The sequence below is a fragment of the Argopecten irradians genome, chromosome 5 (genome assembly GCF_041381155.1).
Source record: "Argopecten irradians isolate NY chromosome 5, Ai_NY, whole genome shotgun sequence".
Lineage (NCBI taxonomy): Eukaryota > Metazoa > Mollusca > Bivalvia > Pectinida > Pectinidae > Argopecten > Argopecten irradians.
Window position 1 is genome coordinate 7,463,563 of NC_091138.1, and position 288,358 is coordinate 7,751,920.

Consider the following 288,358-nt stretch of genomic DNA (forward strand, 5'->3'; position numbering starts at 1 on the left):
AAAAACATTTTGTTCATGTCATCATTTTTACTGTTAATTAAAGTTTTCCTCAGAATAACGTTAGGCTATGGTATTGCTGTTAGTTTTGTAAATATTTGCGTTCAATCAATGTGTGATCTCTTATAGAAACTTATTCTATTAATTGTCCTATTGTCAGTGAACTGTGGTAATTGTATTTTCATTGGGGAGATCATTGCTATATGCATGCATTGTTAACATTATCGTATTTCTAGTGCAGAAAGATATTAAATATACCGTATTATCCTGTGCTCAGCTGATGTCAATAGGATTTCAATTTATAAAAACATGAACATACCTAATGATTTATACTGTTTTGCCATTAAATAATAATAAAAAAAATTAGCCAATGTGACTTAGTGTTTTGAATTAAATTTCTATTTTTATAGCATTTTGTGGCATTTATTTTTTCCTTGTGCCTACAGTTTAGTTTACATTGTAGATATCCCGGTACATTCCCAGGTTTGACACGCACAAACTCACACGCAATGCTCGTATCTTTACTCACAACATGCAGTCGGTCTGGATTTTGTTAAACAAAAACCTATACATGTGACATAAGTGATTCAGGAATGATTTATTTGGCTCTGATCTAGCGCTTATTTGTGCATACCCCACCGTGCACACTGATAAGGCTATAGATTCTCTTCCTTGTTGTGCATACGATCGAATATTCTGATGTACGATTAATAAATATATAACGTCCAGAATTTACAACAGTGTGCTTAAGATGTTACTTCAATGTTGGCAGAAGGATTTTTATTTGTCATTTAATTTATAACCAAATGCATGTATTCCTATTTTTTGTCTTTACCTTTGATAAGCTTTAGATTAATTCAACTGGTTTGTAAAATTAAAGACATACATGATAAATTCAACAGAATCTATAAATAAAAACGTACAATTTGAACAACATATTTCTGAACAATGGTATATCAAGCAACATCACACAACAAACTACTCTTAAATTCAAACAATTGCCGACATCTGTGATGAGCGAAACGAAATCGTGAATTTGTATTTTGGACACTAGACAAGAAACGACATAAGGCAGTAATTACACATTTCTTGAGATAGCATGCAAATATTGATTTCTTTTACAAAGCACAATATCTAAATTCATATTAGATAATAGATAAATATCAGCAAATGACGAACATGATGTAAAAACAGAACAACATATGATACATGATATATGTTATTACATATTGATTGAATACATGAGAATATTGAACCATTGTAGCGTTAGAAAAGCTATGGATTTGTATAGGAATGATACATTACTATATTGATATTTTCTACAAAATTCATTGTCATGTTTCCTATCGTAATGTTACATAAAACATCACATCCCAACTACAGTTCGATACGTTTCCAACACATATAGTATGATATGTTTATAGATATGTAAAAACGATATTTATGACTTGTGCGGGAGAGTTCCATGTCTTTAACAAATAGATATTGGGAATAAGAGGTCCATTTCCTGCGTGGCCATCAAATATTAATTGAATACCAAATTACATTTGCTACAGAAATAGGTTATAGTTTTTGTTTACTTTCATTAACGAAGAAAAGTATGTTTTGATTATATTTGATACTTCACTACATTTTTAAGACAAAAATATACATATATAACCAAAAGACATAATGTACTGTGAACACACATTATTTAACCATTGAATTAAATGATCTAAAAATTAAGTGGGACAGAACTTAATATATTGACATAACAAAGATGTAATAATAGTTACCGAATGAAAGGTTGATAATGGAATACTGAATGACAGTTTGAAATGGAATTACTGAATGAAAGTTTGATACTGGAATACTGAATGACAGTTTGAAAATGGAATTACTGAATGAAAGTTTGATACTGGAATACTGAATGACAGTTTGAAAATGGAATTACTGAATGAAAGTTTGATACTGGAATACTGAATGACAGTTTGAAAATGGAATACTGAATGACAGTTTCAAAATGGAATACTGAATGACAGTTTCGAAATGGAATACTGAATGAAAGTTTGATACTGGAATCAAGACATGGAGAGTATAATGGTAAACTAAATAATTGACATATTATGTATGATTTTGATCCTGTAAGAGACACTTCGATAGATATAGACAACTACTTTAGCCACAAACAACTGACGTCCACAAGAGTGTTTATCTTAATGACATCTAAGTATAACCGTCAAACATCTACTTAAACTGACCATGGTCAGCTCACAATATATGACACTGACCACGTGCCCGAGCCTGTTAGTAGGTCCATACAACCCCAAGGTCAATAGATCGACTGTTGTAGATCATATGCTCTGATTGGAGATCTTTTAGCTTCTCAATGCTCCCGGCAGAATTGTCGTCTGGGATTCTAAACAATGGAATTCTATAACCCGTGGGTGTGGAGACATTATTAGGACATATAAATGGCGATCAATGTATACTAATGTCATTTGTTTTATTAATATTTGATTTTAAATTTATTTTATAATGCATCTGAAAATCAAAATTAAATATCTATCATCATAACAAACTATTTAACGGTACTTTTTATTCCCAATTGAAAGTAAATTCCATTATTGATTAAAACTGATTTAACTAAGTATATTTATATTTAATGTCGTGTAATGATTGTTTGACTAGATGTTTAATTATCCCTGTCTATCAGTGTTTGATGTTTCACACAACATTTCCCCTCATCGACCGCTGAGGGGATCAATATAACACGATAGTTTCCCTCTGGCACGGATTGCAATATGTTCACATAATCTGTCGGCCAATATTTGACATTGTGATAAAAAATGACGGTATGGACGGTACTACAGGTGTGTTACACAGGTAAAACTTGGTCACGTGATCTACAAATAGTAACACTGTGGAGATTAGACCGAGGTCTGGTTCTGTTATCAGTTGGATGTGTGTGCCACATGCATATTCATGACCACATACTTCTCTAGGTTCTATATCAAAGTCCGAGTAAGGCTTCCAAGATCATTGAGTCTATCGGTGGACGAGCAGAAGAATGTGAGGTGTACGTAGGATTGAACTGTAAGGAACAGTTAAGGGCTTCTTCTAATGATCTCTATAGTACCAATAAGTTAATTGACAGTCCGGTATCAGAATATTTACTCGAGACCTGAAGTAACGGGTGGATTGCCTTTACATATAAACATTTGCCTGTGCTGTATTACTTGTAAATATGTCTGACGGAACTTTCCATCGAGCCGCGAGGGACGGGTACCTGGATCCCCTCCGCCGGGCCACAAGGAAGGACCTTAACACCACAGACGAGGATGGCATGACCCCAACCATGTGGGCTGCTTCCTACGGGAACCTAGCGGCACTCAGGATGATCGTTGGTCGTGGGTAGGTATTGTATTGACACGTCCCGAAATGACTATGGTCAGCCCTTGCATCCTAATTCTCTTTAGGAACATTTAATTATATATGTATTATGAGTTTTCTGATGGAAGCCCTATGAGGGTGAAACAGATGTTATATATATTTAAATTAATGTGAATGGTCCATTGAACATGTCTGTATTTATTTGATGTATACATTTAATTTATACATTAATTTTAAGTCATGTTTTGCATATACTTCCTAAATATTGATTCAAATAGTTTTACTATAAATTTTATTGTACTTTTTGAAGTCATTTTTAAAATTGGTACAGTTACGCTTGCAAAACGTGGTCTTATACGAAGGACATATAATGAAGATCAACAACAGAATATAAAAAATGTGTACTTTTCCGTTATTTCCAAACATATTTTTGAAACACATTATCATTACATTTTTTTAATTTTAATTTTGAAACCTATTGGTGCATTCATGCTCTGCTGTTATTTTATTATAATCCATTGCGATTTTGCTAAACATTTTGTACTGGTGAATGATTAAGGAAATACATAAAACATAGACCTGGAGTTAGGAAATTATTCACGACGCCATAAACGTTCCATTATAACTAATGCTATAAATGTAGTAAAACACGCAGTTAATAAGATATATTTGTATACTGTTTAGTAGTATAGGAGTTCCTTAAGGAGTTGATGTATCATTCCGGAGTCTGAAGTGATGCTTTAATAAAATGGTATCATAATGAATACTCAGTATATCAGTCTCTATCAGTCTCCGTCATAATATTCTACAAATGACAAGATAAAACCATTTAATAATCTTTAAAATGTATCATTTCATCCATTATATTAATTGTTTAGTGGAAAGACATGCAACTCAGGTTGTTTTTTAGTACAAATAAATTATCTATTTCCAAACTTTCAGACAATTGTCCTATAGAGGGAGAAAATACAGTTATACAATTTTAACAATGCAAATGTACAAAAGAGACATCTGTATTGTTTAAGTCTTATATTTTATTATTACCATTTAAATTTCTCCTATTCTATATAAAATGAAACATAGACATCTGTAGTTTTATAAGTCAGCAAGTCAGTACATGGCCCTGAAGAAAGACGCTTCATGTTGGTACGACATTTGCACTAAATAAAAGATATATGATGCGTTTAAAGAAAACAGCTCAGTTTCTTTTTCTTTTCCTGAAATCTAATCTTTAGATTGAAGGCACGTGAGCGATAGCCTACATTTCCCGGTAAATCCTTGATGTAATCTTTTATCGTTATTTTATTCAAGGAACCCCATTGACATATATGTAGAGTGTCGTTATCTGGGTGGTACAGACACTGTGATTCATAAGGTACATGTGGGCTGGACCAAATTACACCATGTTATTGAATTATTCATGTACATCACTCCTTTGTTTAATTTCTGTTTAATCACCTCGCCTATCTACTCTGTATTTACTCAGTTTCGTATCAGTAGTTTAACATCTACATCTCTCAGTTCAAATTTAGGATCAATAGTTATTGGAGCTATGTTGGCAAAAATGCTGAAATTGAATATAACAAAATTATCTCCTCTTTGAGTAACTATTTTAGACATTGTCATTTCAACTACATAAAACTAGTGAAGCAATGTTATTAGCCAAAATTAAGGGGCACTTGGTAGTCAGTTTTTGATAAATATTTCGGATAACGGTGAAGATATCCCATTCACCATTCTCATTGAAAACACCCTAAACTCTGACATTGTAAATATGGCCTTTATTTGCTGGTTAATATGTTTCCAAATGTAAACTGTTCAACGAGTCAACAACTAATTATTAATATTTACCAGCATGACTGTTTGGCTTGTAATACTTGTAGTATCTGAAATATCAGCCACGGCCAATACTATTAGGTCATCTTGTAATACTTGTAGTATCTGAAATATCAGCCACGGCCAATACTATTAGGTCATCTTGTAATACTTGTAGTATCTGAAATATCAGCCACGGCCAATACTATTAGGTCATCTTGTAATACTTGTAGTATCTGAAATATCAGCCACGGCCAATACTATTAGGTCATCTTGTAATACTTGTAGTATCTGAAATATCAGCCACGGCCAATACTATTAGGTCATCTTGTAATACTTGTAGTATCTGAAATATCAGCCACGGCCAATACTATTAGGTCATCTTGTAATACTTGTAGTATCTGAAATATCAGCCACGGCCAATACTATTAGGTCATCTTGTAATACTTGTAGTATCTGAAATATCAGCCACGGCCAATACTATTAGGTTCTTGACTAAATATCACCACGCCAATACTATTAGGTCATCTTGCCACTGAAATATCAGCCACGGCCAATACTATTAGGTCATGTCATAATGGATATCCTTTACAACTTATGGTTTAACAGGTAGACACCAATTACAAATGTTAATGGTCATGGATAAGTAAATTCACTTTGATTATCTATATATATTCTACCAGCCACAACATGCATTGTCCCATTTTCCATATTAATTTTAAATTCCGTTATTTTGACTTCGGGATTTGATCACGGTTTATAAAATCAAGAAGTAAAACTAGCATTTGCCTTACAACCGCATTGCCTTTTGCCTTGAATAACCGTTATTGGCATTCTAAATATAGATTTATTGGACAGAAATGTGTAAGAAGTAGAAAAAACCAGTGAATTGCTTGGCATGGAATAAATAATAAATGGGAGTACATGATGATTGTATTACAGTGCCTGGTACTATCTGGGGATATCAGTTATAGGGCGGGTTCTATAGCTCATCAGGTTAGGGCGTTATTTTACACGTGTATTGTACAGGAATTCATAAACATGTGACGTTATGTAGTATGTCCAGCCTTAACTTTCGATAACGTGCCAGGGGTGGCTCTCCAACACTCGTGTGTAAAATGATGACTTGATTGTTATGGATCAATAAAAACAATACTTGATCTTAAGTTATGGTGTTGGTTCAGTATTAAGGTTCATGCCGTATGAGCCCCAATCGTGTTATATGAATCTCGTCTTAGAGAAGAAGTATGAGAATGGGCCGAGGAAGTATGAGAGTGAGCCGAGGAAGTATGAGAGTGTGCCGAGGAAGTATGAGAGTGAGTCGAGGAAGTATGAGAGTGAGTTGAGGAAGTATAGAGTGAGCCGAGAAAGTATGAGAGTGAGCCGAGGAAGTATGAGATTGAGCTGAGGAAGTATGAGAGTGAGCCGAGGAAGTATGAGAGTGAGTCGAGGAAGTATGGAGTGAGCCGAGGAAGTATAAGTGAGCCGAGGAAGTATTGGAGTGAGCCGAGGAAGTATGAGAGTGTGCCGAGGAAGTATGAGAGTGAGCCGAGGAAGTATGAGAGTGAGTCGAGGAAGTATGAGAGTGAGCCGAGGAAGTATGAGAGTGAGTCGAGGAAGTATGAGAGTGTGCCGAGGAAGTATGAGAGTGAGCCGAGGAAGTATGAGAGTGTGCCGAGGAAGTATGAGAGTGTGCCGAGGAAGTATGAGAGTGAGTCGAGGAAGTATGAGAGTGAGTCGAGGAAGTATGAGAGTGAGCCGAGGCCCGAATAAGATGTCAGAAACAACTCCTTGTTACATGTAACGACGTCGTTGTCAGATGTGAAGACCGTCACTAGTCTTTGGAATATTAAACACATCACTAAAATATGGCTTGATCACTTTTGTATCAGCAACATTTCATATCCGAAGTTTTAAACAGGAGGATATAATCTAGCGTTAAAATTCAGTTGAGAAAAGCTGATCACTGAGTAAGGATCTGGTGGCCAGTAGATCAGGTGTTGTTTCCGGACTAGATACTTCCTCAGTCAACATTCCCTTAACTCATTACACCTTTTTTTTAATTTAAGGTAATCTGAAGAAATCTCAATAATTCGATTGATTGTATTATTCAAATTAAGGAAACCAACGATCTTTTGAATCCAGGTCATTACTTTGATGTTCTCATTAAACATGTACTTTATAATAACATATTTACCAATTTAGCAAAACAAAACAAAAATAGTTAGAAAATGCTTTATAAAGCAACACGATATGTGGGTAGGTTATTTTGAAGTTGGTACCAAAGAACAGCGTTGCTAGTTATTAATTCAGCAAAGCTTTATCATTGCATGAATCATGTGTCATCAATAAAAATCGAAAGTAGATTTTTTTTAATATTTACAACTAAATAGTCGCCCGGAATCGATATATAGAGTGGTTGATTTATTTTCAGACAGCTCTCAGAAAAAGATAAATACGGTAAGGGAATGTGTATTGGCCCTGTTTACCATAGATAAGATTTTATTGTATTATTTGAAAATCAATATTCCCGAGAACAATTTATGGAGGACCACATGCTCCACATGTGTCGGAGTACAGCTCGTTATTGTCTAGGGTGATAAATACACGGTAGTGCGGAGTAAAATGGCCGAGTTTAATTTATTACTTACATCTATAGCGGTGTCACCAAGTACTGGAATACGTTTTACATATTTCAACATTTCCTCCACAATCGATCCCTGAATAGCACTGCCATGTTATAATCTCAATCTATAGACATCTAGATAAGAAACTAGTTCTCACACCAATAAACCATTATAAATCTGAACACTCCATAAACAATTAAACTTTACAGTAAACCACTAACTGTAAAACACCTGATCTGCACGTGTGATTACATATCGTAGAAGTAGAAAATGGCGAAATAATTTTTCAAGAAAAAGATCATGCATAGGTACCATTAGCTGCTGTAGAGTAGTTGAAAAGACTTCTAGACAGAATGGTGTTGTCTTTCGGAGTCAGTAGGCCGGGTATGTATATCGTTCTAAGATACGATACAACAGTTTGACTCAAAATTAAAATTTCGCAGCGAAAAAGTATCTAGGCATGAACAGGTGAAAATAAAACGCCGCAAAAATTCGTTAGTTATGATACAAATTAATCCGCAAAAATTCGTTAGTTATGATACAAATTAATCATTTTTAGTTACTTTGTCCAAATACACTAAAAACATTCTTGATGCCATTCGTTTGAGTCATTTGTGAACTAAATACCAAAGTACATTTTTGTCATATTTTTTTTTACTCATTTTGATTTTCATAAACCTGATTCGTAATTTGCCATTTTTTTTTATATCGATTATTATTTTAAAACAATCTTCTTCCTCTAGAGGGAGAAAATATCTAATTTAAACAGTACAAATATCTCTTCCTTTATACATTATCGGCCTCTTGACCATCGTCAGGTACATGGAAACTCCCTGATATAATACCGTAGTCATCACTAATATTTTGATCTGTTGAATTCTAGTTCACATTTGACCAGGTGCATTTAAGTACAATATATTTCTAAATGACCATAAATTCATGTTAATATTAATATGTATATCCATTTGTGCACAATGTAAATCCTACGTTTGAGTATAAAAAGTTATCTTTTTTATCTACTTCGGTTGGAATAAGGAAATAATGCAACACAATTTATTTCTAGCAAACAAATATATGAAAATCCTTTATAAATTAACTACTAATTTAATTTTAATTGTTTATGGAGTGTTCAGATTTATAATCCTTGTATTTATATAAGGTTTATGAACTCATTTTTAACTCTTCAGGTTTTTCCTTTTTCTCTTTACACAATTATTTCAAAGCGGTCCTTTTGTGATGATTCAACCTTATATCCTTGAAATAGTTTTCTTCTCATTTTTTTTCAGAAATTTACATATTTCATTAGTTTAATTTTTCAATTCCTCGTGAAAACGGATCATGATTTGCTTACTTAGATATTAAAATTTATATATGTTTTATATAGGGGTATAACACAGAAATCTACTTGTACTCTAAATAAACCGTGTAGCGACTTATGATAAGTGTACGCTCAGATTTGTGTGTTATATAACTTAAAATATAGTCAAGTTAAGTCCACTTTTATTGACTGACGCCTTTTCCCTTAGAAAATATATTTTACGTTGCCGTACCAACCATGTCATGTTTTACGTTATGGGCCGTAACATATATAAGCCAATGAAAATGCTTGTAACAAACAAGATAAAATTATCATGAGGTAGTGGTCTTATGTAAGACGATTGGATCATAAACAGCAAAGATATCTTCATTTTTTTATTGCCATAAGTATATCGAAAAGCTCACATTCCTTATATCCGTGGTGACATATACCTTGTGTTCTACGTGTGACTGTAGGACATGTGGCGATGGTTATCTTTATGATATCGAAAAGGAATGTCTATAAATATCACACTTGTCCACGATGTCCTCGCATCGTTATCACTGCATCACTTGATATCTACTTCCTCGCTGATTACACTAACTAATTATCAATAGACGCCGATAGGCTAAACACTCTTCCATTCAGAATTCACGAGGACTCCACTACTAGGCTATAAAAGATAGCAAAATATATTATCGTTGTCATTTTATGATAAACGTGGTATCTATCACAAGGGTTACTTAAGCAATCTTTATTCTACGAATACATTAAGATGTTTTTTTTTATCTTTGGATGTCAAAAAAGATCTGACGTTACCATTCTTATTGATAAACTTTGTGGAAAACTTAGTGGGTCATTAGGGATCTTCTTTAACAAATCGATATGCTTTGTGTTGTTTCCTAGGTATTGATTTGATCGGTTCACTGTCTTTCCTTATTGTTTTCGTTGATGTAACATTCCATATATCACCAGAAATATAGCAAAATAATAAATGGTCATTCTTTATTGGTTTCAGTATGATTTTGCATAAAGCAACAATTTTAAGTTAAAATTTTAAAAAATCATATGATTTTGTTTTGTTAAATACATAATATAGAATATATATATATAATATTGTCTGTGATCACGAGAGACTTTTTACAAGATACTGTAATCATTTTCTCTATAATATTACTTCAAATATATAAACAAGGTACCCGAGCGTACAGCGTTATGCTGAGCTAACAGGAATATGATAGCAACGCAGTAGGCCGTCAGAAATTAATGAAAATATTTATTATATTTATGGATTTGTAAGACAAGGACAGGGCTCCGGATAATTCCTAATGGCCGTCAAGTGGGTAGATCGAGGTGTCACTATTTGTTTACACGGGGTGTAGCATAGTCTTTGTTTACACATCAGTTACCTCCCTTTGAGATTAGACCCGTTATATCTCCGCCTGAGCTGGATAGCCTACGTCAATGTTACACCTGCATGTTTTACCTGTATAGAGATAACGCCAGGATGTTTAGTCCTACTTCAAACCTATTGAGTCCCGTTCCTACAGGAGGAGCTGATGTAGAGGCAGTTCTGATTATAGATTTTAATGTCTTTTCATGTCTGACCACCAAGGCAACCTGCACAGATGTACCTTATCTCGATAACGTGTTTTACCTTGTATCATGCATGCTGGCAAAACAGTTTGGATATTGTCTTGTAAATAACGCGGAGAAAAAGTTTCATTTATAAAACTTAGTTCCTTAGTTTATATTTGAATCTAAGGTTTTTAAATGCACTAACTCGTAGAGCATTTGGCTTATTACGTTTATATCAAATCACTATGGATATATTTCCACTCGTTAACACACGCACACGCACACAATATACATGTATATCAACATGTGGAACTTTTGATTGGATCATTTTCACTATAGAAACAAAATTATATACATTTGCTTAGTGTTACCTTACTTATTATGTAGGCAATAACATATATCGTCATTGTATGATTAACTACCTTTTCAGTAACTCTTTCCCGCTTTTACTTTGAATAAGTCTTTCTTTCTTTCCTTCGGTCATCAATTGGGTCGTATCAAATCAGTAAATAGTTTCAAAAATTTACTCCTCCATTATGCCTCTTTGTTTCGATTCTTACTTCCTAAACCATCTCAAGGTGCACTCTGTCCTTTAATTACATTTGTATGTGTAGTTTCATAAATTATAAAAGGCAAATTCAAGTATTTTCGGCACTGTGAGGTACGTTACATGACGAACAGACATGTGTTTATTTACACAGACTGTTTGGTTTTAAAGTCATAATTGGATTTAGATTATTTTTTATTTAAAGTTAAACGTGCCATTATTTTCATCGAAAGAGATGAAAATTATTTTGACAGTATTGCCAAAAATCTTTGTATTTATGTCTCCAGTGTAGTGAAATTTCATATCACATTTTTACAATGTTATTAGTGTGTTTCCATATTAACATACATAAGGCATAAAAGCAAGAATTTTACAGTGTATTCTGTGTTGTAACGTATTGGAATAAGGCATCATACATGTTTGTCAGTCTATTTGAATTCTTTTTACAACTTAATTCATCAAACCTGATGACTTTCAATAGTGATGTCGATATTTTCGCCCAATTATTGCACATATAGCTTTAACATTCTATTGTGCAACTTAAGAAAGTGTTAATGTTTCAAAGCCGGGTATTATAATCAGAGAAAAACTACTGATTAACAGTAAAACTTGGATAACCCCCGTGGATTTCGAACTAGCAAGCCCGAGTAGTGAAGAGCTCAGTCATTAGGGAGTTTTAACGACCTTACTACATATGTAGTACCTAAAACAGACCATAAATACAAGTCTCTACTTGGTGGATCATAAAAACTTTGATCAGGAAGATGTAACAACAGACGTGTACAGATATGTAGGACCTTGACCACCTATAAAACAATGTTAGGTAATAGAGATAAAGCGTGTCCTGTCACATCGCATATATAAAAAATGTCTGCGTAAACTACATCTGGTTTAAAATATGATAATTTATTGTCGCTAAAAATAGTATCTGTTGTGTGCTTTTCAAATGAGTATTAGTAAAATAAATATATCAGTACAATTCACATCACGAGAGAAATTCTAACGCCAAAAACGAAATTCACTGGTGCCAAAATGTCGAGCGCTTTATTTATTGCAATCTTTGACATGAAAATCAACAATAGAAAAATCGATATTTATTGGCAGCATATGTATGTACAGTAACGGTGCGTAAAAGTCATTTAGATATACGAAAACATATGTACGTGATGGATATAAACTTCTGTAAATCTAGCGCTAAGCATCCTAAAGAGATAAATATACAAAATGTGGTAAAAGTTTACAACTTGGCATACTATTAAGCCCATGGTTTATCGAGCTTCTACCCCTTCCAAGGCAGCTAGGGGCGGGTTCTTCTTGTTTCTTAGGGCATTTCAACAGTTATATTTGAAGAGCTTAACAGTAAATAAAGCCCGAGATATTTTCTCCGATTTCCCGATACGATGATGCCTAAGTTGTAAAGGAAGCCATCTTTGTTATCGCCCAGCAACACACTGGCTGACGTCACGTGTCCATTTGTCATACATTGAGTGTTGCTGATAGAGTACAATGGGGGTACATTTTGGAATTTGTCCACTTTAGAAATGACACAGATAACTTTATTCGGGACTACTTGCTGTGAAATTCTCCCGTTATCGTTACACTTAACGGTCAAGCACGGGTACAAACCACAGCTGGGGAACTTATCAAATTGTACATTTTCCTGAGTACAATATATATCACTTTCATTAGACATTATTTAGCGAACACTGCGGTGTATCATTGGTGTTTTTGGAATGTAATATATATGGTATAGAGATATTATATAATTAACTTATAATATATCAATTTTTCTACTACAAGCATAGAATTCTTATTTAGTACCAAAGAGTATACCTATCATGAAAAGGTTTTCATTACATATCAACGTTATAAAACCTATATAAATCTTGAAAGTTTGAGTAATATGCATATTTATGACGTGCCAGACACCTTTCTAAAAAATTTATTACAACGATTGTATAAATTGTATAAATATGTCAAATAAAATGATTAAAAAGAAAATTCCATGTATCTCGTATATCTTGGAGCGAAAATATGCTGATTGAAACAATTGATTCAGAATTCATTATGACTTAATTTTGAAGAGAACAATCAACATTTAGGCTGATCCATGTTATTATCACATACTTCAATACTTTCCCTTCAGGACAGGAAGGAAATAAAAACAACAGGTGTTCGCCGTCTGAGGTTTAATTAGTTCACAGGTAAAAACGAAACATACCCAAGAGAAACGTTTATCATGTTAAGCAAGAAACCGAAAAACAAAATCAATAAACAGAATTTATCGCTATAGAACACAGTTACTCAATATTTGATTATCTTCCCTATTTAGGTTGAGCTTTAAGTGACATTTCATGTTAGAATAGCTTAATACATTGCTCTCCGAGCATTTTAGAACTAATAAAAACTATCCTGAAGTTTTAGCCAGCCAAATTATATGTATGGCACTATGTGTAATTTAGTTAAAAGATAAGCGGGCGAGGGACCTTCTTTGAATACAAGTCGCTTTATATCCTTACCGATGTTCAGTATGTTGTCAGGAAAAGAAAAATCAATTTTATGAATTTATATCTAAGTGCAGAATTTGTCATGCATTGACGACCTTTTTGTACAATATGAACAGAGTTATGCTTTGCTGCATGTGCACATGTGTTACTAATATGCATTTATGCAAACGAGGAAGTTAATATCGAAACCATCTTCCATTAACGGTTTTTTATCTAGGGTTTTGGTACTGGGTTGAAATAACATTAAGTCACTTCTATGGTTTATTCGGAATGCTTTGGACACTAAGTCATAGGACGAACTTAATGAAGTTATAGTCAAGAAAAAGTGTGTTTTTTTTTTTTTTTTTTTTAATCTAAAATGTTTCAGCTGTTTGAAAGAGACTAAGTAGTGCTCAGACACAAATTATATTACATATGATCTAGCATAATACAGTATTATTTTAAACTTAAGAAATAATTTGATCGGTAAAGTACACAGATTTTAATTTCTATCAAACTCTTTTCTTCTAAGGACAACCTGTTCTATATGAATTTGAAAAATGAATGTGCAGAGAACACATGTTTTGGGAAGGAGTGAATATATCCATGAGGTTTTTCATATAATGATTGATATATATAGGAAAAAATGCACAAACGACGAAGTCTTCGTTAAGCATTAGCGCTATTTATTTCATACCAACGGTAAAATACTGGCTGGTCTAGGGCAATATACTCATGCCGCCTGAGGTTGTATTGCATGGCTACCCATGTAATAAAGCCTCGTGACGTCACAGCGTAAACAAAATCTCTTTTTCCTCGGCAAAATTTTAACATTTTTTTCACAAACTTGACTGGTTTTACTATAGAAGATTCAAACAACGGAATTTGTGTTGAAAATATCACGTAATTTTTCATGTATGGAAAATTGACTTCCAGTCGAGGATTTCTTCGAATTTATTTCAAAATGGCGGGATATTATAGTTGTAAAATTGCAATAAAACGTCGAGGTATGAAAGAAAAATACACTTTCATAAGTGGATATGACGGATAGGGATATTCTACCCTCGGGATCACAAAATGTTGCAAAACCCTCGGCAAGCCTCGGATTTTACTACATTTTTTGACCCTCGGGTAGAATATCCCTATCCTTCATATCCACATATGAAAGAGTCTTAAAATATTGTCGCCTTTAAATGTTGTAAACGTTGAAATGAAAGACAATTTTTCTTTAATAATAATTAATACGTTTGACCTTTAGTAAAATCGACATGTTGACTTTAGATACAAACAAACAGATGCTTATTCAAAAAGTTACTATGAATTTCACACTGACATACCGACAGTCAAGCACGTGTAATATTTGTATTATTTTAAATCGTCCTAAAGATGTGTAGCATTTCAGTGTTAACCACAGATAGTTTCGTCATCAATCTATTGTCATATCTGGATTTTTTGGATAACACCAGACAAACATGGACATATCAACGGCCATTAAAAATTCGGAGTTTCTGTCTGTAATAATAAATTGCTAGATCCGATCTTTGATATGGATTTTCTAGCTTGCAGTTTAATAATGTCTTAACATCTGTGATTTGTATTTATTTTGTTTTAGCAATTACGTAACTGAACTTAGGTTTAGTTGATATGACTTATTTTTTAAAAATATTTTCCTTATTTACTGTCGTTCCAGGGGCGATCCTGATAAGATGGACCTCATGGGATTTTCCTCCCTCCATCACTCGTGTAAAAACGGACACATCAACGTCGCGTCATTCTTAATCAACTACGGCGCAAATATCTGGGCAATGGATAACGACTACAAAACCTCTCAGGACATAGCTGCCCTTTGGGATAAAACAGAAATTGTTAAGTTATTAGACGATGCAAAATCACAGCAGCAAGCTCTCAATCCTGGTATTGTCAAAAAATTGTGTGCAAAAGCTTTCGAGGATGCAGACAAAAATAGTAAGCGCCAGGATAAGCGAAACAAAGAAGCACAGAGAATTGCAGAGAAGGAGGATTCGAAAAGACTTCGAAACATCGATCCTGATTTTAAAGCTCCTTCAAAAATGAATGTTTTCAAAACGCTAACAATGAAATTTCGCTCCAATAACAGAAAGTACACCGGTAACAACGTTCAAGGTGACGTAAAAACATTTTCTGATATAGCAATTGGTACGAAATCGCGAGGTACTAAAAAGAAAATATTGCAAAAACAAATCAATGGTTTTGATTCTCATTCAGTGATGGATTTTAAAACCAGTGAATTTGATGGAGATGGTAACAGAACACTGAGGTCTATGAAGGGGACAAATGGATACCGGAAGGGCTCGGATGTAATGTACCTCACTAACAAGGAGTCGGAGAGCGGTGCCGGGGCATCCGGAAATAGGCCTGCCTTAACAAACGTTTTCAGTCTTCCAAAACAAAAGTGGAAAAGCGAGTCTGATCTAATTGATTCCGGAACAGGGTCTATTGATTCCCATGATGAGGAATCGGACCATCCGGGAATGTTTCGGAACGCTCTCGGTACATTATCATTCCTACACACGCGCCAGGGCATCACCGGGACTCTGAACGGATTCGCTAAAGCTTCCTCGTACGATTTCCTCGATGAGATTTGTGACAATAACGACAACCCAGAGGAGCTAACAAAGGAAAACAATAGAAACAGCCTCGGCTCCGACAGTATCGGTACCACGACGAGCTTAGAGGAGCGCCTCCAAGGCCCCGTGCCGTGGAAGGACGAGGAAGACCTTCTGAGTGATGACGACGAAGACCAGTCCGAGTTCTCTCCCTTAGTTCGATTTTTGGAGTCATGTGGACTAAGTAACTATACGTATATATTTACAAACGAGGACACAGACCTGGACGCCTTGATGCTACTTACGGACGAGGATTTTACCAGGCTAGGACTCAAACTGGGACCTCTGAGGAAACTTAAGGAAGCGATTAGAAAGAGACGAGAAGCACTTGAAATACCATCTGCGATGATTGACACGCACTTATAAGTACCGGTTTCACTCACTGGAGTCTGATCTTTTCAATTAGTGCTTGTACGATATTTGTCAAACATCAAAGGAACATTTTGAAAATGTCCGATATTTGTCTGATAAGCATGTTATTTCAATATAAACAGAATGGTTTGAAGACCAACTTCTCTGAACTCAGTATTATGACTGAATATGATTAAATTGATCAGAAGCCAATGCAGTAAAATCTATTGAGATTTGATAATGAAACATTTCCTTTTTAACTACCATGTCATGATAGAGATACAAACATTGTATGTTGATAATGTGCTATGGAAATGGCAGATTACTGTTGGTATAATATATCGGTGATAATGCCATTTTATTTACAACTGACATGAACGATGACATACCCATCGCTAACCTTTTTTTGTTGAATTCTGTAAGTTTGTAGAATTCTGTAAGTTTACTTGTTGAAATTTCCGTGTAAAGCCAAACATCCATGTTACAATAGTATATTTATGCGCATTTCGTGGATTATGACTCGTGGTTACAGATAGCGTCACCACGAAAACTACAACAACGAAACAGGATTTATTCTACATATCTATTATATTGGTTTTCATCCAAAACATAGTGATTTCAAATGTGTCACAATGCAGTGTGTTGACGTCAATTGAAAATAGGTTTTATGAATACGTTTTTGTTTTGTACGTGAAACAACACTGTAATATTTTGTTCGTGAAAAAAAGAAATGGATCATTTTTATTCATAATGTATATTAATTGCATTCACATAGCATCATTTATCTAGCATAGAGTTTGCTACATTATTCATAATGTATATTAATTGCATTCACATAGCATCATTTATCTAGCATAGAGTTTGCTACATTTACCATAGAGGGTTCATTATCAGTTCTCCTAATTTTGGAATCGTTATAGAAATATATCACAATTAACAACTTTTGAGGAAACCTCAATATTTATTCTCAGTTTCCAGTAAATGTGTATCACTCGGATATATCAAGTTGCTTTATCTATCAAAGAAATTTAAATAGCTATTATCGTTCAGATTCATACAAGTGTATTGGACAATTTACGCTATTCTGAAATTAAAGGGAAGCAACTCTCACATTATATTCATTTGTATAAAATGTTTCAGCATTAGTATATCATACCCTGTCAAAACTGTATAACAATTATTATTATCGTATTTTTATCAATCAAGATGCGTGGGTTTTAATATATATTAAAATGGATTATCTCTATTTTTATTAAAGTTTACAAAGCAAATAATGTTGTTGTCTTTCTTCCATCAGTTTAACCGTCTAAAGTGTTTCAGTTAAAAACCATGTAAGATCGCTTTTGAATAGTATTGCAAAAGAAAATAGAATAATACACTCGAGTACAAAAACAATGTGCTTATAAAGCATCAATAATATTTCGGTAGGTATTGGACAAATTCCAATTACCATTTATAAACACTTTCCGACAACATGAAATTAAGTCTATATATATATGAACAACATCTGTACTCATTATTGGTCTGATAGATAACTGCTTCACCCCGACATTGAAACATAAAAACATATCACTGACCGGGCCCAATTTCCTCTGCCATGGTAAAACTGAAGGAACTGAAATGACATTCGATCCTACAGAGTTGTATGGACCAGTATGTGTTCAGGTTACACTACAACTAGCATGATATTCATAGGCTTAACATCAATTTGTCTCGATAAAATACTAATTTTCTTCAATTGATGAAGTAAAATACAAAATGAATATAGATAAACATAATCATCATTTTGGCATACATTCAACAAAACAATAATAACATCTTTTTGTAAAGTTAGATATAAATGTAGATATAAAAGGCCATGGGCTAAGAGGGTTCACATGCACCCCCCAAAACCTCCGAACCAATATTTTTCTGAACCCTTATGACCCACTGATCACAAATCAAAACGTTAACATTGCATAAGTTTGGATGAACTTCCGGTTATGACGTCATCAAGATGGCCGTCATCTAGAATTTCACTAAAAACTTAAAAATAGTCATAACATTAACATTTTTCAACCGAAGTAGACAAATGAGGTATCAAAATGACCACAATAGAACAACAAATACATATCAGGACCAAAAAAAAAATCCAATGTATGTGGTGATTTGTACCCAAGAAATTAAAAAATAAGATTTTAAGCTCAAAAATGGTGATTTTTCAGCAAATATTTGATACTTGGCTTGACGCAGCAAAAATGTTTCCCAATAACAAATTATTACTCGTAATCAGTTATATAAACTCTTATCAATAAGTAAAAACAACAACAATAACAACAACAAAAATATATAGAAATGCAAAAAAAAAAAAAAAATATTGTTATACCCTCAATTTTGTAGATTAGCAGCCTCTCAAAAATAATTATTACAGCACAGCACCTACTGATAGCTTTACAAATGTAACCTAAGCTAAGCCTGTGTTTCCGTTAATATCATTAACAGTTTCCAAAACGTTTGTGTCTTTGAAAATGAGCAGATTCATTGTATATTTCCTATGCATAGAATAAGCAAACTGTCAGATGGTTACTACAATGTCACATATGTCTTTCACTGGTTCTCAATGATAACCATTAGCATTGTTCGTGCTTTCTCGCCTCACTGCACTATCCACTGAAGGGACTGGTACATGCAGTCCGAATCAGAGTAATCGAGATATCAGTATCCAATTCGTCGAAAGTCAGAGCGCCGTCTTCGATGTCGATGAGCTGATGTGACACTACATTACCAGTGTTGTTCTAGCCTGTCATCTTTTATGACCCATTCATGGCCAGAGTTTATATCAAGAACAACAGGTTCAGGGATATGGGATCTCTTTCAGATTCTAACATATCGTACGTATATGCTGTTTCAGACTTCTCCGGCATAATGAAAATTACACCAGATCCACATTCTTCCAATGGTGGAATCGGTTCTCCAATTGGTTATTGGTACTATTCATCAATCTTGTGGACGCTCGTGTAACCATAAATGGCACAGGTGATATCATCGAGGTCATTAATGAGGCCATAAATGTTAAATGCTTTTCATTGGTCATAAATGTTAAATGCTTTTCATTGGTCTGACTTTTCCCACTCCCTTGAAGGTGCAGGTTGTATCACATCTGGTGTATGCGTAAAGAGACCATCGGAGACTCTCCTGTAAAAAGTTCTCTACAGTGCTTTCCAGACTTGGCAAATAGTGAAACTTCACTGCAGACCTCATTTATGACCTCAAAGAATCCACCTGTGTTACCTATGGTCACTGAGGTTCACAAGAATGAGGAATTGTGCTTCATACGAATTAAGGAGAACCAACTCAACCCTCCGCAGAATATGGATCTGGTGTCTTTTCCATCATGCCGGGGAAGTCTGGAACATCATATACGATATGTGAATCTAGGTGAAACTAGGTTGAAAACAGGAAGAACTCCCACTTCCCTGAGTCCAATGTTCTGATGTTAAATCTGACCATGGACATTTGGCAAGTTACAATGTAGAACCACGATGGTAACCCGGTAATGTTATGTCACATCAGGTCATCGAGGTCGAAGACGACACTCTGGCGAGAAAGCACGCACAACGAAAATGATTATCATTAAGAACTAGCGAAAGAAATATATATGTATGTGACACTGTAGTAACCATCTTATATTTCCTTACGTTATACACAGGAAATAAACAATGGATGTGCTCATTCTAAAAGACACAACACGTTTCGAAAAGTGTCATGGTATTTACGAAATTTTAATTTGATACCCTGTAGCTATTAGTTCGCGTTTTGCTGTAATAATTCAGTTTGAGAGGCTACTAGTCTACAACATTTCGAACATGAAACTGGATTATTTTGAAGTCCCACTTAGATATTCAGCCAACTTTAAATTCAAATTTTATTCAGATATAAATCGTCGATAGCCAGGTTATATTCAGGAAATTCCAAGACACCAGGAAACTGTAGTCTCATCGGTTTGGAAAAAAAGAACAATCATATGCCGCATCTGGTGATGTTTTGTAAACCAAATGATGGTATAACAACAATGCTCTTTTGCAATTCTATTTAGTTTTGTTGTTGTTGTTTTAACTGATTGATAAGAGGTCAAATAACTGATTACGAATAATACTTTGTTGTTGGGAAACTATTTTGCTGCGTCAAGCCAAATATAAAAAATGCTTAAAAATTACCATTTTTGAGCTTAAAATCGTATTTTTCATTTCCTGTGTTCAAATCACTACATATATTGGATTATTTGGTCCTGACATGTATTTGTTGTTCTGTTGTGGTCATTTTGATATCCCATTTGTCTACTTCAGTTGAAAAATGTCAATGTTATGACTATTTTTTATTTTTCAGTGAAATTCGAGATGATTGCCATCTTGATGACGTCATAACCGGAACTTACACAGTGTTAACATTGGTTTTTGTTGTTTTTGTTGCTTAAACTGATTGATAAGTGGTCAAAAACTTATTAGAAATAATAGTTTGCTGTTCGGAAACATTTTTGCTGCGTCAAGCCAAATATAAAAAATGCTGAAAAATCACTATTTTTGAGCTTAAAATCAGATTTTTCATTTCCTGCGTATAAATCACTACATATATTGGATTTGTTTGGTCCTGATATGTATTTGTTGTTCTGTTGTGGTCATTTTGATACCTCATTTGTCTACTTCGGTTGAAAAATGTCAATGTTATGACTATTTTTTATTTTTATTTTTAGTGAAATTCGAGATGGCGGCCATCTTGATGACGTCATGACCGGAAGTTCATCCAAACTAATGCACTGTTAACATTTTGATTTGTTATCAGTGGGTCATAAGGGTTCAGAAAAATATTGGTTCGGAGGTTGGGGAGTGCATGTGGGACCCTCCTAGCCCATGGCCAAATCCAACAGCTCCCCCAGCTTACTGGTACGGAATGTGACAAATACTACCGTATACCATGGTATGTGACCATTCTCTCCCTCTTGTTGGTACGGAATGTGACAAATACTACCGTATACCATGGTATGTACGGAATGTGACAAATACTACCGTACACCATGGTATGTGACCATTCTCCCCCTCCTGTTGGTACGGAATGTGACAAATACTACCGTATACCATGGTATGTGACCATTCTCCCCCTCCTGTTGGTACGGAATGTGACAAATACTACAGTATACCATGGTATGTGACCATTCTCTCCTTCTTGTTGGTACGGAAAGTGACAAATACTACCGTATACCATGGTATGTGACCATTCTCCCCCTCCTGTTGGTACGGAATGTGACAAATACTACCGTATACCATGGTATGTACGGAATGTGACAAATACTACAGTATACCATGGTATGTGACCATTCTCCCCCTCTTGTTGGTACGGAAAGTGACAAATACTACCGTACACCATGGTATGTACGGAAAGTGACAAATACTACCGTACACCATGGTATGTGACCATTCTCTCCCTCTTGTTGGTACGGAATGTGACAAATACTACAGTATACCATGGTATGTGACCATTCTCTCCCTCTTGTTGGTACGGAAAGTGACAAATACTACCGTATACAATGGTATGTGACCATTCTCCCCCTCTTGTTGGTACGGAATGTGACAAATACTACAGTATACCATGGTATGTGACCATTCTCTCCCTCTTGTTGGTACGGAATGTGACAAATACTACCGTATACCATGGTATGTGACCATTCTCTCCCTCTTGTTGGTACGGAATGTGACAAATACTACCGTATACCATGGTATGTGACTATTCTCTCCCTCTTGTTGGTACGGAATGTGACAAATACTACCGTATACCATGGTATGTGACCATTCTCTCCCTCTTGTTGGTACGGAATGTGACAAATACTACCGTATATACCATGGTATGTGACCATTCTCTCCCTCTTGTTGGTACGGAATGTGACAAATACTACCGTATACCATGGTATGTGACCATTCTCTCCCTCTTGTTGGTACGGAATGTGACAAATACTACCGTATACCATGGTATGTGACCATTCTCTCCCTCTTGTTGGTACGGAATGTGACAAATACTACCGTATACCATGGTATGTGACCATTCTCTCCCCTCTTGTTGGTACGGAATGTGGACAAATACTACCGTATACCATGGTATGTGACCATTCTCTCCCTCTTGTTGGTACGGAATGTGACAAATACTACCGTATACCATGGTATGTGACCATTCTCTCCCTCTTGTTGGTACGGAATGTGACAAATACTACCGTATACCATGGTATGTGACCATTCTCTCCCTCTTGTTGGTACGGAATGTGACAAATACTACCGTATACCATGGTATGTGACCATTCTCTCCCTCTTGTTGGTACGGAATGTGACAAATACTACCGTATACCATGGTATGTGACCATTCTCTCCCTCTTGTTGGTACGGAATGTGACAAATACTACGTATACATGGTAGTGACCATTCCCCTTGTTGGTACGGAATGTGACAAATACTACCGTATACCATGGTATGTGACCATTCTCTCCCTCTTGTTGGTACGGAATGTGACAAATACTACCGTATACCATGGTATGTGACCATTCTCTCCCTCTTGTTGGTACGGAATGTGACAAATACTACCGTATACCATGGTATGTGACTATTCTCTCCCTCTTGTTGGTACGGAATGTGACAAATACTACCGTATACCATGGTATGTGACCATTCTCTCCCTCTTGTTGGTACGGAATGTGACAAATACTACCGTATACCATGGTATGTGACCATTCTCTCCCTCTTGTTGGTACGGAATGTGACAAATACCACCGTATACCATGGTATGTGACCATTCTCTCCCTCTTGTTGGTACGGAATGTGACAAATACTACCGTATACCATGGTATGTGACCATTCTCTCCCTCTTGTTGGTACGGAATGTGACAAATACTACCGTATACCATGGTATGTGACCATTCTCTCCCTCTTGTTGGTACGGAATGTGACAAATACTACCGTATACCATGGTATGTGACCATTCTCTCCCTCTTGTTGGTACGGAATGTGACAAATACTACCGTATACCATGGTATGTGACCATCTCTCCATATTGTTGGTACGGAAGTGACAAATACTACCGTTACCATGGTATGTGACCATTCTCTCCCTCTTGTTGGTACGGAATGTGACAAATACTACCGTATACCATGGTATGTGACCATTCTCTCCCTCTTGTTGGTACGGAAAGTGACAAATACTACCGTTTACCATGGTATGTGACCATTCTCTCCCTCTTGTTGGTACGGAATGTGACAAATACTACCGTTTACCATGGTATGTGACTATTCTCTCCCTCTTGTTGGTACGGAATGTGACAAATACTACCGTATACCATGGTATGTGACCATTCTCTCCTTCTTGTTGGTACGGAATGTGACAAATACTACCGTATACCATGGTATGTGACCATTCTCTCCCTCTTGTTGGTACGGAAAGTGACAAATACTACCGTATACAATGGTATGTGACCATTCTCCACTTTAACACTTGGAGTAACCTGTCCAATAGTAAGGAGGTCACCTAATGTGTTATCGTAATGCACACCCGACTACCACTCCTAATACACCTGTGTATGTAAATGTCTACAGGTATTGTTACCGGTAATCACTAACATCGCTCATTGATTGACAACTGATCCATCAATCACAAGGGGTTTGTTTCTAACATATATATATATCAGTATATCAGTATTCATCATAAAATCTATCATAACAAAATAGAACGAAAATGCTACACATTATACCAATGAAAAAACCCACCATATATCCGAGTAGTTATAACATCATTTCAAAACAGCGTTACCCATCTTGTGTCCAGTTTTTGTGAAAAAAATAGCATAATTGCACAAATAATGCAAAAAAGAAGTCTGAATATAAAGATTATAATAAGGAAAAACCGAATCAATTAAATATTTTTATTACATTTTCCACAGTGAAATATAAGGTTTACGGTGAACATAAAAGCGATTTAATTCACTCCAGTGAAAATATCAACTTTGATACTTTCACTCGCTTTTTACAAATCGTAATGAAGCATTGACAGTGAAAACATCATTTTGATTATTACTTCATTAGCTTGTGCGCCAAAATGACGTTTTATTTTGTGTAGAAATATGACATGCTTACCAAATTACAACAGAATAAACGCAAGGGAAATAACTTCTGGTGGAACTAGCAGTGATGGTCTTCTGTAAATGGAAACCAGAAAACACATGTAATAAAAAGAATATTCCTTGTTTCTTAATGAATACCAGTAACATTTCATCTCGTGAGGTGGAAACTTTGAGATATTTTTTTATAAAACATTTAAGTTTCCACCTCACTCGACTTCACTCATCGAGAAACAAGGAATATCCTCTATTAATGTTGAAACATACATTATACGTATCTGGATATTTTCACTCATTTGATGTTATTTTAAATAATTAGTTAATCGCTGTATCATTTATTGCCATCATTGTAGTAAGTTGAACGATTTGAAGTTCAAAAATAAAATGATCAAACAGACATCCCCGATATATTACCGAACCCAGTCATGCATGTCACTCAAAAAACACCTTGTATGTGTAATAGAGACTTCGGAGACATTCAAGGTGTAGATTCCTGACACAGATAATGACGTTCTGACTATAACAGTTAAGATATGGCCTATCTAAATGACAGCAATATGAAAACAGTACGGCACTTCACCCTTCTAATGTTATCCTAAGGAGAGCAGGTCACCATTGTTAACGGTACAACATTGGAACGACTTTGTTTTAAGACAGGGTAGAATAACCTATTGTCTTAATACGACGTGTCCCATTTCAATGCCGTTTGGATTACGCCCAGTTGTTAACTAACAGTACTAGACTTTGAAATCAATACAGTAATATGTAACTCGGAGTAGCATCTCGTGTCTGGATGTTCGGCATTAATTGTTGCTTCTTCTGAAACACAAAGAAAAAGTCCCTGCTGGTTGGGGATTAGTGTCGCTATGGCAATGGATTTTCATCATTGTTGGTATAAAAGTGAGTCCTGTTTATAATATTTATTTCAATATATGTTAAAGTTTTATTTATTATTTATTTTCATTTATTTATTTATCTATTTATTTATATATTTTTTATTTATTTATACTTGTTCTCTTTCCTTTCACATTTCCGAATCATTCTGGTTCTTGTTTTCTTAACACCAAAGGCATTCACTGTAAATACTGTTTTAAAATTTATACCATGCTATATACAATAATTGCATAAAATAAATTTTTGATTGGCCAATATTTTTGTTTCGTGTAATGGTAAACTATGGAAACAAGAAATGGAACCATTGTGACCTCTACGTGTTGTAGCTAGTGATACATATGAAGATAGATTAATTATGTATCCATAACACATTAACTTCGATCAAATACTGGTGAACAAACTGAAATAAATTAACAAAATATTTGTATTTTTCAGCAGTAGTTTTCCTTTTTCTGGGTAAGTCTGTCACCGCTTGTTGTTTTACAATAGCGTAAGTACAATGTTATAACTGTTTTGATGTAAATTAAATATTTTGAGACATTTTAAAATAATTATATCTTTTCTTGCGATGTTTGTTTTGTGAATACTTTCTTTAAGCTATTACTTCATCACATTATTGAGGTTTTATTGATACTTTTTATCGTTTATTGTTGCATTTTTGCAATAATATTTGTCGGACATTGACATATGATTAAACAGTAACTCTATACATCAGATAGTTCAGATACAGTGAAATGATAAACAATCATATCATAAGTCGGAATATGTTAGCACTGACCATCATTCCTTAAATGTTCTCAAAACCGCTTCGTTATAAGATGTTAACATGAATAAACCGCTTCGGTATCAGATGTTAACATAAATAAACCGCTTCGTTATAAGATGTTAACATAAATAAACCGCTTCGTTATAAGATGTTAACATAAATAAACCGCTTCGTTATAAGATGTTAACATAAATAAACCGCTTCGTTATAAGATGTTAACATAAATAAACCGCTTCGTTATAAGATGTTAACATAAATAAACCGCTTCGTTATAAGATGTTAACATAAATAAACCGCTTCGCTATAATATGTTAACAATAAATAAACCGCTTCGTTATAAGATGTTAACATAAATAAACCGCTTCGTATAGATGTTAACATAAAAAAACCGCTTCGCTATAAGATGTTAACATAAATAAACCGCTTCGCTATAAGATGTTAACATAAATAAACCGCTTCGTTAAAGATGTTAACATAAATAAACCGCTTCGCTATAAGATGTTAACATAAATAAACCGCTTCGTATAGATGTTAACATAAATAAACGCTTCGTATAAGATGTTAACATAAATAAACCGCTTCGTTATAAGATGTTAACATAAATAAACCGCTTCGCTTGATGTTAACATAAATAAACCGCTTCGCTATAAGATGTTAACATAAATAAACCGCTTCGTTATAAGATGTTAACATAAATAAACCGCTTCGTTATAATATGTTAACATAAATAAACCGCTTCGCTATAAGATGTTAACATAAATAAACCGCTTCTATAAGATGTTAACATAATAAACCGCTTCGTTATAAGAGAATGTTATAAGATGTTAACATAAATAAACCGCTTCGCTATAAGATGTTAACATAAATAAACCGCTTCGTTATAAGATGTTAACATAAATAAACCGCTTCGTATAAGATGTTAACATAAATAAACGCTCGCTATTATAAGATGTTAACATAAATAAACCGCTTCGTTATAAGATGTTAACATAAATAAACCGCTTCGCTATAAGATGTTAACATAAATAAACCGCTTCGTTATAAGATGTTAACATAAATAAACCGCTTCGCTATAAGATGTTAACATAAATAAACCGTTCGACTATGTTAACATAAATAAACGCTTCGTTATAAGATGTTAACATAAATAAACCGCTTCGTTATAAGATGTTAACATAAATAAACCGCTTCGTTATAAGATGTTAACATAAATAAACCGCTTCGTTATAAGATGTTAACATAAATAAACCGCTTCGTTATAAGATGTTAACATAAATAAACCGCTTCGCTATAAGATGTTAACATAAATAAACCGCTTCGTTATAAGATGTTAACATAAATAAACCGCTTCGTTATAAGATGTTAACATAAATAAACCGCTTCGTTATAAGATGTTAACATAAATAAACCGCTTCGTTTATAAAATAAACCGCTTCGTTATAAGATGTTAACATAAATAAACCGCTTCGTTATAAGATGTTAACATAAATAAACCGCTTCGTTATAAGAATGTTAACATAAATAAACCGCTTCGTTATAAGATGTTAACATAAATAAACCGCTTCGTTATAATATGTTAACATAAATAAACCGCTTCGTTATAAGATGTTAACATAAATAAACCGCTTCGTTATAAGATGTTAACATAAATAAACCGCTTCGCTAAAAGATGTTAACATAAATAAACCGCTTCGTTATAAGATGTTAACATAAATAAACCGCTTCGTTATAAGATGTTAACATAAATAAACCGCTTCGTTATAAGATGTTAACATAAATAAACCGCTTCGTTATAAGATGTTAACATAAATAAACCGCTTCGTTATAAGATGTTAACATAAATAAACCGCTTCGTTATAAGATGTTAACATAAATAAACCGCTTCGTTATAAGATGTTAACATAAATAAACCGCTTCGCTATAAGATGTTAACATAAATAAACCGCTTCGCTATAAGATGTTAACATAAATAAACCGCTTCGCTATAAGATGTTAACATAAATAAACCGCTTCGTTATAGTATGTTAACATAAATAAACCGCTTCGTTATAAGATGTTAACATAAATAAACCGCTTCGTTATAAGATGTTAACATAAATAAACCGCTTCGCTATAAGATGTTAACATAAATAAACCGCTTCGTTATAAGATGTTAACAATAAATAAAACCGCTTCGTTTATAGATGTTAACATAAAATAAACCGCTTCGTTATAAGATGTTAACATAAATAAACCGCTTCGCTATAAGATGTTAACATAAATAAACCGCTTCGTTATAAGATGTTAACATAAATAAACCGCTTCGTTATAAGATGTTAACATAAATAAACCGCTTCGCTATAAGATGTTAACATAAATAAACCGCTTCGTTATAAGATGTTAACATAAATAAACCGCTTCGTTATAAGATGTTAACATAAATAAACCGCTTCGTTATAAGATGTTAACATAAATAAACCGCTTCATAAACGTTATAAACTAATAAACCGCTTCGTTATAAGATGTTAACATAAATAAACCGCTTCGCTATAAGATGTTAACATAAATAAACCGCTTCGTTATAATATGTTAACATAAATAAACCGCTTCGCTATAAGATGTTAACATAAATAAACCGCTTCGCTATAAGATGTTAACATAAATAAACCGCTTCGTTATAAGATGTTAACATAAATAAACCGCTTCGTATATTTATAAGATGTTAACATAAAATAAACCGCTTCGTTATAAGATGTTAACATAAATAAACCGCTTCGTTATAAGATGTTAACATAAATAAACCGCTTCGTTATAAGATGTTAACATAAATAAACCGCTTCGTTATAAGATGTTAACATAAATAAACCGCTTCGTTATAAGATGTTAACATAAATAAACCGCTTCGCTATGAGATGTTAACATAAATAAACCGCTTCGTTATAGTATGTTAACATAAATAAACCGCTTCGTTATAGTATGTTAACATAAATAAACCGCTTCGCTATAAGATGTTAACATAAATAAACCGCTTCGTTATAAGATGTTAACATAAATAAACCGCTTCGTTATAAGATGTTAACATAAATAAACCGCTCATATATGTTAACATAAATAAACGCTTCGTTATAAGATGTTAACATAAATAAACCGCTTCGTTATAAGATGTTAACATAAATAAACCGCTTCGTTATAAGATGTTAACATAAATAAACCGCTTCGTTATAAGATGTTAACATAAATAAACCGCTTCGTTTATAAGATGTTAACATAAATAAACCGCTTCGTTATAACATAAATAAACCGTTAACATGTTAACATAAATAAACCGCTTCGCTATAAGATGTTAACATAAATAAACCGCTTCGTTATAAGATGTTAACATAAATAAACCGCATTCAGTTATAAGATGTTAACATAAATAAACCGCTTCGTTATAAGATGTTAACATAAATAAACCGCTTCGTTATAAGTATGTTAACATAAATAAACCGCTTCGCTATAAGATGTTAACAAAAATAAACCGCTTCGTTATAAGATGTTAACATAAATAAACCGCTTCGTTATAAGATATGTTAACATAAATAAACCGCTTCGTTATAAGATGTTAAATAAATAAACGCTTCGTTATAAGATGTTAACATAAATAAACCGCTTCGTTATAAGATGTGTTAACATAAATAAACCGCTTCGTTATAAGATGTTAACATAAATAAAACCGCTTCGCTATAAGATGTTAACATAAATAAACCGCTTCGTATATAATATGTTAACATAAATAAACCGCTTCGCTATAAGATGTTAACATAAATAAACCGCTTCGTTATAAGATGTTAACATAAATAAACCGCTTCGCTTAATAAGATGTTAACATAAATAAACCGCTTCGTTATAAGATGTTAACATAAATAAACCGCTTCGTTATAAGATGTTAACATAAATAAACCGCTTCGCTATAAGATGTTAACATAAATAAACCGCTTCGTTATAAGATGTTAACATAAATAAACCGCTTCGCTATAAGATGTTAACATAAATAAACCGCTTCGCTATAATATGTTAACATAAATAAACCGCTTCGTTATAAGATGTTAACATAAATAAACCGCTTCGTTATAATATGTTAACATAAATAAACCGCTTCGTTATAAGATGTTAACATAATAAATAAACCGCTTCGTTATAAGATGTTAACATAAATAAACCGCTTCTTATAGATGTTAACATAAATAAAACCGCTTCGTTATAAGATGTTAACATAAAATAAACCGCTTCGTTATAAGATGTTAACATAAATAAACCGCTTCGTTATAAGATGTTAACATAAATAAACCGCTTCGTTATAAGATGTTAACATAAATAAACCGCTTCGCTATAAGATGTTAACATAAATAAACCGCTTCGTTATAAGTATGTTAACATAAATAAACCGCTTCGCTAAAGTGTTAACATAAAACGCTTCGTATGTTAACATAAATAAACGCTTCGTTTTATGTATAAAAGTATGTTAACATAAATAAAACGCTTCGCTATAGATGTTAACATAAATAAACCGCTTCGCTATAAGATGTTAACATAAATAAACCGCTTCGCTATAAGATGTTAACATAAATAAACCGCTTCGCTATAAGATGTTAACATAAATAAACCGCTTCGTTATAAGATGTTAACATAAATAAACCGCTTCGCTATAAGATGTTAACCGCTTCGTTATAAGATGTTAACATAAATAAACCGCTTCGTTATAAGATGTTAACATAAATAAACCGCTTCGTTATAAGATGTTAACATAAATAAACCGCTTCGTTATAAGATGTTAACATAAATAAACCGCTTCGTTATAAGATGTTAACATAAATAAACCGCTTCGTTATAAGATGTTAACATAAATAAACCGCTTCGTTATAAGATGTTAACATAAATAAACCGCTTCGCTATAAGATGTTAACATAAATAAACCGCTTCGCTATAAGATGTTAACATAAATAAACCGCTTCGCTATAAGATGTTAACATAAATAAACCGCTTCGTTATAGTATGTTAACATAAATAAACCGCTTCGTTATAAGATGTTAACATAAATAAACCGCTTCGTTATAAGATGTTAACATAAATAAACCGCTTCGTTATAAGATGTTAACATAAATAAACCGCTTCGTTATAAGATGTTAACATAAATAAACCGCTTCGTTATAAGATGTTAACATAAATAAACCGCTTCGTTATAAGATGTTAACATAAATAAACCGCTTCGTTATAAGATGTTAACATAATAAACCGCTTCGCTATAAGATGTAAACATAATAAACCGCTTCGTTATAAGATGTTAACATAAATAAACCGCTTCGCTATAAGATGTTAACATTAAACCGCTTCGTATAAGATGTTAACATAAATAAACCGCTTCGTTATAAGATGTTAACATAAATAAACCGCTTCGCTATAAGATGTTAACATAAATAAACCGCTTCGCTATAGATGTTAACATAAATTAACCGTAACTTCGCTTCGTTATAAGATGTTAACATAAATAAACCGCTTCGTTATAAGATGTTAACATAAATAAACCGCTTCGCTATAAGATGTTAACATAAATAAACCGCTTCGCTATAAGATGTTAACATAAATAAACCGCTTCGTTATAGTATGTTAACATAAATAAACCGCTTCGTTATAAGATGTTAACATAAATAAACCGCTTCGTTATAAGATGTTAACATAAATAAACCGCTTCGCTATAAGATGTTAACATAAATAAACCGCTTCGCTATAAGATGTTAACATAAATAAACCGCTTCGCTATAAGATGTTAACATAAATAAACCGCTTCGTTATAAGATGTTAACATAAATAAACCGCTTCGCTATAAGATGTTAACATAAATAAACCGCTTCGTTATAAGATGTTAACATAAATAAACCGCTTCGCTATAAGATGTTAACATAAATAAACCGCTTCGTTATAAGATGTTAACATAAATAAACCGCTTCGCTATAAGATGTTAACATAAATAAACCGCTTCGTTATAAGATGTTAACATAAATAAACCGCTTCGTTATAAGATGTTAACATAAATAAACCGCTTCGCTATAAGATGTTAACATAAATAAACCGCTTCGCTATAAGATGTTAACATAAATAAACCGCTTCGTTATAAGATGTTAACATAAATAAACCGCTTCGTTATAAGATGTTAACATAAATAAACCGCTTCGTTATAAGATGTTAACATAAATAAACCGCTTCGCTATCAGATACTTACATAAATAAACCGCTTCGCTATAAGATGTTAACATAAATAAACCGCTTCGCTATAAGATGTTAACATAAATAAACCGCTTCGCTATAAGATGTTAACATAAATAAACCGCTTCGACCATTATAGATGTTAACATAAATAAACCGCTTCGCTATAAGATGTTAACATAAATAAACCGCTTCGCTATAATATGTTTAACGCTAAACCGCTTCGCTATAAGATGTTAAATAAATAAACCGCTTCGCTATGAGATGTTAACATAAATTTTAAACCTTCGTTATAAAATCACGTTAGTTCTATAAATAACGGCTAATTTTCGTGACCTATATCACTATTTTCTTTGCTCCTCACTACTGTTATCTGTTGGAACATTACAAAAGTGAAATATAATTCCGTTGTTCTTTACACCAAAGATTTGTCAACCCTAGAGTGGACATAATCGAGTGTTGAGTACGCTTACAGATAAATACAGACACTAATAAAGTCTGGTACTCACAATGCGACACACATTATTATGATGGTAATATAAGGGGAAACGGCAACACAGGGCAAATGACATTTTACACATTATCAAACAACACCTTCGTTATTAACAGGATCAAATTCGAGTTGATCCTAGCTTTCAAATTTTAAGATCACTATACCCGTTTTCAAAAATTATATAAACTCTAGATCAAATTTGATTTTTGATCTGAGTGGTGTAACTTCTGATAACATTTCTGTCTGATATTTCCTATCCGTTTCTTTCTTTTTCATTATTTGTATTTACTTGTTTTTGTGATTTTTTTACGTTTTTCTGCTAACAGTTTGTTGTACGAAGCATTGCGTTGCAAAATTCTACATACACCCGGTTTCCGTATGATTTGTATGAACATAACAATAGTGTTTTAACACAAAGATGCTGGCCTTTAAGTATTTCATCCAGAAAAAAATTTGGTTTCCTGATTGTACTACCAATTCCAGATTAAAGTGATCACGTGACATGATAGCCGCATTTGGGGCCATTAAGTAATTGGGGTGTAAAGATAAAGTTCCATGGTTAAGGTCACACGACAATTGTCAATATAAAGTACAGTCAACGGATCACATATACACCACATGCTATTCAACATAGATCACAGCATAACAGAATTTATACGCAATGCATTGTTCGCTGATTTCCAATTAATGCATAATGAAGACATGCTTAAGATGTCATAATTATTCATGTTTTTGTATTCAAGCTTCAATCAATGTACAACAATAGCATTGCCCGTATCAAACCATTCTTATAAACAGTATGCTTATGACCATACGAGGTTAGGTCCAAATATGTGTCGGGTTGAATGCAGCTCTACCATACCAATGTCAATGTGTTGTGTATGTGCCAGGTTATGACAGCATGCCAGTTATACAGATATGACTGATGGTGGTACAATGGTAACAAACATACTGGTTTAGTGGGCTATAGTAAACTTTTAAAAACGTATCCAAAATTACAACCTTCTGGAAAGGTTGGCTTACAACCACAGCGTTATTCTATTGAATCTAGTTAGTAATAAACCAATAATATGATAGCGTTTCACATTTAGAAATTATTTCACTTGATGGTTGAATATATAAAGTTTAAGAATACACCCGGTTTAAATACAAAGATAGACCATACCGAGAAAAAAATCGTTCTTTTTTGTAACACTCTTGGTATTGAGTAGGTAGTTATATAACTGATTTCGTTCATCCATAGAAAAGGATCGTAAAGTCGGATGAAACAGTGGCACACCAGTAAAGAGAAACCAAAAATAAACAAGTATTCTTCCCCAAAACATTAAGGTCCGAAAAGTCCCTTAGGTCACTAAGGTCAGAAAAAGTAGAAAGTAGAAAGTAACGTTAGATAGTTATCAGTGGGGAATTACCTGTTGGTCATGCTTTAATTAATATGATTAAGATTATCTACATACGAACACTGAATATCTTTGAAGGTCTTTGAAATCTTCAAAAAAAACAAAATCCAATAATTCTTTTATACTTCTTGAACGGTTAACCCCCTTAACAAGCCAATCATTGTGATATTTTTTTACCTTTAAAATCACTAGAAAGTGGGGAAAGTCGGTGAAACAACTGTTTAAAAATCTCTTTTTATCTTATCCTTTTATGTTCCAGCTCTGTGGACTACATTGTCATGTGGAACAACACCATACTCAACAATTCATCCAACACCTTCATCAGGATATAGTGGCTACATGTTATCGTACTCTTCGAGACATTCACAGCCGTATATGTCGGGTTCCTACAGCGGGCACCACCCCTCAGGATATTCACAACCGTATATGTCGGATTCCTACAGCGGGCACCACCCCTCAGGATATTCACAACCGCATATGTCGGGTTCCTACAGCGGGCAGCACCCCTCAGGATATTCACAACCGTATATATCGGGTTCCTACAGCGGGCACCACCCCTCAGGATATTCACAACCGTATATGTCGGGTTCCTACAGCGGGCACCACCCCTCAGGATATTCACAGCCGTATATGTCGGGTTCCTACAGCGGGCACCACCCCTCAGGATATTCACAACCGTATATGTCGGGTTCCTACAGCGGGCACCGCCCCTCTGGGTATTCACAACCGTACATGTCGGGTTCCTACAGCGGGCACCACCCCTCAGGGTATTCACAACCGTATATGTCGGGTTCCTACAGCGGGCACCACCCCTCAGGGTATTCACAACCGTATATGTCGGGTTCCTACAGCGGGCACCACCCCTCAGGGTATTCACAACCGTATATGTCGGGTTCCTACAGCGGGCACCACCTCTCAGGGTATTCACAACCGTATATGTCGGGTTCCTACAGCGGGCAACACCACTCGGGATATTCACAGCCGTATATGTCGGGTTCCTACAGCGGGCACCACCACTCGGGATATTCACAGCCGTATATATCGGGTTCCTACAGCGGGCATCATCATTCGGGATATTCACAGCCGTATATGTCGGGTTCCTACAGCGGGCATCACCACTCGGGATATTCACAGCCGTATATGTCGGGTTCCTACAGCGGGCACCACCCCTCAGGATATTCACAACCGTATATGTCGGGTTCCTACAGCGGGCACCACCCCTCAGGGTATTCACAACCGTATATGTCGGGTTCCTACAGCGGGCACCACCCCTCAGGGTATTCACAACCGTATATGTCGGGTTCCTACAGCGGGCACCACCCCTCAGGATATTCACAACAGTATATGTCGGGTTCCTACAGCGGGCACCACCCTTCAGGGTATTCACAGCCGTATATGTCGGGTTCCTACAGCGGGCACCACCCCTCAAGGTATTCACAACCGTATATGTCGGGTTCCTACAGCGCGCACCACCCCTCAGGATATTCACAGCCGTATATGACAGTTTCTTACAGTGACAGCTCTCTATACGTTAGTGCAACATCTGAGTATAGTAGATCCACGACTGCAAGTGTCATCACAACTACGGCTATTCCTAGAGACACGTTCACATATGTATGCCCTGGAGAGTGTTTTTGTAAGACAAGCTGTATGGCGTTAGATGTTTATGGTGACCTTATACCGACCTTCAGTGGTGCCATTACTTACACAGCGGCCTTCACCGAGTTCAAGCAAATGACAGGTTCGTATACATTTTGTACCACATAATCTACCCGTTATCTAGAGAAAAAGCTGAACGTGATTTCCCCCCTTGGAATTTATATTCAATCGAATTTTATTCTTATTTCTTTGATTGTTTTTATTTAAGTTATAAAACAACATTGTTACCATTGTATCTATAATGTCATAGTTAACTTTGATTAAGCGCCTTACCAGAAAGGTTTTCTCTAAAGTTTGTTTGTGCTCAGTGCAATTGATATCTAAAATATAGTGATAACTGTGACTGTGTGACGTCATCAACAACATTACCTACATAATGCTGGTGTCTTAATTAATAAATATAGTATAAATATTCACATATTTTTGTCTTTCTTTATGACAAAATGATTGATTGAAACATGACGCAGAAAAATGAACTTCTCTGTTTCAGCTTTTCAAATCGACATCCAGATATCCACCTGTGAGGGGTTCCTTTCTTTCTTCGGAGTCTACAATAGTCTTACCGCCAATGATAAAGTTAATATGGCCAGTTTTATCAATGATCCCACCACCGTCACCGCGGATACAATGACACGCTTCCCGAAAGCCATGTTTGCTTTATTAAAGGTTAGAACCATATGTGCAATATCTCAATTAAAAAAATATCACAAATAGCAAACTCTATTGGACAGTTTAAAAAAAATCTAATTTTTAAAAATCTTATTATTTAAAGATGCTCCACCGCTGACAAATGGTATTTTTTTCTCTATCAATACAGGAGCAAGCGATTTAGTATTTTTCTTCAGTTACAAAAGTTGCTTACTTTTCACCATTACCACCATTGAAAAGTTTGAGCTTCTAATTTTACTTCAAGATAAAAACATTAAGAATAACTAATTGTGTCCCGAAAACAATCTGTGGCACTATGTCCTATATGGAATGCAGTACTGATTGAGCATGTACCGAAAGCAAGATAAATCATTTAAATTATTGTTTGTGTTAATTAGACATATGTGATTGTTCAAATGGCGGGTATCATTTATGCTCTGTCGGCGATGGAGCATCTTTAAAATGAATATGTCGTTTAATGGTATGCAGATATGATAGGCATTGATTCGTATCGAAAAATAACTGCGGCACAACAATTTTCAAAATAAATGAATTAAGGATCTGCTCTGGTGAGGTTTCAGTCTCGTTTCAACATTAAACAAAGAGTTTTTGTGAAACAAAGGATTTGTAGCAAGTTGCCATATGGAAACTATGTCATTAAAACTAGACTTCTAGACTAGACTTCTGCTTGTAGAATATTTTATACGTACATTTAAATAATACTAATTTGCCGGGCATTTTGATAGGTGAAGGTTTTACTCATTGTAGTGAGGTGATATTTTACACCTTTTTACTTCAATAATTTTACTTAACTCGCTGGTGCCACAACACTTTTAGAAATAACAAGTACATTTTTGCTGTAAATCGTTTTTAGGCTCACGGAAATAAAAATGGTCATCATTCAAGATTGGGATCATAACCTATTGTTTTTTTTTTTTTTTTTTTACATTTTAGTGAAGATAAAGTTTCTTTGCATTTTTAGCAAAAAATGTTGAAAAATGACAAATTACGTATCGGGACAAAACACCAAGCACACTGACACCTATTTTTATGATAGTTTTAGAAACAGCAACTGTTTTTTCTTTTGAACTCCAAAATTTGAGAGAACATTTTTCTGCGAATCGATGAATCTGCCAAAAATTGTAAAAACAAGGTATTTTCATCTCAAAATGGTTATGGTAACATATACAGTTGCACAAATAATGAGTTGACTTAATGATCGAGTATTGTCTGAATATTTATACTTATCAGATAACTAAATTGCAAAATATTGCTTAAGTTTGTCGTATGTATGGTAAAAAGACCTAGTGAAATTCCAGTAAAATCAGAATTCAAATCAAATAGTCATCTTTGATTCATAATAGCTCAAAATCATTGATATTTAATTGGACCAATCGGCTAGTTATCATTTTGAAAACTGTTATTTTTGTTTTAAAACGCAACCAAAGTATCTATAAAAAGGAAATTTAATCTTACTTTTAAAATCATTATTAATTATGTTATTTATCTATTGTTTATGAACAGTTCGAAGTAAAATCAAGGTTGAACGAGACGATGTCAGACCAACAGAAGATGGTCATTTGTAATAACTGGAAATCTGTCAACTGTTTGGCAAAATCAGCTATAATGGAAGTCCTAAAATGCGGACCAATTCTGGCGGTAAGTATATATGAAGTGTTATATTTGCATTCTCATCACTGAAGATACATTGATCCATTGTCCAAAGGAAATGAACCCTTCGCTATTAACCAGAGAAGTATAATACAAAAGAAATAACGTACAAACATAGAAAGTCTTGCACATTTTGAAGGTCTATATGGTTTCAATCCTTCATCACTTTTCATTTTCTTTTTTTCCTGGAGTGGAGAACAAAAGAATAGGTCTGCTGGTGCATTGGCGGTAAGGAAAATGTCTTACGGTAAAGTTACAGATTAGAAGAGGTAGAAGTGACTGTAAATCAAAATGAACCGATCAGATGACTTCAGAGCAACTTTTTGTAGCACCATTCTTTAGGTTGAAATAGACTTGTTTGTGACAACATCAAATAGTGATTTACACATACACTTGACTCTTATTCAGCATATTCCTTTATCGTAAACATTAACATTTAACAGAGTGGTGGCGAGTCCCTGACTACAACTGAGAAGAAAAAACTCTTCAACATCGATTTGTTTGCTTCCATGAGTTTGGATGATTGGGGTTTAGTGCTACAATATGCACCAGAGCTACTAAATAAAACACATTTAGAGGCCATCCCTGTAACGGTGCTGGTGGAAAAGTACGTTCTGCTCTAATTGATGTCATTTTAGTATATTTTGCTGAAAAATATATGTTTGAATAACTGATACATTCTCTGAAGGAAAATTGTAACAAAGTGCCTATAAAATCACTTTGATTCTCTCGGCAGAAAGTGATATAAGGATTTTCTTTACAGAAAATCACTTCGTTACGTGAACGCATGATAACAGAAACAGTTAACTTTGAGCATACATGTATTTTACATGATATGATTACATAATATATATTGACAAGTTTCATTTTTGAGAATTTTAATTTTTATCCCAGTTTAACGTTTTTTTATTTTAAGTATGGGCGTTCTGACACCAATAGTTACCACACTCAAAACATCGGTAATCAAGGCAATCATGGAGGTTTTGAAGGTGTGGATGATAGCTGAGGGTACCGTGGCCACAGAAGTTCGTACCCAGTGGATTGACCTGGCCAAAGCTTGTGGTGCCTCAGAAGTGATCATGGAGGTGCTCGGGTTATCAGCAGTACGTGTTACCTAGCAACAGTCTCTCGTAAACTACCGGATATCAATGGAATTGGTGCATTGTCCACTAAGCTTTAAGTCATTATCACGAGTTCATGTTCATTAAGCTTTAAAACATTACCGGGAGTTCATATTCTTTAAAGTTTAAATCATTACCAAGAGTTCATGTTTATTAAACTTTAAAACATGACCACGAGATCATCACATTTTCATGTGAAATTAAAGACTGATTTCAGTGTTTTATTGATAAATGATAATTATCTTCTCATATTTTGATTGAAACGTTTTCCTTTTTAAGAGTTTATCTGTGATTGACATGAGTCAAATGTCCAGGGAAGATGCGAGGAAGTTCCTGGAGGAAAATGAAGATGGTATTGATATGGCAAGTCTGACAAAAGACGAAATAGTCAGGTAGGATGTTAAGTTAATTGTGGATGGATGTACTAAATTCTTTTTATTTTGAATTCAACTTCACGCATTTTTATGCTAAAATGCATTGTATGATTCGTGAAAAATTCTTAAAAACACATAATATACTCAATTTAATATTTTGCAGCCTTTTTATCTCTCGCTATTGTCATTTTCTGATATTTTGGTATATCAAATTGAAATTTTAATTGTATTTGATTCCTGCAGTATGATTGCGGCTTTAGATCAAAGTGACATTCTACTTCTGAATGATGCGGCACTTGTGCAGGCTGCTGCGGAGATATTTTCTCAGAACATCGGCAGGGCTCAGGTATGTATTTCATTTTCTTTTTGACTTCTGTGGTGCAGTATCGGTGTATATGTAACGATCAATAAATAAGAATGCAGTAATGGTATATGGATACTATTGAGTAAGTGACAGGAATGTAAAACAGCAAAGCGTTGATCAAAGTCACATCACATAGCCACGAGTGTAAGATTTTTTTTATCACATAACTTTTTTTAAAAGAAATATAAGTAAAACTTTAAATTTCGTCTCTATATAAAGCAGTAGAAACCCGCCTCGGATATGTGACGTTTCCGTCTACTGAAACTATTACGCGACGTCACATATATATATATTATCACGTAAAAGGCATGTGACGTCATAATAGTGTTATTATAAATGTGTCTTTCGATATTTATGTCATGGCCATAAGACATGTCTGGACGGGGCAGTTATGTCATAATCCTATATATAAAAATATATACGTATGAAATAAAATGTTGCCGAAGTCTTAATGTTTAATAATCAAATTGTTTCGAGTTAAGGACGTTTATCTGTTTCATGCTATTTGTAAAATCTACGTATTTCAACTTTAATTCAATTTCCGACAATTAGATGAGAAAGATCGTGGAAGCTATCAAGAAGAAATTACCTAGTTTTTTTGACACAACGACCTTTGATGATGCCAAACTGGAGATCGTTGGACCTGTGATGGGATATCTATCTGATTCGGAGATTGCCCAGATCCCTGATTCGGTTCTACAGTCAGGAATCAACAACGGCTACGTAGCCTCCTCCGGGAAGTCATCACGGAAGTCAGTGAGTAATATTATACAAATATCGACCTGTTTTCAGGTGGATACGATGATTTATCAACTCGGGGAAGTGATATCACCCGAGGCCGAAGACAATGAGTAATATTGGCTGATATAGTCGGTGAGTAATATTGGCTGAAAAAATCTGACTATTTTACTTTTCTTTCTTTTGACGAATTTATACAAAAATTTGGAATTGATACTAATTTTCTACAATACCATGGACTAATAGTGTCAATAAAGCGCTATTAAGATATAAAACCAAGAAAAACTTTCATACCCTTCCATACCACAATTATAAGATTTTTTTCTTTAAAAGCAAAAAAGGGTGTGAAAGACTTCTATAGGTTTATCATAGCTCCATCAACAACTCCAACAGGCACTAGAAAATGGAATTTGAGCTTTAACTTTGATACAGAAATGTAATAAAAATTTTATAATGTTCCATTTAAGGTAACAAAAAATTCCAATTGATATGGTTTCAAGTCAGAATTATTCATCATATATTAGTTACTAATACCTTCCTTCGTAAGATAGGAATACATCCTAGTCCTATGTGTACTTTATGTAATACAGAAAGGGAGACAATTATACATTGCTTGTGGGAATGCAAAGAGGTGCAAACTTTTCTTCAAAATTTTGATACTTTATTAGATTTATTGTTTATCCCTTTTGCATATAATAAAGATTTATTTCTTTTTGGATGTTTTACAAAATTGTAGCTCTGTTGACCATTACATTTTGATAATTATGAAACATTTCATTTATAAAACCAAATGTCTTAGCAACTCTTTAAATATCAATGCTCTTATTAATGTAATTAAGGATATTTTTAGTTCAAAAATATATGCTTATTAGTGAAAGTGACCATGTTAAAAGGCAATTTGAAATAGGCTGCAGGAAATGGACACCTTTATTGGACCTTTGAGTATATACCTTTACCCTAGTCTTTTACTACTGCTAACTTACTTTAATTTTCTTTTTTATCTTTTGTTGGGGTTTATAAAACTGATCAGCACAACGATTTTTCAGAACAATTTTTTTATTTATAATAATATCTTTTAACTGAAATGTACGTGTATGTGTAACGGTACCTCCTCCTCCCCCTTCTTCCTTCTTATCTTTCTTCTTTAGTATGTCTGTCTGTCTGTCTGTATGTATGTATATGTGTGTGTGTGTGTGTGTGTGTGTGTGTGTGTGTGTGTGTGTGTGTGTGTGTGTGTGTGTGTGAGAGAGAGAGAGAGAGAGAGAGAGAGAGAAAAGAAAGAGAGAGAGAGAGAGTGAGTGCATGCGGTTTGCTAATATATGTTTTTATTGATATATCTATATGTGTAAATGTATATATGTTATGGTGCTATACATATTCTGTTGTGCTACATTATGTAAGTATATGTTTTGTATTATGTATACATTGCTGTAGTATTATGCTTGAAGACATGCAGGAATGTATGTATGCATGTATATGTACATATGTGCATATGTATATGTGTATGTTTGTGTACACATGTGTTGTTAGAGTATGTTTGTATGCATGTATGCTTGCATGCATGTATGTGTATCGTATCATGTTAGTATACATACATGCATATTATGCAGGGTAACACCATGGCATGTTATGTAATGTTTTATATCTGATGTAACATAACGTACAACTTGATATTTTGAGTATTGTGAGTGAGTGCGAATGCAAGTGTTTGTGTGTTGGTGTCCATTTTTATTTACTGTGTAAAATGTTTGAAAATTAAAAAATTAAAAACAAATTGGCTGATATAGTCGGTGAGTAAGTGAGTGGAGTAATATTGGCTGATATAGTCAGTGAGAAATAATATTGGCTGGATATAGACAGTGAGTAATATTTTTTGGCTGATACAGTCAGTGAGTAATATTTTGGGTGATATAGTCAGTGAGTAATATTGGGGGATATAGTCAGTGAGTAATATTTTTGGCTGATATAGTCAGTGAGTATATTAGCTGATATTCAATGAGTAATGATGGCTGAAAGTCAGTGAGTAATATTTTTGGCTGATATAGTCAGTGAGTAATAATATTGGGTGATATAGTCAGTGAGTAATATTGGCTGATATAGTCAGTGAGTAATATTGGCTGATATAGTCAGCTGAGTAATATGGGTGATATAGTCTGAGTGAATAATTTTTGGCTGATATAGTCAGTGAGTAATATTAGCGATCTAGTCAGTGAGTAATAATGCTGATATAGTCAGTGAGTAATATTGGCTGATATAGTCAGTGAGTAATATTGGCTGATATAGACAGTGAGTAATATTGGCTGATATAGTCAGTGAGTAATATTGGGTGATATAGTCAGTGAGTAATATTGGGTGATATAGTCAGTGAGTAATATTGGCTGATATAGTCAGTGAGTAATATTTTTGGCTGATATAGTCAGTGAGTAATATTATTAGGCTGATATAGTCAGTGAGTAGAATAGTTATATTGGTTGATATAGTCAGTGAGTAATAATAAATAATATTGGCTGATATAGACAGTGAGTAATATTGGCTGATATAGACAGTGAGTAATATTGGCTGATATAGACAGTGAGTAATATTGTTGGCTGATATAGTCAGTGAGTAATATTATTGGCTGATATAGTCAGTGAGTAATATTTTATGGCTGATATAGTCAGTGAGTATATTTTGGCTGATAAAGTCAGTTAGTATAATTGGCTGATATAGTCAGTGAGTAATATTGGCTGATATAGTCAGTGAGTAATATTGGCTGATATAGTCCAGTGAGTAATATTGGCTGATATAGTCAGTGAGTAATATTGGGCTGATATAGTCAGTGAGTAATATTGGCTGATATAGTCATGAGTCATTGGCTGATATGAGTGATAATATTTTTGGCTGATATAGTCAGTGAGTAATATTTTTGGCTGATATAGTCAGTGAGTAATATTGGCTGATATAGTCAGTGAGTAGTCAATGAATATTGGCTGATATAGTCAGTGAGTAATATTTTTTAGCTGATATAGTCAGTGAGTCATAATATTGGCTGATATAGTCAGTGAGTAATATTTTTGGCTGATATAGTCAGTGAGTAATTTATTGGCTGAATATAGTCAATGAGTAATATTTTTGGCTGATATAGTCAGTGAGTAATATATTTTGGCTGATATAGTCAGTGAGTAATATTGGCTGATATAGTCAGTGAGTAATATTTTTGGCTGATATAGTCAGTGAGTAATATGGAGAATTTGGGTGATATAGTCAGTGAGTAATATTTTTTGGCTGATATAGTCCAGTAGTATTATTGGCTGATAGAGTCATGAGTAATATATACTTGGCTGATATAGTCAGTGAGTAATATTTTTGTAGCTGATATAGTCAGTGAGTAATATTGGCTGATATAGTCAGTGAGTATTTTTGGCTGATGTAGTCAGTAGTAATATATTTTGGCTGATATAGTCAGTGAGTAATATTATTGACTGCTATAGTCCGAGGAGTAATATTGGCTGATATAGTCAGTGAGTAAGTAATATTTTTGGCTGATATAGTCAGTGAGTAATATTTTTGGCTGTAATATAGTCAGTGAGTAATATTGATATAGCTGATAATAGTCAGTGGAGTGAGGCTAATAGTTAGTGAGTAAAATTGGGTGATATAGTCAGTGAGTAATATTTTTTGGCTGATATAGTCAGTTAGTGAGATAATAGACAGGCTGATATAGACAGTCAGGGAGTAATATTTTGGCTGATATAGACAGAATGTAGTCAGTGAGTAATATATTGAGTAATAATGATATAGTCAGTGAGTAAATATTGGCTGATATATAGTCAGTGAGTAATATTATAGGCTGATATAGTGATTATAGACAGTGAGTAATATAATTAGACAGTGAGTAATTTGGCTGATATAGATTGGCTGATATAGTGAGTAATTATTGGACTGATATATTGGGGTGATATATCATTGAGTAATAAAGCTGATATAGTCAGTGAGTAATATTGGCTGATATAGTCAGTGAGTAATATTAGCTAGATATGGCTGATTATAGTCAGTGAGTAATATATTGAGATTGCTGATATAGTCAGTGAGTAATATTTTTGATATAGGCTGAAATATTTAGTCAGTGAGTCGAAAGTGAATATTGGTCCAGTGAGTGATATAGACAGTGAGTAATATTTGATGGCTGATATAGTCAGTGAGTAATATTGGCTGATATAGTCAGTGGAGTAATATTGGGTTATTGGATGTAATATAGTCATAAGTGAGAATATTTGCCAGATGGCTGATATTGTCCCAGTGAGTAATATTAATTGGCTGATATCAGTCAGTGAGTAATATTTTTGGCTGATATGTCATATGAGTCAGTGAGTGAGTAACAGTGATTATTGGGTGATATAGTCAGTGAGTAATATTATTGGGATAAAAGACTGATATAGTCAGTGAGTAGTTATGAGTAATAATGGCTGATATAGTCAGTGAGTAATATTTGATATTGCTGATCAGTGAGTGAGATATTAGCTGATATAGTCAGTGAGTAATAGTTGGCTGATATAGTCAGTGATGGCTGATATCGAGTTAATAATTGGCTGATATAGTCAGTGAGTAATATTGTGGCTGATATAGTCAGTGAGTAATATTGATATAGTGATATAGTCCCAGTGAGTAATAATATTTATTGGCTGATATAGTCAGTGAGTAATAATGATATGGGTGAATATAGTCAGTGAGTAATATTAGGCAGTGAGGCTGATATAGTCAGTGAGTCAAATATTGGCTGATATAAGTCCAGTTGAGTAATATTGGTGTGATATAGTCAGTGAGTAATATTTTTGGCTGAGTAATATAGTGTAGTGAGTAATAATTTAGCTGATATAGTCAGTGAGTACTATTAGCTGATATAGTCAGTGAGTAAATGAGTGAATATTGGCTGATATATGTCAGTGAGTAAATATATTAGGATGATATGGTCAGTGTCATAGAGTAATATTGGCGTGATAGTAGTCAGTGAGTAATATTGGTATGATATGATATAGTAAAGTGAGTCATGAAATATATTGGCTGATATGGTCAGTGAGTAATAATTGGTCCTGAGATATAGTCAGTGAGTAATTTTGGCTGATATGAGCCAGTATGAGTAATATTATTTTTTGGCTGATATAGTCAGTGAGTAATAATAGTTGGCTGATATGGGCTGATATAGTCAGTGAGTAAATATGAATAGGCAGTGAGATATAGGTCAGTGAGTAGTAATATTTTGGCTGATATAGTCAGTGAGTAATATGGCTGATATTGGGAGTGATATAGTCAGATGAGTTAAATTTTGGCTGAATATAGTCAGTGGTAATATAGGTTTATTGTCATGTGATATTATGTCAGTGAGAATAATATTTTTGGCTGATATATAGTCAGTGAGTAATATTGGCTGATATAGTCAGTGAGTAATATGTGTTTATAGGCTGATATAGTCAGTGAGTAATATTTTTGGTCTGAATATAGGTCAGTGACAGTAATAATAATGGGCTGATATAGGTCAGTGAGTAATATTTGGCTGATATAGTCAGTGAGTACTAATATTGGCTGATATAGTCAGTGAGTAATATTGGCTGATATAGTCAGTGAGTAATATTGGCTGATATAGTCAGTGAGTAATATTTTTGGCTGATATAGTCAGTGAGTAATAATTTTGGCTGATATAGTCAGTGAGTAATAATATTGGCTGTAAATAATATTAGTCAGTGAGTAAATATTTAGCTTGGCTGATATAGTCAGTGAGTAATATTAGCTGATTGGCATTGATATAGACCAGTGAGTAATATTGGCTGATATAGTCAGTGAGTAATATTGGCTGATATAGTCAGTGAGTAATATTTTTGGCTGATATAGTCAGTGAGTAATATTTTTGGCTGATATAGTCAGTGAGTAATATTTTTGGCTGATATAGTCAGTGAGTAATATTAGCTGATATAGTCAGTGAGTAATATTTTTGGCTGATATAGTCAGTGAGTAATATTTTTGGCTGATATAGTCAGTGAGTAATATTTTTGGCTGATATAGTCAGTGAGTAATATTTTTGGCTGATATAGTCAGTGAGTAATATTGGCTGATATAGTCAGTGAGTAATATTGGCTGATATAGTCAGTGAGTAATATTGGCTGATATAGTCAGTGAGTAATATTTTTGGCTGATATAGTCAGTGAGTAATATTGGCTGATGATAGTCAGTGATATTATGGGCTGATTAATATTGGCTGATATAGTCAGTGAGTAATATGTGAGAATTTGGCTGATATAGTCAGTGAGTTAATATTGGCGGGTGATAGTCAGTGAGTAATTAGATTGGGCTGATATAGTCAGTGAGGTAATATTGGCTGATATAGTCAGTGAGTAATATTGGCTGATATAGTCAGTGAGTAATATTGGCTGATATAGTCAGTGAGTAATATTGGCTGATATAGTCAGTGAGTAATATTGGCTGATATAGTCAGTGAGTAATATTGGGTGATATAGTCAGTGAGTAATATTGGCTGATATAGTCAGTGAGTAATATTGGCTGATATAGTCAGTGAGTAATATTGGCTGATATAGTCAGTGAGTAATATTGGCTGAATATAGTGTCAGTGAGTAATATTCGGCTGATATAGTCAGTGAGTAATTATTGGATGATATAGTCAGTGGAGTAATATGGGGAGATATAGTCAGTGAGTAATATTGGCTGATATAGTCAGTGAGTAATATTGGCTGATATAGTCAGTGAGTAATATTGGCTGATTATAGTCAGTGAGTAATATTGGCTGATATAGTCAAGTGAGTATAATATTGTAATATATTTGAGATATAGTCAGTGAGTAATATGAATTCAGGTGATATAGTTCAGTGAGTAATATTGGCTGATATAGTCAGTGAGTAATTTTAGGGCTGAGATATAGTCAGTGAAGTAATATTGGGCTGATATAGTCAGTGAGTAATATTTAGCTGATATAGTCAGTGAGTAATAATTTAGCTGATATAGTCAGTGAGCTGATAATAGTATTAATGGCTGATATAGTCAGTGAGTAATATTGGCTGATATAGTCAGTGAGTATGGCTGATATATGAGTAAACATTGGGCTGATATAGTCAGTGAGGTAATATTGGCTGATATAAGGTCAGTGAGTAATATTTTCTGGCATTGATATAGTCAGTAGTAAAATTGGGTGAGTAATATTGGCTGATATAGTCAGTGAAGTAATATTATTGATATAGTAGTCATAGTGATATAGTATTGAGTTGACTGATAATAGTCAGTGAGTAATATGATATAGATGGATTATAGTCAGTCGAGTAAAGTGTGATTTAGTCATATTTTTTTGGCTGATATAGTCAGTGAGTAATATTAGCTGATATAGTCAGAAATATTGAGTCAATAGTCATATTGGCTGATATAGGTCAAGTAGAGTAATATTGGGTGTCAGACAGTGAGTAATATTGGCTGAATATAGTCAGTGAGTAATATTGGTGATATAGACAGGCAGTCCTGGATATAGTAATAGTGAGTAATATATTAGCTGAGATATATAGTCAGTGAGTAATATTTTGTTGGCTGATCATTGTCAGTTGAGTAATATTTTTGAGCGCTAATATAGTCCTGTGAGGATAATATTTAGCTGAAATAGTCCCAGTGAGTAATATTGGCTGATATAGTCAGTGAGTAATATTTTTGGCTGATATAGTCAGTGAGTAATAATTTTTGGCTGATACAAGTCAGTGAGTAATCTTGGCTGAATATAGTCAGTGAGTAATTAGGGTGAGATATAGTCAGTGAGTAATAATGGCTGATAGGTCAGTGAGTAATATTGGCTGATATAGTCACCTTGTGAGTAATATTATGGCTGATATAGTAAGAGACGTTATATTTTTGGCTGTTAAGCCTGATAAATAATAATTGGCTGATGATAGTCAGTGAGTAATATTTGGCTGATATAGTCAGTGAGATATTGTGCAGATAGTGAGTAATATCTTGGCTGAATATAGTCAGTGTGTATAATATTGGGCTATGATATAGTCATGAGTAATATTGGCTGATATAGTCAGTGAGTACTATTTAGCTGATATAGTCAGTGAGTAATTTGGATGATATAGTCTTGAGGCTGAATATAGTCAGTGAGTAATATCAGTAGTAATAATGATATAAGTCAGTGAGTATTGGCTGATATTAGTGAGTCGATTAAAGGCTGTCAGTGAGTAAATATTAGTCCTGTAATATAGCTTAGTAGGCGTAAATATTGGGTGATATAGTCCAGTGAGTATAAATATTGGATTGATATAGTCAGTGAGGAATATTAGCTGATATGGTCAGTGAGTAATATTTTTGGGCTGATATAGTCAGTGAGTAATAGGCTGATATAGTTGGCTGATATAGACAGACAGTAATATTTTTTGGCTGATATAGGCCAGTGAGTATTAATGGGCTGATATACGTCAGTGAGTACATATTGGTTGATATAGTCCAGTGAGTAACTATTTTGGGCTGATATAGTCAGTGAGTAGTAATGTTAGCTGATATTGGCATGTAATAGTTAATTATAATGGCTAGATATAGTACCAGTGAGTAATTATTGGCTGATATAGTCAGTGAGTAATATTTGTTGATATAGGCTGAGATATTAGCTCAGGTGAGTAATATAGGGTGATATAGTCAGTGAGTAATATTGGCTGATATAGTCCCCGTGAGTAATTCTTGGCTGTATATGAGTAATATAAGTTATAGTCAGTGATAAATTTGCTGATATCAGTCAGTGGAGTAATAATTGGCTGATATAGTCACGTGCGTAATAATTGGGTGCTATTGTTAGTGATATTATTAGCTGCATAGTCAAGCTGATATAGCTGTCAGTGAGTGATATTATTTTTTGGCGAGATATAGTCAAGTGAGTAAATATTAGCTGAAATAGTCAGTGAGTTAATATTGGCTGATATGTCAGTGAGTAATATTTTTTGAGCTGATAATAGTCAGTGAGTAGCAAAAAATATAAAAATCCCTAAACTAATATTGGGTGATCAGTGAGTGAGTAATATTAGCTATATACAACATTATGTATTAAGCTGATATAGTCAGCTGATATTTTATGGCTGTCTAAAGTGAGTATATTTGTGGGCTGATATAGTACAAGTGAGTAATATAAGCTGATATAGGTGCAGTGAGTAAAATTGGCTTATCAGTCAGTGAGTAATATTTTTGGCTGATAAAGGTCAGTAGTAAATTGGCTGATATAGTCACTCCGATCACCCAATATTAGGCTGAGATATTCGTGAGTAATGTGAGTGAATATCAGTGATTTTTGGTGGTCTGATATAGTCAGTGAGTAATATTGGCTGATATATAGTTAGTGATTGTAATATTTGGGCTGATATAGTCAGTGAGTAATATTTTTGGCTTGATATAGTCAGTGAGTAATATTATTGTCTGATATAGATCAGTGAGGAGTAATATTGGCTGATATGGACAGGTGAGTAATATTGAACTGAATATGGTCAGCTGAGTAATATTGGCTGATATAGTCAGTGAGTAATTTTGAGCTGATATAAGTCACGTGAGTAATATGGGGCTGATAATAGTCAGTTAAATATTATCTGAAACAGTCACTGAGTAATATATGGATTGATATAGTCAAGTGAGTAAATAATTGGCTGATATAGTCAGTGAGTAATCATTAGGTGATATAGACAGTTGAAGTAATATTGGGTGATATAGTCAGTGAGTATTATTTGGCTGATATAGTCAGTGAGTAATATTAGCTGATATAGTATCCGTGAGTAATATCTGGGTGATATAGTCAGTGATAATATTTTTTGGCTGATACTAGTCAGTGAGTAATAGTTAGGGCATGATATAGTCAGTGAGTAATAATAGCTGATATAGTTAGTGAGTAATATGTAGCTTGATGATATAGTCAGAGAGTAATATTTTTAGCTGATATATTCAGTTAGTGATATCTTTTCGGTTGATATAGTAAGTGAGTAATATTAATGGGTGATATAGTCCAGTGAGTAATATTGGCAGCTGATATAAGTCCACGGTGAGTAAAATATAAGGGCTGATATAGTCATGAGTAATAATTATTGGCTGATATAATCAGTGTAGTAATATTAGGCTGATATAGTCCCAGTAGAGTGAATATTTTTTTGGCTGATATAGTCAGTGATAGTATTTGTCTGATATAGTCAGTGAGTAATATTGGCTGACATTGGACAGTGCGTAATATGGCTTGTGATATAGTCATCGTGAGTAATATTGGCTGCTTTAGTCAGTGAGTGAGTATTGGCAGATATAGTCAGTGAGTATAGTCAGATATATTGAGTTTTTGGCTGATATAGTCAGTGAGTAATATTGGGTGATATAGTCATTGAGTAATATAGGGTGTTATATAGTTAGTGAGGTAATATTGGGCTGATAAAGTCAGTGAGTAATATTAGCTGATATCAGGTCAGTTGTGTAGATAGTTTTTTAGCTGATATAGTCAGTGAGTAATAATAGCTGATATAGTCAGTGAGTCATTTGGCTGAGAAAGTGAGATGTGTAATATTGGGTGAAAATCGTCAGTGAGTAATATTGGGTGATATAGTTAGTGAGTAATAATTAGGCTGATATAGTCCATTGAGTAATATTAAGCGGTTTAAGTCATTTAGGATATTTTTGGCTGATATAGTAAGTGAAGTAATATTATTGGCTAGATATCAGTAAGTGAGTAATATTGGTTGCTATAGTCAGGGAGTAGTAATTGGCTGATATAGTCGGTGAGTAATATTTTTGCGGAAATAGTAAGTGAGATAATATTGCTGATACATAGTCCTGAGTAATAATTGGCTGATATATTCATTGCGTCAATCTTGGGTATTTAGTCAGTAGAGTAATAAAAGGCTGATAAAGGCCGTGAGTAATATTAGTCTGAAATCGTTAGTAGGAGTAATAATGGCTGATACTCGTTCTGTGAGATAATATTTTGGCATGCTAATACAGTGAGTAAAAATTTAGTCTAGATCATGGTACAGTTAGTAATAATAGGCATGATATGGACCGTGAGTAATAATGGGTTGAAATAGGCAAGTGAGTAATCTTGGTCTGAAATTAGTCTCGAGACTAATATAGAGCTGATATAGTCAGGTTATTACAGTATAAGCTGGACTATAGTCAGGTGAGTAATATTAGCTGATATAGTCAGGTGAGTAATAATTTTTGGCTGCTATAAGTCCAGTGGAGTAATATTTGGGATTATATAGAGTTAGTGCAGTAATATTATTCGGTGAAATAGTCAGTGAGTAATATTTTAGGCTGAATATATGTCAGTTAGTGATATTATTTAGCTGATATAGTCACGTGAAGTAATAATAGCTGATATAGTCCGTGAGTTAATATTAATTTGGGCTGATGATATAGCTCAGTGAAGTAATATTGGCTTAGATAAAGTCAGTGAATATATTTTTGGGCCTGATATAGTCCGAGAGTAATATTACGGTGAAATAGTTCAGTGAGTATAATATTTTTGGTAAACTATAAGTCAGTGAGTAATATGGGGCTGATATAAGTCAGTGCGTGATATTTTTTTGACTCGATTACCGTAAGTGGAGAATATTTTTGGCAGATAACGAGTAAGTGAGTAATATAAGCTGATACTAGTCAGTGAGTAAAATTGGCGTGATATAGACAGTGCAATAATATTTTATTGTAGGCTGATATAGTCAGATGAGTAATATTGCTGATATTCGACCGTGTGTAAATATTTTTGGGTGATATAGGTCAGTTGAGTTAATATGTGGGTGATATAGACAAGTGAGTAATATTGCGCGTGATATAGATCATGAGTGAGTTAATATTAGGTGATCTAGTTCAGTGGAGTAATATTTCTGGCTGATAAAGGCACGTGAGTAATATTAGCTGCTAATAGTCAGTGAGAAGTATTGGGTAATATAGTACAGTGAGAAATTATTATAAGCTGATATAGACAGTGAAGTACGAATTAGGCTGCTATAGGTCCGTGAGTAATATTAGCTGATAAAGTCACGTGTAGTAATATTTTTAGTTCTTGTTATAGTCAAGTGAGTAATAAGATTTTTTGTTGAAATTGTCAGTGAGTAATATTTTGGCTGAATATAGTCATTGAGTAATATGGGCTGATATAGTCAGTGAAGTAATATTATTGCTGAAATGGTCAGTTGAGAAAATAATGATGGATATAGTCCAGTGAGGAATATTTTTGGCTGATATAGTAAGTGAGTAATATTTTTAGGCCTGATACTCGGCAGTCTGAGAAATATTTGGCTGATACTAGCTTATTGTAGTAATGATTAGCTGATATAGTCCAGCTGAGTAATATTATATTGGCTAATATATGCAGTCGAGTAAAATTATGGGCTGAAATAGTCAGTGGAGTAATATTTTTGGGCTGATATAGGTCAGTGAGTAATATTGGGTGATATAGTCAGTGAGTAATATTGGCTGATATAGTCAGTGAGTAATATTGGCTGATATAGTCAGTGAGTAATATTGGCTGATATAGTCAGTGAGTAATATTGGCTGATATAGTCAGTGAGTAATATTGGCTGATATAGTCAGTGAGTAATATTGGCTGATATAGTCAGTGAGTAATTTTGGCTGATATCGGCTTATGTGAGTAATAATAACTGATATAGTCAGTGAGTAACCGTTTTTTAGCTGATATAGTCAGTGAGTAACGTTTGGCGTGATACTTGAGTAGTCAGTGTCTGATAATACAGTGATTTGATCAAGTCAGTGAGTAATATTGTTGGCTGAGTGATAATATTTATCAGTCATGTGAGTGAATATAATTTGGCTTAGATATATCGTCAGATTGGATGAAACATATTATTCACTGATATAGTCAGTGATGTTTGGCTGATATCGAGTGAGTAAATATATTTTGATAATAGACTAATAATAGTCAGTGAGTAATATGGCTGATATAGTCAGTGAGTAATATTATTGGCTGATACCGTCAGTGAGTAATATTTTGGCATGATATATAACAGTATAGTAATCGCTTTTAGCTGATATAGTCAGTGAGTAATATGGAGTGCTGGAGAAAATGAGTAATATTGGTAATATTATATAGCTTACATTGTAATAATCATGTAGGCTGATCGAAACTGGAGCGATATTAGAGTGAGTAAGGCGAATAGTAATAGCTGATATAGTCCGATGATGATATAGTCATTGAGTAAATGATATAGTCAATGAGTAATATTGGGTGATATAGTCAGTGAGTAATATTGGCTGATATAGTCAGTGATTAATATATTCTGATATAGTCAGAGTGAATATAGCTCCATACAAGCATGAGTATACAGCTAATATAGTCAGTGAGTAATAAGCTATATATAGTCAGTGAGTATATTATATTTTAATATTATGATATAGTCAGTGAGTGAATATTTTTTGATATAGTCAGTGAGTAAGTAGTGGTAAGTTGAGGAATAGTCAAGTGAGTAATATTGGGTGATATAGTCAGTGAGTAAATTGGTCTAGATATTAGTCATCCGTGAGACAAAAAAATTGATATAGTCAGTGAGTAATATAAACATTGCTGATATAGTCATTTGAGAAAATTTTATTTGATATAGTCAGTGAGTAAATATGGCTGATTAACATTTTTGGCTGATATAGTCAGTGAGTAATATATAGCTGTAATTTGGCTGATTACAGTGAGTAATATTTGATATAGCACATGAGTAAACTATGATATAGGCCTGTAATATTGTGCAGTGAGTAATAAACTTGACGCTGATATAGTCAGTGAGTAATATTGGTGAAATAGTCACTGAGTTTTAAGATATAGTCATGAGTGTTTGATATAGTCTGTGACTAATATTTTGATATTATCATGTGAGGGATACATGCTGATTATAAATACAATCGTGGCTTAGTCAGTGAGTCCATAGTCAGTGCCATAGATATGATGAAACAAAGTAAATTGGTTTCGTCATGGATAATATTATTTGTCAGTGACGGAATATTAAGTGATAAGTCAGTGAGTAATTAGCGGCGCATATAGTTTGATAATATGGGCTGATTTGGCACATATAGATTAAATTCGCATAGAACAATATAGACAGAGAGTAATATGGGCTGATATAGTCACCTTATCAGAGGGTCTCACGTCGTCCAGTGAGTAAGGCTCGATCGTAGTGAGTAATATTTTGGCAATGTCACAGAGTAATATTGGCCTGATATAGTCATTTGAGTATCATGATTTAAACAAAATGCTGATATAGCAGTGCCCCGGTGAGTAATTTTTTTTGTAAATTTGATGTAGTCAGTGTTAATTTAAAATATTGTTTGAGTAATATTATGATATGCTATATAAACATGCTAATATATTTAATATCAAAGTGATATTTTCATGGCTGATATAGTCAAAAATAACAATATACGAAATGTGCGTCAAAATGATAAACAAAGCCATGTGTAATATTGCTTTTCAAAAAAAATATAGTCCTTGTAATAGTGAGTAATTAGTATTAGCTGATATAGTATAATGATGAGAGAGACGTAAAACAATTTAAAACGCCATATGTGTAGATATCCTCTTCTCTGACTGCCATGCTTTCTTCATTTCATTTTTTATCATATTATCCGCCTGATATCCAGTGATTTGGCCTGTGTAATATTTTTGGTAATGCCACTAGTGTAATATGACTTGAGCGATTTTCATTGGCTGGAAAATTCATTGTGACGTCAAAAAGAAACAATAAAGATGACGTCACGAAAAATGAGGTGACGTCAGGATTGCGATGACAACTGGACAAAATGGCGGCCTCTGCCGGATTTTCAGAATACATTTTGACGTGAAATTCTTTGTCATGTAGGAAATTGTAGTTATGTGATAAAAAGTATCTTACATATTTGTTCATTTTCATATGAGATTTTATGAAACTCGTCTCGAAGTTTTAATTTTCGCTCGCTAAGGTTCGCAAAACTAAAAACTTCTTAGGTTCGTAAATCAAATCTCATATGAAATGAACACTTATGTAAGATCCTATTTGTATTTTAACCGTTAAGTTATTCCGAAAACTGTCAAAACATATTACTTAAAATGCATAAAACTTACAGATTTAATATCAGGGACAACCATATTAAATAATTCAGCCGTTTCCCATATGATCGCCCCTGGAGTGAATCTTTAATAATGTTCGCTTATTATCAACTGTGTTTCAGATGATTGAAGGAGTGGGTGTACAGGAAATACTCGCGAAACTAATCTCGCAGGGAAAGTATACCCCCCCCCCCCACCAGTCTTATAACGTGATGGGATATCTTCGATGGCAGATGTTACCGGAGAGAAAACGCCAAATTTGACATCACAGTTACTGTGAAACAGGTAGGATACTGGAAATATTGGAAGTAAGCGTATTATATTTAACGATTAAAAATGATTAGCGTTTCGGGGCTTAATGTTTCAATTTTCTCTGGATATTCTGTTTTGCTTTCATTTATCGTGTTATCTACACACCAGGAACAAAATGTTGGATCAGAACATAACATTTGAAGTCAGGCTTACAGGCTAGATTGAATTATCTAATGGTGACTCTGTATACCAATGACGTAGCCATGGGATAAACGTTATAGTCCATTAATCTTTATTAAAGATAATATACCTAGAGTGGCAAGACATTTAAACTTTTCAACTACTTCCAATACAAGACACGGAGAGAAACAAATTTAAATGTAGACAAAGACAGACCGCATCCTAAACCTATCCTATAAAAACTGTTCAAATACCCTAAAATTTCGAAAATAAACCGCAGCTTATATTCTTGTTGGTAGGAAATCCCATTCTTATTTTCGAGAGAGGCCTATTTCTAAGCCCGTCTTATTTTCGAAGTCAGATATCCTGTAAGGCGTGGCAGGCTTACTTACGAGACCGGCTTACAAATTAAACAGAAAATAAGCAAAGTTGATATTACAAAAATTACGTAATATGTTTACCTTCAAAACATGTATGATGTTGGTATTTTTTCTTCCAAATAAATCGTCAATTATGATCAAGGTTTAACTAGTGCTGGCTGAATTATATTTCTAACGTTGTAGTTGAGAAAACAATGCCTCACTTCCTAAACCTAGTTAGGCCATTATGTAACAATCCCATTGTTTTCATATCCATTTAAACTGTGACATAGGACACATGCTTTCATGTGTAGACAACATTTCGACAGTCGATAAGCTCGACTAGTCCATCTAGATTGGGTGTCGGAAATCGTACATTACATGAAACAATATTACAAGAAGTCAAATCCACCTAGAACACACATCAAAATACTTCAAAGCACTGAAGTTGCAACATTCATAATTATAAAAAAAAAATCTTCTCTTATTTGATGTAAAACGTTTTAGCATCGTTTCTTTAGTCATTTTTTTATTTGTTTCAATGTCTGAAAAAATAAGATCACTTCACATTGCATTATTTTACTAAATAGGCTAGATTCCTGATGGAGTATATGGAATCCCAGTCAGTGCCAATCACGTTGGAAAGAGTCGGCAATATTCTTGCGTACGCATGCGCGTTTACAGAGGAGCAGATCAATAATTTTGTGAAGGACGATTTTTACTTGGATATCCTCTACACACTTGTGGGATCCCCTTGTACATCCGCAGAAAGAGTAAGTCACTACTACACCTCCAGCTGGTGATCCCTACCGAGAAGCCACGTGACTTATCAAGTCATGCCATAATCCAAAAATAACAAGATTCTTCTGGTTATTTTCTTTAGGTTAATCACAGGTGTTCGTTTCTAATATAAACATAAGTATAATACTGGGTCAAGGTCTATAACTCGGCCGGCCATATAACAGTACCCAATTTCAGAAAAAGTATGATTATTAACCAACCGTATAGGATATGATAATAGGAATACTCTCAATCGACAGCCAGATAATTTATCTTTAATTTGGTATATGATACAATATATATCATGCCGTATAAATGTCACTAGGTATCCAGAAACATCGGAAAACAGCCAGATTTCAACTGGTCGGACACTGTGGTGTCCTCCGATAAACACGCCAGGACTCTAATGCGTAGCTCAAAAACCACTGCATGTCAACACTTCAGCGTCATAAGAATGAAAGTTTGGTAGAAAACAAACTTACCGGTTAGTAAATCCATGGATAAATACCATCCATTTGCCTAACGTAGCCCTTTGAAATTTCCGATTGAAAAATTTATGTCTCTAGCCGCCATGTAAGTATGTGTGCAGTAGATTTGTTTTGTCGGCGTTGATTGGCTCTCGAAAATTAATTGACCAATCAACGCCGAGAAAACAAATGTACTACACACATATCAACATGACGGCTAGAGACACACATTTTTTCAATCGGAAATTTCAAAAGGCTGTATTGAGCAAATGGATGGTTATATATAGATAAACACTAACATACCGGTAAGTTTGTTTTTTACCAAACTTTAATTCCTATGAAGCTGAAATGTTGACATGCAGTGGTTTTTGAGCTACCCATTAGAGCCCTGGCGTGTTTATCGGAGGACACCACAGTGTCCGACCAGTTGAAATCTGGCTGTTTTCCGATGTTTCTGGATACTTAGTGACATTTTATACGGCGTGATTTATATTGTATCATATACCAAATTAAAGATAAATTATCTGGCTGTCGATTGAGAGTATTCCTATTATCATATTCTATACGGTTGGATAATAATCATACTTTTTCTGAAATTGGGTAGTGTTATATGGCCGGCCGAGTTATAGACCTTGACCCAGTATTATACTTATACTTATATTAGAAACGAGCACCTGTGGGTTAATTATAGACTTTAGAAACATTGTTATGTATAAACTTGTCATTATCTAGACGAAAAGTCACTCAGGCTAGCTATTATTTCCTTTAATCAATCTATCACCTATTTATAATGATCATTCTATCAGCTTCTGTTAAGTGTTGTTGTTCGCCTGTATGGAAGGTCGTCAGGAGGAATACGAAAAATAGTGATATTTCTTTCATAAGACATTCATTATGTAGTTTGTTGCATATACATATACACGCAACATCTAAACAGATAGAAAAATGATATAATTGAATGTATCATTCAATAAACAAAGAATTTTGTTCATAGTATGTGAATGGGTTATGTCAATAGTTTATACCTTGTATCAGTTTGTAAATAATATTATTTTCCAAGTATAACATTTCCGGAAAAACTATCAATATATCATTAAAGGGACAATTCATTCTACGAGAACATTAATATTTGTATATATATCGGGAAAACCCCAGTTCTAATGGAAATTAGATCAATCGGTTTTACTGTGATATTTCAGAGAATCCCATGGTGGTGAAATGCGTGTGAAATGTTCAAACTCACTCGCTGTCCGCCATTACACATTGTGGTCGAATATCTTGTATGCCGAACCCAGTCCCTTGCTCGTAGAGTAATGCTACTTTTGTCTAGAACAGCTCAAATTGCTCTGACAGAAGTGTGTTTACCTTATTAGGTGAATTGTCTTGCCTAAAAATCATTATATCACCTCCACAGTGGTTATGTAGTTCATTTGTTTAACATGCGTGACTTTGGCTCGGATATAGGTACAGCGTACATATTGAACCTGCTTAATCGTATTGATCAACGATTTGTAATTACAACGGTATCAATTAAAATACTAAACAATGACGAGGAATTTGTTAATATCTTATGGTATATATTTCATAAGAAATGTAGAACAATACATTTATGCCATATTTTGCTTCTTGGTTATGTAAAAGAATTAGTCTGAGTGAATTGTCCCTTTAATATAACAATTTGTTTTCCTGTATCATTTAGATTGACTTTCTACAAGGACTCATCAAAGATTATACTTCTTTTGATTCCATGACGGCGGCAGCACTCACAGAGCAAACGACCTCGGCGACATTAGAAAGTATACCCCCAAACATCCTTGTTAGATACACGTAAGATCAGACCGTGTCATCTTTATCTGTGTGCAGTTCTGTTTTTGCATATTACAGAGTTATCTGCACTTGTGGGACGGTATTGATTGTGACGTCATGTGTTTGCGAAAAGACGTGAATTACGCTCACAAAATAATGACGTTAGAGCAAGGGAACTATCTCTGTAATATGTAAAAACGTAATATCACGTTTAAGTATACACGATGTACTGTAATTTTTTTTCACTGTTACTGAATTTCGTATTATTTCACGATTAGGAGTCCTACTTGGTTTCTTGTAACTGTATTTGAAATGTGTCGCTTTGATTAATTCCTTCGATTTATTTGATAAACAGCAACAAAATACATCATGGTTTTTAACATGATTAACACAAAACATAAAATAATTGTCATAAACAATCTTAACGTAATCTCTAGGTAGCAAAGCTAAATATGTATATTTTCCGATACATATGATATTCATTTATTCTTAGACGAACTGAACTGCTCAAATACGGTTCTGATTTGTGTTGGAAAATAGTAGACCTTCTCAGCCATGTTGATATCTATGTGGTCTCAAGAGCACAAATACAGGAGGCTTACCAATACAGCATTTCATGTCTGGTAAGTAAAAAAAGGACACATTTTACTCTCTATATCTCAATTATGAGAGAGAGAGAGAGAGAGAGAGAGAGAGAGAGAGAGAGAGAGAGAGAGAGAGAGAGAGAGAGAGAGAAAGAAAGAAAAGGATTTAACGTTTTAGCCTACACAAAGATGGTTTGAATTGTTAAAATATTGACACATAGCTTGACGTTTTGGTGGGTTGGACTTGTTGGATGTGGTCAGCAGCATACTCCATTGAGATGTCACAATAAAAATCTCCCTAGCTGTTAATAGCACGTTGAAACCAAATGCAAAATGATCAAACTTGTCGTGGGTCTTTCAAAACTATGACATCACGTATTATTGCAAATTGGAATTAGTAATCAAAGCCATATTGTCCGTTGCAATTTGTAAAGAAATGTTTATCTATTGACACATTTTTTTTCTTTATTTTCCATACATACCACGTACAAAATCACAGTAAAATTAATGCAATGCACATTCTGTATATTTTTATCGCTTTCGATAGAGGAACAAAGTCATAGTATCTGAAGCATCCGCGACTATGTATTATTCTGATGCGTCATAATAATGTGAACCATTTACAGGGGAAATCAACAGGGACGTTAACGGCCGACGATCTGGTTTCACTGGGAACCATGATATGTGGATTGTCTTCCCTAGATTACGACAGGTTGTCCTCTCAAGCTTTGGAGGATTTCATCAAGCAGTTGCAGAGGGATTGTCCGTTAACCTACGACGAGCGAGTGGCTTTAACTAGCAAATACGTCGCAGCCAAAGGATTGTATGTCAAATTATCAAACTATCCAATTCACGAAAGTTGAGAGTTTATGACAAAGTATTTCGATTAGTTATTGTGTGCTTCATGTATAACACCGAGATAGTTTACAAATCAACAACACCAGGTTTTAAATAGTTTTATCTGCACATAGGTATGTAAGAAATAATTTTAATGTTAAAAGAAATCACATATACACACAGTGTCAGTACTTTCACTTGGTCTGCTATTTTCTTTATTATGTTTAGTTAAACCACTATATCCTGGATAAAAACTGTTAGGTAGGTCATGGCTCATAAGAGTAAAGATATATGATAATATGTACACTAAACCTCTATGTCCGTGTAATACGTACACCAACACGAACTGGTGCACGTCACCTTCGGACGAATAGATAGACATTCGATATCTGGGAAACTCAATTCGTCCTACGTGTTACCAACAATACTATTTATCAACACTTAACGGTCTGAATAGTCATAAAGTATAAAAAATGAGGGATTTTAATAATGATATTGGTTACAAAATAATAGCAAATAATAACGATTTTCATATTTTATCGTGACTCTAATTCTAAAAGCCTGTTCGAAACACATTAATGCGTTCAGATTTTATGCTCTCGTAATGAAGATATGAAGAAATCATTTCAATATGGTGGATAATAGTACTGTAAGACTTGATGTTATGTCGTGCTTTACAGGACAAACGGAACGGGCATCAGATCATCCGACATTAGTAGATTGGCCACACTATTTCCTCTCCTTCCCTCTTCAGTTCTTTCTGCTATAAGCGACGTACGTATAATTATATCAATTAATTTAAATAAAGAATTGTCATGAATTTAAAGTAGTTCAAATACAAGAAAAATACCTTAATTTGTCCGCTTAAATCCAACGACAAATTTTGCTTTGACATTACATTGTATACTTGCTCGTTTTAGGAAGTGTTGTTAGCAGAAGCTGGGACGTTACTTGATGAATTGAAGGAACAGGAGAAATTTGAGGAATCCAGAAAACAGTCCGGTCTCTCGAGCGATATTTCTGATGGAGATCGGACTGCGTTTGAGTCTGCGAAGCGTCTATTGTACGAAACAATAGCTACTGCATTGCAGTCCAGTGCAAACACTGCGGCCCGTAGACGCAAACGATCTACAGGTAATGGTGGAGAGCACATTTATTTTGTTCTATCAACAGCCAAGGTCATTTAAGGACGTGTCAAATTTAGGAGGTTGAGGGAAATACCCAGCGGAAAACCGCAGGCCTGCGCTCAGTATATAGCCTTGACTCATAGTTCAGCGACTTATAATGTCTAATAATTTTATTCAGTAAATAAATAAATACTTATATTATAAGTTCAGTTGTAGCTTTTCAAAAGGGGGGTGAATAAGAAAAAAAACTTACATGCAAAATGTTACCATGCAACGTCATTCCAGTGTTCACCTTGGTCAGGGTTTGTGTGCTTCAACTGTTAGTAGCTAATTCAACACAATTGCATGAATACTGTGTCAAATTTATCGTTTGATAGTCTGTCTCATGTAATTGCTTATCTATCTTTCTATTTCCAGCCTCTTTGACCTGTAGTGACCTCCAAACTCTCCAGAAATCTGGACTGTCAGCATTGTCCACGACCCAATTGACCAGTTTAGCAGATGAAGACTTTGTCGACTGTGTAGAGATTCTGGGAGCAGTGATAGACTTTAGTGAAGAACAAGAAACAAGTTTGCTGAACGTCGCAATGAGGACTACAGTTAGTGTTTAAAGATTCTTTTACAAATACTTGTGTCCCATATCGAGATGTGGAAAGGCGGTCTATACACTGCGCCACGTATAACAGCTTAATGCATTAATGATGAATTATTATATAAACTCCCAATAAAGAGTATTTACTTCGTCACAGGTATGGGGAGAGCCGTCCACCTGGTCCACAGACAATGTATATAATGCTGGGGTAATCTGCCAGGCTATGAGCGAAACTCAGATTACCTCCCTTACATTCAATCTGGACGCTGTTAGTCGACTCGGAGAATTCGATGGATGGACAAGTGTCAAGGTGAAACTATATTGTATTATCATTTCATTTCAAATACCGGTTGTATTGATTGGAATGTACAAAAAAACCAAAGTCATTTTTTTAGTTTTTAGAAAACATTGATCGACATGCATTTCCGAAATGCCCATTTAAATTTATTTAATAAACTTGTCATTTCCGAATGAATTAAACCATTTTAACTATAATGCAAAATGAGTAATAATGTAATGCAAGTGAAACAATATTATATTCCTTCAAACATGCAACATTGATGAAGCAATGCGAACCTAAAGGGAAAACCGAAATTGTAAAAATAAATCAAGTCAAAACAAGCAATTTTTATCGTAAAGATATTTCTTTCATAATCAGAAAAAGGCAGTATTTGATCGTTGGTTAAACCAGCTAAAGGGTGGTGATAGTAGTAGTATCACGGTCAGCGAGCTGCGGTCACTCGGACACATCACCTGTGGGGCAGAGACCAGTCATATCAGTGTCATTCCACACACGGTTTACAAGTTTGTATTTATATCTAATCTTAATGAGACTAGTCTATAAAACGATAAAGGATTTAAAAACATATGTTGCTACTGTTACATTCGTATACATATCACTGTACAATAATAACGAATATATTCACATTTTTTTATCTGAAATTGTTTATTTTATTCAGCATAGCTTATGTAATATATATATATAACATTAGCTGGTCTCCTTTTATCAGGGACGCGGCGGACTCAGTCGGAGAACTGACGAGTTGTAATGATACACAGCTAACGGCGTTCGCTACTCTGGCTAAGGCAGCTTACGGCAGTAATGTCACATCGTGGCTATCTTCTGTTATATCAAACATCGGAGTAATCATAGGTAATCGCTCATTTTTATTATACGAAAATAGAATAATTACATGTAATTTGGCACTTTGATTATAATTACATATTTACCAGAGACTGTGTTGTATTAAGGTGGGAAAGTGTAGGTTCTGCCAATCAGTAGCAATCAAAGCACACAGACATATAATAAATTACCACATTGACGTCCCTATTGTTTACTGAGATTGTTGTTGTATTGTTATTAGATTCCTAATAGTTGTATGTTTGGTTATACAGGTGGCCTATCCACAGATGACGTCGTCCTGCTCTCCTCTACACAGATAGATGCTATAGACCCTAACCACATCCCGTATTTTCCACCAGACATATTTGCAGTAAGTTAGGTTTCATATTTCATGTTCAGACATATTCTTCGTCAGTTCACCTGAGACGAAGTCTCAAGAGACTTATTCTAATCGCCTTTTGTCCGTCGTCGTGCGTCGTGCGTCGTGTGTCCGTTACCAATTAACATTTTCGACGTCTTCTTCAACACCGCCGAAGTGTTTTCAATGACATTTTGCACAAACGTTTTAAGGCATAAGGCCAATCACAATTGTGAATGATATGATCCCCACCCGCAGGGGGTTATTGGAGGGGCCAAAAGGGGTAGAATTGACTAAAACTTCAAAATTCTTCTTCTCCACTCACAGATGTGGTAGAATCAAATATTCTTCATAGATAGAATGGTCTCAAGGCCCTATACAAACATTGTGAATTATATGACAATGGGGTATCAGGTTTCCCCCTGGGGAGGGGGTTAAGTTTACTATAGTTTATATAGGGAAAATTAGTCAAATGTTGTCAGAACTATCCCTATGAAAAGGCCATTGAATCCTATTAACAAATTTGCCATGACCCTCCCCCAAGGGTCATAGGGGTAGGGCTAAAAGGGGTCAAATATTTAAAACTTTAAAAATCTTCTTCCGAAATTCAGGAAACGGATGGATCTAATACTCTTCATAGATGGAAAGGTCTTAAGGTCCTTTACAAAAAAATATAAATTATAGGATCCCGGGGTCTCAAGTGTCCCTGGGAGGGGAACAAGTTTCCTGTAGTTTATATAGGAAAACACATTTATGAACATTATTTGCTTAGTTTCATAGGAAATTAGTCAAAACGGATTAGAATTATTAACCTGAAATATCATTTTAACGTTATATCAACATTGGTCCTGGCCAACCCCCAGGGGCCAGATGGGCGGTGCCAAAAGGGATCAAATCAGCTGAAATTTCAAAAATCTTCTGAATTCACAGATTTAATGGAACCAGATACTGTTCATGAGTGAAAGGTTTAAAGGCCCTTAACAAGAAATGTGAATTGCATGGTCCTGGGATCTAGATTTTCCCCTGGGGAGGGGGTTAAATTTACTATAGTTTACATAGGAAAAACACATTTATGAACATTATTTGCTTAGTTTTCATAGATTATGAGCAAAACTGGGTTAGAAATATTAGTCTGAGCTCCTAAGGGCCAGAGGGACGGGGCCAAAAGGGGTCAAAGTGGCTAAATTTTCAAAAATCTTGATGAACCAAATAACCTTCATAGATTAAAAAGTTAAATTTATAAAATCACTTACTGACTTCAAGGGCCTGATAGGCCAACATATAGTGTTTATATTTCTCACATAGCTGGCCTTGTTAGATACAGTTGTCCAATGAAAGACAGCTATGTAAGATAAATCTTTCTCCCATACTTCACAAGGATATCCCGTGGTTGCTAGGGAAAAAATATCTCTATCTTACACAGGGGGGTGTAAGACAGCTCACACGCGCTAGACAATAACGTGACGTCATCAATACATGCCGCGTAACTGCGGCGCGCATTGTAGATGACGTCATCATTTTTGACACATAACGACGTTCCTGCAGTAATGGCGCGATGAAAAAATTGGAAACAAAGTGGAATTTCATAATTTTTCTACTAAGTATGGGAGAAAAAGAATCAAACATGGGCCTGTGGAGTGGACATGGATATCTCAAACCTCGTGAAAGATTTTGGCCGTCAACCCTCAGCAAGCCTCGGATTGACCGGCCAAAATCTTTCACTCGGGTTGAAATATCCCTGTCCACTTCACAGACCCATACATAGCCGTTAGGTCACAATTGAAAAGCAATGAGATGACGTCATATCACGGCAAAGTTGACGTCATTTTTCTTCTTTTTCGACTGATTCGTCGGATTTCTTTACCATTTCATTTGTTTAATTTGCATTTCAAATCTTGAGTGTTTGGTGTTTATTTACTAAACATTAACATTCACTTGAAATCTTTCAAGGTAGTGTCAGTTTTTATCGGAACACTATTCATTCGTCCTCTCTGATGTTTACTTGGTCTTGATCGGCGAAATGCCTATGTAACAAGTCGATAAAGCGACAAAATTAATACCTCAGGTTTTGATATTATCGTAAACATAAGCTTTATCTAGTATAAGTAAAGTGTATCAATATGTCCTAGGTACCACTGAGATTTTGTTCATTATAGCAGTTATGAGGACGGCATTAGAATTACATAATTCTTTACAGGGCTTCACAGTGGAACAGTTCTTTACGTTCAGCTCAGCACAATCCTCCAAAACAACAACTGAGCAAAGGCAAGCTCTAAGTGCAGCTCAGCTTGCTGCACTCCAACTGGACTTCTCATCAGGTGAGTGGTATTGCTTCCCTACTCAACTTGTCATCCTCTCATGGAGTGATAATACTCTCCTACTCACCATTTCATCCACTCAATAAGTGGTTTTGTTCTCCTACTCACCTTGTCATCCTCTCATGGAGTGGTATTGCTTCCCTACTCACCTTTACATCCTCTCATGGAGTGGTAATACTCTCCTACTCACCATTTCATCCACTCAATAAGTGGTTTTGTTCTCCTACTCACCTTGTCATCCTCTCATGGAGTGGTATTGCTCTCCTACTCACCTTGTTATTCACTCAATGAGTGGTTTTGTTCTCCTACTCACCTTGTTATTCTCTCATGGAGTGGTAGTGCTCTCCTACTCACCTTTACATCCTCTCATGGAGTGGTATTGCTCTCCTACTCATATTATCATCCTCTCATGGAGTGTTATTGCTCTCCTACTCACCTTGTTATTCTCTCATGGAGTGATATTGTTCTCCTTCTCACCTTGTCATCCTCTCATGGAGTGGTATTGTTCTCCTACTCACCTTGTCATCCTTTTATGGAGTGGTATTGTTCTCCTACTCACCTTGTCATCCTCTCATGGAGTGGTATTGGTCTCCTACTCACCTTGTCATCCTCTCATGGAGTGGTATTGGTCTCCTACTCACCTTGTCATCCTCTCATGGAGTGGTATTGTTCTCCTACTCACCTTGTCACCCTCTCATGGAGTGGTATTGCTCTCCTACTCACCTTGTCATCCTCTCATGGAGTGTTATTGCTCTCCTACTCACCTTGTCATCCTCTCATGGAGTGGTATTGCTCTCCTACTCACCTTGTCATCCTCTCATGGAGTGGTATTGTTCTCCTACTCACCTTGTCATCCTCTCATGGAGTGGTATTGTTCTCCTACTCACCTTGTCATCTTCTCATGGAGTGGTAGTGCTCTCCTACTCACCTTGTCATCCTCTCATGGAGTGGTATTGTTCTCCTACTCACCTTGTCATCATCTCATGGAGTGGTATTGTTCTCCTACTCACCTTGTCATCCACTCAATGAGTGGTTTTGTTCTCCTACTCACCTTGTCATCTTCTCATGAAGTGGTATTGTTCTCCTACTCACCTTGTCATCTTCTCATGGAGTGGTATTGTTCTCCTACTCACCTTGTCATCCTCTCATGGAGTGGTATTGTTCTCCTACTCACCTTGTCATCCTCTCATGGAGTGGTATTGCTCTCCTACTCACCTTGTCATCCTCTCATGGAGTGGTATTGTTCTCCTACTCACCTTGTCATCCTCTCATGGAGTGGTATTGTTCTCCTACTCCCTTTGATCAGGCGAGTTCACTGTCTCATTTTTTATTGGATAAGCTGAGTTTTCAATATAACGTTACCATTTTGTTTACTTTGTATTTTGAAGGAATTATTCCATTCTATTAATCATTCTATACATTATTTCAGTGTAAAGAAACTCAATAAAGCTTAGATATTATAATCTAAAAATTGGATTTTGAATTTTAAATTACAATTATTGATATCATGATATATCTTGACAATATATTTGGTTTAGATGTGGTAAAGTTAATTTTCTTCAATCAAAATGGCTAAATAAATATTTAATGATAAATTGCATTATCAGAGTTAACTAACTTATAGATTCATCAAAGTCTTGATGGCAATAATGTTGACATTCATTTGAAACTTCGCACTTGATGTTTGTTTGGTTTACTGGTTATCGTAGTAAGGTTTTTGTCGTAGCCCAGGGCGCTGAGGTAATCCTTGTTTAAAACCGGAGTTGTCGAGCTAGATGATTTCGAGTTGAACATTATGTTACTTATGGTAACGATGTTTCCTTTGTCTCCCACAGATGATGCGCCCCGCACAGCAGCTTCCTCAAACTTTGTGGTTGTACTGCTACCGTTGGTCTTGATGTTCCTACAACTCACTTAACTTAACGGCTGAACACAACCTCGACAATGGCTTCAGTGTAAAATATTGTTTTTTCTTCAGATAGTTGAATACTATTATGAGTCAATACGAATTCGTAACGCGTTGTTTTATTCAATTGTTTGTTTTAATAATTTGCAAGTAGTCTGATATGTGACATGGTTATGACTCATCTAAAATGAAGATTTGTAAAGCACACCTCTATGTTTTGTTTGTTATTTTGTATGTACATTACATTGTATATATAGTATTTTAATACAATACATTGTTTTTTGTTATGTGTGTTTAATGTTTAATAATGATGACAAAAAAGAAATTGAAAACATTGATCAATTATCTTTTCTTTGCTATTTATTGTCCATTCATTCCATAAACATGTAATTGGTTTTACATTGCAACAAACAATACATTAAATGTTAGTGGAATAGTTCGAGATTTTCGATTATCCTTTTCCTGGTTCCATAGTTATGTTCTTTGTAAAGAACTCGTGCTTAATTAACGTATTTTAGACTTTATTTTTGCAGAATTAAAATGAAACTAAAATATTTTAAACTGATCTCACTGTGTTGTGTTTGTGTATTGTATCGTGTATAAGATACTATGTATAGAAGATTTTGTATAACCACACCAAACGCTTAGCTATCATAAAATGACATTGACTGTCTGTGGGCCGTTAGACATAAAGAATACAATAATCTAGCATAGCTTCAACATTAACAAATATAGCATAGTTTCAACAGTTACAGATCTACCATAGTTTTAACAGTAATAACTCTACCATAGCTTCAACAGTAATAAATCTACCATAGTTTCAACATTAACAAATATAGCATACTTTCAACAGTAATAAATTTACCATAGCTTCAAAAGTAACAAATCGTTGATTCCAGGTTTAGTATTTAAAGGAAGATTTTTTTTCTTCTGAACATATGTTGGAAAATATTTTTTTTCTTCCCAATGCTTTGGAGCTTACCCATGTATTTCACCGGCAGTTTGAGGCTTGTGTGGATACAAATCTAGGAATCATGATTTCTTGTCAATCATCTCTACATCAATTATAAAAGGATTAGTGTTCTCGGTGAGAAATATTTCAGAATGAACTTTCAGCTTGTTTATTCGCCTGTCAATCACGGAGATGTTAAATGTTTCGTCGTGAGTAGAGTACGATGTACTGTCAATTATTGCTAGCGTCCGGTGTTTGTGATGTTCTAAACATCATGTAAAAATATGACATCACAATCACCGACTAATTGACGGCAAATCGTACTTCAATTACGCCATAACCCAACTCCGAATAGATATGTGTGCATATGTTGATGACATTACCTTGATAGTGGTCATTTTTTTAGAATGGAATTGGTCATTTTGAAGGAACCTTATTAATGCTGATCTGTGAATTGTGTTCACGAAAGTAGTCAGAAAAGTTGCTTTAAAATGGTTTGTTCGCCAAGACGATAACAGAAAAATAGCATTAAATGTCGGAGTGACAAATTTGTTTTGTCATTTCTGTAAAAACAATCACTTGCACTTTTTAAATTGAATTTGAATTCATTAAATCAAAAACTGATCACATTTATTTATGTTCTCTCAATGGTTTAAACGACAGTATTGTAAGATATCTACTGGACGACTCTCTATGAAACAAACACCGATTTTTTTAAATTCTGTGTATGCATATTTCTAGTATACGGTATCAAACAAATTCACAGGTCAAATGTTAGTTCGACTATTCATGCAAATCTTGCATTTTGTTTGTCGATAATTACGCACTTTGATTAAGATAATCGAAAAACAGTCCACTATTTAACCATGCGCACCAAAAAGACTGATTAATACAAACGTTTCATGTGGCATATATATGATTAAGAAATGTCTTACATAACATATTTGAAACTTGCTCTGTTAACTTGTATACTGTTGAATTTTAAACAAAGCTGAATATATTTAAAAGCTCGTCAAATTATAAGTAGCCGTGACCTTCAATTGTATTTAGAGGTATCAAGAGGATATTATTCCTTCCAATAACAACAGTTGTTTTGACTCTATATTGAAAGGATATAGTCTATGTAATCCGGGATCCAATGACACTGTCAGCAGTTTACGTATAAATCACTTGTACCGACAAGGGCAGGCTACTCCGTTGTATCATAACCTAATGGCAGCTTTCCGGTTGTTTCTTTCTTATTTCTGAATAGTAATATCCGTATAAAGATAATCTTGATTAATGCATTTTACCTTCCACTATTTATATTCAGGGGTTTGCTTTATCATAATTTCCAAAAAATATTTTGACAGGTGACGACAACAAACAAATGATATATCATCGGATGAAGACTACGAGAAGTTTTCACAGAAGTTGAATTAATCATCTTCTTAAAAACATGTTTTCGCATTACATTTCCATCACATTACAAATTAATGATGCAATACTATAATTTGATAATATCTACTTAAACATATTTTTTGGCCTGGAAAGTACCTTAGGTAGTTTGAACGATAGGAAGCTTTCGACATTTAATTTAAGTATAATTCAAAATATTAAGAATTAAAACGTATCATAGCCTAATTCTTTGTATGAAAATGTTATATGTATATATAGTAAGTGTTAGTGGATTATTCATAAGAGTTTACTGGCCGTCTATACGTAATCTGATTATTATAGGTCTATTGATCTCTCACCTTCTACCAGACTTATATGAATTATTCACAAAGGTGTTTTAACAATCACTTAAATTGATCGTGACATACTGTTTAAATGTTTAATATATAGGTCAATAGGAGGTACACTAAAGTGGTCAGTTTACAGGTAAATGGTCAGTTGGTCAATATTCATCATCCCTGCTGGCCGGGGATATAGACACTGCTGGTCAAGATGAAGTCGTTGTGTCTCATTCTGCTGATTGCTGGTGAGTATCATGTATATAAGAATCACTTTAGATCTGTATTTTAATAAATTTCATTTTTGTAGGGGAAAAACGAAAAATAAAACATCGTCGACGCATTCTTTGCAACGACTTTCATAAAATGACAAATAGATTGAAAATAATATTAATATGATTATGTTTTGCAAACTAACGTCTACTCGAAAGAGACTATTATCAGGTTTTATCACCTGATTTATCTTATGTGATAATATGATATAATTAGATGCTTCAACCAAACTACAAATAAATAAAAAGTGTTGTTATTCAAAAAAATCTGATCTAACTTGAGATGAAACTATTGATGAGTTTGTACTTTTCTGCATTATTTTCTCCGTTTAGATGCTTCAACAAAACTACGAAAAAGAAATTTAAAAACAAATATGTTTTTATTCAAAATTTGATCTTACCTGTGATGGAAAGTTTGTATTGTTTCTCTTAGTATATGCTTCAACAACTTCATATAAAAAGTAGTAACAATCAAGGTGATGATACTAGTAAACAACTGTAAAATAAAAAAAAGAAAACAATATCATAACAAATCCAGGCGATGGGATCTAATCATTAAACTTGGAATCCATAGACAATATGTTATAATATGATTATAACCTAGGCCCAAAATCTAAAAACAAATTGGAATGAAGAGTTGCCATGGACAGGACTCTGCTAACATACAAGGATAGTAGAACCTCGCGGTCCGGTAGAGGAAGCGTATGACCGCTTCATTACAGGTGACAGACTTAGTAGTCTAAGGGCTCAATATTAGGATTGTATGGTGAAAACAGAATCTATAAATTAGTAACGAAATGGTAGATGTGTTTAAGATGCACGTATATACCGTTTCATCTGTTTTAAACAAAAATCATAAAAAGAAAATGGAAGCGACAATTGCGATTTAATAAAATGGCGAACTCGATTGTGTAGTTTATAAAGATTGTATTCGATAATTCATTGGGAGGAAAGTCTGTATATTAGTGACCTTTTGTACTCAAAATATTTATCTTAATATTATTAGGTTGCAAAAATAATAATTAGAAAGTTTTGCACTTCATTCATTATATTTCGCAATATCAGATTAACTTATCATCATTGTTTTAAAAACATAACAACACTGTTATTGTGTGACATTGAATTACAAGCTTGGAATCAATTGAAAACAACATAATTTCAGCTCAAAATCAAACGCTGCAAAATATGGGCTGCAGTTGCCTAGTGTTCAAGTGTGTGTTTGATACTATTAACTGACCATAAGAAAATCTTGTCCTGTGTGCCCTCCATAATCTGGTCATTCATAACCATCAAACAATTTGACCCAATTAAAATAGAAGACAATACTTCCAGATCAAAATCACATGATTAATCTCCAGGGTTTCATTCTAATACAAGGAAAGACGCCGTATTCTAATGTCGGCAAACAGAATTATTTATGTATTCACACCATTACTGAGCAAATTAAATTTTATGCGCTTTCTCAAATTTAGCAATTTGGCTATTAGATATCCCATAATTCATCCACTTCTGATTTTTTTGCGGATCAAATTTCCGCGGCCATAGCAATGTTTCGTTAATCGCGAAATGGTCAATATCACGACCGTTGTTAAAACTGCTTATAGATAATCATTTACATAAAGGCAGGTGAAATAATACATAGCGGGTAGTTGTAAGTTTAAGTTTACTTACTCCAATAACAAATGTATTGATCGCTAAACACTCCTTTATTAACAAGTATTCCTAGGGTTATTAAATCTAAATATGCACAAATAATCCATAATCTATAAATGTATAAAAGTTGTTTGATATATTTCCAGTCCAATGTCGTTTTCTAGGTAAGGGTTAATAACTATATGCAACTGCTGGTATTGTTACAGATGACAATATACTTATAAAGACAATAGATTACGACCTTGGCATTAGTGGGTGAAGGACAACTAGAAACCTGGTGCACTTGACCCAATAATTCGGTCTATTGACTACAATAAGGATTAAAATACTGATCGTTATTACTTTTGACACATTGAAATGTTTGAGCTTTTTATTTTACTTCAAGATGAAAATATCAAAAATAATTAACTGAGTCCCGAAAAAAGTCCATGGTATGATGTCCTATATGAAATAAAGTATTGATTGCGCATGTACCAAAAGCAAAATTTATTAAGCAAGTTATTTTCTGATGGGTACTAATAGACTTGTTTCGGAAACGTAGTGGTCTTTTAACGCTATATGATAAATGATGGCAATAACTGTCGCAGTGGACGTTACATACAATGGACGTTACATACAATGGACGTTATATACAATGGACGTTACATACAATGGACGTTATATACAATGGACGTTACATACAATGGACGTTATATACAATGGACGTTATATACAATGGACGTTACATACAATGGACGTTATATACAATGGACGTATATACAATGGACGTTATATACAATGGACGTTAATACAATGGACGTTAATACAATGGACGTTAATACAATGGACGTTATATACAATGGACGTTATATACAATGGACGTTATATACAATGGACGTTAATACAATGGACGTTATATACAATGGACGTTATATACAATGGACGTTACATACAATGGACGTTATATACAATGGACGTTACATACAATGGACGTTATATACAATGGACGTTACATACAATGGACGTTATATACAATGGACGTTATATACAATGGACGTTATATACAATGGACGTTACATACAATGGACGTTATATACAATGGACGTTATATACAATGGACGTTATATACAATGGACGTTACATACAATGGACGTTATATACAATGGACGTTACATACAATGGACGTTATATACAATGGACGTTATATACAATGGACGTTACATACAATGGACGTTATATACAATGGACGTTACATACAATGGACGTTATATACAATGGACGTTATATACAATGGACGTTACATACAATGGACGTTATATACAATGGACGTTACATACAATGGACGTTATATACAATGGACGTTACATACAATGGACGTTATATACAATGGACGTTAATACAAGGACGTTATATACAATGGACGTTATATACAATGGACGTTATTCATTGGACGTATATACAATGACGTTAATACAACTAATACATGACGTTTTACAACGTTATTGCCAAAATAAAAATGATATAAGATAGTACATGATATCTGATGAGAGCTGTGTAAAATCACTGGCTATAATTTATGTTTCTGTTGTCTCTACAGTACAATATATATATGATATATGATGAGAGCTGTGTAAAACCACTACCTATAATTTATATTTCTGTTGTCTTTACAGTACTTCTTGCAGTACAAGGTAAGTATCAATCTATAATAGAAATACATAGCATTGATCAAATATACCAAAAGGTTTGTGAAATATACATTGTCTTCACATACCCTGAGAGATTATCTATACTAGGTATACCAGGAGATAATGTTTAACCAAGTCTTAATAAAATAAACCAAGTCTTAATAAAATAAAACAATTAATAAAAAGATACAAACAACCGCGATTCAAGAATAGGGGAGATAAAATCTGACAATTAAATACGTACCTATCTAATATTGAATAGAATTGAGATATTTCCCATTTATATGTTTGCAACGTTTCACTTACGAATGAAATAAATACAGATTGCGTTGATGAGTGAAACATAATATATGAGTTCACATTCGGTATTAATTTCGATGTCAACTAACAATTAAAACACATGTTCTGCTATATCTACTGTTCATTATCGGTTTAGAGTGTTAATTACTTCAAAGGCTAGACATGTGCCAAAATTGCCATGATGTCTGTTTCTCAAATCAAATTCTTTGCCTGTTTATTTAATTTTGCACGTGTGTTTTATTATAGAGTCGGTGAATTCACAAATACAAGGTGCAAGATCAACTCTTCTGCCAAGACGACGCCCAACTGGTGCCACCAGACCATCAGTTCAACCAGGACAGCGCTCAACTGGTGCCACCAGACCATCAGTTCAACCAATACAAAACCAAACTGGTGCCACCAGACCATCAGTTCAACCAATACAAAACCAAACTGGTGCCACCAGACCATCAGTTCAACCAATGCAAAACCAAACTGGTGCCACCAGACCATCAGTTCAACCAATACAAAACCAAACTGGTGCCACCAGACCATCAGTTCAACCAATGCAAAACCAAACTGGTGCCACCAGACCATCAGTTCAACCAATACAAAACCAAACTGGTGCCACCAGACCATCAGTTCAACCAATACAAAACCAAACTGGTGCTACCAGACCATCAGTTCAACCAGGAGGCAGGCCGACGTTGCCAAGCAGACCAAGTGTAAGCAATGCTCCAGTTCGACCAAGCATTGGATCCACGGTGGTCTACAGCTGTCCTAAGGAGTGTACTTATTGTCAGACCTTCGGCAAGTCATCAACATGTATGGCATACGATCAGTATGGACAACTCAAACAAAAGGTGTATGCAGCGTTACCAAGGATACTGGCTGAAGCCTACAATGAAACATCGGAAATGAATAGTGAGTACACATACTGTACAAGTACTTAAAATATTCAGATATTCATGTTGCACCAGTTACTAAGATTTTAATCATTTTGGTGCCATTCTCTTGTGGATACTGAAGATTGCATTGACACCTTGAGTTAAGACATTCATTTTTCAATTATATTTTATATAATATATTTCCGATTAAAAAAGATAAAGTTTGAATTGCAATACTTATTAATCATAATTTGCAGCTTTTAAGGTAAACGCCAAAATGGCATCATGTGAAGGCTTCAAGTCATACATGACAATTTGGGCGAAGTTATCTCCAAGAACCAGACAGAACATCAAAGATTTCTTCAACGACACACGTCTTGTCACTCCATCGGATATGGCCAGATTTCCTAAGGAGATATATGCTTCGCTAAAGGTACGTCACAGCATAGCTAAACATGATGCTTTAGTAATTAACGTATATTCTTTATTAAAGTATCTGGAACAGTAATGATTGCATATATATTTCTGGCATCTAAACTAATCTTATCAAAGACATAATTGATATATTGGTGGTTGTTTGGTAGATATTAAAAGTGTCGAACGGTTTTATGGTAAAAATCAACTTTGTCTGAAAACCGCCTGTAAAGACAATCAGTTCACTTGAAAACTATTGATTAACTTTAACTTTTTATAAAAGTTTAGATTTGACTTATCAGTGGTGCATATTAAGAGCATGTGTTACTTGCTAATGTTGTCATGCGCAGCCCGACTTTGAGAGAGTGATATACCGAACGATGAACCAGGCCCAGAAGGAACAAGTCTGTGACAAACTGAAGTCTGTAGACTGTCTCATTAGGTCGGCTATCCTCAGGAACCTCGACTGCTCTACCATCCTACTGGTAAACCTTTATTGTTCCATCATGTAGCCGTGCTTTAGATATACTGTAGTATTGTCTTTTTTATGTGCAAACTAATTTAATATTTCCCAGACGTTTATGTTAATAGATAACTACAAGGGTTCAGTATCCATATATTCAGCGTTGGCAGTTTCAATGGCAATATTTTGGAGGAAGGGAAATTTAAAATTAAAACGATACTCCAAAAAGAGCAAGAGTCGAGTAATATATAATAGATATACATGAATGCAATCGGAAACCATTTTCTTTTCAAAGTTATCTATGACATTTCATTCGAAACATCTGCAGCAAGGTGGTGGACAAACCCTGTCCAAGAAGGATCTATTGGCGCTGGTAGATCTGACTAATTACACCAACTGGGATGATGCTGAATGGAACAAAACTTTGTCGTTCTTCGCTGAGCTTCTGACTTACAAACACTTCGAGGTGGTCCCAATCGATGTTCTTATAAACAAGTTAGTATCCAATAGATATAGGGTAGTAACTTAGCAGAATATGTATTGGATATGTAATCTCCTGCCAGATGTTCGCTTTGATTCACTTGATCTGACCGTGACAAGTAATTTTGACTCATTAGGTGATATAATAGACCAAGTGGGGCTTTCTCGTTATAAGTTCCCAAAGTCATAGGAAGTCTATGTAAATGATTCGCTATGTAAACAGACTTGTAGATGGCAAAAGGAAGGGTTTATTGTGTTGGATATACTGTGTCCTCATTATATAGACCTTTATGTCATTAATCATTCTCTCTAAGTAAATGTCAAAACAAGGTTGTCACCTGCCCTTCAAGGGTTTTAAGTTTTAAGTTCTGAATCGCAAAATAGATATGCTTGCCATCTAACTCTCAACGACAAATTAGAATTAATAATAGAAATATTATACGTTTATATATCATGTTAATGGAACGGTTACATATTATATTAATTAAACGGTTACATATTATATAAATTAAACGGTTACATATTATATAAATTAAACGGTTACATATTATATAAATTAAACGGTTACATGTTATATCAATTAAAAACGATTACATATATACATTACTGGTTTTCATATTTCATTATTTTGAGTATTGTTCAGTCTGCATTTTGGACGCATGAATGTGTACCCTGCATACAGTACATCAAATCTAATACATGTAATATACTGAACAACATAATTATTTGAAGACGAAATGATACATCAACACTGTGTGATCATTTAGTTCTTTATTTTGCCTATGATTGTTGGCCGTATTTAAGAAAACCATCACGCTAGTTTTTATATGAGAGAGGGGCTAATAGCACCTATGTCCATTACTTTTGGATTTTTTTCCCAGTTCTTATGAAAGATACTCCTTTAGACATGGAATTCATTTATTTTCAGTATGGGAACATTGATGCCATTCTGCGGAAAGTTGTCTGTCAAGGTCGTGGAAACCATTGCCGAGAGGACACAGCGAAAGATGGTCGACATGAAGAGAACTTCGTCTATCCCTGCTAACATTAAATCCGAATGGATGGACCTTTTAAGTCGATGTGGCGCCAGTCCGGATTTCTTCGACGGAGTATTAGACGTTCAAGAGGTACTTCCCGTATTTATCATCAACCTATTTGAGCGACTTTCATAGTTTTACAATAACAAATTATTAGCCTTCATGCAAACGTATTCTAACATTGCAATAATTTTTACTATCTTTAATTGATTTTTTATTTGTTATTTTACTAGCATATCATTTTTAGTGATGTTTTGTAAACAGCTCGTCTCGTTACTCTACAACAATATAAAATTAAAATTATGGACCTCATACTACTATACGGCCTATAATGTTAAAAGGTGTGTTTGTTATAATTTTGAAAATGCTATCAGGCTATGTCGTCTGTGGACATGAGCAAGGCCGACCCTAAGGATGCTATGAAGTACATGGAGAAAAACAGCAAATCGTTGGACGTTACAGTAATGGACAAGGACCAGATCGTTAAGTAAGTCAATAGGACTACTCTAAAGGACTACACATGTAATAATAATTGTTGACACTGAGTAACAATGTACATTGTAGTATGTATCTGAGAACCTTTATACACTATTCCACAAATTATATCATGTAAACACTTCTAAAGGGCCGTGTTAGGTGAGTGGTTAAATTTCCTGACATATTACCTATACCTCCATATTTACATGCACTGATCGCTGGTTACTGGTTTTTTATACGGCATTCATTCCACAAAACCTGGCACGTCCTTAAATGGCCATGACTTTTACACCAGTCACACATTACCGATTCCTCAGCAATCTATACTTCTGTAAAACATAGTGATGATCCATTCAAAATGATGATCTGAGTGTGTGTAGGTACAATATTAAAAAATCCTAATTTGAAAAAGAACTATCACTAAATACTTTATGAATGATTCTATTTCAAAAAATGACTAGGTGATACATCAGTTAATTAGGGGACATGTAGTGTTAAATAACTGTTAGATATATGTATTTATTACATAATTTGTTTACACCAATCTATATATGAAGAAATATAATATTTTCAACTATTACACCGACCGCTCAATAAAACCTTGTTATATTGCACGGTTCGAAGTTATATTGCACGCTTCCATGGAAACGTTATATTGCACGGTTCGAGATGTTATATTGCACGGCTTTAGGAACACCTCGCTGTTGTTGTCTAGTTTTGTAGAAAACTTCCGAGGAATTGCGAGTAACAGTTAGTTACGTTATTATGACGTCACAAAGGTTCACGCTCAATTTCGCGCTGGATTTATAGATCTCGAATCAAGCACGTCATGTAGACGTTTACTGTACCGAGTAAAAGGACGGACACGATGAATGTATTAGATCAAAAGGCTGCAAGCAGGTCTAATAACGTGAAAACAGACAATAAGACATCCAAACCGGAGTTACAACGTGACGTACGTGGGCTATACGTCAATCTTCAATAGGATATTAAGGGTTTTTTTTCCGTACGGTACGGTGTTGGTGATTTTGTTAAGTGATTGTCGTATTCGTTTTATAAAAAAAAAAATATTCAACTGAAAAACTGGTGATTATGTAATAAAACAAATATTCCATGGTTACTGTGCTCTAGTTCATAATATTTACCCCTCGGTGATGGTAATCAACAAATGTTATATTGCACTCGGCCTTTGGCCTCGTGCAATATAACATTTGTTGATTACCATCACCTCGGGTTAGATATTATGAACTAGAGCACAGTAACCCATGAAATATTTGTATAGTATAAACTGGTAGGCACGATTAAATAAAAATTAAACATGTAACCTGTGGATCTGAACGTCTATTATTCCTACCGAAGTTTTAGTTTTTGTATTCTTACTTTGCTCCACTCCCTGATGTGTGTAGCTTCATTAAAGTCCTCGCCTTTAATAAAACACGGATGATGGAGTTGAATGAGACTGCATTAGAAATGGCTGCCTGTGACATCTGTAAGAAAGCCTCCGACCTACAGAAATCAGACGTACGTTTTACACGATTGATTTTAATCCCTCCTTATCTAATTTTATTTGTGTTTTATGTTTAAGTCTTAATGAATTGGTTTGTATCAAAATATATTAATCTCAATTAAAGATTCTTCGCTCCTGATAAAGTATACCCCGGAATTTGCATGTAAGAAAGAGTATCAAAACTTATTCAATTTAATGAGAAAATTTATATTGCGTAAATGATAAATATCTTTACTGTAAATATCATAGTTTATGCAAGAAAATATAGATAAAAGTGCCATATATTATATTCGTAGCTGAGAATGATTACGAAAGTTCTCCAGAAGAAGCTTCCTACCTTCACTGATCCAACCTTGTTTGACGCCAGTAAAGTCGAGTGTATCGGCTGTATGCTGCCTTTTTTCCCCAAAGCGGCGTTTGACCAGGTTCCACCTGTCGCCATGCAAGGCGCGCTCACTGCCGGTGATATGAAGAATATGACAATGAAATCTAGGTCAAAGGTAAAATGTCTCAGCGGTATATGGAAAATGACGTCACTTTCTGTTCCTTCAAAATCACGTAACGAGGAAAAAAGAATAAATTTCTGATACAACAATACTATGTAATGATACTGTTCATATCTATTCTGTTTAATTTCCAATTCAATTTGTTTAAATATAACAATGTGTTTGACTATGACGTTTTTTTCCCTTGGCTAGGCCCGGTCCATTATGAACATGGCAAAGACAGCATTCAATAAACCAAACGTAAGTATAACTAATTATCAAACTTTCCCAACCTCCAACTGACAAAGTAAACAAAGAAAGATTGCTGATATAATGCAGACGCTTCAGGTCCTTCCAATCTACCATGCCTATCATAGCGTCTTGTATAGTAAAATGTTTACCTGTTGACTTCGCTTTACATTCCGACCTGGGAGTATACCGAACAGGCATTGAGATGTATGATGTATGCTGATTACGTCCAAGATAAGACATTGTTCCATCATTAAAGGGAGACTTCAGCAGCGATGACCTGGAGAAGATGGGTTCCTCTGTACTGGCACTGAAGGCTACAGAGGTGATCAACGTCCCAGACGCTTCCTTCACCGACAGTGTGGTGGAATCTCTGGACACAGCACTCAGGAGTGGAGACATGGAAATATCTAAAGCTGTGAAGGCAAAGTTCATTCAGAAGGTAATAATTCAGTGTCCATCTGTTTGTCTTCTGGATATTTCGTTCCAAAAACTACTAGAAAACAGGAGATCTAGAGTGAAATTCATTTTTTCGTTAGCTACGTTTGAATTTATTCAGTTGAAAAAATAATTTGTATAAATATCGATATAGATGACATTTTACTACCTTAGTAATATATCTGAGGGATTATGATAGTAGGAGATGTTTTTCTGGTTTTTTTTTAGCTGACAGTTTGCTAAGTACAAAAGCTCGCCGTTCTAATATTATCGATAATAGTTTATAGAGGCAAGGCAATATATCACTGGAGTTCTTTTGTTTGCTTCTCATCAACATTATTGGAGTTGACAATCATCAACAAGGCTATTTATCACTTTTTAGATCAAGAGCGGCGCAGGAATAGGAAAGGTGTTATCTACATCCCTGGCCAAGGAAATCCCGACCTCCGACCTTGATGATGCCTCCGTCTCCGACTTTGATGATTTAGTCGGAGAGACCAATGAGAGCACGATCGAATGTAATACAAAGCAGGTGAGTAAGAGGACAGTTTTTGGATACAAAACGGTAAACATCAAAGAGGAACAATTAGAAACTTAAAACAACATAATGTTACCCACATGTATTAAATCATAAAACATTTGCTAAAAGGCAAACTAATATTATTTCCGACAATCGATTAAACCAGTGAGGATTAGGTCAAGAATAATACAAAGAGAAAAGACGTGATTAGCATCATTCTATATCATATACTTGCAACGGCTTTTTTAATATATTGTTGGATTTGAAGACAATGGCTTATGTTTATTTATTTTATTTTTGTTGTTGTTTTTTTTTCAGGCACGATTCTTGATGAAGAAGGTGAAGAGCGTTGTCGGCGACGTTACATCTTCTAACACCAACTTTACCTTGATGAGAGTTACCAACATCCTGCCCTATACCTGTGGCTTCACAAAGGAGGATGTCATCAATTTCGTACAAGACAGTTCCTACATCGACATTCTCAAGAAGATCAGCGAAACGCCATGTTTAACACGAGGATTGGTAAATAGTTATCTTATTCACAATTATTCGATTTTTGTTATGTAGATGATAGTTATTTTAATAAAAACTAATTTTCCCTTGAATCTACCATGATTGTTTCTACCGTGTATGTTTAGTGTTGACACTGTCATTCATACCCCATGAATCTTGAAGTCTAGCATAGAATAAGTTACGTATTGTTCGCGAAAAATTACGTCACTCTTCAAACCACCCATTTCAATGTTCACTTCAAGATATGGCTAAGGTTTATTCTTCTTCATTCTTCTCGACAGAGTAAAACTTTGTACGAACAGCGTAAGAACGCCACGTCATTTGATTCTACTGATGCTGCCACTCTCGAGTCCGAGACCACTAGTTCCACCGTCAGTCAGATGTCAGCTCAAATTCTGGCACATCACAGGTACATATCATAAAGACTGATCTGTCAGTCAGATGTAAGCTCAGATTCTAGTTCATCACATGTACGTATTATAAAGACTACACTGTCAGTCAGATGTCAGCTCAGATTCTGGATCATCACAAGTACATGTACAGACTACACTATCAGTCAGATGTCAGCTCAGATTCTGGCACATCACAAGTACGTATTATAAAGACTACATCGTCAGTCAGATGTCAGCTCAGATTCAGGATCATCACAGGTACGTATCATAAACACTACACTGTCAGTCAGATGTCACATGACACTCTCCAGATCATTGAAAGTAGGAGTGGAAAAGGTAGAAGGATTCAAATTTTCTTTTGATTTGTAAATTTAGTATTCATCAAAATTATTTAGTACAATATGACGTCTATTCTTTTAATATCTTTCATTGAACACTGATTCATTTCCTCAAATTTACATTTATTTGTATATTTCGTTCGATTGTTACTAAACCAGCAAAGCTGAGCTGGACAAGTATGGTGCGAGCAGATGTCTAGATATCTTGGAAAAAATATCAACAGCAAACACCAAGCTCCTCACAAAGGCTGAATTAAAGGATAAATGGGACTACTTTGTCGCTTGTGTGGTAAGTAACCATTACGATATGGGATAAATTATTAAAAATTTCATATTCTTACTTTATAATTAAAAACAAACATATTTACACACAAAATAAATGCATGCAGTGACAATTAAAAAAAATCCCTTTCATCTCTGATAATCTTTTTTAGGGCAAAACTATTGGAACAATCACAAAAGATGATTTGAAGAAGGCAGGAAATCTATTGTGTGGAATCACAAAAGCGCATATCGAGGTACTGGACTCTGATGCATTGGACGAATATGCCTCTGTCATTCAAAAGTGTAGTCTGGATGAAGAGGACAGACAGGCACTGGTTGACATCTATGTGTCCAAAATGGGAATGTAAGTTTTACTATTTACAGATTACTGTAGACCTAGGCTTTTCTTTGGTTTATATATGATATTTCCATCCAGTGCATCAGTTCATATTCAATTTAAATTTGACGATAACGTTAAGGAAAATGTCGTTCGTGAATGGCTAAAATAATGTTGAGATACCATGACCTACATTTACATAAAAATTGTTTTGTTATATCATAATATCATTTTGATTTAAAAGCTTGATTATTACTACAAATTCTTCTTTAAGAACGAGTGGAGCCAGTCTGACATCGTCCGCGGTTGTTAGTTTGGGGACTACAGTTGCAAACCTGCCTTCCTCCATACTTAATACTATCCCAGATGTAAGTATACCCTCTAACTGTATAACAGTATTAATGAATGTAAATATTTACACTGAACAAACCATTGCTTAAAGACTATTGCTGCTCAAAGGCATGATAAAATGATAAATGTATTTATGAATTAACACAATACCAGAATACAGGTTGTCCGAATAATTAGCATTATCTGTACGTACATTGTATCTATGTTAAATTATGTTAAACTATGGAAACTGCATTTTTTATTACAATCATCACTCGGTCTTATTATAACACCCTTCGATGTTAAACGACCAGTTTTTAAAGAGAATAATCAGACGGCTAATGATGTTTACGTAACATGTATACTCTTTTTTCAATAGTTCGTATTATACGTTTAATTAAAGCTTACGAGCTTCAGAGCAATACATAAAGTCATTCAAAGGATAGTTGTTTGAAGATATATAAATTCAAACTACTTAATTTGTTATTTTTCAGCAAACAATATCTGATCTTTCTGAAACCATCATGAAATCTTTCAAAGAAAAGGAGGAGAGTGACAAAGAGCGGGAAAAATCTGGATTCAAGAGCGACATCAAAGACGCTGATAAGGCAACGTACAAAAGATTAAAGATTGGCATCGCAACTAAAATCTTATCTGCTAAAGAATCAATCGCTACAACCACTTCAGGATTAGCTGGCCGTAGGAAAAGATCTACAGGTATCTATAATGCCTTGACATGATGTTCCTATATTTAGCGATGTTTGGTTTTCAGGATTGTCAGAAGTGAAGTGGCACTAAACAAAAACATGTTTGCTTTCTTACTTTCGTGATCATTCTGGAAAATGTTGATCAGTGTTTAACGTTCATATCAAATCAACCATTGTACGAAAATAATATGACACATAGATCAATAGATGTATAAAAATGTTGATTAGTAAATGTTACTTGAGTGAAGCCATTATAACATTACAAAGCAAATGGTATCCATTTACAATAGAACAGGTCGATGTTGACCATTAGTGATACCTGCAGTGACAACAAACCACCATAATCACTGTATCGACATATTGACTATACCTCTGTAAACATACTGGACATTACGTGTTTCTACAGCGTCCCTGACCTGTAGCGATCTCCAGGCCATTGGTACCAGCGGTCTGTCCGCACTGACCACTACACAGATATCTAACATGAATGACCAGGAGTATATCGACTGTGCCGAGACTTTAGGCTCTGTCACCGACTACAGTGATGATCAGGAAACAGCTCTGCTGGCCCTGGCTATGAGGAGCACTGTATGTTCGTTTATAACTTATTATCTCCCTTTGAACATTCATTGCATTATTTAGTTGTGAACTTCCATACTTATGTATGCTGAATCAACATGTGGTTTCAGTGCTTAAGTAACTGTAGGTACATCTATTGGTCCCAAGTTTACATAGCACAGATGTTTGTATTTCGTGAATTTTTCTTTGCCATATGCGGGAGTAAATATTAGCGCAACACCCATTCCACAATTTAACAGTCTATTATACATTAACAGTAACATCCGGTTTTTTTTTTCTTTTAAATATATTCATTTTCTTTCCAGCCAAAATACTCTCCCAAAGACAATCCAAAGGTATAAAATTTAAAGTGATTTTTTTTCCAGAAGTATATTTTGCGATACTTAGTTAATTTTGCCTCCTCTCCATCCCTGCTACAGGTGTGGGGCGATCCGTCCACGTGGGCCGCTACTGACGTCTATAATGCTGGCGTGATCTGCCAGGCCATGACGGAGAGTCAGATCGGCACACTCACCCTAGACCTGGACGCTGTCAGCCGACTCGGACAGTTCAGTGGCTGGGATAGCCTTAAGGTACAGAAGCACTAAACACAGTGATTCATAACACGTGCTATCTAAGTTACAAAAATTAAAATACCCTCTTCCATGCTCTAAGTAAATTTGATTCTATGGAAGAAGAATTTTCTCAAACATTGAATTCATAACCTTAATGTTGATGTGGATTTGTTATATAAAACAAATACAAATAGACAGTAGTTTTCTTAGGTGCCATGCCGTCCACATCTTTATTCTAAGAGAGGCTTGGTTACATATAAATTTAGGAATAGCGAATCATAGAAATGATATTCCGGATCTCGATATTTTACGGAACGAAATTAGATAATGTCCAACACTTAACATTGTGACTACATGAGTAGATTGACTAAAGGTTCTTTAAATATCGTAATAATGGTTGTATCAAGTCGTAGTTATTAGGCGTGATATACGTATATCAACACCACATATCCTGTATTTGTTCGTCCTTCTCTGAATATTCTTGTTTTGACAAAATGTTTTACTGTGTAGAAAAAGGCATTATACCAGCGCTGGCTAACTCTGGAGAAAGGAGGAGATAGTAGTACAATAACATCCAGCGAGCTCAGATCTCTAGGTCACGTGACTTGTGGAGCAGAAACCGGACACATCAACGTCATCCAGTCATCAGTCTACCAGTGAGTAACAGGGTATTGGACAGTGATTGACACTTAATTCGGCGATAGATGAAACCACGAAGCAAACTTTCTACTTCTAACAAAACACTTTAAATAGAAGTGTTTCCAGCAAGGAGTTTATATTATCATTACAAAGACATTTCAAATTCTTTTGATTGCATTCTATCGCTGTCAACAAAACGAAATGTAAAACACAATTTCTAATTCTAGGACCTTACTCTTCTGTCCCAAGATATTAATGTCATTGAAAATGTACAAAGACGAGCAACAAAAAGGATACCGTGTTTAAAGCATCTATCCTACCAAGATCGCTTAAAGAGTCTAAGTCTACCAACACTTCAATATCGTAGAGAGCGCGCAGATATCATCCAAACCTACAAAATTCTAAATGAACGTTGAGTCACTATTCGATGAAATTGGACGAACTTCAACAAGGGGGCACTCCAGAAAACTATATAAAAGGCAATTCAGACTGGGAAAATCAGGCCACTTCTTCAGCAACAGAGTTATCAACATCTGGAATTCTCTACCAGAGGAAGTGGTGTGTTCACCATCTCTTAACACCTTCAAGTCAAGACTCAATAAGTACTGGAAAAACCACCCAGCAAAATTTCAACCATCTTTCTGACAAAATTGTATAAATCGGGTGAATAAATTACTCACAGGAATGGACAGCAAACCCTGTGATATTCTAAATCCATGGAAACTTTTTAATCAGTGTTTTTATCAGGACCTTACTCTTCTGTCCCAAGATATTAATGCATTTGTATTCATATACAATATCACTTATATTAACATGTCTTATACCGATCGCACGTATGAAATAGAAATTGGTGTGATTGTCTTCTCCTTATTATAGTTAACAGTAGATTTAGCAGTAACTTTGACTAGTGACTATCAAAAACGGTATCATTTTCCTTTTGATTCCGCTTCTTTTCCAGAACTCACCCACGGCTCATTGACATTGTATATAATTGTCATTACGCAGTCAGGCCTCAGGCCAATCAACAATATGACCATTGCATGGTATCTAAAGCAAAAAGATATAATCAAACATATTGTTATCCTTAGGAACGCTGCTGATGCCGTTGGAGAAGTGACCAGTTGTGAGGACACACAGCTTCAAGCATTTGCCGCTTTGGCGAAGGCAGCGTACGGAAGTGACGTCACACAATGGGACACCACTGTCATCACCAATGTTGGAATCGTTATTGGTAAGTATTCTACTACACGCGTCACACATTGTATGCTACTATTCAAAACATATTTCACTTATTCAGTTATCAAATTCAGCAATCAAATAAAACCAAGTGATATTATTTTGTTCTAAGCATTGCTTCTATTCACAACGTCATCGTTGTATTTCAGGTGGTCTGACAGCCAGTGAGATATCTACGCTGTCAGAAACACAGATAGACGCTGTGGAGGCCAACCATATCACCTACATCCCAGACACCACCTTCACTGTAAGTTGTTACATCTAGACAACAATGGCGATTGTCATCATACTACGCCGCTGGCATTTGAAGCTTGAAGCAATTAAAACAGAAAAGTGATAATACAATAAAATATGTATAAAACTTATAAATGAAAACATGCATTGCATCTCTACTGATACAACTAATTACTTCTCGTTTATGAGTTACGTCTTAATTCGTTTCTTATAGTTATCATCTAAATATATGTTAAACAACATTGACCTTAGCATGGGAGATATAAAATAACTCTTATACATATATTGCAGTACCATTTATCAATGGATGGTATAAATTTTCTTCTCACTTTCCGTTTCTTTTAGATTTCTTTTATCAGTAGAGTCTTGGTTCCTTACCTTTCTTTAATTTCCCTTCATATTACCTGATAGGGTTTCACCGTGGCCCAGATCAGCACCTTCAGTACGACCCAGGCTCAGTCGACAACCATCAATCAGCGAGCTGCTCTAGACTCAGCCCAACTAGCTGCACTTGAAGCAGTGGCAGCCATGACCTGGACTACAGCCGGTGAGATTATCATGTTCTTGTTTGGTTTACCTTTTTGTTTAACACCTGGATTTTTTTTATCGATTGGAGACTTTGTTGTCGACAATACGGTCCTTTGTAAGAAAGAGTACTTGCTCTTCAAAATGTAGTTTCTATCTCGTCTCTCCTAATTTCCTAAGACGACCATACTCTAAATCCACTTCCAGTCTGTGCTTCATCAGAATCTAGTTAAAGAGGCTGATGGAAGTAAAGGAAAATATTATATTATAGCTATTACACTTGTTTACTCCGAGTCGGAAAACGATCGAACCAAAAGCAATGTCCTATAATATAAATCGTATAGTTTGTCAATGTTCAAAAAACCGATCTTTGTTTTCGGTTAGTATCAACAATGCTACGGTTGGGTTATACGATGTACATGTTTTAATGATATTACGTGGTTTTTTTTTCAGATTCCGGAGTTGGAATGCCGACTGCTAACTTGTTGGTGATGCTGTTCACAGTGATCTGCTGTACATTGTTTAACAAAGTATAATGACAAAAGCTGAAACCATTCCTAGAATGGTAGTTCTGTTTATAGACGTATCTATGTAATAGTACCAATATGTTGTAATTAATATTCATTGGTGAAATGATGACGTTAAACTGATGTTTTATCAATATAATTGTGGTATCATGTACTTGTGCTATTTTTGTATAATAAAAAAAAATACAGTACAAACTGTAAAGACTCTAGGTCCATTGAGGTTTTAAATGTAAGCTAAATGGCCCACAACAAAATGTCTTATTTTATTTCATGAGATATAGCACATAAGTTATTGAAGGGAGATGCCATCATTTACTGATCCAATTAGGACGTTTGACTGACTGTTTCTCGATAATTTAATATGGTAGTGACGTGGTTATAGTATGGTTATAGTTGTATAACTACTAGACATGACTTTATGTCATGTAAACTAACTAATAATGTAAACATGTCAATGTATAGTTTTTATTTATAAAGAAAAAATGATATAAACATGATACATATGGTCAGATTTCAAATGATTCGGACCTTTTAAGGAGAGAGATAGCTAAAACGTACTTGATTACTTTTCGATATAAGTTGTTACTGTTATGTTTTGTGTTTCCTTTTTAATTTATTGGTGCAACACTTTTAAATCTTTTAAATAAAATGTCTGGAATTCGTGTCATTATCGTTTGTTTGTTGTATTTGAGACAATTAAAGACATTTTGTTTTGTAGCAAGTTACCATACGGAAAACGTGTCAAAATTAGACTTCTATTTCTACAACCTTTGGCGGCCATTTTTGTTCTTGTTGTTGTTTCTGGGAAATTCCCTCCTTTGTAGGAGCACCCTATAGAGTATCTTGGTGATTCCAACAAGTGGATTCTCTATCTAACACACATTGTTGATTTTTACACTAATTCAGATCAAGTTTCTGGATCCCTTCGACTGGGTTTACCATTAGTGAAAAGATGACTCATTTTTGAAAAGGTGCAAACATTGTAAAAAGTAAAAAAAAAAAAAAAAAAAAACATGTATTTTTTTCTTCAAGATTTAGTGGGTATGATTTTATATTATTTTGCGAATATTCATACTTATTAGACAACTAATTTGCAAAATATTGCTTTATAGTTTGTCGTGTGTATGAAGAAAACTTAATTTCCGGTAAAATCACAATTTACGTCAAATAGTCATCTTTGATTCACTATACAATATAATCTTCACGTAATCTTCAAAAGAAACCTTATTTGACAGGGCTTTTTTCTCCTGAAAGGTTTTCAGTTTTGTTATGACATATTCCAGGAGTTGATGTAACGACAGTGATAGCAACCTCTTGAATATCGCGGATGATTTCCTACCATGTACCTGTAGTATATTATATTGGTAGGTGTATAAATATATGCTATCTATATATAGATACCCAGACTTTACCTAGTATCTGACCCTGGTTTGCCTGATAAGAACCACACTGTAAACACCTGCGGACATGTATGATCAGCGAGATGCTTCTCCGTAAACAAAGGTAATTGTCTCCACGTAAATATAGGTAAATAGTGATACATATTGTATTGTAGGTTCATGTGGTACTACAATCTATATAGTACGGGGCTATGCTGAAAATAAAACATTGCCTTTTTCAACTGCAACGGGTAGCTGTCAGCACAAACACCTTTCATTAATCCGTACTACTTTTTGACCTTACCATACAAAATTTAATGAGTTACTTCCCTTCCACTACGCCAAAGAATATAGGCTATAAAATACTTAAGGCAAAATACAGGGTATGTATATCAAATTAAAAGAAAAAATAATATATCGCTTTTTTCATCATTAAATTAAAACACTTTAATTATGACATGAGGAACTGGCTATTGTTACATATTTGTATCTTAAACATGATGGCAATACATACCTTTACCACATCACCTTTAAAGCCTAAGAAGTAATCATCTGATTGTCATAATATAAGTATATTTTTTATATATCCTTGATACTCATTATATTACAATCAGATACTACTTCAGCGTTTCACACTGTGATTCAAAAGTAGTTGATGTACAAACTATTTTGTTTGTGGTTTAAAGGTGAAAGGAATATTTATTCTATATCATATCATCAAACATACCGACAATTCAGGAAGTTTAGACCCAAGCTCAGTTTACACTGAAAAATAAAATCAGAATAAAACAATAACAGCCACTATTTATAAGAAAAATCAAAATTATTGTTTTCTGATAATTTGATGAAAAAATAAACAAACTATGAAGTATAAGCAACCATGTATTAGGCATTGAGAAAAACTTAACAGATTTTTCGACACCTTAAAACCTGTAACATTTTGAAAAAATAGGTTCAAGTTATTTTTCATTACAAATATAATTCTTCTCCGTTTCAAAAACATAATGTCATCTAACAACGTCACTAACCAAGGGTATTCAGTATGATTATCTCCCCTTTCTGGGAGGGCATCGTACTGAATACCTTTGGTTAGCGAAGTTAGCTATCTATATTATATTGTTAACACTTTGTTGTCTGATCCTTGCATATAATTATTTTGGATGAGAACACAATAAAGTGAATCAAATCGATAAGGCTCACTTAATAAACGTTTTTTGTTCTTTATGACCAGATGACGCCTCCCGAACTGCTGATTTTGATATCTGTTTTTGGAGTGGCCATCCCCGTAAATGCCAAACCTAATATTGTAATTTTTATCGCTGATGATCTCGGTTACGGTGATGTGGGTTGTTTCGGCAACACTTCCTTAAACACACCGAATATTGACCGACTTGCAAGGGAAGGTGCAAAGATGACACATCATCTAGCGGCGGCTAGCATGTGTTCCCCTAGTCGGACAGCGCTTTTGACGGGTCGCTACCCTGTCAGATCGGGTAAGGTATTATAACCACATCGAGCAGTCTAACAAATTGGATATAATTTAACAAAGTTAAAGCCAAAGGTAATACATCTTTTAGATTTTTTCTTCAAAATGCTGGTTTATTTTGATTATGTACACAAATATAATTAATTTAGTATTCCAATGGTTGTATCTACTGTACATATGTGGAACCATTTCTTTGCGACTTTAGAATTCACCGTTCCTGTAAAAATCGCATTTGATATTTCAAAAGTTGCAAATGACATTAATAACAGCCTATAGTTTGATACCAGGTATCTGTTTATGCCATCTGGAGCCATGTGATTGGTTTGATTAAGAATCATCCAGGAGGTAGAGCGATGTATCGTATATAAGTAGTTGTTCCACAGGAATGGTGCCGTCGGGACATATCAGGATTAACACGTTTGTAGCAAGTCGTGGTGGACTCCCTCCAAGCGAGGTCACAATCGCTGAATTAGCACAGTCCGTGGGTTACAAGACGGCATTAATAGGTATGTTAATGATTTTGAAACTTCATTTATTGAAAATGGAAATTCTGGCTATGATTTCGGCGAATTGAGTCTATTTCTCTTAATGTAAGCGGATGACCTGGTAATGTTCTCTGAAACTGATGAAGGGCTGCAGTGCCTCTTAGATAGTCTTTATAGTTATCCAACTAAGTGGAAATTGTCTGTTAATACTGATAAAACGAAATTAGTCGTATTTAGAAATGGAGGACGTATACTTGAAAAGGAATGGTGGAGATATAATGGCAATGAAGTTGAAATAGTAAACGATTTTTGCTATCTTGGTGAAAAGCTGAAGTATAATAATAGATTAAATCAAATTCAAAAACATTTATCTGACCAAGGTCGTAAAGCCATGTTTGCACTTTTTTCTAAGTGTTCTAATTTATATTTAATTTTTGAAACCTTGTTACGTTTATTTGACACGTATGTTTCTAGCATCTTGCATTATGCTTGCGAGGTGTGGGGTTCATCGAAAGGGTGTGATATAGAAAAAATTGACTTATCATTTTGTAAGAAGATCATAAAAGTTAAGAGATCAACTTGTAACGCCATGGTATATTTTGAATTAGGCCGGTATCCATTAGAATGCTTAAGGAAGTACAGAATGATAAAGTATTGGCTTAAATTAATGGTCTCAAATAACTGTATTTTGAATTCCGCTCTTTTGTATTTAAGTAATAGCAACACTGGTAATTGTTTCAATTGGATAAACCATGTTAAACATTGTCTTTTTTCTATCGGTTTTAGTTATGTATGGAATCATCACTATCTGTATAACCATAAACATATATTATGTTTGATAAAGCAACGACTGTTTCACCAAAGTCAGCAACATTTGAGAGGCTTATTGGATTCCTCATCAAAATGTATATTATATAAGCATATTGTGAATCATTTTACTATACAATACTATTTGACCAAATATATACCTCCTAAATACCGAATTGTTTTATCTAAATTTCGTCTATCTGCTCATAATTTGGCCATCGAAACAGGCAGATATACCGATACTGCTAGAGAACAAAGATTGTGCCCTGGTTGCAATTTAGATGTGGAAGACGAATATCATTTTATTTTAATATGTATTAATTATCATGATTTAAGAAAGAAATATGTAAAACCTTTTTATTGGCGTAAACCATCTATGTACAAGTTGATACAATTATTATGTTGCGAAAATATAAGTGATCTACGTAAATTAGCAAAATTTATATTTGAGGCCATGAAAATACGATCCCGCCTCCAATAATTTCAGTATAGTTATTTTAGTGTTGTATACTTAACCTGTAAGTTATTTAGCCTTTATATAATACACATTTTTGATTTCAATGTATAGTACATTTGTAACTTGTATATGATATTGTACTAATTACTATGTGATTGTATATATGTATGTATATGTGCGTATTTTGCACAATTCCAATAAGTTGTAAACTTAAGGAAAATAAAGAATTGAAAATTGAAGGTCGCCGAGGGGACAAGAAACGTGACCTCATATAAGTAACAAGCCAAGATAATCCAACTGCTCTGCAAAGATGACCATGTATATAATTTTACATGTAGAACGCTAATTAATGATATTGAATACCCCGTCAATAATGAAATAATTATGAAAGCGTTCCTCTTACTCACTGTCCTTATTGATAGGCATGTGTTACTAGTGACATTTTGTAGATTGCAGGAGTTATGGTCCTTTAATGATCATTTCTTGATAAAATCTTTCCCATAATTGCACCATTCATATTACATTTAGATATAATATATTGTCATATCTACTATTGATAACAAATCATTTTTTTATAGGGAAATGGCATTTAGGACTGAGCCGTACATACGGTGATAATATTTACCACCCCCTAAACCATGGCTTCGACAGTTTTTACGGAATCCCACTGACTAACCTGCGCGACTTTGGCGATGACGGGGACTCCATTTTTAGGGAATACCTTCCAGTGTGGCAATGGCGCTGCCTTGTTATTATATTTATAGGATGTCTGAGCTGTTTTGGACTCTACAAACGGGATTACATCGGGATGTGTTCTGCTCTAGTGTTGATCATGCTTACTCTGATACCAGTAGGGACATTCCTGTTTGTTGCTACTAATATGAAGGTATTAAACAGTATGATATATAAAGACATGGAGATAGTGGAGCAGCCCATTCGTCTAAGGGGAATGACGCAAAGATTCGCGCGGGAAAGTATCGAGTTTTTAGATCAACGGAAACGTGACAATAGTCCGTTCCTATTGGTTGTTTCTTGGACGCATGTGCACACTGCTCTCCAGGTGACGAAATCTTTCCATGGACGGACACATCACGGTCGATATGGGGATGCGGTGGAGGAACTTGACAGCGGGGTAGGTGAGATTACACATGCACTTGAAACCCTTGGATTTAGAGACAATACTATTGTTTACTTTACATCGGACAACGGTGGTTATTTAGAGGAAAGGGGCCTGAAAGGTGAAATCAATGGCGGTTACAATGGGATTTTCAAAGGTATGTATTTGACGTTTTAAATTAATTAAACGACCAGAGTGCGGGAAGATAAATGTGATCTCTAATTGATAATATAAGCACCCGGTCCAATAAAGATGGGGAAAAAATCCTGTTTTTATATGCCACGTAAGAAATCACACGTTACAAAAACCTAGACCCACAAAACCCTCTAAATCTGCATGTTGTTGTAACAGACATCACGTGGCATTTTCCTACAAATGCAGGGTTTTAAGTTACATGGTAATTATACCACACCATACAAATTATTTTTGCTCTCTAAAGATATCTTTATTAATGAAGTAATATTTCAATTTACTGCTTTTGTTTACAAGGTGGTAAGGGACAGGGTGCAGTAGAGGGTGGAATACGCATGCCCGGTGTGATTCGATGGCCGGGTAAAGTCACACCCGGTACAATAGTTGATGAGCCTACATGGATGATGGACATGTACCCTACATTAGCGCGTGCTATAGGTGCAGAACTTCCAGACGATCGCCAAATAGACGGACAAGATATTCTTCCACTTCTCAGTCAGGTCCAGACAGTGTCCCCTCACACATTCATGGTTCACTACTGTGGGATCGACATACACGCCATCCGATATAGGCCACGTACAGGTAATACCCACGTTAAACAGGACAAGGACAGGTAATACAGACGTCTGATATGTCAGGGACAGGTAATACAAACGTTTGGTAGGTCAAGAACTGGTAATACACACCTTTGATAGGTCAAGGACAGATCATACAGACGTTTGATAGGTCAAGGACAGATCGTGCAGACGTTTGATAGGTCAAGGACAGGTAATACATAAGTTTGATAAGTCAAGGACAGGTAATACAGACGTTTGATAGGTCAGGGACAGGTAACACACACGTTTGAAAGGTCAAGGACAGGTAATACACACGTTTGATAGGTCAAGGACAGATAATACGCACGTTTGATAGGTCAAAGACATGTAATACAGACGTTTCATAGGTCAAGGACAGGTAATACGCACGTTTCATAGGTCAAGGACAGGTAATACACACATTTCATAGGTCAAGGACAGGTAAAACACACGTTTCATAGGTCAAGGACAGACAATACAGAGGTTTGATAGGTCAAGGACAGAAAATACAGACGTTTGATAGAACAAGGATAGGTAATACCCACGTTAAACAGGACAAGTACAGGTAATACAGACATTTGATAGGTGAAGGACAGGTAATATAGACATTTGATAGGTCAAGGACAGGTAATACAGACGTTCCATAGGTCAAGGACAGGTAATATACACGTTTCATAGGTCAAGGACAGGAAATACACACGTTTCATAGGTCAAAGACAGCTAAAACACACGTTTGAAAGGTCAAGGACAGGTAATATAGACATTTGATAGGTCAGGGAGAGGTAATACAGACGTTTGATAGGTCAAGGATAGGTAATACCCACGTTAAACAGGACAAGGACAGGTAATGCACACGTTTGATAAGTCAAGGACAGGTAATACAGACATTTGATAGGTCAGGGACAGGTAATACACACGTTTGATAGGTCAGGGACAGGTAATACACACGTTTGATAGGTCAAGGACAGGTAATACAGACATTTGATAGGTCAGGGACAGGTAATACACACGTTTGATAGGTCAAGGACAGGTAATTCAGACGTTTGATAGGTCAAGGACAGGTAATACAGACGTTTGATAGGACGAAGACAGGTAATACACACGTTTAATAGGTTAAGGACAGTAACACAAACGTTTGATAGGTCAAGGACAGGTAATACAATCAATAAATATTTTATTTTAGTGTCACGCATCGTAAAAATATACAGCCATTGATAAAATAAGTGTACAAGTAATTTTTGATGCCCAGCCGATATCGGCTTATGAGACACTTATGAAAATGTACATGGAGTTAAAAATCCTCATTGTTATACATATCAAAACTATGTTAAAAATCACATGTGAAGCACAAAAGTAAAATTTCATCATGGTATCATTTAAAACAATTTTTTTATATTCTTAAAATTAGCCTTCTTCGTTTCATCATTTGATATATTGTTTTAAATAATAGAAATTGAAGCTCATTATCACAGAATAAATAAAACAACTTTTCAATTGAAGTGAGCTCATTAAAATTACTGTTACAATTCGCTGCTTTTTCGAACAGATATAGTCTGATATCACTATAAACAGGGCAGTCACAGAGAAAATGGGGTTCGTCTTCCACTTTATCCGGACAAAAAGGACATTTACGCTGCTCCACTGGCAAGTTTGTGTATCGCCCAGTTTCTAACAGTAAAGGGAGACAACCGAGTCTAAGCTTGGCGAGGTGGCTCCGATAGTGACGTGGTATAATTGACGAGATATAATGTTCCGGGATCCTGTCCTTTTTGTATATTCTGTATGATCTCAATTTACTACCGGTGTTATCGCTCCACAATTTGCTGAACCAAACGATTTCGTCATTCCTGTTAATGGCGGTAGATATTTTTTGCAGTTTGCATTTTACCGATGTTTGGTTATCGACAATATCTAAAACGTTGAATTTTTTCCTAGTTGAAGGACTCTCGCTTCCCAAGAATTTCCTCTCATGGAAGACCAAATATACACTCTATGTAAAAGTCGACCCGTATTAACAGTACGTAATCTACAGTAAAGTCTAAAAACTTCCATGTGTTGTTTTGCTTGACATGATTTCCATCCAAAATCTCCAAGAACTCCAACATTTGACGTATATTTATTTACTCCAAGATAAGCTTTCGTCGCTCGATTTTGTATGTTATTTATTAATCGTTGTTCCGCTATCCCCCAGATGCAGGATCCATATAACATAATTGGTTGTACTAAGGACTCAAACAGTCTGGTATATACAGTGTATGGCATTCCTCCACAAGCGATAAATTTACTTATTACAACTCCAAGTTGATTGATTGATTGATTGGTAATACAGACGTTTGATAGGTCAAGGACAGACAATACAAACGTTTGATAGGTCAAGGATAGGTAATACCCACGTTAAACAGGACAAGGACAGGTAATACAAACGTTTGATAGGTCAAGGACAGACAATACAGACGTTTGATAGGTCAAGGACAGGTAATACAGACGTTTGATAGGTCAAGGACAGACAATACAAACGTTTGATAGGTCAAGGATAGGTAATACCCACGTTAAACAGGACAAGGACAGGTCATACACACGTTTGATAGGTCAAGGACAGGTAATACAGACATTTGATAGGTTAAGGACAGGTAATACAGACGTTTGATAGGTCAGGGGCAGGTAATACAGACATTTGAAAGGTCAAGGACAGGTAATACAGACATTTGATAGGTCAGGGACAAGTAATACAGACGTTTGATAGGTCAGGGATAGGTAATACAGACGTTTGATAGGACGAGGACAGGTAATACAGACGTTTGATAGTCAGGGACAGGTAATACAGACGTTTGATAGGACGAGGACATGTAATACAGACGTTTGATAGGTCAGGGACAGGTAATACAGACGTTTGATAGGTCAGGGACAGGTAATACAGACGTTTGATAGGACGAGGACAGGTAATACAGACGTTTGATAGGTCAGGGACAGGTAATACAGACGTTTGATAGGACGAGGACAGGTAATACAGACATTTGATAGGTCAGGGACAGGTAATACAGACGTTTGATAGGACGAGGACAGGTAATACAGACGTTTGATAGTCAGGGACAGGTAATACAGACGTTTGATAGGACGAGGACATGTAATACAGACATTTGATAGGTCAGGGACAGGTAATACACACGTTTGATAGGTCAAGTACAGGTAATTCAGACGTTTGATAGGTCAAGGACAGGTAATACAGACGTTTGATAGGACGAGGACAGGTAATACACACGTTTGATAGGTTAAGGACAGTAATACACACGTTTCATAGGTCAAGGACAGGTAATACAGACTTTCGATAGGTCAAGGACAAGTAATACAAACCTTTGGTAGGTCATACACAGGCGTTGACCTTTGGTTTATTTTCCTGATAATATTATTCACAGTTGGTTTACCAGATAAATATTCCTCTAAAAGCACACCAAGATATTTTTACTTCAGGCTTTAGATCTTTATTAAAATCCCTGCAGACTACAGCAAGGAAGTTGTCAGGAAGGCTTCTAATTTTCCCTTTATGTCCAAAAAGGATACTCTCTGTTTTACCTAAGTGAAGGGATAATTTATTGTTTACGAGCCAATCCTGACAAGATTATAATGCTTTAGATAATATTTGAGATATAACTAGAGGATCTCTGTGTGAAAATAATATTGCACTATCATCGGCTTTAAACAAACTTGCATTCCGAATTAATACTAACTGGCATAGAGGTCCCAGTAAACTCCCTTGGGGTACCCCACAAGTAGCATTGTTAGTCTCAGAGTTTGTCCCGTTTACGTTGACTATTTGCTTTCTGGTTTTTTTAAATAGGAACTGAACCACATGTTCTACAGTGAAAGTTAATGTTTGTTAGATTAATTAAGTAACATCCTATTAGCAGCCAGGTTCAAGTAATGACGACCTCCCATATATGCGGTGTGTAGCGTGTATGTACTGTGCGGTGTATGTTTTGGGTGACTGTGGTATGTGTAATATCTAGGTGTGTAAATTACTGTGTTGTGTAATATCTAGGTCAGTGTAGTGTTTTGTTATATGACTGTGAGTTTTGCCGTTTTCTGATTGGTCTAGACCGCACGGACAGGTCTTGACAAAATACAATGTCAACCTGAGACCGATGAACACCTGTTCAGAAGTTGACATTGCAAATCCGGTAACCTGGCTATAAATAGACAGGGAATTCCCTGTCCCTTCCACATTTTTGACCAATAAAAATAGAGCATTGTCGATCATCAGGCAATAGTCAAATCCAACAAGGCAGATATCAGTGAGGTAGGATTAGGAAAGATATTTTAACACATTTTAAATGAAGTTATATGTTCGAAATTTATATTGTGGAAATGTACAGCAGTAGTAATAAAAGTACCTACTGGGGATACGTGGATGAAGATTTTCTTGATTTTTCTTTAATTGGTCATTGCGCTGTCCTTGATTCAAAATTGTTCCAAGTAGCAAAACTTGTATAATTGTATCGTTTCATATAACCAAAAAGTCAATAATTATTGACTTTTTGTAGGTTAATACGAGGAATTGTTAAACCTTTCAAAGGTGATATTTTCTCGGCCTTCAGCCTCGGGGAATATCACCTTTCTCGGGTTTAACAATTCCTCGTATTAACCTACAAAAAGTCAATATCTGTATAGTGTTGTGTAATATCTAGGTTGATATAGTATTGTGTTGTGTAATATCTAGGTCAGTATAGTATTGTGTTGTGTAAAACCTGTGTAAGATGTAACATGTTTGCGTGAAATACAAATCGATCACAAATGCGCTGAACGCAACTTTTTAACGAACTTCTTGTTTTTCTTAAGGTAACAAAGTATGGAAGCTTGCATTGAGGTCCCCCAACTACGTGCCAGCGACAAACAAATGTCTCCCAATCTGTACCTGCCCAGAAGCAGTGGTTCATGAAAGTCCATTGCTTTACGATCTTACATCTGATCCGAGGGAAGCTGAACCATTGGACTATTCAAACAACTTCGAACTCCAAAAGTTGGTGGATGTCATAATGGAAGGTCACGAACGTCATATCCGGTCCGTCGAGCCCGTGGAAATTCAGTTCTCTACCCGAAATCTTGTATGGCGGCCTCATTTACAAGTGTGTTGTAATTTCCCTAACTGTCACTGTACAGATCCTAAGTATAAGGACTATGAATGATGAAGGTTCGGTATTCAGGGCAGCACAGTACCTATGCCACGATGGATTTTTGATGACATTGTGACGAGGCATTTTCTGGTCGCGGCTTTAATAATGGTGTTTATCAAATAATAAGATAAGAACAACTGATTATTGCGTTTAACAGTACGCCGTTTTGAGCTCTTGGAAAATAGAATTTGTTATACAATATTTATGTGATAGCACAAGTCTCAATGACCAAATCGATTACTTTAATACAATATGGCAAAAACGAATTAATTATCAGTTTAAAATTGTATAATTTATCACACCTATCTGTAAATAAATCAACCGTGACTCGAAACAGAAAATGATATGACTTATAATAAAGTAGCCTTCAGTTCTTATTTATGCCTGGAAGTATAAGAAATGTTTCTTCTCTTTGTCCGATCTATCAGTAAGGGCAAATTATATCCAGGATATATAAATCTATATTTGACTATGCGATGTGTGAGTTGCATTACCTTAGATAGCAGGTGATAAGGTTTAGATATAATCTTTGTCTTATAGCGAGGTGATTTGCCGCAATATTTACTTTAAGGTTTTCCTTTAAAATGCAGTATCAATAATTTAATATTTATACACTTCTGAAGAAGTATAACGTGCTATCTCAAAATACCATCCATCCATGCGTACTATAAAATGTGACAGAAAGAGAGGGGAGACAGAGGGTGAGAGAGAGAAAACTGTATTTTGAATATACTTGGACAACGTTAATAACATCTACGTATCACGTCTAGACTTAGAAATGTATATTTTTATCTGCAACAATTTAAGACCTTGGGTGGATATTAAGAAGACGAGAGGCGGCAGGGACAAAGCATTTGTAAACGTTTGTACCAGTAACAAATACATTTGGACTACAACATATGATTTGCCCTTCAATTTAATTTAACGAACTTAACCGACAAACATCGTTTCTCTCTGAGTACAGGATGATATGACCTACATTTGCGTGTTTATGCACAACATAAGATACAATTACGTTAGTTTGTTTTCTGCTGTGTAGTCATATTCCAACGTCCTCAAATTACAACATTATACACGCATCAGGTCAAAAATAAAAATAACTGACATTGAAATCAGATGAATCCGGTCAAGAAAGACTCAAGAGTTTTATCGTCATACAGATGAAGACTGGGAGGTTTATAAGAAAGGAAATCATTTACCTCAATATAACCAACAGAGGCTTAAAAGGGTTATAAGGTAATATATTAATTTTTAATGCTGTTTGATGGATTTTCCCGTCAGTCTCGCAAATTTGGAAATATGAAATTACATTTATTCATATATTATAATTCAGTTTTATTTTGATTTTTATCATCCATGTTGCGAAACCTGCCAAGCACAGCTAATAAAAAACACTCCAGGTTGTAAGATAGTATAAACCATCTTTCATTCGCGTGCAATTTACTTTTGCGAATTTCGTGATCCAAGTAAATTTGCGAAAACTTATCTCCAAGAATTAATATCTACATCATTTATATTGATGTGAACTATCATCCAATTGTGTTATCCGCTAATATTTTTCTTCACGAACTCGTTTTTAAATGGAAATCACGAAATTTAATAGCCACGAAAGAAAGTGATAATATGTGATAAATCAGTAATATGTTAAATTAGTAATATGTGTTTGATTAGTAATATGTTAAATTAGTAATATGTGATAAATCAGTAATATATGATAAATCAGTAATATGGGTTAAATTAGTAATATGTTAAATTAGTAATATGTGGTACATAAGTAATATGTGGATAATTAATTTAACAAGTATTGTAGTATGTCTCTTAGCGTGTTAGATTAAATAATAATCTGATATGAAAAATCCTAACTGTATATTATATATTTTTAAGGATTAACTTGAATAAATTTTTTATGTTATGGAGATATACCACAAAAATCTGAGTGTACTCTAAATAAACCGCGAAGCGGTTAATGATGAGAGTACACTCAGATTTTTGTGTTATATCTCCATAACATAAAAATCTATTCAAATTAATCCTTATAATTCAATTTACTAGAAATAATCTCTTCAATATTCAAAATTCATTTTGGGACTCTTTTGTCTATGAAATCATTGCGCCGTCATCTCAGCCAATCAGAAGCAACGTTATAAACGGCTACGCCATTTTGTCCTTTATGGGCTGATAAAGTAAATTTTCAAGCCAATGAAAATGCTCGTAACAAGCAAAATTGAATTATAAATTAATAACAATCTCAAGTAAACTTGGGTAACCTACATGTATATCAAGGGGCGGCTATCCTGGATTTTGTATAAATCAAGAGAATACTTTTATCCGGCTAATGTGACTCATTCTCTTGCGAGTTCCGTCTAGAACAGTGACTCTACGATTAGATTCCTGAACCTAACGAAGGAACATGAATGGCTCCGTTGCTTACGTAGAATGAGTTTCACATTTTCACTTAGAATGATTAACCAAAGTATTCCTGTCCTTGGCAGTCGTGTTTGACCACATGTGAAACCTTTGTTCTAAAACGTGACCAGCCCTTCACCTAAATTTAAGAAATGGATTCCTGTACATGTACCTGTAGTTGCAAAAAGCAACATAGAAACGTTAAATTTCCAAATCTATATATGCTACATAGATATTATGAATGTTGCCCAAGTGTATTTAAAAAACACAGGCTCCCTCTCATAGCCTGTCTCTGGATACATTTTTGATGGTATTTGGAGATAATATATATTATGTTCACTGCATGGCAGTGTATTGATTTTAAATTATCTGCAGTAAGACCTTGGATGGTTTGCTTGTGTGTTTGATTAATTAACGTCCTATCAACAGCTATGGTCATTTAAGGACGGCCTCCCATTCATGCGATGTGTTGCGTGTATGTTGTGCGATTTGCGTGTTTTGGGAGACTGTGGTATATTCATGTTGTGTCTTCTTGTATAGTGGAATTGTTGCCCTTTTTATAGTGCTATATCACTGAAGCATGCCACCGAAAACACTAAGCAACACACCCCACCCGGTCACATAATATTGACAACGGGCGAACCAGTCGCCCCACTCCCTGTGTGCTGAGCGCTAAGCAGGAGCAGAAACTACCACTTTTATAGACTTTGGTGTGTCTCGGCCAGGGGACAGAACCCAGAGCCTTCCTCACAAGGGCGCACGCTCAACTCAAGGCCAAAAGTGAGGCGGTGCCAAGGGAGGCATTAGGAAAGATAAAGTCAGTTAGGAAGAAGAGAAAAGATAATATCCTAAATTTAGTCGCCTTTTACGATCATGCAATTGACCGATCGCCAGGTGTAATATAGCCACGCCTCGCGCTCACAAACGCACGTGTTTCTATTCAATGTCGGAGCTGGCAAACTTTGTAGCACACACAATACAAAATACATGGTTACGTGCGATTTGATTAACAGCTGGCGATCTGTCAATAGGGGTAGCAGGTACAATTCTAACGCCCTACCTGCAAGGCAGATCGAAAAAGACGGGAGGCGGTAGGGACAAAGAATTTCTTAATTAATGTTTGTACCAGTTACTAATATATATGCACTACACCATGTGATACGCACTTTGATTTAATTCAACGAACTGAACCGACAAACATCGTTTCTGAGTACAGGATGATATGACCTACATTTGCGTGTTTATGCACAAAGTAAGATACAATTACATGTACGTAAGGTTTTTTTTCTGTTGTGTAGTCATTCCAACGTCTTCAATTTGAACATTATACCCGTATAAGATTAAACATAACTTTTCTCTACTTATCATACGACATTTTAAACTGACATTGAAATCAGACGGTCAAGATAAACTCATGAGATTTTTCGTCATACGGGTGAAGATCGGGAGGTTTATAAGAAAGGAAATCATTTACCTCAATATAACCAGCGGAGACTTGAAGAGGTAATAAGGTAATATATTAATTTTTATTGCTATTTAATGGATTTTTTTTTGTCATTCGCGCAAATTTGAAAAAAAAAATGAAATTACGCTTATTCAGATTAATAATTCAATTTGCTTTTGATTTTTATGATCCACCTTGCTAAAATTTCCTGCAAAGCACAGCTAATGAAAACTCAAGGACATACAACACTAGTGATATTGAATTAGTAATACATGTATATCAAATAAATAATGCTTAGAATGTCTTAAATTAGTAATGTATAACAAAATATTAATTTATATCAAATTCGTAATATGTCAGACCAAACATGGGATAATGTAGTTTACTAGTAAGACTTTAAAACATAGAGAGCACCGGCTTTCTGGCAAGTGTGACGTCTTTAGAAACTTCTACGGCCATATTGATTTTTAATGGCGATTTTTATATTTATAACAAGTACTGTAGTATGTTACTTACATGTAGCGTGTTAGGTCAATGTGGTAAATAACAATCCTATATGAAAAATCCTACCTGTCTATTATTTATTTAGATTAATAGCAATCTCAAGTAAACTTGGCTAACCTACATGTATATCAAGGGGCGGCTATCTTGGATTTTGTATAAACCAAGAGAGCACTTTTCTTTCATACCTACACTACGGGTGTAATACTGGCTGGTCTAGGGCAATAAACTCATGTCGCCTGAGGCTGTATTGCATGGCTACCCATGCAATAAAGCCTCGTGACGTCACGGCGTCAACAAAATCTCTTTTTCCTCGGCAAAATTTTAACATTTGTTTTCGCAAATATGACTGGTTTTACTATAAAAGATGCAAACAACGGAATTTGTGTTGAAAATATCACGTAATTTTTCATGAATGGAAAATTTACTTCCAGTCGAGGATTTCTTCTAATTTATTTCAAAATGGCGGGATATTACAGTTGTAAAATTGCAATAAAACGTCGAGGTATGAAAGAAAAATACTCTTTCATAAGTGGATATGACGGATAGGGATATTCTACCCTCGGGATCACAAAATGTTGCAAAACCCTCGGCAAGCCTGGGATTTTACTACATTTTGTGACCCTCGGGTAGAATATCTCTATCCTTCATATCCACATATGAAAGAGTCTTATATTATTTGGCTGATGTAACTCAGTCTCTGGCAAGATCCGTCTAGAACAGTGACTCTAAGATTTGATTTCTGACCCTAACGAAGGAACATGAATGGCTCCGTTGCTTGCGTAGAATGTTAATCAATGGAATCATGTCCTGTGCGGATCACATTTTAACTATTTGTCCCAGTCCTTCTCTGAAATTTAAGAAATAAAGGTTTGACAACCTTTAGAATTTTTCATTTGTTAAAAAAAAACAAAGTTTGTGTGATATATGTTTAGTATTTTAGGATCCTGTTTGATTTCTTAAGTTCTGACGAAACGAGACTTGATATTGTGAACGTTGTCCAAGTATATTCAAAACACAGACTCCCTTTCATTCTCTGTCTCCCCTCTTTTTCTGCCACATTTTGCACGAACGGATACATTGCAGATAGTATTTGGAGATAATATATTATCCTTACTTCATAGCAGTGTATCGATATCAAATTATCTGCAGCAAGACTTGGAATGGATCGAAAAAGACGCGAGGCGGTAGGGACAAAGCATTTCTTAATGTTTGCACCAGTTACTAAAATATGTGCACTACACCATATGATATGCACTTTGATTTAGTTCTTAACCGACAAACATCGTTTCTGAGTAAGGGCTGATATGACCTACATTTGCGTGTTTATGCACAACGTAAGATACAATTACTTATTTTTTTTATGTTTTGTAGTCATTCCAACGTCCTCTACTTAAAACATTATACCCGTATAAGGTTAAAAATAACTTTTCTCTATCTATCACACGACATATTAAACTGACATTGAAATCAGATGAAGTCGGTCAAGATAAACTCAAGAGTTTTGTCGTCATACGGGTGAAGACCGGGAGGTTTATAAGAAAGGAAATCATTTACCTCAATATAACCAACAGAGACTTTATGTAGTTATATATCAAGTTTGTTTGATATATGTTTAGTATTTTAGGAACCTGTTTGACTTGTTAAGGCCTGACGAAACGAGACTCATAGTCCGTAAGGGTCACTTAGACTTTATCCTGGAACATATATTTAGGCATATTGTCCACAAGAGTGTGGAAAATAAATTTCTATTTATCTGCAGTAAGACTTCGGATGGATAATAATTAGACGCGACAAAACATTTCCAAACGTACTACTGCACGTGTCCTACTTTAGTGTTATTTATAGCGTGCGATACAATAACGTAAGTTTGACTGGAATATCCTTAACTAAACCATAACTATTCTCTCTTCATCATACCACATTTTGAACTGAAATTGGAGCCAGATACAAGTAAAACTTTTTTTTACGTCATACGGTTGAAAACGGGGAAGCTTATAAGAAAGGAAAAACATTTACCTCAATATAAACAACGGAAACTAAAGGGGTTATAAGGTAAATTAAATATATTAATTCTTATTGATATTTGTCGTATTTTGTGGTCAGCTGCGAACTTTTGGAATAGATTTTGGAAACATTCGTTCAAATATTTAATATCATAGATTTTTTTTAATTCTTATGACCCATTTGCGAACATTTTCTGTCTGGTATAGTGAATGAAAAGTGTTCCAGGTCATATAACACTATAGTAAATTTGAATTAGTGAATAAAATAGTAAATTAGTGATATGTGATATCTTTATCACAGCACGAGGCCACCGATGTCATTGGCAGGGGCAATTGCCCCCTCCCCGGGGGGGGGGGGGGGAGCACCCCCCCCCCCCCCATTTTCGCCGACTGAAATGCTCTAAAAAATGCCAAATTGAAATAAAAAAGAGTCATCCTGCACGTTTTTCATGCTTCATTTTAGAAACTTTTCCGCTGCGCGGCGCATTTCTTCAAATGTTCAAGCACGTAACAATTTTTTAATAATAAGCATTCAATACACATCAGACACGGCCGCGTTTGGCAAAAATAAAGTTCGTGTTGGTATAAAGATTTGACGACATTTACAATTATAATTTCTAAATGTAGGTAACTTTTAACTGCAATATGAATTAATCTGTTATCAGTGTTATTTTTTTCGCAGAATTACCTCGTTAATAACGCTTTAAAATCATCAGAATACAACGTAAAGCTCAATACAGTTATTTCCAGGGGACCCCCTAACACCACAATTCGGTGTTCAGACTTAAATTTCCGTTCACATTCATTTCCTGCTAACGATATCACTTGTTACATGCAAAACAGGGGTTAACATTCATCTATCAAGGTAATGAGGACTGATTTTTAAATTTATTCGCTTTCATGGGGTATGTCGTGCGAGGGGCAACTAGAAGATAAATCTAAAATGTGAAGATCGAAATATTACTATTGCGTTGAAACTGTTGTTATGAAGTAAACTTTTGCTAAAATGATATACCGTATTATACTTTTTTTACTGTAACGTTTCAGACTTCATTTTATAGAAATATATAAAATAATATAAACCATGAACAATAGGCTGGGGGTACGTGACGAGATATTTACCTTATCAAACAGGTCGGCAGGTGTTGATAAAATGTTATTGAACCTTTTGGTGATACAACATTAAGCGATTTTCATAGAAAATGTATTTATTTTTCAATATCATGAATGAGATTGACTGACATATATGAGACTTTGTAATGATATATTCACAGTTTGCTGTTATCGTTACAGTATAGGAATTTTAACGTTAGTTACCAGGATTGGTGCTAATAATTTACAGATTATAATTTGTTTTTATTAAAAGACAATGTGTATTTACAAATAAGATACAGATATAAAACAAGAAGATTATTAGAGATGTCCAGCTTCCGGGGAGAAATAAACACTGATAATGTTATGCATGCGACTTTCCGTTCGGTATTCGCAAACATCGGCATGTACAAGTGTAACTGTATAGCATCATCAACATATTTGTTAATTAATAAAGCACTGTAGTATTTAGATTTTGGAAAATGTTAAACAAAAATCTACAAAATATCAGGAAGAATTAAAGTTAAATCTTATAGTCACTAGTCTAAATGTGATACACATACTGATACAGCCGCCGTCTTTGTGATAACTTGGCAGATAAAACATATACAGTTGATGAGGAAGATAAGTGGGGTGTGATTAAGGGTCGTCTAAAGGGAGCATTTGAAGTATTTAAAGAAAGGTGAAATAACATTTTACATTGCAAATATACACATGATTGTCTTATTTAAAAATATAACGATTCACTAACCTTGAATAACCACATCAGCAAAAAATATTTACAACTGAATAGATCCACGTATATATGTTCAATAGGGCGTGTGTCGCCTTTTGTTTGTCCTCCTTATCATGCATCCATTCCGTCTATAACACTCTTGTGAAATCCCTGCCACCAGTAGGAATCATTCACGTTGTGTGATGGTATAAATCATTAGGAATAATATCAAAAGAGTTAAGATTTACAAAAGAAATGGGCTAATATTTCCTTACATTTTATCTCAAGGTGTATTTGATTGATATGTAATGTGTCTTGTGAATCAATTCAACTACACTATAACACTAAGTAAACTAAGATAGTGATGCATGCAGTGCCAGGTACAGCAGTCGTCTGCTCATGGCAAGTACATTTATTTATAAAAATAATAGGTTTGATTATCGTATGCTGATAAGAGTGTGCGTCGTTTGTGAATAATAGGTTGGATAATAAAAGAATACTTATCTAACTAAGAAAATATAAACAGAAAGACTAGTTTTCGAGTGTCTTTACCTTAGCTGATGGACCAAATACGGGTCTTGCTCAATGCTAAATAATATCTGTGGATTCTTTTTCAGACAAAGCTTTGGAGCGTTGATTATGGAATTAGAAATTCTACCACCCCGAGATTATCCTCACAGTAATCGTCACAAAGATTATGACGTCATCACGTTCCTGGTTGGTCCCACGTTGTGTGAGGTTTCAGCCCACAAGTCTGTCCTAGTGACCCACAGTGACGTGTTTAAGGTGATGCTGACGGGAGCTCTGGCAGAGAAAGGCGCCATCGTACTCCCCGATACACGCGAGACCGTCTTCAGGGCTTTTATCAGGTAAAAGGAAAACCAGTGGATTTTTGTAGAATTCAGTTATAACAGCAATTCACACTGGCATCAAAACCTTAATAATGTTGCCTTTTGGACCTCTTGAACGCTCAAACTGTGTCTTTTCTCCTTTAAATGAACCCCAATACACCAACCAAAGTTACATTCCTATTGTAAATCTTTTGCTAATTTCGCCATCAAAATAAATTATCCATTTGTTTTAAGATGAAATTGGCGAAATTCAACAGCCAAGAGAAAGTTGGTTTACAGAATATCAGTAACTTGTGTTGACTAGCCAAAACCCATCTCGCGGGATCCCTGTCCACTCGACAGACCCATATTCTATTAGTGTTTTATTATTTTGGCAGGTATCTTTATACAGAAGAAATCGATATTACGGAAGACAACATTGTGGATATTCTCTACGTCGGCAAGAAATACTTTGTTGACAAGTTGGTGGACAAGTGTCAAGTGTTTATTAACTCCATGGTGGCTAATGAAAATGCAGTTTCAATCTTACAAATTGCGGAAGCATTTTGCCTCGGGAATATAAGGCAGCATTGTGTTAAACACATATGTACAAATTTTCATAAAATAGCCCGATCAGCTGATTTCCTTCGACTTGATATAAAAAACGTAGTGAGGATTGTTCATCATTTAGACTTAAGGGTACCAACATATATCGCCTACAGCCTGTGGGAGTGGTGCTTAGCTGAATGTTCACGCCGAGATGTCACTCTTACTTCTCTCCTAAACCAGCTTGTTTCCGAGGTCAAGTTTATGCCTATTTCTGAAAGACTTTTTATTGAATGTTTCCGTCATCCGTGTTATGATTTAACATCCATGAAGTGTCTACACCTATAAAGATGACCGCACTGGGTAGTAGTCTATGTTTCCGCTATCCTTGTAGTATTAAACACAAATGAAGTGTCTACACCTATAAAGATGGCCGCCCTGGGTGGTAGTCAATGTTTCCGCCATCCGTGTAGTATTAAACACAAATGAAGTGTCTACACCTATAAAGATGACCGCACTGGGTAGTAGTCTATGTTTCCGTCATCCGTGTAGTATTAACCCCTAATGAAGTATCCACGCCTATAAAAATGGCCGCACTGGATGGTAGTCAATGTTTCCACTATCCGTGTAGTATTAAACACTAATGAAGTGTCTACACCTATAAAGATGGCCGCCCTGGGTGGAAGTGAATATGGGGGCCGCGGTGGCCGAGTGGTTAAGATGTCCCGACATATTACCACAAGCCCTCCACCTCTGGGATGCGGGTTCGAATCCCATGTGGGGCAGTTGCCAGGTACTGACCGCTGGTCGGTGGTTTTTCTCCGGGTACTCCGGCTTTCCTCCACCAACAAACCTGGCACTTCCTTACATGACCCTGGCTGTTAATAGGACGTAAAAATAAAACAAACCAAAAGGAAGTGAATGTTTCCACCATCCTTGTAGTGTAAAACCCCAATGAAGTGTCTACACCTATGAAGATGTCCGTCCTGAGTAGCAGTCAATGTTTCCGCCATCCGTGTAGTATTAACCCCCATGAAGTATCTACACCTACAAAGATGGCCGCACTGGGCGGTAGTCAATGTTTCCTCTATCCGTGTAGTATAAAACCCCAATGATGTGTCTACATCTACAAAGATTGTCGCCCTGAGTGGTAGTCAATGTTTCTGCCATCCGTGTAGTATTCAACTGCGATGAAGTGTAGACACGTACAAAGGTGCCCGCCTGGGTGGTAGTTAATCTTTACGCCCTCCTTGTAGTAGGCCTTTTAAACCCCAATGAAGTGTCTACACCTACAAATATGGCCGCCCTGGGAGGTAGTCAATGTTTCTGCCATTCGTGTAGTATTAAACACTAATGAAGTGTCTACACCTATAAAGATGTCCGCCCTGGGTGGAAGGGAATGTTTCAACCATCCTTGTCAATGTTTCCTCTATAAAACCCCAAGGAAGTGTCTACACCTATAAAGATGTCCGCCCTGGGTGGAAGGGAATGTTTCAACCATCCTTGTAGTTTAAAACCCCAAGGAAGTGTCTACACCTATGAAGATGACACCCTGAGAAGTAGTCAATGTTTCCGCCATAAGTGTAGTATTAACCCCCAATGAAGGTTCTACAACTACAAAGATGGCTGCCCTGAGCGGTAGTCAATGTTTCCTACATCTGTGTAGTATTAACCCCCAATGAAATGTCTACACCTATAAAGATGGCCCCCCTGGGCGGTAGTCAATTTGTTTTCTATCCATGTGGTAGTAAACCCCAATGATGTGTCTACATCTATAGAGATGTCCGTCCTGAGTAGTAGTCAATGTTTCCGGCATCCGTGTAGTATTAAACCCCAATGAAGTGTCTACACCTGCAAAGATGGCAGCCCTGGACGGTAGTCATTGTTTTCTTTATCCGTGTAGTATTAAACCCCAATGATGTGTCTACATCTACAAAGATGGCCGCTCTGGATGGTAGTCAATGTTTCCGCCATCCGTGTAGTATTCAACTCCAATGAAGTGTCTACATCTATAAAAATGGCCACCCTGCGTGGTAGTTAATGTTTCCGCCATCAGTGTAGTATTAAACTCCAATGAAGTGTCTACAAGTACAAAGATGGCCGCCCTGGGTGGTAGTAAATGTTTCCGCCATCCTTGTAGTATTTAACCCCCATGAAGTGTCTACACCTATAAAGATGACCGCCTGGGTGGAGGTTAATCTTTACGCCCTCCTTGTAGTAGGCCTTTTAAACCCCAATGAAGTGTCTACACCTACAAATATGGCCGCCCTGGGAGGTAGTCAATGTTTCTGCCATTCGTGTAGTGTTAAACACTAATGAAGTGTCTACGACTATAAAGATGTCCACCCTGGGTGGAAGGGAATGTTTCCACTATCCTTGTAGTTTAAAACCCCAATGAAGTGTCTACACCTATGAAGATGGCACCCTGAGAAGTAGTCAATGTTTCCGCCATAAGTGTAGTATTAACCCCAAATGAAAGTTGTACAACTACAAAGATGGCCACCCTGGGCGGTAGTCATTGTTTCCGCCATCCGTGTAGTATTAACCCCAATGAAGTGTCTACACCTACAAAGATGGCCACCCTGGGCGGTAGTCAATGTTTCCGCCTTCCGTGTAGTATTAACCCCAATGAAGTGTATACAACTACAAAGATGGCTGCCCTGAGCGGTAGTCATTGTTTCTGCCATCCGTGTAGTATTAAACCCCAATGATGTGTCTACATCTACAAAGATGGCCGCCCTTGGCGGTAGTCAATGTTTTCTCTATCCGTGAAGTATTAACCCCAAAGATGTGTCTACACCTATAAAGATGTCCGTCCTGAGTAGTAGTCAATGTTACCGGCATCCGTGTAGTATTAAACCCCAATGAAGTGTCTACACCTGCAAAGATGGCCGCCCTGGGTGGTACCCAATGTTTCCGCCATCCGTGTAGTATTAACCCCCAATGATGTGTCTACGTCTATAAAGATGTCCGTCCTGAGTTGTAGTCAATGTTTCCGGCATCCGTGTGGTATTATACCCAAATGAAGTGTCTACACCTGCAAAGATGGCCGTCTTGGGCGGTAGTCAATGTTTTCTCTATCCGTGTGGTATTAAACCCCAATGATGTGTCTACATTTACAAAGATGGCCGCCCTGGGCTGTAGTCAATGTTTTCTCTATCCGTGTAGTATTCAACTCCAATGAAGTGTCTACATCTATAAAGATGGCCGTCCTGTGTGGTAGTTAATGTTCCCGCCATCAGTGTAGTATTAATTTCCAATGAAGTGTCTACACGTACAAAGATGGCCGCCCTGGGTGGTAGTGAATGTTTCCGCCATCCTTGTAGTAGGCCTTTTAAGTTTCTACTCCTACAAAGATGGCCTCCCTGGGTGGAAGTCAATGTTTCTGCCATCCGTGTAGTATTAACCCCAATGAAGTGTCTACACCTACAAAGATGGCCGCCCTGGGTGGTAGTCAATGTTTCCGCCTTCCGTGTAGTATTAACCCCAAAGAAGTGTATACAACTACAAAGATGGCAACCCTGGGCGGTAGTTAATTTTTTTTCTATCCTTGTGGTATTAAACCCCAATGATGTGTCTACATCTACAAAGATGGCCGCCCTGGGCGGTAGTCAATGTTTTCTCTATCCGTGAAGTATTAAACCCCGATGATGTGTCTACACCTATAAAGATGTCCGTCCTGAGTAGTAGTCAATGTTACCGGCATCCGTGTAGTATTAAACCCCAATGAAGTGTCTACACCTGCAAAGATGGCCGCCCTGGGTGGTAATGAATGTTTCCGCCATCCTTGTAGTAGGCCTTTTAAGCTTCTACTCCTACAAAGATGGCCTCCCTGGGTGGAAGTCAATGTTTCTGCCATCCGTGTAGTATTAACCCCAATGAAGTGTCTACACCTACAAAGATGGCCACCCTGGGCGGTAGTCAATGTTTCCGCCATCCGTGTAGTATTAACCCCAATGAAGTGTATACAACTACAAAGATGGCAACCCTGGGCGGTAGTCAATTTTTTTTCTATCCTTGTGGTATTAAACCCCAATGATGTGTCTACATCTACAAAGATGGCCGCCCTGGGCGGTAGTCAATGTTTTCTCTATCCGTGAAGTATTAAACCCCGATGATGTGTCTACATCTATAAAGATGTCCGTCCTGAGTAGTAGTCAATGTTACCGGCATCCGTGTAGTATTAAACCCCAATGAAGTGTCTACACCTGCAAAGATGGCAGCCCTGGGCGGTAGTCATTGTTTTCTCTATCCGTGTAGTATTAAACCCCAATGATGTGTCTACATCTACAAAGATGGCCGCCCTAGGTGGTAGGCAATGTTTCCGCCATCCGTGTAGTATTCAACTCCAATGAAGTGTCTTCATCTATAAAGATGGCCATCCTGCGTGTTAGTTAATGTTTCCGCCATCAGTGTAGTATTAAACTCCGATGAAGTGTAGACACGTACAAAGATTGCCGCCTCGGGTGGTAGTGAATGTTTCCGCCATCCTTGTAGTATCAAACATCATTGAAGTGTCTACACCTATAAAGATGGCCGCCCTGGGTGGTAATTAAAATTCCCGCTATCCTTGTAGTATTAAACTCCAATGAGGTATCTACATCTATAAAGATGGTCGCCCTGGGATGCTGTGGTTGTTTCCGCCATCCGTGTAGTATTAAACCCCAATGATGTGTCTACGTCTATAAAGATGTCCGTCCTGAGTTGTAGTCAATGTTTCCGGCATCCGTGTAGTATTAATTTCCAATGAAGTGTCTACACGTAAAAAATGGCCGCCCTGGGTGCTAGTGAATGTTTTCTCTATCCGTATGGTATTAAACCCCAATGATGTGTCTACATTTACAAAGATGGCCGCCCTGGGCTGTAGTCAATGTTTTCTCTATCCGTGTAGTATTCAACTCCAATGAAGTTTCTATATCTATAAAGATGTCCGTCCTGAGTAGTAGTCAATGTTACCGGCATCCGTGTAGTATTAATTTCCAATGAAGTGTCTACACGTAAAAAATGGCCGCCCTGGGTGGTAGTGAATGTTTCCGCCATCCTTGTAGTAGGCCTTTTAAGTGTCTACTCCTACAAAGATGGCCGCCCTGGGTGGTAGTGAATGTTTCCGCCATCCTTGTAGTAGGCCTTTTAAGTGTCTACTCCTACAAAGATGGCCGCCCTGGGTGGAAGTCAATGTTTCTGCCATCCGTGTAGTATTAACCCCAATGAAGTGTCTACACCTACAAAGATGGCCGCCCTGGGTGGAAGTCAATGTTTCTGCCATCCGTGTAGTGTTAACCCCAATGAAGTGTCTACACCTACAAAGATAGCCGCCCTGGGTGGAAGTCAATGTTTCTGCCATCCGTGTAGTATTAACCCCAATGAAGTGTCTACACCTACAAAGATGGATGCCCTGGGTGGAAGTCAATGTTTCTGTCATTCGTGTAGTATTAACCCCAATGAAGTGTCTACATCTACAAAGATGGCCGCCCTGGGCTGTAGTCAATGTTTTCTCTATCCGTGTAGTATTCAACTCCAATGAATATTCTACATTTATAAAGATGGCCGCTCTGTGTGGTAGTTAATGTTTCCGCCATCAGTGTAGTATTAATTTCCAATGAAGTGTCTACACGTAAAAAATGGCCGCCCTGGGTGGTAGTGAATGTTTCCGCCATCCTTGTAGTAGGCCTTTTAAGTGTCTACTCCTACAAAGATGGCCGCCCTGGGTGGTAGTGAATGTTTCCGCCATCCTTGTAGTAGGCCTTTTAAGTGTCTACTCCTACAAAGATGGCCGCCCTGGGTGGAAGTCAATGTTTCTGCCATCCGTGTAGTATTAACCCCAATGAAGTGTCTACACCTACAAAGATGGCCGCCCTGGGTGGAAGTCAATGTTTCTGCCATCCGTGTAGTATTAACCCCAATGAAGTGTCTACACCTACAAAGATAGCCGCCCTGGGTGGAAGTCAATGTTTCTGCAATCCGTGTAGTATTAACCCCAATGAAGTGTCTACACCTACAAAGATGGCCGCCCTGGGTGGAAGTCAATGTTTCTGTCATTCGTGTAGTATTAACCCCAAAGAAGTGTCTACATCTACAAAGATGGCCGCCCTGGGCTGTAGTCAATGTTTTCTCTATCCGTGTAGTATTCAACTCCAATGAATATTCTACATTTATAAAGATGGCCGCTCTGTGTGGTAGTTAATGTTACCGCCATCAGTGTAGTATTAAATTCCAATGAAGTGTCTGCACGTACAAAGATGGCCGCCCTGGGTGGTAGTGAATGTTTCCGCCCTCCTTGTAGTAGGCCTTTTAAACCCCAATGAAGTGTCTACACCTACAAAGATGGCCGCCCTGCGTGGAAGTCAATGTTTCTGCCATGCGTGTAGTATTAACCCCAATGAAGTGTCTACACCTACAAAGATGGCCGCCCTGGGTGGAAGTCAATGTTTCTGCAATCCGTGTTGTATTAACCCCAATGAAGTGTCTACATCTACAAAGATGGCCGACCTGGGCTGTAGTCAATGTTTTCTCTATCTGTGTAGTATTCAACTCGAATGAAGTGTCTACATCTATAAAGATGGCCGCCTTGGGTGGTAGTTAATGTTTCCGCCGTCAGTGTAGTATTAAATTCCAATGAAGTGTCTACACGTACAAAGATGGCCGCCCTGGGTGGTAGTGAATGTTTCCGCCATCCTTGTAGTAGGCCTTTTAAACCCCAATGAAGTGTCTACACCTACAAAGATGGCCGCCTGGGTGGAAGTCAATATTTCTGCCATCCGTGTAGTATTAAACCCAATGAAGTGTCTAAAACTACAAAGATGGCCGCCCTGGGTGGAAGTCAATGTTTCTGCCATCCGTGCAGTATTAACCCCACTGAAGTGTCTACACCTACAAAGATGGCCGGCTTTGGTGGAAGTCAATTTTTATGCCATCCGTGTAGTATTAACCCCATTGAAGTTTCTACACTTACAAAGATGGCCGCCCTGGTTGGAAGTCATTGTTTCTGCCATCCGTGTAGTATTAACCCCAATGAAGTATCTACACCTACAAAGATGGCCGCCCTGGGTGGAAGTCAATGTTTCTGTCATCCGTGTAATATTAACCCCAATTAAGTGTCTACACCTACAAAGATGACCGCCCAGGGTGGAAGTCAATGTTTCTGCCATCCGTGTAGTATTAACCCCAATGAAGTGTCTACACCTACAAAGATGGCCGCCCTGGGTGGAAGTCAATGTTTCTGCCATCCGTGTAGTATTAACCCCAATGAAGTGTCTTCATCTATAAAGATGGCCGCCCTGGGTGGAAGTCAATGTTTCTGTCATCCGTGTAGTATTAACCCCAATGAAGTGTCTACACCTACAAAGATGACCGCCCAGGGTGGAAGTCAATGTTTCTGCCATCCGTGTAGTATTAACCCCAATGAAGTGTCTACAACTACAAAGATGGCCGCCCTGGGTGGAAGTCAATGTTTCTGCCATCCGTGTAGTATTAACCCCAATGAAGTGTCTACACCTATAAAGATGGCCGCCCTGGGTGGTAATTAATATTCCCGCTATCCTTGTAGTATTAAACTCCAATGAGGTATCTACATCTATAAAGATGGCCGCCCTGGGCTGCTGTGGTTGTTTCCGCCATCCGTGTAGTATTAACCCCAATGAAGTGTCTACACCTATAAAGATGGCCGCCCTGGGTGGTAGTTAATGTTCCCGCTATCCTTGTAGTATTAAACTCCGATGAGGTATCTACATCTATAAAGATGGCCGCCCTGGGCTGCTGTGGTTGTTTCCGCCATCCGTGTAGTATTAACCCCAATGAAGTGTCTACAACTACAAAGATGGCCGCCCTGGGTGGAAGTCAATGTTTCTGCCATCCGTGTAGTATTAACCCCAATGAAGTGTCTACACCTATAAAGATGGCCGCCCTGGGTGGTAATTAATATTCCCGCTATCCTTGTAGTATTAAACTCCAATGAGGTATCTACATCTATAAAGATGGCCGCCCTGGGCTGCTGTGGTTGTTTCCGCCATCCGTGTAGTATTAACCCCAATGAAGTGTCTACACCTATAAAGATGGCCGCCCTGGGTGGTAGTTAATGTTCCCGCTATCCTTGTAGTATTAAACTCCGATGAGGTATCTACATCTATAAAGATGGCCGCCCTGGGCTGCTGTGGTTGTTTCCGCCATCCGTGTAGTATTAACCCCAATGAAGTGTCTACACCTATAAAGATGGCCGCCCTGGGTGGTAGTTAATGTTCCCGCTATCCTTGTAGTATTAAACTCCAATGAGGTACATGTATCTACATCTATAAAGATGGCCGCCCTGGGCTGCTGTGGTTGTTTCCGCCATCCGTGTAGTATTAACCCCAATGAAGTGTCTACACCTATAAAGATGGCCGCCCTGGGTGGTAGTTAATGTTCCCGCTATCCTTGTAGTATTAAACTCCAATGAGGTATCTACATCTATAAAGATGGCCGCCCTGGGATGCTGTGGTTGTTTCCGCCATTCGTGTAGTATTACCCCCCAATGATGTGTCTACATCTATAAAGATGGCCGCCCTGGGTGGTACCCAATGTTTCCGCCATCCGTGTAGTATTAACCCCCAATGAAGTGTCTACACCTATAAAGAATACAATATAGGTAGCATGTGGGCGTAGTGACTCTAGGTCACTTTTCAAGAAAATCACAGGAAACTAATTGTAGACAGACAGGCAATCAGGACAATATGATTTGATGTTTATAGCTGAACTATTATATAACTACCTATATAACTGCATATTACTGAAAAGACAACTGCAACAAAGCTGCGGCACTTTCCTTCGTGTAGATTAACAAAGGAAATTGTTGTGTTTCCTAACAGCTGCTCTACAAACAATGATTATTTCAAAGACAGACAAACAAGATATGTGGTTTGTGGATGGATGTGATAGCCTATTTTAATTGCAGTAATATCGTGTACATGTGTTTTATATGCTATATTTGTATGTTGATACAACTATCATATGGCTAAACGTAAGAACTGACATGTAATTATTATTGATCAAAAATCTTTTTAAATGTTACCATTTTACACGTGTTCATCGTGACCACTTTTTGTATCGCGTCCTTGACGGCACAATGACGGATCACAAATGCATCACTTACAAAACTATGTACCGACGTAAATAAATTAATATTAACTATGATATAGTCAAACGGTATTTTTATTTCAAACATTGCCGGGTCTGGAACTGACCGTCTTCTTGACTTTTAATATGACCGCCATGACAAATAATTGAAATAATGAATTGATTTGGAACCTCGGACAAATCTTATGGGTGACATTTTGAAGACCCTATGGCCGGACAGATAAAATGTTCTAATATCTTGAGTTCTAAATGACGTGTGGGGGTGAATTTGGTATCGAAAGGTATTTCATCATGCTGAGTTTAAGAATGTAATAACTTGAAGTGTTCGGCATGCGAGATGTTGTCTGTCAATTTCTAGTGGTAGACAACTGGTATTGTACTGGAACGTACAAATATCACTGTTTCGTTGAAAGCGTCATTAACTCAATGTACTGAAAAAACATTTCGATCTTACCACATCTTTCAACGAAATCACACCATTTCAGATGTGAGATTTCTACATATATAGAGCACAGAAAATCAGTGGCGTTGGAGTGCCCAATGTTTGCTGCAGTAGGAAGGCCTAGCTTGTGAGTAGAGAGAATATCTCCTTGTCAGCATATAAATAGCAAATTTACAGCTTGACGTTCTTCAGCCACTGTAATTATATTGAGAGCTCCCACACACTGACAGTGATGACAAATGGGAAGAGACTTGATCAAACAAAAAACAGAAGTGAGTCCAGGGCAACTTCTAGTGTTCGCAGCTGATCAACCGCTCTATGATTGAGTTTGGGGTGGACTTCAAATTGGGCTTTCCTTGTTGCAATGACTAAATAAGTTTGTGACCAGAGCAAGTATAGCTAAGGCATCAATACTGAGTGACCAGAGCAAGAACAGCTAAGGCATCAAAACCGTGTGACCAGAGCAAGTACAGCTAAGGCATCAATACCGTGACCTGAGCAAGTATAGCTAAGGCTCAAACCGTGACCAGAGCAATACAGCTAAGGCATCAATACGTGTGACCAGAGCAAAGTACAGCTAAGGCATCAATACCGTGTGACCAGAGCAAGAACAGCTAAGGCATCAATACCGTGTGACCAGAGCAAGTACAGCTAAGGCATCAATACCGTGTGACCAGAGCAAGTACAGCTAAAGCATCAATACCGTGTGACCAGAGCAAGAACAGCTAAGGCATCAATACCGTGTGACCAGAGCAAGTACAGCTAAGGCATCAATACCGTGTGACAGAGCAAGTACAGCTAAGGCATCAATACCGTGTGACCAGAGCAAGTACAGCTAAAGCATCAAATACCGTTGTGACCAGAGCAAGTACAGCTAAGGCATCAATACCGTGTGACCAGAGCAAGTACAGCTAAGGCATCAATACCGTGTGACCAGAGCAAGTACAGCTAAGGCATCAATACCGTGTGACCAGAGCAAGTACAGCTAAGGCATCAATACCGTGTGACCAGAGCAAGTACAGCTAAGGCATCAATACCGTGTGACCAGAAGCAAGTACAGCTAAGGCATCAATACCGTGTGACCAGCGCAAGTACAGCTAAGGCATCAATACCGTGTGACCAGAGCAAGTACAGCTAAGGCATCAATACCGTGTGACCAGCGCAAGTACAGCTAAGGCATCAATACCGTGTGACCAGAGCAAGTACAGCTAAGGCATCAATACCGTGTGACCAGAGCAAGTACAGCTAAGGCATCAATACCGTGTGACCAGAGCAAGTACAGCTAAGGCATCAATACCGTGTGACCAGAGCAAGTACAGCTAAGGCATCAATACCGTGTGACCAGAGCAAGAACAGCTAAGGCATCAATACCGTGTGACCAGAGCAAGTACAGCTAAGGCATCAATACCGTGTGACCAGAGCAAGTACAGCTAAGGCATCAATACCGTGTGACCAGAGCAAGTATAGCTAAAGCATCAATACCGTGTGGACCAGAGCAAGTACATCTAAGGCATCAATACCGTGTGACCAGAGCAAGTACAGCTAAGGCATCAATACCGTGTGACCAGAGCAAGTAAGCTAAGGCATCAATACCGTGTGACCAGAGCAAGTACAGCTAAGGCATCAATACCTTGTGACCAGAGCAAGAACAGCTAGGGCATCAATACCGTGTGAGCAGAACAAGTAAAGCTAAGGCATCAATACCGTGTGACCAGAGCAAGTACAGCTAAGGCATCAATACCGTGTGACCAGAGCAAGTACAGCTAAGGCATCAATACCGTGTGACCAGAGCAAGTACAGCTAAGGCATCAATACCGTGTGACCAGAGCAAGTACAGCTAAGGCATCAATACCGTGTGACCAGAGCAAGTACAGCTAAGGCATCAATACCGTGTGACCAGAACAAGTACAGCTAAGGCATCAATACCGTGTGACCAGAGCAAGTACAGCTAAGGCATCAATACCGTGTGACCAGAGCAAGTACAGCTAAGGCATCAATACCGTGTGACCAGAGCAAGTACAGCTAAGGCATCAATACCGTGTGACCAGAGCAAGTACAGCTAAGGCATCAATACCGTGTGACCAGAGCAAGTACAGCTAAGGCATCAATACCGTGTGACCAGAGCAAGTATAGCTAAGGCATCAATACCGTGTGACCAGAGCAAGCACAGCTAAGGCATCAATACCGTGTGACAAGAGCAAGTACAGCTAAGGCATCAATACCGTGTGACCAGAGCAAGTACAGCTAAGGCATCAATACCGTGTGACCAGAGCAAGTACAGCTAAGGCATCAATACCGTGTGACCAGAGCAAGTACAGCTAAGGCATCAATACCGTGTGACCAGAGCAAGTACAGCTAAGGCATCAATACCGTGTGACCAGAGCAAGTACAGCTAAGGCATCAAATAGCAAGGCATCAACAGAGCAAGTACAGCTAAGGCATCAATACCGTGTGACCAGAGCAAGTACAGCTAAGGCATCAATACCGTGTGACCAGAGCAAGTACAGCTAAGGCATCAATACCGTGTGACCAGAGCAAGTACATCTAAGGCATCAATACCGTGTGACCAGAGCAAGTACAGCTAAGGCATCAATACCGTGTGACCAGAGCAAGTACAGCTAAGGCATCAATACCGTGTGACCAGAGCAAGTACAGCTAAGGCATCAATACCGTGTGACCAGAGCAAGTACATCTAAGGCATCAATACCGTGACCTGAGCAAGTACAGCTAAGGCATCAATACCGTGTGACCAGAGCAAGTACAGCTAAGGCATCAATACCGTGTGACCAGAGCAAGTACAGCTAAGGCATCAATACCGTGTGACCAGAGCAAGTACAGCTAAGGCATCAATACCGTGTGACCAGAGCAAGTACAATAAGGCATCACTACCGTGTGACCAGAGCAAGTACAGCTAAGGCATCAATACCGTGTGACCAGAGCAAGTACAGCTAAGGCATCAATACCGTGTGACCAGAGCAAGTACAGCTAAGGCATCAATACCGTGTGACCAGAGCAAGTACAGCTAAGGCATCAATACCGTGTGACCAGAGCAAGTACAGCTAAGGCATCAATACCGTGTGACCAGAGCAAGTACAGCTAAGGCATCAATACCGAGTGACCAGAGCAAGTACAGCTAAGGCATCAATACCGTGTGACCAGAGCAAGTACAGCTAAGGCATCAATACCGTGTGACCAGAGCAAGTACAGCTAAGGCATCAATACCGTGTGACCAGAGCAAGTACAGCTAAGGCATCAATACCGTGTGACCAGAGCAAGTACAGCTAAGGCATCAATACCGTGTGACCAGAGCAAGTACAGCTAAGGCATCAATACCGTGTGACCAGAGCAAGTATAGCTAAGGCATCAATACCGTGTGACCAGAGCAAGTACAGCTAAGGCATCAATACCGTGTGACCAGAGCAAGTATAGCTAAGGCATCAATACCGTGTGACCAGAGCAAGTACAGCTAAGGCATCAATACCGTGTGACCAGAGCAAGTACAGCTAAGGCAAATACCGTGTGACCAGAGCAAGTACAGCTAAGGCATCAATACCGTGTGACCAGAGCAAGTACAGCTAAGGCATCAATACCGTGTGACCAGAGCAAGTACAGCTAAGGCATCAATACCGTGTGACCAGAGCAAGTACAGCTAAGGCATCAATACCGTGTGACCAGAGCAAGTACAGCTAAGGCATCAATACCGTGTGACCAGAGCAAGTACAGCTAAGGCATCAATACCGTGTGACCAGAGCAAGTACAGCTAAGGCATCAATACCGTGTGACCAGAGCAAGTACAGCTAAGGCATCAATACCGTGTGACCAGAGCAAGTACAGCTAAGGCATCAATACCGTGTGACCAGAGCAAGTACAGCTAAGGCATCAATACCGTGTGACCAGAGCAAGTACAGCTAAGGCATCAATACCGTGTGACCAGAGCAAGTACAGCTAAGGCATCAATACCGTGTGACCAGAGCAAGTACAGCTAAGGCATCAATACCTTGTGTGACCAGAGCAAGTACAGCTAAGGCATCAATACCGTGTGACCAGAGCAAGTACAGCTAAGGCATCAATACCGTGTGACCAGAGCAAGTACAGCTAAGGCATCAATACCGTGTGACCAGAGCAAGTACAGCTAAGGCATCAATACCGTGTGACCAGAGCAAGTACAGCTAAGGCATCAATACCGTGTGACCAGAGCAAGTACAGCTAAGGCATCAATACCGTGTGACCAGAGCAAGTACAGCTAAGGCATCAATACCGTGTGACCAGAGCAAGTACAGCTAAGGCATCAATACCGTGTGACCAGAGCAAGAACAGCTAAGGCATCAATACCGTGTGACCAGAGCAAGCACAGCTAAGGCATCAATACCGTGTGACCAGAGCAAGTACATCTAAGGCATCAATACCGTGTGACCAGAGCAAGTATAGCTAAGGCATCAATACCGTGTGACCAGAGCAAGTACAGCTAAGGCATCAATACCGTGTGACCAGAGCAAGTACATCTAAGGCATCAATACCGTGACCTGAGCAAGTATAGCTAAGGCATCAATACCGTGTGGCCAGAGCAAGTACATCTAAGGCATCAATACCGTGTGACCAGAGCAAGTACATCTAAGTCGTCAATACCGTGACCTGAGCAAGTATAGCTAAGGCATCAATACCGTGTGGCCAGAGCAAGTACATCTAAGGCATCAATACCGTGACCTGAGCAAGTACAGCTAAGGTATCAATACCGTGTGACCAGAGCAAGTACAGCTAAGGCATCAATACCGTGTGACCAGAGCAAGTACAGCTAAGGCATCAATACCGTGTGACCAGAGCAAGTACAGCTAAGGCATCAATACCGTGTGACCAGAGCAAGTACAGCTAAGGCATCAATACCGTGTGACCAGAGCAAGTACACCTAAGGCATCAATACCGTGTGACCAGAGCAAGTACAGCTAAGGCATCAATACCGTGTGACCAGAGCAAGTACAGCTAAGGCATCAATACCGTGTGACCAGAGCAAGTACAGCTATGGCATCAATACCGTGTGACCAGAGCAAGTACAGCTAAGGCAATCAATACCGTGTGACCAGAGCAAGTACAGCTAAGGCATCAATACCGTGTGACCAGAGCAAGTACAGCTAAGGCATCAATACCGTGTGACCAGAGCAAGTACAGCTAAGGCATCAATCTTAAGGATGTGAACATCTCTTTCACTAATTTGCATCATCAACAATATGTGTGTTTCTCTTTTCTAATTTGATTGGCTGTCACAGCTATAATTTTTTTCAATTAACCATCCAATCAAAGGACAGCTGAAGCCATGCTTAGTAAAATATGTCACTGTGATGTAAATATGGTTTTTTAAATAAATCCAGAAATCAACATGTGCTTATGATATTTTTATTATAAATTACACCAAATCTTACATACATGTAAGTTGTGTTTGAGTACATTAAACCCACACCCACATCTGTTTATTAGGACCCTGTGTTTACAATGTTTTACAGAGACTTGACAGAATAGACCAACCAATAGTCCCCAGGAAATGACTGACTGAAAGCTTGGGGAATCAGGTGCTTCAATCTCTAAGCATGTTCTCTACAGTAAAATAAGATTATTATTTCAGTCACATCACAATAACCATCAATGTTTGAGGATAAGCATGATATGAAATGTTGCTATATCAACAACATTCAGTAAAGTGAGATTGGATAATAAAGCAGCTGACCAGCTGCCTCTCATAAATCATTATAGGATTGGGATATTACAGTTTTGGTGGTTTGGTTTAAGTTATTACTCTATTTTGTATAACTTCAGGAGAGAATGTGTATCAATATAGGACTGTAGGTTGAGAGACATTGTGTCAAATCCCTGTACCAAAATTCCTCAATAACTCCCCATAGAACACAATATGTTACATGATCAATATCCATTATAAACAATTGGCTTACATTCAGGCCTATCGTTGACTCAGCAATTGAGATCCAAGTTACAAAGACACACATGTCACATTTCACTGTAAATTATACAAATATCACTCTCAATAAAAGTTGTACATGCATCATTTTCTGTTAACTTTCCGAAACCTTTACAGGAGAGATTAGTGTTCTCTGAACATAAATTTCATTTAACAGTAATACACTGCATACTTCATCATTCATATCCACACTGGATTTTAAAGCAAAAAACAACATGACAATCTTAATACTGAATATCTAAATCAATTAAAGGTCGGAAATCCAAAATATATTGCATTGACAAAGAAGACAAAACACTTTTTTTCTACAAGGACAAACACAAATTCTTTTAAAGAAATACTGCAAAATTAATTGACATTTTATATAAAATAAATTCATTATGAGCAATGGTAATATTTGTCAAAATTGTGTCTCAAAACAATATAAAGCCAATTTCGCATGTCATATCAGACCAATGAAACACTCACTACACATTACAATAAATACTGAAACAAGACATCTTATATCATGTAAATACAATAACAAACAAAAGAGCAGCATGTATAGAAGGTGTGCACCAATCACTGGAATATTGAAAGTTATAATAACAATTTATAAATCACCTCGTGCCTACATCTGGTGATTAGGCACCATCAGGCGCACTCTCATTTGTCAAATATAATTATAAACTATCCCTATTAATCTACAAACTGTCGCTGATTACAGTCCAGTTGTTCAAAAGGTGATAATGTCTTAGATTAAACCTTGTTGTTGATGGCAGAAGTCAGTTACACTTTTTGTTGGAAAATGTTGAAATCCTGATGACATAAATGTACTGTTTTTCTACTCATCCATGTCAAGCAATTTCATATGCTTTACACAATTTTGCTGTGTAACTGGAATTAGGTGTACAGCGGATAAAAAATTAATTTTCACAAATCAAGAGATATTTAGCAAATCGCCCTTCTAAACCACTGACTCCTCAGACTTAGGTCCAAGTGTAATAAGACTATCTATAATTTTTCACTTCCTAACAAAAGTGGTAAATCTAAGTTGAAAAAACTTTACAAGTTTCTAGTAAAATACTCTTTCACTTTTGATGATAATAAAATGTGAAATCAGTGACTATGTAAATCTCATTTTAAGCATTCATAAGGACTCATATATCTAGGAAATTACTAATCTAAAAAAATAGAAACAAAATATTTTTGGTAAGTTGGATTTTTCGTAATAAACTAAAAATCGTTTCTACTGAAACTTTGTCATATGAAAGTATTTCAGTGAATAATGTGCTTTGTCAATTAATGCTCTGCTTTCATGGTTTCTCATTTCTTTCCTAAAATGAAATTCTGTTTCCAATATTGTTTTATTAAAAAATAAATATGTTATCGTAACATGGATTGATCTTTATCACAGATGTTAACATAGCAATAAGCTAGCAATACATCAATATATAGCAATAAATTAAAAATATAGATTTGAGTACAGGCATATAAATGTCAAACATAGTTATACAAAATTAGTTCCTAACAACTAACATGTACTTGGCTGAGTACAAGGCGAGAGCAATATACAAATTCTATTATCAAGGCCATCAAATATGTACCTGTAACTACAGTACAGAGCAATAAAATGTGAAACAACTATGTATCCAAGCAAGTACAGCTATATAAATTAAATCGTGTACCAGTAACTACAGTAATTACCACTATACTAATGGAACCGATTACCAGAGTACATTTACCCTGTAACTAGCATTAAGTATCAAGGAAGTTACACTAATGGAAATCAATATACCAAGTAAAGTATGTACTACAGTAGCAAGGATAGTTACTATGGAACAGTTTAACAAGTAAAGTCATGTACCTGTAACTACAGTAATCAAGGATAGTTACTAATGGAACAGCATACCAAGTAAAGACATACCAGTAACTACAATCAAATACGGTTACAGCTAAGGTAAACATATACCTAAGTAATACAAGTTCCCTCTACAGGACATCAGGATAGTTACTATATACCAGATTTTAAAGATAAACAGTATCAAGTTTGTACCAGTAATACAGTATCAAGGATAGTTACTAATGGAACAGCTATATACCAAGTAAGACATGTAAATTACAATTGTATCAAGGATTACCAAGTTTTACTAATGTAACTTAAGCTATATACCAAGTAAAGACATGTACTGCAATTAACTAACAGTATCAAGGATAGTTACTAATGGAACAGCTATATACCAAGTAAAAGACATGTACCTGTAACATGACAGTACAAGATAGTTAACTAATGGAACAGCTATATACCAAGTAAAGATCATGTACCAGTAACTATTAGTTACATATGGAACATATCTAACCAAGTAAAGACATGTACCAGTAAACTACAGTATCAAGGCAAGTAAAAGACATGTACCAGTAACTACAGTATCAAGGATAGTTACTAATGGAAACAGCTATATACCAAGTAAAGACATGTACCTGTAACTACAGTATCAAGGATAGTTACTAATGGAACAGCTATATACCAAGTAAAGACATGTACCTGTAACTACAGTATCAAGGATAGTTAACTGGATGGCTATATACCAAGTAAACAATGTACCTAATATGGAACCATAAGTAAAGACATGTACCTGTAACTACAGTATCAAGGATAGTTACTAATGGAACAGCTATATATACCAAGTAAAGACATATACCTGTAACTACAGTATCAAGGATAGCATTTTACTACATGGAACAGCTATATACCAAGTAAAGAACTACAGTAACAGTATCAAGGATAGTTACTAATGGAACAGCTATATACCAAGTAAAGACATGTTACCAGTAACTATATACAGTATCAAGGATAGTTTTATATGGAACAGCTTGTATATACCAAAAGTAAAGACATGTACCAGTAACTACAGTATCAAGGATAGTTACTAATGGAACACTATATACCAAGTAAAGACATACGTGTACCAAGTAACTTGTACCTGTAACAGTATCAAGGATAGTTTACTAATGGAACAACTATATACCAAGTAAAGACATGTACCTGTAACTACAGTATCAAGGATAGTTACTAATGGAACAGCTATATACCAAGCAGTAAATACGATACCAGTAACTATAGTATCAAGTATCCCATAGTTACAATGGAACAGTAGATAGTAAACGATACAGTGTATGAGGGGGTCCATTAACTAATATATACCAGTAAAAAGTACCAGTATACTGTAAGTATCAAGGATAGTTACTAATGGAACAACAGATCTAATGATCCATATACCCAAAAGACATGTACCTGTAACTACAGTATCAAGGATAGTTATAATGGAAACAGCTATTACCAAATGGAACAAGCTATAATACCAAGTAATCGCCATAGTTACCATGGTAACTACAGTATATCACAAGATAAAAGTTTATACCATGGAACACATGGTATCAATAGTTACTAAAGTAAATGGACATATAGTTCCTGAGACTCTGTACCAGTAACTACAGTATCAAGGAAGTTTACTAATGGAACAGCTATATACCAAGTAAAGAACATATACCAGTAACTAACAGTATCAAGATAGTTACTAATGGAACAACTATACACCAAGTAAAGACATATACCCAGTAATCTAAGTATCAAGATAGTTACTTTTTACAATATATACCAAACCTAAGTACCCAGTAAATACATACATGTTCAAGTTGATAGTAACTACAGTAATATAACAAGTATAGAATGTACTATACACAGTAACTACATGTACCAGTAACTACAGTATCAAGGATAGTTACTAATGGAACAGCTATATACCAAGTAAAGACATGTACCAGTAACTACAAGTAACAATCAAGTTACTAATGGTATACCAAGTAAAGATCATGATGTAACTACAGTATCAAGGAATAGTTACTAATGGAACATATTACTATATACCAAGTAAAGACATGTACCAGTAACTACAGTATCAAGGATAGTTACTAATGGAACAGCTATATACCAAGTAAAAGACATGTACCAGTAACTACAGTAATCAAGGATAGTTACATGGAACAGTTACTATATACACAGACTATATACAAGTACTGTCAAACTACAGTATATCAAGGATACCAAGTAAAGGACATGTACCAGTAACTACAGTATCAGGATAGTTACTAATGGAAACGCTTATATACCAAGTAGACATGTAGTACCAGTAACCTAAAGCTACAGTATCAAGGATAGTTACTATATGGAACAGCTATATACCAAGTACCTGTAAACTACAGTATCAAGGATAGTTACTAATGGAACAGCTATATACCAAGTAAATACATGTACCAGTAACTACAGTATCAAGGATAGTTACTAATGGAACAGCTATATACCAAGTAAAGACATGTAACCAGTAACTACAGTATCAAGGATAGTTACTATGGAACAGCTATATACCAAGTAAAGACATGTACCAGTAACTACAGTATCAAGGATAGTTACTAATGGAACAACTATATATACCAAGTAAAGACATGTACCAGTAACTACAGTAAAGGATAGTTACTAATGGAACAGCTATGGAATATACCAAGTAAAGACATGTAACCATAACTACAGTATCAAGTAAAGATAGTTACTATGGATCACAAGCTATATATACACTATTTACCAAGTAAAAAGTAAAGACATGTACCAGTAAGTATACAAGTATCAAGGATAGTTACTAATGGATACAAGGATAGTTACTAATGGAACAAGCTATATACCAAGTAAAGACATGTACCAGTAACTACAGTACAGGATAACTAAACGGATAAATTACATTACCAGATATGGATAACATGGAACAGCTATATACCAAGTAAAGACATGTACCAGTAACTACAGTATCAAGGATAGTTTACTGGAACAGCTATGGAACAAGTAAATATGTACCTAAGTCAAAAGACATGTATACCAGTATACTACATGTAGTGGTATCAAGGAGTATCAAGGATAGTTACTAATGGAACAGCTATATACCAAGTAAAAGACAAGTAATGTACCAGTAACTACAGTACAGGTATCAAGGATAGTTACTAGTATGGAATGTACCTGTAACTATATACCAAGTAAAAGACATGTTACCATGTAACTACAGTATCAAGGATAGTTACTAATGGAACAGCTATATACCAAGTAAAGACATGTACCTGTATTTACTAGTTCTAATCGGCAAACTTTATACCAAGTAAAGACAGTAACTACAAGGATAGTTTAAACTATGGAACAACTAAAATATATACCAAGTAAAGACATGTACCAGTAACTACAGTATCAAGGATAGTTACTAATGGAAACTATATACCAAGTAAAGACATGTACCTGTAACTAAGTATCAAATAGTTAACTATTACCAGCTATAACAAGTAAAGACATGTACCAGTAACTACAGTATCAAGGATAGTTACTATGGAACAGCTATATACCAAGTAAAGACATGTACCTGTAATAAGTATCAAGGATAGTTACTAATGGAACAGCTATATACCAAGTAAAAGACATGGTAACTACAATACATCAAGGATAGTTACTAATGGAACAGCTATATACCAAGTAGACATGTACCAGTAACTAACTACAGTATCAAGGATAGTTACTAATGGAACAGCTACCAATACCATGTACCTGTAACTAAAGTCAAGGATAGTTACTATGTAACACAGCTATATACAAGTAAACTACATATGTAGTCAAGTATAGTTACTAATGGAACAGCTATATACCAAGTAACAGTAACTTACATAGGATAGTTACCATATACCCAAGTAAAGACTACAGTATCAAGGATAGTTACTATGGAACAGCTATATACCAAGTAAAGACATGTACCAGTAACTACAGTATCAAGGATAGTTACTAATGGAACAGTAATAATGTACCAAGATCAATCAAGGATAGTTACTAATGGAACAGCTATATACCAAGTAAAGACATGTACCTGTATCAACTACTACATATCAAGGATAGTTTACTAAGGAACAGCTATATACCAAGTAAAGGAAGTTACTATGTACCAGTAACTACTACAATATCAATGGATAGGATAGTTTACTAATACTAGCTAATAGCCAAGTAAAAGACATGTTGTACCAGTAACTAACAATATCAAGGATAGTTACTAATGAGAAACAAAAGTAAAGACATGTACCAGTAAACCAACTCACAGTATCAAGGGCAACATCTACTGAATCATCCACCAATAAACGCGAGAGTTTTGTTTATCAACAATGAATGTAAGCAAGCTCTTTAACTCGTACCTGGTATAGTTTATTACATGTAACTGTTATTTTATGCGAGATACAAACTCTTGTGCATTAAATTTGCAAGAGAACTAGAATGAGAATTCAAATGTTACATAAATAATTGTATTAAATATAAATGCTTACCCAGTATATATTGTATACCTGTGTAAACCTATATTGAAATAACCTAGTGACCTGGCCTTTAAATTAATTTAATATCATTTAGTTCATGCCTGCATCTGTAATTTGATAATAATTTACTCAATGGCTAAACTCAACTGAAACATTGATGTTGCACAGACCAATTATAAGCATTCAGACAAACCTTAATGAACAGCCTATTAATGATTTACAATCCATCCCAAACCTGGTTATAGTACACAGTTACGACAGAAGGATATGGAAAATTAAAGGTGTCCATAATACTAGGCAGCAACTGAGCTTTCAAAAGAAAGTCCAGTATGGAAACCTATTGCTTTTACAAGGACTTAGCAACTTTGAGAGAATTTATCCTAATTAGTTGTTCATTATTATGATTAGTTTTCATGGACAATACTGAAGTTTAATTTGCATTTTAATTTGCAAAAACAAATATTGCAGTACTACAAACATATACATTATACATATTATAATTATGCAAGGAGAAAACTGTTAAAACTACTAATAAAGAAAAATATAAACAATATAACATGGATATACACAAATATGCAGTACTTATCAATTTAGTTAAACTGAATATAAATATTCCCAACCATAGTGAAAAAATTCCTCACATTCGCATTTGTTTGTAAGCATTTCACTTTCATTTCTTTCAAAGGCATGCATGTGCACATTCCTTTTTTATTGAAATAAGCACCAGGATATTTGTTTCCAAGAGATAGTAAACTTATAAATTTGACAGTTTTTTGTTAGCTGAAAGGTGTTTATAGATTAAGGTGATTTTCAAACTGACCTGATGATGATAGAAAGTCTTACTATGATAATATAATAAGTGGTCAAATTAAATACATCTTATACCAACTGTCTGCATTGCATAGGAGTATCATCAACTAGACCAGAAAATATACACAGCTTTGGTTAAACATTAAAGCTTTTTGGTGAAATATTACTATATAGAGAATAATATTGAAATATCTTTAATAGATGGATGGACTTGGCTTCCTTTCATGAATAGAAGATACGTCAAAAGCACAGGTAATAATTAGTCATGTGATATACACCCATATATAACCCACCTACGGGGCAAAACAAAAATAAAAATGCAATATGCACAATTCTTACTATCTCTGTGTAAAGAGATATTACATCATAGTGATTGAAACCCCATATACCAACATATAAAAAATGATATGATAATCCTTTATCTAGTTCCTCCTCTTATAACCGAAAACTTGATTATTTTCTATGATGTGGGTGCATTCAATTAGATAAACCAATGCTCTAGAACAGTAAACAGTAAGTTCTTAAGAAATTGTAAAAAAATTATTCAGATACACCATATACATGTATTATCACACTGTGATTGCCCCATCAGGTTCTCCAGTATCTCCTAAAACCCACCATGCTGTTAAACCACAGACCTTACCAAGCCTCTGACGACATGTACTTAAATAGACCTGAACTTATAAACTAAACATTCAACTGTGGTCAGTATGAAACCACATAACCATAACTAAACTTTCACATGTATACAAAGTTTTGTATCGCTGTCCAATGTTACTGTTTACCGTATTCGACCAAATAAGCGCCTATGTCCCTATATACACCCCTCCTCATTTTTTGAGAGCCTCAACTTTATTTGCCTGGTGAGCAAAATTAAAGACTAAAACTACACAAAACTATGTAATTTGCAATATTTTAATGTCCTGAATTAACCCCTTTTCATTTTTTTTCAATTTTTTAAATGCCCTGGGCGAATATGTACAACATCTATATCTTAAAAGATCTTCTCAGTGGGTTTTTTCAAGATACTGTAAACTAATTATTTTGGCGCAATGAAATTTAAGAGCAAAATTTGATTCTGAACAGGTAAGCATAATGATGGATTTTGTGAAATCACCATAATGGCTAATGTTACACCGCTTTGTACCCTTACAGTATCATCCAAACAGTAATCCTCTACAGCACTATTTTACTATCCTCTAAATAAATATAGTCACCTTACACTCGTACCTGAGTTTTCCAACCAATAACTAGTAATCAAAATGCATCATTTCGGAGATACCTTGTGTCGGCTCGCCATCCTTTCTTTCCGCCAAGTAAACTGGAATCGTAACGTACCCTGAATATTACCAAATGTCACATTGAGCACTTTTGAGTACAACATTCTCTATCCTATTAAAAATAGCGCCTAGGTGTATACCCGTCTCTCACAGATCTACATACAGAGTGTCATTGAAATTTTCTTGGACTTCACTGCCGAGAGCATCTGCTGTAGGAGTTTGGTCCTGTGCTGGATCTCTGATAGCCTGGGGAATGTGTGGTGTGTCAACCGCTGATTGGCCAGGGTAGCTTCACACCATTGCACACACATTGAAGCTGAATTTGTTGACCAATTTACTAGATCAATGGTGAGTGAAGTTAGACAAAATCCAACATAATTGTAAAGATCTAAGTTTTGTCTGAGACTCTGCTGTTTTGAGGTTATTTATCAAAATCTTTAAAGATTTTTTCACTATGTTGTGTCTTTCTGCTACAAGCTACTGGGATTCTTTGTCTGCGGCCATAAATATTTTCTTGATGGCAGATTCTGCTTCCTTAAACTAGATTGGTTGAAGTTTCTTTACATCTTCATTCTCATAGGATAAACTTTGGTCATCTTTTATCAATGACTTACTAGAATCTATTGCACTTTTATTTGTGGCCTGGCTTACTCCCTTGACCTTTCAGGGCCTGACTACACTCCCCTTTGGAGGCAGGACAGCTTTAGAACTGCTGCTACAGGTTGGTAATTTCCTCATAGTTCCAAGCACATTAACGAGTAAGTTCGATCAGCTTCCTGTTCCTGGATGGAGCCTTTGTGGACAGAACAGTTTCTGTATCTTATACCATCTAACTTGTGAATTGTTTCCATTGTCATGTTGGCATCCAGCAATGGCTTAGAGGCGTAGGTACAAACCGTAATAATCCTCATCTAATGCGTTCCATGGTCTAAAACGGTTTTTCACCGGGCGACACTAATTTATTGTTTATTCAGTTTTCTGGAAAGCAATATCTTCTCTAACATTCTTGTAGAAAAATGACTTTTTATTTCACATGACAGAGATGGGAGCTTATTGAAATGCACCTCTCTGTGGCATGAGGCAGCGGTAAATAAATACAACTCTGGCCATTTTTTGTGCAGTTATGGTAACACAGACAGAAGACCTTGATCTTGTCTTTGTGAGGACCGTCCACTTGTGCCCAGCCTACCTCCACCTCTCCTGTTGTGTTTCTTCGACCCTCATGTCTGTGTTCTGTACCCACTTTCGCCATATCCAGATCACCTTCCTAATAACAAACCAGCCATTGCCGCGCTGTCCTAAAACAATATTTTTGGTTGTTATTTAATTGTTTTATTTTTACAATAATAAAATGCTACTTAGTCAATAAAATTGAATAGAGTAATGTTTACAATCAAATTAGGTACACTCTCGTTCTGTTCATTTGGCATTAAAGTACAAGAGGAGCCCATAAGAGCGATACTGTGGCACCCACCAAAAAAATGAATCTATGTCAGAACCAATGAAAGAGGGATCATTTTCCCCTGTCCATTTCAAACTTTTTCCGATAACACAACTACACATTAAAAATTGTTAGAACCAGAGCAACTGAGAGGTACGGGCTAAAACACATAGTGGTAACATTCGTTCCAAACAATGAAAATCAAAGATGGCGGCCGTGCTGCCATCCCGGGGTGTTTGACCCACCACATATATCTATGTACAAAAATGCAAGTAGCACAACATAGGCCCTAGATGCCTAGCAATAGATAAAATTTGCGAGAGATCCTTTCTAGTAACGTTTTGTTATAGAAAATTGCAAAAACAAAACTTCACACTCATCAACACTCCTATATGGCTGCAAGGGTCTGGCCATCTGGGTGACACGAATTGGGTTTTCCTAAACGCTATATGTGCAAGGGATCATCGGGAGGACCTCTACTATAAGAATATTTGAAAGACAGATCCCTTCCAATACTTGTCACTGGCTGAGAAATAGTACGGGTATCAAAACATGTAACCGACAAAATCCAAGATGGACCCGCCTGGCAGCCACTTTGTGGTGACTGAGCGAGTCCCAAAAAGCAATATGCTTAATGTATGGGAGCCTTACGGGGACAACCTAAGTGACGGGAGCAAGGTTGGCAGGGTGAGATTACGCTTCTAAGACTCCTCTGAGAAATAGTGGTAAACAAACTCTCCACTGATCCAATAAAAATATAATCCAAGCCATGTCAGCCCAGCTTGTTGAACCGAAACGGGCCCCCCAAAATGCAACATATGCACCACAAGACGTGCCCTAGGGGAAACCCTAACTTAGTGAAAATTCGACGAACAGGACATCCCTTCAGGACACTTTTTGAGAAATAGTGGTAACCAAACCTATAACGAGCAAAATCCAAAATGGCTGTCCGCCTGGCAAGCCATCTTGTTTGACCTGCATCAATTCCCAAAATGATCATAAGCACCAACAAACACCATAGGGAAATCCATACTTTAGGACTTGTTGGAAAAAGATCCCTTTAGTACATACTGAGAAATAGCGTTAACAAGAATTGGTAACGGACAGGACTCCCAACGGTCCACTGACGGAAAGGCAACTTTGAAGAGCCCACCAACTGAATAATCGGAGGACTATTAAATACAAAGCATGTGAAAAAGTTTACAAATAATAGTACAATTAAAAACATCCTTTTGGTGTACAGAATCTGATACTATAGTTAGCTGTGGTTTTTATTTAAAATATTCTTTTTTTAGTAAAGATAATTTCATACGGATAAAACAATTTTATAAGCAAATTTTATTAAACTCTTCACAACCTGTCAAGCACATAACAGGTACACCTGATCTACATCACCTTAATAATATAACAATATCCATGTGTTAAACATAATACATCCGTTAAAAACACTGGGAATAGCAGTACACTGACCCACAAATGAAACTTGGCGCATCAGGTTCCTCTGCATCACTTATGGTAGCGTTATCCTTATAATCCCATGGGTGGCGCGCCATGACAGGGTCCACGACTCCATGGAAAACAGAGCGGGGCCCATATCACTATGGCCATCTAAATGGATCTAAAAATAAATGATTAAAGTAATTATATACCTAGATTTGTAATAAGAAATAAATGTACATGTTTGCATGGTTGGAGTACTGCAGATCATATTGTTAAACTAATTTGGAACAAACAGTTTTTAATGTAAAAGATAATTGCAAATTCACATGGATCATTCCACGTTTTAATCATATTTAATTAGCCACCTCTGATATATGTCCCAATAAAATTAAAACTGAAAGGCTCTTTTCTGCAACAACAGATGAGACAAGTTAGTTTGTCTTTTGAGTGCACATCAAAGTAGAAAATCAAATAACGGTACATGGTAACTGTGTGCTTATGAGTAGAGGGCATCCGTCTCTCTTTGTTTATAGTCATCCAAGGAAGTTCATTTGCAGGCCTGTGGTCATGATTGGTCAGATTTGTCTGTCTGGCCTACCAATGAGTAGTCCAGGTGCTGACTGATATAACGGGCAGATTCACCCTCCTTGAAGGTATCAGGATGATGCAATCCTCACTCGGCCAGCTGGTTTTATTTTATGGATTATTATTGGTTTTAGTTTGTAATGTAGTGGAAGCATTTTCAGGATTATCTTGATATTCTTTGTCTATGAGACTGTCAAATCAAGTGCCTAATTATAAATTGTCTGTGAAGCAGTCTAATGTTAGATTGCTCGTCTCAGCTCATCTAGGCCTAACATAGAAGAATTATTGGTGTTTCTGGTACACCTCCCCACTTTCTAAAAATGAAGGGTCGGTAGGGAAGTATTTTGTTTGTTGATCTATGTTTTTTGTAAATAATCGCTATTTCTCTTCATCCCAGTCCTGCACAGTGGATAAACTGAAAGCAGATACTTTATTCACCCCTTATAGTTAAGACAAACCATGAAATTGGATGTGAGTCCCAGGAGGACTATGTGTTGTCTTCGGCTTTACAGAAGTTGTACCACAATTTCCTGGATTTTGTGAAGAAACATAAATAGAAATTTTGAGTAGGTTGATTTGGGGTGAGCTTGCAGACAAAACGGATAAGAAGAAAGATTAGAAGGTGATAGGCTCTGGAGTGCATTAGGTGCAGTCCAGGTACCGAGTAAAAAAAAAAAAAAAATAGGATAACCGCTAAATATTTTTTGAGATTGGACTTATATAATCTTAGAAAACGGAGATTTTAGTCAGAATCATTTTTAACAGTATGAGAAAGAAAGTGGCTGAACCAGGGGTTTCTTTCTCCGAGACCTCTATGTACACAAGCGCGGTTGCGTTCTATTGATTAAGCGACATATCGCTAAGGTACTAACACAAAGATTAGTGAAATCCTCTCACAACCTATGTAACAAGATGACTCATTGAGATTGCCCACAGGTTCTCGTCGGAAATGCTAATTTTATCTTACTGCAGGGTGTTTCCAATGTGGAGGAGTATATGTCCATCTTTATCGGCTGCCTGTCAAAACGACCCAGCGAAGAAAACTGAAACAATACCGTGTGACCAGAGCAAGTACAGCTAAGGCATCAATACCGTGTGACCAGAGCAAGTACAGCTAAGGCATCAATACCGTGTGACCAGAGCAAGTACAGCTAAGGCATCAATACCGTGTGACCAGAGCAAGTACATCTAAGGCATCAATACCGTGTGACCAGAGCAAGTACAGCTAAGGCATCAATACCGTGTGACCAGAGCAAGTACAGCTAAGGCATCAATACCGTGTGACCAGAGCAAGTACAGCTAAGGCATCAATACCGTGTGACCAGAGCAAGTACAGCTAAGGCATCAATACCGTGTGACCAGAGCAAGTACAGCTAAGGCATCAATACCGTGTGACCAGAGCAAGTACAGCTAAGGCATCAATACCGTGTGACCAGAGCAAGTACAGCTAAGGCATCAATACCGTGTGACCAGAGCAAGTACAGCTAAGGCATCAATACCGTGTGACCAGAGCAAGTACAGCTAAGGCATCAATACCGTGTGACCAGAGCAAGTACAGCTAAGGCATCAATACCGTGTGACCAGAGCAAGTACAGCTAAGGCATCAATACCGTGTGACCAGAGCAAGTACAGCTAAGGCATCAATACCGTGTGACCAGAGCAAGTACAGCTAAGGCATCAATACCGTGTGACCAGAGCAAGTACAGCTAAGGCATCAATACCGTGTGACCAGAGCAAGTACAGCTAAGGCATCAATACCGTGTGACCAGAGCAAGTACAGCTAAGGCATCAATACCGTGTGACCAGAGCAAGTACAGCTAAGGCATCAATACCGTGTGACCAGAGCAAGTACAGCTAAGGCATCAATACCGTGTGACCAGAGCAAGTACAGCTAAGGCATCAATACCGTGTGACCAGAGCAAGTACAGCTAAGGCATCAATACCGTGTGACCAGAGCAAGTACAGCTAAGGCATCAATACCGTGTGACCAGAGCAAGTACAGCTAAGGCATCAATACCGTGTGACCAGAGCAAGTACAGCTAAGGCATCAATACCGTGTGACCAGAAGAGCATCAAAGTGACCAGCTAAGGCATCAATACCGTGTGACCAGAGCAAGTACAGCTAAGGCATCAATACCGTGTGACCAGAGCAAGTACAGCTAAGGCATCAATACCGTGTGACCAGAGCAAGTACAGCTAAGGCATCAATACCGTGTGACCAGAGCAAGTACAGCTAAGGCATCAATACCGTGTGACCAGAGCAAGTACAGCTAAGGCATCAATACCGTGTGACCAGAGCAAGTACAGCTAAGGCATCAATACCGTGTGACCAGAGCAAGTACAGCTAAGGCATCAATACCGTGTGACCAGAGCAAGTACAGCTAAGGCATCAATACCGTGTGACCAGAGCAAGTACAGCTAAGGCATCAATACCGTGTGACCAGAGCAAGTACAGCTAAGGCATCAATACCGTGTGACCAGAGCAAGTACAGCTAAGGCATCAATACCGTGTGACCAGAGCAAGTACAGCTAAGGCATCAATACCGTGTGACCAGAGCAAGTACAGCTAAGGCATCAATACCGTGTGACCAGAGCAAGTACAGCTAAGGCATCAATACCGTGTGACCAGAGCAAGTACAGCTAAGGCATCAATACCGTGTGACCAGAGCAAGTACAGCTAAGGCATCAATACCGTGTGACCAGAGCAAGTACAGCTAAGGCATCAATACCGTGTGACCAGAGCAAGTACAGCTAAGGCATCAATACCGTGTGACCAGAGCAAGTACAGCTAAGGCATCAATACCGTGTGACCAGAGCAAGTACAGCTAAGGCATCAATACCGTGTGACCAGAGCAAGTACAGCTAAGGCATCAATACCGTGTGACCAGAGCAAGTACAGCTAAGGCATCAATACCGTGTGACCAGAGCAAGTACAGCTAAGGCATCAATACCGTGTGACCAGAGCAAGTACAGCTAAGGCATCAATACCGTGTGACCAGAGCAAGTACAGCTAAGGCATCAATACCGTGTGACCAGAGCAAGTACAGCTAAGGCATCAATACCGTGTGACCAGAGCAAGTACAGCTAAGGCATCAATACCGTGACCAGAGCAAGTACAGCTAAGGCATCAATACCGTGTGACCAGAGCAAGTACAGCTAAGGCATCAATACCGTGTGACCAGAGCAAGTACAGCTAAGGCATCAATACCGTGTGACCAGAGCAAGTACAGCTAAGGCATCAATACCGTGTGACCAGAGCAAGTACAGCTAAGGCATCAATACCGTGTGACCAGAGCAAGTACAGCTAAGGCATCAATACCGTGTGACCAGAGCAAGTACAGCTAAGGCATCAATACCGTGTGACCAGAGCAAGTACAGCTAAGGCATCAATACCGTGTGACCAGAGCAAGTACAGCTAAGGCATCAATACCGTGTGACCAGAGCAAGTACAGCTAAGGCATCAATACCGTGTGACCAGAGCAAGTACAGCTAAGGCATCAATACCGTGTGACCAGAGCAAGTACAGCTAAGGCATCAATACCGTGTGACCAGAGCAAGTACAGCTAAGGCATCAATACCGTGTGACCAGAGCAAGTACAGCTAAGGCATCAATACCGTGTGACCAGAGCAAGTACAGCTAAGGCATCAATACCGTGTGACCAGAGCAAGTACAGCTAAGGCATCAATACCGTGTGACCAGAGCAAGTACAGCTAAGGCATCAATACCGTGTGACCAGAGCAAGTACAGCTAAGGCATCAATACCGTGTGACCAGAGCAAGTACAGCTAAGCATCAATACCGTGTGACAGAGCAAGTACAGCTAAGGCATCAATACCGTGTGACCAGAGCAAGTACAGCTAAGGCATCAATACCGTGTGACCAGAGCAAGTACAGCTAAGGCATCAATACCGTGTGACCAGAGCAAGTACAGCTAAGGCATCAATACCGTGTGACCAGAGCAAGTACAGCTAAGGCATCAATACCGTGTGACCAGAGCAAGTACAGCTAAGGCATCAATACCGTGTGACCAGAGCAAGTACAGCTAAGGCATCAATACCGTGTGACCAGAGCAAGTACAGCTAAGGCATCAATACCGTGTGACCAGAGCAAGTACAGCTAAGGCATCAATACCGTGTGACCAGAGCAAGTACAGCTAAGGCATCAATACCGTGTGACCAGAGCAAGTACAGCTAAGGCATCAATACCGTGTGACCAGAGCAAGTACAGCTAAGGCATCAGTACCGTGACCAGAACAAGTACAGCTAAGGCATCAATACCGTGTGACCAGAGCAAGTATAGCTAAGGCATCAATACCGTGTGACCAGAGCAAGTACAGCTAAGGCATCAATACCGTGTGACCAGAGCAAGTACAGCTAAGGCATCAATACCGTGTGACCAGAGCAAGTACAGCTAAGGCATCAATACCGTGTGACCAGAGCAAGTACAGCTAAGGCATCAATACCGTGTGACCAGAGCAAGTACAGCTAAGGCATCAATACCGTGTGACCAGAGCAAGTACAGCTAAGGCATCAATACCGTGTGACCAGAGCAAGTACAGCTAAGGCATCAATACCGTGTGACCAGAGCAAGTACAGCTAAGGCATCAATACCGTGACCAGAGCAAGTACAGCTAAGGCATCAATACCGTGTGACCAGAGCAAGTACAGCTAAGGCATCAATACCGTGTGACCAGAGCAAGTACAGCTAAGGCATCAATACCGTGTGACCAGAGCAAGTACAGCTAAGGCATCAATACCGTGTGACCAGAGCAAGTACAGCTAAGGCATCAATACCGTGTGACCAGAGCAAGTACAGCTAAGGCATCAATACCGTGTGACCAGAGCAAGTACAGCTAAGGCATCAATACCGTGTGACCAGAGCAAGTACAGCTAAGGCATCAATACCGTGTGACCAGAGCAAGTACAGCTAAGGCATCAATACCGTGTGACCAGAGCAAGTACAGCTAAGGCATCAATACCGTGTGACCAGAGCAAGTACAGCTAAGGCATCAATACCGTGTGACCAGAGCAAGTACAGCTAAGGCATCAATACCGTGTGACCAGAGCAAGTACAGCTAAGGCATCAATACCGTGTGACCAGAGCAAGTACAGCTAAGGCATCAATACCGTGTGACCAGAGCAAGTACAGCTAAGGCATCAATACCGTGTGACCAGAGCAAGTACAGCTAAGGCATCAATACCGTGTGACCAGAGCAAGTACAGCTAAGGCATCAATACCGTGTGACCAGAGCAAGTACAGCTAAGACATCAACAGAGCAAGTACAGCAACAGAGCAAGTACAGCTAAGGCATCAATACCGTGTGACCAGAGCAAGTACAGCTAAGGCATCAATACCGTGTGACCAGAGCAAGTACAGCTAAGGCATCAATACCGTGTGACCAGAGCAAGTACAGCTAAGGCATCAATACCGTGTGACCAGAGCAAGACAGCTAAGGCATCAATACCGTGTGACCAGAGCAAGTACAGCTAAGGCATCAATACCGTGTGACCAGAGCAAGTACAGCTAAGGCATCAATACCGTGTGACCAGAGCAAGTACAGCTAAGGCATCAATACCGTGTGACCAGAGCAAGTATAGCTAAAGCATCAATACCGTGTGACCAGAGCAAGTACAGCTAAGGCATCAATACCGTGTGACCAGAGCAAGTACAGCTAAGGCATCAATACCGTGTGACCAGAGCAAGTACAGCTAAGGCATCAATACCGTGTGACCAGAGCAAGCTAAGTCAGCTAAGCATCAATACCGTGTGCAGAGCAGTACAGCTAAGGCATCAATACCGTGTGACCAGAGCAAGTACAGCTAAGGCATCAATACCGTGTGACCAGAGCAAGTACAGCTAAGGCATCAATACCGTGTGACCAGAGCAAGTACAGCTAAGGCATCAATACCGTGTGACCAGAGCAAGTACAGCTAAGGCATCAATACCGTGTGACCAGAGCAAGTACAGCTAAGGCATCAATACCGTGTGACCAGAGCAAGTACAGCTAAGGCATCAATACCGTGTGACCAGAGCAAGTACAGCTAAGGCATCAATACCGTGTGACCAGAGCAAGTACAGCTAAGGCATCAATACCGTGTGACCAGAGCAAGTACAGCTAAGGCATCAATACCGTGTGACCAGAGCAAGTACAGCTAAGGCATCAATACCGTGTGACCAGAGCAAGTACAGCTAAGGCATCAATACCGTGTGACCAGAGCAAGTACAGCTAAGGCATCAATACCGTGTGACCAGAGCAAGTACAGCTAAGGCATCAATACCGTGTGACCAGAGCAAGTACAGCTAAGGCATCAATACCGTGTGACCAGAGCAAGTACAGCTAAGGCATCAATACCGTGTGACCAGAGCAAGTACAGCTAAGGCATCAATACCGTGTGACCAGAGCAAGTACAGCTAAGGCATCAATACCGTGTGACCAGAGCAAGTACAGCTAAGGCATCAATACCGTGTGACCAGAGCAAGAACAGCTAAGGCATCAATACCGTGTGACCAGAGCAAGTACAGCTAAGGCATCAATACCGTGTGACCAGAGCAAGAACAGCTAAGGCATCAATACCGTGTGACCAGAGCAAGTACAGCTAAGGCATCAATACCGTGTGACCAGAGCAAGTACAGCTAAGGCATCAATACCGTGTGACCAGAGCAAGTACAGCTAAGGCATCAATACCGTGTGACCAGAGCAAGTACAGCTAAGGCATCAATACCGTGTGACCAGAGCAAGTACAGCTAAGGCATCAATACCGTGTGACCAGAGCAAGTACAGCTAAGGCATCAATACCGTGTGACCAGAGCAAGTACAGCTAAGGCATCAATACCGTGTGACCAGAGCAAGTACAGCTAAGGCATCAATACCGTGTGACCAGAGCAAGTACAGCTAAGGCATCAACAGACCGTGTGACCAGAGCAAGTACAGCTAAGGCATCAATACCGTGTGACCAGAGCAAGTACAGCTAAGGCATCAATACCGTGTGACCAGAGCAAGTACAGCTAAGGCATCAATACCGTGTGACCAGAGCAAGTACAGCTAAGGCATCAATACCGTGTGACCAGAGCAAGTACAGCTAAGGCATCAATACCGTGTGACCAGAGCAAGTACAGCTAAGGCATCAATACCGTGTGACCAGAGCAAGTACAGCTAAGGCATCAATACCGTGTGACCAGAGCAAGTACAGCTAAGGCATCAATACCGTGTGACCAGAGCAAGTACAGCTAAGGCATCAATACCGTGTGACCAGAGCAAGTACAGCTAAGGCATCAATACCGTGTGACCAGAGCAAGTACAGCTAAGGCATCAATACCGTGTGACCAGAGCAAGTACAGCTAAGGCATCAATACCGTGTGACCAGAGCAAGTACAGCTAAGGCATCAATACCGTGTGACCAGAGCAAGTACAGCTAAGGCATCAATACCGTGTGACCAGAGCAAGTACAGCTAAGGCATCAATACCGTGTGACCAGAGCAAGTACAGCTAAGGCATCAACAGAGCAAGTACAGCTAAGGCATCAATACCGTGCGACCAGAGCAAGTACAGCTAAGGCATCAATACCGTGTGACCAGAGCAAGTACAGCTAAGGCATCAATACCGTGTGACCAGAGCAAGTACAGCTAAGGCATCAATACCGTGTGACCAGAGCAAGTACAGCTAAGGCATCAATACCGTGTGACCAGAGCAAGTACAGCTAAGGCATCAATACCGTGTGACCAGAGCAAGTACAGCTAAGGCATCAATACCGTGTGACCAGAGCAAGTACAGCTAAGGCATCAATACCGTGTGACCAGAGCAAGTACAGCTAAGGCATCAATACCGTGTGACCAGAGCAAGTACAGCTAAGGCATCAATACCGTGTGACCAGAGCAAGTACAGCTAAGGCATCAATACCGTGTGACCAGAGCAAGTACAGCTAAGGCATCAATACCGTGTGACCAGAGCAAGTACAGCTAAGGCATCAATACCGTGTGACCAGAGCAAGTACAGCTAAGGCATCAATACCGTGTGACCAGAGCAAGTACAGCTAAGGCATCAATACCGTGTGACCAGAGCAAGTACAGCTAAGGCATCAATACCGTGTGACCAGAGCAAGTACAGCTAAGGCATCAATACCGTGTGACCAGAGCAAGTACAGCTAAGGCATCAATACCGTGTGACCAGAGCAAGTACAGCTAAGGCATCAATACCGTGTGACCAGAGCAAGTACAGCTAAGGCATCAATACCGTGTGACCAGAGCAAGTACAGCTAAGGCATCAATACCGTGTGACCAGAGCAAGTACAGCTTAGTCATGAATACCGTGCGACCAGAGTAAGTATAGCTAAAGCATCAAAACCGTGTGACCAGAGCAAGAACAGCTAAGGCATCAATACCGTGTGACCAGAGCAAGTACAGCTAAGGCATCAATACCGTGTGACCAGAGCAAGTACAGCTAAGGCATCAATACCGTGTGACCAGAGCAAGTACAGCTAAGGCATCAATACCGTGTGACCAGAGCAAGTACAGCTAAGGCATCAATACCGTGTGACCAGAGCAAGTACAGCTAAGGCATCAATACCGTGTGACCAGAGCAAGTACAGCTAAGGCATCAATACCGTGTGACCAGAGCAAGTACAGCTAAGGCATCAATACCGTGTGACCAGAGCAAGTACAGCTAAGGCATCAATACCGTGTGACCAGAGCAAGTTACAGGCTAAGGCATCAAATACCGTGTGACCAGAGCAAGTACAGCTAAGGCATCAATACCGTGTGACCAGAGCAAGTACAGCTAAGGCATCAATACCGTGTGACCAGAGCAAGTACAGCTAAGGCATCAATACCGTGTGACCAGAGCAAGTACAGCTAAGGCATCAATACCGTGTGACCAGAGCAAGTACAGCTAAGGCATCAATACCGTGTGACCAGAGCAAGTACAGCTAAGGCATCAATACCGTGTGACCAGAGCAAGTACAGCTAAGGCATCAATACCGTGTGACCAGAGCAAGTACAGCTAAGGCATCAATACCGTGTGACCAGAGCAAGTACAGCTAGGCATCAATACGTGTGACCAGAGCAAGTACAGCTAAGGCATCAATACCGTGTGACCAGAGCAAGTACAGCTAAGGCATCAATACCGTGTGACCAGAGCAAGTACAGCTAAGGCATCAATACCGTGTGACCAGAGCAAGTACAGCTAAGGCATCAATACCGTGTGACCAGAGCAAGTACAGCTAAGGCATCAATACCGTGTGACCAGAGCAAGTACAGCTAAGGCATCAATACCGTGTGACCAGAGCAAGTACAGCTAAGGCATCAATACCGTGTGACCAGAGCAAGTACAGCTAAGGCATCAATACCGTGTGACCAGAGCAAGTACAGCTAAGGCATCAATACCGTGTGACCAGAGCAAGTACAGCTAAGGCATCAATACCGTGTGACCAGAGCAAGTACAGCTAAGGCATCAATACCGTGTGACCAGAGCAAGTACAGCTAAGGCATCAATACCGTGTGACCAGAGCAAGTACAGCTAAGGCATCAATACCGTGTGACCAGAGCAAGTACAGCTAAGGCATCAATACCGTGTGACCAGAGCAAGTACAGCTAAGGCATCAATACCGTGTGACCAGAGCAAGTACAGCTAAGGCATCAATACCGTGTGACCAGAGCAAGTACAGCTAAGGCATCAATACCGTGTGACCAGAGCAAGTACAGCTAAGGCATCAATACCGTGTGACCAGAGCAAGTACAGCTAAGGCATCAATACCGTGTGACCAGAGCAAGTACAGCTAAGGCATCAATACCGTGTGACCAGAGCAAGTACAGCTAAGGCATCAATACCGTGTGACCAGAGCAAGTACAGCTAAGGCATCAATACCGTGACCAGAGCAAGTACAGCTAAGGCATCAATACCGTGTGACCAGAGCAAGTACAGCTAAGGCATCAATACCGTGTGACCAGAGCAAGTACAGCTAAGGCATCAATACCGTGTGACCAGAGCAAGTACAGCTAAGGCATCAATACCGTGTGACCAGAGCAAGTACAGCTAAGGCATCAATACCGTGTGACCAGAGCAAGTACAGCTAAGGCATCAATACCGTGACCAGAGCAAGTACAGCTAAGGCATCAATACCGTGTGACCAGAGCAAGTACAGCTAAGGCATCAATACCGTGTGACCAGAGCAAGTACAGCTAAGGCATCAATACCGTGTGACCAGAGCAAGTACAGCTAAGGCATCAATACCGTGTGACAATAGCATGTACAGCTAAGGCATCAATACCGTGTGACCAGAGCAAGTACAGCTAAGGCATCAATACCGTGTGACCAGAGCAAGTACAGCTAAGGCATCAATACCGTGTGACCAGAGCAAGTACAGCTAAGGCATCAATACCGTGTGACCAGAGCAAGTACAGCTAAGGCATCAATACCGTGTGACCAGAGCAAGTACAGCTAAGGCATCAATACCGTGTGACCAGAGCAAGTACAGCTAAGGCATCAATACCGTGTGACCAGAGCAAGTACAGCTAAGGCATCAATACCGTGTGACCAGAGCAAGTACAGCTAAGGCATCAATACCGTGTGACCAGAGCAAGTACAGCTAAGGCATCAATACCGTGTGACCAGAGCAAGTACAGCTAAGGCATCAATACCGTGTGACCAGAGCAAGTACAGCTAAGCATCTACCGTGACCAGAGCAAGTACAGCTAAGGCATCAATACCGTGTGACCAGAGCAAGTACAGCTAAGGCATCAATACCGTGTGACCAGAGCAAGTACAGCTAAGGCATCAATACCGTGTGACCAGAGCAAGTACAGCTAAGGCATCAATACCGTGTGACCAGAGCAAGTACAGCTAAGGCATCAATACCGTGTGACCAGAGCAAGTACAGCTAAGGCATCAATACCGTGTGACCAGAGCAAGTACAGCTAAGGCATCAATACCGTGTGACCAGAGCAAGTACAGCTAAGGCATCAATACCGTGTGACCAGAGCAAGTACAGCTAAGGCATCAATACCGTGTGACCAGAGCAAGTACAGCTAAGGCATCAATACCGTGTGACCAGAGCAAGTACAGCTAAGGCATCAATACCGTGTGACCAGAGCAAGTACAGCTAAGGCATCAATACCGTGTGACCAGAGCAAGTACAGCTAAGGCATCAATACCGTGTGACCAGAGCAAGTACAGCTAAGGCATCAATACCGTGTGACCAGAGCAAGTACAGCTAAGGCATCAATACCGTGTGACCAGAGCAAGTACAGCTAAGGCATCAATACCGTGTGACCAGAGCAAGTACAGCTAAGGCATCAATACCGTGTGACCAGAGCAAGTACAGCTAAGGCATCAATACCGTGTGACCAGAGCAAGTACAGCTAAGGCATCAATACCGTGTGACCAGAGCAAGTACAGCTAAGGCATCAATACCGTGTGACCAGAGCAAGTACAGCTAAGGCATCAATACCGTGTGACCAGAGCAAGTACAGCTAAGGCATCAATACCGTGTGACCAGAGCAAGTACAGCTAAGGCATCAATACCGTGTGACCAGAGCAAGTACAGCTAAGGCATCAATACCGTGTGACCAGAGCAAGTACAGCTAAGGCATCAATACCGTGTGACCAGAGCAAGTACAGCTAAGGCATCAATACCGTGTGACCAGAGCAAGTACAGCTAAGGCATCAATACCGTGTGACCAGAGCAAGTACAGCTAAGGCATCAATACCGTGTGACCAGAGCAAGTACAGCTAAGGCATCAATACCGTGTGACCAGAGCAAGTACAGCTAAGGCATCAATACCGTGTGACCAGAGCAAGTACAGCTAAGGCATCAATACCGTGTGACCAGAGCAAGTACAGCTAAGGCATCAATACCGTGTGACCAGAGCAAGTACAGCTAAGGCATCAATACCGTGTGACCAGAGCAAGTACAGCTAAGGCATCAATACCGTGTGACCTGAGCAAGTACAGCTAAGGCATCAATACCGTGTGACCAGAGCAAGTACAGCTAAGGCATCAATACCGTGTGACCAGAGCAAGTACAGCTAAGGCATCAATACCGTGTGACCAGAGCAAGTACAGCTAAGGCATCAATACCGTGTGACCAGAGCAAGTACAGCTAAGGCATCAATACCGTGTGACCAGAGCTTGTACAGCTAAGGCATCAATACCGTGTGACCAGAGCAAGTACAGCTAAGGCATCAATACCGTGTGACCAGAGCAAGTACAGCTAAGGCATCAATACCGTGTGACCAGAGCAAGTACAGCTAAGGCATCAATACCGTGTGACCAGAGCAAGTACAGCTAAGGCATCAATACCGTGTGACCAGAGCAAGTACAGCTAAGGCATCAATACCGTGTGACCAGAGCAAGTACAGCTAAGGCATCAATACCGTGTGACCAGAGCAAGTACAGCTAAGGCATCAATACCGTGTGACCAGAGCAAGTACAGCTAAGGCATCAATACCGTGTGACCAGAGCAAGTACAGCTAAGGCATCAACAGAGCAAGTACAGCTAAGGCATCAATACCGTGCGACCAGAGCAAGTACAGCTAAGGCATCAATACCGTGTGACCAGAGCAAGTATAGCTAAGGCATCAATACCTTGTGACCAGAGCATGTACAGCTAAGGCATCAATACCGTGTGACCAGAGCAAGTACAGCTAAGGCATCAATACCGTGTGACCAGAGCAAGTACAGCTAAGGCATCAATACCGTGTGACCAGAGCAAGTACAGCTAAGGCATCAATACCGTGTGACCAGAGCAAGTACAATAAGGCATCACTACCGTGTGACAAGAGCAAGTACACCTAAGGCATCAATACCTTGTGACCAGAGCAAGTACACCTAAGGCATCAATACCGTGTGACCAGAGCAAGTACAGCTAAGGCATCAATACCGTGTGACCAGAGCAAGTACAGCTAAGGCATCAATACCGTGTGACCAGAGCAAGTACAGCTAAGGCATCAATACCGTGTGACCAGAGCAAGTACAGCTAAGGCATCAATACCGTGTGACCAGAGCAAGTACAGCTAAGGCATCAATACCGTGTGACCAGAGCAAGTACAGCTAAGGCATCAATACCGTGTGACCAGAGCAAGTACAGCTAAGGCATCAATACCGTGTGACCAGAGCAAGTACAGCTAAGGCATCAATACCGTGTGACCAGAGCAAGTACAGCTAAGGCATCAATACCGTGTGACCAGAGCAAGTACAGCTAAGGCATCAATACCGTGTGACCAGAGCAAGTACAGCTAAGGCATCAATACCGTGTGACCAGAGCAAGTACAGCTAAGGCATCAATACCGTGTGACCAGAGCAAGTACAGCTAAGGCATCAATACCGTGTGACCAGAGCAAGTACAGCTAAGGCATCAACAGAGCAAGTACAGCTAAGGCATCAATACCGTGTGACCAGAGCAAGTACAGCTAAGGCATCAATACCGTGTGACCAGAGCAAGTACAGCTAAGGCATCAATACCGTGTGACCAGAGCAAGTACAGCTAAGGCATCAATACCGTGTGACCAGAGCAAGTACAGCTAAGGCATCAATACCGTGTGACCAGAGCAAGTACAGCTAAGGCATCAATACCGTGTGACCAGAGCAAGTACAGCTAAGGCATCAATACCGTGTGACCAGAGCAAGTACAGCTAAGGCATCAATACCGTGTGACCAGAGCAAGTACAGCTAAGGCATCAATACCGTGTGACCAGAGCAAGTACAGCTAAGGCATCAATACCGTGTGACCAGAGCAAGTACAGCTAAGGCATCAATACCGTGTGACCAGAGCAAGTACAGCTAAGGCATCAATACCGTGTGACCAGAGCAAGTACAGCTAAGGCATCAATACCGTGTGACCAGAGCAAGTACAGCTAAGGCATCAATACCGTGTGACCAGAGCAAGTACAGCTAAGGCATCAATACCGTGTGACCAGAGCAAGTACAGCTAAGGCATCAATACCGTGTGACCAGAGCAAGTACAGCTAAGGCATCAATACCGTGTGACCAGAGCAAGTACAGCTAAGGCATCAATACCGTGTGACCAGAGCAAGTACAGCTAAGGCATCAATACCGTGTGACCAGAGCAAGTACAGCTAAGGCATCAATACCGTGTGACCAGAGCAAGTACAGCTAAGGCATCAATACCGTGTGACCAGAGCAAGTACAAGTAGCTAAGGCATCAATACCGTGTGACCAGAGCAAGTACAGCTAAGGCATCAATACCGTGTGACCAGAGCAAGTACAGCTAAGGCATCAATACCGTGTGACCAGAGCAAGTACAGCTAAGGCATCAATACCGTGTGACCAGAGCAAGTACAGCTAAGGCATCAATACCGTGTGACCAGAGCAAGTACAGCTAAGGCATCAATACCGTGTGACCAGAGCAAGTACAGCTAAGGCATCAATACCGTGTGACCAGAGCAAGTACAGCTAAGGCATCAATACCGTGTGACCAGAGCAAGTACAGCTAAGGCATCAATACCGTGTGACCAGAGCAAGTACAGCTAAGGCATCAATACCGTGTGACCAGAGCAAGTACAGCTAAGGCATCAATACCGTGTGACCAGAGCAAGTACAGCTAAGGCATCAATACCGTGTGACCAGAGCAAGTACAGCTAAGGCATCAATACCGTGTGACCAGAGCAAGTACAGCTAAGGCATCAATACCGTGACCAGAGCAAGTACAGCTAAGGCATCAATACCGTGACCAGAGCAAGTACAGCTAAGGCATCAATACCGTGTGACCAGAGCAAGTACAGCTAAGGCATCAATACCGTGTGACCAGAGCAAGTACAGCTAAGGCATCAATACCGTGTGACCAGAGCAAGTACAGCTAAGGCATCAATACCGTGTGACCAGAGCAAGTACAGCTAAGGCATCAATACCGTGTGACCAGCAAGTACAGCTAAGGCATCAATACCGTGTGACCAGAGCAAGTACAGCTAAGGCATCAATACCGTGTGACCAGAGCAAGTACAGCTAAGGCATCAATACCGTGTGACCAGAGCAAGTACAGCTAAGGCATCAATACCGTGTGACCAGAGCAAGTACAGCTAAGGCATCAATACCGTGTGACCAGAGCAAGTACAGCTAAGGCATCAATACCGTGTGACCAGAGCAAGTACAGCTAAGGCATCAATACCGTGTGACCAGAGCAAGTACAGCTAAGGCATCAATACCGTGTGACCAGAGCAAGTACAGCTAAGGCATCAATACCGTGTGACCAGAGCAAGTACAGCTAAGGCATCAACAGAGCAAGTACAGCTAAGGCATCAATACCGTGACCAGAGTAAGTACAGCTAAGGCATTTATACCGTGACCAGAGCAAGTACAGCTAAGGCATCAATACCGTGTGACCAGAGCATGTACAGCTAAGGCATCAATACCGTGTGACCAGAGCAAGTACAGCTAAGGCATCAATACCGTGACAAGAGCAAGTACAGCTAAGGCATCAATACTGTGTGACCAGAGCAAGTACAGTTAAGGCATCAATGTCGTGCACCTAGCAACCAGCAATGGTGTGCACAGCGCATTGGCTTATTTCTATTTAAGATAAAGCTATCCCTCTGCATCAGTGAAACAGTTTCCAAACAGCTGCTCTAAAGCAATGCTATTTCCAAAGAAAATATTTATTACAGATTTAAATGAAGAAAATGTTATAGATAGTTTGCATGCAAGAATACTGAAGTATTACCGTATGCTGGGGTCAGGGATAGTGGCTGTGTTTACTATGGCAAGCAAATTTGGCGCATGTGCAAAGACATTTTAAATACACTATATGTATTGTAGCTAACAGTTTTTGACTCATATGAATCCTGATGGTCATGTGTTGCTTTACGTTGTTTATGTGGAATTGGGAAATATGCTGTATTAGATTATTGCAATTGAATTCCTTGCAAATATTTGGGATGATTTTTTATTATATCCCACATCTACCGACAGAAGTAGCAAATAATGACATGAAAACATGGAAGGTTCATCATTGTTATATATACAGTGGAACCCCCTCCCTTTATCCCTTTAACAAGTGAACGGGCCATGCTAGCAACTGTTTGCTCAGCGGAATCCAATCCACAAATATACCATATCTCAAAGAAAGCACTGTGTTAACACAATAAGAGACCATTATTTTGAGCCCAAAGAGTTGCAATCCTAGAGCTATCTTCATATGCAGATAGGTGAAAATGACAATGCAATGGCTAGAATTGTTTTGGACAGTAATATCAGAGCTGCAGGTTTATGTATAAATGTAAAGTACCAGTAGTGTACAGGGTTCTTTAGATTATTTAACGTGAAAAGAACTAGGTGTCTGCTTTGGACAATGCTTTAAGGATGAGCATTAAATTTGGAAGTAGAAATTGACAGAAAAGTGTTCTGTATATTTAAATACAATGTACTGCCAATCGTCGCATTATTGAACTCAACAAGATGAATTACATTTAGGTATTAAATATCAGCACCATACGTCATTATAACACTAGCTATGTATTTTCAACATTTTGTCTGGATTGTCATATTGGAATTCAAAATGGCGACCATGGGGTTTATCAGATGTTTCAAATCAATCGAGTATTGGATAATGGCTGTCAAAACACTCAAAAATTGTTACAACAGGTCACATTAAACCAAAGAATATTTGCAAAGTTATGGTGACCAAATAGGAATTCAAGACGGCTGCCGACCCATTGGTCTCTTGGATCAGGCAATATTTGAAATCTATGTTTCAAAATACCCCTATATGCGAACTCTCAGGCTTTCTGAAGGATGTGAATATCTCTTTCACTAATTTGCATCATCAACAATATGTGTGTTTTTCTTTTCTAATTTGATTGGCTGTCACAGCTATAATTTTTTTCAATTGACCATCCAATCAAAGGACAGCTGAAGCCATGCTTAGTAAAATATGTCACTGTGATGTAAATATGGTTTTTTAAATAAATCCAGAAATCAACATGTGCTTATGATATTTTTATTATAAATTACACCAAATCTTACATACATGTTAGTTGTGTTTGAGTACATTAAACCCACACCCACATCTGTTTATTAGGACCCTGTGTTTACAATGTTTTACAGAGACTTGACAGAATAGACCAACCAATAGTCCCCAGGAAATGACTGACTGAAAGCTTGGGGAATCAGGTGCTTCAATCTCTAAGCATGTTCTCTACAGTAAAATAAGATTATTATTTCAGTCACATCACAATAACCATCAATGTTTGAGGATAAGCATGATATGAAATGTTGCTATATCAACAACATTCAGTAAAGTGAGATTGGATAATAAAGCAGCTGACCAGCTGCCTCTCATAAATCATTATAGGATTGGGATATTACAGTTTTGGTGGTTTAAGTTATTACTCTATTTTGTATAACTTCAGGAGAGAATGTGTATCAATATAGGACTGTAGGTTGGAGACATTGTGTCAAATCCCTGTATAAATTCCTCAATAACTCCCCATAGAACACAATATGTTACATGATCAATATCCATTATAAACAATTGGCTTACATTCAGGCCTATCGTTGCTCAGCAATTGAGATCCAAGTTACAAAGACACACATGTCACATTTCACTGTAAATTATACAAATATCACTCTCAATAAAAGTTGTACATGCATCATTTTCTGTTAACTTTCCGAAACCTTTACAGGAGAGATTAGTGTTCTCTGAACATAAATTTCATTTAACAGTAATACACTGCATACTTCATCATTCATATCCACACTGGATTTTAAAGCAAAAAACAACATGACAATCTTAATACTGAATATCTAAATCAATTAAAGGTCGGAAATCCAAAATATATTGCATTGACAAAGAAGACAAAACACTTTTTTTCTACAAGGACAAACACAAATTCTTTTAAAGAAATACTGCAAAATTAATTGACATTTTATATAAAATAAATTCATTATGAGCAATGGTAATATTTGTCAAAATTGTGTCTCAAAACAATATAAAGCCAATTTCGCATGTCATATCAGACCAATGAAACACTCACTACACATTACAATAAATACTGAAACAAGACATCTTATATCATGTAAATACAATAACAAACAAAAGAGCAGCATGTATAGAAGGTGTGCACCAATCACTGGAATATTGAAAGTTATAATAACAATTTATAAATCACCTCGTGCCTACATCTGGTGATTAGGCACCATCAGGCGCACTCTCATTTGTCAAATATAATTATAAACTATCCCTATTAATCTACAAACTGTCGCTGATTACAGTCCAGTTGTTCAAAAGGTGATAATGTCTTAGATTAAACCTTGTTGTTGATGGCAGAAGTCAGTTACACTTTTTGTTGGAAAATGTTGAAATCCTGATGACATAAATGTACTGTTTTCTACTCATCCATGTCAAGCAATTTCATATGCTTTACACAATTTTGCTGTGTAACTGGAATTAGGTGTACAGCGGATAAAAATTAATTTTCACAAATCAAGAGATTTAGCAAATCGCCCTTCTAACCACTGACTCCTCAGACTTAGGTCCAAGTGTAATAAGACTATCTATAATTTTCACTTCCTAACAAAGTGGTAAATCTAAGTTGAAAAAACTTTACAAGTTTCTAGTAAAATACTCTTTCACTTTTGATGATAATAAAATGTGAAATCAGTGACTATGTAAATCTCATTTTAAGCATTCATAAGGACTCATATATCTAGGAAATTACTAATCTAAAAAAATAGAAACAAAATATTTTTGGTAAGTTGGATTTTTCGTAATAAACTAAAAATCGTTTCTACTGAAACTTTGTCATATGAAAGTATTTCAGTGAATAATGTGCTTTGTCAATTAATGCTCTGCTTTCATGGTTTCTCATTTCTTTCCTAAAATGAAATTCTGTTTCCAATATTGTTTTATTAAAAAATAAATATGTTATCGTAACATGATTGATCTTTATCACAGATGTTAACATAGCAATAAGCAATATAGCAATACAAAATATACATTATAACATAGCAAAATTAAAAACATAGATTTGAGTACATATGTGATAAATGTCAATATTATAGTTATACAAAATATGTTCCTGGATACAAACTAACATGTCATTGGCTAAGTACAAGGCGAGAAAGTTTTCTACAAATAAAATATCTATGTATCAAGGAATGGAACAGCTATATACCAATTAAATTCGTGTACCTGTAACTACAGTATCAAGATAATTACTAATGGAACAACTATATACCGATTAAGGTCATGTACCTGTAACTACAGTATCAAGGATAGTTACTAATGGAACAGCTATATACCAAGTAAAGTTATATACCAGTAACTATAGTATCAAGAATAGTTACTAATGGAACAACTATATACCAAGTAAAGACATGTACCTGTAACTACAGTATCAAGGATAGTTACTAATGGAACAGCTATATACCAAGTAAAGTTATATACCAGTAACTACAATATCAAGGATAGTTACTAATGGAACAGCTATATACCAAGTAAAGACATGTACCTGTAACTACAGTATCAAGGATAGTTACTAATGGAACAGCTATATACCAAGTAAAGTCATGTACCTGTAACTACAGTATCAAGGATAGTTACTAATGGAACAGCTATATACCAAGTAAAGACATGTACCAGTAACTACAATATCAAGGATACGGTAGTTACTAATGGAACAGCTATATACCAAGTAAAGACATGTACCAGTAACTACAGTATCAAGGATAGTTACTACAGGAACAGCTATATACCAAGTAAAGACATGTACCAGTAACTACAGTATCAAGGATAGTTACTATGGAACAGCTATATACCAAGTAAAGACATGTACCTGTAACTACAGTATCAAGGATAGTTACTATGGAACAGCTATATACCAAGTAAAGACATGTACCAGTAACTACAGTATCAAGGATAGTTACTATGGAACAGCTATATACCAAGTAAAGACATGTACCAGTAACTACAGTATCAAGGATAGTAACTATGGAACAACTATATACCAAGTAAAGACATGTACCTGTAACTACAGTATCAAGGATAGTTACTCATGGAACAACTATATACCAAGTAAAGACATGTACCAGTAACTACAGTATCAAGGATAGTTACTAATGGAACAGCTATATACCAAGTAAAGACATGTACCAGTAACTACAGTATCAAGGATAGTTACTAATGGAACAACTATATACCAAGTAAAGACATATACCTGTAACTACAGTATCAAGGATAGTTACTATGGAACAGCTATATACCAAGTAAAGACATGTACCAGTAACTACAATATCAAGGATAGTTACTAATGGAACAAAATAAAGACATGTACCAGTAATAACTACAGTATCAAGGATAGTTACTATGGAACAGCTATATACCAAGTAAAGTCATGTACCTGTAACTACAGTATCAAGGATAGTTACTAATGGAACAACTATATACCAAGTAAAGACATATACCTGTAACTACAGTATCAAGGATAGTTACTATGGAACAGCTATATACCAAGTAAAGACATGTACCAGTAACTACAGTATCAAGGATAGTTACTAATGGAACAGCTATATACCAAGTAAAGACATGTACCAGTAACTACAGTATCAAGGATAGTTACTAATGGAACAACTATATACCAAGTAAAGACATATACCTGTAACTACAGTATCAAGGATAGTTACTATGGAACAGCTATATACCAAGTAAAGACATGTACCAGTAACTACAGTATCAAGGATAGTTACTATGGAACAGCTATATACCAAGTAAAGACATGTACCAGTAACTACAGTATCAAGGATAGTTACTATGGAACAGCTATATACCAAGTAAAGACATATACCTGTAACTACAGTATCAAGGATAGTTACTATGGAACAGCTATATACCAAGTAAAGACATGTACCAGTAACTACAGTATCAAGGATAGTTACTAATGGAACAGCTATATACCAAGTAAAGACATGTACCAGTAACTACAGTATCAAGGATAGTTACTAATGGAACAACTATATACCAAGTAAAGACATATACCTGTAACTACAGTATCAAGGATAGTTACTATGGAACAGCTATATACCAAGTAAAGACATGTACCAGTAACTACAATATCAAGGATAGTTACTAATGGAACAAAATAAAGACATGTACCAGTAATAACTACAGTATCAAGGATAGTTACTATGGAACAGCTATATACCAAGTAAAGTCATGTACCTGTAACTACAGTATCAAGGATAGTTACTAATGGAACAACTATATACCAAGTAAAGTTATATACCAGTAACTACAGTATCAAGGATAGTTACTATGGAACAGCTATATACCAAGTAAAGTCATGACCTGTAACTACAGTATCAAGGATAGTTACTAATGGAACAACTATATACCAAGTAAAGTTATATACCAGTAACTATAGTATCAAGAATAGTTACTAAAGGAACAACTATATACCAAGTAAATACATGTACCAGTAACTACAGTATCAAGGATAGTTACTAATGGAACAACTATATATCAAGTAAATACATGTACCAGTAACTACAGTATCAAGGATAGTTACTAATGGAACAACTATATACCAAGTAAAGACATGTACCTGTAACTACAGTATCAAGGATAGTTACTATGGAATAACGATATCCCAAGTAAAGACATGTACCTGTAACTACAGTATCAAGGATAGTTACTAATGGAACAGCTATATACCAAGTAGTCATGTACCTGTAACTACAGTATCAAGGATAGTTACTATGGAACAGCTATATACCAAGTAAAGTCATGTACCTGTAACTACAGTATCAAGGATAGTTACTAATGGAACAGCTATATACCAAGTAAAGACATGTACCAGTAACTACAATATCAAGGATAGTTACTATGGAACAGCTATATACCAAGTAAATACATGTACCAGTAACTACAGTATCAAGGATAGTTACTATGGAACAGCTATATACCAAGTAAAGACATGTACCTGTAACTACAGTATCAAGGATAGTTACTAATGGAACAGCTATATACCAAGTAAAGTTATATACCAGTAACTACAGTATCAAGGATAGTTACTAATGGAACAGCTATATACCAAGTAAAGACATGTACCTGTAACTACAATATTAAGGATAGTTACTATGGAACAGCTATATACCAAGTAAAGACATGTTTCAGTAACTACAGTATCAAGAATAGTTACTAATGGAACAGCTATATACCAAGTAAAGACATGTACCAGTAACTACAGTATCAAGGATAGTTACTAATGGAACAACTATATACCAAGTAAAGACATGTACCAGTAACTACAGTATCAAGGATAGTTACTAATGGAACAGCTATATACCAAGTAAAGACATGTTCCAGTAACTACAGTATCAAGGATAGTTACTAATGGAACAGCTATATACCAAGTAAAGACATGTACCAGTAACTACAGTATCAAGGATAGTTACTAATGGAACAGCTATATACCAAGTAAAGACATGTACCTGTAACTACAGTATCAAGGATAGTTACTAATGGAACAGCTATATACCAAGTAAAGACATGTACCAGTAACTACAGTATCAAGGATAGTTACTATGGAACAGCTATATACCAAGTAAAGACATGTACCAGTAACTACAGTATCAAGGATAGTTACTATGGAACAGCTATATACCAAGTAAAGACATGTACCTGTAACTACAGTATCAAGGATAGTTACTAATGGAACAGCTATATACCAAGTAAAGTTATATACCAGTAACTACAGTATCAAGGATAGTTACTAATGGAACAGCTATATACCAAGTAAAGACATGTACCTGTAACTACAATATTAAGGATAGTTACTATGGAACAGCTATATACCAAGTAAAGACATGTTTCAGTAACTACAGTATCAAGAATAGTTACTAATGGAACAGCTATATACCAAGTAAAGACATGTACCAGTAACTACAGTATCAAGGATAGTTACTAATGGAACAACTATATACCAAGTAAAGACATGTACCAGTAACTACAGTATCAAGGATAGTTACTAATGGAACAGCTATATACCAAGTAAAGACATGTTCCAGTAACTACAGTATCAAGGATAGTTACTAATGGAACAGCTATATACCAAGTAAAGACATGTACCAGTAACTACAGTATCAAGGATAGTTACTAATGGAACAGCTATATACCAAGTAAAGACATGTACCTGTAACTACAGTATCAAGGATAGTTACTAATGGAACAGCTATATACCAAGTAAAGACATGTACCAGTAACTACAGTATCAAGGATAGTTACTAATGGAACAGCTATATACCAAGTAAAGACATGTACCTGTAACTACAGTATCAAGGATAGTTACTAAAGGAACAGCTATATACCAAGTAAAGTTATATACCAGTAACTACAATATCAAGGATAGTTACTAATGGAACAACTATATACCAAGTAAAGTCATATACCAGTAATTACAGTATCAAGGATAGTTACTAATGGAACAGCTATATACCAAGTAAAGACATGTACCAGTAACTACAGTATCAAGGATAGTTACTAATGGAACAGCTATATACCAAATAAAGACATGTACCTGTAACTACAGTATCAAGGATAGTTACTATGGAACAGCTATATACCAAGTAAAGACATGTACCTGTAACTACAGTATCAAGGATAGTTACTAATGGAACAGCTATATACCAAGTAAAGACATGTACCTGTAACTACAGTATCAAGGATAGTTACTAATGGAACAGCTATATACCAAGTAAAGACATGTACCAGTAACTACAGTATCAAGGATAGTTACTAATGGAACAGCTATATACCAAGTAAAGACATGTACCTGTAACTACAGTATCAAGGATAGTTACTAATGGAACAGCTATATACCAAGTAAAGACATGTACCAGTAACTACAGTATCAAGGATAGTTACTAATGGAACAGCTATATACCAAGTAAAGACATGTACCTGTAACTACAGTATCAAGGATAGTTACTATGGAACAGCTATATACCAAGTAAAGTTATATACCAGTAACTATAGTATCAAGGATAGTTACTAATGGAACAAAATAAAGACATGTACCAGTAATAACTACAGTATCAAGGATAGTTACTAATGGAACAGCTATATACCAAGTAAAGACATGTACCTGTAACTACAGTATCAAGGATAGTTACTAATGGAACAGCTATATACCAAGTAAAGACATGTACCAGTAACTACAGTATCAAGGATAGTTACTAATGGAACAGCTATATACCAAGTAAAGACATGTACCAGTAACTACAGTATCAAGGATAGTTACTATGGAAACAGCTATATACAAAGTAAAGACATGTACCAGTAACTACAGTATCAAGGATAGTTACTAATGGAACAACTATATACCAAGTAAAGACATGTACCAGTAACTACAGTATCAAGGATAGTTACTAATGGAACAGCTATATACCAAGTAAAGACATGTACCAGTAACTACAGTATCAAGGATAGTTACTAATGGAACAACTATATACCAAGTAAAGACATGTACCAGTAACTACAGTATCAAGGATAGTTACTAATGGAACAGCTATATACCAAGTAAAGACATGTACCAGTAACTACAGTATCAAGGATAGTTACTATGGAACAATAAAAGTAAAGACATGTACGTATACAGTATCAAGGATAGTTACTAATGGAACAGCTATATACCAAATAAAGACATGTACCTGTAACTACAGTATCAAGGATAGTTACTAATGGAACAGCTATATACCAAGTAAAGACATGTACCAGTAACTATACAGTAAATCAAGGATAGTTACGTATATGGATAGTTACTATGGAATAACAATATCCCAAGTAAAGACATGTACCAGTAACTACAGTATCAAGGATAGTTACTATGGAACAGCTATATACCAAGTAAAGACATGTACCTGTAACTACAGTATCAAGGATAGTTACTAAAGGAACAACTATATACCAAGTAAAGACATGTACCTGTAACTACAGTATCAAGAATAGTTACTAATGGAACAGCTATATACCAAGTAAATACATGTACCAGTAACTACAGTATCAAGGATAGTTACTAATGGAACAACTATATACCAAGTAAATACATGTACCAGTAACTATAGTATCAAGAATAGTTACTAATGGAACAGCTATATACCAAGTAAATACATGTACCAGTAACTACAGTATCAAGGATAGTTACTAATGGAACAACTATATACCAAGTAAATACATGTACCAGTAACTATAGTATCAAGAATAGTTACTAATGGAACAGCTATATACCAAGTAAATACATGTACCAGTAACTACAGTATCAAGGATAGTTACTAATGGAACAACTATATACCAAGTAAATACATGTACCAGTAACTACAGTATCAAGGATAGTTACTAATGGAACAGCTATATACCAAGTAAATACATGTACCTGTAACTACAGTATCAAGGATAGTTACTAATGGAACAACTATATACCAAGTAAAGTCATATACCAGTAATTACAGTATCAAGGATAGTTACTATGGAACAACTATATACCAAGTAAAGACATGTACCTGTAATTACAGTATCAAGGATAGTTACTATGGAACAACTATATACCAAGTAAAGACATGTACCAGTAACTACAATATCAAGGATAGTTACTAATGGAACAACTATATACCAAGTAAAGTCATATACCAGTAACTACAATATCAAGGATAGTTACTAATGGAACAGCTATATACCAAGTAAAGACATGTACCTGTAACTACAATATCAAGGATAGTTACTAAAGGAACAGCTATATACCAAGTAAAGTCATATACCAGTAACTACAGTATCAAGGATAGTTACTATGGAACAGCTATATACCAAGTAAAGACATATACCTGTAACTACAGTATCAAGGATAGTTACTATGGAACAGCTATATACCAAGTAAAGACATGTACCTGTAACTACAGTATGAAGGATAGTTACTAATGGAACAGCTATATACCAAGTAAAGTTATATACCAGTAACTACAGTATCAAGGATAGTAACTATGGAACAGCTATATACCAAGTAAAGACATGTACCAGTAACTACAGTATCAAGGATAGTTACTAATGGAACAACTATATACCAAGTAAAGTTATATACCAGTAACTACAGTATCAAGGATAGTAACTATGGAACAGCTATATACCAAGTAAAGACATGTACCAGTAACTACAGTATCAAGAATAGTTACTAATGGAACAGCTATATACCAAGTAAAGACATGTACCTGTAACTACAATATCAAGGATAGTTACTAAAGGAACAGCTATATACCAAGTAAAGTTATATACCAGTAACTACAGTATCAAGGATAGTTACTATGGAACAGCTATATACCAAGTAAAGACATGTACCAGTAACTACAATATCAAGGATAGTTACTAATGGAACAAAGTAAAGACATGTACCAGTAATAACTACAGTATCAAGGGCAACATCTACTGAATCATCCACCAATAAACGCGAGTTTTGTTTATCAACAATGAATGTAAGCAAGCTCTTTACTCGTACCTGGTATAGTTTATTACATGTAACTGTTAATTTATGCGAGATACAAACTCTTGTGCATTAAATTTGCAAGAGAACTAGAATGAGAATTCAAATGTTACATAAATAATTGTATTAAATCTATGTATAAATGCTTACCCAGTATATAGTTGTATACCTGTGTAAACTATATTGAAATAACCTAGTGACTGGCCTTTAAATTAATTTAATATCATTTAGTTCATGCCTGCATCTGTAATTTGATAATAATTTACTCAATGGCTAAACTCAACTGAAACATTGATGTTGCACAGACCAATTATAAGCATTCAGACAAACCTTAATGAACAGCCTATTAATGATTTACAATCCATCCCAAACCTGGTTATAGTACACAGTTACGACAGAAGGATATGGAAAATTAAAGGTGTCCATAATACTAGGCAGCAACTGAGCTTTCAAAAGAAAGTCCAGTATGGAAACCTATTGCTTTTACAAGGACTTAGCAACTTTGAGAGAATTTATCCTAATTAGTTGTTCATTATTATGATTAGTTTTCATGGACAATACTGAAGTTTAATTTGCATTTTAATTTGCAAAAACAAATATTGCAGTACTACAAACATATACATTATACATATTATAATTATGCAAGGAGAAAACTGTTAAAACTACTAATAAAGAAAAATATAAACAATATAACATGGATATACACAAATATGCAGTACTTATCAATTTAGTTAAACTGAATATAAATATTCCCAACCATAGTGAAAATTCCTCTTCGTTGTTGTAAGCATTTCACTTTCATTCTTTCAAAGGCATGCATGTGCACATTCCTTTTTTATTGAATAAGCACCAGGATTTGTTTCCAAGAGATAGTAACTTATAATTGACAGTTTTGTTAGCTGAAAGGTGTTTATAGATTAAGGTGATTTTCAAACTGACTGATGATGATAGAAAGTCTTACTATAGATAATATAATAAGTGGTCAAATTAAATACATCTTATACCAACTGTCTGCATTGCATAGGATATCATCAACTAGACCAGAAAATATACACAGCTTTGGTTAAACATTAAGCTTTTGGTGAAATATTCTATATAGAGAATAATATTGAAATATCTTTAATAGATGGATGGACTTGGCTTACTTTCATGAATAGAAGATGTCAAAAGCACAGGTAATAATTAGTCATGTGATATACACCCATATATAACCCACCTACGGGGCAAAACAAAAATAAAAATGCAATATGCACAATTCTTACTATCTCTGTAAAGAGATATTACATCATGTGTTGAAACCCCATATACCTACATATAAATGATATGATAATCCTTATCTAGTTCCTCCTCTTATAACCGAACTTGATTATTTTCTATGATGTGTGCATTCAATTAGATAAACCAATGCTCTAGAACAGACAGTAAGTTAAGAAATTGTAAAAAATTATTCAGATACACCAGATACATGTATTATCACTGTGATTGCCCCATCAGGTTCTCCAGTTCTCCTAAAACCACCATGCTGTTAAACCACAGACCTTACCAAGCCTCTGACGACATGTACTTAATAGACCTGAACTTATAAACTAACATTCAACTGTGGTCAGTATTGAAACCACATACCATAACTAACTTTCACATGTATACAAAGTTATCGCCAATGTTACTTACCGTATTCGACCAAATAAGCGCCTATGTCCCTATATACACCCCTCCTCTTTTTTGAGGCCTCAACTTTATTTGCCTGGGCAAAATTAAAGACTAAAACTACACAAAACTATGTAAGTTTGCAATTATTTTGTCTGATTAAGCCCCTTTTCATTTTTTTCAATTTTTTAAATGCCCTGGGCGAATATGTACAACATCTATATCTAAAAGATCTTCTCATTTTTCAAGTACTGTAAACTAATTATTTTGGCGCAATGAAATTTTAGAGCAAAATTGATTCTGAACAGGTAAGCATAATGATGGATTTGTGAAATCACCATAATGGCTAATGTTACACGCTTTGTACCCTTACAGTATCATCCAAACAGTAATCCTCTACAGCACTATTTTACTATCCTCTAATTAAATATAGTCACCTTACACTCGTACCTGATTTCCAACCAATAACTAGTAATCAATATGCATCATTTCGGAGATACCTTGTGTCGGCTCGGCCATCCTTTCTTTCCGCCAAGTAAACTGGAATCGTAACGTACCTGAATATTACCAAATGTCACATTGAGCACTTTGAGTACATCATTCTCTATCCTATTAAAATAGCGCCTAGGTGTATACCCGTCTCTCACAGATCTACATACAGAGGTCATTGATATTTTCTTGGACTTCACTGCCGAGAGCATCTGCTGTAGGAGTTTGGTCCTGTGCTGGATCTCTGATAGCCTGGGAATGTGTGTGTCTACCGCTGATTGGCCAGGGTAGTTCACACCATTGCACACATTGAAGCTGAATTTGTTGACCAATTTACTAGATCTAGGTGAGGAAGTTAGACAAAATCCAACATATTGTAAAGATCTAAGTTGTCTGAGACTCTGCTGTTTGAGGTTATTTATCAAATGTTTTAAGATTTTTTCACTATGTTGTGTCTTTCTGCTACAAGCTACTGGATTCTTTGTCTGCGGCCATAAATATTTCTTGATGGCAGATTCTGCTTCCTTAACTAGATTGGTTGAAGTTTCTTTACATTTCTCATAGGATAAACTTTGGTTCTTTTTATTCAATGACTTACTAGTATCTATTGCACTTTTATTTGTGCCTGGCTTACTCCCTTGACCTTTCAGCTGACTAGCACTCCCTTTGGGAGGCAGGACAGCTTTAGAACTGCTGCTACAGGTTGGTAATTTCCTCAGAGTTCCAAGCACATTAACGAGTAAGCGATCAGCTTCCTGTTCCTGGATGGAGCCTTGTGGACAGAACAGTTTCTGTATTATACCATCTAACTTGTGAATTGTTTCCATTGTCATGTTGGCATCCAGCAATGGCTTAGAGGCGTAGGTACAACCGTAATAATCCTCATCTATGTCCAGTAAAACGGTTTCACCGGGCGACACTAATTTATTGTTATTCAGTTTCTGGAAAGCAATATCTTCTCTAATTTCTTTGTAGAAAAATGACTTTTTCACATGACAGAGATGGGAGCTTATTGAAATGCTCCTCTCTGTGGCATGATGCAGCGGTAAATAAATACAACTCTGGCCATTTTTTGTGCTGTTATGGTAACACAGACAGAAGACCTTGATCTTGTCTTTGTGAGGACCGTCCACTTGTGCCCAGCCTACCTCCACCTCTCCTGTTTGTTCTTGACCCTCATGTCTGTGTTCTGTCCACTTCGGCCATATCCAGATCACCTTCCTAATCAAACCAGCCATTGCCGCTTCCTTAAAACAATATTTTTGTTTGTTATTTTATTGTTTTATTTTTCAATAATAAAATTACTTGTCAATAAAATTGAATGATAATGTTTACAATCAAATTAGGTAACTCTCTTTTCTTTTCATTTGCATTAAAGACAAGAGATCCCAGAGGGATCTTGGCGCCCACCAAAGAATGATCTATGTCTGACAATGGAAAGAGGGATCTTTTCCCTGCTTTTCAAACTTTTTCGAACACACTACGTATAAAATTTGAGACAGATCACTATAGTACTTTCTAAAAAATAGTGGTAACAAACTTCAACAATGAAATCAAAGATGGCGGCCGTGCAGCCATCTTGTTGACCTATCATTTACAAAATGCAATTAGCACAACTAGGGCCCTAGAGGCCTTCATATAAAATTTGAGAGAGATCCCTTCAGTACGTTTTTTTAGAAATAGCAATAAAAAACTTTAACTACCAAAATCCAAGATGGCTGCCAGGTGGCCATCTTGTTGACCGATTGGTTCCAAAACGCAATATGTGCAAGGGACATGGGGGGACCTACATATGAAATTTGAGACAGATCCCTTCAATACTTTCTGAGAAATAGTGGTAACAATCTTTAACTATCAAAATCCAAGATGGCCGCCTGGCAGCCATCTTGTTGACTGATCGGTCCCAAAAAGCAATATGCATAAGTAGGGCCCTAGGGGAACCTATGTACGTATGCAATTTGCATGAGATCTCTTCAATACTCTCTGAGAAATAGTGGTAACAAACTTCCACTACCAAAATCCAAGCCTGGCAGCCATCTTGTTGACCGATCGGTCCCAAAATGCAATATGCACAACTAGGGCCCTAGGGGAACCTACATATGAAATTTGAGAAAGATCCCTTCAGCACTTTTTGAGAAATAGTGGTAACAAACTTTAACTATCAAAATCCAAGATGGCCGCCTGGCAGCCATCTTGTTGACTGATCAGTCCCAAAATGATATATGCACAACAAGGGCCATAGGGAAACCTACATATGAAATTTGAAAAAGATCCCTTTAGTACTTTCTGAGAAATAGCGGTAACAAGAATTGTTAATGGACGGACCACGGACCACGGACGAAAGGCAATTTGAATAGCCCACCATCTGATGATGGTGGACTAATAAATACAAAGCATGTGAAAAGTTTTCAATAATGTAAATTAAACCTCTTTTTGGTGTACAGATATACTATAGTTTGCTGGGTTTTTTTAAATATTCCTTTTTTAGTAAATATAATTACAACGATAAAACATTTAAGCAATTTTTTTAAACTCTTCAACTTTCAGCATATAAAGTACACCTGTTACATCACATTAATAATATAAAATTCTTGTGTTATACATATATCTTAAAAGACTGAATATGCAGTTACTGACCACAATGAATGCATCATTTCTCTGCATCATTATGTGCAGTTCCTTATTATCCTTGGGTGCGCGCCATGCAGGGTAACGACTCAGGAAAAAAGGCGGGGCCATATCACTATGGCCATCTATATGGATCTAAAAATAAATATTAAGTAATTATATACTAGATTTGTTATATGAAATAATGTAATGTTGCATGGTTACTGCAGATCATATATTAACTATTTTGAACAAACAGTTTTTAATGTAAAATGATAATTGCATTCTCATGATATTCCACGGTTTTAATCATATTTATAGCCACCTCTGATATATGTCAATACAAATTAAAACTGAAGGCTCTTTCTGCAACAACAGATGAGACAAGTAGTTTGTCTTTTGATGCACATCAAAAGAATCAAATAACGGTACATGGTAACTGTGTGGCTTATGAGTTGGGCATCACTCTCTTTGTAGTCATCAAAGGAAGTCTTTGCAGGCCTGTGATCATGATTGGTCAGATTTTTTCTTCTGGCCTACCAATGAGATAGTCCAGGGTGGATGATATAACGTCAGATTCACCCCTGAAGTATCCAGGATGATGCATACCTCACTGGCCAGCTGGTTTTTTTTTTATGGATTTTATTGGTTTCTGTTTACTGTGTGTATCATTTTCATTATTTGATATTTTTTTCTATGAATGTCATCAAGTCCTAATATAATTGTCTGTGAAGCAGTCAAAATTTTATTGCTTTCTCAATCTCTTAGGCCAAATAAAAAAATATTTTTGTTTCTGGTAACACCCTTTAAAAATGAAGGGTCGGTAGGTAGGATTTTTTTTTGGATTTTTTTTTTAAATATTATTTCTCTTCATCCCAGTCTTGCAGTGAAAAACTGAAGCAGACTTTATTCACCCTTATATAAACCATGAATTGGATTTGATTCCCAGGAGACTATTGTTGTCTTAGATTTACAGAATTTGTACCACAATTCTGGATTTTGTGAAAAACCAAACAAATTTTAGGTGGTTATTTGTTTGCTTGAGGACAAAACTGATAAAAAGTTGTTTAATAGGCACTGATTTCATAGGGTCAGTCAGGTTACCGGAAACACAAATATTTTTTGTTTGGACTTATATGATCTTAAAAACTGATATTTCATAATAATTTTAACAGTAAGGAGAAAATACAGTGGCTGAACCAGGGTTTATACTCCAGACCTCTAAACACAAGCTAGGTGGTCTATTGATTAAGCTACATATGCATGTACCACACAAATGATTAATCCTCTCTCAACCTATGTACCAATTACATTGTATGCCACATGTCTTCGAATCAATTTATCTTACCAGGGTGTTTCCATGTTGAGGTATATGTCCATTTTTGGCTGCCTCAAACCACACAGGAAGAACTGAAATATAAAGAACATCATGAAAAATACATAATGTTACCTAGCTTTACTTCCTTTGAATACAAAATAATATTTGAATGAAGTCATCATTATATGGATGCTCCACCGCCGACAGAGCAAAAATGATATACTCATCATTTGAACAATAATTGGTGTTTAATCGTGTATATGTTGTCTAATTAACACAAAAAAATATTATAAAATTATATATTTTGCTTGTGGTGCATGCGCAATCAGTACTTCATTCCATATAGGATATAGTGCCACGGAATTTTTTCGGGGTGCAATTGATTATTTCTTCATATTTTTAACTTGAAGTAAAATAAGAAGCTGAATTTTTTTAATGGTGGTAATGGTGTAAAGTAAGTAACTTTTGTAACTGAAGAAAAATATTAAATCGTCTGCTCCTGTTTTTGATGGTGAAAAAAATACTATTTGTCAGCGGTGGAACATCTTAAAAGATGTTTTAATCCAAGTATAATTATGTAAATAAGACTTTTAATTTCTTGTCTGGAAAAACACAATTGGTCAATGAATTATTATGAAATGAAGGTCATATAACATACAATCAAAACAAAGACATTCAGCAACTGTGTCGCAACCAACATTATTGAAAACATTGCAAGCGTGTACTATTATAACAACCGATCAAGATAACCCACAGTGACTGTGTTTGGGAGGGTCTCGTATGTCTACGAGTGCAAAGACTTCGAATTCTAGAAAGGAGGGAGGAGTGTAGCGGGATTTGACTGGGTCTATCATCGGTGACCAGCTGGTAGCTCAGTCAGTAGAGCACTCAGCTAGTGTTCGGAGGGTCCCGTTTCGAATCCTGGTCTGGCCGCTACATTTTCTCCTCTCCTGTTACACTTTAAAGACTGCGCTAGGAGAACATATATACATGTAGTACACCCTAGCACTCTCTCACCATTGTGGAAAAAAAAACGATTATTGGGATCTGGAACGATTACATACAGATACAGACAGAATCATGTTGCATTTACTAGTAAGACTACTATACATGTCAATGTCACATCTGTTTCTTATATATATTAATGATTTCCACCAATACATGCAGCACAGTACACTAAGATTATTCGCAAACGACAGTTTATATACAAAACAATAAAAAACAAAGACGACACAATAAAACTACAGAAAGATTTGGACGTAGCAGCACAATGGGAAACTAAGTGGCTAAAGAAATTTCATCCAGATAAATGCAACATCATCAGTGTTACACCAAAACGCAACAAAATACATGACAACTACACACTCCACAATCACACACTCGAGCAAGTAAACTCAAGTTAATATTAAGGACTAACACTACAAAAAAACCTAAAATGGGACATACACATAAACAATATCACTGCAAACGCAAACAGATCACTAGGGTTTTTAAAGTGCAACTTAAAAATTTATTCACCACATATAAAAGAACACGCATACAAAGCACTAGTCTGACCCAAACTGGAATACTGCTCTTCCATATGGGATCCCCACAACACAAACCAAATCCAACAGATCGAAAAAACGAAACGCAGAGCAGCAACATAGTACGTAAACAACAAATATCATGACACTAGTTCAGTTACAAACATGAAACATAAACTCAACTGGCCAACATTATATTACAGACACGACGGCTCCACACGAGATTAATACTTTTCTACAAGATAATACACAATAAAGTTGCCGTCGAATACCAGACCTTACTCATTCCAGCAGACCACAGAACTAGACACTCCAATCCACACTCCTTCAGACAAATCTCTGCTACAAAGGACACCTACAAATATTCATTTTTCCCACAAACAATAAGGCGTTCAGAGAACACCCCATAGGATCAAGCAGTGTGTTCTCCATGGTGTGTTCTCCATTTGCCCACTTTTTAGAGAACAAAGAAAAGTGTTAGTATAGGAAAACAATGGAAAACCAATTATAGTCAGTTCCATAATAATTTTTACCTGTGCTTACCTGTGTTCGTCTACCTGAGCTACCTCTAGTTTGTCAAAAGTGTGGAAATAAAGAGATATCAATATATATGTAAACAGTAGAGTACTATATAATATTTTGTGCTTTTTGACAGACAACTATAAATAATATTTTATATGTTACATCTTTATAAATTTCACTATTAGAATGGTGGATTAAAGAAAAAAATGTGTCAGATTAAAAAAAAAACTGTTGCAATTTCAAGAATTAGTTTTAAAAAATATGTGATATTAAGTGATACACAAATTCCATTGTCACTATTATAAAGACTTTGTCAAGACAATACTGCTTGTATTTATATATGTATGTTGGCATGTGCACTTATATAGCTACAGATCGATATAGAGAATATAGCGTATGTCACAAGATATTCAATTCTATAAGATGATGCATGTGACAATATACATGTACATATATAATATTATACATTTGTACTTGTATCTAGTTAATGATATCATATACAGTTGTATACTCTATATATATCAAACTGCACAGATGTCTCCAAATTCCAATTCTACAGTGACAAGAAAGTTAAACATACTGTATATATATTTGTATGTTAGATATTGAGAAAATTAAAATATTTTTCATCAAAGATGTTATTTTTTTGGAAAAATCCAGAAGGTCGCAAAATATCAGTCAATATGTAATATTTTGGATTTATTGAGATATCTTTTGTTTTAAATGTTACACTGCGAAAGTGTAAGCTGCAAAACTTACATTTGCATTTGAATTTGCATGATTTGACAAGTAATTTTGTCATGTATATACATGTATAATGCGCATCCCTCTTATCACACTATAAAAACCTAAGCATTTCTACAGAATATAGACTTCTGCAGATGAGAGAATGTGAATGTTATTGAGATAATTGTTTAGCAAGTGATAGTTTGAACACTGATTTTTATGGAGGCGCAGCCTGCCATCATGTAATCACTCTGGTTTTCAATTATCACCGGAACACTATACCTTGGTAATCCTATCGACAGTTTCCGGAACTACGGGAGATAACTTTACACTGTGTATTACAACGTACGTTGTGTATTATACAGCAGTCAGAGGTTCTCCGTTTATTACATGTTTCAGTCACATTATAATTTCCCACTTAATTACTTTAGACTTATTTTCAATGTTACAATTAGTTATTAGTTATTTTCACCGAAAGTGTGTCTCAATATCGGTACTTATACTAGTGAGTGCGCTGCATCTCGATCTGTTAGCCTTACTAACCTACGGCAGACTAACTTGCAAACCGCGAATCTAACAGTAATTGCATATAAACTTGTTTGTAAGTAAAAATAATTCAACTGACAATAAATGCCTTTTCAATTACGTGTATTTAATCGAATATTGATAGGCCTATCCACTAATATTTTATAAAAAAATGAACTAGAATTCCCCAAACTAACGAACATGTCAACAAAAACAGTCCGTACAAAGGGAGACAACTGTTACAAACTCTGCCGACGCACTCCAATGCAGAGTGTTAAATCACACATGTGTTCACTGCTTCACTCATGTTACCGTGGACGCCATCATGGCTTCTGCTGTTGATATTACGGTATATATTTGTAATTATAAGTACGATGTCATGATATTTAAATATCACAGGCCTAAAAGGATATAATCTGACAATGATTTTGACGATTTTTTATTCAATTTGACCGAACGAAAATCTGACGTACATGAAAAACGGCGAGGTCCCGTACTATCGCCATTACCTGACGCCGTGTTGGTCCTGGAATGGCTGGCGAGTTTACAGCCGTGAGTGTTGATAATTTTGTTAAAAACTTGCTGTCAAAACTTCAATAATCCTATTATATGTTTCATTTACAGTTGATCAGATCATTTTCGTGCATTTTTCAACGGCAAATAATGTACTAACATCCTACAATAAACACATTACTCGGAACGATAGAAAGTGAAAGAAGCGGTGAACGGACGGTGAATCGGCACGGACAAAGCAGCAATAACAGTGTTTTACAGAGCAAATATATTGATGGAGCCACGATACAAATATTGATTAGTTTGTTTACGATATTTCAGGTAATTTGCGCATATATTGTGTTTAAGTTATAAAAAAAACGGCAATATTTTGAGTATTTCCGACAAAGAAAATCGCCCATTTTCTGACATGTAAACGTTTTAATTAATTTTTGAAGTCCTCATGTCGAATAATATTTGGAAATGATAGCATCACTGTATAATTTGATTCATTCTGAAGCAACATTATTAACAAAACATTTCTCAAAAATAAACATAAAAGTACGGCGGCACAGAAGTGACACGAAAAATATTTTTTTAATGTAGGACCCCCCAAAAAATAAAATTTATATAGGGTGAAAAATATTTTTTCTTTTACGTGCTCACGTAAAACTTATTACGTGAGCACGTAAAACGTTTACGTACTCAAGTAAAACAGTTTGTGTAAGACAAGAAATATTTTTTATGTATGGTGAAAAATATTTTTTTTTATGTGGGACGAAAAATGTTGGTTTTTTTTATGTAAGACAAAAATATTTTTTTATGTAAGGTGAAATATATTTTTTTCTTGTTTTAACAATATCTTGTTTATTTGCAGATGTTGTATATTCTATACAAAGGGATATTCCGTTAAGATATTAAAGGATTTGTGCAGCCAAAATATTGTTTTGATAATACGTCAGGATATTGCTTTGGATGAATGAAAAATTAAGTCCCACCCAACGAATCGCCTAGCTTTTAGCGCTATCGGTTGGTTTTGGTCGTGATTTACGGGTAGTGTCGACTACGGTTCAGAGATAATGAGATACTGATGTAGATATTTTCAGTTTCAAAACATTCCATTTACACCATTTCAAACATTCAAACAAGCATATATCTAACTTTAGATTAGATAATCTGTCCAATTTGATAGCGATATCAAAATGATGTTCGGATCAGTCTGGACTGAGATTTAGATAGCATATTATATAAATTTCTGTGTAATAAAAAAAACCAGTATAATGTAACACTATCTTATTACTTATTATTGTTTTTTATTTCAAATTTCTACCATAACGATGCAAATACGTCACAGTTTTTGAGTAAAAGTAAAATGTGGACGGTTATTAGTTATGTGATATTGGAGTGACAATACCGAACTTATACCGAAAATAATATGTATATCTATATTGTTGCCTTTGAAACTTTATCCATAACGTTTACTAAAAAGCAGAAATACATCAATGATATTTCTGATATGTGTTTCTAAATTACAGTATAAGTGTAGATTTAAATTCATAATTTCAAAATTATACTAAATCCTTAAAATAGTATATCTATTGTCGATCCTTTTGTATATCATACCGAGATTTAATAGTATGATATATGAACATTTATCGTATAATCCAAAAAGTAACCACACATTGTGTTCAAATGAAAAAATAAAATTACTTGTATACAGGCATCATAAATAGATATGAAATGTTGTACCTTTTCAAAATTATACTTGGTGATATTTATATAAGTATATTTAGTGTGGTAATGCTGTAACCCTTCTTGTATGACTATACATGTAGATTCGAAACAGTGAAAATACTAGAACGAATATACGTACCCGGCCTACTATACCTTTCTAAAGACGACACCATTTTCTGTCAAAAAGTCTTTTGAGCTACAATATTGCAGCTATGAAAATACATGCTTAGAATTTTTCCTAAAACCTTAGAAATTACGGGTGATTGCTATATTCCACGATTCCGTAATTACAGTACTAGACTGGAATAATTTTTAAGGTTAAATCTTTAGTTGAAATAGTTCTTAGAACCATTTTTGTTTCTGAATAAGTCAACTTCCATTATTGTTTTACCTGTGTACGACATATATATATGTAATATATATTCCTAGGTACATGTATTATCAGGGATATTTTATTTCCATTTGCTTTTACATCTTCATTTTAAAAATGGAGGTGACAATAAAAAACCTAGAACCTAGAGCATAGATGTACGGGATTTCCATAATTCAAGTCACAATCCAATTAACGGATGTCCTAACCTGATTGACAGTAAGACAATAGCAAATACCCGACATAGTCCACCGAATAGCAAATTGCCCGCGGCCAGGTACTTACAGGTGAGTTCGATGAATGGCGTTTGGTACAGGTAAACAACATCCTGGCCCAGGTATTACATAACCATCAAACCAAAGACATGGCTAATTATATATCTATATAGGGGTATCTACTCGTATATCGATTAAAAATTGAAAGCGACCGCACAGTCTGAAAAAATAGTTTGTTTTGCTAATATCGCAATATTTAGATCTTTTATAATATCAAAAATAAATTCTTTCTACCACATGTTGAAACGTTTTACGGTATTGTAATAAATGTATCTCAATTTATTCGGTTAGCAACACACAACACAATGTTGGTAATGATCAATCATCGGTGTGTATGTACAGAAACATATACACCGTATACATATATGTATATATGTTTCTGGTATGTACGTCAATACTTTAATAAAGGATTTCTGAAATTGTTTCATAAAATTTCATTTTACAGTCACAAACTTTGTAATTCACAATGTATCAAAGATACAGACTACAGGAAAATATTATGTAATTAAAGCTTATTCGTTGTTGAACTCCTCGACAAAAAAAAATCGAAACTTTTATTTCTGTGTGGATTTTCTTTCATAATTACACGAAGATACCTGTTATTAGAGCATAAATTAGAGTATTTGAAACATCGAATTTCACTCTTTTAGTTATTTACATTCGAGCCAAAGTTATTGTATGATTAACTTCACTCAAAAGTAATCATAAAAAATCGTTGATCGGCTTTTCCTGTGACCGTCGATGTAAGTGATAGCACATCAGTTATAGTACAGCTATAAGCCACGGACTATTATGATGTCACACGGTTTAGAGCTAGAACATATGCATAATCGGGCGGTCAGAAGTTTGGACCTCGATATCGACGGTTTACAGGTTATTCCGGTCGCGCGCGGCACGGAGAGGTTTCTACACGTGCTAATAAAGCCATTTCCAGCATAAACTGAAATTATAATTTTTGACTGCACAATTCCTTTAACTAGTACTTTCATTGCAACAAAATGTAATATTCCAATCCAGTATTAACTTCTGAAATTGAAATCAGGGGTATCAATGTTTATAATATCCTGAGTTGGGTTAGATGTTTTAATGGAATATCCCTTGAGAGGAAATTGGACATTGATTTCAACTTCACCTTACACTGTTGTTAACATTGACAGATTGACACTGGATTTGGCAATATTTGATTGTTGAGTTCATTAATGGCATGGACGGCCTCCAATGTATGTTGTGTGTAGCATGCACAGACTGCGCTGTATTTGTTGGGTCTTCTTGTATAGTGGAACTCTTGTCCTTTCATTGTGCTACATGTATTATGATATCACTGGAACATGCCGCTGAAGACACCCAAGCATCCCAACACACCTGGTCACATTAAACTGACAATGGGTCAGCCAGTCGTTCTACTGCCAGTATATGCTGAGCTCAGCAGGAGCATAACTACCACTTTCATACACTTTGCCCAGATGGTAGAAAGTTCAAACCATGATTGAAATTTCAAAACATGTAAAAACCAACACAAACTTTCAAAAGGAATATATATTAGTCTTGCATCATTTTTATTCTATATATCATTATTCATTGTTCATATTTATTTCGCATACAATATTTTCACGATCTTTGGAGCATTTGTTTTTAACAACTTTATAAGATTTAACATTTCCATGATTTAACCAATTTGCAAATATTTGATCCACATTATTCTATAATAAACAACAGTCATTCTGCGAAAGCACAGAATTTTCAATCTGTTATTTCAATCCATATTGATTGAAAATAACCTGAACATGTACTATTACCTCTTTTATGATATATCTTTAATATTTCAATATATCATTACCCTGTCTAGAATCTGAGCTACGCCTCCTTCAGTACTTTCAGTACTTTGATTTTATAATAGATCATATTTCGGATGGTTTGAACATGTCAAATTATGAACGTTAAAGTAAGATTTTTGGTGGCAAATTGGCTCGACGGGATTCCTAATAAATATTATTGTAGAATTGTCATAGAGGCGATTTCTAATGAAAAGAGGCATAAACATAAACTGCATGATTACATAATTATTACCATAAACTATTTTTGTAAATATGTTGAATGTGGATTTTTAGCCCACCATCATCAGATGGTGGGCTATTCAAATCGCCTTTCGTCCGTCGTCCGTCGTCCGTCCGTCCGTCCGTTAACAATTCTTGTTACCTCTATTTCTAAGAAAGTACGAAAGGGATCTTTTTCAAATTTCATATGTAGGTTCCCCTATAGCCCTAGTTGTGCAGGCGGCAGGCGGCCATCTTGGATTTTTATAGTTAAAGTTTGTTACCGCTATTTCTCAGAAAGTACTGAAGGGATCTTTCTCAAATTTCATATGTAGGTTTCCCTAGGACCCTAGTTATGCATATTACATTTTGGGACCGATCGGTCAACAAGATGGCTGACAGGCGGCCATCTTGGATTTTGATAGTTAAAGTTTGTTACCGCTATTTCTCAGAAAGTACTGAAGGGATCTTTCTCAAATTTCATATGTAGGTTCCCCTAGGACCCTAGTTCTGCATATTACAATTTAAGACTGATCGTTTATCAAGATGGCCGACAGACGGCCATCTTAGATTTTGATAGTTAAAGTTTGTTACCGCCATTTCTGAGAAAGTACAGAAGGGATCTTTCTCAAATTTCATATGTAGGTTCCCCTAGGAACCTAGTTGTGCATATTGTGTTTTGATACTGATTTGCCAACAAGATGGCTGCCAGACCGCCATCTTGGATTTTGGTAGTGTAAGTTTGTTACCACTATTTCTCAGAAAGTATTGAAGGGATCTCAAGCAAATTCCATACATAGGTTCCCCTAGGGCCCTATTTATGCATATTGCGTTTTGGGACCAATCGGTCAACAAGATGGCCGCCTGGCAGCCATCTTGGATTTTGATAGTTAAAGTTTGTTACTGCTATTTCTTAAAAAGTGCAGAAGGGATCTCTCTCAAATTCTATATGTAGGTTCCCCTAGGGCCATAGTTGTGCATATTGTGTTTTGATACTGATTTGTCAACAAGATGGCTGCACGGTTGAAGTTTGTTACCACTATTTCTTAGATAGTACTGTAGCGATCTGTCTCAACTTTTATATGTAGTTGTGTTTGAAAAAGTTTGAAAAGCAGGGAAAAGATCCCTCTTTCCATTGTCAGACATAGATCATTCTTTGGTGGCCGCCAAGATCCCTCTGGGATCTCTTGTGTTATATATGCCACTAAAGATTATACGTGAATGTACCTCAATACATGTAGCTCGCTATCAGATAACGTATATTTTGATGGAACTACAACTAGCAACCTTAGTTATCATTTATGTGTTTATATGAACATGTATATATGTTTGTCAAAAAGAGAGAAAAGAATTTTGAAGTTTTGAAGTCAGGACCAAATATTGATTTTACGTTTTGTGTGTTAATTATTTATCTATACATTATACATTATTACTATATGTATATTATTAATATAAAAAAAATCAAGAACATAACTGACATCACAAAAAGAGTAACAAATTAAAAAAAGATTTAATGTAATATTATTTCCATTCATGTTATACAGAATAAGTACAGTACGTATCACAGGTGAAATTCACCGGTAAAACACAGGTAAATCCAGGTTAACTTCTCTGAAATAGACTACAATCCTTGTCACAACATTCTGCTAATTATCAGATTATAAAAAGTGGGCAAATGGAGATACAGCCGATCAAGCTAGGTAAAAGGGGGTTCATGGTTGGGGTTAAAATCTTTTAGCATAAAGCCATTTTGCTGTTGATGACAGTTTTCAAAAGGAAATGCTCATTCTCTTGATGAAGGTTGCACAAGTTGAAAAATTTCTTTTACACACATTTCTGTGATTATTCCGATGTTACTTTACTAAAACTGTGAGTAAAACTTACAATTTTCATATGTGAATTACGATGTGATTATGCAAAAACATTGTGTGTATAAGTCACACTGGTGTATAGGTCCCGATTTTCAGGGGGGAAAGTTGTGACTTATACTACGTAAAATATGGTAACTTAAATGGTCATAGATAAAATATTTGGCTTGTGTGTAGACTTGTTCCCTAAGGTCTGACCTCATCAAAATCTTATTAATACAGCTCCTTATTTTCGCTTCGTTTCACAGAGGATCTGATAGAATGACATCCAATTAGTGGTCTCATTTTGATGACATTTTAAATTGACCAATCAAATAAAAACATCTGAAATTCTTAATAAATGAATGAAGTAGTTTGTGGAGTCGTCGGAATCATTTACATTTATGTAGTCATGCAGGCTGTGGCGAAATGTCATTTTCAGTTGATTGCATTTGAGTTTTACTTACTAGAAGTTCATTAGAACATATCCCTTAATGGGATATTGTCTCTATGAAACAGGGAGAAGGACTGATCTGTATTGTAATCAGATTGACTGTGATCCAAATTCAAGGTCACTGGTCTGATTTGTACTGTTTATTGACTGAAGTGCAGAGAATCATCAAAGATGATATTGTCAGATAGGTGATGAAATAAATATCTCCAAAACCTTTTATTGTCACTAAATAAACAGTACAGTACATTAACTCACCGTTGTTGACGTCATACCATTAGTCTGAGATTACTATTGATTAAACTACACTAATCATACATATTCCCGACATTGTAAAATTTTGGAAAGTGTCTACACTGTATAGATAGAATCCATTGGAAAGTATCTACACTATATAAATACAAACCATTTGAATCACATTTTGTTGTTGACAGCTATGTTTTATCAATCCTAGAAGAGTTATATCCCTCCAGTTGCTTTAGTCCTCATTTTTCACACAGAGAGTGTAGTTGAAAAAAATTCCTCTCATACTTGACAGGTTATCCTGCATAAGTTAAGGAAAAGTTAACTCTGTTTTGAGCCAGGATAGAGAGGACAGCTCATACACATTTGTCAACAGCGAACAGTATGCCGACCAGCCAAAATCTTATCTTCATGTTGAGGTATTACAAGTCCACCATAGATCCTCGATACTCCAGGGGTTACTTACTGACATTATATCCACCCCTCGACTATCTCATTGTAAAACCCGAGGCAACAGAACGGAAAAGGTAATTTAGTCTTTTGATTTTCATCAAAAGAATTGTATACATGTAACAGTAATCACTGTGGTTGACTGTTTGGCTTTGAAGTTGGGTGTCAATATCTCTATAGTCTTCAGAGGAAGTCTTAATGCAGGCTTGTGATTGGACAGATTTTTTCTCTTTAACTGCCTTCAGTTTTACTATGAGATAGTCCAAGGGTGGATATAACGTCAGTAACAGTAACCCCTGGAGTATCGAGGATGACTGGTCCACATGAGACACTTTCTAGTATTTAAATGTTTACTTTGTAAAATGTGATACTGTTAGTAAGGAATGATTTTGTCTTCCATTATCAGTAAATCAGTTGTAATTGGAACTTGTGACCAATCCAGTGCCTGGTACACATGTACTTATTAAAAGTTACCTCCCTTCATTTTTTAAAGGATCTATCGAAGACATCTCTTTGTTTCACTCCATCAGTACTGACAAAGTGAAACGAAGGGAAGTAACTCTGGTAGGTTGTAACTGTAGTCAGAAATTTCATTATGTAGCATTAAAAAGATAAAAAATGTTCCCATCAATCTTGCATTTATTGTTAACCATATTTCATAAGTTAAAGACAAACATAGCACACAGCAGACATCCTTATTGAACAGAGAAAACTACCGGTCACACAGAACTAATTTGTAAAAAGAATTGGCCAAGAGAGCTACAGATGCATACTGCTCCTTCAAGTGCGCTTCAGTAAAGTCTGGGACAGAGGGCAGTTGTATTCCTAAATCATCGTGTCTCATTAATGATTTTAAATATTTGTAGCTGTTCATGTATCTAATGTCAAAATGTTTGACAACATCTGTATTGTAGATGTCTGGCAGCTTTTTCATATCTACAACATACACCTCTGATGTGTCCTTCTCCAAGCTTGACTTCAACACAGTCATAAACACTGAATACATCACTTTGTAATGGAGCTCATCCATGGAATTGGTCAGCTTGGTTTTCTGAAACAGGCGACTGGTGTCCCTGATAACAAACATACACCCCTTTGGAATTCTGGCCACTGCTGCTTTTGCCTGTGGACGGAAAAATGAATAATTGCTATTAAAGTACTGCACACATTCATTTAATGAACACAATGTGGATTGGATAATGTACAGTAAATAATCAGTTTAGTTGATGATGTGGCTAGAGCAATGTTCTTTGCAAATGAAAATTATTTTTTTTTGTGAACAAGAGCACCCCACAAGAAATGAATTTTAAATGTATGTACTTAGTATTTAAGTTTGGCAACATAACAAAATGAAATGGTAATTTGGTATTTTTGAAGAAGTTTCCACAGTGACAGAAAAAAAATATCAAAACTGGAAGGTCCCCAATACCAAAAGGCCCAACTAAGGCACTTGTCTGAATACAGTATATACAGAAAGTGTCAAGGAGCTGTATTTAATGGGGTTTTTTCAGAAGAGAATCATGGGCGGATGGACGGACAGAGCCCAATTTAATATTTTCATATAATAATTTATAAATCTTTTCTGGATTTATTTTTCAAAGATGCTCCACCGCAGACAAAAGTACTTTTCTCTCAGTCTGTCAAATACAGGAGCAGAAAAATCAGTGTTTATTTCAGTTACAAAAGATACATACTTTACACGATTACCATCATTGAAAAGTTTGAGCTTCTTATTTTACTTCAAGATAAGAATATTAAAAACAAGAGGTCCAAGGGCCTTAACGGTCATCTGACTACCTTGGCAATAGTCATATAGGTAATAAATTATATGTGGTGTCATGGTAGTCATCTTCGATTTGGGATCAACCAGAGATGTGCAAAACTTTGTCAAGATCGTATCAGGATCTTTTCAGGCAGGTTTCAGCCAAATTGCACTGGTAGAACTTGAGAAGTTCAAAATGTGCTTTCAAGACGGCGGTTGAGGCGGCCAACTTGGAATTGGGATCGACCTGAATAATAACAACACTTTTTCAGGACCATGTCAGGATCACTTTAGGAAAGTTTGAGCCAAATCTCACCAGTATAACTGTAGTAGAATTTTCAAAATATGATTTTCAAGATAAGCGACTGTGGCAGGCATCTTGGATTTCCGATCAACCCGAAAAATAACAACACTTGGTTAGGACCATGTCAGGGTCATTTCAGGCAAGTTTCAGCTAAATCACACTAGTAGACTAATAGAACTTGAGAAGAAGTTCAAAATGTGTTTTCAAGATGGCGGCTGTGACAGCCATCTTGGATTTTGGATCGACCCAAAAAATAACAACACTTGGTAGGGACTATGTTAGTTTCAGCTAAATCTCGCTTCGAGAAGAAGTTCGAAATGTGTTTTCATAATAGCGGCTGTGGCGGCCATCATGGATTTCGGATCGACCCGAATAATAACACAACTTGGTCATGACCATGTCAGGATCATTTCAGGCAAGTTTCAGTCAAATGGCATCAGTAGAACTTGGGAAGAAGTTCAAAATGTGTTTTTAAGATGGCGGGTGTGGCGACCATCTTGGAATTCGGATTGACTCCAAAAATAACATCACTTGCTTGGGACCATGTCAGAATCATTTCAAGCAAGTTTCAGCCAAATCGTGCTGGTAAAACTTGAGAAGTTCAAAATATGAAAAGATTACGCACGTCAACAGACGAAGATGATGACTAAAGGTCATCCTGACCTGAAGGGTCAGGTGACTTAATAATTAATGGTGTCCTGAAATTTTTTTTATGGCATTATGCCCTATATTGATTGAAGTACTAACTGAGCATGCACCACAACAAAATTAAATTTAATATTTTCTGAATATTTTTGTGTTAATTAGACACAAATGCTCTGCCTGCAGTGTAGCATCTTTAAGTTCCAATAATGATTATTGTTGCAAAGGGCAATAACTCCTTCACTTATAATCAAATCAAGACAAATTTCAAACTGGCCCAATATCTTTCATATTTTAGTCTGCAGTTATAATAGAATAAGAACATTTTTCATACTTGTTTTTCTAATGTTAGTCTCTTCGGGAGTGCCAATTAGTGTTAATACTGTAATGATATTGGCAGCCCCTGGTGGGTAGTACATGTGATATTAGAGTAACTTACCAATTGATAATGGAGAACATGATCTGACATCTTTACTTTAGGATCTTCTATCAGCATGGCATGGTCCCAGTTCTCTACCTCCCCGTCACGATTCACCTTGATCCAGCTGACCGACATTAAGGTTTCAATATCAATCACAACTAGGCTTTGTAGATTCTGTGGAGAGTAAATATACATGCAATGCAATGAAAGGGTCAAAGAATTTGATAGATGTATTCCAGATAACACTTGATCCTTATAAATGTATATCTGTAGGGTATACATTACTTGAAATATGGAGCAAAAAACTAATTCCAATAATGTGGAGAAAATATTGTCAAATTTTCCAGGATGCCTCTTTATCAACAAATAAAATCACATACCAGAGATATTTAAAAAAAATCACATGAATACAAATAATAAACACATATAAAACATATAGATAATTAGTCTGAGATACTCTGGCCCTGACACCAGACTTAGACATTATGACATATAGATGTCTGGTAGAGTGCCAGAGCGCACTACTATACGAAAAGGTGGGATTCACTGACATTATTCAGTATGGGGCCAGGTCATTTCTTATTCAGACCACTTACAAAACATTACCGCCGAGTAGCACCACTTACCTTAGTCGTTTCAACAAATCATTATGAATAACTTATCTATCCATAGCAAATGCATATTCTATAATGTCAATACAGTAATTTCTTTTCCGTAACTGCTAAATTGCCTTCCTCATCGTCACAATTTTCTCATAATATGCAAAATGCTTCAAATCTTGAGGAATTGCTAGTGGTGGAATAATAGAATCTTTCCCTATCTAGAGTGTGTGACAACAAAATCACAACCCAAGGGGTAATTCATGAACGTCCGATTCGAGGCTTGCCGAGGGTTGGACATTCAGGAATTCCCCCGAGGGTCGTGATTTTGTTGTCACACCCTCATAGGTAGGGAATGATTCTTTTTCTCCCACATACAAAAGAAAAAGAAGAGATAATGTCCTCAACAGAAACATTTTCACTGCAACTAGAACATGGTTCCATCGTCTGCATGACAATATTGATGACATCATCGACAATGCATGCCACGGTCACATCGCATGAAGACATGACGTCATGTAATTGTCTTCAAGTTCAAAAGGTTAGCGCGCGCAATCTGTCACACCCTAGGGGTTGACAGATAAATCTCCCACTGCTAAATCCAGGTAAAATCAGTAAATGTTGGGAAAAAAATTATTCATTTGCTGAAAAGACCAATGTAAGTGACACTTCTTGGTGGTGATGTTTTGTAAGCAGTCTGAATGGGAAATGACCTGACCCGATACCAAACAGTGTCGATGAATTCCACCTTTCGATATAGAAGTGCCCTCTGACCCTACACCAGACATATATCCGTCAAAATGTTTCTGGTGTCAGGGCCAGAGTACTTCGTGGCTAATAGATTATATACGTAGAAGTGGACTATTCCGTTCGTGAAACTAAGCCCAGCACTATTATACATCACAGTGAAAAATGGAAATAATCCATACCTGAATCTGCCTTTGTAGTAGTCCAGGAAAACAGAAGTCTTTGTGCAACAGTTCTACATACTTCAGATCTGTACACATAGCTTGGAGACATTCAAAAGTTGTAATCTTGTTTTCTATCAAGTCATTTAATTCAGAAATTTTGCCATTCTTGAAACGAAATTTCAGAATGTTTTCTACTAAAGTCTGTTTGCATTCCATCTCTTTTAGTGAGCGAAGTAATTTTTCTGGAAGATCATTGATGATAGATAATATATCATTCTGATGTTGTATTGTAGGTAATGTTGGGTTTCTGGGCGATTGATTGCCTGTCTGCTTGTCAAATTCCTGTTGGTGTGTCAATGCTACCTTTTCAGAGTAGAGACGTTGCTAGAAAAAAGAATGTTAAATAATAAAATGTAAGGAAACAATGTTGCAAATCTGAAACAAGATCCAGATGGATCTGTACTGTACTGTAACAGTCAAATAAAAGATTGATATGCTCTCTTCCTTCTGTCCCTCTTCCTTCAAATCAATTAATAACACAGAAAATTACATAAGGATTTATGGGAAAATATATCTTTGTGGTCAAACCTACTCTAATTAGATATCATTAGATCAAATTTTTCTTTGTTTTCAAACTCAATCTGACTTTCTAACTGGTCCATACTTTTTCTTCATATCTCTATACACGAAAACTGACATTATCGTGATGTCACAATAAAAACATTGATTTTTCATATTGATTTAGAAAAATAATCCCCCCGAAAATGAACGGAATCGAATGTGTAAAATTGTTTTAGTAACAAGTAGTCTGAACAAGAGATCCCAGAGTGATCTTGGCGCCCACCCAAAAATGATCTATGTCTGACAATGGAAAGAGGGATCTTTTCCCTGCTTTTCAAACTTTTTCAAACACACTACATATAAAATTTGAGACAGATCGCTATAGTACTTTCTAAGAAATGGTGGTAACAAACTTTAACAATGAAATCTAAGATGGCGGCCAGTTGGCCATTTTGTTTACCGATCAGTCCCGAAAGGCATTATGCATCAGTCCTTAAAGGTACTATGCACAACTAGGGTACAAGGGGAACCTATGCATGGAATTTGAGAAAGATCACTTCAGTACTTTCTGAGAAATAGCAATAACAAACTTTAACTATCAAAATCCAAGATGTCCGTCGGTCGGCCATCTTGTTTACTGATCGGTCCCAAAATACAATACCGGTATGCACAACTAGGGTCCTAGAGGAACCTGTATATGAAATTTGAGAAAGATCCCTTCAGCACTCTTTGAGAAATAGCGGTAACAAACTTTAACTATCAAAATCCAAGATAGCCGCCTGTCGGCCATCTTGTTCACCGATCGGCCCTAAAATGCAATATGCACATCTAGGGTCCTAGGGGATCATACATACGAAATTTGAGAAAGATCCCTTCAGTACTTTTTGAGAAATAGCGGTAACAAACTTTAACTATCAAAATCCAATATGGCCGCCTGTCGGCCATCTTGTTCACCAATCGGTCCCAAAATGCAATAAGCACAACTAGGGCCCTAGGGGAACCTGTATATGAAATTTGAGAAAGATCCCTTCAGTACTTTTTGAGAAATAGCGGAAACAAATTTTAACTATCAAAATCCAAAATGGCGGCCATCTTGATGACTGATTGGTCTCGAAATGCAATATGCACATCTAGGGTCCTAGCATCCTCGATACTCCAGGGCTTCCGATCACTTACTATCTCTACACCCCTGGACTATCTCACAGTGAAATTGAAGGCAGCTCAGCGGAAAACATTTGACCAATCATGGGCTAGCAAATATTTCATTTGAAGACTACAGAGAGAGCGACGCCTAACATCAAAGCCACAGAGTCAACCACAGTGTACCGTTATACGGCTCTTTTGATGTACATCAAATGACTAAGTTACCTGTTCTATTCTGTTGCCTCCAGTTTTACTATGAGATAGTCCAGGGGTGTAGAAATCGTAAGTGATCGGAACCCCTGGAGTATCGAGGATGGGGTCCTAGGGGAACCTGTATATGAAATTTATGAAATATCCCTTCAGCACTTTTTGAGAAATATCGGTAACAAACTTTAACTATCAAAATCCAAGATGGCCGCCTGTCAGCCATCTTGTTGACCGCTCGGTCCCAAAATGCAATATGCACAACTAGGGTCCTAGGGGAACTTGTATATGAAATTTGAGAAAAATCCCTTCAGTACTGTTTGAGAAATAGCGGTAACAAACTTTAACTATCAAAATCCAAGATGGCCGCCTGTCAGCCATCTTGTTGACCGATAAGTCCCAAAATGCAATATGCACAACTAGGGTCCTAGGGGAACCTACATATGAAATTTGAGAAAGATCCCTTCAGTACTTCCTGAGAAATAGCGGTAACAAGAATTGTTAACGGAAGGACGGACGGACGACGGACCACGGACCAAAGGCGATTTGAATAGCCCACCATCTAATGATAAATTATAAGCATTGATGTCACTAATTTTAATTTCATTTTATCTGCATGGCGCTAAGATGGTGGCCTTTCGGCCATCTTGTTGACCGATCGATCTCAAAATGCAATATACACAACTAGGGCCCTAGATGAACCTATACATATGAAATTTGAGAAAGATCCCTAATTCAGCCATGTCTAAGAAATAGCGGTAACAAGAAATGTTAAAGGACAGAAGATCCCTGGACAAAAAGCGATTTGCGAAGCAAAAAAGTGAATCTAATTAAAACAACAGGTTGGGGATGTACTCCCGTATATGCAGGATAGTCCTGCATTTGAGTCATAGTCCTGTATTTGAGGGATAATTTTGTTACGCAGATGCAGTATTCTGTGAAATGGAAATGGAGAAAGTTGTTAATTTTCAGATAGCCATATAACTGATTGAAGACTTTATGTTTTTGTGTATGAACTATAGAATTCTATTATCTCACTTTGTAATAAAGTGACAATTTAGGTGCTTTCCATAGACTACAGTGTTACTGTAGCCATTAGGCAAATTTAGTGCAAATGTCATATCAAAATTATGACGCCCTTTTTTGATAATAATGTTAAAAACAAATTTATCAGTTTTCATTTCACGGAATCCTGATTTGCGTAACAAAATTGTCCCTCAAATACAGGACTGTTATTCAAATCCAGGATTATCCGGCAAGTACGGGAATGTCGCCAACCTGAACAGCTGAACAAACGAACAGACGAAGGATCTACCAGGGTCTCATGAATGAACAAAACAAACAAGAGCATGCAAATGATTTACCTAAAAAATACCGTGAAACATTATCCATGAATGCCAATGTTTGTCCTTACCAAACAATTATATGATCTGTTAATCGGAGAACGTAAACGTTTCATTTTCCTCCACACACCAGTCAGACTTGATTGTGTCGAAGTCATGACTTTTTCCACTTTCCTTGGGAGTTATTCCCCTTTACGATTTTCCGGGTACAGCACTGAAATTTGGAAAAAGTGGTTCGAATCCCTGTACCAGAGGAATAAATTAACGTGCATGTATTTATATGCCAAAGTTTGGAGTGAAACCGTACAGACATAATAAAATTAATTTCATTAGCATATAGTAACATAAAAAAATCTCGTTTCATTAAGGACTTAAAAATCATAAGAATCTCCTTTGTTCATTCATCGCATGGACCTACTGTAGGTTATTTTCATGGCATAAGCGTTGTAGATCGTGTTTTGAAACGATATTTGCAAAATTTGAAGCGTAAGTCATATGCCAAGAGATCCACAGACGTTGGAATCAATTGTCAAATTGCTTATGGTAATAAGGGTAACTGAAAAGTAATGATAATAGGGTAACGAATTAGCCCAAATCAATATTGATTAGGTTTTTGCAGAAACGATGCGATATATATATAATCTACTAATTTAGAAATAGTGTAGACACAATGTTTTGAATGTTAAAAAACCTCATTTTGAATTTATGTTTTCTTTCATGGTGGCAGAGAAATATTTCAAAATATTTGAAAGAATAAGAAAAAATGGATACTGTCAAGCTATTCTGTAATATTTAAACTTGATAATTATTTGATTAAATTAACGTTCTATTTCGGTAACAGCCAGGGTCATGTAAGAACGGCCTCCCATGTATGCGGTGTGTTGCGAGTATTATAAGTACGGTAGAACGAATATATGTACCCGGCCTATATAGCTACTATACCTTTCGGCAGACGACAACATTTTCTGTCTAAAAGTCTTTTGAGCTACAATATTGCAGCTATAAGTACGGGTGTGTGTATTCATGTTGTGTCTTCTTGTATAGTGGAACTGTTGCCATTTTTTATGGTGCTGTATCACTGAAACATGCCGCTGAAGACACCAAGCAACACACTCCATCCGGTCACATTATAATGACAACGAGCGACACCAGTCGTCCCACTCTATTTATGCTGGACTAAATACCATTAGTTTTTTTATAATTTATGTTGGACATATTCACCCAAAACGTGACCACCTGGGTATAGGCCTAGTATTTTTAATCGCTCTATGAAAGATTCGTGATCAATAGGAAATGTGTATTTGTCGTTTACATGTATATCCCATAACTACTCAAATTCAAAGGAAGTGAATATTTACGTTTGCTGTAAAATTCTTCAAACTGTGGCCGAATTGGTTGCTGAACATAACGTTCCTCTTGGTCAGCTCTTGGTCAGCTCTAGTTCTGCATCAGGGAACTTTTCATAACTAAGTAAGAATCATAACCACTAAAAAGTCCGATTCTGTTTATCAGCAAAATCAGCATATTGATAATGCAACAAGTATTATATATTTATATATCTACTTTTTGTTATGATAACTTGACCGAACATTAGAAATAGTTCTATACCTATCAAAGGGTTTCTATTTTCAGCATTAATTCAGGGTAATGTATATTCCTTTTCGGCCTGTTACAATATAGACGCAGAAGTTATCACGCCCGACAAACTCTCTTCGTGGCGTTCAGGTGGAATGAAGTTAATGGGTTGTTATTTGAAAATCGCATTTTGTTCTTGAATTTTGCCAAATAAGGTGGTGTTCTCGTTTGTATGAGGTCAATCTCCATGCCCCAAAATTTTTGCTCTCAGAAAAGAGACTTCCGTAAATAGTAATTCAATTACTCAAAGTACTGCAAATACAACGCAGCAGAATCAGAAAAAAACCAGAATGAAATCAAACGAATTTCAAAAATCAAAATATACAAACCAGTTTAAAATTGTTATTTTTGATCGTCATTTATTATGTCTTATGGCCGACTTTGATATCAACCATTGCAAGGATATTCAACATATCACAAAAAATACATACATGTTTTGTTTGACATTCTTCTTAATTAAAATTCCTTCATAAAATAATAGATTTCAAGACAAAGAAAGCAGAAGTGTTATATTAATTGAGTTTTTGTATTCTTAGAACAGTCTGTGTATTATACAGTATGGGAATATTGCCGTTTTGACCATATACACGATATATTAAAGCTATCATTTCCTAATTAGGTGTTTGATATATTCTGTATTTGTATATTGTAGAGTTATCTGTCCTTACGTGTAGGTACTATCTATTGTGACGCCATGTGTTTGCGAGCGTTACGTCATACTTTCCGAAGAAAACGACGTGGATTGCGCTCACAAAATAATGACGTTACAATAGATACTAACCCGCAAGGGAGCTAACTCTGTAACATACAAAGACGGAATAACGGTGTTTGCAGAATTCATTGTAGGTTTTCCTTAAAAAATAACATTTTTATGATTAATAAGACTCATTTTTTTCAAAATAACAACATTTGCTACCCCTACCCCTTATTTTTGAGCTGCAAAATCCACCATTTTCAACCATTTTTGCCATATCTAACCTTTTTTTTTTTAAATGTTCTGGTATTAAATTTTTGTAACCATTTTGCATGTAAATAGAGAAAAGGTTGCTCTTTCTAAATCAGGCAGAAAAAAAGAGTGTTAGTATGCTTACTTTTTTGCACTATTTAAATAGTTACAGAGATTTAAATAGTATATTTAAATCTCTGATAGTTATTATTTTTCAATATTTTAGAGTTAAAAATAAAAGTGCTCTATTTACCATTCAATGTAAAAATAAGGTGATAAAAGGGTATCATTTCACACATTTATGCTTAATATTTTTATTATCATGAACCTAGTAAAGAATTACAGCAAAACTTAGCTTGATACAGCTAAAAATGCTGGTGCAGTGATGATTTAGGTAAAAACAATTTAAGCAAAAAAAAAATAAAACTTTAGCTGTACATATTTTCAAAATGACCGCCAAATGGGTCATTTCTTAAAATTCCCATATACAAAAATTTACTTGGAATAGAATCGTAATTTTTTAATAAAATTTGCAACTGACAACTTGCTACAGATATTGATGAGTTTTATTTGAAAATCTCATAACTTCTTTTATCTATGTCAAAACGAGACTTCAAAGGGACTGAAACTTTAAATGTGTATATCCTTAACAAGCGATCCCAGAGGGATCTCACCCACCATAGAATGGCCTATGCCTGACAATTGACAGATAGATCTTTTCTCTACTTTTCACTATGCACAACTTGGGCCAAAGGATCGATAAATACGTTTGTTAGCGGTAACTAACTTCAACTACCAAACTCCACTTTGGGTTTCAATATCCCATTGAGAGACTTACTTTGTTGCTCTATGATCAACTTCCCAAGCCAGAGGTATTAGAAAACTATCGTACTGAATACCCTTGGTTAGTTGTTCTATGATCAACTTCCCAAGTCAGAGGTATTAGGATACTATCGTACTGAATATCCTTGGTTAGTTGTTCTATGATCAACTTCCCAAGCCAAGGTATTAGGATACTATCGTACTGAATACCCTTGGTTAGTTGTTCTATGATCAACTTCCCAAGCCAGAGGTATTAGGATACTATCGTACTGAATACCCTTGGTTAGTTGTTCTATGATCAACTTCCCAAGCCAGAGGTATTAGGATACTATCGTACTGAATACCCTTGGTTAGTTGTTCTATGATCAACTTCCCAAGCAGGTATTAGGATACTATCGTACTGAATACCCTTGGTTAGTTGTTCTATGATCAACTTCCCAAGCCAAGGTATTAGGATACTATCGTACTGAATACCTTGGTTAGTTGTTCTATGATCAACTTCCCAAGCCAGAGGTATTAGGATACTATCGTACTGAATACCCTTGGTTAGTTGTTCTATGATCAACTTCCCAAGCCAGAGGTATTAGGATACTATCGTACTGAATACCCTTGGTTAGTTGTTCTATGATCAACTTCCCAAGTCAGAGGTATTAGGATACTATCGTACTGAATACCCTTGGTTAGTTGTTCTATGATCAACTTCCCAAGTCAGAGGTATTAGGATACTATCGTACTGAATACCCTTGGTTAGTTGTTCTATGATCAACTTCCCAAGCCAGAGGTATTAGGATACTATCGTACTGAATACCCTTGGTTAGTTGTTCTATGATCAACTTCCCAAGTCAGAGGTATTAGGATACTATCGTACTGAATACCCTTGGTTAGTTGTTCTATGATCAACTTCCCAAGCCAGAGGTATTAGGATACTATCGTACTGAATACCCTTGGTTAGTTGTTCTATGATCAACTTCCCAAGCCAGAGGTATTAGGATACTATCGTACTGAATACCCTTGGTTAGTTGCTCTATGATCAACTTCCCAAGCCAGAGGTATTAGGATACTATCGTACTGAATACCCTTGGTTAGTTGCTCTATGATCAACTTCCCAAGCCAGAGGTATTAGGATACTATCGTACTGAATACCCTTGGTTAGTTGCTCTATGATCAACTTCCCAAGCCAGAGGTATTAGGATACTATCGTACTGAATACCCTTGGTTAGTTGTTCTATGATCAACTTCCCAAGCCAGAGGTATTAGGATACTATCGTACTGAATACCCTTGGTTAGTTGTTCTATGATCAACTTCCCAAGCCAGAGGTATTAGGATACTATCGTACTGAATACCCTTGGTTAGTTGTTCTATGATCAACTTCCCAAGCCAGAGGTATTAGGATACTATCGTACTGAATACCCTTGGTTAGTTGCTCTATGATCAACTTCCCAAGCCAGAGGTATTAGGATACTATCGTACTGAATACCCTTGGTTAGTTGTTCTATGATCAACTTCCCAAGCCAGAGGTATTAGGATACTATCGTACTGAATACCCTTGGTTAGTTGTTCTATGATCAACTTCCCAAGCCAGAGGTATTAGGATACTATCGTACTGAATATCCTTGGTTAGTTGTTCTATGATCAACTTCCCAAGCCAGAGGTATTAGGATACTATCGTACTGAATACCCTTGGTTAGTTGTTCTATGATCAACTTCCCAAGCCAGAGGTAGGATACTATCGTACTGAATACCCTTGGTTAGGTGTTCTATGATCAACTTCCCAAGTCAGAGGTATTAGGATACTATCGTACTGAATACCCTTGGTTAGTTGTTCTATGATCAACTTCCCAAGCCAGAGGTAGGATACTATCGTACTGAATACCCTTGGTTAGTTGTTTCTATGATCAACTTCCCAAGTCAGAGGTATTAGGATACTATCGTACTGAATACCCTTGGTTAGTTGTTATGAACAACTTCCCAAGCAGTGTAGGATACTATCGTACTGAATACCCTTGGTTAGTTGTTCTATGATCAACTTCCCAAGTCAGAGGTATTAGGATACTATCGTACTGAATACCCTTGGTTAGTTGCTCTATGATCAACTTCCCAAGCCAGAGGTATTAGGATACTATCGTACTGAATACCCTTGGTTAGTTGCTCTATGATCAACTTCCCAAGCCAGAGGTATTAGGATACTATCGTACTGAATACCCTTGGTTAGTTGTTCTATGATCAACTTCCCAAGCCAGAGGTATTAGGATACTATCGTACTGAATACCCTTGGTTAGTTGTTCTATGATCAACTTCCCAAGCCAGAGGTATTAGGATACTATCGTACTGAATACCCTTGGTTAGTTGTTCTATGATCAACTTCCCAAGCCAGAGGTATTAGGATACTATCGTACTGAATATCCTTGGTTAGTTGTTCTATGATCAACTTCCACCAGCCTGGTTAGTTGTTCTATGATCAACTTCCCAGAGGTATTAGGATACTATCGTACTGAATACCCTTGGTTAGTTGTTCTATGATCAACTTCCCAAGCCAGAGGTATTAGGATACTATTGTACTGAATATCCTTGGTTAGTTGTTCTATGATCAACTTCCCAAGTCAGAGGTATTAGGATACTATCGTACTGAATACCCTTGGTTAGTTGTTCTATGATCAACTTCCCAAGCCAGAGGTATTAGGATACTATCGTACTGAATACCCTTGGTTAGTTGTTCTATGATCAACTTCCCAAGCCAGAGGTATTAGGATACTATCGTACTGAATACCCTTGGTTAGTTGTTCTATGATCAACTTCCCAAGCCAGAGGTATTAGGATACTATCGTACTGAATACCCTTGGTTAGTTGTTCTATGATCAACTTCCCAAGCCAGAGGTATTAGGATACTATCGTACTGAATATCCTTGGTTAGTTGTTCTATGATCAACTTCCCAAGTCAGAAGTATTAGGATACTATTGTACTGAATACCCTTGGTTAGTTGTTCTATGATCAACTTCCCAAGCCAGAGGTATTAGGATACTATCGTACTGAATACCCTTGGTTAGTTGTTCTATGATCAACTTCCCAAGCCAGAGGTATTAGGATACTTCTTCTTCTTCTTCTTATGTATACGGGACGCCGTCAAAGTATGATGATTATGTCACGGGGGACCTGTAGGGGTCTATCGTACTGAATACCCTTGGTTAGTTGTTCTATGATCAACTTCCCAAGCCAGTGGTAGGATACTATCGTACTGAATACCCTTGGTTAGTTGTTCAATGATCAACTTCCCAAGCCAGAGGTATTAGGATACTATCGTACTGAATACCCTTGGTTAGTTGTTCTATGATCAACTTCCCAAGCCAGTGGTAGGATACTATCGTACTGAATACCCTTGGTTAGTTGTTCTATGATCAACTTCCCAAGCCAGTGGTAGGATACTATCGTACTGAATACCCTTGGTTAGTTGCTCTATGATCAACTTTCCAAGCCAGAGGTAGGATAGTATCGTACTGAATACCATTGGTTAGTTGTTCTATGATCAACTTCCCAAGCCAGAGGTATTAGGATACTATCGTACTGAATACCCTTGGTTAGTTGTTCTATGATCAACTTCCCAAGCCAGAGGTATTAGGATACTATCGTACTGAATACCCTTGGTTAGTTGTTCTATGATCAACTTCACAAGCCAGAGGTATTAGGATACTATCGTACTGAATACCCTTGGTTAGTTGCTCTATGATCAACTTCCCAAGCCAGAGGTAGGATACTATCGTACTGAATACCCTTGGTTAGTTGTTCTATGATCAACTTCCCAAGTCAGAGGTATTAGGATACTATCGTACTGAATACCCTTGGTTAGTTGTTCTATGATCAACTTCCCAAGCCAGAGGTATTAGGATACTATCGTACTGAATACCCTTGGTTAGTTGTTCTATGATCAACTTCCCAAGCCAGAGGTATTAGGATACTATCGTACTGAATACCCTTGGTTAGTTGTTCTATGATCAACTTCCCAAGCCAGAGGTATTAGGATACTATCGTACTGAATACCCTTGGTTAGTTGTTCATGATCAACTTCCCAAGCCAGAGGTATTAGGATACTATCGTACTGAATACCCTTGGTTAGTTGTCTATGATCAACTTCCCAAGTCAGAGGTATTAGGATACTATCGTACTGAATACCCTTGGTTAGTTGTTCTATGATCAACTTCCCAAGCCAGAGGTATTAGGATACTATCGTACTGAATACCCTTGGTTAGTTGTTCTATGATCAACTTCCCAAGTCAGAGGTATTAGGATACTATCGTACTGAATACCCTTGGTTAGTTGTTCTATGATCAACTTCCCAAGCCAGAGGTATTAGGATACTATCGTACTGAATACCCTTGGTTAGTTGTTCTATGATCAACTTCCCAAGCCAGAGGTATTAGGATACTATCGTACTGAATACCCTTGGTTAGTTGTTCTATGATCAACTTCCCAAGCCAGAGGTATTAGGATACTATCGTACTGAATACCCTTGGTTAGTTGTTCTATGATCAACTTCCCAAGCCAGAGGTATTAGGATACTATCGTACTGAATACCCTTGGTTAGTTGTTCTATGATCAACTTCCCAATCAGAGGTATTAGGATACTATCGTACTGAATACCCTTGGTTAGTTGTTCTATGATCAACTTCCCAAGCCAGAGGTATTAGGATACTATCGTACTGAATACCCTTGGTTAGTTGTCTATGATAACTTTAGTTGTTCTATGATTAACTTCCCAAGCCAGAGGTAGGATACTATCGTACTGAATACCCTTGGTTAGTTGTTCTATGATCAACTTCCCAAGTCAGAGGTATTAGGATACTATCGTACTGAATACCCTTGGTTAGTTGTTCTATGATCAACTTCCCAAGCCAGAGGTAGGATACTATCGTACTGAATACCCTTGGTTAGTTGTTCTATGATCAACTTCCCAAGTCAGAGGTATTAGGATACTATCGTGCTGAATACCCTTGGTTAGTTGTTCTATGATCAACTTCCCAAGCCAGAGGTATTAGGATACTATCGTGCTGAATACCCTTGGTTAGTTGTTCTATGATGAACTTCCCAAGCCAGAGGTAGGATACTATCGTACTGAATACCCTTGGTTAGTTGCTCTATGATCAACTTCCCAAGCCAGAGGTATTAGGATACTATCGTACTGAATACCCTTGGTTAGTTGTTCTATGATCAACTTCCCAAGCCAGAGGTATTAGGATACTATCGTACTGAATACCCTTGGTTAGTTGTTCTATGATCAACTTCCCAAGCCAGAGGTATTAGGATACTATCGTACTGAATACCCTTGGTTAGTTGTTCTATGATCAACTTCCCAAGCCAGAGGTATTAGGATACTATCGTACTGAATTCTCTTGGTTAGTTGTTCTATGATCAACTTCCCAAGCCAGAGGTAGGATACTATCGTACTGAATACCCTTGGTTAGTTGCTATGCTCCAAGACAAGTGTACAAGCGTGTTTACCAGTATCAATTGTATCTGGAACGTATCATAGAGTATATTGGCTCTGACATCACTTGATCGGGAGGGACGGGTCCAATAGGAAGAAATAAAGGCAACTCTTCTCATACCTACTAGACATACTTCAGTACATAGTTCTGCATGGATTGTAACCAAATGCAGCCAGCATTCTTTCACATTTCAGAAATGATTTATTAACAATACAAACATACATAAATTCAGAGTGTATATATATATATATATATATATATATACATTATATTGTCAAAAGAATAAGACAACAGGCATATTGCCTACATTAGTCTTCTTCTGTCACTTCCAGTTAGGCTTGAAAGAAATATGGTATGTTTCACTCTATCACAAAAATATGGCATTACGTGTTTGGTATCGAGTTCAGGAATAAGGGATTTATGTTCATTGTGTCATTTACTGGACTCTATACATTATAATTAAAAGGATAATTTCTACTTAAAAAAAATTCTTAGCAAGCAAATGAAGTTGACAATTAATAAAGTAAATGCAAATACAATTCCAACAAGCCTTAAATGAAGAAATATCCGCATCAATATTTTTATATAGAACTACTCACTCACGCTCATTCATTCCGGCATTCATACTAGAATGTTAGATAAATTTATTATACTATAATAATGACTTAATTGCTATAATATCCTAAGTGTATGTAACTGAATTACTACTACTTAGTGTTGCATAAAATTCAAATTATTTGTAATTAGAAAAACGTTTCGAGGATTTAATATATAAATTTACATGATAAAGAAAAAATGTATTTAATTGATCAGGTACAATACGGATGCCACACAGTAGGCATTGTAGATTTACATAACCTAATAAATTGTAGATGGATAAAATGTGGTGCCTTGAATCATTATACAATGGACATTGAAAGAAAAAATGAACTAAATCTTCACTGGGAGCACCACATACACAGGATGAGTTATCAGTCAGGTGATCAGAGTGTTTATCAAAATTAAGGTCACTTTAAAATTACTAAGTTGGCAAAGGATTATGAGTTGTCTTGGAGAGGAATCCATGAAGACTTCTGAAACTATTATATCGTGAGCAATTTTCAATTTATATTTAAAAGAGAAAATTGAAATAGAGTCTGTTATGAGACTGTCAAGTGAGTTCCACATATCCATGGTTGACGGAAAAAACTTTTCTTATAGCTATTAGCTCTTGACTGTGGAATATAAAATACTCTGTTATTTCTAAAATTGTATACATTGTTTAGATTTACATTTGGTTGTATAATATTATGAACATTAGAGTATAATTATTAATAATTTTAAACATTAGTATAAGTTTGTGATTCTGTCTTCTTTTACTTAATGGTTCTAGTTGTGTTTCGTTTTATAAAATATAGTGAGATGTACCTCTTCCTGTTATTAATCTCATAGCTTCCAGTTGAATGGATTCAAGAAGATCAGCTTCAGCTTGTGTACAGTTGTCCCAGGCTACATCAGCATATACTCATATTGGTCTTATGTAGGAAGTATATAAAGTTTTCAATGTTATCCTTTCAACTAAATTTTTCAATACATAAGTAAACTTTTGATATTTTGATATATATTAGAAATATGGTCTGACCATGTTCCTTTACTATCTAAGTTAAGCCCTAGGTGGTTATGAAATTCATTTTGTGCTATTGTATTATCATTAAATAAAAGATGTGGATAATCAATATTTTGTCTTCGACTGAGGTTCAGAGCTATTGTTTTATTGGGGTTAAAGAGAATTTGTCATTTAAGTGTCTATTCTGAGATAGATGTTAAGTCGTTCTTTCGGGAGGGGAACAGCATTTTGGCAGAGCTCGAGGCTCTCATTGATATGTCCTATATATTTCAACAATCTGCAGAATGAAATAATACAGCTACCACATTGATTCCTTTGATATTTTCAACAACACCATATATAAATCTATATTGAATGGTTCAATATTCTTCCATGAACTTTCCATATGACAAATGGCACAAATATTTCCAAAATTTTATTACTTGATATACTTAACAAATTACATACTAGAGAAAAAAATCTAACCCCACAAGACAAGATTGTAAAAGCAATTTGCCAACAGTGCTACACTGGCACACTGTTCACGTAGGCGGTCTGGAGAAGTGGTGTTGTATTTATCCAGAAAAGTTGGTTGTATCTGTAACATCCACATGTTCAGTAATTCACCATCAAGGCTCTGCTTCAAAATATCACAGTTGGCATTGTAGCGAAACCAATTACCAGATGAGTTATAAATATCAGGCATTTTCTGTACATTTACAGAATGTACATTCGGTTCATCCATATCTTCCATCTTTAATTTAAGCAATGTCATAAATATTGAACGAAGCACTCTGGAATAGATTTCCATACTATGTAGTGTGAAATTCCTCCCAACCTTTGGCATGGTTTCTTTGACTATATAACAACATCCTTCTGGGATCTGATGTAAGGTAGATCTGGCCTGTCAAAAACATCAGAAATTTCAGCATTATAGATAAAACATTTCAACAATATTCCACTTTCCTGGCTTTTGGTTGTTTTACATGGATGTAATGTGAGATGTTATAAAATCAAATTTATAAAATATTAGGTATATCATAAAGTTTGTACCTTTTATTGTAAATTTCATCCTAAAATTTCAACTCCCCCCCCTCCCCCTGAAATCTTCCTATCTTGCTTAAATATGTGTTGTTCCCTATACATTGTCTGATACTTACAACTTCATAGAGGAAGGAATGATCAAATTTTCTGAAAATCTTAGTTGAGTTTAATGAAACATGGCTCCAGTCGTCCACCTTTCCGTCCCGATTCACCTTGATCCAGCTGGCTGATTGTAGGTTTAAGTCAATCACAACTAGGCTTTGTAGACTCTGAAGAAATTATATTTGGTGATTTTTTTTCTGGTATTTTACTGGTAATGATCATTTCTTATTAATATTTGGTGATTAGTTACCAATATTGGGTAATCATTTATTAATACATGTATTTGGTGATCATTTACCAATATTTGGTGATCATTTACCAATTTTTTGCGATCATTTACCAATATTTGGTGATTATTAACCAATGTGACATGGAAGGGACAAGAACAAAATTACTTCAATGACTGAATGGCTCTCTCTTCCCATTACTTGTACGTGAATTAATTCTTCCTTACTCATCGGCTATCCACACAGGATCTCCTTGAATTCTCTACTGACATTGGGAATATAGGACTTTAAGATCTGCAGGTAATGTGTATTTACCTTGATTTTCTCTGATGATATCGCAGGATAACAGAATGTACTATTTTGTGTTGTCTTCCTAAGTACCTCTGTACATAAGCTTTGGAGATGTTCAAAGCTCACAACATTAGCTTTTAACAAGTCCTTCACCTCACCAATCTTTCCATTCTTTGAACGGAAGTTTACAATATCGGTCACTAGAGACTCCTCCAATTTAATCCCTTTAGCCACTTGTACATTCTTCTTGTTTTCCTTAATGCTATTTAATAACCTTAAAACTCTTTTCTCGTGAGCTGCATCTACCACCAACTTTGGCAATGGTATATAAACTGGGTCTGCTGGTACCTGCCTGTCATCATGGATTTCTTTATTGTTGGGCGTCAACTTTATACAGTACAGGCGTTTCTGAAAGAAAAAAAAAACAAATATATTATTGTTATTATTTCATGATCTTCTGATATTTTCATCTTTACCAAGTACAGTTGTTGTATTTTATTTAAATAAGAGATCTCTTCAAAATATCTTGCTTTAATCTTTTAGTTTTTGTGCTTGATTCCAGCTATGATCCCTTTGCCTTTGATATACACGTATATAATTTACTGATTATAGAAGTTTACCTTAATCTACAAGTCTAGTACTAGTAAATTTTAGCCTAAGGCATGCTTTTGGAGATAAAACAATAGTACTATCTGACTATACATTCATAATGAATGGCCCAACATAAATACAAAACACACTTATTAAAACCATAAGATAAATTTTACAAACACTGCAAATGGTAGAAGAGGTACCAGAGTACACTAATATTTTTGAGTGCGAGTACACTGTAGATTTTTGAATAATTACATCCTATGTATTATATTTATTCTGTATATGTGCATGAGTATTGTACAGCTGTTGTTTATCTATCAGATTAGCGATGGAGTTACAGTATGGTGTATACCAGAAGGAAGGCAGACATTTTATGGTGTGGTGTTTTCATGTATCGAAAGCTTCAAAAAGTGTTATGTAGACAGCAGTTTTCTGTGTCAATCGACTACCCGTTTTTGTCTTTTGTTGATCATATGAATATGTATTTACACATTTAATAACTTACTAACCAGTAGTCGTAATTTTTCAATTCTGATACATATACATATGCATGTACTAGGAGTTAAATCAATGGATCCTATATACATTTACTGTTGAATGTATCTATTACTATACTTTCCTGTACTTTGAACAAAGGTGTATATCTAATCAAGGATTTATAAGTGAGAAGGATTCGTGACTGTCTCTTTACATTACTAAACACCAAGCGAGACGCCTATGAACCGTGAATAAAAACCATTTTTCTCAACAAATACTTGTCTTATCGAGTCAAACGAAACACCAATGTAAAGTTCATTAAATTTCACAACGTTTATTACTTGCTTTAAGAACGGAATATTTAGAGGATCTGTCTTAAATTTGCATTAAAAAGTACGACAGCTCATGAAATGACGGTCCGCTTCATAAAGTAAGATGGTGACCCTCGCACCCTCAAGCTACATCAAAGGCTGCGCCGGCGGATATCAAAGGAAAATCAGTCGTCGCCCAACGTCACGGTCAGTGCCCAAACACAAAAGCTCCTGCCTTACATTTCCCCAAAACCCAGTGTGACTTATCCTTCTCATATACGTCCTTGATCTATTATTTTAAATTTCATTCATTTAATGATGTTATTTACAAATTGATTCTGTATTTTACAGTATTAACTATTTATATTTAAAGATACAGTTATTTACAAATTGATTCTGTATTTTACAGTAATTTAACTATTTTATATATAAAGATATGATGTTATTTACAAATTGATTCTGTATTTTACAGTAATTTAACTATTTATATTATAAGATATGATGTTATTTACAAATGATTCTGTATTTACAGTAATTTAACTATTTTATATTATAAAGATATGATGTTATTTACAAATTGATTCTGTATACAGTAATTTAATTTTTATATATAAAGGGTTATTTACAAATTGATTCTGAGTAATTTAACTATTTTATATTATAAAGATATGAGGGTACAGAGACATTTTCATTATGGCTTGAACTTCATTGTAAATTTTATCTTGAAGCTACTTTTGTGCGTTATTCAATCATCATTTTGTTTAATATTTGCAGCCATATGTTATATATCATCATTCTTTTTTTACGAGAGAAGACGGATTATAAGTTTACAACTTGTGTCTAATCCCATTTTTATATAATGTGCAAATAAAAATATGTTTAAATAAAAACAGCTGTTGTTTATTCACAGCAACTCACTGATAAGTCAAACGTTTATGTATGATATCCGTATATTGTTTTATTATTTCCGCAATTTATTTATTATATTTATATTTGAGATGATAATGGAGTAAAGTCCAGTACCCTTTTATTATTTATTATTTCATTTTTATTTCATTCTATCAATTTTAAATGAAATTACATTTTATCAAAATATCTTTCTTTTGTTGTATTTGATGTGATGTTTCTTCATTTATCGTGCTTTATCTATGAACAATTTAACGAATTTAAAAATAATCAAATCAATGCCCTTGGCGGGATTCGAACCGACTAAATAATCCTTACTAGCAGCACACGCAGAACGCGAGGTAACAGTTAGGCCTAAGAGTACGACACGACATAGGCACCCAATTCTTTCCATTCTTTCTGTAGTCTCACACGGCAGATATATGTACATAATGTGACCTTTGACAAAATTTCATACTTACCAGACAACTATACGTCAGGCCCTTTTCTAATGTACGACTTTTCTCTCTCCAAAGGGCAGAGAACAGGAAACGTGCTCTCGACATATTGTTTACAAATGTCTTAGCTTTTCAATTGGAGTTGTCCCCCTTGTAACGGTTGATGGCGCTTTGAAAACTGAACTTTAATTTATATCACGTTTCAGACAAACGCACAACAATGTTAATATACAAGTAGACAAATTAGCTCCAGAAACATACGGTTTTTGTGCACGTTGCACGGATCCAGCCAATTCAACACCTCCCTATGGCTCGATAAACAATCAAAGGACTGAAATTTTGCCGGAATGAATTTAATGAAACAGAGATTTAAATAATACTATTTAAATCTCTGATGAAAAGAAAGGTCCTAGTTATATTCTACACAAGAGGTGCAGTGCTCCACATATTTCGATAATGTCACTGCAGCTGAATGTGATCACTAAAGTCCATCATATACATTTCAGCAATTAACTAGTGAAAGCACTGCACCCCCTCACAAACATAGGCCTATTACATGAAAGCAACATACTGTATAACGTTAGTAAGCAAACTAGCACATTTAGCAAACTAGTTCATTTAGCACAAATCAACAAACTGGAAACTAGTCCGCTAAAACTTGCGACTAATAAATAATAAGCATATACATGTACATCCATTGCCACATTCACAAAACATAACTTGCACATGCGCCATTGAAAAATACACCTCATCCGCCCGCCAAGCCATCGGCCCCCCAAAATAACCCACAGTCATTCAGTCAACGAGTCTGATTAACTATAATGGCGTCCCTATAACATGCCTACAAACGGCTAAGTTATCCTCTAAAGACAACAGAAAAATATACACCCGCACTGGACAAGAGTCTATCTCGTAATGCCTGAAACTCCGCCAACTTCGAGCAATGAAATGGTAAGGGTCAAACTTGACCAATCGCGAGGAAGGTCACGTTTTGACACAGGTGAGAATTTCTCAACACATACATACCCAGAGAGAAGAAGTACTCAAAAGGCATGCACATAGTATCGTGGATAATAAGGCAATTTGCCAGGGTCAAATTTATACCATAAAAAAAAAATAAAAAAAATGACGTTGCCATTTGTAACGTCACTTCTGATTAGCTGATACAACGGCGTAATGATTTTATCGGGGAAATATCCCCTGAATATTTGAAGACATTACAATGTATCTAATGCAGTTAATTAAATTATACGGATTTATTTGAATAGAATATTTCTGTTATTATTACCTACATAACACACAAATCTAAGTGCACTCTCATTATAAATCACTTCAAAGTTCTAGAGTGTAAGATATAAAAACGTATTCAAGTTATGTATTAATTCAATATCGACATTGGAGGAACACGATCCATTGAAGGCATGACGACATTAAGATTATAAGCGCATGTTTCACAGTTTATCTTATCTTTGGTCGGATTGCATTAGACGGAGATAAAACCATGTATTTTTAAATCATAACAAAGATACGGTAAGTAGCCTAATTTCTTTAAAATGCAACTACATTAACTTTAAGTATAAAAACCTATTGTTATATTTTCCACAAGTTCCCACAAACAATAAGACAATGGAATCTCCTCCCTGTAGCAGCAGTACAATGCAACTACACTCGAGGACTTCAAGGCACATATTTCCAACGTAACCCTTGAAGTCCCCATACACTAGTTCTGCACACACCTTTCATCTTATTCTTATATAATAAAAAAAATCACAAATTTAATCCCTTCACACCCTTGCACCCCTGCAGATCACATGACGTAATCGTCATTTTTGACGGAGTCATGCTAGAAGAAAAAGAAGAAGAAGAAGACATCTTACCCTCATGGTGCTCCTCCAAAATATAAACTGGTAGTCTCCCGGGCTTTAGAGATTTCTTCCCTAGAGCTAGACTAGAGAAATGAAACAATGGTCCTTTATGTGATTTGTACCGATCAAACGCCGGAAAAGAACCGACGCTTTTTGGAACAAGGTTGAAACTTGAGGCACTGGCCTTATTGTAACGCAACAAGCTGACATAAATTCCAACAATCACAAAAACTAGCACAAGTCCAATTATGTTACTTATCATGTGACGTTTCCAACAAACCCGCATACTTGCATATTTTATACGATCCTTTCAAATGAAAATTATGTTACTAAATGTCATGTTATAATGCTATCAAAGCAACTAGAAACGTAATGTGTTGCTTCTGAATTAAAATTCACACCACTAAAGGCTACGTGTGATGTCACCAAAATTTTTACTATATAAGACCGCTTACACCCTTAGGAATTTAATAAATTTAAAAAGTTTGCATTTCAGAACTAAAGATTTCTATTTCCATTAAATAGCTTTCAGTTGAATACATCATTGATATTTTGTAATTATTTCATAATTGTTTAGCTGAAACAAAACAAAAAATATGAAAGTGAAAGTAGAATTATTTTTAACAGCATAAGCGACGTCCTATGCACTGGCTAGGCCGTTTTAGATTATACGGTTTGACTGGTTGGACCTAGTTGTTCGTTTATTAATTAAAGACGGACCTGGTGATTTTATATTGTTTTCAGACGAGCCTTGGCAAAGCCCTCACATGCCTGTATCAAAAACTGCAGGTTTGTCAGGATTTATACTTGAAATAATGACTTTAACGAACGGTCGAACCGGTTGTTCCGAACAAGGATTTATAAGTGAGAAGGATTCGTGTCTGTCTCTTTACACTACTAAACACCACGCGAGACGCTTACGAACCGGGAATAAAAACCGTTTTTCTCAACAAATACTTGTCTTATCGAGTCAAACGAAACACCAATGTAAAGTAAATTAAATTTCACAACGTTTATAACTTGCTTTAAAGACGGAAGATTTAGAAGAAATGTCTTAAACTATCGTTAAAAAATACGACCGCTCATGAAATGGCAGCCCGCTTCAGAAAGTAAGACGGTAACCCTCGCACCCCCCATGCTACATCAAAGGCTGCGGCGGCGGATATCAAAGGAAATCAGTCGTCGCCCAACGTCACGGTCAGTGCACAAACACAAAAGCGCCTGCGCTGTCTTTGCCCAAAACCCAGTGTGACTTATCCTTCTCATATACGTCCTTGTTCCGAATAAACGAAAACGTCTCTAGTTGCCCCGAGCCCGAGCTTTAAAACCCGTGCCCGAGCTATGGTTATTTTCGTTTTTCTCCTCCAAAATAGCACGTATTAAAACAATGTTTGGTACAAAGAATCTTTGAGGTATTTGTTATCTATACATATAATTCATATTTCATACAATTAATGTGAATTTCATAAATCGGCCTTTATCACTTTTCAGGGGGCTAAACCATGTAGCCCGCAATGGAGCGTGACATTTTACGATTTTCCCAAATTATTTTAAATTTATGCTTTTTTGAGAAGAATTGTTTTAATCCAAGCAACAAGTAAACATAGCTGGCCATAAAGGTATAAATTTCAACATCAATATCAAATTATTTCATAACGAATTCTGCTTTTTTGTAACCTCGTTGACCTGTCTCGCCGATCTCACTGTTTACCCGAGCCGAGCCCGAGCTAAGGTCAGACAACTCTCCGACCCGAGTATTTTAATGACTGTACATGTAAAATGCACACGTTATTATTACAATATTGTATAATGTTATTAATGTAATAGCAGTTTATATGTTATATTAATATTTGAATTTTAATTAAATGACATTAAGTACAAAACTTGACTAAATTCAAATGAAAATTAATTAGATAATTAACTTTGTCAGTGTATGAAATAAACTTGTCATCGCAGTTACAAAAAGGCAGAATTTCTTATAAAATAATTGGATATATATGTTTAAATTTATACCTTTATGACCAGCTAGGTTTACTTGGTGTTTGGGTTACGGCAATTATTGTCAAAAAGTCATAACATTTTAATAATATGGAAAAATCGTAAAATGTCACGCTCCATTGCGGGCTACATGGTTTAGCCCCTTGAAAAGTGATAAAGGTCGATTTATGAAATTCAAATTAATTTCATGAAATATTACTTACATAGAAAGATAAAACTTAACACAAAGAAATGTTGTGTCAAAAATCGTTTTAATATGTGCTGTCGTTGTGTAGAAAAACGAAAATAACCAAAGCTCGGGCTCGGGTTTCAAAGCTCGGGCTCGGGGCGGGCTACATGGTTTAGCCCCCACAATAATTTATCGGCTATATTGACCTGAATAAGTGCAATACATAGACTTGCACAAGTCAATATGGTATATGGGCGATGAATATATTATATTATTTAAATCTAATAAAAAAAAATCTAGAACAATAAGGATAAAATGATTATTCAAATGATTTTGATAAAAATCAGAGAAATTGATTGATATGGGAAGCAATCACATTTTAGCCCACCATCATCAGATGGTGGGCTATTCAAATCGCTTTTAGTCAGTGGCCAATCGTCCGTCGTCCGTCCGTCCGTATTATCTCAAAATTCATATGTAGGTTTCCCTAGGGCCCTAGATGTGCATATTGTATTTTGGGACCGATCGGTCCATAAGATCAGCCATTTTGAATTGATAGTTAAAGTTTGTTATCGATATTTCCCAGAAAGGACGAAGGGATCTGTTTCAAATTTTTCATATGTAGGTTTCCAAGTTGGGACCTAGTTGTATTTTGGGATCGATCAGTCAACAAGATGGCCACCATGTAGCCATCTTGGATTTTGATATCTAAAGTTTGTTATTGTTATTTCTCAGAAAGTACTTAAGAGATCTGTCCAAATTTCATATGTAGCTTCCCCTAGGGCCTAGTTGTGCATATTCCGTTTTGGGACCGATCGGTCAACAATATGGTCGCCAGGCAGCTATCTTGTTTTTCGTTATTCAAGCCAGGCAGCCATCTTGGATTTTATTAGTTAAAGTTTGTTATCGCTATTTCTCACAAAGTATTAATGGATCATTCTCAAAATTCACATGTAAGTTCCCCTAGGGCCCTAGTTGTGCATATTGAGATTTGGGAACGATGGATCAACAAGATGGCCGCCAAGGAGCCATCTTGGATTTTGCGATTTGAGAATGATCAACAAGATGGCCGCCAAGGAGCCATCTTGGATTTTTGATAGATGAAGTATGTTACTGCTATTTCTTACAAAGTACTGAAGCGATCTGTCTCAAATTTTTTATGTGTAGTATGCTTGAAAAAGTTTAAAAGGTAGAGAAAAGATCCACCTTTCCATTGTCAGACATAGATCATTCTTTGGTGGGCGCCAAGATCCCTCTGTGATCTCTTGTTTTTATGATAATGTATGAAAAAAATGGTTTCTCCCCAGGGAGTTTTCGTGTTGTCTGAACCATTATGTTATATATCTTTTGTCAATAGAAAATGTGTCTTCTATTAAGAATGTTATGACCTTGGTATCTTTAATGTGAGAGATATGTTTGATGCTGATAGTAATTTTTTTACATACACAAAGTTTTGCAATCTTTAATACTTTCATCCACCATTTACACTATTCGAGGGTTTGAAAAAGGCAATAACTAAAGTTTTTCCTGTCCTTAAAGAAGTTTTTAATTCACCCAATGACTCATTAATTGTATACAAAGTTTATTGATATGATATCGAAAGATAAACCTGGTAATAGAACTATATACAAAACTCTGATAAGCTCATGTAAGACTTCTATCACAAGAAAATATATTTTAAAATGGAATTGTGTCTTTGAACTTGAAACAGATTATATATGGAGGAAGGAAATAAGGACTACTTTAAGGTCACACAAGGTACAGAGTTGCAATGACTGCAGTACAGATTTCTACATCATATATTGCCAACTAATGTATTTTTATATAGAATTAAGGTTTTAGATTCTGCCATGTGCACTTTCTACAGGGAAGAGAAAGAAATTTTATTACATGTTTTTATGAGTGTACTCGGGTAAGAAAAGTATACCATTAGGTAGAATCCTGGATACAAGAAAAAAAAACCTCTAACAGTCAATTTTTCTCCAATTTCAATTCTTCTTCGGTTGCCAGGTGAACAGTATATATTGCTTTAAACATGGTTTTACTTCTTTTTAAACAATATGTATACAAAAAAATGTATGTAAACTTTGATGTTCTAAAATCCATATCATTTGTTATTATAAGGTGGAAAAGTATTTATACAATGAAAGAAATAATTACTTTACCTTTCTTCATAGATGGGGTGGATGGCATGAACTGATGGATGATACACGAGTAACTAAAGAATGATAATTCTTGTACATGCATAAGTACAATGAGAATTGTAATGGTTCGTTTGTTTTTATTGGTTTAACGTCCTATTAACAGCCAAGGTCATGTAAGGACGTGCCAGGTTTGTTGGAGGAAAGCCGGAGAACCTGGAGCAAATCCACCGACCAGCGGTCATTACCTGGCAACAGCTCAAGATGGGATTCGAACTCACAACCCAGAGGCAGAGGGCTTGTGGTAATATGTCGAGACATCTTAACCACTCGGCCACTGCGGCCCCTGTAATGGTTCATGTTGTGGTTTTTTTTTCTGTTTATGTATATTGTAATGCTATTCCCTTAGTAACATATATAGATGCATACATACATTACAAGGTTTAAATTGAAAAAAATCATTTGATCAGTAGCCAAAGATATAAGCAATGTTAATTCATTATCTTGTATTTTCCTGATACATTGACATAAATAGTTTATCTTAGACCAAATTTAATCTTATATACATCTTTCCTTTCATATCTACAAGTGTGTAAATTCCAATGTACAAATAAGAATTGTCCATTATATGTGCTGTTCTCATTGTTATTGTACTGTGAATTGTATTATAATGCTTGAAACCTAATAAAAAAAATCCAGGAGAAAAAAAACAAACTCCATAGGTTACATCAAGTCAGGAACTCATAGTATATTAACGTTAATGTCAGCTTTAATTTCATTAGAGTTAAAACTTCTTTCAATATTTACATCATTAGATGTAGGATTTTACGTGATACTGTTAATAAAACATTAGAGGAAAAAGTATTCGTGATAAAATAATTATTATCAGATAGAAGGTGAAAGTCCCCAATAAACAATAATCATTTGACTAATATAAGTTAATTAATTTTTCCTATTCTTTTAAAATGATGAATTCTCCAACAAAAGCTATACAAAATATACATTGCTCTCGATATGAAATAATTTTATTGCAATTTGTTTGGGGTAAATTCCAAGACACAACTGTTATATCGGTCGCGAGTACATTCATTTAGTAACGATTTTTGTAGGAAGATTTCTCGGTCGCAAGTACAATAATAAAGTTATGATGTCTTTGTACAAAACTTATCAGTAGCGTGTAAAATTATATGATTACAATGTCTTTGTAGGAAGAATTTCTCAACACCAATTTCGACGTGGACATCTAAAGAACAGAAGAGGACCACAGTTACCCTTTCACACATGGCGACAAATTGACGGAAATGGTAGAATCATATATTCATCATAGATGGAAGGTCTTATGGTCCTTTACAAAACTTGCGAATTATATGACTCTGGGGTCCAAGTTTTGCTCATCATTCATCAGAAATGAGCCAAACTTGATTAGAATTATTAGGCCGAGATATAGTATTTTTACACCCATATCAGTCCTCTCTGACAGTGTATAAGTTTTTATATGTCTTTGTTTCATTCTAAACGAACTCAGGTGACCGTTAAGGCCCATGGGCCTCTTGTTTTCCAATAAATTTACTGTGACAGTATTTTTTGTTATTTTCGTTCATGACACATTACAGGTATCCAGATCAATCACATAATATCTACCGGTACAAGAGTTATTGAAAGGAAGATGATTGAGTTACCTGGTTACAGTTTCAATCGAACCCCAAATTAAATAATAAATCGAGCTAGGCCAAGGATTGGAAGCATTTTATGTTTAATCCTTTTTTACTTACCCCCTATTTTGGTGAAAGCATACACTATAGGACAAAAAGAAGTAAATAACCATTGGCAATTTTTCTGAACAAAATATATTTATCTCCAAAAATAAGACATGAAGTGACAAGCATAGAGAGAGAATGATTGAATTATTCAGTATGTCAAATAATTTCTTTGTGACACTTAGAAAACTGTTCTTACAACATCTTCATCTCTATATTGATACTTTGGCATACTGTTTAATTCAAAACAAATTGAGTTAAACAATACATACTGGGTTAAAATGAAAATAGTATTTGCCATGAAATAAATACCAATTTCATACTTAAAGGGTCAAAGGTAAAGACTTCACCACATGTACTGTGGTATAAGTTCTAAAAGCATCACAATAAATAAATAGTAAGTTAAAAAAACCAAATGATACATTTGTTTGAAGTCATATGTGCCATAACTGTGCGAAATTTTTGTTATTTGTCCTCACTTCTCTATTATAAACCATCAGGTTTGATGAATTAAGCTGTGAAAATCATTCAAATTGACAGATAAACATGCATGATGACTTATAAACATTAAATAAGCACAGAATATATGGACTGTAATATTATGTATGTTTAGAAGTCACTTTTCAATATAATAACACTATAACAAGAGGCCCAGAGGGCCTGTATCGCTCACCTGGTTTGTAATGCCAAGTAATGTTCTGAATACAGGTTCATTGTTTCTTTTCTGAAGGAATGTTAATATTAACCTCTAAGTCCCCTATTGGGCCCCACCCCTCCTGCCCCAGGGGGTCAGAGCCAAAGTTCTGTTCTCCTTCCCCAAGGATGTTTATGGCCAAATTTGGTCACAATCCAAGAAAAACTCTGGGACAAGTAGCGATTTATAGGATTTACCTCTATTTCCCCTATTGGGCCACACCCGTCCTGCCCCCGGGGGGCCAGAGCCAAAATTTATACAAGTTCTGTTCCCCTTCCCCCAAGGATGTTTGTGGCCAAATTTGGTCACATTCCATGCAGAAATCTATGACTAGTAGCGATTTAAAGGATTTACCTCTATTTCCACTATTGGGCCCACCTCTCCTGCCCCCAGGGTGTCAGAGCAAAAATTTATACAAGTTCTGTTCCCCTTCCAACCAGGGTGTTTGTGGCCAAATTTGGTTACAATACGTGCAGATCTCTATGACAAGTAGCGATTTAAAGGATTTACCTCTATTTCCCCTATTGGGCCCCGCCCCTCCTGCCCCCAGGGGGTCAGAGCCAAAATTTATACAAGTTCTGTTCCCCTTCCCCAAAGGATGTTTGTGGCCAAATTTAGTTACAATCCATGCAGAACTCTAGGACAAGTAGCGATTAATAGAATTTACCTCTATTTTCCCTATTGGGCCCCGCCCCTCCTGCCCCCGGGGGGTCAGATCCAAAATTTATACAAGTTCTGTTTCACTTCCAAAAAGGATGATTGTGGCCAAATTTGGTTACAATTCATGTAGAACTCTATGACTAGTAGGGATTTATAGGATTTACCTCTATTTCCCCTATTGGGCCCGTCCCTCCTGCCCCTGGGGGATCAGAGCCAAAATTTATACAAGTTCTGTTTCCCTTCCCCCAAGGATGTTTGTGGCTAAATTTGTTACAATCCATGCAGAACTCTAGGACAAGTAGCGATTTAAAGGAATTTACCTCTATTTCCCCTATTGGGCCCCGCCCCTCCTGCCCCGGTGGGGTCAGAGCCAAAATTTATACAAGTTCTGTTCCGCTTCCAAAAAAGGATGTTTGTGGCCAAATTTGGTTACAATTCATGTAGAACTCTATGACTGGTAGCGATTTAAAGGATTTACCTCTATTTCCCCTATTGGGCCCCGCCCTCCTGCCCCCGGGGGGCCAGAGCCAAAATTTATACAAGTTCTGATCCCCTTCCCCAAGGATGTTTGTGGCCAAATTTGGTCACATTCCATTCGAACTCTATGACTAGGTAGCGATTTAAAGGATTTACCTCTAATTGGGCCCGCCCCCTGCCCCCGGGGGACCAGAGCCAAAATTTATACAATCTGATCCCCTTCCCCAAAGGATGTTTGTGGCCAAATTTGTAACATTCCACAACTCTATGACTAGTGCTTAAAGGATTTACCTCTATTTCCCCATTGGGCCCGCCCCTCCTCCCCGGGGGTGGTCTGTTCCCCCTCCCCCAAGGTTTTGTGGCCAATTTGACCATGCAGAATGTACTCATTTTTCACTGCACTGTACAATCATGCAGAACCCATGATGTAAATATGTTGTGATTTTTGACAGTACTACCAAAAATCGTTTTCTGTTCTTATTTGTCACGTAAAATTAAAACCTATCCATTGTAAGTACATATTGTAAATCTAAAAATGTTGGTAATTGTTTGTGGTGAGTAAAATATTCAAAGCTCTTTGTGATTCGTGTCTATTAAAATCAAGGCACATGTAACTTTTTAATGCGCCATATCCATGTAGTAAGCATATTGAAGGACAAAGGTCAAGAGTAAAAGTACACAGTTTCATAAAAACACTTAAGCAAGCTAAACATATGCCCAACAATGACAATATTTCTGACAGTGAATTTTGAATAATATTTACAATTTTTTAAAGATGCTCCACTACCGACAGAGCATAAATAATATTCATCATTTGAACAATAATTGGTGTTTAATCGTGTATGTATATGTCTAATTAACACCGTAAATAAATTTATTTTGCCTTTGGTGCATGCGCAATCACATTCCATATAGGATATAGTGCCACAGATTTTTTTCAGGATGCAAATAATTATTTTTCATATGTGTAACTTGAAGTAGGATTAGAAGCTCGACCTTTTCAATGGTGAAAATGGTGTAAAGTAAGTATTTTTTGTAACCGAAGAAAAATACTTAATCGTCGCTCCTGTTTTAGATAGTGAAAAAAAATACTATTTGTCAGCGGTGGAGCATCTTTAAGATAAATTCTTAATGGTATGACACTTTATGCTAGCATCTTTATAAAAAACCACTTTTGTAAATTGTATATCTGAAATTACTGACAATTTTTACTGGAATTGTTTTAATTGTTATGGCTTAAAAAAATCCAGATAACTTTTTCCTAAGCTTACAATCTTAAACATCTGTTTATTCTATAAGGACCGTTTTCAATAAAAAAAAAAACCCAGTGGTTATATGTTCATATGTGATGATTTTTAGAGCTTTTTACAAACAGATGTGTTAAAGGACCTAATATCTCATCGATTAAAATGCATTTTCCTTACCCTTTTTGTATCATTGCAGTGTTGGAATTTGGTTGTGTAGATTTGATTTTAAACAAAAATGATTTAAATGTATCAACAAACAGGGAAATGATACAAAGCGTGTACAAATCCTACTTAGTATTTTTGCATCAACCATGCACCATACCAGTAACCCATGTAAATGCCATAGTAAACTATTAATCTATTGTTGTCCGCAACATGGGTTTCCTCATCATACACAGCCAATCTTAAACAATTCATACTGGGTATTATATATTACATTATGTAACATTCTTCGATATTGCACTGTCAATCTATGAAATATTTAAGTCGTATATTTTAAACTCACCATATGCATGTCATGTCAAAAATAAATCAATGTGTATGTTTTTTAAAGTCATATATGGTCAAACAAATGCTAGAAGTACCAGTTCTAGATGTAAGTACACATAATGGCAAGGCTATTTTACTTATTTAGTGACAGAATTATATTCTCACCCCAATTTCTCGAAACAAACTTTAGTCGAAAACTAACTTAAGTCAGAAATTTTCATATATTAAGTTACATAAGGAGAACAACTTCAGTTTTGACTTAAGTCTGCACTTTTGTTTCGAGCAATTGGGACCAGATCCTTGTGGACTCATTTCCTCAAATGTACATTTTTTTACCTATGTCATAATTTACAGACTACACAACAAATTACCTGTTTACAAGTCAACAGTAATAACTAATGTTAGCCATGATGCATATACATGTACGTGTTTGATCAACTTGGCTCTGTTCAACTGGTCCAAAGAAGTGATTATAGTCATGCAAAATATCAATAATATCAAAGTTTGAACAGGGGTAATACTTTTAAAGTGAAATATGAAATGATAATAACAATGTTTCATAAAAAGGAAGGAGAATAATGACAATGTCTTCCTTAACTTTTCCTTGTAGATAATACAACCATAGGGCAGTACTATAGAGATTTTCTCATCTGATGTCAATATGTAACCCCAGGTATTCTGTCTCATTGCATTGCAGAGTTTTCTGCTCTTGTGGTTAAAAATTGATTGTTACATTGGAAATTAGTAGAAATTGACATCAAAAATGTGTATTAAAGGCATTTGTATTTACTACAGTAGTTAGCTATGCATTACAGATAGACAATAAAGAAGAGACATTACATGGCACCACAAATATCAAATTATAAATAGACACCACAAAAGGAGACATTTTATAATACACATTAAACAATAGAAAAATAAATATCATATAGGCAGTTAATAATAAATAAATTCAAAATATTTGAACACTATTTTGGCAAAAACACATCCCCGAGAACCCTTCAATGAATTTAACTCATGAATTCATACTAATTTAAGACCCCATACCATCTAAACGGATAGCTGAACAGACATCTGGTGAAATCTCATATTATCTTCTTCATTCAACTTTATAGCACTGCAAGATCCTGTTTGATTCTGAAAACACAAAATGAAATATAGTATATGAAGAATTCACTATGAAACTCACAAGTCCTGACCCCTTTTCTTTGTTTTCATACTACAAAAAATGCATCTGACCTTCTGATTGGCCAACTGTTTTCATATCTCTATGAAAAAAACACAGTGAATGGCACAAAAAGCAGACGTAATCATGATATCACAATAGACACACTGAGGATGTGCATTGATTCGGAAATATAATCCCTTGAAAATTCTATTTTATACAGTAGTCTAAAGAATTAATTATCTATAATGATGTCATCATTTGAACTTCATCTGAAACTATTACTATCACAAATCTACATACCATCAGCAATTATCATGTGCAATTACAATAAAAAAAAATAGGTCAATTGGTTTCTAATGAAATATCTGGATATAATTCAAGGATGGAGAGATGGCAAGACTTGCAGCCATGTAAAATATTCCTCAGTAAAGTGTTTTAGGAATTAGTGGCAGTATCAACTAGAGATCACAGAGAGATCGTGGCACCTACCAAAGAATGATCTATGTCTGACAATGGAAATGGGATCTTTCCTCTGCTTTTTATACTTTAACTACAAACTATGTATACAATTTGGAAATGATCGCTTCAGTCGTTTCTAAGAAAGAGCGGTAACAAGAATGGTTACAGGCAGACGACAGACCATGTACGAAAATGGATTTGAATTGCCCACCATATGGTTATGGCTAATTAACAGAATAGATGATGATATTTAAATCTTACCTGGAAATAGACCATCGGTACCATCCAAACAGGACACAACCCATACACATGCATCTTCTGATGAAAACCTGTACAATGAAAGGAAGTTATTTATTATGAGAAATGTACATGTATAGTGCTCCATTAAATTATCATTGCCAAATAATAACAATACCCTCACATTTCGCCAACTGAAGCCTTAGAACAAGATTCCTGGCCTACATAATACTGTAAATCAGCTTTCTTTCGCCTGCAACTTAATTTCAATGTAAATTCGCCAAAGTTTATCTCTGTAAATTGATATCTTCCACAATTCTTGCTTTGTTAAGTTCAAATGTATTTCCATTTAATTTTGAATCAGCAAAATTTAATCTCTGCAAAGATGTTTTGAAATGGAAATCATGAAAATTTAGCAGCCGCAAAATTAAGTTGGTTTACTGTAACTCCCTGTTTAATGGCCGGCAGCTTTGTCTACATCCAATATATTATGCTATGTAATACAACTGTTTGAAACAACATTCTTAATTATACATAAATATTTACATCACACAAAAAGCAATGACAAAATATATGAGCACAAACACTGATAAGAGGTCAGTTATGTGATTAAATTGTGTAACATTACTGTGAGTAGATTATTACTATCATTATATTTACCTGAATCTGACAGAAACTGAGGTCCCACATTCCATGATCTGCATCTCTTGTATGGTGCCATACTGAGCAATCAGCTCCTCTAATGTTGACATGTCAAATTCTTGTGGCAGTCCATCCAGCTGGATAATGTTGCCCTGAGTAACAGTCCACTGATTTCCCGATGATGTGGAGGAGACCACACTGCCCTGTGCCATATTTTCTGACATTTCACTGTAGGTTGACTCACTGTCACTAGTGTAAAGCACGACGTCTTCACTGGATGTGGTAGTTCTACCAGAGGTGGAGGTAACTATACTTGATTTCTCTGGTGACGTTGGGTAAGAGGATGAAGAACTATTCCCAACAGAAGCAGAATCCTTGAAGATCTGTGCCAAATTGTTGAGGTCCTTTAAACTAGCTGACTCACTGTCGTTGTCGGAAAGTCCAGAAGCCTTTGGTACCACAAAGACAGGTCTTTGGTTGTGTGAAGAATGTGGTGAAGATGACAAGGATGGGAAGTCTTCCTCAAATGAGTGGGGACTTGGAGGTGGTCGAGATGATTGTTGCGACAAATTGGCAAAAGGACTGATCTTTCTGACAGCAAAAGCTGCAGTGCCCACAAAGGAACTATTGTCCAGAAACATGGGTTCACTTCTCTATTTAGCAATTAAAACAGATATTCACAGAAATCAGTGATCTATTATTCCAACACCTATACAACATAATAGAAAAGTAGCAAAACAATATAGCCAGCATTCCTAGGGTATTCTGTTTAAGATAGTTACTATATACATGTATACCATACAGTCAAACCTGTCTATAAAGACCACCAAAGAGATCTACAAAAACATGGTGTTTATAGCAATGTGGTTTTTAAACACAGGTGAAATTTATGGCAATTGGTCATTTTGGAACCTGAAGAAGTGCAGGTTTTAGTAAGCATGTAGTCTTTATATAGAGAAGGTTGATAAGGCAGGTTTGACTGTTTATATATATAAAAAAAATGTCAATTTATCAAATTTGTTTACTATGATTACTGAGTGAACATAGGTGAAGAAGAGAAACCTACAAATTAAATATTAGAGAGTTCCCCTCTGTACTTTTGAGAAATAGCACTCCTGATTAGTAATCATTACAAACTTCAACTGTCAAAATCCAAGATTGCTTCTGTCATCCATCATGTTTTTTTATCAGACTTTCAATGCATCAAAGTGGATCGAGCCTGCATATGAAATTTCATGACAGTATGAATTGTTTACGAGCAAATGATACCATGATGACAGGCTATGGTTGAAAGGTGATTTGAATAAAACTATGAATTGAATAAGCACAACTTCTGATTATGGGAGACAACATATGTTTTGTTGTTCCTCAAGTTGCATTTGACTTTTTGTGCCTATCACATATAAAACTTACTTGTCTTTCAAAGTTTTCCCTACAGCCAAAGTTTTCCAATCCAGTAGCAGCAGGTAACCTCTCCATTTTTTCCCTCAGTATCCTGCCTCTCCCTTTACCCTTTTTCCTGACAGATGGTTCATGTTGTGAAGGTATATTTTGCAGTTCCTAAATTAAAGTTATTGAATGAAAATCAAGGTCTTGTCAGCTTAATTCAATAAGATGTGTTAATTTTCAAATGTTTGTCATTTTAGCCCCATATCTCTGCCCTTCGAAGGTTGGACAGAACCAACATAGATGATTTTGAAATATCATCTCAGGCTAATAACTCTAACAAAGTTTGACTCATTCTCTATAAAAATTCAGCAAAAAAAGCTCATAAATATGTTTTCCTTATACAAACTATAGTAAACTTGACCACCTTCCAAAGGGGAAAGTGAGACCCCAGGGTCATGTAATTCAAAATTTTTGTAAAAAAAACCTTTCTAACAATGAAGTGTATTTAATTCTACCATTTCTGGAATTTCAGAAGATTTTTGAAGTTTTAGCCTATTTGATCCCTTTTGGTCCCACCACTCAGGTCCTGGGGGTCAAATGTGGAAAAATTGTTAATAGTATTCAATGGCAATTCATATTAAAGGGACATGAACCTTAAATAAGTTGTTCTGTATGCTTAGATATGGTTTTCAGATGTTTGTTTACTGAATATTTTATTACAATGATTGGTTATCTAAAACGACAGGAAAACATGGGGAATACCTACCTCAAAAAATGATAAAAATAGACTGTCATATTCTATTTTTGTAACACGAAACGAAAGCTGGCCGAAAGCGAGGTTATAATGAACAACAAACTTGCTGAAATGACAAGGAATATTTCTTTTCCACATTTTAAGATTATTTTCTAATTTACGATGGTTGAAAAAATGAAGTTTAAGCCATATTTGTTATAAAACAATTTGTATTTACCGTAAGAATGATAAGTCAAAAGTCAAACGAGACTTTTCATTCGACAGGTTGCCGCGAAGTGAGGTTCCTGACTTATTGCATATATGTACATCACGCAAGTGTAAAGTGGGGAGTTGCTCCCGTCTCTTGCATTTCAGCGATCCATTTGTATTTACCTACTTTCCAAATCGTGCACGTAACTGACTCTTGACGTACACTGTTTTCTATCAGATTTCGTTTGTATTCGCTTCACCCACGTTTTTGACCCACCATTTTGTTTACATTTGTACAGTGCATTGTGGGAGGTCACTAATGTTCAACACTACTATACTCGTTACGAAATTCGACTGGGCCGGTTCAAAATACAGAAAGATGGAATTTCCATTATAATTATTTCATTTGACACATTTGCACAATAACTGATATATATTACTTAGTAAGGTATCTGACACGTCTGAAATATATATTTTACTCAAATTTACATGGTTTATTTAGTATTCAATGGCAATTCATACTAATGATTCTGACAACATTTGACAGTTTTGACTTATTTCCTTTGAAAATGACCAAATAATGCTCAACATGAGACCCATGGGCCTTAACGGTCACCTGATTTCAGATACAGAATGAAACAAATACCGGTACATATAAACACTATATATTGGCCCATCAGGCCCTTGAAGTCAGTCAGTGACTTTATCAATTTGACCCTTTAATGTATGAAGATTATTTAGTTCCATCAAATATGTGAATTCAGAAGAAGATTTTTAAAATTTTATCTATTTTGACCCCTTTTGTCCCCGTCCCTCTGGCCCCTGGGGTTGGCCAGGATCAATATGGATATGGTGTTCAAATGCTATTTTGGACTAATAATTTTAAATCAGTATGACCCATTTCCTATGAAAACTAAGCAAATAATGTTCATAAATGTGTTTTTCTTACATAAACTATAATATTTGACCCCCTCCCCAAGGGAAAATCTGATATCCCAGGGCCATGAAATTCACAATTTTTGTAAAGGGCTTCAAGACTTCCAATCTATGAGAGTATCTGGTTCCATCAACTCTGTGAATTCAGATGAAGATTTTTGAAATTTTAACCATTTTGACACCTTTTGACACCGCCCCTCTGGGTCATATAATTCACAATTTTTGTAAAGGACCTTAACTTTCATCTATGAAGAGTATGATTCTACCATTTCCAGAATTTTAGAAGAATATTTTTGAAGTTATAGCCTATTTGACCCCTTTTGACCCTGCCCCTAAGGCCCCTGGGGTCAGTCATGAAATTTTGTTGATAGGATTCAATGGCCGTCTCATGGGGATAATTCTGACACCATTTGACATATTTCCTATTATAAATGACCAAATAATGCTCAAAAATGTGTTTTCCTACATAAACTTTAGTAAACTTAAACCCTTCACAGAGGGAAACCTGAGACCCCAGGGTCATATAAATCACAATTTTGTAGAGGGCCTTGAGACCTTCCTATCTATGAAGAGTATTTGATTTCACCACATCTGTGAGTGGAAAAGAAGATTTTTGAAATTTTACTCAATTTTACCCCTTTAGGTCCCTCCCACAGTCCCATGGGTGTGGGGACCATATAATTCACATTATTGATTGGCCTTATGCCTAAGAAGGTTTGTACAAAATTTCATTGAAATTGCTTCAGCGGTTTCGGAGAAGAAGTTGGAAATGTAAATTTTTTATGAACACACAACGGACGACGACGGACAGAAGGCGATTTGAATAGGTCACTTGAGACTTCGTCTCAGGTGAACTAAAAATATGCATGTATTTCTGCTATTTTCACTGAATTATGTATTGACCTTTACTGCTGTCAGTAACATCATATCTTATGATTAATTTTTATTTGTTTTCATACTAAATCCAACTCTCTGTTTGGCAGATTCTTTTTCTTCATATACTATGAATACTAAGAATGGTGCGAAAATCTGACATATTCATGCCGTCACAATAGAGACGTCGATGATGTGTATTGATTTAAAACAAGAGGCCCAGAGGGCCTGTATCGCTCACCTGGTTTGTAATGCCAAGTAATGTTCTGAATACAGGTTCATTGTTTCTTTTCTGAAGGAATTTTAATATTAACCTCTAAATCCCCTATTAGGCCCCACCCCTCCTGCCCCCAGGGGGTCAGAGCCAAAATTTATACAAGTTCTGTTCCCCTTCCCCCATGGATGTTTGTGGCCAAATTTGGTCACAATCCAAGCAAAACTCTAGGACAAGTAGCGATTTATAGGATTTACCTCTATTTCCCCTATTGGGCCCCACCCGTCCTGCCCCTGGGGGGCCAGAGCCAAAACTTATACAAGTTCTGTTCCCCTTCCCCCAAGGATGTTTGTGGCCAAATTTGGTTACAATCCATACAGAACTCTATGACTAGTAGCGATTTAAAGAATTTACCTTCTATTTCCCCTATTGGGCCCCGCCCCTCCTGCCCCCCGGGACCAGAGCCAAAATTTATACAAACTCAGTTCTTATTCTCCCAAGGATGTTTCTGGCCAAATTTGGTTACATTCCATGCAGAACTCTATGACTAGTAGCGATTTAAAGGATTTACCTCTATTTCCCCTATTGGGCCCCGCCCCTCCAGCCCCCGGGGGGTCAGAGCCAAAATTTATACAAGTTCTGTTCCCCTTCCCCCAAGGATGTTTGTGGCCAAATTTGGTTACATTCCATTCAGAACTCTATGACTAGTAGCGATTTAAAGGATTTACCTCTATTTCCCCTATTGGGCCCCGCCCCTCCTGCCCCTGGGTGATCAGAGCCAAAATTTATACAAGTACTGTTCCCCTTCCCCCAAGGATGTTTGTGGCTGATTTTGGTTACATTCCATGCCAAACTCTAGGACAAGTAGCTATTTAAAGGATTTACCTATTTCCCCTATTGGGCCCCGCACCTCCTGCCCCCGGGGGATCAGAGCCAAAATTTATACGATCAGAGCCAAAATTTATACAAGTTCTGTTCCCCTTCCCCCAAGGATGTTTGTGGCCAAATTTGGTTCCAATCCATGCAGAACTCTATGACTAGTAGCGATTTAAAGGATTTACCTCTATTTCCCCTATTGGGCCCCGCCCCTCCTGCCCCTGGGGGATCAGAGCCAAAATTTATACAAGTTCTGTTCCCCTTCCCCCAAGGATGTTTGTGGCTGATTTTGGTTACAATCCATGCCAAACTCTAGGACAAGTAGCAATTTAAAGGATTTACCTCTATTTCCCCTATTGGGCCCCGCCCCTCCTGCCCCCGGGGGGTCAGAGCCAAAATTTATACAAGTTCTGTTCCCCTTCCCCCAAGGATGTTTGTGGCCAAATTTGGTTCCAATCCATGCAGAACTCTATGACTAGTAGCGACTCTATGACTAGTAGCGATTTAAAGAATTTACCTCTATTTCCCCTATTGGGCCCCGCCCCTCCTGCCCCCGGGGGGTCAGAGCCAAAATTTATACAAGTTCTGTTCCCCTTCCCCCAAGGATGTTTGTGGCCAAATTTGGTTACATTTCATTCAGAACTCTATGACTAGTAGCGATTTAAAGGATTTACCTCTATTTCCCCTATTGGGCCCCGCCCCTCCTGCCCCCGGGGGGCCAGAGCCAAAATTTATACAAGTTCTGTTCCCCTTCCCCCAAGGATGTTTGTGGCCAAATTTGGTTCCAATCCATGCAGAACTCTATGACTAGTAGCGACTCTATGACTAGTAGCGATTTAAAGGATTTACCTCTATTTCCCCTATTGGGCCCCGCCCCTCCTGCCCCCGGGGGGTCAGAGACTCAGAGCCAAAACTTATACAAGTTCTGTTCCCCCTCCCCCAAGGATGTTTGTGGCCAAATTTGGTTACAATCCATGCAGAACTCTAGGACAAGTAGCGATTTATAGGAAATGTTGACGGACGGACGGACGGACGGACGGACGACGGACGACGGACGACGGACGCCGCGCCATGACATAAGCTCACCGGCCCTTCGATGATGTGTATTGATTTAGAAAAATAGTCCATTTGAAAACCAATAGAATCGTACATTTCAACATATTTCATGTTATCAAGTAGTCTGAAAAATTAATTGTAAGCATTGAGGTAATTTTTTTTTAACTTCATAGAGGTATGAAATAAATTTTGTTTGCAAACCTTTGTGAGAATCCGCTACGCAGATTCACACTATTTGCAAAACAAAATTTCTTTCATACCTCTATGAAGTTAAAAAATAGTAACATCAATGCTTAAATACAATACCAGTGCCCAATGGACTGTTACTCTCATACACATTCTTAACATACCTCCAGAAAAGGAGACTTAATATAAGGAATTCTTGGAATCCGACGTTCCTCATTAGTCTTCCCTCTGCCAGAACATTTACATATATAAACTTCTTCATCAGATTCATCTTCTTCATCTTCAAATCCAAAGACATCTGTATAAAAATCTGGATCATACAGCTGCCATCTCATCCCCATGCTATTGCAGCTGTGAACAGAACTGAAAAGAGAAGAATATCATTATATCATAACCATATTATAATTAACACATATCAGAAAGGGTGCTTCAGTATATTAGAGAATCCATTTTTGCTTTCTTTTTTTGTCTTCTAAAAAGAAACACTATTCTCTCACATAGATATGAACATCCAAACAATTCAGTAGACTAAGACAGTTAAGTGTAACTTATGACCATGACTTAAAACAGCTGTCACATCAGATACATTTAAAAACAGTCCCAGTTAGAATTAAATAGGCCTACATGTACTCTTCAAGGGACATTAATGATATATACATTTAGATAGATAAACGTTCAAATAGGAACCTAAAACATTTTTAAAATATCTTGATGATATTTACTATATGGATGCACAGAGAACTTTGCACACAGTTAAAGAATACAAGCATAGATGCACTTTTAAGAGAGTTCCATGCTTAAAATATCTTTTTATATTCTTTACTGAATCTGGTTGTATTTGCTGTTTGCGTAAGATGTTGATGTTCAACCATGAAAACAACTTCTGACAATAAATGAGTCATAGGTTTAAGATGTCACGCTGGAGACCCTTATGGTTCACGTCTTGTAAATGTTGGAAACAAATGTACTTCCGATGATATCTTTTTCACCAGAATTATAACATTCTTGTTAGTAGGCCGACCAAGAATTTTAATGCATGTGCTGCTATACATACTTCTACTGTTTGAAGATGTCATTTATATTGTACATACAATCAAGGACGTATATGAGAAGGATAAGTCACACTGGGTTTTGGGGAAGTCCAAGGCAGGCGCTTTTGTGTTTGTGCACTGACCGTGACGTTGGGCGACGACTGATTTTCCTTTGATATCCGCCGGCGCAGCCTTTGATGTAGCTTGTGGGTGCGAGGGTTACCGTCTTACTTTCTGAAGCGGGGCCGTCATTTCATGAGCTGTCGATTATTTTTAACGAAAATTTAAGACATATCCTTTAAATATTCCGTCTTTAAAGCAAGTAATATACGTCGTGAAATTTAATAAACTTTACAATGGTGTTTCGTTTGACTCGATAAGACAAGTATTTGTTGAGAAAAACGGTTTTTATTCCCGGTTCATAGGCGTCTCGCGTGGTGTTTAGTAATGTAAAGAGACAGTCACGAATCCTTCTCACTTATAAATCCTACATACAATGAATTAAGATATAATATCGATACTGATTAACTTTCAATAAATTTATCAATTTATATAAACAGTTCATTTAATTTGTAAACCAATGCTTTAAGGAATCCCTAGACTGTAGGCTAGAACCTTGATTGATGTTGCAACCAACTGTTGATCTAAGGATGGTGACTGCTGATCAGGTAGCTATAGGCTAGCTATATATTCTTCTCTCTTTTTTTTAATCCAGAAGCAGGCGCATGTGGCTACATGTCATTTCATGTAAGTTATGATTTCATCTTATTCGCCACATCTGACATTATCTTCAGTTTGGCGAAATAAGACATTAAAGTAGAAGTAGTAGGAGTCGACGAAGTGTTTCAATATAGGCCTCCTGTAAGTATTTGTTAAGTATGGACGTGCTGGGTGACATGTTATTCCGTAGAATCTGCATGTTTTGGTTTAAGAATCGATTTCGATCGTAAAAGAATAAGCTATGTTTATGTGGGCCACAAATAGGCCTTAAATTAAATTACAGCAGCCCGGAGAAACTGCACGTTACCTTTTGTGTAAGCTAACCAGTCTTTCTTGTCTTTTTGTAACATACACTTCAATTGGTTTATCGCTACTTAAAGAAGCCAATCAAATGAGAGGTTCTATGATTTTGGGAATTTGGACAGGGGAGATCACTCTAGTCTTTGTATCCGGCAATTGCGACGATGGCAACCCCAGCAAGACGACTGAATGTTAGACCCCCGGACAAAGGAAGTTTTCCTCTTGATCACGAAGGTGAAGAACTTCTATACATAATTTCCCCGGTGAAAGTGACATTTCTCTTGGCAGCCACATGTTAACTGGCAGTCGCTTGACCCAATTCGTCCCTGGAGTCTGACGTTACCACAGGCCATAGGCGCTGCCAGTCTGCATCTGGTTTTGGAAAAATAAAATATCCTACCCCTAGTATATAGTAGGGATAGGCTATTTTATTTTTATCAAACCAGAAGCAGACGCCTGTGCACAGGCCAGCAGGCGTTTTCTTCTGGTTAGAAAAATATCTATTAACCTACTGTCAAGGATTTATAAGTGAGAAGGATTCGTGTCTGTCTCTTTACACTACTAAACACCACGCGAGACGCTTATGAACCGGGAATAAAAAACCGTTTTTCTCAACAAATACTTGTCTTATCGAGTCAAACGAAACGCCAATGTAAAGTAAATTAAATTTCACAACGTTTATAACTTGCTTTAAAGACGGAAGATTTAGAAGAAATGTCTTAAACTATCGTTAAAAAATACGACCGCTCATGAAATGGCAGCACGCTTCAGAAAGTAAGACGGTAACCCTCGCACCCCCATGCTACATCAAAAGGATGCGGCGGCGGATATCAAAGGAAATCAGTCGTCGCCCAACGTCACGGTCAGTGCACAAACACAAAAGCGCCTGCGCTGTCTTTGCCCAAAACTCAGTGTGACTTATCCTTCTCATATACGTCCTTGCTACTGTCTACTATATATATATATACGAGATAGTCCAGGGGTGGACATGACGTCAGTGATAGTAACCCCTGCATTATCAAAAATGCAAAGTGTTGTGTTCACAAACTACATTTTGATTTTCTACTTTTCTATTACACTAGTACAGGCCAAACAAGATTCTGACTTTCTGACCCACTAAAGTTATAAGAACGCTATTGGAGGTAGCTAGGTCAGACCACATGTAAGTGGTCATAAGTTGTGAGGTAGGCCTACAATGTAGAACGAATATACGTACCCGGCCTACTATACCTTTTGGCTTTGTACGAATTGGTCCCTATGTGTCGTAGTGGAGCACTGCCTCCGAAAAATTCACAATTTGTGGACTTGTCGTATACTTTTTTGTAGGTTTCCAATTATTTTATGCGTATACATGCATTTACATATTGTTTTTGTCCAAAACAAACATAACTACCATTCTTAATATCTACCGTACCGTTCACAAGACGTCAAATTCACAATTTGTGGACTTGTCGTATAAATTCCCTTCAGAAAGACCTTCATATACATGTATTATGTAAAAAGTTAATGCCTTGCTGAGAATTTGATAGTTTATATGGTTCAGTTTTATTGCCTAGTAGGTAAGCGATATCAAACAAGTACGATAAAATACAAACACACGTTTTATAATGGTTTGCATAATCATTACTTTGCTCCATAAGCAGTAATAGGCACCAGTTATAGCTCTAAAGACGACACCATTTTCTTTCAAAAAGTCTTTTGAGCTACAATATTGCAGCTAGGTACGATGTAGCTCATATTCCAACAAACAATAGGATGGGGGGATGGATGGGGCTGGTCTTGGAATTGCTTTCCTGCGCCCCTTAAATGTGAAAATCTTGCAATCCAACCAAATTTGACCCACGTTGACACTTGACAGTATTTTTATTTCCTTTCTTGAAGGCGAATGCAAAAATTCAATGATGAAGTACATGTCATGTTTGAAAGCAAACAAGCAAGAGAATGATAAGTGCAGAATTGAAGCCAAGGAATATCTAGGATGTAGAATGGACAAGTAAGTAAATTTCTGAAAAAGGTACAACCATATAGGTACAAAATATTTTATTTGTAATAATAAGCATCCAGGGCATGCATATGTTTAAAATGGGCTGCCCAAAACACATGATACAAGATAAAAGTATTAACATATTTTTATGAGATCAAATCCATATCATTTGCATGTAATGTACAATGTACCCAAGTTTCATATTTGTTATCAGAATGTTACAGTACCAATTTGTGATTTATGTGCATTTATCTAAAAGGAAAACAAGAGATATAACTTTATGAGTATGTGAACTGATACAATGTAACTTTATATTGATTTAAAAATACTTTTGATAAAAGTCAAATAGGGTAGGTGACTGTGAGTGTCTGTGTTTCTCTGGTCAGCGTTCGCCCTTATGAGTATGTTAATAGGTAGTAGATTATGACAAATTTATTAGTTTTGTCCATAACCTTAATAATGCAAGATTTTTTTTCAGAAATCTCATGGCAAAAGAAAACTGGACCAAACTGGGATATAAGGATTTAACAGACAAATCAACAGAAACAGTATCTGAGAAATCATGACAACAATTTGAGTTAGCTTGTAATTAGTCTCATGTAGAATGTTTCATTTGATAATCTAATGCTCGACCCTAACCACTCTCAGGTTGGTTTGCCTTGAATATATTTCAAAGAGAAAATCCTTTATATAAATTGAAGAATATGTCACACTTAACAAATGTGTCATTTTTTATATAATAAATTGTACTTGAAAAATAAAAAATGAATTTCTTTATTAAACCAAATATTTTGTTTGATATTTAAGACATGCTAAGAAGAAGTCAAGGTAATGAGGATATGCACGGCTGGTCTTGCTGACTTGCTCCACCGACTTAATCACTTTATATCACCCATGCTACATGTATGTATAGGATCGGGTGTATCTCTGAACGCCAACATTTTGGATTTACCTGTAGGATAGTTTGTTGTGACAGTGGTTATAGTCTTTTTCCTAAAAGCAGTCCCAATGCCAACAGGTAAATTTACCTGTAAAAGTTACCTGTGTTAATACTTATCTAAATGTATATTGATTAATTCTTATTTCAATAAGTGTTCAGATTTAATATCAGATACATATCTACACAATATATGTTTCTGTTAATATCTATGAAAATATAACAATAGAATCTATGAATGAAATTGAATTAAATTCGCAATGATTTTATTTCAAGAATTTTAAAGATTTCCTTGATATATCTAAAATCTCTGGTATCAATCTCATTAGATTTTCAATAGATTGATACTAAAATCAAGGCAAATTCATTGAAACTTATTTCACATATATATATGGAAGTAACTTTCCCATTCAGTAATATCAAAGAAAAAAATCCAAAAAGGAATTATCCTATTTCAACTTAGTTTTACACCAATTTGATTAAAAGTTTGAAATAATATAAGCCTTTTGCCAGTTGAAATGTGATATTTTTCAACAAGGTCTTCCATATATGTCTGTTAAGTGACCTTATATAATATAAAGTACATGTAACATCTGCGTTAATTACCTACCAAAGAGTAAGTGAATTTATGTCAAATATGATTTCAAAACTTTAAAAATGTATTAATTGTACTTGACTGACCTTTTTAAGTTAACAGAACATACAATATATTTTGAAAGTTGCATTAGGATGAATAATTTATCATAATTATATAATTTTCCTGCTTTCTTAACCTAAGATGGTATTTATAGATCAGCGTGATGTTACATTATAATGTAAATGTATGTCATTATAGCATAAGAGCACCCAATAATTAAACTGTTGTCGGTTAACAGTGCAGTAAATTTATATATTTTGTGCATGTAAGAAATAACTTATAAATTTCTTTCCTATGATTGATTTTCGGTCAAACATTGTTGCTAGATACAAATTGGTAAAAATAAGAAAACTGTTAATTTGGTATTCTGAGCACTAAAAGTTTGCAACATTTTGAGAATTACAAGACCTACAACATTTCGACTTGAAATAATTTTGCCAGTATTGCAACATTATATTAACATCTATAATCTGTATTAAAATGAATATGGTTGAGACCCTAAGTAAGTCTTCAATTTCATTTCATTTAGTATTTTTACATTATTAAGTTACTTCTAAAAATATTTTGTATCTAAAATACATATAGCAATGATATATTATTACCAATGTTTATAAAACATCATATATGTGTGTTTTGTGTCGGCTTTAATAGATTACCAACTGAAACTATAATAAACAGGTAAAAATTTCCAACAAAATTAATTTAAACTTTTATGATATTGTTTTTCTCCACTCATTTTCAAACCAAATACTTAAAGGTGTATGTCTATGCGATAAAAGAAATCAACTATGCACGGTCACAAGAAATGAAAGTTGGCTAAGAATGTAGCCCTGGAGAACTCCTATGTCAATACAGAATACTATTACATTAGAATATATATTGATCAAGAAACCTGTTTTTCTGATAAAAATGAGATATGGTTTTTGTAAAAAAATATTTCACCTGGAACTTAAAATGCATTGTTCTTTATAATCCACATGTAGCTCCTTATTAATTCTTAGCATTTGCAATGATTTTATGTATATTAAAGCACCGATAATCTTTAATTAATAGTTTACATTGTATATTGTACGGGATATATTGAAGGAATTATTTTCCAAAATCCACCAATGTTACCTATAATACTGATTGAAATACAGGTAAATCTTATGTGACTTTACAGGTGAAAATAAAGACACCTTATATGAAACAGTATATAATTGCCTTCATATTGTTTCCTAAAAAACAACACCTACCTATTGTTGATAAATATGTTGGCGTTCAGAGAACACCCCATGGCACACAGTACTACATGTGATAAAGGCTATAAATGTGTTTCAGCTCACAACCTCTATACGTGCTTTAATAGGTATATAACAGGGCTCCAGCTATACACATCATATAAATCAGGTAAATATATAACAGGCCCAATACATGTACTAAACATGTAAAATTATAAAATTATCGATAATACTATGGATGTGGTAAATATATCATACCTTATTAACTGCACAAATACTAAGTTGGAAGATATAATACGCCAGCTTGGACATTTAGAAAATGTTCATCGTCTCTCACGCGCTATTTGATCAGTTTACAAAGTTTACTAAATTTTCAGATTTGTCTTTCTTCCATTGTGGATTCATACACGAATACTAAATGTAAATATATAACAGCAGCCGCTGATAAACTAAATCTCCATTTCGTAAATGAAGATTTATTTGCTCCCGAACTAATATGATTCAAATTATAAAAATCATTATTGTAAAAATTTTGATGTTTGAGGTAAACATTATTTCATTTTTTCCGTTGCGGGATAATTGTCAGCGCAGTAGGGACAAAACGCGCGTAAATATATAACGAAGCATTTCAGACTCACGAAATACTTCATGGTATTGTTAACAACATTTTCGGGACACAAAGTACTAGATACATTGTAAACAATTCAAGTGAAAAATTTCCAACCTACACAGATACTGGACCAGTGGTATATGGTACAGGATATGAAAGCAGTTATCTACTTCTCCTAAATTATCAACATTACAGATACACTTATTTCAGTAAACTTTAACATAGCTCAAAATTTGCAATATTTAAAATTCCCGGTAAAATCAAAGTTGTTGCAATCACACAGATGCCGTTCAGGTAAAGCGTGCTGCGAGCAAGTTCACACAATCATATTGAGGTAAATTGACTGAAAGGAATTTTGCACACTACCACGATCTAAATGGGATAAATGAACCTCGCCAAAGAAAATCTCAGGTAAATTTATAACAGGCGAGCTCATAGATTACTAAACAGGTAAATCTATCAATAAAGGTCAGCGTTCACCCAATACTTTCTTCTCATTTGTTTGTTTTTGTTTATAATTAACGTCCCAGCTTAACAGCTATGGTCATGTAACACAGGCCTCCCATATTAACAGGTTAAATCGGGATGCGTTGCACAGCTGGGAAACTCAGGTATATATCATGTTCACACAGATATACTTCTTATATATCCAGCCAGGAACTGATACTGTAAATTTTTAACAGTGCCATAGATCACACAATACTAAATGCCAGGTAAATTATATAACAGGGCACCAGCTTCACACAGATACTAAACCGGTCAAGGTCCATTCATTATACGACAACGGGCACACAGTACGTCCCACTAAACTGTATAACAGGCCGCTCACACAGATACTAAATCAGGTACCACCTATATAGTCCAGGCCCAGCTCACACAGATACCGCGTTGGGTAAATATATAACAGGGGCAGCTACCGTACTAAATGACAGACGTGTAAAATATAAATGGCTAACAAGTGCATATATCTCAACCGTAAATTTATAACAGTTATGCTGCGGAAACTGAACTGGTACAACAAACTATGATTTTTCAGTAAATGTTTCCATGGTTACAGAAAAATGCAACCTGCAGGTAGGGCGTAAAATTGTACACCTGCTGCCCCTACTTGCATGAGGTAATCGTATAAAGGCGACTAAAATTTAGGATCAGTAAATTTATTCTCTCACTTCCCTCACAGCTGACTTTACTTTCCTAATATATAACCTTGGGCACAGCTCACACACAATACTGGCCAGGTAAATATATAACGGGCCCCTGATACTAAATTCTGGGTCCTGTATAACAGGGTACTGATTGGACTCACACCAAATTCTAAATCAGGTAAATGGTATAACAGTGCATACCCTGCTTAGCTCAACTCATACATACAGGTAAATATATAACAGTGCTCAGTTTCACACAGATACTGTCAGGTATATATATGACCGGGCGGGGCTCACACAGATACTTGCTTGGTAAATCTTTGGTGGCATGCTTCAGTGATATACCAGGTAAATATAAAAAGGGCAACAGCAGATCCACTATACAAGAAGGACAAATATATAACATGCACAGTCTCACCAAATACTAACGCACCTCAGTTAAATACATAACACGCAACACTCACACACATACATGGGAAACCGTATAAATTACATGATCTAGGCAGAAAAAAATAAAAACTTGTAAATATTTAACTGGCCCATACCCAAGATACGTACACCAAGTTCATTGGCCATGGACTCGGTCAATGAATTCCATCTGAGTAAATCGGTGCCCCCCCCCCCCACCCCCCCCTCCCCCCCCCCCCCCCCAGTGATCCTACTGTCCCAAAATATAACATGGCCCTTTGTTTTGAATGTCAGGTAAAAAATAGTGTCTATTCAATGTCGAAAGATTGTCAGATTCACCTGGTAAATTTTGTTTTGGCCAGTTTTTCCGAAATGGGCACGATTGTGAAAATAGTATCGTGCTCAGGGAATTGACTTTTTTAACCACTTCTACGAAGGAGGGCGGATAGGTCACCCGATACTAAACACATCATCAGGATTTGGGCCACCTATCATTAATTCCGATGTTCAAAATTACATGAGTAAATATGAAGACCAGATTGTGCGCATAATTCTTGACTATGTTTACGATGTGCCTAATCTTCGCACCTGGTAGGATTATACTTGGACATTAGGATCCGGAAGGGAGGTAACTCGAGAGAGGTTAGAGGCTCCTAACACCAAAATCGGCTTTGTTAATTGGCGGGAGTTGCCATTCCGATTAGTTAGGGGGTGTTAGGGTGGCAATTATTAGAGGTGATTTAGTGACCAACTCCGCATAGCTGGGAGGTGAACCGGGGAAGGTTAGCAGTGCGGGTTTGATGTTAGGGGTTCGAAGAACATTAACGCTAAGGCCCCTGCGAGACTTGCGGGGCATTCAGTTATCTAAGTGACAAGGAGAAGAAGAGTCCTGTTTTAACTTAGGCGTACTTGGGGTGGGAGGAAGAAAGTTGAAATATAAGCGGTCACTTTGTGATGGTGATGATAGTGTTGTTAGGTTGGCAACAGGAAAAGCCCGGGTAAGGCGGCGATTAGGGGTTTGGAAGGTGTCAGTAGGGTTAGGATTAGAGCGGGAAGGAGGGGGAAAGAAGTGGGGGCAAATATTTTGAGTAGGGATAAGAAGGTGGGGACGGGATACGGGTGGGTCGAGAGTCATTAACAGGTATAGAGCAAAGGTTTGACAGCATATTTTTGAATGTCGAGATCGTGCCCTCTCAAAGTTTTATTTTTGAAATTTTTAAGTCCCAAAGTTCCAAAGAAGTGTCCGAAAAGGAACATTGACCGTTAATTTCTACTAAAATTATGGGCACCTAATTGTAATTCCTAAAAAGTTCCAAAAAAAATTAGTTGAACGGTAGTGTTCCAGCATGGCTTGGGCTGTGAATTTAGCACCAAAGACTTGTGGATATTTAGGAGGCGCTCTAAAATGGAGCGGTTAGCTTGCGCCGGTTTATGAGAAAATTTTGAAAGATTGGAGACCTGTTTCTGAAACCCTCTGGTGGGTTGACACCCTCTTGGCTGAATTCCATCACTGAGACATGTGAATTGCCTGAATTAATTGGTAAAAGAGCCGAATGTATTTGGCGTTAGGATTTGAATTTCTACTATTTGGCTTTTGCCATCTAATATTTCCGTACGCTCATTTTGTTGAATAAGGAGTTTGTTCAGCCTATGTAAAAAATTAGAGTAAAAAAATATACAAGGGCAATTAAAATGTCTAGAAAAAAAATTGTTGTTTTTTTGTATTTAAATTGACCGAAAGTCAGGACATTAAAAATGTTTAATAAGGAAAAAATGGGGACTGGAAAAAATAGTTTTACCTCTGAAAAAAAATTACTTTTACAATAAAACAACAGCACTAATAAAGCACTAAAACATGGTGCAAAGGAAATTAAGGATTGCTGTTCATATTATACAAGAAATACAATGAACCTGTAAAAGAAATTCAATGAATTAGGGGGAAAAAATTATGAATCGTAAATATATCAAGAAAAGGATATAGATTACGTTTGCATACCGTCTGTTGCCACTAAGTTTCAACAATGTATGTCTTCGTCAGGTGGGCAGGTGTAGACTGAAGAACCTATTTTTGATTTGAGTGAAATTTTCTTGGCGCTCCGGAGACCATGTCCATATGGCACCAGTCTTCATAGTGGATTCTTTCTTCTTCCCTTACGTTCTAAGTTATGACTGTAGTTTGGGAGGGCAGACGGGGAAATATTTGTAATGTGGGATATGTATATATAACAATTTCTATGATACTATTTAAACAAAAGGTTAGATGAGTGTAAAATTATTTTCTAGTGACTAATTGCAGGTACGAGTTTGTGGGACCATTTAATGATTTGTGTGAATTGTACCTCCATCTTGCCGTCACCACAGTTTATAGGAACAATGACAGCACGCAGGTTGAGCCCACATACCTGACATGGCGACCGCATTTTAGGTCCGACAGAGGCATGAGGGGGTCCTTAGTTGCTGCTTGCGTCTTTTGTGTGAGGGGGCATGCGTGATTGTTATTAGTTATAAAATATTTTGCCCCGCGCAAAGCCTCCCTTGGCATTTTCACCTACATCACTTTTGTCTAAATTTTAAGATTGAGCGTTTCGCCCACACTGTGAGGATATTTTACTGTCAAGTTATAATGATATCTCTGGCCTAGACACAGTCCAAAGTCTTTCATTTTTAACAGTTTCTGCTAAAATGCTTTGCGATCAGGAAAAAAAAAGGGCCAGTGGAGACACTGGTTAAAGCGCCCAATCGAATTTATAAATTTGACCGGGTGGGGTGTGTTGCTTGTGTCTTCGGCCATGCTCACATATAAACTAAAAGGGCATAAATTCCAGGGCTATACAAGATAAACACAGGTAACATGAATATACCGGGTCTGTATAAACAGCATGTTGCACAACAAACAAGTCAACATACCGCATAACAATGGGAGGCCGTTTACATGATACCATAAATTGTTAATAGGACGTTAATCACACAGATACAAATCAAGTAAATAATTAACCAAAGGCACACAGATACCTAACCATGAAATAAATTTATAAAACTGGAGGGCTTTGGATTAGTTAAGTACAAGTAAATAAAAGCATTGTATTATATAGTATGATTTTAGGGCCAGTTTTAGTGTACATTTTAGTAAAACGTAAAATATTTAAATATGGAAAAAGTGGTCAGCTACACAGAAGTTACGTAAATCAGGCAATTATACGTATTCTTGCTATCTATACTAATCATTTATATATATATATCTGAACATTTCCTGAGCTACACAAATACTAACTGATAAAGAAATAACAGACACAGTTTTACTGAAGATATTTAAGTAGTAAAATAAAATATGCAAATTTAGACATAAATCGCACAGAAATAGTACACACATCACTCACATGAGTTGTATCAGGTAGACATATGACATCTACTGGTAGTAGGTATCAATAAGAATTTCCCGTTAATATAATTATAAGGCTTGTGACAAATGAAACTGGACAAAACGTTTAGTCATACATTGGTGCTATAAAGTAACGACATGTTCTGCATTCGAAGATGTTACAATCAAGTAAAATTATTCGAAAAGTTTACAATTATTTGAGTGAAAAAAAAAATATACCAGTAAATTTCCTAACAGGGAGATCGGTTATGAGATACTAAATCCAACTTATAGAAGGCAGAAACCTAAACTCTGCAGTTGTTAAATCAATTCATGATTAAAACAAACTTATCTACAAGCATATATGAAATATCAGTTAGTCAGTAATCAAAAAGCACATTAAGGATGTACTAAGAGATTATGAGGATAGGACAGGCTCAGTGTCACACAGATACAAAACCAGGTAAATATATAATAAAATTTTTGAAACATTGAGAAAGATAGCCAAGATTAGTCAAGTGAGACTTAAGTAAGACTGTGATATGTTTCCTATTTATTCCTAACTATCGATGATCCGAGATAAAATCTCGAAGCTCAGGATTTATTTTTCCTAATGCCTCCCTTGGTGAACCATAGCCTCAGCCTTTTGGCCTTTCCGAGTTGAGCGTCTTCGCCCCTGTGAGGAAGGCTCTGGGTTCTGTCCCCGGCATGCTTTCAGTGATATAGCACTATAAAAAGGGCAACAGTTCCACTATACAATGAAGACTAACAACACTAGCATAACCGCAGTCTCCCAAAGTACACGCATCCCTCGCACAACATTTACACGCAACACACCGCATTACATGGGGAGGCCGTCCTTAAATGACATAGCTGTTGTAATAGGACGTTTAATAAATCAAACAAACAAACAAATCGAAGGCGAAATTGATACATTTCTACGAGTTCTTTCAACATTCTGATTGGGGTGCAGACCTGGTGACATGCTTCTACGTATCTATCGGGCACTTATTAGATAATTTTAGATTATTGACCATATACAGAATCAGGGACTGCGTCTCGCACTTGGAGCTTTTCGAACAACACCTGTGAAGAGTCTCCATGTGGAAGCTAATGAGCCATCTCTAGACGATCGACGAAAGAAATTATCCTTACAGTATGCTGCTCAACTGAAATCCAACCCCAAAAATCCCACATTTAACCTTGTTTCAATCCACAACATCAAGAAATATTTACACAAAATCAAAAAGCTCATACCAACATATTTTGGCATCAGAATTTCAAAATTTTTGCTGGAACTAAATATAAATTTCGACACCATTGACGAGTACACGGTATCGGATGTACACCACCATGGCTAATTCACGGTTACACCTGATATCAATTTTATCTCTATATGAGAGGGCAAAAAATCCAGTGCATTACCCGGAAGAACACAAATCCTCTTTCGGGAGTGCATTAGGGCTTTCCCTGACATGTTCATATCTACACTGACGGATCAAAAGATGGTGATAATGTTACGGCAGCATGCTGTACATCTAATCACTGCTCCTCTATCCGACTCCCGGATGTTGCCTCCATATTCTCTGCGGAAGCTTGTTTTTCGGTCTGCTCTTGACCACATCGAAGATACACCCGCATTGAAAAGGCAATCAATTTGTTCAGACTCTCTTTCGGTTCTTCAGGCTTTGAAATCAAGAAACCCCAGAAATACTCTAATTCAAAATCTTTTAATCCGAACATTTTGATTATCTTCTAAAACTCAAATTACTTATCTCTGGATTCCCAGTTGTTCTCTCTCGGCTCCGAACTGGACACACATATTTTTAGCTCACCTGGCCCGAAGGGCTGGTGAGCTTATGTCATGGCGCGTCGTCCGTCAACATTTAAATTAAATCGCTACTAGTCATAGAGTTCCGCATGGATTGTGACCAAATTTGGCCACAAACATCCTTGGGTGAAGGGGAACAGAACTTGTATAAATTTTGGATCTGACCCCCCAGGGGCAGGAGGGGCGGGGCCCAATAGGGGTAATAGAGGTAAATCCTATAAATCGCTACTTGTCCTAGAGTTCGTTTGTTTGTTTGTTTGATTTATTAACGTCCTATTAACAGCTATGGTCATGTAAGGACGGCCTCCCATGTATGCGGTGTGTTGCGTGTATGTTGTGCGAGGTGATTGTACTGGGAGACTGCGGTATGTTCGTGTTGTGTCTTCTTGTATAGTGGAACTATTGCCCTTTTTATAGTGCTATATCACTGAAGCATGCCGACCCCGAAGACACCAAGCAACAACACCCCACCCGGTCACATTTATACTGAAACGGGCGAACCAGTCGTAATTTAACCCCACTCCCTGTATGCTGAACGCTAAGCAGGAGCAAGAAACTCTACTAAACTATTTATAGAACTTTGGTGGTCTTGTTGCCAGGGGACAGAACCCAGAGCCGGTTTTCCTCACAGGGGCGAACGCTCAACTCAAGGCCTAAAACGATTGAGGAGAAAAGGTGCCAAGGGAAGTCATTAGGAAGAAAAGATAAAGTCATTTAGGGAAGAAGAGAAAAGAATATTGAGATCCTATTTTTTAGTCGACTATGATAATTTTACGTTCATGCAATAGGGGCAGCAGGTACAATTCCTAACGCCCTACGATTTTGCAGGGCCCATCCTCCTAGAGTTCTACATGGATTGTAACCAAATTGGGGCCACAAACATCCTTAGGGGAAGAGGAACAGAACTTGTATAAAATTTTTTGGCTCTGACCCCCGCCGGGGGCAGGAGGGGCGGGGGCCCAAATAGGGGTAATAGAGGTAAATCCTATAAATCGCTACTTGTCCTAGAGTTCTGCATGGATTGTAACCAAATTTGGCCACTTGTACACATTCCTATGTATTGAGAGGGGAGGATCCTCCCACATGCAATGCATGTGATTCTCCTCTCACAGAGGAGCATATTTTAGTGCACTGTATTGATTTTAAGCACATACGAGATAAGTACTACGATGTCTCCGACATGTGCACTTTGTTCATAATCGTATTTTTAATTATCTCAAAGAAATCGGTATTTTAGATAAAATATGAACGTTTTCTCGTCATATCATCGTATCAACTCAACATTTCATCGTTTCATCTCACTTTGCATGAGTTTTCTCGTGTGCTTGAGCCAAAACTATTTTACAATCTGTGTTTTACTTGCCTTTTCTTACCCTGATCTTTTATCCTGATATTAATACCTGACTTGTAGTTTGGCCCTAAATGACCTTAGTTGTCGATGGGCCGTAAAACTCAAAACAGACATGACCATAGCTGTTAATAGGACGTGAATTAATAAAACAAACAAAGCAAAAAGTGCAAAAACTGAAAACCTAAAAATAGCAAAAGGCACTATTAGACAACAAGAACAATGTGTCAATGAAGTTTTATGGTGAAATATCTCTGCTGGTTTTAGAGTTGTTGCTCCGGAAACGATTCTTACGGACGGACAGACGGACCCCATTTTGTATCTTTTCCCCCGCCAACTTCGTTGGGCGGGGGATAACACAAACACAGAGTTAGAGATCAGATGCCCCTTGGGTTCGGGAACCGATCAACCTACTTCAAGTAGTCCTGTCAGCCCAGACAAACCAATCTGATTAAATAGCAGATCCTTATTATCACTCACGAGTTGGTATCAGAGGTTCTGAGAACAACCATTATGGGGGTCACGTCAAAAATGACCTTTTGAAATGGGCCAATCAATATTGGCAACTGCAAGAATCTTGACTGGGGACGAGATAGTTTGAAAAAGCTGTCCAAATTATTTTCGTGTATGTAGTCATCTCGCCCGAAGTGCACAACAAAGCTAATTGTATATGTATACTGGGGCGAAGAGACGTTTTCAATTGATGTTGTAAGGTGTAGAAACTGCATTTGCTCTAAAATACACGTGGTATAAAGCTTTGTTTGTTTGATTCAATTAACGTCCTATTAACAGCTATAGACGTGACCTCTTATGGGATATTGTCAGATCCTCTATTGAACGGAGTGGTTATAAGGATCTGTGTTTTAATCAGATTGCCAGACAAACTATCCTCAGGGAGCACCATGACTTACACAATCATACAATGGAACATAAGCGGATTTAAAGCGAACATAGAAGAACTTTAAAGAAGCTCCACCGCTGACAAATGGTATTTTTTCACTATAAAAATAGCAGACGATTTAGTATTTTTCTTCAGTTACAAAAGTTACTTACGTTACACCATAACACCATTGAAAAGTTTGAGCTTCTAATTTTACTTCAAATTAAAGTGAACTGTCGGGCAAGGATGGCTAAAGTCGGTAAAAATTGGTGTGAATGTATCCAGTATAATTTCTTATGAAATAGAAAAATAAAAATCTCTCGTCAAAATCTGTCTGCGTACGATGAAATTAATTTAAAGTACGGAAATTCTAAAACGTCCTCCCGGCTCACTATGTCCGTGGTTACATTTCCACGCAGCCTCGCTTTCAATGCTTTCAACTTTTCTTTACTTTAATGGTCAGAACTGGGAAATTAAGCAGAACTTGACCGTCGTATTAATATGTGAGAACTTTTGGAACGCATTTAGACTGGTTTTCTTTGCCCGACTATTCACTTTGGTGAAAAATATGAAAAATAATTAATTGCATCCCGAAAAAAATCCGTGTCACTATATCCTATATGAAAGGAAGTTTACTGATTTCGCATGCACCAAAGGCAAAATGAATTATTTTATATTATTTTTGTGTTAGACATATATGAGCCCTGCAGGTAGGGCGTTAGAATTGTACCTGCTGCCCCTATTGCATGATCGTAAAAGGCGACTAAATTTCGGATCTTCTTCCTAACTGACTTTATCTTTCCTAATGCCTTCCTTGGCACCACCTCACTTTTGGCCTTGCGTTGAGCGTTCGCCCCTGTGAGGAAGGCTCTGGGTTCTGTCCCCTGGCCGAGACACACGCACCAAAGTCTATGAAAGTGTGGTAGTTTCTGCTCCTGCGTAGCGCTCGACAAACAGCTTGGAGTGGGGACGACCCCCCCCCTTGGTTCGCCCGTTGTCAGTATAATGTGACATGGTGGGTGTGTTGCTTGGTGTCTTCGGCGGCATGCTTCAGTGATATAGCACTCTATCCTTCAAAAAGGGCAAAGAGTTCAGTAAACAATACAAGAAACACAACATGAATTTACCGCAGTCTCCCAAAACATGCACCTCGCACAACATACACGCAACAACACCGCATACATAGGAGGCCGTCCATACATGATCATAGCCCCTGTTAATAGGACGTTAATTAATCAAACAAACAAACAAATAGACATATATATTACACGATCACAAACACCAATTATTGTTCAATTGAGGAATAATGTATCATTTATGCTTTGTTGGCGGTGGAGCATCTTTAACATCCTATACAAAGAAAGAAACCATCTTTTGTCTGCCTCTAAGAAGTAATGATGAAAGACGCCATCAATCTCAGATAAATTTTACATTATAACTTATTATCAAAACTATTTACGAAAGACACAACACGTACATACCATCTGAAAACACGCAACCTTGTAATTCACACACGCTACAACACTGGATACATGACGCCGACCTTACATGACCCTGGTTGTTAATAGGACGTATATCGGCTTATGTGGAACGAAACATGTCCCATTTCTATTTGGTTTTTGTGATAGATTTTACAGAGGGCAGGAGAAGAAGTGTTGGGCAACATCTTCATCTGTATGTAAATACTTTTCGAAACTCTGTCAGCATGTTAATGAACTATGTCAGCTTCACTGTTCTTACCATCTGATTTAGCTTGCATGTAAATGATGATGTTAGTTAGTTTACTGGAAAGCTAACATCATGCGACAAGATTTGCAGTCTGTGAAGACTTTTCCAATAACACTTTTCTGAATTAATGCTCTACAATTGAAGCCTTTTGCAGTCTTGGTTATTGACACCTGCGAAATTAGAGTGCCTTTGATTTGGTTTGTGCACTTTCAATGTCTGTGATTGATGATATGTCCGTTTGAGGAGTTGTTGTTAAATATATGTCGTCATACATTCGAGTAGAGCATCCCGAAGTTTTGTACGAGTTGTTGATACAAAGAGGGTCAACATGGTCACACAATGCATTGAGTTTCATTGTTCCGCTACTGTCTGCTACAAGAAAGGTTTGCTTTACGACAGTTTTTTGCCTTCGGCGGCATGCTTCAGTGATATAGCACTATAAAAAGGGCAACAGTTCCACTATACAAGAAGACACAACATGAATATACCGCAGTCTCTCAAAACACGCACCTCGCACAACAAACACGCAAGACACAGCATACCAGGGAGGCCGTCCTTACATGATCATAGCTGTTAATAGGACGTTAATTAATCAAACAAACAAACAAACAAACAAAATTAGAAGAGTACATCAGGGCTACGTCCTTGAAGTACATTTAACTTTTCTAAACATACATAGATTAACATTAAATAATCGTATATATTATATCGGCCGAATTACCATGCATTACCACGTGGTATAAATCAAACGATTAACGCAATACGCTAACATTAACGCAAAACGATCGGCAAGATTAGACCGGAAATACCATTGTTATAATCACGGAAATGGCTTGACGGTAAATAAATTACGGATCTTGACGTTCTGAAATACAAACGAAAGTATAAGAAAAACGGGAGTACGTTTAGGATTAAAGTTTCTGTATACCATATAAACTTTTGCCTATGAAAACTATATGGACACGATGAGGTCAACGACGACAGTACTCAATACGAAGTTTCCACTTTACAGGTACCAAATGTACGTTTACAAAATAAATTACATGTTCAACTGTATGTATTAAGAAAGAATGGTATTATTCTAAAGTGTCTCATTTACCCGATATTTTAAGAAATAACAAATTATTACAACATCTCTTTACTGATAATAACACAATGAAGTCAAACACGCCTGTACTCGATACGAAGTTTCCACTTTACACGTACATGTACGTTTACAAATTACGTGTACAACCGTATGTATTAAGAGAGAATTGTATTATTGTAAGTGTCATATTTATCCGATATTTTAAGAAATAACAAACAAATTGTTACAACAACACTTTATTGATAATATTACCGTCACAATGTCATAATTTTTAGTGAAGCGATCAGGCGTATACCGGTACTTAAATAGTATGGTATTAAATGGTCACACAAACACAAATGACGAATAAATATGTTTGATTTTTCACTGATTTTTCATAACACAATGTATATTACTTAGGGTGTGCATCATGATCAAGTTTCATAGATATACAGGTATATGTGTACATGGAAAATTGTATTTCGGAATATTGTTTCTAGGCATCGATTTTAGGGTCGCACATGTACATTTACAAATGTACGTCGACTACATACATATATTACATTACGCCACAGCTACTGTAATAAAGATTGAACATTTGAATTAGTGTTTCGTCACCATTTGCGGTTCTCTCATTTTATTCCCAGTTCATGCATATAATAAAGATATAAATAATGAAAATATTTCCCTTCCAGTTATCTATATTCAAATTAAGTCAATTATGTATATCATTCATTGATGACAACAATGATGAATATAGTGATGCACATGCATACATGTGTACACTGAAGATTACTGTAAAATTTTTATTGCGACAATTTTTATTTGTTATTTGTAACCGGTGTAAGAAAAAGTTATTTGATCAAGATTTCACACATCAAGCAACTCTTGCAATTTACAGTTACAAAACAATTAATTATTCACATATACAATGTATAGTGTTTCGACATAATCGTATCATTCAACATTTCATCGTTATCAACTTTGTGTAACATGTGAAAATGTGTTTTTGCCAAAACACATCATGCAAACCTTTTTTTTTTGTAAATAAACGTTTAAATAGTGTTTTATGTCCTGAAATGTCTTAATTCATTACTGATCAAATTTTATCCTGATAATAATGCATGACTTTAGTACATCAAAACTTTGAAATGACACTGAAAGTACTGTCACATTGATGGGCACATATAAAGTTAATCTCCCTCCCAAGAAGGTGTTAATTACAGGTGAACTCCGCCCGTGGCCAGCGACAGGGGAGGTCGACACAAAGTAACACCTGTCGTGACCTATATACCTGTACAGGTAAAATACCCGTGCGCGTCACGCTGGGAATTGAAGAGATTCCAGGTACAAATAACAACGAACACATGTGAGAAGGTGATTGTCCAGTTTTTATTGATATGAGCAGAAACGTATATCCGTGTCCTGATTTGACACGCGTATAGTACAGTAACCTGTGAAGGCTTACAATGTAACGTACCTGCACAGTTCGAATTCTGTACACGTGTTCTACATGTAGATGTAGGTATACTCGTACATTACGGACATTCTTGTATGTGAAGAAATGCAAACGTTTACATCTTTTTATTCCTCCTTTTCCATTTTCATATAAATACAAGTACTTATTTAGTGCGTTTAAAAAATATGTACATGTAGATGCCAAATCTCACCTCTTCCCGTGTTCAAACTCGTCATGTTAATGATTTTAAACTTCACGAAAAATTTATTTACAAATCTCCCGAGTTGCGTTCTTCGTACATTGATAATATTTAACATAACAAGAACAATATTATGCAGCGTGTCTGTAATATCGTTTTTATATTTTTATTATCTGTTTTAGCTATTTTCTTGTGTAATCTTTCAGTTGTCGTGGATTTTTTTCTAAAATAATGCTTTTGACATTAATGTTCTGTAAGACAGTTTCGTTAATATTTGAATTGCTTTCGCAGAAATAATAATAACAGCTAGAAACATATATACATATATGATATATGTTTCTTATAATAATAATAAAAAAGTGAAAATCACATTAAGTTTTGTAGTTTTGATAAATTAATACTTTTATTTATTTCTGTAAATTGACTGAATGAAATGTTATTTAAATACAAAGTATTTCAGTACGTTTTCACGCGATCGGAGCGTCATGTCATGCGATCTTGTTACTGTACATATTTTTTATTTCAACCACATCTAACAAATAGATATATACATCCAAAAGAGATATAAAATGCAATACAATACACTTTATTCATTTTTTTTTTTATTTCATAGATGTTATGATGATCGCTTCTACACGAAGCGGTAAACGTAATATCTTAGGAGAAAAGTAATGAACATTAAATCCGGATCGTCAAAGCGTCTCACCGGCATTTGGTTCTATTTTTAGTGGTTAACGTTAGCGGAAGTGGATCCTGCTAACGATTAACGCAAACGATTTCTAACGCAAACGATTATAAACGCAACTAACGATTAACGATTGCTAACGCAAACGATAACGATTAACGATAAACGATTGCTAACGCAAATTTGGGAACGCTTTAAACGATTGCTACAAAACGGAAATAACGCAAACGCAAACGAAACGCAAATTTGGGAACGTACCATTAAACGGTTCAGGTACTGTACTATGATTTTTAGCATCCTGTCACCTGGTCCAAAGGACCGAGGTTATCAAGCTTATGGGATACCGCAGCAGCGTCGGCGTCCGTACGTCCGTCAACAATCGACTTCTTCTCCATAACCTACTGGTCGGATTTCAACAAAATTTTACTGGTGAAGCATCCTTATGGGCTACTAACTGAAAATTGTAACAAATGATGGAGCTGAGTTCCGCCGGGGGCCCGAGGGGGCTGGGGCGTAAAAAAGGGTCAATTTGGCTATTTCCATATGAAAACGACTAAATTTTTCTCTGAAACCAAGCATGGGATAGCACTCGCACCATAATGCAATCGTAGCATCCTTATAGGGTGGGGATTCAAAATTGTACAAATGAAGGGCTTGACCCCCGGGGGGCCTGATGATATAGTGGCTTTTCGGTCAAGAAAAGGGGTCAATTTGTGCTATTTCCATATAAACGACTTCTTTCCCTGATAACCATAAGCATGGTAAGATCCTTTTGAATAGCACACCATAATGCAAAAGGTGTACCATTATCGGCCATAACTCATTGGATAGTTATTCTTAGTGTAACATGGGATTCAAAATTGTACAAATGAGGGGATATTCAAAATTAAAGTCACAATTGGGGCCATTTTTTATTATTTATTTCCATATAAACGACTGTCTTCTCTGAAACTAAGCATGGTATAGCACCCATAATGCAATGGTAGCATCGTTATAGGGTGGGGATTTCAAAATTATGCAAATGATAGGGCTTTCAGGGGGCCTGACATTAAAATATTGTGTCCAATTTTGAAATTTTCCATATAAAACTTCTTCTCTGAAATTTAAGCATATGGTATAATCAGCAACTTCCATAATTGTCAATGTTAGCATCCTTATAGGGAATTCCAAATTGTGCAAATTGAATTTTAGAAACTCTGAAATGTTCCCGTTCTGTATTTGGGTCGGGATCTGCAAAACAAAGTGAAAAAACCATGGACTTGATTTAGGGGCAACGTCCTGTCACATTATAAATAAATAATCAATTTAAATTTCATATTTTCAAATGATTCACTATAAATGGATGTTCTTGAGATTCTCGGGGTAAATTAAGACATCTGGCTCATATAACATAAAATTCAATCGTATGCATCTTTTTGGTGGGGATAGGCCAGCCTTACAATTGTCCTTATAACTTAATATATATAAATTCAATTTGCTGAAACCCCCGGGGGCAATGAGTTGCTATATCAAAAGTGGTCGCATTTCCATATAAATGACTAGCAACTTAAACACAATTACGATTCATAATGCAATGGTTACAAAAGAATATTCAAGTTTAGATTCAAAATTTTGCAAATGATAAAGGCTTAATGCCCCCCGGGGGCCTGAATATTGGGGTCAAAAGGCTGGTCGATTTTAGCTATTTCCAATATTAAACGACTTCTATCTCTGCAACTTGAATGGAAGTTGCACTTATAATGCAATGGTAGCTGATCCTTGTAGTATAAGTTGGGATTTGAAATTGTAAAAATGATAAGGGACTGACCACCCGGGGCCTTTAAGCAATAAGATGCGAATCAAAAAGGTCAACTAAGGCTACTATTTTCATTAAATTACTTTGTCTCTGAAAACCTATGTATTGGATAGCATATTTGTATGTATATCAATAGCATCATTGTATTGGTTGGATTCAAAATTAAACTTTGGGGGTCAATTTTTGCTTATTTAATCCACATTGTCAGGGACTCAAGTCTTGTCGTAAATAATTACTAACAAAAAGTTGACCATGTGAGCGATACAGGCCCTCAGGGTCACCTCTTGTTGCAAACATACTTCATGTGAGATGTCAGCGGCCAGTTCATTGTTTTTGTGATTTTAAAGTACTTTGTTTATATTAATTTAAAACAAAAATAAATGTAAAGGAGAGATTTACATTTGCTACTATTTCGTATTAATATTCCAAGAAAAAGATTCACATTTATACTGTAGATTGTAAACTCCATGTCAATGCCTACCTTCATGATAATAAAAAGTGTTCTGTTTAGATGCATAAGGAAGTTCAAAATTATCAGATGGCCATTTTTTTACCACTGTAGTTTGCTTAGTCCTGAGGAACCAAACATAAAAAATAAAGTAGCACATTAGCTTCCCAGAGATTAATTCACCAAGTTTTTATCTGCACGGGATAAATGAAACATATAGATTAAATTTGTTGTATTTTACTTTAAAAATTATCAGTTCAATCACGTCCAGTTTTTCATAATTTTCAAAATATATGGCACCCTAGCCTATGCCTGGGCAGTTCCATAAATTTTCGCAGAAGCTGGATTTCTTATTTTAACTAATTCGTTATTAAACAACTAACAGCAAACTGGCATTAAGTATTTTTGCATCTGTAGTACATACTTTGCTACAGCCCATAAATTATAAAGCAATCAAACACAATGTTTCTAAAAAGCGAGAACCAAACATTGCTAGCTTGAAGAGAAAGGATTTACCTGAAATATTAACATTTTAATCGTGAAAATTGTATTTTGTAATCCATTCTTACCTTTCTTTGCAAGTCTTGCTCGATAATTTTGAGCGGATGTTTAACATGTCGATAAAGGCATGTTACCAACAAGGCATTTCTCCACACATTTCAATCATAAGGCATGTTTGCTGCATAATTATTTGAACGTGATGATTTTTTTATGTCGGTCAAAGGCCAGTAAGAAACAATGAAGGCTAGATTTCTCCACACATTCATTAAGCATGTTTGCTTGCATAATTTTGAGACGTTGATGATTTTATGTCGGTCAAGTCAAAAGTACCAGAAGTTTCACAGGAAAAGGCATGTTCTCAGAAAAATGATAAATGTCATTCATAATCAAAAATGATGGAATTCTCTAAGTGTCATGCTAGATCAATTGAATTTGACGTAAAATTTGACAGTTTATTTCTCACTAATAATAGTTTTATCAAAACTTTGACTGTGGCCTGTACGAATAATATTGTGTATTTATGTTTCAATTTTGGTTTTTTATTTCAATATATGAATAAAATATTGCTAATTTCACTATGGTGCAAAATTTTGGTCGTATACAGTTTTTATTTGTTTCCCTGAATAACATAAAACTTTTTATGTGATGAGACAAAATTAACAATACAAAAACATTTGACATGTCGAAATTTTCCGTGTATTAGTAGATTGCTATTTATGCACAATATAAACATTGATTGTGTAATTTTTTTATCAAAAATCATATCAATAACGTAAATTATTTACAAGTATACTTCTAAAATACATGGACGTGTGATAGGTCTCATGAAAGTTCTAACAAATCCACGTCCCGAAATGCAAAGTTCATGTCACTGGTCTATTGCGGATGCACACCAAGCACCTTGTGTGATGAATGCGTCTAGCTATGTAATATCGGGTGTTAGCTGAAAGGCTTTCACTGTAGCTCCAATTTGAGCCAAACTGTTCACAAAATTTGCATCTCATTAATCCGGATTTGACCTAAGGTCATGGAGTTGAATAGTTTTTGCTATTTTTTTTTCCTCTTTTTACTGCTACGATTCTAGTTTTTCAGACTCCGGTTATTACTTAGAGTTAATATTGGTCCTATGTTTTATCAAAATCGGCTGGTCATGTCGAGCCCTTGGTGCATAGATTTTCCAAGAAGGCGGTGGCTTAGATGTCAATCGTGAGTCCAATTTGGATTGTTTTGTTTCTGATCGATCTTGCTTTGTCACTTACATCAGACTGACTATATATGTAATTTATTTTAACCTCTGTGACGTGTATTAATCTTACCCAAGTAAATTCACTAAGTATCCTATACACCTGTGTAAATTCTTCCTGTACACTTTGACAATATAACTTAATACTCAGAAACATGTCAATGAGTGTCACCTTGTTAAAATATTTTCAGAAAGGTGGGTGGGGGCACATTCAAGCTGTGAATTTGTAATAACTCTGAATGTAAAATTATCCAAATAAATTGATTTTAGTCTTAAACTACCAATAGTATACAAAATTTCAAATCAAATTGCTAAAAAAAAAATCATTAAGTTTAAAAAAAAAATACGGTACATCAAGGGTCATTCAACATTCTGTTGTGTTCATTCCAGAATTCAAATTCTTATTGGTTTATCGTGGGCATTCTTTTATTACGTAATAAGGGCATAAAAGGCATATATGTTAAATACTGTTAGTAAAATTTTGGGATTGGACTTTTTTATTCTATTTGCCATATAAGCTTAAATAATTGCAATAAGAGTGGAGAACCTTTGGAATTAACTAGTTTAATTTGCCGGCCTCAGTAGTTTTTCTGATTACTACGTCATTGAATTGGTAGCAAGGGGGTAACTGTCAAAATTTTAATGTCTTATAGTGCACTGAGGCCCAATCTTGTGAAATGTATGATGTTCTGAAATTAATTTTTGTATACTACTGTTCGAATGCACTTGGAAATTTGTTTTTTTACATAACATATGATGTTTCTCCTGGCTTTACACTGATACAGGCTTTATATTTGTAGTTATCCGTTGGGGAAAACTTAATGATGTTTGTTGATGTTTGACTGGTTTGTGTTGATGTTCATGTGAATTTCAAGTACATTTCATTATAATATCAAAATTCGGTCTGATCAATAACATGGTCACAATCTCTGTCACTAGTTGACATTAACTGTGAATGCCTGGCATAGTCCAAAATCCTAATTACAAAAAACCAAATGAGGAATCACTTCTGGGCTGAGATAAATATCAAAAATTGCAAACTCAACGTTTGTATACAATTTTAATGATAGTTTATTGATGTAGAAAAACAATGTTTTATACAAACCATGTTTTTGTGAAAACTGTTGAAAATTTATAACAATTATACGCATGTGTCAACATTTTGAAAAGAAATTTTTTTATCAGATGAAATGTAGAAGTAAAGTTGAAACTTGTGACTTGTCTGTTTAACACTAGAGTTCAACAAATGTTTCTTCTTCATATAAAAATAGGCTAACTCGATGATATTCATGAAGACGGTAATGCACTAAACAAGTTGATTGAAAACAAATGTAGGACTTAACAGTTCACTTGTCATATTGCAATTATTGATCCATTTCTATTACATGGCCCAGGTGGCAAAAGCTACAGGCTCCGTGGTATAATATTGAATTGAGGTTCTGGTATTTGTTGTGGTAATTGATGGACTTCAATAAGAATTTATGAAAATTTATTTTGATACTGTCAGATTTTTTCAGATATTTTCAACATATACATCGATATTTGTTTTGTTAATAGGTTTGTATAATTAACTAGGCAAAATTTTTTTGGCGAGGATCACCTCGCCATTGTGATCGTGGTTGCAAAATTCTCTTTCAGTCAATTTCCTCAATATGATTGGCTTAGAACTTGCTCGCAGATACTAGCGCTCCTAACGGCAGTGTATTCAACAACTTTGATTTTACCGGGAATTTTAAATAGCAAATTTTGAATATGAAAGTTACTGAAATAAGCGTATCTGTAATGTTGAAATAGGAGAAGTAGATAACTGCTTTCATATCCTTACCATATACACTATCCAAATGATCTTAGGTTGGAAAATTTTCACTTGAATTGTTTACAATGTATCTAGACTTTCCGTCCCGAAAATGTTGTTAACAATGCATGAAGACGTTATACGTCCCGAAAATGCTTCGCTTCGCCCCACGCGTTTTGCCCCTACTAGTGACAATTATCCCGCAACGGAAAAAATGAAATCAATGTTTCACCTCAAACATAAAATTTTTTACAATAATGATTTTTGTAATTTGAATCATATTAGTTCGGGAGCAAATAAATCTCAGGACGAAATGGAGATTTGTTTATCACGGCTGCGTTATGCCACATGTACGTGTAAATCCACAATGGAAGAAAGACAACTCTAAGAAAATTTAGGATAAACTTTGTAAACTGATCAAATAGCGCGTGAGAGACGATGAACATTTTCTAAATGTCCAAGCTGGCGTAATCTTCCAACTTACGGCAGTTAATAAGGTATGAATATTTACCACATCCATAATTATCGATAATTTTATAAGCACATGTATACATTATCAGATTATATATACATATTAAAGCACGTATAGAGGTTGTCACTAAAAACATTTTAGCCACTTTCATCACATGTAGGCCTACAGGAGCTTGACGTTCTGATAATATATATAACGTATTCAGTAAACTACGTAATTAACGAAGTATTTTTGGTCCGAATGACAAAAATCATACATAAAATGTTCGTATAACTCGAAGTGAGATTTTTTTGGACTACTTCATTTGTAGATCGATGAAAATGCCGATTTCTTTTTCATAATTCTTCCGTAGAACGGCACTTAAAAAGCTGTTTCAATCTACAACAAACGTGGAGAAAACGGTTAAATGTTTAGCAATTATCCTGAGTTATATTTTATCAACAATCATCAGAGATTAGTAATTAAAACTTACATAAACATACTCCCGATTCTCACTTGCATTGTGTGATCACTCGAGCGGAACTAATCTCTACCACCTGGCACAGTCTTACAAAGGGGTGTTCTCTTAACGCCAACATATTTATCAACAACAGGTAGGTGTTGTTTTAGGAAACAATAGGAAGGCAATTATATACTGTTTCATATAAGCTGTCTTTATTTTCACCTGTAAAGTCACTTGAGATTTACCTGTATTTCAATCAGTATCATAGGTAACATTGGTGGGTTTTGGATAAAAATTCCTTCAATATATTCCGTATTATATACAACGTAAATTATTAATCAAAGATAATCAGTGCTTTAATATGCTAAGAATTAATATGGAGCTACATGTGGATTATTAAGAACGATGCATTTTGAGTTCCAGGTGAAATATTTTTTTTACAAATCATATCTCAATTTTATCAGAAAAACAGGTTTCTTGATCAGTGTATATTCTAATGTAACAGTATTCTGTTTTGACATAGGAGTTCCAGTAGGGCTACATTCTTAGCCAACTTTCATTTCTTGTGACCGTGCATAGTTGCGCATGATTTCTCTTATCGCATAGACGTACACCGTGAAGTATTTGGTTAGAAAATGAGTGGAGAAAAACAATATCACAAAAGTTTAAATTAATATTGTCGGAAATTTTGACCTGTTGATTATAGTTTAAGTGTGGTAATCTATTGAAGCCGACACAAACACACATTATGATGTTTTATAAACATTGGTAATAATCATATCATTGGGGTTTAATGCTCTATATGTATTTTGATACAAAATATTTTTAGAAGTCACTTAATAATGTAAAAATACTAAATGAAATGAGATTGAAGACTGTTACTTTAGGGTCTTAACCCATATTCATTTTAATACACATTATAGTTGTTAATGTTGCAATACTGGCAAAATTATTTCAAGTCCATATGTTGAAGGTCTTGTAATTCTCAAAATGTCATATTATGTGCAAACATTTAGTGCTCAGAATACCAAATTCAGTTTTTATATTGTACACAATTATTATTGCTATAACTGTTAACCGAGATTAATATGGAAACAGTTTAATTATAAAGTTGGTGAGCAATATTTAACATTTTTTAGGCTAATTATGATTTTTCAAATATATCAAATAATTTGGCATAAAATGATAAACATTATCATGTTATCTCAAGAACATAAATGTTATAATACCATCCTTTAAGAAATTACATGACCTCACATAAATTCGAAAATTCACTTAAACCAATAACAGGAAATTTATTAATTATGATTAAATGATGTTCCTAATGCAACTTTAAATTAATATGTCGGAAATTTTGTATGTTCTGTTAACTAATTGAACACACAGGTCATTAATGTTCAATAAAATTAATGGTAAATTTAATTGGACTAAATTCATTTGAATGATACTTGGTAGGTTATTTAAGTCACTTAATAATGTAAAAAAATACTAAATGTACATGTTGAAGACTGTTACTTAGGGTCTTAACCATATTCATTTTAATACTTTATAGACTTTTAATGTTGCAATACTGGCAAAAATTATTTCAAGTCCATATGTTGAAGGTCTTCAAAATTCTCAAAATGTTGCAAAACTTTTAGTGCTCAGAATACCAAATTAACAGTTTTCTCAACAAAAAAATTTTTTTTCTGTTTAAAGATTATAGTACATATACCAATTTGTATTAAACAATGTTTGACCGAAATTCAACCATAGGAAAGAAATTTATATGTTATTTCTAACATGCACAAAAATATATAATTTTACTGCGCTGTTAACGGACAACAGTTTAATTATTGGGTGCTCTTTTGCTATAATGATATACAAATGTACATGTACATTTACATTATAATGTAACATCACGCTGATCTAGAAATACCATCTTAGGATAAGAAAGCAGGAAAATTATATTTAATTATGATAAATGATGCATCCTAATGCAACTTTCAAAATATATTGTATGTTCTGTTAACTTAAAAAGGTCAGTCAAGTACAAGTAAAATTTGGAAATCATATTTGACATAAATTCACTTACTCTTTGGTAGGTTATTAACGCAGATGTTACATGTACATGTACTAATATATGTATATAAGGTCACTTAACAGACATATATGGAAGACCTTGTGGAAATAATATCACTTTTCAACAGGCAAAAGGCTTATAATATTTCAAACTTTTAATCAAATTAGTGTTACACTAAGTTGAAATGGATAATTCCTTTTTGGATTTTTTTCTTTGATATTACTGAATGGGAAAGTTACTTCCATGTGAAATAAGTTTCAAAGAATTTTGCTTGATTTTAGTATCAATCTATTGAAAATCTAATGAGATTTATACCAGAGATTTTAGATATATCAAGGAAATCTTTAAAATTCTTGAAATAAAATCATTGTGAATTTAATTTAATTTCATTCATAGATTCTATTGTTATATTTTCATAGATATTAACAGAAAAACATATATTATGTATATATGTATCTGATATTAAATATGAACACTTATTGAAATGAAAATTAATCAATATACACTTAGATAAGTATCAACACAGGTAACTTTTACAGGTAAATTTACCTGTGGCATTGGGTCTGCCTTTAGGAAAAAGACTATAACCACTGTCACAACAAACTACCCTACAGCTAAATCCAAAATGTTGGCGTTCAGAGATACACCCCTTACAAATGCAATCACACAAAAGCCTACACGATCACTGTTTTTAGTGCGATTACATCTTTGAGTATGAACAATACTAGTTCTTTGAACTTTTTACTCGGCAAAAATAAAACTTATCACCGTGCCCATGCACACACATGCATATGCATATACTTATACTTCTGTGTGCACATTATCAGATACATTATATGACAACTGCTGTATTACAATCAATTTATGAAGGACAAAACTCCAAAGAACAGGAGGACTAAAGAACAACAGAAAATAAATTTCAATAATATTTACTCTAAACTGGTATTGTTATTTATAAAAAAAAAGTGTTTAATTATATGATATTAGCCTTTTCGGTAATTACTCCTGTTAATACATTTATTGTTTTCTTATGTTTTACAGAATGTCTACATGCAAGTATCATTTCAATTGGAACCAGTCCAGGAGAAAAAATGTGTGAACAAAATGAAAGAAATCATTTTCAACTGTGGTAGCTTAATACTGTAATAGTTTTTGATATGAAAATAATTACTATCATCATATTCAAATTCCATATATATAATACATTTAATGTTGTAAACATTTTTGATCCAAATAATTACCATCATCATCTTCATTCCATATATACAATACACATTAGTGTTGTGATTTGTGAATTTTACTTTAATATGCATATACTTGGTATTTGTTTATTTTCTATGACATCTACATGCTTGAAATAAAAAGAATAAATAAAACATTAAATTTATAACACAATATGACATTAGTTGTTAATATTTTTAGAAAACATATTAAGATTATTGTTAATAATACACTAATCATCATGCTTCGGCATACTTTATTCAAAATAAATTAGATATTAATTTGCATAACACATAGGGTCATTTTGATCGGTGAACAAGATGGCAGATACAGGCGGCCATCATTTTAATTGTTAAAATGTTTATTTTCAAATTCTGAAAAATATGTTTTGTAATCCCTCCTTGCCATCTTATTTTGATTTGATAGTGATGTAGTTTGTTAATTAAATTTCTCAGATGCAAAAGAAATTACCAAATCACTTTTTAATTTACACAGAATAAACCCCTAGGTAATGTTTGTGTGGCATATTGTATTCTTGCATACCGAAAATGAATCAACAAGATGGCCTAATATAATAAGTCTAAATCTTGAAATTTTGATAGTTAAAGTTTGTTACACCGTACAAATTTCTCAACAAAAAAGTATGAAACGAATTAGGAACGAAGAATTTCTCAAATTTTATACCACAGGTTCAAAAAGGTACCCTATATTGTTGCATTTCTGTATTTGGGATATATCGGTGATTGAACAAGACTATTGCTGACATTACCATAACGTGTTCCATCTTCTGGCTAATTTTTGTTATTTTAAGGACTAAAACTAAATTTGTTAGAAACCAGAAAACTTAAATTTCTCAAAAAGTACTGAAGGAATCTTTCTCAAATTTCATATATAGGTTCCCCCCTAGTTTGCCCTAGTTTGTGCATGTTGGCATTTTTGGGACCGATACGTTCAAAAACAAGATGGCCGCGAGGTGGCCACTTGGATTTTGATAGTTTAAAGTTTGTTATCACTTTTTCTCAAAAGTGCTAAAGGGATCGTCTCAAATTTCATATACAGTTTCCCCTAGGACCCTAGGTTGTGCATCAATTGTATTTTTGACCGATCGGTATACAAGAACCGACCGATGGCCATCTTGGATTATGATAGTTAAAGTATTGCATGTTGTTATCGCTATTTTCTCAGCATAAGTACTGAAGGGATCTTTCTCAATTTACCATGCATAGTTTTCCCTTGTACCCTTATTATGCATAGTAACCTTTTAGGACTAATCCATAATGCCTTTCGGGACTGATCGTAAACAAGATGCCAACCGGCCGGCCCACCTTAGATTTCATTGTTGTAGTTTTGATACCACTATTTCTTAGAAAGTACTATAGCGATCTGTCTCAAAAATTTTATATGTAGTGTGTTTTGAAAAAGTTTGAAAAGCCGGAAAAGATCCCTCTTTCCATTGTACAGTCATAACAGATCATTCTTTGGTTGGGCGCCAAGATCCCTCTGGATCTCTTGTTAGAAAACATATTAAGATTATTGTTAATAATACACTAATCATCATCTTCGGCATACTTTATTCAAAATAAAATTAGATAAATAATTTGCATAACACAGGTTGTCTTATGTTTTCCCTCCTTGACTATCAATCTTCTCTGATCACTCTGAAAATGGTGATTTTTTACCTTTTTCGGTCGCCACATGAACTGCCTTAAATCAATTATATCCAATGCAATGAGACAACTGCATTTATTATAACGCTGTAAAGGCAATTCTGCAAGATCACTTACATTGTTAATTTACATTGAACATATACATGCACAGTATGGTACCTTTATTTATATCTCCTTTCCTATTTTCAATATACCTTGATGACTTGGAATCTTATCTGGCGGAAAAAAGAATGTTAATTGTCTGACAACTATTGACAAAATTATTTACAGATAATATTGAAATGTATCCCAAACTTTTATCATTTTATATATGGCGATGACACTGTTCTACAACAAATGTTAAACAGATTTGAATAATATTGCATTACATTATTGCATTACATGGAAATTATTATCTAATATATCAGAAAGATAAAAGTTGTAATAATTCTCAAAACGTAAATTGGCCCAACAACACCAGTTTACGTTATGGGATATAGAAATTATTTTGATAAGAAGGGTATACATATCTATTATATTTTTTTAACATTAATGGTAGCGTTTTTAAAGAAAAGGAAAAAACTGCTGAACAAACAATAAAATCAGTGTCTACTATTTTTAAGAAACAAAGGAATGTATCCCTTCCTGTTGATTTTAAACTGAAAATATTTTAGTCACTTGTAATGCCAGTTTTATTATACTCTCATCAGAAGTATGGGGATTTGAAAATACAAATATTGTAGAAAAAATCATTTGTAATTTCCTCAAGTTAAAAAAGTGTATAAAACAATTCATGGTTTATGGCGAGCTAACAAGATACCCAATTGATATTGGAATAAAATGTAGAATGATTACTTTTTGGCATAATGTATACTTAACATGAAAATAGACCATACGTTTTTAGCTCGCCTATTCGAAGAATAGGGGGAGCTAATGTTGTCACCCCGCCCGGCGTCGGCGTCGGCGTCAGCGTTGGCGTCCCATTTCACGTTAAAGTTTTTGAGCAAGCTTCTGTTTCGTCAATTGTTTAAGCTTAAGTCATCATAAATGTTTATGATTTTATTTTCCTAATGTGTATGGATGCTGAACGTGATAATACAACCAATTTGGGGCCCTTTAGGTTTTTTTTAGTCTGTTAATTTGTCATATTTCCATGTTTAAATAGTAAATACTTAAACAACAACTTCTTCTGAATAGGCGAGCTTTACCGTTCTCCGACAGCTCTTGTTTAAATGGCTGTAAGATGTTTAAGATATTTTATCATAGCTAGTTTAAATCATGTTTGGATATATCAATCAACTTGCTGTTTTACAAAAGACTAATTACAAAAACTTGTTAAAAGTAGACCAATTGACCAGTTTATTCAGAAATGGTATGACTATATTGATAAGTCTTCTTGAGGACTGACATATTCTATATTTAAGACATTTTGGCATAGAAAAATATGCCTCTTGTCTGTCTCTGCTGCAAAACAATACTTGTTAACTGATACTTTGGTCCCAGGAACTTAATGAGAATAGCAATTCAGAATGGATATTTTAATTGACATCAAATTAACAAGGAAAAGGTTAAAGATGCTATAAAGTCATTTGACATATAACACCATAGGAAATATTAGAATGGGCTCCTAAGAGTATAGTATATGTTTCTTATTTAACACCTTGGTGTCCAAGGAATCCTCAAAAGTCCAAACTGGAAGGAACACTAGCAAACTTTATTTCTTATTGTCCAAAAAAATGTTGACTTTAGAAATATATCCTCCAATCATTGAGACCGAGCCATTTAGTACTTTCAGTACTTTGATTCTGAAGTTGGTATCGTAGTATTACCAGTTAACCCCGCAATTTGCAATGTTACGAATAACATTTTGATATGTAGCCAGGGCTTCCATATCGGACGGGAACTTCAGGCGAAGGACTGACGCAAAAATATTGAAAGCATCGGTTCACTTTTCAATGTCCAGAAAGACCTTTTTCTGGACGGAACAATCCCAATATGTCAATCTGTATTCGTATTCAATGAAAAATCATTGACAGATTGGTCATCTAACACGATTCCCAGGTCGATGAATTCGCCAGCCCAGATACGCTCCTTCAGTTTTGAAGGAACTTTAGCGTGAAGGGGGCGGCAAGACATAGACTGTGACAGGTGGATTACCACCGGGCAACAATCCTCCATCCCACCTGACAATTCATTACGATTTGGCAATAATTCTCCTGGCTGTACATGTCCTGGCAGAGGATTCTGGTTAGCATCTGTCCAACTTGACAAAGGCCCGGGAGAAGGTGAAGAACCCGATGCCGCAGCAGGAGGTGCTGATGTTTGTATGGAATATACACCTTGTTGTCGAAGACTGGCTAAAACAGCCTCTGTCACTGAAGCTGTAATATTATGCGTGAACTGCTCCAGCCGCCTCTGTCACTGAAGCTAACGGGTATCTGCTGTAGGTAGACTCACAAGTTGTGATGGTTCAACCTCATGATCGGTAGCCTGATCACGCTGGGCCCCTGAGGATGTTGGTTGCTCTACTAGATCTGTTCTGTGACGTTTCCGTCTGGGCTCCCTGGCCGTCTTTCTAGGTTGTTTCTTCTTTGATGCTGGAGGCATAGCAGTTAACTGTAGAATTGAACAAATAGTAAATTTTTCAACTTTTCAATTTTTGTTGATATTATCATAAACTAATTCAACTCAAAAGGCAAGATTAATATATTCAATTAGTAAAAATTATATTCTGCTTCAATGCTACAATTTTTTTTATTCTACCTTATTCTTCCATAATAATTTTTCAGTTTCATGTTAACTTGAACGGGACTGTCTGCTGCTGAGCTAAGATAAATTACTAGTGCTGAGCTAAAATAGATTACGACAAGTCTTTGAACTGCGTTCACCTTGATATTGTAACTTGAAACCCTGCTCTAAACCAAAGGTGATATGCTTCACTTAAACTTTTATTATAACCAGCCTGTGCATCACGCATTTTAGTTGGGTCAACCGGAGATCTATTTCGCAGACTGATTGTCAAACATTGGTTTCAAGCCACTTCTAACATTTAAATCGGGGATTTGAGAGACTGCAGTGGGCACAAACGTACTTGTGTGCGCAGCCGACACATGGTTGTTTTTTGTTAAATTTGTGGCAGTTAAGTAGGGTATTCTGTCGGTGTGGGGATAAAAGGACGCCCATGCACCTTTATTTTGGAAACGATACAATTTCTTATTGTTGGAACCTGAACATCAAGTTTACGCTTGGATGTATAGCTCATGAACGAGAGCTTTGGTGAAGACTCTTGCATACGTCTGAAATTAGTATCGTAGTAATATATGGGAGGCCGTCCTTACATGACCATAGCTGTTAATAGGACGTTAATTAATTAAACAAACAAACAAACAAATACCAATTTCAACCACTTGAAGCGATATCGCAAACCACATTCTGGTAAGAGCCGAGATGTTCCCACATGCGGTATATTCATGTTGCGTGTTCTGTCCCATTATGATTGGGCGTGCAGACCGTGAAAATGCTTCTGCGTAATACTACGTACCGGGCATCTAATCACATGGTTCCACCTATCCGACTTCCAATGTTTGCCTTCATTTTTCTCATGTTTCAGGAGACTGCGGAATCTTGTGCTATCTTGTACCGTTTATCAATTTATGCCCTCTACATGAGAGGGCAAAATCCAGCTGCATTAAGACCCGAAAACACAAATCCTCCTTATCGGGAGTGCATTAGGGCTTTCCCTGACCATTTTTCAGATCTACACTGACCGATCAAAAGATGGTGAAAAGTTGCGGCAGCATGTACAAACCTAATCAGGTGCTCCTCTATCCATGGAGACTCCCGGAGATATTGCCTCCATATTTTCTGCTGAAGGCATGTGCTATCGTCTGGCGCTTGACCATATCGAAGAACACCGCATTGAAAAGGCAATCATCTGTTCAGACTCTCTTTCGGTTCTTCAGGCTTTGAAATCAAGAAGCCCTAGAAATACTCTAATCCAAAATCTTTTAATCCGAACATTTCGATTATCTTCTAAAACTCAAATTACTTATCTCTGGATTCCCAGTCATGTGGGTATAAAGGGGAATGAACAGGCTGATGAAGCAGCTAAGACTGCTCTTCGCCTAGCACAAACAGATTTGAAACTACCATACACCGACATCAAACCTTCAATTCAGTCAGCCATCAAACACCATTGCAACAAAGGTGGTCTACCGAAACAAACAATAAACTGTTTAAAATTCAACCTATACTTAATCCTAAACTGTCCAGTCGGAGAGACCGCAGAGAGGAAGTTGTACTCTCTCGGCTCCGAACTGGACACACACAATTTTACACATTCCTATCTATTGAGAGGGGAGGATCCTCCTACATGCCATGCATGTGATTCTCCTCTCACAGTGGAGCATATTTTATTGCATTGTATTGATTTTAAACACATACGAGATAAATACTACGATGTCATCCGACATGTACACTTTGTTTCATGCCGTGAGACATAATTGTATTTTTAATTATCTCAAAGAGATCGGTATTTTAAGCAAAATATGAACGTTTTTCTCATCATACATACGTATCAACTCAACATTTCATCGTTTCATCAACATTGTGCATGAGTTTTTCTCATGTGTTTTTAGCCAAATTTATTTTTATCCCATGCAAACCTTTTTTTTTTTTTTTTTTATCAAATTAACGTTTACAATCTGTTGTTTTAGTCCTTACTTGCTTTTTCTTACCCTGAACTTTTATCCTGATTATTAATGCATGACTTGTAGTTTGGCCCTAAATGACACCTTAGTTGTCGATGGGCCGTAAAACTCAAACAGAACAAACAAACAAACAAACAAAGTGCTATCCGTCTAGCTCTTGACCACATCGAAGAACACCGCATTGAAAAGGCAATCATCTGTTCAGACTCTCTTTCGGTTCTCTTCAGGCTTTGAAATCAAGATGTCCTAGAAATAGTCTAATCCAAATCTTTTAATCCGAACATTTCGAATTATCTTCTAAAACTCAAATTACTTATCTCTGGATTCTCAGTCATGTGGGTATAAAGGGGGAATGAACAGGCTGATAAAGCAGCTAAGACGCTCTTCGCCTAGCACAAACAGATTTGAAACAACCATACACCGACATCAAACCTTCAATTCAGTCAGCCATCAAACACAATTGGCAACAAAGATGGTCTACCGAAACAAGACCGGGTGGGGTGATGTTGCTTTGTGTCTTCGGCGGCATGCTTCAGTGGATATAGCGCTATAAAAAGGGCAACAGTTTCCACTATACAAGAAGACACAACATCAATATACCGCAGTCTCCCAAAAACACGCACCTCCCACAACATACACGCAACACACCTCATACATGGGAGGCCGTCCTTACATGACCAAAGTTGTTTATAGGACGTTTAATTAATCAAGCAAACATATAAACAAAAATGCACATACCACTCCGGTGCACGTAGATAAAAATTTTCTCGTGTTTCACTGATAAAGGTTTTTATTGGTTACACTCACACCTCAATGACTATTATTTTCATTGTATACACATGGTATAAATTTATAAATTGGAGACACAACATCACTAGCAATATCGTAGAAACACTGTTTATATCATGACATATTTACTAGGACAAATAGAAATGATGAAAGAAAATGACAAATTTTAGTCTGAAATATCTTTTACATGGAGGACATAATCACTGCCTCTAAGATTTAGGGTGCCATGGAACCAAAACCGACCATATCAATGGGATGGAACAGGACAGCTCAGGATGTTGGCATGCAACCAGGACATGAAAATAATTTTTAGTTTTAAACTTGTTGTTTTAAATTATACAGTAACACAGAACGTGTATTTTAATGGAGGGTATTTGTTAGTTAAGCATCCTATTACGAGCCAGGGGTAATGTAAGATTAAACGTTCCAGATTTCCTGCTGTAGGAAAGTCGGAGTACCCTGGATAAAAACCACCGACCAGGGAGTCAGTATCTGGCAACTGCTCCACAATATGATGGCAATGTGAAATATGCCCAAGTAACAGATGTAATATACTAACCATTGTCCTATTATGCGTGGCGTAGTCCGAGTTCGCCTGGATCTCTGTTTGGAGTCAAAGTGGGAAAGCTTAAGTGAAAAACATGTTCTGGTCCTTACTGTTAGAGTCTGGAAAATTACATCAACACTATAAATATCGACATATAATATAACTGAGGAATTGAAAGTGTGCTACATACATGTACATGTGTATAGATCATTACACTTCAATTATATTAACCAATAAATATTTTCTAGTAAAATAACAATAATTTCTTTATGTTTCTTTAATATGAAATATAAGACAAATTATAACCCTCCTTAATTTATTAATAAATTATAAGACAATTCAAAATATTTATTTACATCAACATTAGTTTAAAATATTTAATAAGAAGAACACAAAAGAAAATATTGTCGAATATATTTCAATCCTCTCAAAATATAAATACTACATTGGATAGTAATGATAGATAATTTATAAATAATTATAATTACAGTATAATTAAGAAAGTGAGTTACTATGACATTGTATAACTGGCTAGTTTCATCTACAGAGATAATTAATATTGCAAAATATGCATTGATAATATCATAATTGGTAATTTATAAATCCAACATTTAGCCTACAAAAATACAAAAAAATCTTTTTTAACGATCATCTTTTTAGTTTGTTAAATGTACATGGATATAGGATCTGGCCAAAAGACTAGCCTATACCCGGCGTTTTTTTCACGCTTCAAAAAGGCTGATCGCTGCCTCTTGGGCTTCGTTGAAAGAATACAGAGGCGAGTCACCAATAAATGAAATTGATGGCTCAGACTCGGGGGTAAAAACTGGCACAAATGTCTGTATGGACGGTACGGTGTCTGGCAACAACATTTTCTTTTTGGGTGATGTTTGTCCCATGGATTGAAGAATCCTGTATTTAATAGGGTACGAGTTATCATCAAAATGTTCCCCACACAAGGCAGACCACTAACTTGGACATTTCCATTTGTCCCGTTTCTTCTTCACGAAGTTAATCCATTGCTTGCAAATATCTGGTCTGTCTACGGGGAACAGGTGCATAGATGGCCCGCTGCCGATTTTGTTTGAACAGCCGTAGGCAACACACCTCTTTCCCACGCTTGGATTCTTCGTTTGGTCTGTCATTTTGCCCAAAATCACATCGTCCGTCAATCTTATCAGGACGCAGGTAATGTGAGCCTTAACGTTGATAATCGGCAGATATTCAAACTATCAAAAAATAGGAACGCTAAAAATCGCTGAATGCATCTCTGTCCAATATAAAACAATAATGTGGCATGCCGACTGTGTGGCTTCACTTTCTTGACATCAGAGATTGGCATGTGGTCTCATACACGGGTTCAGAGTCGTGCACTCGCTCAGGTGTGATGTTTCGAACTAAAAACACAAAATTTCTCGCTTATTATGCAAAAAATAAAATTTTTTTTTTTTTTTTTGTTTTTTTTTTCAGACATGCGTTTTCTGTTAAGATTTTTTGTATGCGGATGTGTTAAAAATATGCTATGAGTGATAGAATTGCTATCGGTACACTTACACTTGAATGAAGATTATGGCTTTTGTCTTTTTTTGCGCACTAAGAACATTGTGATTTTTTTAAAATTAATTAACGTTAATATGCCATACAGGATGTGGTCTTGATAACACATAGATGTTTCCATATTGTCTTGTAAATTAAAAACCAAGACGTCTTCCTTTATATTCTTGTAATACACCGAGATATTATAATTAAATCGTTTGTCTCGATATGTCTCTTTAATCATCAAATGACCGTTTAGATATCACCTGGACAATATTGTTTGGGTCAATGTCTATTTCCTTTCTTCTGTCATTCAGACGTTCTCTTGTCTCGACCAAGATCAGTTTACTTTATATCTGTCTATGGAAGACAGCTCTTTTCCTAAAGTCTCGGGTATATCACACACTCGTTATATCTCGGGTTGTAATGCATAAGCCTTGTTTACCCTATTCAATTCCTCTACTTCCAGTTGATGCAGTTACATCGTCCTCGGCGAGGGTGAATCTCGACTACCGCAGTGTAAATTTCCTGGACATTCAGTGTAGGATTTTGTTTTTTTCTGTTTTCTTGTTATCCTGGTCGGATGAGTTATTTTTTGATTGTTATGTTGTTATCAATTCTTCTAAGGTTGTCAAATGTCCTTCTGTTGGATAGGTAACTTTTGTGTCTTTGCATGGTTTCTTGAGGCTTGCAATGCACTCAGATACTACCGACTTTCCCATTTTTCACTGAACAGAAAGTTACCTAACCTACATTTCTGACATTTCATCTCTAGTTTCTCCCTTACGACATAAATATATCAAACTAACTCTATAACAAAACTACTATCGATAAGGTAGGTCCAAGAGGGCAAATCAGATTCATGGGTTCAAGATCAAATTAATTTGTCAAGTTACATTTATCAAAACTCATTAACGGGGATTTCCTTTATAGGCTTAAGTTTTATCGTGTAACTTAATGTAATTTACAATTTGGAAAGTCTTTGAGGTCATGTGGTTTCCAGATGTTCAATAGAAGCCTACATAATAATTAATTTTGGGTAAATCACAGTGTTGGAAAATGATCTGTTTAGGTTATATTTACTCTCTGAATGATAGTATTAGGGCAATGTCATTATATTTCCTTTTGATGCCAGCACAACCTTCCGCAAAGGATTAAGGTGTCAATAGGGTAATCTGGTCACCACAGTACCAGATTCCGGTCCCTTTAAGGGTATTTCAGTGTAAAGGGTCTATCACCATTGGCTTATTGGTCAAAGTATCTGGGCCCAAAAGGGTTTTTGTATTTTATACTACTGTTAGTTAACAATATTTTCTAAATTATTGGTCCAATTAAAAAAAAAAAGATTAACAATCGCATTCGTATTATTTCCCATTATGCTCGCTATCACATTGTGGCTCGACGAAACTTTCAGTTTCAGTAGTTTTTAACGCTATTTACACATTGATTCATCTCCCTCAATTGACATTGTAACCAATTGTGGTTTTCGCTTCATTGATTGCAAGAGCTTCTGCTTCTAAGTTTAAAAGTCGCCAAAAATATTTGAGTTGGTTTCGATTCCCAAGATACGACGAAGAGGAGCGGGTTATTGTGCTTAGGTACACAGCAAACTTGCCAATTGTGTCCTAATTAATGGAATTGGAATGACTACAATAAGGTCTATCATTACTAAATATTGACGTACAGGTCACTGTCTTATTAAAATTACCTCAAATGTCAGTTTCTGGGTCTCAAAAGGCTATTCTGTACACCATGGCCAATCTACGGGAAGGGTCAACTATTTGTGTGAGGGATTTTTGAAATTGGGACTGACTCGCGAAAATGGCTTTAGAATCGCGCAAGATCAAAAAACTAGTCCTGCATGCTCATTTGCTGTCTAAAACGAAACACCACACAACGCATCCGACCTCACACTCAATGTAATTAGAAAAAAAAAAAAACAATTCCAGTAGTTGAGATCAAACTAAATTTCTCTTGGATTAATATTTTTGATTCGAAAACTGTCCTTTAGTTCGCACACATCAAACACCTTAAGGATAAGTTGTTCGAAGGCGCCTGACATTCTACGTGGTTACTGTCCCATTTTGATTGGGGGTGCAGACCGTGGGAAATGCTTCTGCGTATCTACCGTGCACTTTAATTGGATCAATAACATTAGAACTACGCTCGATTGTCTATGGATCCGGCTCGCAGCTCTCTATTCTACAGATGCTTGTAGCCCTCTCCAAGAATCAGGGACTGTCGATCTGGCACTTGGAGCTTGTTCGAACAACACCTGTGAAGAGACCATGTGGGGAAGCTAATGAGCCATCTCAAGACCGATCGTGGGAAAGAAATTATTCACTATACAGTATGCTAGCTCTCAACTGTGAATATCCAATCTCATAAACCCCGACATTCGATCTTGTATTTAATCCACTACACCAAGAACATATTCAGACCAACAATTCTCAAAAGCTCACATACCAACATTTTGGCCATCAGAATTTCAAAAGTTTTTGCTCAGGAACATGAATATAAATTTCGACACCATTGGCGGAGTACACCATATCGGATGTACCACCATGGCTCATGTGCAAACACCGTGAATATCAATTTAGTCTTTGTCATGAGAGGACAAAGTCCAGTGCATGCATCGTACCCGAAGAAACATAAAGTCCTCCCTTTGGCGTGATGCATCAGGAACTTTCCTGATCATGTAAAGATCTAACAACTGACGGCTCGTCAAAAAGAGATGTGATCAAAGTTTTGCACGGCAGCATGCTGATGTACTATTCTAATCACTTCCTACTATCCGACTTCTCAGATGTTGCCTATCCATTTTCCCTGCATGCGAATCTCTTTGTGCAAAGCGTGTCTGGCTCTTGAACACATCGTATAGAACACAGCATTTGAAAAGGCAATATTCTGTTCAGACTCTCTTAACGGTTCTGTCAGGCTTTGAAATCAAGATGCCTCTAGTAATATCTCTTATTCTAAAAGTCTTATAACTCCGAACATTTGCGATTGTTCCTTCTATAACTCAAAATAAGATAGATATCGTCGGGATCCCAGTCATGTCGCGTGGGTATTAAAGGGGATCTTGAAATAGGTCTTGAGTAAAGCAGGCTAAGACTGCTCTTCGCCTAGCACAAACAGATTGAAACTACCATACACCGACATCAAACCCTTCAAATTCAGTCTGGCCATCATAACGCACCATGTGGCAACAAAGGTGGTCTACCGAAAACAAACAAATAAACTGTTTTAAAATACAACCTACACTTAATCCTAAACTCTCCAGTCGGATCTGAGACCGCAGAGAGGAAGTTGTTCTCTACTCGGCTCCGAACTGGACACACATATTTTACACATTCCTATCTATGAGAGGGGAGGATCCATCCCCACATGCCATGTATGTGATTCTCCTCTCACAGTAGAGGAACATATTTTTAGTGCACTGGATTGGATTTTAAGCACATACGAGATAAGTACTACGAGGTCCTCCGACATGTACCACTTTGTTTCATGCCGTGAACATAATCGTAATTTTTAATTATCTCAAAGAAATCCGGTATTTTAAACAAAATAATGAACGTTTTTCGTCATCATATCATATCATCGTATCAAGCACAACATTTTCATCGGTTTCATCAACTTATGTGCATGGAGTTTTCTCATGTGTTTTTAGCCAAAAACTATTTTTTATCCCATGCAAACCTTTTTTTATCTCAAATAAAACATTTACAATCTGTGTTTTATAGGTCCTTTACACTGCCTTTTCTTACCCTGATCTTTTATCCTGATATTTAATGCATGACTTGTTAGTTTTGGCCCTAAATGACCTTAGTTGTCGATGGGCCGTAAAACTCAAACAAATGTAAACAAATCAAGAAAAAGATCCCAAGATATTAACGTTTTTCTATTGATCCTCTTTTTGGCCCAAGAATGTCTTACCATCGTTTGTCTATGAAAGTCTCTCGCCAAACTTTTCCATGTTGACAGGGTTCGGCAATAATAAGAAGTGGTAACATGAAGGACTATTTCAACGCTGATCTTGTAGTTTCCTTAACTAATCTACACGATAATCTCTGAACCCGTTAATCTGTTAACCAAGTTATAATAAACTATTCCCAAGATAAGATGTGATCAATATTTGCTGATTGATATGGTCAGAGGGACTGCGAAATAAAACTCTGCTCTCGTATCGGAAATCCAGAATAAACCATCTTATAAACGACACGATTGATTGTGCTTTCTTGATAATGTCTGGGGGGTAATGGGCCTGACAAATCCATTACTAACCTTAGCAAAAGGGTTTGGGGGTATGTCTGGCGTTGTCCTTTTATGAGGATGGGGAGGTGGTTACTGCTGGCTTCATGTCTGGGGGGGGACCAAGTCACCTATACATTCTTCAATGTGTTGGTGAACCTTGTATGACAAAAGGGAAATAAATATCTTCTTTTCTTATTTGTGTCATGTTTTGTCAACTGCCTATATGACCGTAGCAAATTAGATTATCCTGTCTAATCTCCTCATGCCCCTTCCAGTTCCTTCGGAATATAAGAGCCTCAAGATCGGGTCATACTGATTCCGCGTTTGAACAAATAATACTACTAAGTTTATCTACAATACAAGAAGAGTTCCATCCTCACTTCTGGTTGCTTTGTCCATCACATAAGTCTTAGTCTCGAGCCTTTGATATGTCCTTCGTCATTGTTTTATATGTATGTCTATGTCTTTGAGGGAGATCCCAATATGCTAGTTTAACATTATCAATAAATATCTTTCGTTTCCTTGCTTCATACCACCCCCCCCCCCTCTCCTTGCGATATCCTGCAGCTTCTTCTGCTGTATCTGTTGGTAGTTCCTCGATAGTAAGTCACGCGCAACAATTTAAAGCAACCTTCAAATAAATTACTACCTTACAATTATAAGATCGCTACAGTAAGGGACCAAAAGGATAGTCATCTTATTACAATGTTCCTTCTTGTTCAGAGAGATATGGGAAGAAAAGTATGCGATGGTCCAGTTCTTATTACAAAGGGTCAACTGTTGTGTAAAGTAGTTATCAAGCTTTCTGAAGAAGATATAACACACAGCAAATGCTTTCCTTCTAATATTCACAATACAACGCTGCGCTGTGCACTGAGGCTAAACGGAATGTGGTTGGTTATAAGACTGTATAATCAATCACGGACTTGAGCTAGAATTTTAACGTAGTCTATGTATTCATGTGGAATTTCTTCTACACTTACATTTGTCTTCTGTAAAAGGACAATGTTCCTTATTCATGTGTATGATGCATCTGTATTATAAGCAAATCATGGTTGCACTTGGGATCACTGGTGTATGCGTTGCAGAGGTACTACTGTAAATCATTCCCTTTAGACTAGTCAATTAAAACTTCACCCACACCCCTGACTTTCTTCAGTCCATTTGAACCTTGCATATACTTCTTGGTCTAGTTCTTGTAAGATCTTTCCGCTATTTTTTGAGAAGTTTTGGGATGTGCTTACTGTAGTTATCGCACATTCCAAATGAATGCTCTTACTTCTCATCACGGCACGTAGGGATGTTTCGGTTTTTAAGGGGGGACCCTCGAATAGCTTCAACTATCTTTGAGTGTCCTGCTTTACACTTACCTTCTTTGACTGTATATTCATAAAGTCCAAGATATTCCATCTACTTTCTTGAAGAAAGAACATGTTCTTAAGCTTTTAGTTTGAGTTCACATGTTGTATTAACTTGGTATGACAGACTATATGTTGGTATGTATGTTGTTGAAGACTAACACCCCCACCGCCCCCCACCCACACCCCCCGCCCCCCCCACCTAGTTTGCACGCCGTCAGTCATCCTTCCCCACATCCCCCACCCCGCTTCTCTTCTATATGTAAGCGTTGCCAGCATGATCTTCGACTGTCTTACTGTAAATTATGACCATAACTCAAGGTAAGCTGTTGCGAGTTTGTTCGCAATCCTTGTAGAGGACAATTTTACCAGTTCCATGTGAAGACAGCATGGGGCGTTACTTATACCGAAAGGCATTCATGCTTGAATTGGGTAATAGACCTTTGTGACAGGGCAAAGCTGTCAATAAGTTGTACTTTCCTAGTCGATGTTCAACTTGCCCAATATCAACTTTTTTTAAATCTACATGTATTGAATTAGTCTCGTGGTGAGTCCTTAGAGTGGGAGTATAAATAACATGTATCAATAAGGAAGGGGTACAGCCATTTGAGTAACAATACTATTTAAACTCCTAAAATCACACTAGTGGTGAAAGGCTGCCGTAAATTCCTCCCATCCACGCGCAAGTGGAGGATCTAACCATGACGGGTCATGACCCTTGATGATATAATACGGAATGTATAGCCTAGTGATGTAAATCCACCATACCCCTATTAAAAAAGATGATACAATGTATAGAATAGGGAGGCAATCCTCCTTTAACAATGTTAACTTGTAAAGTGTTCAATAGACAAGTCATGAATACTGACGGAACTGACCCACCTTAATTGAAGGGGTCAAAGACAAGTCATGAAATCAACTGACTGACCCTCCTTTAATTGAAGGGTGTCAATAGACAAGTCATGCAGCACGTAAAGTCTGAGGGACTGAACCTCCTTAAATTGAATAAGCAGATAAATACAACAGATTCACCCCCAAACAGATATCCTCTCTATGGTTAAGTAAAATATGTATTACAAGGTACCATATGAAAACTCTTGGTCAAGTAGTTTTTATAGCTGAAAGGTTCAAATAAGTAAATGTTGGATATCTCTAATATTGATAATTATTGAAACAGTAATCTTGCAGTCTTAACAGACAACAAAATAAATATAGAAAAATGAAATGTTTTAATAAGTCAAATATAATTAATCGTGCATGAACATATGGATCGGGCAGCTATAGACAAAGGAGAATCCAGACAAAGTTCAGCAAAGTGTGCAAAGTGAACCTGATTCATATCTAAGAAACCTACCTAAGGCTAATCTTCACACCCTAGAGGCAATCGTTTCACACAAAAGGTCTCCATGAAAGCTGGGGTCCACGTCCCCTAGACTGGGTGCACTGCTCTCATGCGGATGCACACCACTTTTGGGGGTGTGATGCTGCGTCTGCTTGATATCAGTGTAGCTGAAGGCTTTCACAGTAGCTCCAATTTGAGCCAACCTGTTTTGCCGTGGGTTGCATCTCGTATCCGGGGGAAGAAGGTCCTGGTGGTATGAAACCTCAGCACCTAGGTTTTGCTCTTTTTTCTTCCTTTTTTTACTGCTACACACTACTTTGGTTACCTTCAGACTCCGTTAGACGATGAGGTAATATGGCCTATCATATTATCAATCGGCTGGTCATGCCGACCCTTGTTCGTATAATCTCCAAGAAGGCGGTGGCTTAGGGTCATCGTGAGTTTAATTTGGATTGTCTTGATTCTGATCGATCTATGCAGGTGTAACAATCTTGCGAGCGTGCTGTCGCAAGCTTGATTTGAATTATGTTTGTTCGAAATATTCTTCCGCGATATACGACTATCTGTGTAAGCCCTGACACTTTGACATTGGATATCCATGTCATGCATGAGTGTCCCCCTGTTGGGCTCCGAGGTGTGGAGGGGCACAGCTAGCGAATTGTAATTAACTCTAAAAGATGGCATCCAAAAACAAACAAAATGAACTACAACCAAAATCTCCCCAAAAGGAATCAACCACAAATCAACAAACAAAAAGCGGTACAACAAACACATTCCCACAGTTTCTGGTCATGTCCTCTACACAGAGTGGCAAGACCACTGCAGTGTTTATCACCCTTAATATTGCGAAAGGGCATTCAAAGGCATTGCTGGAGATGTTAAATCTGTCAAGCCTTTGGGATCGGGTGATCTCCTAATAGAGGTTTTCCGCAAGCACAAGCGGAGAACCTCCTTGGAACCCAACAATGTGTGTGCCATTTGAATTGCCTCAGAGTGTAATGTAAAAGGTGCCCACACATGACAACCGCCATCATTGAATTGCAGCAATACGGTCTCTCATGTAATCAGGTGCCCACCTGCGCAATGGTATTACCATAGAGGCGTAAATTGATGCCACGTTACAATGTCACTGAATACATTTGTTTCATTTCTTGAGGTGCCGTAACTGACAGAGGTACTCCCTCTAAATCGTCTAAATAATCGTTTGATAAAATCCGTTACTTGTGAACGTAAGGTTCTTGACGACGCTAAAAGACGAATGTGCCATTGTCAACCGTCACTGCGTCAATTGCGGGGGTGACCGTATTTTTCTATTCGCACCTGTCCCGCCTGACTCGGGGGAGGGAGATATTACGGGTCAAATATACCCAAGGTGTCTCTTTCCCGAGGCTAGGAGGATAGTCGAGCGTTCAGACCTGAATGTGGCAACCTTTGCTCAGAACACCCGCGCAAAGACGCCTGTTGACAGTGTCACCGTCAAACATGCGTCGGTCCAGGCCTTATTCTGACAAGCCTAACTGGGACAATTAATTGGCCAGATATGGCTGATGCTAAATTGAGAAAATAATCTTTTGGGGGACCCAAAATAGGTTCACAGTCTGGTTTCTAACCCCAACACAAACCACCACTACAAAAACCACCTGGAGCTAAAACGCCAATCCCACCGGCGTCTCCAGAACTAGGGTACCAAATCGAAATTAGAAAAAAAAAGTTACCGCCGCTCGTCATAGACGTTCTACGTCTTCAGGTTCTTTTCTTCACCGTTCTGACGTAAAAAAACTCCCTGAGAAAGCCAAGCGACCAGCAAATACACCACACCAGGAGCAACGCCAACAAAAACCACCAAGGTAAAGCTGGCGAGGCTCCCTGCAATAAACAACAAACCCAGTAAGGGATCAGATGACCCGTGACGTATCCTTGGACGGAAACATCTATGATGTTCTATCGGACGACAGCGAGTTTGGTGACAACAGACGGAATTTATCGCCACCAAACAACCTACTTCAAGTAGTCCTGTCGTCGATAAACTATCCTCAGGGACCAACATAGAGACCGTCTATCATACAATGGTCTGACATACGGGCTATTAAAGCCCATAGAAGAATAATGATTGGGTACATCTTATACAAACAAAAAACACGTGCCATATTGGGACCTTCAAGAAATAATGCAAGGAAGGTAACCAGACACCATCAAACTCAAAATTTACTAATTATAATTCAAAACTCCAACAACAGGTGGCCGGCCCTCAGGTGGTGTGGCAGGTTAACAAAATAAAACGTTCCTCACTGACTGGACATTCAGCTAAATTCCACCTTGGACAAACTGTTGCTATAATGCACATTTCACCGAAAAAATAACAGTCTGTGGATATATTTCCTCCAAATACGACACGTCAAACCTTCATTCCAGTTCCAGAACAACATCCAGATTTAACAACCATTGGCAACAAAGGTGGGGTTCTACCATATTTGGTAACTTTAAACTGTTTCATAAACTACAGGGGTCACCTACACTTTAACACGAATAGACCAGTCGGACGTCCGTCATGCTTTCCAGAACATCTCGTAGCTCTTCTAAGTAGGTACCAATGCAATTTTACAACATATACTGATATTTTCACCTAGTTTGGTCATGCCTAAAACTACATGCCACATTAACTCTGGCTCTCAAACAAGTGGATCCATAAACAATTGTTATTGATTTAAAATAATACTACACATCAATACATCTTTCCAATAAGCAACACTATTACACCACAATGTTTATGCACTTTGAAATTAAACACAGCCTAATAAAAATATATACATGGTTTATCTCAAAAACAACTATACTTGTACTCTTAAAAAAACATATGAATTTTTCTCATCTCATCGTATCGAACTCAACATTTCACGTAACATCAACATTTTGCATGAGTTTTCTACACATTTTAGCCAAATTTATTTTATACCAGGGCTAAAATTTTTTTTATCAATCTAATCGTTTACAATCTGTGTTTTGGGGAACTTAACTGGCTACTTGCCTGTTTTTCTCAATAGGGTTACTGATCATTTATCACCTGATAATTAATGCATGACTTAAAGTTTTGGCCCAGCCTGACATCTTAGGGTTAAATCGATGGCCGTCCATCAGCCTCCAACAAAAACACATTTTGAACAAAGTCTCAAGTTCAAAGGTCGATTTTGGCTGAAGCCTACTTGCATCAAATGATCCTGACATAACCGGACAAAGTGTGTTGTTTTCGGGTCGATTTAAATCTTCAATAATGGCCGCCACTTAAGCCTAGCCATACGTTTGAAAACACATTTTGCAACAAACTTCTCCTCAAAATTTCACAGTTAAAGCGGATTTGACTAAACTTGCATCAAATGATCCTGAAAGGAACCTAAACACAAAAGTGTACAAATTTTTCCGAAACAAGATCATACATTAATCCAATTTATTGAACTTTTCTCAGGTTTCTTGAAACAAATCCTGGTTGACTTCAATTTCAAGTTCTATTTCAGTGCGATTTCTGAAACTTGCATTAAATATGATCCTTCATGGTCCCGACAAAGTGTTTTTATATTTCGGGTCAAAATCGATTACAAATCCAAGATGGCTGCCACTTCCGCGAGATCGTATGAAAACCAATTCACATTTTTGAACTCTTCTCCTCAAGTTCACAGTGGGATTGACTGGAAATTTTGCAAGAAAAGCTAGATACCTGCATATGGTCCATAATAAAGTGTTGTTATATTTCGAGTCTTATCCGAAATCCAAGATGGCCGCCACAGCCGCCATTCTAAAACACATTTTAACTTCTCATTCAAACAACAGGTGGATGTGACTGAAACTTGCATGAAATGATCCTGACATAGCAAACCTGATAAAGTGTTGTTGCCGATTTTTCGGATCAATCCGAAACAAGATGGCCGCCACAGCCGCCATCTTGAAAAACAATTTTGAACTTCTTCTCAAGTCTCACCAGTGCGATCTGCACAATGAACTTGTCAATGTTGAAATAAATTCTCAAGTGTAATGTTTTCCGTGTTGATACACGTTAATACCTAACTGGTACCAGAAACAATGCTAACTCCAATATAAACTTCTGGATGTATCATTTATTAATACATAAGTAGAACTATTCCACACGTTTAATATACACTGAGTCTACATATACGTTCATACAAAGCACATTTGTCAAAGATACATAAATCTTACAGATAGGACAATGACCATATATAATTACAAAAATATGTGACGCTCAGTAGCCCTACTCTACAAAAATCCTATCATTCTACAATTATAACTTTATCCCAACCCGAACATATATGCAATAACGCTTAGTTATAATAAAGTCCTTACTATGTCGTTTATTTTCCCGGCCATCTCATTCAAGACATGCACAGGTTATAAAAATATGTTTAAACGAACCCTAACCAACTTCTAGTTTCCCCGATATTGCATTCCGCAACACACAAGGGTTATAATAATATTTTATAAATACTAAACAATTGTCAACAGTTATTTTCCAAGTATTTGCATTACGCAAATATCTTGGTTATACAAAATAACTTTATAAATCAGTCTATATTTTCCACGTTATTTTCTCTAATATTACATTCCGTAATATTAAAGTTATAAAAATATTTACTTCGTTTCCTAACTTACACAATTATTTTCCAACTAATACTGCATTTCGCAATATCAGAGGTTATACAAAACTCCCCGATTTAAACCCAACCCAAAACAAGAGTTACCTCGCTTGTCCCGTATTCAGCTGACTGTTTGCGTCCCGGCTGCCAAGTATTTGAAAATACCGGAAACTCCACCTTTTATACGACGGAACTTGTTATTCACGCGCTCCGTTGGTAACAACATAGATACAATATTATCTTTATTACAACTATAGAAGTTATATATATCATTATTTACCATTTACAATATAAACGTCACACTCAAAGTTTCAACTCTAAACACTCACTGTTTCTAAAAATAGCCTCCGAGAACATACCGGAAGTTGACGTTACTATATCCACAGATACAACTGACAAATTTTGCCGGGAAACAGATACACATCTTTTCCCTACTATCCGACAATGTCTACTAGCTCAAGGTAATACAAACATGTAATTGATTATCACCTTTATACAATTAACTATCGATAACTACGTTTACACAAGTATTACTGTGATGAAACACAGTTTCATAACACTTTCCCCCTTTTGGACAACATTTCGTCCCCGAAATATACAAAAAGAAGCAAAATAACAATGTACATCTTATGTACAATATTCACAATAACAACAATATAAACATCATATTTCATCAACCTCTATCAAACTATTGCGATAGATTTATTATTATTTTTTTTTTTTTTTTACATAACACGGTGTGTCCTTAACAATACACACATATAATTATCAAATGTTTATCTTCGACATATATAAAAAAACTTTGCATTATCCTACCCCCAATATCTACTTCCTAACTACACTCACAACACTTTTCATTCTTTTAACAGATTCATTCTCACTTTCCCACATCTCCTCAAACCCATACAATCCAAAACTTCCGCTCTTCCTCTTTCTCGTTTCCAGTTTATTCTCTAATCTTACAATATAATCACCCAATCTCACATTCTCTTCTCTCAATTTCATCACTTCTTCTTCATCATCACATAACTCCAACACATCTTTCATCAATTCCTCGGTCTCTTGCATCATTTCTTCCTTCCTCTTCTTTGTTGTCTCCCCTGTCTCTTTCCTCTCCAATGGCTCAATCTTCGTTTCCTGTTTCCTCACATCATTCTTCTCTCTCACGTTCTCACCGTCCATTGTCTCCTCTCTGTCCTCTGTCTTTTCCTCCGTCTTCACTCTACTTGTATTCTTATAAAAAATGTCAGTACCTACTTTAACATGATACGGGGAATCGCTGTGCCTGAAAAATTCATCATCCTTTAGAGATAATCCCTCACTTCTTCGTTTATGGATGAGATAACCCTTCGTGTGCCCCAATAACTGTTTGGCAGTCAATCCGACGTATTTGCAGAGCTCGCAATAAAATGGAATATTTTCTGGACTGACGTGATTAGCCAGGAAGTGTACAGTTGCCGCTTTTTTCGATTGGCCTTCAAAATCACACTTATTGCATCCAAACATCTTGGTTTTCTGAAAATTTAAAGAGATTTCATTTTACTTTCTACCCATTTTGGTTTTGTAGTAAGGCTACAGCGCTTTAACTTGTTGAAATGTATAGTTTCTCTATGTCGTTTGCCTTCTATTTGATAGACTACTGGACTCAATACTTTCGTAATTAGATATGGTCCTGCCCAGGGTGACTCTAGTTTCTTGTGCTTTGGCTTCAGTTTATAAACTAAATCCCCTATTTCATACATTTTGTCTTTAATTCTGGAATCAGTATTTCTATTCTGGTTTTGAGCACTTTTCCCCAACTTCTCCCTTGCCGTATGGTACATTGTCTCCAATTGTTCGCGCAAATGTTCCACATATTCGTTTGTAGTTTGCTCTTTGGTCGCTGAAGGAAAGAGTATGTTAATTGGAGTGTTGACCTCGCGTCCAAACATCATAGCGTTTGGGCTGTATCCAGTTGCTGGGTGTCGGGTGCTCCTGTATGCTGCCATAAGAATCTCTATATGATTGTCCCATTCCTTAGGATTTTCTTGCAAGAAACTTTTTATCATTGTTCCAAGTGTCCTGTTAAAACGTTCGACTAATCCGTTGGATTCTGGTCTATACGGTGTAGAACGAGTTTTGGTTATCTCTAAAAGATGGCATACCTCCTTAAATAAATCACTTTGAAAATTTGATCCCATATCGGTGTGTAATTCTAAAGGCGTTCCGAACCTTGCTACGAATTCCTTTACTAATTTATCAGCAACTTTCTCGGCTGTCTGATTAGGTATTGGAAACGCTTCCATCCATCGTGTGAAATAATCTCCAATTACAAGTATATACTGGTTTTGTCTTTTGGTTCGGGGTAGAGGTCCGATAACGTCCACTCCAACTCGGTCTAACGGATATCCAACTCTGTATTCACTCAATGGCGCCTTCGTTTTTGGAGAATTTGACTTCCATCGGCTGCAACTTTCACATTTTTGTATATGACACTTCACGTCTTCAATCATTTTATACCAATAAAATCTGTCTCGTATTTTATCCATTGTCCTTTGTACCCCTGAATGACCCGCATAATATGAATCATGATTCATCATTATTATTTGTTGACGTAGTACCCTTGGAACTAACAACTGCAATTTGTCTTTTTCAGGTGAAGTGGTTTTCCAGTTCTGGTAGAGTACACCCTCCTTGTAGACTACATTATCCCAGTTTAACCATAATTTCCTCACAGCAGGACTATATTTTGCGATATCATCCCTTGAAGGTGTTGTCCCTTTCTGTATCCAGTCATGAAGATAACGAAGATCTGCATCCTCTTTTTGAAATGTGGATACCTCTTTAGATGTATACCCATCCATCCAATTACTACTTGTGGTGTTCGTCTCTTGAATTGTTCTTAAGATCTTTGTTTTAGTTGTCTTGCCTAGGGAAGTTACATTATCGACTTCATCCTTAAACTCCTTCCATTCAGATTTCAACTGTTGACAAATTGAACAATTTTCGTCAAAAATTTCATCTCTCTGATGAGTGCACAGTTCTCCAACGTCGCATCTGGATAGAGCATCTGCATTTTGATGTGATTTTCCTTCCCTATGTTGAATTTCAAAATCATATTCGCCAAGGCATTCCAACCATCTGGCTATTTGTCCCTGTGGGTCTTTAAATCCAAACAACCATTTTAAAGATCCATGGTCGGTACGCAACAAAAATTTCCTTCCTAAAAGGTAATGTTTGAACTGGTTGATAAAGGTTACTACAGCTAATAATTCCCTTCTGGTTACACTGTATCTTTGTTGATATTTGTCAAGTTTCTTAGATGCGTATGCAACTGGTCTTTCAACACCATTTGACAGTTGAGACAAAACTCCTCCTATCCCAAAATTTGAAGCGTCTGTGTCTAAGATCATAAGATCCTCATTATTTGGTATCGCTAGAACAGTTGAATTGCAGAGTTTGGTCTTCAACAACTGAAATGTTTCCTCGCACCTTTTAGTCCAGATAAATTCTACATCCTTCTTCGTTAATTCCGTCAGTGGTGTAGCGATCTCACTAAAATTCTCCACAAAACGCCGATAGTAATTGCATAATCCCAGAAACTGTTGAACTTCTTTAGCTGACTTTGGTTCCTTCCAATTTTTTACTGACTCAATGATCTTTGGATTAGGTTTAATCCCATCTGATCCAACAATGTGTCCCAAGTACAAGACTTCCTCTCTCAGGAATTCGCATTTAGAAGGCTTTAATTTCAATCCTGCCTCCTTGAATCGTTTAAGTACTTCCTCAAGCTTTTCCAGGTGTTCGTCCATATTTGACGAATATAATATGACATCATCCAAATAAATGAGTATGGTCTTCCATTGCATTCCACGAAAGATTAGTTCCATGCAACGTTGAAAAGTACTTGGCGCGTTACAAAGTCCGAAAGGCATCTTTGTGTATTCGTACAAGCCATATTTTGTTATAAATGCAGTTTTTGGTCGATCCTCCTCTGACATCTTAATCTGCCAATATCCACTTTGTAGATCCATAGTAGAAAATATAGATGCTGATGATAGACAATCAAGACAAGTGTCAATTCTGGGTAATGGATATGCATCCTTAATTGTAGCATCATTAAGTTTCCTGTAATCACAACACCATCTTACGGTTCCATCTTTCTTCCGAATTAAAACAATATTGGATGCCCAACTTGATTTACTTTCTCGAATAGTGCCGTTTTCAATCTGATCCTTTAAATACTTTTCTTCCTCCGCCTCGAAACCACGAGGTGTCCTACGCAAAGGTTGACGCACAGGCGGTGCTGTACCCGTCGCTATTTTATGTTCAATTAAAGAAAAGTTCCCAAGTTCAAGTTTATTCTTTGCAAAGCAATCCTGGTTCCTGACAAGTATATCTGCTAGGGTAGCTTTATGTCTTTCATCTTGAATATTCTCACAGCTTTTCTCATATAATTCCTTTATATGGTCTGGTATCTCTGATATAACCGATGAAGTATTAGTCTCTTCAGACTTCCTCCAATCTTCAGGAATTTGAGGTCCTGAGATTTTTGTGTCTAAAACTGTTATTGGAACATTCCTCACTTGATTAGCATCCCTGGCGCATTTCGCTCTCTGTATGTATATGTCCCAAGGATCCCGAGTTTCTTCAAACATCTCTTCGAAGCTCTGTACCTCATGTAATTCTCCTAGGTTATAGCCTTTCTTAAGTTTGATTGGCGACTTGCCAGTGTTTACTATCCGCACTGGTATTATTTTGTTGTAAGGATCTACTAACGCCCTTGCTACGATGAACTCCCTGTCATCCTCAGTTGTAGGTTCAATAGAAGAATATCTAGTGTTTAATAATTCCTCTTGCTTCGATTCCCCAGCTATAATTATTTCTGACATCGCCGGTATTGTGGTTGTTTCCATAGCTACTAATCTTGGCGTGTCGTCATGTTTTCTCCGAATCTCGCACTCTAACCATTTGCCATCCACTTCGAGTCCTCGTCTCGTATTCACTGTAATATCAAACTCATCAATGATATCACAACCCAGAAGAAAATCATCTCTGATTGGCGCAACGTAAATATCCCAGGTAAACTCTTTCCCTCCCAGGTTTATTTCCACAGCAGCAACTCCACAGGTTGTCAAATTCTTTCCTGCCTCTGCAACTAGCAAACTGACATCTGCCTCTCGTATCTTTGGCCTGATATTCACCGGAATTTGTCCAAACTTCTGTTCACTTATAACTGTGATCTCCGCTCCAGTATCCACTACCGCCTGACATTCCACGTTTCCCACTAGTAAAGACGCCTTAATCGTGACAGCCCGAACCCTATCAATAACTAGTTCTCTCAACTTTATTTCCTTGGTCGCGTCCTCCGATTGCTTTACAGGATTTCCTGTGACCTCAATGTCCTTTGTCGGTTTAGACTCCATAGTGGTACTCGAAGAATTTTCCATAAACAAATCTTGAATACCTTCCAACAGATCTAATTGTTGCTCCGCTGAATTACCAATCTCCTTTCTTTCCTCATTACGACTGACTCTCTCCAATATAGGCTTTCCGACCTTTTTCATCTCCAAATCATCTCCACGATGGACTGTACCTTGGTCGACAGACACAGTCCGACCTAGTTTGACGAACTACGTACAACATTACGTTCCTGTGTTTCTTTGTTGTGTTTCTTGGGATCAACTCCATCCTTCAATAATGGACAATTCTTCCGGAAATGACCTTTCTTTTCACAATGAAAGCATGATCTTTCCTGATAAGTATTATTGCTGTTTCTTTTCCCCTCAGCTTGTTTCGTCTGAAGCATATCTTTTATGTCCTTCGTTATTTGGGTTGACAAGTCTCTTCCAAACTGTTGCAATCGTTCTTCTGTTACGAAGCGTCCTTGACCTGCTCGTCGTACTTCATGATCCTCTGCGACGGATATCTCCCTTATGTTACTTTTCTGTTGTTTTACAGTGTTTTTACATGTTTGATGCCAGGTGAAAAGGTCCATAGCTTCTTCCATTGTTTGGGGTCTCTTTGTCAACACGTCATACGCTATGCTTTGATCGTGTATTCCATTAAGCAGATATTCTACACAGAGATTGTTGTATAGAACACTACCAATGCCTGGATATGCTTTACGAACCATTTGTTCCACCCTAGAGGAGTAAGTCTGCATAGATTCCTCACTGTGCATCTTAATATTTGCCAAACGTCGTCTATACGTCTCTGGTAAAGAATTATCTCCAAACCGACGCTGCATGTCCGTGCAAAGTTGGTAATAATCAAGTCTATTATAAGCTGGCAATCTGGTTGCAAATGACAATGCATCCTCTCTTAGACAAAACATCAGTTCCTCACACTGCCTTCCTTCCTCCCATCCAAACCTATTCGATATCATGTTGAATGTGGTTATGAATGCCTGCCAGTCTCCACGTCCATTAAATGTTGGTAGTCTGGTCTCTGGTTCTCTGCCTGTCCGACTAGACGAATATGATGGAGGTTCCATATACGGCATGCAGTTCTGGTTGTAATATCCTGATCTCCTTGAATTGATTGGTTCCATACATTGATCATTGATTCTGTTATGATACTGACCATTTCCATTCCGGAAATTTACGTCTACAGAATGGTTATTTCCATTACGGAAATTTCCGATATTTCCATTTCGGAAATTTGAGTCAACATTTTGGATATTACCATTTCGGTAATTGTCCGTATTTCCATTTCGGAAATATGTGTTGTTGTTTTGGATATTTCCATTGCAGAAATTATCCATATTACCATTTCGGTAATTGTCCGTATTTCCATTTCGGAAATATGTGTTATTGTTTTGGATATTTCCATTGCAGAAATTATCCATATTACCATTTCGGAAATTTGTTTCTACATTTTGGATATTTCCATTACGGAAATTTCCGATATTTCCATTTCGGAAATTTGGTTCTGTGTTTTGGATATTTCCATTTCGGAAATTATCCATATTCCCATGATGAAAATTTACTTCTGTATGAGGAATATTTCCATTCCGGAAATTATCCCTGTTGCCGTCCCAGCGATTATTGTCGACGCTGTCTGATGTATTTTGTTGAATATGGCTATCCAACGTTCCATTGCAGTGTCTCTCCAACACTGTTTCGTTATCTCGAACTGGACTTTCGGCTACTTCTGATCCTTGGCTATGCGCCCTATCTACTGGATCGTTGACTCCCATAACGCTCGGAATTGGCGACGTACCACGGCATGACGGAGAATTGGAGTCAAGTGCTCTATGTGGCCTATCAACATTTTCCCTCCCTCTTAAAGTGGGAGATTGTAACTTCCTATTCCTAAGATACATCCTCTAAGTATGCACTATAACAATTACGCTAATTCTGATACCAAAAAAAAAATCTACCAATGGACGTTACCAAATATTCAAAAATTTATCTGCAATATATCTATCTGTATTCTATAAATATCAAAAATTTATAACCTAACCATATATTCAAATAAAAAAGGAAAAGTTTCCGCTGCCACCAATGTAATGTTTTCCGTGTTGATACACGTTAATACCTAACTGGTACCAGAAACAATGCTAACTCCAATATAAACTTCTGGATGTATCATTTATTAATACATAAGTAGAACTATTCCACACGTTTAATATACACTGAGTCTACATATACGTTCATACAAAGCACATTTGTCAAAGATACATAAATCTTACAGATAGGACAATGACCATATATAATTACAAAAATATGTGACGCTCAGCAGCCCTACTCTACAAAATCCTATCATTCTACAATTATAACTTTATCCCAACCCGAACATATATGCAATAACGCTTAGTTATAATAAAGTCCTTACTATGTCGTTTATTTTCCCGGCCATCTCATTCAAGACATGCACAGGTTATAAAAATATGTTTAAACGAACCCTAACCAACTTCTAGTTTCCCCGATATTGCATTCCGCAACACACAAGGGTTATAATAATATTTTATAAATACTAAACAATTGTCAACAGTTATTTTCCAAGTATTTGCATTACGCAAATATCTTGGTTATACAAAATAACTTTATAAATCAGTCTATATTTTCCACGTTATTTTCTCTAATATTACATTCCGTAATATTAAAGTTATAAAAATATTTACTTCGTTTCCTAACTTACACAATTATTTTCCAACTAATACTGCATTTCGCAATATCAGAGGTTATACAAAACTCCCCGATTTAAACCCAACCCAAAACAAGAGTTACCTCGCTTGTCCCGTATTCAGCTGACTGTTTGCGTCCCGGCTGCCAAGTATTTGAAAATACCGGAAACTCCACCTTTTATACGACGGAACTTGTTATTCACGCGCTCCGTTGGTAACAACATAGATACAATATTATCTTTATTACAACTATAGAAGTTATATATATCATTATTTACCATTTACAATATAAACGTCACACTCAATGTTTCAACTCTAAACACTCACTGTTTCTAAAAATAGCCTCCGAGAACATACCGGAAGTTGACGTTACTATATCCACAGATACAACTGACAAATTTTGCCGGGAAACAGATACACATCTTTTCCCTACTATCCGACAATGTCTACTAGCTCAAGGTAATACAAACATGTAATTGATTATCACCTTTATACAATTAACTATCGATAACTACGTTTACACAAGTATTACTGTGATGAAACACAGTTTCATAACAGACACCTCCAAAGGAGATTGTGGATGAACACAGTTATGGGTAATGTTTACCACCACAAGCGTAGATTTTGTGATTTTGACTTGGTTTTTGAGGTGCCCATTAGAGCCGAGACGACATTTCGACCGGACAGGGAAATGTCTACCTAGCATATTTTTCGTAAATTTCCCGATTCATCAAGCCATAACTTCGTCAATACTTGGCCAATTTTGTTCATCAAGCACTCAATGGAAAGATAAATTATTTCTCTTTCAGGTAAGATATCCGTCAATGTTGTATAGAACCCATTCATTAAAATAATCACGGTTTAAAAAAAATAGGTCCGTTTTTCTCGGCCATCGAGTTCATACCCTTGATACTATAGTATATATATGTATACTGTTAGTTAAAAAAAATCATGCCAGGTCCCTGTGACCTCATCCGCCCGCCAAGCCATCGGCCCCCAAAAATAACCCACAGTCATTCAGTCAACGAGTCTGATTAACGTTAACTATAATGGCGTCCCTATAACATGCCTACAAACGGCTAACTTATCCCCTAAAGACAACAGAAAATTATACACCCGCACTGGACAAGAGTCTATCTCGTAATGCCTGGAACTCCGCCAACTTCGGGCAATGAAATGGTAAGGGTCAAACTTGACCAATCGCGAGGAAGGTCACGTTTTGACACAGGTGAGAATTTCTCAACACATACATACCCAGAGAGAAGAAGTACTCAAAAGACATGCACATAATATCGTGGATAATTAGGCAATTTGCCAGGGTCAAATTTATTCCATAAAAAATGACGTTGCCATTTGTAACGTCACTTCTGATTGGCTGATACAACGGCGTAATGATTTTATCGGGGAAATATCCCCTGAATATTTGAAGACATAACAATGTATCTAATGCAGTTGATTAAATTATAAGGATTTATTTGAATAGAATATTTCTGTTATTATTACCTACATAACACACAAATCTAAGTGCACTCTCATTATAAATCACTTCAAAGTTCTAGAGTGTAAGATATAAAAACGTATTCAAGTTATGTATTAATTCAATATCGACATTGGAGGAACACGATCCATTGAAGGCATGACGACATTAAGATTATAAGCGCATGTTTCACAGTTTATCTTATCTTTGGTCGGATTGCATTAGACGGAGATAAAACCATGTATTTTTAAATCATAACAAAGATACGGTAAGTAGCCTAATTTCTTTAAAATGCAACTACATTAACTTTAAGTATAAAAACCTATTGTTATATTTTCCACAAGTTCACCCACTTCATGATCAATAGTGGGATTTATGGTTTTTGTTGTTACCTTTGATACCGTATTTGTTTTTCTACGTACACTAAAACTCAACCTATACTATTGTAAACGTCGTGTAACGTTGTGACTATGCTCGACGCACTTGATATCATCACACAGGTTACATTGCTTCAACATCAAAGCCAATTTACTTAACCGGATAACTGGGAGTGAATGTTATCAATGTGAGGTCATTTTTTTAAATTTACGAATTGCAATAGTTATTGCACTCATTTCGACACTGAACTTTCGAACCATACATACAATTCGTTATGGACACCCAAACAGCATAACTGAAGTCATCTGACCAGAACTTAGATGCTGATTTAAACGTTTTCCGTGGTTGGCGAGATGCATCAAATTTAAATCAACATTAACAATTTGCTGTCTGTGAAATCTTTACCGATTGATATAATTCTTTAGAAGAACAGGGAAAATACACAAATGATTCCTCTCGAGTATCCCGACCAGGAATCGAACGCGGGTCTCAGATGTGAAAAACTACCGCTATTCCGACTGAGCCAAAGAAGCATGCTCCGTCAGCTGAGTGACAGAAACCGTATTTAACACTATGTACAAACCACACCGACCCGCTCTGTCAGCTGAGTGACAGAAACCGTATTTAACACTATGTACAAACCACACCGACCCGCTCTGTCAGCTGAGTGACAGAAACCGTATTTAACACTATGTACAAACCACACCGACCCGCTCTGTCAGCTGAGTGACAGAAACGGTATAGTTACCACAGGGACTTGTAACGTAGGTTGTGAGAAAGTCTGTTGTGTATACATGTGTACTAGGCCTATATACTATATAAAAGGACAAGGGAACCAACGGC

The 288,358-nt window shown here is 36.5% G+C and overlaps 11 protein-coding genes and 1 pseudogene across 12 annotated transcripts; 7 read left to right on the plus strand and 5 right to left on the minus strand.

The window, feature by feature from the left end:
- Positions 1–2,946: 2,946 nt before the first annotated feature.
- LOC138322755 (pre-mRNA splicing regulator USH1G-like) lies at positions 2,947–17,989 on the plus strand. The gene is made up of 2 exons (XM_069266842.1): positions 2,947–3,390; positions 15,410–17,989. Exons 1-2 carry the CDS (start codon positions 3,224–3,226, stop codon positions 16,728–16,730), a joined length of 1,488 nt encoding a protein of 495 aa, XP_069122943.1. The 5' UTR covers positions 2,947–3,223; the 3' UTR covers positions 16,731–17,989.
- A 7,437-nt stretch (positions 17,990–25,426) lies between these two features.
- LOC138324240 (mucin-3B-like) lies at positions 25,427–41,309 on the plus strand. The gene is made up of 10 exons (XM_069269316.1): positions 25,427–25,742; positions 26,172–26,192; positions 34,877–36,358; positions 36,767–36,942; positions 38,449–38,583; positions 39,039–39,202; positions 39,512–39,698; positions 39,996–40,108; positions 40,334–40,436; positions 41,007–41,309. The coding sequence occupies exons 1-10, from the start codon at positions 25,709–25,711 to the stop codon at positions 41,307–41,309; spliced, it is 2,718 nt and encodes a 905-aa protein (XP_069125417.1). The 5' UTR covers positions 25,427–25,708.
- Positions 41,310–56,452: 15,143 nt separating this feature from the next.
- LOC138322757 (otoancorin-like) lies at positions 56,453–69,513 on the plus strand. The gene is made up of 14 exons (XM_069266844.1): positions 56,453–56,544; positions 57,641–57,823; positions 59,997–60,124; positions 60,597–60,726; positions 61,314–61,510; positions 62,205–62,298; positions 62,445–62,658; positions 63,069–63,250; positions 63,401–63,553; positions 63,902–64,047; positions 64,254–64,396; positions 64,639–64,736; positions 66,922–67,042; positions 68,878–69,513. Exons 2-14 carry the CDS (start codon positions 57,653–57,655, stop codon positions 68,958–68,960), a joined length of 1,860 nt encoding a protein of 619 aa, XP_069122945.1. The 5' UTR covers positions 56,453–56,544; positions 57,641–57,652; the 3' UTR covers positions 68,961–69,513.
- Positions 69,514–71,527: 2,014 nt separating this feature from the next.
- LOC138322756 (platelet binding protein GspB-like) lies at positions 71,528–90,285 on the plus strand. The gene is made up of 26 exons (XM_069266843.1): positions 71,528–71,863; positions 75,193–75,210; positions 75,754–76,410; positions 76,631–76,806; positions 77,138–77,272; positions 77,579–77,745; positions 78,659–78,857; positions 79,142–79,254; positions 80,651–80,765; positions 81,048–81,251; positions 81,450–81,497; positions 81,745–81,927; positions 82,306–82,455; positions 82,762–82,965; positions 83,238–83,365; positions 83,846–83,975; positions 84,121–84,314; positions 84,562–84,655; positions 85,112–85,334; positions 85,731–85,912; positions 86,323–86,475; positions 86,968–87,113; positions 88,185–88,327; positions 88,482–88,579; positions 88,978–89,113; positions 89,545–90,285. The coding sequence occupies exons 1-26, from the start codon at positions 71,830–71,832 to the stop codon at positions 89,625–89,627; spliced, it is 4,113 nt and encodes a 1,370-aa protein (XP_069122944.1). The 5' UTR covers positions 71,528–71,829; the 3' UTR covers positions 89,628–90,285.
- Positions 90,286–90,971: 686 nt separating this feature from the next.
- Positions 90,972–101,661, plus strand: LOC138322758 (steryl-sulfatase-like). The gene is made up of 6 exons (XM_069266846.1): positions 90,972–91,121; positions 92,229–92,490; positions 92,867–92,989; positions 94,811–95,506; positions 95,839–96,123; positions 100,950–101,661. Exons 2-6 carry the CDS (start codon positions 92,229–92,231, stop codon positions 101,294–101,296), a joined length of 1,713 nt encoding a protein of 570 aa, XP_069122947.1. The 5' UTR covers positions 90,972–91,121; the 3' UTR covers positions 101,297–101,661.
- A 3,041-nt stretch (positions 101,662–104,702) lies between these two features.
- Positions 104,703–119,963, plus strand: LOC138322759 (BTB/POZ domain-containing protein 6-A-like). The gene is made up of 3 exons (XM_069266847.1): positions 104,703–105,193; positions 110,066–110,317; positions 110,677–119,963. The coding sequence occupies exons 1-3, from the start codon at positions 105,105–105,107 to the stop codon at positions 111,170–111,172; spliced, it is 837 nt and encodes a 278-aa protein (XP_069122948.1). The 5' UTR covers positions 104,703–105,104; the 3' UTR covers positions 111,173–119,963.
- A 14,819-nt stretch (positions 119,964–134,782) lies between these two features.
- LOC138324241 (uncharacterized) lies at positions 134,783–137,789 on the minus strand (annotated as a pseudogene).
- Positions 137,790–163,018: 25,229 nt separating this feature from the next.
- LOC138322762 (UPF0489 protein C5orf22 homolog) lies at positions 163,019–207,022 on the minus strand. The gene is made up of 4 exons (XM_069266851.1): positions 206,606–207,022; positions 170,819–170,880; positions 169,501–169,626; positions 163,019–168,110 (listed from the first exon to the last, which is right to left on the minus strand). Exons 1-4 carry the CDS (start codon positions 206,877–206,879, stop codon positions 166,860–166,862), a joined length of 1,713 nt encoding a protein of 570 aa, XP_069122952.1. The 5' UTR covers positions 206,880–207,022; the 3' UTR covers positions 163,019–166,859.
- Positions 182,604–190,048, minus strand: LOC138322764 (uncharacterized). The gene is made up of 4 exons (XM_069266853.1): positions 189,944–190,048; positions 186,640–187,005; positions 185,130–185,285; positions 182,604–183,105 (listed from the first exon to the last, which is right to left on the minus strand). The coding sequence occupies exons 1-4, from the start codon at positions 190,028–190,030 to the stop codon at positions 182,695–182,697; spliced, it is 1,020 nt and encodes a 339-aa protein (XP_069122954.1). The 5' UTR covers positions 190,031–190,048; the 3' UTR covers positions 182,604–182,694.
- On the minus strand, positions 200,763–204,910 carry LOC138322763 (transcription elongation factor, mitochondrial-like). The gene is made up of 4 exons (XM_069266852.1): positions 204,753–204,910; positions 202,028–202,411; positions 201,500–201,652; positions 200,763–201,243 (listed from the first exon to the last, which is right to left on the minus strand). The coding sequence occupies exons 1-4, from the start codon at positions 204,834–204,836 to the stop codon at positions 200,821–200,823; spliced, it is 1,044 nt and encodes a 347-aa protein (XP_069122953.1). The 5' UTR covers positions 204,837–204,910; the 3' UTR covers positions 200,763–200,820.
- Positions 207,023–214,934: 7,912 nt separating the features above from the next.
- LOC138322760 (uncharacterized) lies at positions 214,935–227,297 on the minus strand. 2 transcript variants are annotated; one of them, XM_069266848.1, is made up of 6 exons: positions 227,263–227,297; positions 225,369–225,567; positions 220,145–220,291; positions 218,750–219,384; positions 218,114–218,181; positions 214,935–217,362 (listed from the first exon to the last, which is right to left on the minus strand). In XM_069266848.1, exons 2-6 carry the CDS (start codon positions 225,543–225,545, stop codon positions 217,325–217,327), a joined length of 1,065 nt encoding a protein of 354 aa, XP_069122949.1. In that variant the 5' UTR covers positions 225,546–225,567; positions 227,263–227,297; the 3' UTR covers positions 214,935–217,324. The 2 variants fall into 2 exon arrangements, with proteins under 2 accessions (XP_069122949.1, XP_069122950.1); XM_069266849.1 differs by lacking the exon at positions 227,263–227,297 and adding an exon at positions 226,851–227,255.
- Positions 227,298–227,336: 39 nt separating this feature from the next.
- On the plus strand, positions 227,337–230,004 carry LOC138322761 (uncharacterized). Its single transcript, XM_069266850.1, has 3 exons — positions 227,337–227,489; positions 229,137–229,248; positions 229,718–230,004. The coding sequence occupies exons 1-3, from the start codon at positions 227,420–227,422 to the stop codon at positions 229,803–229,805; spliced, it is 270 nt and encodes an 89-aa protein (XP_069122951.1). The 5' UTR covers positions 227,337–227,419; the 3' UTR covers positions 229,806–230,004.
- The last annotated feature ends 58,354 nt before the right edge of the window (positions 230,005–288,358 follow it).

Coding starts and splice junctions, on each gene's coding strand:
- LOC138322756 (XM_069266843.1), top strand. CDS start 71,830: ATGAAGTCGTTGTGTCTCATTCTGCTGATTGCTG. Junction 85,913..86,322: donor CCCTGGCTATGAGGAGCACT/GTATGTTCGTTT, acceptor TCCCTGCTACAG/GTGTGGGGCGATCCGTCCAC. Junction 89,114..89,544: donor CATGACCTGGACTACAGCCG/GTGAGATTATCA, acceptor TTTTTTTTTCAG/ATTCCGGAGTTGGAATGCCG.
- LOC138322759 (XM_069266847.1), top strand. CDS start 105,105: ATGAGATTTTTCGTCATACGGGTGAAGATCGGGAGGTTTATAAGAAAG. Junction 105,194..110,065: donor ACCAGCGGAGACTTGAAGAG/GTAATAAGGTAA, acceptor ATTCTTTTTCAG/ACAAAGCTTTGGAGCGTTGA. Junction 110,318..110,676: donor GTCTTCAGGGCTTTTATCAG/GTAAAAGGAAAA, acceptor TTATTTTGGCAG/GTATCTTTATACAGAAGAAA.
- LOC138322760 (XM_069266848.1), bottom strand. CDS start 225,545: ATGGGGATGAGATGGCAGCTGTATGATCCAGATTTTTATACAGATGTC. Junction 219,385..220,144: donor GGGAAAACTTTGAAAGACAA/GTAAGTTTTATA, acceptor ATTGCTAAATAG/AGAAGTGAACCCATGTTTCT. Junction 218,182..218,749: donor TCAGTTTCTGTCAGATTCAG/GTAAATATAATG, acceptor TTCATTGTACAG/GTTTTCATCAGAAGATGCAT.
- LOC138322762 (XM_069266851.1), bottom strand. CDS start 206,879: ATGCGGGTTTGTTGGAAACGTCACATGATAAGTAACATAATTGGACTT. Junction 170,881..206,605: donor TTTGGAGGAGCACCATGAGG/GTAAGATGTCTT, acceptor TTTATATTTCAG/TTCTTCCTGTGTGGTTTGAG. Junction 169,627..170,818: donor CTCAACATGGAAACACCCTG/GTAAGATAAATT, acceptor ATTTATTTTTAG/ATCCATATAGATGGCCATAG.
- LOC138322764 (XM_069266853.1), bottom strand. CDS start 190,030: ATGACTTCGACACAATCAAGTCTGACTGGTGTGTGGAGGAAAATGAAA. Junction 187,006..189,943: donor ACAGATCATATAATTGTTTG/GTAAGGACAAAC, acceptor TCTTTTTTCTAG/CAACGTCTCTACTCTGAAAA. Junction 185,286..186,639: donor TACTACAAAGGCAGATTCAG/GTATGGATTATT, acceptor TACTCTCCACAG/AATCTACAAAGCCTAGTTGT.
- LOC138322755 (XM_069266842.1), top strand. CDS start 3,224: ATGTCTGACGGAACTTTCCATCGAGCCGCGAGGGACGGGTACCTGGAT. Junction 3,391..15,409: donor AGGATGATCGTTGGTCGTGG/GTAGGTATTGTA, acceptor CTGTCGTTCCAG/GGGCGATCCTGATAAGATGG.
- LOC138322757 (XM_069266844.1), top strand. CDS start 57,653: ATGGAGTATATGGAATCCCAGTCAGTGCCAATCACGTTGGAAAGAGTC. Junction 57,824..59,996: donor CTTGTACATCCGCAGAAAGA/GTAAGTCACTAC, acceptor TGTATCATTTAG/ATTGACTTTCTACAAGGACT. Junction 63,554..63,901: donor ATGGATGGACAAGTGTCAAG/GTGAAACTATAT, acceptor TTTCATAATCAG/AAAAAGGCAGTATTTGATCG.
- LOC138322761 (XM_069266850.1), top strand. CDS start 227,420: ATGGCAACCCCAGCAAGACGACTGAATGTTAGACCCCCGGACAAAGGA. Junction 227,490..229,136: donor TTTTCCTCTTGATCACGAAG/GTGAAGAACTTC, acceptor CCTTTCTTGAAG/GCGAATGCAAAAATTCAATG. Junction 229,249..229,717: donor CTAGGATGTAGAATGGACAA/GTAAGTAAATTT, acceptor ATTTTTTTTCAG/AAATCTCATGGCAAAAGAAA.
- LOC138322763 (XM_069266852.1), bottom strand. CDS start 204,836: ATGTCGAGAGCACGTTTCCTGTTCTCTGCCCTTTGGAGAGAGAAAAGT. Junction 202,412..204,752: donor GCCTGACGTATAGTTGTCTG/GTAAGTATGAAA, acceptor TTTTTCTTTCAG/AAACGCCTGTACTGTATAAA. Junction 201,653..202,027: donor TATCATCAGAGAAAATCAAG/GTAAATACACAT, acceptor TAATTTCTTCAG/AGTCTACAAAGCCTAGTTGT.
- LOC138322758 (XM_069266846.1), top strand. CDS start 92,229: ATGACGCCTCCCGAACTGCTGATTTTGATATCTGTTTTTGGAGTGGCC. Junction 92,491..92,866: donor TCGCTACCCTGTCAGATCGG/GTAAGGTATTAT, acceptor GTTGTTCCACAG/GAATGGTGCCGTCGGGACAT. Junction 96,124..100,949: donor CCGATATAGGCCACGTACAG/GTAATACCCACG, acceptor GTTTTTCTTAAG/GTAACAAAGTATGGAAGCTT.
- LOC138324240 (XM_069269316.1), top strand. CDS start 25,709: ATGGCAATGGATTTTCATCATTGTTGGTATAAAA. Junction 26,193..34,876: donor AGTAGTTTTCCTTTTTCTGG/GTAAGTCTGTCA, acceptor TTTATGTTCCAG/CTCTGTGGACTACATTGTCA. Junction 39,203..39,511: donor GTAACGGTGCTGGTGGAAAA/GTACGTTCTGCT, acceptor TTTTATTTTAAG/TATGGGCGTTCTGACACCAA.